General features: G+C 40.9%; 1 protein-coding gene and 1 non-coding gene across 3 annotated transcripts; both read right to left on the bottom strand.

Moving 5' to 3' along the window:
• Positions 1–51,255: 51,255 nt before the first annotated feature.
• On the bottom strand, positions 51,256–186,871 carry KIZ (kizuna centrosomal protein). Of its 2 annotated transcripts, XM_041732552.1 has the most exons (14): positions 186,626–186,871; positions 174,790–174,852; positions 170,821–170,983; positions 161,568–161,660; positions 140,220–140,865; positions 139,513–139,840; positions 103,369–103,482; positions 96,483–96,627; positions 88,711–88,876; positions 87,389–87,454; positions 72,446–72,550; positions 64,339–64,435; positions 53,750–53,793; positions 51,256–51,398 (listed from the first exon to the last, which is right to left on the bottom strand). In XM_041732552.1, exons 1-14 carry the CDS (start codon positions 186,712–186,714, stop codon positions 51,295–51,297), a joined length of 2,223 nt encoding a protein of 740 aa, XP_041588486.1. In that variant the 5' UTR covers positions 186,715–186,871; the 3' UTR covers positions 51,256–51,294. The 2 variants fall into 2 exon arrangements, with proteins under 2 accessions (XP_041588486.1, XP_041588485.1); XM_041732551.1 differs by lacking the exons at positions 51,256–51,398; positions 53,750–53,793; positions 64,339–64,435; positions 161,568–161,660 and having other exon boundaries at positions 72,119–72,550.
• LOC121478465 lies at positions 78,395–78,556 on the bottom strand. The gene has a single exon (XR_005984475.1). It is a non-coding gene; the product is annotated as a U1 spliceosomal RNA (small nuclear RNA).
• Positions 186,872–240,407: the final 53,536 nt, after the last annotated feature.

Here is a 240,407-nt window from a genome sequence, read left to right as displayed (position 1 = left end):
AGAAACCACTGTTTTTAAACATTCATAAATTTAGGTTAAAGCCTTATTAACATTGTAATTATGTACAATTTTGCATCTCTCTATTGCCAGGTCAAGCCATGGACTGTCAGTGCTCTACTACTGGAAACAGTCATTAGTGTCTTTAATCAGATTAGACAGCCAATTCCAGAAACCCCAAAACCAATTCAGAAAATTTATCTTTAAGATTCTAGTCCTCTAGAACTACTCCTGGTACCAAAATCTGTATTAGATTAATGCAAAATCTCCAAATCTTGGAGAAATTTTTGCCTACCATTGCTCTCTGGATTGCCAAGTGCTTCCTTTCCCTCATTGTCTTTATAGACTTCGTTGTGAAGAACATGATATGTTTGAAATAATACTCGGGATGGTTAATTTTATGTCAGTTTGGGCCACAGAGTGCTCAGGTATTTAAGGGTGTTTGCATATAAAATTAACGTCTTAATTGGTAGAGTGAAGCAGATTGTCCTCTCTAATGAGAGTAGGCATCATCCAATCAATTGAAGGCCTGAATAGAACAAAAAAACCAGTCTCCCTGAGCCAGAGGGATTTTACCAGTAGATCCCTTCACACTCCATCTGCACCATCCGTTTCCTGGATCTCTAGGCTGCCAGCCTTTGGACTGGAACTGCACCCGCGGTCCTGTATCATCCAGATCACACTACACACACTGCAGACTTGCACTCAACAGTCTACCTGACTGCATGAGCCAATTTCTTAATATATATATGTTCTATTTCTTTTTAAAAGATTATGTATTTATTCATGAGAGACACACACACACACACACAGGCAGAGATACAGGCAGAGGGAGAAGCAGGCTCCATGCAGGGAGCCTGACGTGGGACTCAATCCCAGATCTCCAGGATGACGCCCTGGGCCGAAGGCAGCACTAAACCACTGGGCCACCCGAGCTGCCCTATATGTTCTATTTCTCTGGAGAACCTTGACTAATACAGATTTTGGTACCAGGAGTGGTTCTAGAGGACTAGAATCTTAAAGATAAATTTTCTGAATTGGTTTTGGGACTTCTGGAATTGGCTGTCTAATCTGATTAGATTTAAAGACACTAATGACTATTTCCAGTAGCAGAGAGAGCACTGATAGTCCATGGCTTGACCTGGCAATAGAGAGATGCAAAATACCACCATTGAGTATCCTAACCAACCTAATCTACTTGTAAGAAGCAGGGACCTGGTTGGCCATGATGGGGTACTTAAAACACTTTTGTCAAACTAATAAATGTATGATGAGATTGGCTGGTTGCTCCTAACATCACTGAGCAAAGTAGAGGAAGAAAAGGATGAGTTTGGGGATTCAATTTACCAACTCAAGCAACACATAAATGACCTGATAGTATCTATGGTGCCCTGAAAGAGATCTTTATCACCTACAGCAGGGCTGAGATTGCTGAGAGCCAAACTCAGAACCTCATAATGGGAGTGGCAGACCTACAACACTTGCTGAATTCCCAGCCTCACAGGGTGTCTCTTGTTGGAAGACTGATGGGAAGGAATGAGATCCTGAAAATTGGAATGGTGTCATGTGAGAAGACTGATGGAGCTGGGGACCTTAAGATCATTAATTTTGATTTGTCTTTGCCAGTAGAAGCATCCTCTCTCTTCCCATCTGCAAGGATTGACTCTGTATTACCTGGGGGAAACTTCAGTGGCCTCCACTCAGGACAACACTGACTCTCCTCAGGACCAACTTGCATCAACCCTCTGTGCTTCTAGGCAGTGTCATAATATGTTTGGGCTGCCATAACAAAATACCATAGACTGGGTGGTTCAGAAACACCAGAAATTGATTTCTCACAGCTCTGGAGTCTGGGAAGTTCAAGATCAAGGAGCTAGAAGGTTATCTGGTGAGGACCTGACTCCTCATTGACAGTCCTCTTCTCACTGTCATGTCACATAACAGAGGAGGCAAGGGATCTCTTTAGGGTCTCTTTTATAAGGGCACTAACCCCATTTGTGAGTAACCAACTCCCAAAGGCCCCATCTCCTAATCCCATAACTTGGGGGTTATGATTCCAAATATGAATTTGGGTAAAGCACAAACATTCATTCTATCTATAGCAACCTGTAATTAGACACAAGTCCCAGCAGGCCATGGAAAGTGACCCATGAGGGGCACTACATCCAAAAGAACTACTTGAGTTTTCTAATTTATACAGACAGAAATCCAGAGAGTATGGTCAAGCCAAATGTATTGAGATGGATACACTGAGCAGGGATTCTGTATTATTGAATGTTGCAGCTTCAGAGGTTAAAAAGGGCTCTGTTTGTTGGCTAAAACATAGATAAAAAGATGGCCCACTGAGAGTGATTACAAATGCTAGACCTGCTTTGGTTTGATGTAAAAGAAGAGAAAACTCAGGCCTGGCTTATGGATGGTTCTACCTAATATGCAACCACCACCCAACAGTGGACAGCTACAGCACCACAGCCCCTCTCTGGCACATCCTGAAGGACAGTGGTGAAGGGAAATCCTTTCAGTGCGCAGAACTCTGAGCAGCATACCTAGTTGTTCATTTTTCTTGGAAGGAGAAATGGCAGATGTGCAATTATATATTGATTCCTGGACTGTGGCCAATGGTTTTGCTGGGATCAAGGACTTAGAAGGACAAGAAGTAGAAAATTGGTGACCAGATGTGAATTGATCTGGAGTTGAAAAACTGAAATTCAAAAAGTTGTTGAAAAACATGAAGATATTTGTGTGCCATGTCAATGCCCACCAAAGGGTGACCTCAGCAGAAAAGGATTTCAATAATCAGTTGGGTAGGATGACCCATTCTATGGATAACAGCCTCTTCCAAAGCCACCATTTTCATTGCCTGATTGGTTCAGGAATAGAGTGGCAATGGGGGCAGGGATAGAAGCTATGCGTGGGCTTCAGCAACATGGACTTCCAAAACTGACCTGGCTTCAGCTGTGCTGAGTGTCCAATTTAAACAGCAGAGACCAGTCCTGAGTCCCAGTATCCCACCACTCCCAGGAAAACATCAGCCAGCTACCTAGTGGTGTGTTGATTACATTAGATCAGTTTCATCATAGAAGGGGAAGCATTTTGCTCCTAATGGAACAGACACAGCTGGGTATGAATTGGCCTTTCCTTCACACAATGCACCTACCAAAACTACCATCCATGGACTTACAGAATGCCTTATCCACCATTATGCTACTTCAAACAGCATTGCTTCTGATCAAGGAACTTGCTTCATATCAGTGAAGTGCAGCAGTGGCCTATGCTCATGAAATTCACTGGTCTTTCCATGTTCTCTACCATCCTGAGGCAGCTGGCTTGATAGAACAGTGAAATGACTTTTTGAAGACTCTGTCACAGTATCAAGTAATCAGTACCTTACGGACTGAGACAAATTTCTCCAGGAGCCTGTATATGCTGTAAATTAGCATTCAGTATATGATGCTATTTCTCCCATAGCCAAGACTTGCTAGTCCAGGAATTGAGGTGTGGAAATAGGAGTGGCACCACTCACTCTTACTCATAGTGACCCATGAGCAAAATTTTTGCTTCCTATTTTTGTGACCTTACACCCTGCTGACCTATCGGTCTTAGTTCCAAAGTGAGGAATGCATCCACCAGGATACATAGCAATGATTCCATTGAACTTGAAGTTAAGACTGCCACCAGGTCATTTTAAACTCGGGCAAAAAAGGGAGTTACTGTGATGGACCATGGCTACCAAGGTAAATGGGACTGCTACTCTGTGGTGGACGTAAGAAAGGGTGTGTGCGAAACACAGGAGATCTCTTGGAAGATTTCTTAGTTATCACCAAGCCCTGTGAATTAAAGTCAATGGAAAACCACAACCCAATTCAGGCAGGACTGCTAAAGGCCAAGACCTTTCAGTAGTGGAAGAGGGTAGTTATGAATACCAACTACAGGCATATGACCAATTACAGAGATGAGGACTGTAATTGTCCTATTTCCTACTTATTTTGTTATGGGTGTGTGTGTGTATATCTTTGTCTTCTCGTTTCTTTTCATGTAACATAAATGAATTGACTGTATAACACAGTATTTAAGTATTGTTAATTTTACATAGTAGTATTTAAGTAATGGGGTATTTAGGAGAAGCGTAAACATGACCCAACGATTTTGCATCCTTTTCTGGTTAAAGGGTTAGTAAGGTTTTGGTTGTACACAGGATAGTTGGATCATGTTAGGGAAAGTATGAGTTTATTGTATTTTTTGAAGATGCATGTGCTTACACCTGCACATGTATAAACACTTGAAAAATGATAGAGGTTGCATTGGAGAGAAGTGAGGAAAGGATGGATACTTCAAAAAATAATGATGCTAGAGGGGTGCCTGGGTGGTTCAGTCAGTTAAGCCTCTGGCTCTTGATTTTGGCTCAGGTCATGATCTTGGGGTGATGAGATTGAGCCCTGCATCACTTCAGAGTCAGAGGAGAGTCTGCTGGAGATTCTCTCTCCCTCTGCCCCTTGCTCTCTAAAATGAATAAATAAATAAATCTTTAAAAATAATAATGCTAGAATAGTTCCTTATCTATATGGAAAAAATGAAATTAGATATCCTACCCAAAACTAAAAAACAACAACCAAAACCTCCCATTGGATTACAATCCTAAATATGAAAGGAAAAATTAGAAAAATTTTAGAAGATAGGAAAATATCTTTATGACATCTGGATGGGGCAGATATAAAAAACACTAACCATCAAGGGAAAGACAGAAAACTGACTACACCATAGTTAAGAACTCTATTTTCCCAAAACATGATAAAGGCAATAAAAAGACGAACTCACTAGAAAATTAGGAAAGATCATTGCAACACTTATAACTGACAAAACAGTACATGTAGAACATTTAAGGAACTCTTATGAATTCATTAGAACAAGGCATAAAACCCAACACAAAAATCAGGTAAAGGTTTGAACCAATCTTCCCCAAAGAGGAAATCTAAATGGCCAAGATATGTGAAGCAGTGCTCAGTCTCAAAAGCAATCAGAGAATTGCAAATTAAAGCCCAATGAGATATCATTATGCACTCAATGGACTGACAAAAATTAGAAAGCCTGACTATACCAAGTGTAGTATGGAGGTAAATTGGTAGAATCTCTTGGAAAAAGAATCCCATGTGATCGAATAAAGTTAAAGAGTCACATTCTATACTGCCCAGAAGTTTATTCCTGGAGGAATGCAGGACAGTGCCTGGCACCGCTGTTCAGGCTAGTTAGAGCTGGAACTCCTTCAATAGTCGAACAGATAAATAAGTTCTAATTCCACAAGTGGAATCCTCTGCAGGAAATAAAATGAACTGGAGCTTCACGAGAACATCCAGATCCTGATTCACTTCGCAGTTTCAGGCATGCATGGTAGGATCTATGTTACTTGTCTCTTGCATTTTTCTTAGCACTTAACTACCATTACTCAAACATTTCTTTGGCAAAACTTTATTGAGTATCTACTGTGTGCCATTGTGAGGGCAAATTTTCTAAAAGGAAGAAGGAGGAAAAGAGGGACGGGATTATATCACCTGGCTGTTTCTCCAGGTCTACTTTCACCACCACTATTGCCCTTCCCGTGCCAGGCATCCTTCCCAGCTTCCCCATCTCCCCACCTCCAGCTCCAGAGAGTTCATTGACTGCTCTTACCAGATAACTTGGCCTTGCTCCAGCTTCTCTGACCAAATGTCCAGAAAATCAGGAGACTTAATTTTGTTGCAAAGATTATGACAACTTTCCATTCTTTTTTGTATAAAGACCATCAACTGTTGAAAAAGAGTCGCCCTTATTATGTTTTAAATTTTTATTTATTTATTTATTCTTAAGAGACACACAGAAAGAGAGGCAGAGACACAGGCAAAGGGAGAAGTGGACTTCCCACTGAGCAGGGAGCATGATGCAGGACTCACGGGATCATGACCTGAGCTGAAGGCAGACACTCAACCACTGAGCCACCCAGGTGCCCCAAGAGTTGCCCTTCTTAAGTCATGGTATGAAAAATCCAATGTTCTCTTACAATATATCAGTAAAGAATTTAGGTCCTAGAAAAATCTAGATTGAAATGGTTTGGGATCCCTGGGTGGCGCAGCGGTTTGGCGCCTGCCTTTGGCCCAGGGCGCGATCCTGGAGACTCGGGATCGAATCCCACGTCAGGCTCCCGGTGCATGGAGCCTGCTTCTCCCTCTGCCTATGTCTCTGCCTCTCTCTCTCTCTCACTGTGTGCCTATCATAAATAAATAAAATAAAATTAAAAAAAAAAAAAAAAAAAAAGAAATGGTTTAACAAAAGAGAAATGTTCCAGTATCTGCAAGATACTGTTAAAGTGACCATAGTCACATCATTTTTCTCACCTCTTTACCTTTTAGTAACAATATCCTGTCTTTATGTGGTGCACATTTCAGGAAATGGCTTTGCACCCTGGGCCCAGAATGATCAAGATGTTGCCCATTGGAGTTGAAATCTTTGCTGATAGGGACTCAGTTCAAACCTAAAATGAACCTTGTTCTGTTAAGGGGCTTTGGAATTGGAATCAGATTTGGAATCAGAGGAACATAGGGTCTAGTCCTGGGGTCTTGAGTGTGATGGTTGATTTTATGTGTTAACTTGGTTGGGCCATGGTGCCCAGATATTTGATCAAACGTTATTCGAGAGATTTCTGTCAAGATTTTTTTTGGATAGGATTAACATTTAAATGGGTGGACTTTGAGTAAAGCAGGTTCCTCTCCACAGTATGAGTGGATTTCATCCAGTCAGTTTAAGGTCTTAAGTTTAAGGCCTTAAGTTAAGGTCAGTTTAAGGTCTTAAGAAAACAAAGACAGAACTCCTTTGAGGAAGAAAGAATTCTTCCAGCAGACTACCTTCACACTTACACTGCAACTCTTTCCTGAGTCTCCAGCCTGCCAGCCTCCCCCATCAGATTTTGGACTTGCCAAGCCTCCACAATTGTGTGAGCCAATTCCTGAAAGCACATCAGTCTCTTTCTCTCTTTCTGTCTCATACACACACACACACACACACACACACACACACACCTGTTGATTCTGTTTCTCTGGAGAACCATGACTCCTATATCTGCCAAGATGCTTCAGCTTTCTACAACCTAATTTTCCCAACTGTAAAATGAGGATTATATTCTTCACAGGGTTTCTATGAGGATTCAATGATATGACACTCAGAGCACAACCCCAAACATGCTAAGCACCCAGCAAATGTTAGTCATTGAATGGTTATCTGTTAGGTTTTTGCCTTGAAGAAGCCTATCCATTTTACTCGCATGTTCCATGTAAAAGATTTTGGACAATTTAATAATCCAGTAGAGCTTCATTTTTCCATTCCCCATTTATTGTTAACTTCCTAATGTCAAGACTGTCTTCATTCTCTCTCCTTGGTATTTTCTACTCATCCCCACCTTATTGAGTATATGCTGCTAGTCTTCTTACCATCTTTATGCCAGTTCAAATTCTACTTATTCTCTCTCCTCTTCTCCACGAATATCTCTCAGAATGTGAGCCCAAACTGGTTCCTGCCCACTCTCCTCTTCCATAGCACTCCCCTGACTTCCAACATGGTAGTCCATCTTCCATTTCATTATTCCTCTTTCCTGTTTCATTAGTGAACATTCTCATTAATCTATCAGGATGAGCTAGGCTTTGCTGTGGTAACATATAATGCCTACGATCTCATATGTGGGGTTGGGCTACCCTACCCCCCAGAGATGTCCTCCATATGGTGACTCAGGACTCCAGCTGCTTTCTTCCTATAATTCTTTCAGCTTAGCACATGACTAGCACTGTTGCTACCAGAAGGAAGGACCTAGCAAGAGGGCAGTCTTGGGTGTTTTTAAAGACCAGGCTTGGTTGTGGCTTACTTATTTCCACATTGGTCCATTTGATCAAAACCCAGTCACATAGTACCAACCCTACAGCAGAGGAAATAAGGAAATATAGTCTTCCTGAATGCCCAAGGGTTGGAAAAGGAAATAAGATTGGTGAACACATAGCATGGACTCTGTCACGCTCCTTAATAAAATTGCAAGTCAAATTGTTAAATAGATATTTAAGGTCCACAGTCTTTGCTCTGTATGTTGGGCACCATAAGCAGATTCTTTCTTTCAAAGAGCCTATCATCAGTAGCAAGGACAAGATACAGCCGCAAAATATGAAATAATAAGGGGCACCTCAGTGGCTCAGTCTGTTAAGCATCCAACTCTAGATTTCGGCTCAGGTCATGATCTCAGGGTCGTGGGATTGAGCTCCATGTGGGTTGAGTCTGCTTGTCCCTTTTCCTCTGCTCCTCCCCCAACTCATGCTTTCTTTCTCTTTCTCAAATAAATAAATAAAATCTTTTTTAAAATATGGAAGGGATCCCTGGGTGGCGCAGCGGTTTGGCGCCTGCCTTTGGCCCAGGGCGTGATCCTGGAGACCCAGGATCGAATCCCACATCAGGCTCCTGGTGCATGGAGCCTGCTTCTTCCTCCGCCTGTGTCTCTGCCTCTCTCTCTCTCTCTGTGACTAACATAAATAAATAAAAATTAAATATGGAAGAATAAAATAAGTCACAGCTTGAACAATAATAAACATGTTTCATACCACAGTGTATGATTAAAATTCCACATGAACTACACAGACAGTAATTGTTACAGACATTTAGGAAATGTGGAGATTGAGTTATGTAACCGGGTCATGGGATGATGGGGAGGATGTGGAATACATTGAGTCTTGAAATAACAATAAGAGGTGATGGAGACTAAGGAGGTGTGGAACGAGACACTAAGTTCCCTGGAAGCCGAGCTGTGTCTTTTCACTTACCTTGTAATGGACATTCAAAAGATTCTCAATAAATAGTATATTGAATTGGATTCTTAGAGCAGTAGTTCTCAAAATGTGGTTCAGAGATACCTAGGGTCCCGGAGACCCTTTTGGGGTGGCCATAAGGTCAAGACTATTTTCATAATCATACTCAGATGTGATTTTCCCTCTTCATTCTCATTCTCCCAAGTGTACAGTGGAATTTTTTAGAGACTCTGGGATGTGATAATCTTAACAGATTGAATGTCAGAAGCAGATGTGGTGGCAAGTCAGTTGTCCTCAATGAAGCCAGACACTGAAGGATTTCAAAAAATGTAAAATAATGCCATTCTTCTCACTAAATTTCTTTTGTTGGGGAAATAGTTATTTTCATGAAATATGTTAACATGCATGAGTTTCTTGCTATTTTAAGTGAATTAATAAGTTAGTATTTTAGAATTTTCTCAAGGACGATTTGTAACATGGTAAACATTGATAGATACAATGCACCTAAACAAAAGCTTCTTGGGGTGCTCACTGATGTTTAAGACTATGATGGAATCCTGAGACCAAAATCTTTGAGAATCTGTGTCTTAAAGCATAAAATGGAAATGGAATCCACAAATTTCTGCTCTTAGAACCAATGCAAAGCTTGTTTTTCAAATTTCCAAGATTTTTATTTTTATTTTTTTTAAAGATTTATTTATTTATTTACTTATGATAGACCTAGAGAGAGAGAGAGAGAGGCAGAGACACAGGAGGAGGGAGATGCAGGCTCCATGCCAGGAGCCCGACATGGGATTTGATCCCAGGACTCCAGGATTGTGCCCTGGGCCAAAGTCGGGGGCCAAACCGCTGAGCCACCCAGGGATCCCCTAATTTCCAAGATTTTTATATACTCAGATGTTGTCTCAAATGCTCCTTGCTACCTAAAACACTCTGCAATCATTATCACGTACAATTCACAGCACAAATTAACATTATATTGGTGAACAAACACACAAACATGTTTGTTTATATGCAGTCCTATCTTTCAATTAGTAATAATTGAGCCTCGGATAAACCTCATTAGCTACATATGATATGGCCTCTATGCAAAGCTTGCAGTCCTATCTTAACTTCAGAGTTTAGCTCAGAAATATAGGTACAGAAAAAAAAAAAAAAACCAAAACCAAAACAAAACAAAAATATAGGTACAGAAAGGCAACACAGCAATGTAGATAACCAAAAGATATATTTTTAAGGAATTAATATGTACACATTACTAAAATTATTCAGAAAGATGATCTAACTGTAAACTTTATCAGTATATGCTCATACTTTAAGTTAACCAAAGAGATACAACAATGGATAGTGTACCTCACAGTGTGTGAGAAAGAAGAACTGTCATCAAATAACTTTGGGAGCATTAGGTTAAATTGAGCTAAGCAGACCACGTTTTTGTGGCCCGTTTAGAGCCTTTTTGTATGACCCATCTTACATTTTTCTGACCATGGAAACTACCTCTCTTTTTGCAAGGCATTTTGCAGGCTTTGTATCCCTCAGAAATGCAGCAAAATTATGCTATAAGTGTGTAAGTATGTATAGGCTGCTATTGATGTTTTAGCAAGCTTTGGCTGCATGTACTTAGGTTGCCAAGAATAGGATTTGACCAAAACCATGAATCTAAATCCATACTTGTTATTACATGGATTTAGATGACAAATCCCATGCTCTAAAATGTAACCCCAAACAGTCAAAGCCTGCTAGAACATGATTTGCGTGCAAAGCAGGTATAAGATGTCCTAGATCCAGTGCTATGAAAAGTTCCTACTACATTTCATTTCCTAATATGACATCTGAGAAAATTCTGTGGATTTCTGTTTAAGGCCACAGGTTGTATTGTCTCCTAAAGCAAAAGACAGGGAGTTGACAGAAGGCACATATTTCAAGGAGTTGAACGGTAATAATTCCCTCTGGGGGTATAAACAGAGGAAGCTGGATGGAAAAGACCTTGTTTAAAGGATAATAAAGTGTAAAGCACTCAGAAGTGTTGAAGGTAAGACCTCAACCCTACAAGCTGATAAGCAGGCCCAGACTTTTATTTATAGTGACATGAATGACATTTATCTGCCTTTCACTAGAACATCTAATTCACTTGTCAAGGTGTGTCTTGAACAGAGACCTGGTTTCTGGCCACAGTTGGCAGGCTTCGCATACAAATGTGACTACCCTGGCTGAAATTCCCCATTGAAAAACACATCAATGGGATATGAAATTATTGGGTAAATATATCAACTCAATTTCAATTTGCCTCAGAGAGGACATTGTCTGAAAAGGATCTTGGCTTTGTGATAAATTATAGCCTGTCCATGAAAGTAGAAGTAGAAGTAGAATTGCCAAGGGGTTCACAGACCCCAGTATCTCCTTCTTTAGTCCCAATGTACAAGCATAATAAGGCATAGATGTCTCTTCCTTAACCCCAGTTGTTCACACAGTCCAGTTTTAGGAACAGAAAAGCAGGATGAATTAAGAACACCTACAAAAATTGCCCAGCTGCTAAGGTTAAGCAGCTGTTAGAGATCCAGGATACAGTGCGCTCTTAAGGAGCTTACTATAGATGATGAGATGAAGCATGACCACATTTTAAATTAAGTAGTGATAAGCAATTTGAATAGCAGTTTGAGAAAAAGAAGGCCATGGTTATCTCCAAACAAATCAAACAAATATAACTTACTAGAAGAGTTCAGAGGAGGGAAAGAAGAAATGGTTGCTGTAGGTAGCTGGTCCAGCAAGTATTAATGGAGGAAGTGGGAATGGATGCAGGTCTTGGTAGATGAGTGAGATAAATAAGACCTTCAGCAAATTTGACAAGTCATGAATTAATTTCAGACCATAGTGATCCCTTCCCCTGCCCCTCTATCTCTCTGCTCCTCTATTCTTCATATCCACACTGCTATCCATTGTTCTTCAGCATAGAGTCTGTGTTTTAGGACTTCATCGGCATACTAGATGACAAACACCTTAGGAAAGTCCTTTCTGACTCCTCTTTGCCTTGTGTAGAGATAAACCCAAACATAGTTTTTTCCCAACCACTCAACTTTATTGGGGTATAATTTACATACATTATAATTCATCCATTTCACATGTACAGTTCGATGAATTTTGGCAAATGTGTACACTTGGATAACTACCACTATGAGCAAGATATAGAACAATTCCATTGCCCCCAGAAATTCCCTTGTGCTTTAGTGCTATGGCAACTCCCTCCTCACCCCTGGCTCAGGCAAACTTTGATCTGATTTTTGTCCCTATACAGTAGATTTGTTGTTTGTTTTTTTCCTAGATTTTCCTATAAATGAATTCACACCATTTATAGACTTTTGTCTGAATTCTTTACTCAGTATAATGTTTTTGAAATTCACCCATGCTGTGTGAATCCATTGTGTTTTGTTTTGTTTTTAAAGATTTTATTTATTCATGAAAGACACAGAGAGAGAGAGAGAGAGAGAGAGCAAGAGAGAGAGAGCAGCAGAGACACAGGCAGAGGGAGAAGCAGGCTCCATGCAGGGAGACTGATGTGGGACTTGATCCCGGGTCCCCAGGATCATACCCTGGGCTGAAGGCTGACGCTCAACCATTGAGCCACCCAGGCTGCCCCCATTGCGTTTTTATTGCTGTGTGGTATCTCGTTGTGAAGATGTACCATAATTTGGGTACCTATTCACCAACTGATGGATATATGAGTTGTTTCCAGTTTGTTGGAATAAAACTCCTATGGACATTTTTGTACAATAATTTTGTTTTTGTCTTTTTTAAGAAGTACATTTTTATCTTTGGGACAAATACCTAGGAATAATGGTTGTGTGATAGGTATATGTATGTTTAACTTTGTAAGAAACTACCAAGCTCTTTTCAAAGTACTTGTACCATTTTACCTAAATATATGCTTGATGGCTATAGGAATGATCTCCATGAGCATTGTTGTCACTGTTGAAAACCTTGGAATGCTCTCTGGTTTCTATGGAAAGGAATTCATACTCCTTAGGCTAGCATCCTTGACCCTCCACAATCTCCCCTTATTTCACTGTTTGAACTTTGTTGTCCACTGCTCTGGAGTGTGTTCACTTCAGTCACTCATGCACCATTGAACTACTTGGTTCTCCACAGGTGAGCCACAGTGCAAAAAGATCCATACACGTCCAACTCTTCTGTTTGTTTCATTGTCCATGTGGTCAATGTCTTCTGCTTATCAGCCACATGGCCAGGGTTAGGGCTCTATAGGGTCAGGATTAGGCACCAACTTAGATGTGTGAATCAGTACATTCCTTAGAAAGATTTTTTTTTTAAGATTTTATTTATTCATGAGAGACACAGAGAGAGAGAGAGAGAGGCAGAGACACAGGCAGAGGGAGAAGCAGGCTCCATGCAGGGATCCCGATGTGGGACTCAAACCCGGGACTCCAGGATCATGCCCTGAGCCAAAGGCAGATGCTCAACCACTGAGCCACCCAGGTGTCCCCCTTAGACAGATTTCACAAATATTAACTTTGAAATTATGTTTATCTCTAAACATGCCAAACATGCATCTAGGATTTGAAAGATCCTTTTTTGAAAAGGAATGGAGTACAAAGGACATTCTCTCTTCATAGACTCAGTCCACAAACATTTAGTGAGCATCTACTACAAGCAAAGCTTCATGGGAGATACAAACCTGCAGTGTCTGGAGGGTGGGTGTCAGTCATTGCGGCAGTATGAAAGGGGGAAATAGCAGATGGCTCTTAGAGAGCCTGAAGTATCTAAGTGGGCTGATACGATTTTAACTGAAGCACAAACTGGAAAATTGGAATGTACGATTCATGATAATTACAAAGAGGAAGAAAAAAGAGAAAGAGCAATGCAGCCCACCCTGCTTCATTATTCATTCATTGCTTAAGCAAATAAACTTAAAAGGGTCCATTTGGTGATGCTGAATTTGAATACGGTCTATTGCTATTAGAAACATCATCATCGGCAAGATTTGGCCCTATAACGTCTCCTGGGTTCAGCTTGTAGTTTCTCCAAGGTAATGCTAATCATGAAGATGAGGACAAGGATGGAAAGGAGAAGAATCATACATTTTAAAAATCACCAATGGCCAATTCTGCTTGTAACACAATGATATCAATTTGAAGGAGAAAATATATCAGTAATTTAGTGTACAAAGTGTGCAAGCACCATTTCTCATTTCTTGTCTCTTTTTTTTTTTTAAGATTTTATTTATTTATTCATGAGAGACCAGAGAGAGACAGAGGCAGAGACACAGGCAGAGGGAGAAGCAGGCTCCATGCACGGAGCCCTCGCGGGACTCGATCCCCGGTCTCCAGGATCACGCCCTGGGCTGAAAGCGGCGCTAAACCGCTGAGCCACCCGGGCTGCCCTCTTGTCTCTTTTTTAGCCTGATTCACGTTGTTCTGTGAATCTCCAAATTCTTTTCTGAAATGAATCTTCCACCTGAACTACTCTCTTTGTTCTAACAGATGTTACTTAAATAGAATCATTCAAGAAACTTGAATAAGAGCTAAAACATAGAATTGGACTCTTGTGTCATGCAAAAATGAGTCATTATTTGGCTTATGGTGGCACAATATGTGCTGCTCATACTCCAGATGTGGTACAGCATAATAGGAGAACGTCTTAAATTAATTAGCACTCTCAGAAACACAACAAACGTAGGAATCCAAAAGCTTTCCAGTGAGTAAATGGCAGTAAACATGTTTCTTCCTTCCTTCCTTCCTTCCTTTCTTTCTTTCTTTCTTTCTTTCTTTCTTTCTTTCTTTCTTTCTTCTTTCTTTCTTTCTTTCTTTCTTTCTTTCTTTCTTTCTTTCTTTCTTTCTTCTGTTGTTGGTGGTGGGTTTTTTTGTTTGTTTGTTTCTTTCTATCATGGAATCACTTTCTTGAGAATTGGCTCAGAAATCTCTAGTTTTTACAGAGAGTTCCTTAGCTGATGGTGGGGGAAAGGAGGATTTTATGACACCAAAGACCAGGAATTTTTTTCATGCAGCTGATCCCACCACCCAAGGCATATAAAACGACTAGAAACTCCAAGAAGAATGCATTGCCCTTCTGTGTAGTACACAGAAATTCTGCCAACGTGAGTCTGAATTTTATCACCCAACTCATAGTCTCATTTCTAAAATCTCGTTCATTTTTGTCCAGCCACATCATCAGGCTAGGAGTGCTTCTTTCCAAAAATGTGCTGCAATAGAGAGGCTGTTCTCCAGAATAAAACACCTGGAGCTTTAGCTTTACCTAGTGACCTGAGTCATGGGGCCTGGCTCCTATGCCTACTGCTGTGTGACCTGGAATAAGCCTCTCCCCTCCTTTGGATCCTACCTTCCTCACCTATAAAATGAGGAGCTACCCCACATCACCCCTAAGGATCCTTCTAACTCTAATAGTTCAGAATTTGGTTCTCCTTCCGTTGTCTGACTGGCTGTGACAATTGTGATCTGCATTTAATGTGTTGATATACGGCCTCATGGCCTCTTATTTTCTGCTATGTGGGTCTTTCTTTCCTGGAGTCATTCAGCACAGTCAATGACATCTGACAAATCTTGACTGAGCACTGATGTGTGCCAGATTCTACTGTAGGTGTTGAATGTTGGGCACCAAATGCCTGTGCTCTTAAATTTCACAGTCTTGTTTGGCATAGGGTGTGGGTTGGGACAGAGGAAATAAGTGGGGGAAAAAACCATGCAATACTGTGTTGGGCTGTCATAAGTGGTTTTATTTTACTTTAAAACAGGACAAAGGGGTGCCTGGGTGGCTCCGTCAGTTTAGTGTCTGCCTTCAGCTCAAGTCATGATCTTGGGGTCCTAGGATTGAGCCTCAGGTGGGGCTACCTGCTCAGCAGGGAGTCTGCTTTTTCCTTTCCCTCTACCATCCCCCCCCACACACATACACTTGTGCTCACTCATTCTCTCTCTCTCTCAAACAAATAAATAAAACCTTCAAAAAAAACAAAAAACAAAAAATAAAAAGCAAAACAGGACAGGGACACCTGGGGGCTCAGCAGTTGGGTGTCTGCCTTTGGATCAGGGCGTGATCCTGGAGACCCGGGATCGAGTCCCAAGTCAGGCTCCCTGCATGGAGCCTGCTTCTCCCTCTGCCTGTGTCTCTGCCTCTCTTTCTCTCAGTGTCTCTCATGAATAAATAAATAAAATCCTAAAAACAAAACAGGGCAAAGGGATGGGTGGTAATGATGGGGTGGGGTCTCTATTTTAAGGCCAAAGAAGGTCATTTTTTCCATTTTTTAAATTGGGGTATAATTGACAACCATCAATGAACAGTTCTTAAATGTTCAGTCAATGGGTTTTGCCAATCATTCAGACCCGTGGCTGTGTTAAAACATGTCTGAAAATTCTGTGACCTTAGTGACCTGATTCCAGTGCACAGAATGTGGTAGAATGAACACAGTATGACTTCTGAGGGTTAGAAAAGACAATACAGCTTCCGCCTGACACTCTCTCTCCCTCCCTTCTCTTTCAACGCATCCACTACGTTGTAAGAAAGCCAAGCAGCCACAAGGACAGGCTAGTGTAGGTGTTCTGGTCAACAGTCCCATCTGAGGTCCCAGTCAACATCAGCATCAGCTGCCAAATATATAAGTGAATGAACCTGTAGATAATTCCAGCTTCCAGCCTTCAACTTCTCAGAGATCCCAGACATCACAGAATACATTGTTCCTACTGTGCCCTGTCCAAATTCCTGTTCTACAGAAACTCTCAGAGGTAATAAATAGTTGTTTTGCATAACTGAGTGTGGGGTCAATTTGTTACACAGCAAGAGATCACAGAAACAACATCTATGTGGAAATCACCACCAAAATAAAATATAGAACATTTTCATCCCCCAGAAATTCCCCTGTGCCCCTCCAGGCAATTCTCCCTCCACCCAGAGGTACCTCCCTCTAACTTTTACTGTCATGGATTAGTTTTGCTTATTCTAGAGAGGGAAGGCCCTCAGGATGAAATGAGTTTTGATTAGATACCTGCAGGAAGTAAGGGGGTGAGTAAGCCAGGCAGAGATCCATGGGATGTAGGCAGAGGGAACAGCCAATGTAAAGGCCCCCAGACAGGAACATAACTGGGGAGTTTGAGAAACGTCAAGGACTAATGTGGCCTGAATGAAGTGAGGAGGAGCTGGGAGCTGGGAGAGGGAGCAAGGATCAGATGAGGTAGAGTTGACAACCATCGTGAATAATGTCTGTTTTAATCTGGGTAAGAGAAGAAACTACTAGAGAGTTTTGAGAATAAAAGTGACATGGTCTGACTTATGTTTTAAAAAAAAGTCTGGACATTATGTGGAGAATTATGGAGTGGAAAAAGTGGAAGCAGGGAGAACCATGGGGTGTTAAAAATGATCACAAATTCTTTGCTGCTCTTCCCATCCAGAAGCGGAGTTTATTTCTTATTACTTGAATCTGGCGGGTCTTATGATTGCATTGACTAAAAGAATGCATAGCGGTTACTCTGTAACTTCCAAAGTTGTGATTTAAGAAATCTTCATTTCCCTGAGTGCAGCTCCCTTATAGAATTCATGCTGTGTAGCAGCCTAAGAAGTTAGGAGACATCTGGAGAGTTGAGGTCCATGTGGAGGAGTTGAGGCCAGTGTGGAGCCCACTGGCTAATAGCTCTAGCTGAGCTCCCAACTGGGCAGTCATCACAAGCTGCCTGCCATGAAAATGAGGTCATATTAATCCTTCTAACCATCCTATGCCCCAGCTGACACCACATGAAACTGTAAAACTATGTGGTCAACCCACAGAATCATGAGAAATAAGTAAACTGGTATTGCCTTAAGACACTAATTTTGGGATTGTTCATTACACAGCAACAAATAACTGAAACAACCTGTTAGGAGACTCTGAATCTGGGTGGGAAATAATGGTGGCATGGCTGAGGGTAGTAGAAGCAGAGGCCATAAGAAAAGAGATGACAGGATTTGTTATTGTGGAATAAGAAAGAGAGAAAAGACATGGGTAATGCCAAGAATTCAAACCTGAACACTTGGAAAAATGGGGTAGTCATTTACTGAGATGGGAAAAGTGCTAGAAGAGCAGATTTGGGGAGAAATCAAGAACTCAAATTTGGACAGGTTGAATGTGATATGCTGATTAGATTTCCCAGCAGGAATGTTGGATAGGCAGATGGATCTTTGTCTGAAACCCAAGGGAAGAATTTGGGCTGGAGACCTAAATTTGGAAATCAGTAGTATATAAGTGTTATTTAAAGTCATAAATATGGATGTGATTACTTTGGGCTAGTGTTAAAAAAGAAAAGGAAGAGTTCTGAGCACTGATCCTCCAGGGAACTTCAATATTTAGAGATTAAAAAGATGGGGAAAAACTTCAAAGGAGACTGAGAAGAAGCTGTCAGTGAAATTAGAAAGAAATCAAGGGACTGTGTCCTAGAGGCCAAGAGAAGAGTATGTTTCAAGAAGGGAGAACAACTATGCCCAATGCAGCTGATGCATTCCTTGAGTGCAGCTACAAAGTCTGCTATTGTACTAATTATTTCATATTTGTTGAAACTTGCTCTGTGGCTGAGTATGCAATCAATGTTTATTAATGTGTCTTTCGCAGCAAGGGGTGCAGTATTCTGTACAAGTCAGATAAAGCCCACTAATTGTGTTCAAATCCCTTATATCTTTCATTATTCTTTTGGTCTCTTTGATCTATCCATTACTGAAAATAGCTTGTTAAAATTACCCACTAATGGGTGATTTTACATATTTCTCTTTGTAGTTTTGTCAATTTTTTTCCTTTATATATTTTGAGGCTATGTTATTAGGGGCATTCAGATTTAGACTGTTTAGATTGTTATGGTGTTACATCCTTATGAGGTGATTCTTTATTTTGAGAAAAGCTTTGTGTCATAAAAATCTACTTTGTATAACATTCATATAGCTATAGTAGCTTTCTTTTGATACTTGTCAGATATATAATTTCCTTTCTTTTTCTTCTAGTCATTCTGTATTCTTATTTTTTATGTGTTTCTTTTGAATGAAAAATGGCCTTTTAAAAAAAAAATCCAACCATCTCAGTCCAGGTGCCAGACAGAGTGAAGAAGCCATCCTGGACATCCAGCCCTGGTAAGCATTCAGATGACTCCAATTTCAGCCATGGCATTACCATATGCAAGATCCCAGGCAAGCACCACCAAGCTAATCCCAGTCAACCCACAGAACTGTGAGGAAATAATAAGTCATTGTTTCAAGCCATTAAGTTTTGGAGTGGTTTGCTATAATATCAATAAGTAACTGGAGAAAGAACTTTCTAATATTAGAATAAATAGAATAGTGGAAATTTAAAAAAAAAGAAGCACTAATGATCTGACTATGTATAAAATATTAAACTTCTGTATGTTAAATTTAAAAAATATAGAGAGATAGAGGCATATTTGGCTTTCATTGTCATGAGAAACCAAGGGCTCTGGGGCCCATGTGCCCCACAATAGCTAGACACTACACACTCTTTGAGGCATTGCTAGGTTCACAAGAAGTTGGCAAGATCTCCAGGAACCTTTCTCCTTCCTTATCCTTCAGACAAACTACACACTAGAGTTGAGCCTGGTGGGTCTGGGACATAGGGACTAGGCAACCAAAGGCCAGAGTAGAAATGCTTGAGGGCGTGGCCACAGAAACACAATATTTTTTATTATGAAAGTACAGTTGACATGCAAGATTACATTAGTTCCAGATGTACAACAGTGATCTGACAATTCTATACATTACTCAGAGCTCACCATAAGTGTGATCACAATGTTATTACAATGTTTTTTTTTTAAGATTTATTTATTTATTTATTCATGATAGACATAGAGAGAGAGAGAGACAGACAGACAGAGGGAGAAGCAGGCTCCATGCCAGGAGCCCGACGTGGGACTCAATCCTGGGACTCAATCCCGGGCCTCCAGGATCATGCCCTGGGCCAAAGGCAGGCGCCAAACTGCTGAGCCACCTAGGGATCCCCTGTTATTACATTGTTAATGACTATATTCCCAATGCTGTAGTTTTCATACCTTGACTTATTTATTTTACAACTGGAAGTTTGTACCTCCTAATCCCCTTATCTATTTCACTTGTTCACCCACCCATCTCCTCTCTGGCAACACTAGTTTGTTCTCTTTATTTAAGAAACTGCTTTTTGGTTCTTTGTTCTTTTGTTTTTTAGATTGCACATATAAGTGAAATTGCATGGTATTTGTCTTTTTTTTTTTTTTTTGTCTGATTTATTTTACTTAGCATAATGTCTTCTAGGTCCATCCATGTTGTTGCAAATGGATAGATTTCATTCTTTTATGACTGAGTATTCCATTATATATATATATCACATCTTCTTATCCATTCATCCATTGATGGACACTTGGTTTGGATTAAATATTATTATTAATTAATTGTTCCTTGTTCAAATTTTGCCTTCTGTCCTAATAATGCCCTCCATGGCAGATTTTTTCCAGACTGGGACATAATTCTGGATCACACATTTGCACTTGGTTGTTGCAACTCTTTATCCTCCTTCAGTCTGGGAGTGTTCCTAATTCCCTCCTTGTCTTTCTTGACCTTAACATTTTTTGGAAATATAGGTTATCCCTTCTACAGGATGTGCCTTAGCGTGGGTTTGTCTGATTTTTTTCTCATGATTAGTTTTGGATTACAGATATTGGGAGGAATAGCCCACAATTGACACTGCTTTCTTCTTGGTACATCAGAGGTGGATGTGTCCCATTGTTGGTGATGTTTTTTTTTTTTTTTTTTTTTTTTTTTTTTATTGGTGTTTAATTTACCAACATACAGAAAAACACCCAGTGCTCATCCCGTCAAGTGTCCACCTCAGTGCCCGTCACCCATTCCCCTCCAACACCCGCCCTCCTCCCCTTCCACCACCCCTAGTTCGTTTCCCAGAGTTAGGAGTCTTTATGTTCTGTCTCCCTTCCTGATATTTCCCAACATTTCTTTTCCCTTCCTTTATATTCCCTTTCACTATTATTCATATTCCCCAAATGAATGAGAACATACACTGTTTGTCCTTCTCCGATTGACTTATTTCACTCAGCATAATACCCTCCAGTTCCATCCACGTTGAAGCAAATGGTGGGTATTTGTCGTTTCTAATTGCTGAGTAATATTCCATTGTATACATAAACCACATCTTCTTTATCCATTCATCTTTCGATGGACACCGAGGCTCCTTCCACAGTTTGGCTATTGTGGCCATTGCTGATAGAAACATCGGGGTGCAGGTGTCCCGACGTTTCATTGCATCTGAATCTTTGGGGTAAATCCCCAACAGTGCAATTGCTGGGTCGTAGGGCAGGTCTATTTTTAACTCTTTGAGGAACCTCCACACAGTTTTCCAGAGTGGCTGCACCAGTTCACATTCCCACCAACAGTGTAAGAGGGTTCCCTTTTCTCCGCATCCTCTCCAACATTTGTTGTTTCCTGCCTTGTTAATTTTCCCCATTCTCACTGGTGTGAGGTGGTATCTCATTGTGGTTTTGATTTGTATTTCCCTGATGGCAAGTGATGCAGAGCATTTTCTCATGTGCATGTTGGCCATGTCCATGTCTTCCTCTGTGAGATTTCTCTTCATGTCTTTTGCCCATTTCATGATTGGATTGTTTGTTTCTTTGGTGTTGAGTTTAATAAGTTCTTTATAGATTTTGGAAACTAGCCCTTTATCTGATATGTCATTTGCAAATATCTTCTCCCATTCTGTAGGTTGTCTTTTAGTTTTGTTGACTGTATCCTTTGCTGTGCAAAAGCTTCTTATCTTGATGAAGTCCCAATAGTTCATTTTTGCTTTTGTTTCTTTTGCCTTCGTGGATGTATCTTGCAAGAAGTTACTGTGGCCAAGTTCAAAAAGGGTGTTGCCTGTGTTCTCCTCTAGGATTTTGATGGAATCTTGTCTCACATTTAGATCTCTCATCCATTTTGAGTTTATCTTTGTGTATGGTGAAAGAGAGTGGTCCAGTTTCATTCTTCTGCATGTGGATGTCCAATTTTCCCAGCACCATTTATTGAAGAGACTGTCTTTCTTCCAATGGATAGTCTTTCCTCCTTTATCGAATATTAGATGACCATACATTCCAGGGTCCACTTCTGGGTTCTCTATTCTGTTCCATTGATCTATGTGTCTGTTTTTGTGCCAGTACCACACTGTCTTGATGACCACAGCTTTGTAATACAACCTGAAATCTGGCATTGTGATGCCCCCAGCTAAGGTTTTCTTTTTTAAAATTCCCCTGGCTATTCGGGGTCTTTTCTGATTCCACACAAATCTTAAAATAATTTGTTCTAACTCTCTGAAGAAAGTCCATGGTATTTTGATAGGGATTGCATTAAACGTATAAATTGCCCTGGGTAACATTGACATTTTTACAATATTAATTCTGCCAATCCATGAGCATGGAATATTTTTCCATCTCTTTGTGTCTTCCTCAATTTCTTTCAGAAGTGTTCTATAGTTTTTAGGGTATAGATCTTTTACCTCTTTGGTTAGGTTTATTCCTAGGTATCTTATGCTTTTGGGTGCAATTGTAAATGGGATTGACTCCTTAATTTCTCTTTCTTCAGTCTCATTGTTAGTGTATAGAAATGCCATTGATTTCTGGGCATTGATTTTGTATCCTGCCACGCTACCAAATTGCTGTATGAGTTCTAGCAATCTGGGGGTGGAGGCTTTTGGGTTTTCTATGTAGAGTATCATGTCATCGGCGAAGAGGGAGAGTTTGACTTCTTCTTTGCCAATTTGAATGCCTTTAATGTCTTTTTGTTGTCTGATTGCTGAGGCGAGGACTTCCAGAACTATGTTGAACAGCAGTGGTGAGAGTGGACATCCCTGTCTTGTTCCTGATCTTAGGGGAAAGGCTCCCAGTGCTTCCCCATTGAGAATGATATTTGCTGTGGGCTTTTCGTAGATGGCTTTTAAGATGTCGAGGAAAGTTCCCTCTATCCCAACACTCTGAAGGGTTTTGATCAGGAATGGATGCTGTATTTTGTCAAATGCTTTCTCTGCATCTAATGAGAGTATCATATGGTTCTTGGTTTTTCTCTTGCTGATATGATGAATCACATTGATGGTTTTACGAGTGTTGAACCAGCCTTGTGTCCCAGGGATAAATCCTACTTGGTCATGGTGAATAATTTTCTTAATGTGTTGTTGGATCCTATTGGCTAGTATCTTGTTGAGAATTTTTGCATCCATGTTCATCAGGGATATTGGTCTGTAATTCTCCTTTTTGGTGGGGTCTTTGTCTGGTTTCGGAATTAAGGTGATGCTGGCCTCATAGAACGAATTTGGAAGTACTCCATCTCTTTCTATCTTTCCAAACAGCTTTAGTAGAATAGGTATGATTTCTTCTTTAAACGTTTGATAGAATTCCCCTGGGAAGCCATCTGGCCCTGGACTCTTGTGTCTTGGGAGGTTTTTGATGACTGCTTCAATTTCCTCCCTGGTTATTGGCCTGTTCAGGTTTTCTATTTCTTCCTGCTCCAGTTTTGGTAGTTTGTGGCTTTCCAGGAATGCGTCCATTTCTTCTAGATTTCCTAATTTATTGGCATACAGCTGTTCATAATATGTTTTTAAAATCGTTTGTATTTCCTTGGTGTTGGTAGTGATGTCCCCTTTCTCATTCATGATTTTATTAATTTGAGTCTTCTCTCTCTTCTTTTTAATAAGGTTGGCTAATGGTTTATCTATCTTATTAATTCTTTCAAAGAACCAACTCCTGGTTCTGTTGATCTGTTCCACAGTTCTTTTGGTCTCGATATCATTGAGTTCTGCTCGAATTTTAATTAACTCTCTTCTTCTGCTGGGGGTGGGGTCTATTTGTTGCTTTTTCTCTAGTTCCTTTATGTGTAAGGTGAGCTTTTGAATTTGAGATCTTTCCAGTTTTTGAATGTATGCTTGTATTGCGATGTATTTCCCCCTCAGGACTGCTTTTGCTGCATCCCAAAGATTTTGAACGGTTGTATCTTCATTTTCATTAGTTTCCATGAATCTTTTTAATTCTTCCTTAATTTCCTGGTTGACCTTTTCATCTTTTAGCAGGATGGTCCTTAACCTCCACGTGTTTGTGGTCCTTCCATATTTCTTGTTGTGATTAAGTTCTAATTTCAAGGCATTATGGTCTGAGAATATACAGGGGACTATCCCGATCTTTTGGTATCGGTTCAGACCCGATTTGTGACCCAGTATGTGGTCTATTCTGGAGAAAGTTCCATGTGCACTTGAGAAGAATGTGTATTCAGTTGAGTTTGGATGTAAAGTTCTGTAGATATCTGTGAAATCCATCTGGTCCAGTGTATCATTTAAAGCTCTCGTTTCTTTGGAGATATTGTGCTTAGAAGACCTATCCAGGGTAGAAAGAGCTAGATTGAAGTCACCAAGTATAAGTGTATTATTATCAAGGTATTTCTTGAGTTTGGTTATTAATTGGTTTAAATATTTGGCAGCTCCCACATTCGGGGCATATATATTGAGGAGTGTTAAGTCCTCTTGTTGGATAGATCCTTTGAGTATGAGATAGTGTCCCTCTTCATCTCTCACTATAGTCTTCGGGGTAAATTTTAATTTATCTGATATAAGGATGGCAACCCCTGCTTTCTTTTGAGGACCATTTGAATGGTAAATGGTTCTCCAACCTTTTATTTTCAGGTTGTAGGTGTCCTTCTGTCTAAAATGAGTCTCTTGTAGACAGCAAATAGATGGGTCCTGCTTTTTTATCCAGTCTGAAACCCTGCGCCTTTTGATGGGGTCATTAAGCCCGTTCACATTCAGAGTTACTATTGATAGATATGAGTTTAGTGTCATCATATCTATTCAGTCCTTGTTTTTGTGGATTGTTCCACTGAACTTCTTCTTAAAGAGGAATTTTAAGAGTCCCCCTTAAAATTTCTTGCAGAGCTGGTTTGGAGGTTACATATTCTTTCAGTTCCTGCCTGTCTTGGAAGCTCTTTATCTCTCCTTCCATTTTGAATGAAAGCCTTGCGGGGTAAAGTATTCTTGGTTGCATGTTCTTTTCATTTAGGACCCTGAATATATCCTGCCAGCCCTTTCTGGCCTGCCAGGTCTCTGTGGAGAGGTCTGCTGTTACCCTAATATTCCTCCCCATAAAAGTCAGGGACTTTTTTTCTCTTGCTGCTTTAAGGATCTTCTCCTTATCTTTGGAATTTGCAAGCTTCACTATTAAATGTCGAGGTGTTGAACGGTTTTTGTTGATTTTAGGGGGGGATCTCTCTATTTCCTGGATCTGAATGCCTGTTTCCCTTCCCAGATTCGGAAAGTTTTCAGCTAGGATTTGTTCAAATACATATTCTGGCCCTCTGTCCCTTTCCGCGCCCTCGGGAACCCCAATTAAACGTAGGTTTTTCTTCCTCAGGCTATCATTTATTTCCCTTAATCTATCCTCATGGTCTTTTAATTGCCTGTCTCTTTTTTCCTCAGTTTCCCTCTTTGCCATCAACTTGTCTTCTATGTCACTCACTCGTTCTTCCACCTCGTCAAGCCTCGTCGTTAGGACTTCTAGCTTGGATTGCATCTCATTTAATTGATTTTTAATTTCTGCCTGATTAGATCTAAATTCTGCAGTCATGAAGTCTCTTGAGTCCTTTATGGTTTTTTCTAGAGCCACCAGTAGCTGTAAAATAGTGCTTCTGAATTGGCTTTCTGACATTGAATTGTAATCCATATTTTGTAACTCTGTGGGAGAGTGGGCTGTTTCTGATTCTTTTTTTTGAGGGGTTTTCCTTCTAGTCATTTTGCTCAGTGCAGAGTGGCCAAAAACAAGTTGTATTGGGAAAAGGAGAAAAAGAGAGAGAAGGAAAGAAAAGAGAAAAAGAAAAAAGAGAAAGAAGAAAAAAATAGGGGAAAAAGAGAAGAAAAAGAAAGAAAAAGAAAGAAAGGAGAAAAAAGAAAAAAGGGGGGGTGGGGGAAGCAATCAGAAATCAAGAAGAAAGAGAGAAAAAAAAAGCACAAAACAAAATAAAACAAAACAAAACAAAAAAAAAAACAAAAACAAAAACAAAAAAACAAAAAACAAAAAAAACCACGGGGGAGTATCTTCCGATTCTGTGTAGTTTAAGTCCCTTGACTTCCCTTGGAACTGGTCCGTCTCCTTGGTCTTCTGGGGGAGGGGCCTGCTGTGCTGATTCTCAGGTGTTGGCACTTGGGGGAGCTGCTCTGCCCCTGCCTGGTGCAGGGCTCGGTGGGGGTTGTTCACCCCGTGAGGCCCCGGGAGGAAGCCACAGTGGCGGGGGCAGCTCTGGGACCCTGGATCCAGCCCCTGCAGTAGCTCCGGCGCTCTCCTTCTGCAGGGCCTGGGGGCTCCGGGGCGGGGCCGCTGATCTGCTCAGTTCCAGGCAGGAGCGTCCTTGCTGTCCTGGGCCCTCCCGGCCTCTGCCTGTCCCGGGGGAGGCCGGATCCTGGGCTGTGTCCCGGCGCCCTGTGCTCCGGGGCCTGCGCTGTTGGATTCGCGCTCCCGGCGGTGCAGCCCCCTCCGCGGAGCCGCCGCCCGAGCCTCTCCGAGCTGTTCCCGGAGCCGCGCAGCCCCCTCCGCGGAGCTTCTTCCTCTGCGCGAGCCGCCGCCGCTGAGCTGTTCCCGGAGCCGTGCAGCCCCCTCCGCGGAGCCGCCGCCCGAGCCCCTCCGAGCTGTTCCCGGAGCCGCACAGCCCCCTCCGCGCGGAGCTTCTTCCTCCGCCCGAGCCGCCGCCGCTGAGCTGTTCCCGGAGCCGCGCAGCCCCCTCCGCGGAGCCGCCGCCCGAGCCCCTCCGAGCTGTTCCCGGAGCCGCGCAGCCCCCTCCGCGGAGCTTCTTCCTCCGCCCGAGCCGCCGCCTCTGAGCTGTTCCCGGAGCCCCGCAGCCCCCTCCACGGAGCCGCCGCCCGAGCCCCTCCGAGCTGCTCCGGGTCCCGCCGAGCGCTGCAGCCCTTAGGGAGCTCGGCGCACTCTCCGGGGCGCAGTTCCTCTGTTACTGTCCCAGGGAGCCCGAGGGCGTCCCCGCCTTTCTGGGGATCCTGCTCCAATTCCCGGGGAGCCCCTTTCCGCGGGGAAGGTCGGTGCAGCTCCTGCTCCTCCGGGACGGGGCTCTCCTGTCCTGGGGACACTCGCCCCGGCCTCAGCCCGGCTCCTCGCGGGGCCCCTCCCCCTTGGAGGCCTTTTGTGTCTTTATTTCTTTTTCCCCGTCTTCCTACCTCGATAGAAGCGCGAACTCTTCTCACTGTAGCGTTCCAGCTGGTCTCTCTTTAAATCTCAGGCCGAATTCGTAGGTTTTCAGGATGATTGGATGGTTTTCTAGGTAATTTGCTGAGGACCGGTGACCTGGAGACCCTACTCCTCCGCCATCTTGCCCCTCCCTTCCATTGTTGGTGATGTTAATGCTGATCTCAAGTTTCTCCACTGTAAAGTGCCTATTTTCTCTTTGTGATTAATGAGTAATTTGAGAGTGAACATTTTGAGAATAGATATCCCCATTCCTAATCAAATGTTCATACATGAACTTTAGCATCATCCATTGATGAGTTTTGCATCACTATTAATATTATGATGATTGCAAAATGGTGATATTTCTTTTTATTTTTATTTAAATGGTGATATTTCTAACTGCCTGATTTCTTCTACATTTATTAGTTGTCATCCTAAGGAGATATACATGGGAGAAAGCTCTTTTTTATAGTATAATGCCAGCTAATAATGTGTACTATATTTAGGCACACACACACACACACACACACACACACACAAACATATATACAGTATACTAATGATGTATGTTTATATATACTTTCTATATGAAGTTTACACTATTGACATTCTATATCTAAATTTTACATGTGCATATGTATGCTTTCACATACACATACATATATACACAGTGTGTGTGTAATTCTTATTTTATTTGTAAGTTACAATCTATTACTGTCTAATTATTTTGATGGTTAAATTGTCTCAAGTTTGGTCAGTGGGAACCTCTTCAAGATAGTTCCTGTATTCTTTTGATATATTTCCATGATTTTTAGAGTCAGTCCTTTCTTTCTGGCACAAGAAGTAGTGCCCAGCTCTTCTTGAACTTTCCATGCCCCCGCACCAGAATCAGCTATTTCTCCAAAGTGCCCTGGAAGCTTATATGTTCAGAAATGCAACTAGATCTAATATAGAGCCAGAATTTTTTATGTCTAAAGCCTTTAAAATTGCTCTCTATTGGGATAGCCACAAAGCATCCCATCTTTTTACAGTAAAAATGGAAGTGTCCTTTCCTTCAGCACTGAAAACTTATCTCATTTAATTTAATTTTATTTTGTCTTAATTATTTGTAGTATAATACATTGTGAAGTACTCATTAAAAAGAGACTTTTGATGTACTCTATATGTTTAAATGTCTTATGAAATTTAGAACAAAATATAATATCATTTCCTACCTTTAGTTTTTGGATAAAATGAATACTTTCAGCCACACAATGGAGTGAGTAAGGCTCACTGAACACCTTCTTAGCCATCATATAGAGTACTGTTTGTACGGGAAAATGCTTTCTAAAGGTGAAAACTACCCATTAGCAAATGACTTTGAAAGATAAATTATTCATAAGATGGATTCAAAAGACAGTTGAACTAGCCATTGAAGTTTAAATTCTCCATTACTCCTGAAATTCTTTTGCTTCTATTCATCTGTAATTACCTTTAAAAAAAGATTTATTTATTCATGAGACACACACAGAGAGAAAGAGAGGCAGAGACACAGGCAGAGGGAGAAGCAGGCTCCATGCAGGGAGCCTGACGTGGGATCCGATCTGGGTCTCCTGGGTCTCCTGGGTCTCTGGGATCACGCCCTGGGCCGTAGGAAGACGCTCAACCGCTGAGCCACCCGGGGATCCCTGTAATTACTTTGATTTTATTATTTTTTTAATAATAAATTTATTTTTTATTGGTGTTCAATTTGCCAACATACAGAATAACACCCAGTGCTCATCCCGTCAAGTGCCCCCCTCAGTGCCCGTCACCCATTCACCCCCACCCGCACCCCCGCTCTCCTCCCCTTCCACCACCCCTAGTTTGTTTCCCAGAGTTAGGAGTCTTTATGTTCTGTCTCCCTTTCTGATATTTCCTACCCATTTCTTCTCCCTTCCCTTATATTCCCTTTCACCATTATTTATATTCCCCAAATGAATGAGAACATATAATGTTAGTCCTTCTCCGATTGACTCATTTCACTCAGCATAATACCCTCCAGTTCCATCCACGTTGAAGCAATTGGTGGGCATTTGTTGTTTCTAATTGCTGAGTAATATTCCATTGTATACATAGACCACATCTTCTTTATCCATTCATCTTTCGATGGACACCGAGGCTCCTTCCACAGTTTGGCTATTGTGGACATTGCTGCTAGAAACATCGGGGTGCAGGTGTCCCTGCGTTTCATTGCATCTGTATCTTTGGGATAAATCCCCAACAGTGCAATTGCTGGGTCGTAGGGCAGGTCTATTTTTAACTCTTTGGGGAACCTCCACACAGTTTTCCAGAGTGACTGCACCAGTTCACATTCCCACCAACAGTGTAAGAGGGTTCCCTTTTCTCCACATCCTCTCCAACATTTGTGGTTAATTTTCCCCATTCTCACTGGTGTGAGGTGGTATCTCATTGTGGTTTTGATTTGTATTTCCCTGATGGCAAGTGATGCAGAGCATTTTCTCATGTGCATGTTGGCCATGTCTATGTCTTCCTCTGTGAGATTTCTGTTCATGTCTTTTGCCCATTTCATGATTGGATTGTTTGTTTCTTTGGTGTTGAGTTTAATAAGACAGTCTCTTCAATAAATGGTGCTGGGAAAATCGGACATCCACATGCAGAAGAATGAAACTAGACCACTCTCTTTCACCATACACAAAGAGAAACTCAAAATGGACGAAAGATCTAAATGTGAGACAAGATTCCATCAAAATCCTAGAGGTGAACACAGGCAACACCCTTTTTGAACTCGGCCACAGTAACTTCTTGCAAGATACATCCACGAAGGCAAAAGAAACAAAAGCAAAAATGAACTATTGGGACTTCATCAAGATAAGAAGCTTTTGCACAGCAAAGGACACAGTCAACAAAACTCAAAGACAACCAACAGAATGGGAGAAGATATTTGCAAATGACGTATCAGATAAAGGGCTAGTTTCCAAGATTTATAAAGAACTTATTAAACTCAACATCTGTAATTACTCTAAATTGCAAATCATCTCAAAGCTTGACTCTTGCTGTAGGTGGAAGGTATCCTTTTATCATGTGACTCAGCTCTTCCATTTTTTCCCCATGTTCTACCAGCGGTCAGTTCAGAAAATACTTGTCTAATGAAGTCGGGAAAAAGGGGGTTTTCTACCATGTCCCATAGTTTGGAGACTTGGTTTGTCCAAAATGCAAGGATGTGCAAAGAAAACAAGGTGAGAGAGGGTAATTGGTGCCACAGAGATTTTAGGGAGTGGTTCTCAATATGTGGTCCCCAGACCAGTAGTAATAGCATCTCCTAGAAACTAGTAAAAACTGCATGTTCTCAGTCCCCACCCAGAACTCTGGATCTGAATTTTTGTGGGGGAGTGGGGGAGGGAGGCTCAGAAATCTTGGTTTTAACACTCGCTCCAGGGGATTCGGATGATTCTAATGCTGCTCAAGTTTGGAAATCAACGTTCTAAGGAGTAGGGTGGGAGGTCAGAGTTGCACCTCCTAATAAGCCAGCGGGTTTTCCAGTGTTCACAGGCAGGCAGCAGGAAAGGGAAGCATCTTATTCTTAAGGGGGCAGGCTCAAACAGCTCCAGGTTTGTCCAGATCCAGGTGTTCAGGTGAACCAGAACCTTCAGGAAAAGCTCTGAGTGGAGAGTTTTCTGTGTTCACAGAAAATCCACAGAGAACTGTGTTTGGAGATAAAGCAAGGAATATTAAAGATTATAAGTTAATTTGTGGGGCGCCTGGCTGGCTCAGTCGGTGGAGCATGCAACTCTTGATCTTGGCATTGTAAGTTCAAGCCCCACAATTGGATGTAGAGATTACTTAAAATCTTTTTAAAAATTAGAAGTTAATTTGAGCAAAAATTCATTTGAATCAGGGAGCACCAAACAGGAAGTAGTTAGGAGCACTCCATATACAGAAAGACTTGCACAGAGAAAAGGCAGAAACAAAGCAAGGAAAGTTTTTGATTGGCTGAAGCTTGAGTGGTTGCCTTATTTGAAAATGCCTTAGGTTTTGACTTTTAAACTTTGAGAGATTTAGGTTTTGGTTTGCTTACATAGGCTACTAAAGCATTAAAGTCATCTCATTGAGTGGCCTCCATGTGTAATTTAACACCAGTGAGACCAAAAGTCATTTCTGTTCGCTGTCTCCACTGGCTCCCCAACATATACTTGATTTTGTTTCAGAGCAGCCCTTTTGGGATGTTGATTTTCTCCTTGTTGAGTCTCACGTGACAAGTGAGGGTGTAGGTATTCCAAAGGAATAGCTTTGGGAAGCCCTAGCAGAATAGTCTGATGTGGAAAAGGTCGGGAGCTAGAGCTAGTGAGTAGGGATGAAGGTGGAGGGAGCTTCTCCCTGGCCTTGTGGTCTGCCATTCACAGGCCAAGGAGCATCCCCCCAACTCCATCCCCTCATGAGAAGGCAGCCACTTCAGAATCTCTGTTATAACCATGAGGTTGAGGGAAGACGACCATGATCCCAAACTGCAACTATCATAATATTTGGCATCTATTTACAATTTTAGGATTAGGCTTTCTGCTGTCCTAGAAAAAGGGACTGGTGTGTTCAGCAAATGGATGCAGAGTTACAGTAGACGGGCCAGGAATGGTCTTGAAAAGCCTTGTAAATAAGGTGTGCAAACAGGACCCAGTGTGCTATTCTGGATTGGTGTGGGCCAATGTCATCTCCCACTTTCTGCAAAGAGAGGCTCAGGGTGACTTAAACCTTTCTTCAGGAAATTACAAAACTAAGAGCTGTGACAAATGCTTTCCTGACCAGGGCAGCACAGGCAGCATAAAGATCCAAATGTTCTGTATTTAAAGATGAGTTCAGGCCAAGACTGGCCTCGAAGGGAGAATCGCCGAGTCTCTTTCCACCCACTCAAAGCCGGGCTTGAGAGTCCTACTGGGCTGAGAGGCTCTTCAAGAATCTCAAATTTGCCCAGCAGGGATGATGTTGACCTTCCATTTTAATCAATGGTTCTTCCCCTGAGGCCACACAGAAGATGGAGCCTGCAATCTGTCCTTTTGCCTTCTTTTCTCTATCTAAAGCCCTTCCTCAGGTTGTGCAGAGCTGTTTCCTTAGGAAGAAATAGGTAAACATTTACATCCGACTTCCACGGTCCTAGGGATAGTCAGTGTGGCTCCTGTATCATTCTGTTTCCTGACAGTTTCCCGGGGAAGGGTGGAGAGGAGAACTGTCCACACCAAAGGTCATGGTCCCTTTTCCTGCAGGTAAAGGACTCACAAGAAAGGGACCCCACCTTAGAGAACTGAGATGATGAATAAAGCTTCCAAAGTCCTTGTACATATTTTGGCATCTCTTGGAATAAAATAATGACTGTCCCATATGATGTAAAGGCAGTAGAAGCTCACCAGGAACCTGCAGGATCCTTCCAGCAGTATCAATATGAAGCTTATGAATGTGTTTGGCTTTGGGCTAGATAATGTGTAAACCAAGAAGAATTATAACAGTGTATGTCTGGTTCTTCATGCAAGAAAAATACTTTTGTTTGGTGCCAAGACTAGGGTTAATAGATTCTTGTATTCTGGACTCCTCCCTGTGTTTGGGGATGTGTTACCATATCTTCCACCAACAGAGGCAGGAAGGCCCTGGACTTATTTATTTTCACTCTCTTGATACTACCTTGCAAAAACTGTTTTCCCTTCCTCTTTTCTTTGCAACCACGAAGTCTCACTTTACTCAAAAAAGGTACACCGAAGTAAACATGAAGGGGGTAGGGGTTCCCATAAGGGAAATGCAGAGCTTGGAATTACTATGGAGAGAAAGAAATGATCTACAAGAAATAAAATAAGAACATAGATAAGACCCATGAAGAAGCCAATATATACCAAATATCAAGGATGCTAGGTATTTATGTATGCCATAAATGAAAATAATTTATGTGAAAGCACAAAGCACATTATAATCTAGAAAGAACTAGTTTAGAATAGCATTTATCACAAACGATAACTCCTATAAAAACTTAGGACCTGTGACAAAAGTAGAATAGGTATTGCTCACCATTCTGAGAGGAGCAAAGAGATGCCCAGGTAATAATGACACTGGGATTTCGAGTTATTATCTTCTCCTTCAGTAATTTCAAGAATTCATCATGTCTATAAAAGCCAAATGCGGTAAGTAAGCATCAGGTAGCTTCTGCAGCTTGAAAAAGTTGCTAGAAGAATTTATGTGGGCACAAATAGCAAAATTCAAATGTGCACTGTACGCTGAATCGCATTGTTGAGCTAAATGTTAACTGTCTTAAATATGACAATAGTACTGTGATTTGGTAGCAGACGTCCTTATTCTTTAGACATGCAGGCTGGAGAATGTAGAACCTCAGGAAAAAAGGGTACCACAGAGGGAGAAGGAAGATGCCAGAAGCCCCCAGTGGTCTGCTCAGGACCCTACTCAGTCAGATGGAAAACATACTGTTTTGCAAGTCTCTTGCTGTGTAAATAAACTAGCCTGAAGGGATCCCTGGGTGGCGCAGCGGTTTGGCGCCTGCCTTTGGCCCAGGGCGCGATCCTGGAGACCCGGGATCGAGTCCCGTGTCGGGCTCCCGGTGCATGGAGCCTGCTTCTCCCTCTGCCTGTGTCTCTGCCTCTCTCTCTCTCTCTGTGACTATCATGGATAAATAAAAATTAAAAAAAAATAAAAAATAAAAAAAATAAAAAAAAAAAAATAAAAAAAAAAAAAAATAAACTAGCCTGAAACATGGAGGCTTAAAACAACAATTGCTTGTTTGTTTCCAATCTGCACTTGGGCAGCAGGCTGCTAACCTCTGCTTCCTGTGGGCATCACCGCCTGTACTCAAAGGGTTGAGAGCTGAACGGAATGACTTGTGGTTGCCAGGTTCCCTGGTTCTCCTTCTCAGACCCTCTTATGTGGTTAGCCTAGGCTTCCTCACAGCATGGTGATCTCAGAGAAGTTAGCTTTCTTACACAGCAGCTGGTTCCCGGAAAAACACAAACGTGGAAGCTTCCAGACCTTCATAAGTCTTAGGCCTAGGATTGGCACCATGTCCGTCCTGTTGCAGGTTATAGGGCCAGGCCAGATTCAAAGACTTAAATCCCAGAGAGAGAGGCTCATTGTAGGGGCCACTAAATGAACAGTTTGCCACAGGCAGGGATCAGGAACTCTGGTCAATGAAATGTCCTGTAGGCCAGCAACTGCAGGAACAGGGTACAGGAGAGGTGGCTATGTTTCAAGAATCTTTGGTTCTTTGATCCCTGTTGAACAGTAATGATCAAATTCTTCCATGAAAATAGGGGAAAACAAAGGCATCCTTATTGTAGCTCCTCTCTGAGAACTGAAGAAGCTCATATGCATTGAGGTATAATATAAAGTGTTTCCTGGACTTCTCTGACCATGGTGCACACTTTTTTTTTTTTTTTTTAATCAGAGTATCAATTGGGTCATTAGTACCATAAAAACTCCCACTTGGATGAAAGTAAATTTCTTAAAATTTAATAGCACTTAAAAAAACTGTGGTAAAATGTACATAACATAAAATTTACTTTCTTAACCATTTTAAAATGAATAGTTCTGTGGTATTAAGTGCATTCACATTATTGTGTAACCATCACCACTATCCATCTCCAGAACTCTTTTTGTCGTGCAAAACTAAAAGGCCATATTCATTAAACAATAACTCCCCACTTACCTCTCCTCCCAACACCACTTGCCCCCAGCAAACACCACTCTTCTCTCTGTGTGTATGATCAAAGCACTTTATATAAGTGGAATCATACAGTATTTGTCTTTTTGTGATTCACTTATTGATAGCCATACCTACTTTCTTTTGGTTACTATTTACATGGAATATATTTTTTCATACTTTCATTTGCAACCTGTTTACGTCTCTAGATTTATTTTCTATTTTTTAAAAGATTTTATTTATTTATTTATGAGAGACACAGAGAGAGGCAGAGACACAGGCAGAGGGAGAAGCAGGCTCCCTGCGGGGAACCTGATGTGGGACTCGATCCCAGACCCCGGGATCATGGATCATGGCCTGAGCTGAAGGCAGATGCTCAACTGCTGAGCCACCCAGGCATCCCTGTGTCTAGATTTAAAGTGAGTCTTTTATACATGGTATAGACTTGCATCATGCTTTTTTTTTTTTAATCCAGTCTGCCAATCTCTGTCTTTTGATTGGATATTTTAGTCCACTTACATTTAAACTAATTACTGATAATGAGGGATTTATGTCAATTTGATGTGCCTTGTAGCTCTTTTTATGTCTTATTTCATGCATTAGTAACTTCTTTTTTGTTTAGTTGATCTTTTGCAGTGAAATGTAATCCTTTTCATTTTCTTTTGTGTATATTCTATAGCTTTTTTTTTTTTTTTTTTGGTTACCATAGGGATTACATTTAACATCCTAACATGATAACACTCCAATTGGAATTTTACCAGAATAACCCCAGTAGCATAAAAAACCCCTTACCCCTTTCAGTTATTAGGGTTAAAACATTATATCTTTATACATTGTATGCCCAAACGCATAAACTAGTAATTATTTTTAATGCATCAATCTCTTAAATTATGTAGAAAACAAAATGTGGAATTATTACCAGTTATAATGGTAGTTTCTAAACTAATAGTTTTAGAAAATGTATTAGTCTCTTAAATTATGTAGAATACAAAAACTGGAGCTATAAACCAAAGTTAAAATAATATTAGCTTTTACAATTGTTCATGTATTTATCTTTACTGAGATCTTTATTTCTTTATACAGCTTCAAATTACCATCTAGTGGCCTTCCACTTCAACCTGCAGGATTTCTTTTAGCATTCTTGCAAGGCAGGACTAGAGGTAAAAAGCTTTCTCAGCTTTTGTTTATCTGGGAATGTCTTAATTTCTCCCTCACTTTTGAGGGACAGTTTTGCCAAATACATGATTCTTGGTTGAAGTTTTGTTTTCTTTCAGCACTTTTAATATAACAGCCCACTACCTTCTGGCCTCCAAAGTATTTAATGGGAAATCTGCTAATAATATTATTGAGGATCCCTTCTGTGGGATACATTATTTCTCTATTGCTGCTCTTAAGATTTTCTTTTTGTCTTTGTCTTTGAACAGCTTGATTACAATATGTCTTGGCATAGGTCTCTTTGAATTCATCTCACTTGGAGTTTGTTGAGCTTCTTAGGTGTTCATATTCATGTCGTTCATAAGACTTGGAAATTTTGGGGTCATTATTTCTTTGAGTGATCTCTCTGCCTCTTTCTCTCTCTCTCTTTTCTCTTTCCAGGATTTCCACATACATATATTGGTCCATTTTACAGAGTCCCACATGTCCTTTAGGCTCCATTCACTTTTCTTAAGTATTTTTAATCTTTGATCTTCAGACTGGATAATTTCAATTGTCCTATCTTCAAGTTCACAGATTTTTTTTTTTCTTCTGGCTGCTCCAGCATACTTTTGAATCACTCTAGTGAATTTTTCATTTCAGTTATTATACTTTTCAGTTCCAGAATTTCATTTAGTTTCTTTTTAGGTCTTCTACCTCTTTATTGGTATTTCCATTTTACTCATTATTTTGACTTTCTCCCTGACTTTCTTTAGTTCTTTGAGCACCTTTAATACGACTGTTTTAAAGTCTTTGTCTAGCAAGTCTGCCATCTGTTCTTTCTTGGTGATGGTTTCTGTTGCTTTCTTTTTTTCCTTTGAATGGGCCATATTTTCCTGGATGCCTTGTGATTTTTTTGTTAAAAACTGGACATTTAAATCTAATAATGTAGTTACTCTGGAAATCAGATTCTCCCTTTCTTGGGATTGCTGATTTTTGTTTTTGTGTTTTGATTGCTGTAGGCTGTATCTGTGCTGGGGACCAGCCTGAGGCATAAACTTAAGTTCTTCTTAGGTCTTTTTTTAAAGCCTGTGCCTCTCCCTGGCCATGCATGGTGATTTTTTAAGTTCCTTCATATATGTAGCTCCTTTTGAAATCCCTTGACTTTAAACGCCTGTCTCTCAAAATGGGAAAATGGAATGGAGAAAATTGAAGGGGATAAGAAGGGATGGAAGGGGTGTTGGCCCTTGAGTTCCCTTGGAAGTTGCTTCAGATGGAGGGGGAGGGCTTGTAACATTGTGAGGAGAGGTGTGACAATGGCCACCTGCCTATGTTTCTGCATCTTCAAGATCGGAAGCAACAATTAGGCAATCAGCATATAGATCCTCAATTTTTGGAGGACGGGGTCCTTATTACTCACTCTGGCTCCCAAAAGTTGACAGAAGCTGTATACCATATAGCTGAGAGTGTGTGTGTGTGTGTGTGTGTGGGGGGAGTGATACAATGTTGGAAGCTAAAATTGACCAAAATAACTGCAACAGGCATTTAAATCTCCTCTGGAAATTGCAGGGCTTGAAACAGACTCCAGAATTCCAAAATAGTTTTATCAGTCAGATTTTGCCAGTGAAATCACTGTCTATATCAGGGACAGATTCCTGGTGCTTCCTACTCTGCCATCCTTCCAGAATCCTTTCTTCTCTTGTTTGGATTCTTGTCCTCCAAACATGGAGGATGAGTTTCTCATTGAATTATAACTCTGGCTTTTCTGTTGCCTGTCTTCAGTGCCAGCACGGCCCCTGTCTCCTGAGTCTCACGTAAGTTTATAGCCTCTTTTCTGCCAAATCCTTCCAAAGGGATCTGAGGTTCAGTGTCACTATGGAGTCAGAATGTGAGACTCAGGAACCTAATACGAGCTCCCCTGGTATGAGAAAATTCTAATTGCTCACAGGTATAAAAATTTACCTGTCATGTACTTACTTTGGCATGTGTATGCTCAGAATGACTGAACTTCCATTTGCTCAATTTCTTATTTTTTTTTTAAGATTTTCTTTACTTATTTGGGAGAGGCAGAGAAAGCATGAGTGGGGAGAGGGGCAAAGGGAGACGGAAAAGCAGAGTCTCCACTGAACAGGGAGCCTGAAGCAGGGCTTGATCCCAGGACCCTGAGACCATGATCTGAGCTGAAGGCAGATGCTTAACCAACTGAGCCATCCAGGTGCCCCACACTTGCTCAATTTCTGTTGGTCCTTCAAGACTCAGCCAAAGTTTACCTCCTAATCTATACCCGATAGGACCCACTCATAGGCAGTCTATCTAATCTTTTGACTGTACTTCCATGGAATTGCAAATGATATTCTTATCTAATATTTACTGGGTACCTACTAAATGAATGATACTGTGTTGTGTACTGGGACTCAAATATAGGCTTGTCTGACTCCTGAACCTGAGTGTGTAGCCATTTCATGATTTAGCCTCTCCAGAGATGTTCCTCTAACAATATTTAACACACAGTATTTATAGAAAAGACTGCCAGTTTTCCACCCAAATCCATTTTCCTCTTCTTCCTGGGAACATGATTGTCCAGCTGGAGATTGTTTCCCAATCTACTTTATAGCTAGGTATTGCCAAATAAGTAAGCATTCACTGGTGGATTGTGAGAAATAACCATGTGATTCCTCAAAAGAAAGTTCCTGTCCTAGGACTTCCATTTTCCACCTCCTCGTGTGTCTGCAACACAGTTTTGTCATGCAGACAAGGATGATGCCCTAGGTAGGGTGGAGGAAAAAAATGGAAGGGACCTGGATTTCTGAACATGTAAGAGAAGAACCGCCTGCCAATCTTGGGTCTGTTAATGAGAGAGAAATAAACTTACATATTCTCAAAGCCACTGTATTTGGGGCCTATTTGTCATAGCAGCTAAAACATCACCCTAAACAATTTGCATGTAGATGAGCTGTTTCTTTCCCATGAGACAGGGAAGTCCTTGATTCATTTCTCCATACATTTGGCCTGGCATAATGGCTAGGGCACAGCAAGTACTCTAGAATGAATGTTCTTAAACAAGTGATTGAATAGTTATTTCTTATATTATTGCAAAAATGTCTATGGGAAATGTATGAGCATTGAGGCCAGATACATGCACATCTGAAAAGGGAGAAAGAATTGGTGCTTGGCAAGAATGGGACCAGGATGCAAAACTGACAACATTCTTGTTGCACCAGAGGGAGGGATGTAGTTTGATTTCAGTTTGATTTTATATAGTTGCCATAAGTATGCTTGTGAGTGCCAGAAAAGCCTGGCCAGCAGGGCCCAATGAATACCATTTAGTAAACTACCATGGTGATCAAACCACAGGATGCGGCAGAGTGACTTCCTAGCTCTTTTCTCTGGCACGTTCCTTCGGTTGAGAAGCATCCAGCTTTAAATTTGGGAAGCAGGAGATGGCAGCCGTACTGTCCATCAGTATCATCTGTCGCCATCTTTGAGCTGCCAGCGTGACAGCTGGGGAAGAGCAGGATCAGGTTGACTGGCAGAATGTTTTACATCTAATGAGTTTGTGCACAATAATAGTATAATAAATAAGGCTCTAGAGGAACTCGGTTATCGCTTGCATTCCAAAAGTGAGATATGGCCTTCCCAGAAGCTCACAGAGCCATCTGTCATCAAATATTAGTCTTTGTATCAATGGCTGGACTGGCTTGAGGAAATGGAAAACATCGACGCAGTGAGGCAAATGACGACACCATGTCGTTCAAAAAGATTTAAAGGGAGGTACCTTAAGGAGCCAGAGATTTCCAGATGATTCCGAAATAAATATACAGAGCCACTACCAGAAGCAGTTAGACTTGAAATCTTGGCTGCTGAATGCTAATGAGTGTTTCCACTGGATGAGTTCAGTTTCTGTCACTTGGGTAAGTTCTTGAGTAATATAATCCTTATCTGCTTGGATTTGGGGCTGGAATTATTGCAATCTTCTTTAATGTGTTTTTGCCAGTTTGATACATTGAAATCTGATCATCACCAAAGCACTCTGCCGATGACACAGCCGTAGTGACAGGAATATTGAAAGCGGACGAAAGCTTGAGAACGGGATAAAAGCTGTTAGGATTCACAGTTGTTTGGTTTCCTCATTTTTTCTTGAGGGAAAGGAGGAGGGAACTCATGAGCTGTCACCAGTAGAAAATCGGGCCCTAAACAGATCTTGTCAGTCAGTAACACAATTAAATGCTGAGAGTAGCAAACCACATGGTAAGGAGGGAGGTCTGGGAGGACACGATGCAAACAGACCATTTAAAAAGGAAGTGCAATTAGAAAAGCAATTCACTGAGATGAAAGGTTCAAGGATAGTCAAATCCCGGCAGCAGCCAGTGTCAGGTCTTCTCGCCAGGACTGGCTCCAGTAGGGTTTATGCCAGGGGAAGTGTGATTTCCCACTGTTGTTGGAAAACCCTGCACAGGCTTCTGCTGGGAGTTACAGGGCTGGGTCTCAGGGACAGACTTCACTGAGGTTGATTTCAGTCATCAAACTCAACAGAATTCACCGCGGAATTTGGTTTGCCTATGTAGAACAACCCTTCCCACGTGTATTGTGAGACCAGTACTGGTAGATACTTAGAGTAGATATGGTAGGATGGTGCTCAACACCATCCCAGCTCCTGCGGTGTGCTTGCTCCCCTGCAGAGCCTGGAAAGATAACAATGACATTGTCCAGAGTCCCTTTAAGGTAGAGTTCTCTGTGACTTAGGCAGGTCCTACCAAGCAGACGTATGAGGTTTGCACAGTGGTCTCATTATAGTGGCCAGGAAGGGGGAATTGGTGTCTAATGGGCACAGAGTTTCAGCTGTACAGGATGAGAAGAGTTCTAGAGATGGATGGCTGCCTAACAATGTGAATGTCCTCAACTGTACCCTGAAAAATGGTTAAGATGGTAAATTTTATGTTATGCGTGTTTTACCAGAATTTTAAAAAATCTTAAAGAAATCATTCCACTCTTGTGCACGTATAAAAACGCAAACATTGACCAATTAAATAATGGTTTCCTAAAACTCCTTCATGTATAGAACGTGCATCTTCTAAATTACATTTTGATTCAAAGTTGCTGATGTGAAGGATTTTCCATGTTTTCTTTCTCTGTGCCATGAAGTGTGTTGGCACTGTAGCATTTTAAAAAAGATTTTATTTATTTATTTGAGAAGGAGAGTGAGAGAGAGAGAGAGAGCACAGGCAGGGGGAGGGGCGGAGGGGGAGAGAAGAGCAGACTCCTTGCTGAGCAGGGAACCCAATGTTGGACTTGACTAGGACCCTGGGATCATGACCTGAGCCAAAGGCAGAGGCTTTACTGACTGAGTCACCCAGGCGCCCCAGCAGTGTAGCATTTAAGAGTGATCCCCTAGAGTCCCCATAATGTTATCCAAGAGGATGATAACTGGCATTCTGCATGTTGGTGCATCAGCACAGGCAACAACGCCTATGCCCTGAGTGTTGACTGGGCAACACAACACATGCCAGTTGCAGAGTTGTTCAAATGTGGGGGGAGGGGGAAGCATGCACCAGAAACAATGAAATATTTTTCCTGTTATTTGCTGATGGGGTGGATGAGCCTGAGATCGCAAAATGTTCTCTCTAGATGGAAATCTCTGCTTAAAACCCTTCTATGGCTTCCAAACACTATCAACAGAAGAAAGTCCAAACTCCTTAGGATGGGATAAAAAGCTCTTCATGATTCATTTCTTTAAAAAATTATAAACTATTTGAAACACAAAAATGCAGAGAATAGCATAATATGAATGACATGAAACCACCATCCAAATTGGACAGATATTTGACAGATGTTAACATTTAGCCATATTTGCCTAGAGCATTTGTTTTTTAACCTAAAGAAACAAGCTGTTACTGATGCATTACAGTTCTCTGTATACCAACCATTGTAGTGTTTTCTCTTCTTCCCAGAGCTAATTGCTTTCTTGGAGATGTCAAAACCTCTTCCATGCATGTTTTTATACTTTTATTATATACAAACCTTTCCCTCTTTTTCTGTAAACAACACACTGAATTGTTTTGTGTTTTTCCACTTTTACATGTATTTTACCAACTGTATAAATCCTTCAGCAATGTGTCTCTTATTGTTTTTCTGTTGGTGGGCACTAATGTTTCCAAATTTTCAGTATTTCAAATAACAGCACAATTAAGTTTTTGTCTCTCTTTGTACAACAGTGAGAGTTTCTCTATAGCAGCTTTGTCCCAGAGATATTAGAAAGCCACAAATGTGAGTCATGTAATAATTTTTTATTTTCTAGTAGCCACATTAGAAAATGTAAAAAAAAAAAACTGGTTGAAATTAACCTTATTTTTAAAAAATATTTTATTTATTTATTCATGAGAGACACAGAGAGACAGAGACATAGGCAGAGGGAGAAGCAGGCTCCCAGTGAGGAGCCTGATGTGGGACTTGATCCTGGGACTCTGGGATCAGGACCTGAGATGAAGGCAGATGCTCAATCACTGAGCCACCCAGGTGTCCTTGAAATTAACTTTAATAATAAATTTTTAAAAGATTTTATTTTTATTTATTCATGAGAGAGAGAGAGAGAGAGAGAGAGAGAGAGAGGCAGAGACATAGGCAGAGGGACAAGCAGGCTCCTGGCAGGAAGCCTGATGTGGGACTCGATCCCAGGACTCTGGGATTGCAACCTGAGCCAAAGGCAGACGCTCAACTGCTGAGTCATCCAGGTGTCCCTAATAATATATTTTAACTCAACATAGCCAATGTATCCATTTCAACCTATAACTGATATAAAAGTTAATGAAATAATAATATAATGGAAAATATAATGATTTGCTTATATGTGGAATCATAAATACAGAGGACAAACTGGTGGTTGCCATAGGTGGCAATAGAGGAATGGGCATAATGGATGAAGGGGAGTGGGAGGTATAGTGTTCCACTTATGGAAGCATAAGTCACAGGGATGAAAGGCACAGCATAGGGAATATAGTCAATGGTATTATAACAGTGTTATATGGTGATGTGTTACATTATTTCTTTCATACAAAGTCTTAATCCGAAATGAATTTGGGCTAGCACTTGAGAGTGCTCAGGAGTCACACATGGCTTGTGATTACTGTATTGGACGGTGTGACTCCAAATATTTAGAGAGGGAACCATAGGGTCATAGGATATGATATGCCACCTGCAACCTTACCTGATACTGTAAGCTGTGTTCTTCATAGTTTATGTCCCTCTTTCCTGGAATACTTCTTGATGCTCAGAGTGATCCGCTTCCAGTCTACTGGGCATGAAATGTCACCTTTTGAAATACTTTACTTTTGCTGTTTGCTACACTAGTAAGTCTATTTTATGTCTACATTTGAATTTTTTCTATGAACTGCTCATTCTGATCCTTTTTTCATTTTCCACTGAGTTTCAGTATTCTTTTATTGATATATGGTTCTCTATATATTCTATATACAGATATTTGATGGGCATATATCCTACATATGTCATCTTCTAGTCCAAGATTTGTCTTTTCAGATTGTTAGTGTTTTGGTTATTCAGAATATTTTCATTTCAATGTGGTAATATTTATCAATGTTTTCTTTTACAAGTTCATGCATTTTCTGCATGGGTTAAGAAATTCTTCCTTGGTCTAAAGTCATAAAGATAGTTGCTTATTGTTTTTCTTTAAGAGTTTTCAAGTTTTTCTTTTTCACATTTGGTTCTTTATTTTAGCTGGAATTTCCTTTGTATGAAGAGTGAGGTGGAAACTTAATTTTACTACCTCATACCCCTCAGGATGGTTACTATCAAAAACACAGAAAATATGCATTGGTGAGGAGGTGGAGAAGGGGAACCCCCTGTGCACTGTCCTTAGGAATGTAAAATGGTGCAGCCACTGTGGAAAACATGCATGGTGCTACAATAATCGTTACACAAACAAAAACTTGTATGGCATTTCTTCAAAAAATTAAAAATAGAATTTATGATTCATATGATCCAGCAATTCCACTTCTAGGTGTATATCCAGAAGAACTGAAATCAGGATATTTTTTTAAAGGTCTTATTTATTTATTCATGATAGACATAGAGAGAGAGAGAGGCAGAGACACAGGCAGAGGGAGAAGCAGGCTCCATGCAGGGAGCCTGACACGGGACTTGATCCTGGGACTCCAGGATTGTGCCCTGGACCAAAGGCAGGCGCCAAACCGCTGAGCCACCCAGGGATCCCCTGAAATCAGGATCTTGAAGAGATGTTTGTACATTCAGGTTCATAGCAGCATTACTCACGGTAGCTAAAACATGAAAGCAACTCAAGTGTCCATTGACAGATGAATGGATAAACAAATGTAGCATACACATTTGATGGAATATTATTCAGCCTTAAGAAGGAAAGAAATTCTGACATATGCGATAGTGTGGATGAACCTTAGAACATTATATTGAGTGAAATAAGCCAGTCACAAAAAGACAAATACCGCATGCTTCCACTTATATGAGGTACTTTGAATGGTCAAAATCATAGAGACAGAAAGTAAAATGGTGGTTGCCAGGGGTTTTAGGGAGGGGGCATTCAGACTTTTAGTTTTACAAGATGACAGTTCTGGAGATGGATAGTGGTGGCAACTGCACATTGTGAATGTATTTCATACTACCAAACTGTACACTTGCAAATGATTAAGATGATATGTTTTATGTTGTATATATTTTGCCACAATAAAAAAGAATGAGGAAAAATGTACCAGGGGAAGTAGAAGGGCATCAGATGTGCCCTAAATGATTTAATTAATGGTGGGGAACAGTGAGGCAGGAAGAAAGAAGGATCTTTCCTTTCTTTCCTTTGGAAAGAGAAGAGATGCCAGCCATGAAGAGATGGCAATGAAAGGAAGACAAAGGAGCTTCAATCTTAGCAAACTAGCAATCTTAGCAAACACAGCCTGGGGAAGAAAGAGGTATAGAAGCGCTAGTGTGCTCTCCTAGTGAACTGAAAAGGATCACTTAGATATACTGAGAGTGAAATTGATACAAAAATAAATATTTTATGATTACCATGTAAAAAAATTAATTTGGTGTTTTGCCAAGTGGATTGCCAATTGATCCAACATCATTTATGAAAAGTCTGTTACCACCTCACTGATTTCTGAAACTACATCTATCTACACTGATTCTCCTGCCTGAGACTATGGCTAGGGCCTTCCTTCTGCTCCCCGGTTCTATCCTTAAGCCAATACCACAAGGCCTAATTACTATTCTTTTCAATAAATCCTGATGTTTACCACCGCAAGACCTCCTTTTTATTCTTCAAACTTGTCTTGGCTCGTCCTTCGTTCGTTTGTTCCTGCTTTCCTTCCTCCCTCCTCCCTCCTCCTTCCATTCCTTTTTTTTTTTTTTCCATTTTTTTTCCATTCCTTTTTTCATTCTTTTTTTCTTCTTTTCTTTCTTTTTTAATTTCATTTGGCCCTTTATATTCCTTCTGAATTTTATGATGATCTTGTTAAGTTCTGTGAAAGACCTGTTGGGATTTTGATTGAATTGGAATGGACTTCCAGCATTAATTTGGATAGAATTGTGAATTTTAAGATATAGGATCCCCCACCCCCACCCCGCCCCCAGAACACTGAGTTCTCTCTTGTCAGTAAATGTTTTAAATTTTGTCTTCCAAACTGAGAACTTTTCCCCTAAGGTCAGGAACATGACAGGGATGTCCACTCTCATCACTATCGTTCAACTAGTACTGGAAGACCTAGGCTCTGCAATCAGACAACAAAAAGAAATAAAAGGCATCAAAATTGGCAAAGAAGAAGTCAAACTTTCACTGTTCATGGATGACAGCATACTCTACGTAGAAAACCCCCAAACTGCTAGAACTCATTGAGGAATTCAACAAAGAGTCAGGATATAAAAATAATGCACAGAAGTCAGTTGCATTTCTATACAAATGAGGTGGAAGAAAAAGAAATCAAGGAAGTGATTCGATTTACAATTGCATCAAAAAACCATAAGATATCTAGGAATAAACCTAACCGAAGAGGTAAAGGATCGGCATTCTGAAAACTATAGAACACTTACAAAAGAAATGGAGGAAGACACAAAGAGATGGAAAAAACATTCCATGCTCATGGATTAGAAGAATAAATATTGTTAAAATGTCTATGCTACTTAAAGCAATTTACATATTCAGTGCAATCCCTATCAAAATACCATCAGCATTTTTTTCAGAGAGCTGGAACAATCCTAAAATTTGTATGGAACCACAAAAGACCCCATATATCCAAAGTAATGTTGAAAAAGAAAACCAGAGCTGGGGGCATCACAATGCCAGATTTTAGGCTGTACTACAAAGCTGTGATCATCAAGACAGTGTGGTACAGGTACAAAAACAGACACATAGATCAATGGAACAGAATAGAGGCCTCAGAAATGAACCCTCAACTCTATGGTCAACTCATCTTCGACAAAGCAGGAAAGAATATCCACTGGAAAAAGGACAGTCTCTTCAAAAAATGATGTTGGGAAAATTGGACAGCCACGTGCAGAAGAATGAAACTGGACCACTTCCTTACACCAGACACAAAAATAAACTCAAAATGGATGAAAGACCTAAATGTGAGACAGGAATCCATCCAAATCCTAGAGGAGAATATAGGCAGCAACCCCTTTACTTTGGCTGGAGCAACTTCTTGCTAGACATGTCTATGAAGGCAAGGGAAACAAAAGCCAAATTGAACTACTGGGACTTCATCAAGATAAAAAGCTTCTGCACAGCAAAGGAGACAGTTGACAAAACCAAAAGACAACCTACAGAAAGAGAGAAGATACTTGTGAATGTCTTACCAGATAAAGGGCTAGTATCTAAGATCTATAAAGAACTTATCAGGGCAGCCCCGGTGGCGCAGCGGTTTAGCACTGCCTGCAGCCCAGGGTGTGATCTTGGAGACCCGGGATCGAGACCCATGTTGGGCTCCCTGCATGGAGCCTGCTTCTTCCTCTGCCTGTGTCTCTGCCTCTCTCTGTGTCTCTCATGAATAAATAAATAAAATCTTAAAAAAAAAAGAACTTATCAAACTCAACACCCAAAAAACAAATAATCCAGTCAAGAAATCGGCAGAAGACATGAAGAGACATTTCTCCAAAGAAGACATACACAGGGCCAACAAGCACATGAGAAAATGCTCTGTATCACTTGGCATCAGGAAAATACAAATCAAAACCACAATGAGATACCACCTCACACCAGTCAGAATGGCTAAAATTAAAAGTCAGGAAATGATAGATGTTGGCAAGGATGCAGAGAAAGGGGAACCCTCTTGCACTGTTGGTGGGAATGCAAACTGGTGCAGCCACTCTGGAAAACGGTATGGAGGGTCCTTAAAAAGTTAAAAATAGAGCTGCCCTATGATCCAGCAATTGTACTACTAGGTATTTACCCAAAGGATACAAACATAGTGATTCAAAGTGGCACATGCACCCCAATGTTTATAACAGCTATGTCCATGATAGCCAAAATACGGAAAGAGCCCAGGTGTCCATCAACAGATGAATGGATAAGGAAATGATGTATATAATGGAATATTACCCAGCCCTCAAAAAGAATGCAATCTTGCCATTTGCAACGACATAAATGGAACTAGAGAGTATTATGCTAAGTGAAATAAGTCAGTCAGAGAAAGACAAATACCATATGATTTCACTCATCTGTGGAATTTAAGACACAAAACATAGGGGAAGGGAATAAAATATTAAAACAGAAAGGGAAGTAAACCATAAGACCCTTAAATAGAAAACAAACTGAGGGTTGCTGGAGGGGTAACTGGGTGATGGGCATTAAGAAAGGCACATGATGTAATGAGCACTGGGTGTTATATGCAACGGATGAATTACTAAATTCTACCTCTGAAACTAATAATACAGCATATGTTAATTAAATTGAATTTAAATAAAAAAATTTAAAATTTGTCTTTAAATAAGCTTTAGATTTTTGACATATCATTTCTGTTGTTACTGTGAATGACATCTCTCAAAGGTTTTCAAACTGGTTTTCCTAGTGTATTGCTATAATGTTGATTTTTGATGAAAAGCCACCAACTTTGCTGAGCTCACTGGTTCAACACTTTGCCTTTTGAGTCTCTTGATTTTCTTTGTGGACAATCATATTGTCTGTGTTAAAACACACACAGAGACCAGTCTTGAAAATTCTGAGCAGACAAAATCACTTTAGTCATACAAGCAAATCTTAATTTAGCTTATTTTGTTAAGACAGGCGAGGCTCACTTGACTTTCACCTCTTGCTTATGAAAATCATAAGTGAAACTTAAATTGTTCTCCCAAGTTGATATATGGTAGCCACTAACCAATTTCCTTTCATTTAAGAAAATTCTAATGTAACCAATCACTAAATAGTTCCTGGTTCTATACCATCTAAGCCCCTTGACAACAGACCTCTGACCTTATCCCATGTTATGGTTTTAGTGCTCCTGGTTTGCAAACCATTTGATATGCTGCCAACAAATGTCAGTGAGTCAATGGTTTTACTTCTGTTTTTTTTGGGGGGGAACATTTGAAACCTGCGGATAATGCCCACAAATTCTCTCCTTCCCCACTGGACCTGCTCCGATATGATGTGCCCACCTGCCTTCACAGACTCAATGCTCACCCTTCCTGCACACGTCCTGTGCATCATTTATATTGCTATTTATTTAGTATATTTTAAAAAGTTGATTATCTTCTTTTTCCTAAAATGTATATATAAAGGAAACTTTATTTCTATTCATTTTAAATCTGGGTCACTTAAGCTAAATAGAAAGCAACTGAAAAAGGAATCTTATTAAATTTAGCTGGACAATTTGCCTGGTAAAGGCATTGAGCCCCAGGCCTACTCTCCCACTACTCAAAAGTGAGATTAAGTGCTAGCAAAGTGGTAGGTTGTTACCAACCCAGCTTTCTTCTGGATCATCATCAGTACACACGACTTGTGATCTCCAGTAAAAGGTGTTCTAGATGTAGGACTCTGTGCTTTCTGTTAGCACTGCTGACAAATACCTGTTAGTGTCCAGCTGAAGGGCTGTTATATTTTCTGATAATATTTAGAATTAAAATAGAAACGTTTAAGACTATTTTTAAAAAACAAACATCTATACACAGAGATGAGGTCAGAAGGTTATCACTCCATTGTCAACGTTTACTGCTGGATTTTTGTGTGGAATAATTTCAGATTTATAGAAACGTTGCAAAGATATCACAGAGAGTTCTTGTATTGTCTGGTTCCTAATGTTACATCCCCCTGATCTTACATTAGCACGGTACATTTGTAAAAGCTAAGAACCCAACACTAGTACATTACTGTCAGCTAAACTCTGAACTTCATTTGGGTTTCTCTAAATTTTCCACTAATGCCTTTTTTTTTTCCCTTTAGTTTGAGGGTCCAACTTAGGATCCCATGTTGCATTTAGTCGTCATGTCTCCTTTGGTTTGTGACACTTTCATCTCCTCTTGATTTTCATGACTTTGACAGTCTTGAAGATGACCAGGTATTTTGCTAAATGTCCCTCAATTGGAGTTTGTCTGATTTTTTTTCCCCCACGATCAGATTCTGGTTAGGAGTTTTTGGAGAGAACATCACACCAGTGAAGTGTCCCTCTCATCACAGCACAGTGGGGGCATGATGCATACATAATCTCTCACTGGCAACATTCAATTGTGGTCATCTATTATTTTCCAGATGGGATCTCTGTAAGCACCCTAAGAAATGTTCCAGATGCTGTGCCTGCTGTCCTGAGATCTCACCCCACTGGGCTTCACAAGGGATGGGATTTCCCTGATAACCGCTTCCCACCTTTTTGTCCTTTTGAGGAATTGCCAATGTTTTCCAAAGTTGTTGCACTGTCTCACATCCCCACCAGCAGTGTATGAGAGGTTTTCTCCATATTCTCACCAACACCGGTATTACCTTTTTTGATTCTAGCCACTGCAGTGGGAATGAGGATACCTAGTGATATTTCACTGTGATTCTCACTTGCATTTCCCTGATGACTAATGATGTCCAGCATTTTTTCCATGTACTTGTTGGTCAAATGTATATTTTCTTTGGAGCCATGTTGATTCAGATCCTTTGCTCATTTTTAAGTTGGATTAGTTGTCTTTTTGTTATTGAGTTATAAAAATTCTTTATATATTCTGGATACAAATCTCTTTTTAGATAAATGATTTGCAAATATTTCTCCCATTCTTTTTGCTTTCCTTTTTTTTTAAAAAAAAAGATTTATTTATTCCTGAGAGAGAGAGAGAGAGAGAGAGGCAGAGACACAGGCAGAGGGAAAAGCAGGCTCCACGCACTGAGCCCAATGCGGGACTTGATCCTGGGTCTCCAGGATCAGGCCCTGGGCCAAAGGTGGCGCTAAACTGCTGAGCCACCAGGGCTGCCCTCTTTTCACTTTCCTGATGTGTCCTTTGCAGCAAAAAAAGTTTTAATTTTGATGAAGTCTAATATATCTGTTTTTCTCTCTTCAGGGCTTTTGGTGTCATAACAAAGAAAGCATCGCCTAATGCAAGGTCACAAAGATTTACATCTATGTTTTCTTTTAAGAGTTTTATAATCTAGCTCAGCTCTTATATTTAGGTACTTGATCTATTTTGAGTTAATTTTGTATACAGTGCAAGCTGTATACAGCTTGTATACAGCTGTATACAGCTCATTCTTTTGCAGGTGGCTATCTAGTTGACCTAGCGCCCTATGTGGAAAGACTATTCTTTCCCCCACTAAATGGTTTGGTGCCTTTGTGAAAAATTAAGTGACCATATATGTAAGGAGTTGTTTCTGGATTATCAATTCTAAATTGTATATATTGATATTTTATTAATCTGTATGTCAATTGCAGTCCCACACTGTATCAATTACTACATTTTCTAAAAATTTCATTTATTTATTAATGAGAGACAGAGACAGAGAGAGAGAGAGAGAGAGAGAGGAGAGAGAGAAAGGCAGAGACACAGGCAGAGGGAGAAGCGGGCTCCATGCAGGGAGGGAGCCTGATGTAGGACTCGATCCCCAGTCTCCAGGATCAGGCCCTGGGCCGAGGGTGGTGCTAAACCCCTGAGCCACCTGGCCTCCCAATTACTACAGTTTTTAAAGTAAATTTCAAAATTGGGAAATATGAGTGCTCTGACTCTGGTTTTCTTTTTTAAGACTGTTTTAGCTATTCTAGTTCCCTTGGATTTCCATATGAATTATAGGATCAGCCTGTCAATTTCTACAAAGAAACCAACCTGAATTTTGATGGGCATTGCATTTATCACTTTGTTTTTTGATGACACTTCAAATGAATATGCTATTTATGTTTATGCTATGAAATTTCGCTCCAATGGCAATGTGGTCCCAAGTTTTCCCATTAAACAATTAGAAAGCTTAAAATGACATGCTTATTTAGGACACTACGTACGAACACAGGTCTTTAGTTTCCTTAACGACTTTATTTCCAACAGTCGTTACTCAGTCATAAAAATCATCTAAATCATTGGCGGATGTGTTACGGTTTCTAGGACGTAAAGCAGCTTCAATTTCTGAGTTACTGTCATCAGACTCACCCCAGAAGGCTGGAAAAGAAAACCAGACAGCTATTTAACATCTCTCCACTCTGATCAGCTTGTCTTCAATAGCCAGACAAGGCCTGCAAAAGGCCTACCAGGGACATGGAGGGATGAACCCAACCACATGTGTCTGGAATGTGTGTCAATACTGCACAAATGCGAACATTTCAGTGTGTTCTATGGAAAACACTGCAGAATATTTCCTTCCCTTCTTGTTGTGACCACATCCTTACTGTAGGACGGGGGTTTAAGACCAGGGTACCATAGAAGCACAGCTAGCTAAGCATTTCATCAGACTGGGGATGACCTCAGCTCTGCTGCTCTGGCACTTTGATCTCCTCTGGTCTTCACAAGAGCAGATGAGAGAAGGGAAGACGTGGTGAAAGGAAAGAAGTGAGGTGCATACTGAGACCAGGCCTTGGGTGCACATAGCTTACTTGGGAGGTGATCCCTGGGAATGATGGGAGCAGCTAGAAGAGTGACACAGGAAGCGAGAGCCCACAGCGGGGTGCGCAGTAGACAGGGGGCTCAGTCCTGAGGGTACCCTCTGAGACACTCAGAACTCTCCTCAAACTGTCCCAACAGAGCAAGGAAGTGGGGTTATTTCCCAACCCACTTCCACTTCTTATTGGTTGAGGGTTATTCTCAACCAGGGCACCCAGTCCCTGGCACTCTGGGCAGCCCCGTGGGGATGGTGCATGCTTCCAGGGCCAGAGAGAGCCCTCAGGCTGAGGCTAGCTGCCTGCAGTGGAAGGCCACGGCTGCCTGCAAACGGTGCTGCGATCTCCAAGGTAGTAGGACAGAATGTGGGGGGGCATGGTCTGCTCAGTGACCATCTCCACGACCACTGTTATCTCCATGGGACTCACTGCCTGCCACTCTTGATGACTGCTTATATTGAACCCCATTTCATCCTTGTACCAACCTGGGAAGGCAAGTATGACTGCCTCCATCAACTGAGCAAACAGGCGGAGAGAGGCTGTGACCACCCTGATCACAGCATTGGTGGGTGCTCCAGCCAGGAGTCCCACCCAGTATGTCTGACTTATACCCACACTCTCGATCAGGGCCCACTGGGAAGGGGGTCTAAGCAGACAGAGTAGGGGAGCCCAAGCTCCAAGGGATATGCCACAGCATTAGCATGCAAGGTGGAGGAGATGCTCTCTGTGAGCTGAGGGTTCAGAGACGAATAGGGGCTCAGAGTGCGAAGGAAAAGGGTAGGAGCAGTATGAGGAAAGGCACAGAGGTACAAGTGTGGTATCCAGGCACACCTCATTTTCTCTGTGCTTTCAGAGATTGTGTTTTTTACAAATTGAAGGTTTGTGGCAACCCCACATCAGGCAAGCCTACTGGTGCCATTTTTCCAATAGCATTTGTTCATCTTGTGTCCCTGTCACATTTTGGTAATTCTCTCATTATTTCAAACTTTTCCATTATTATTTCATTTCATACAGTGACCTGTGATTAGTGATCATGACTCGCAGAAAGCTCAGATGACAGTTAGCATCTTTTAGTAATAAAGTGTTTTAAAAATTATTTTAAATTATGTTAATTAACATTTTTTTAGACATAATGCTGTTGCATACTTAAGAAACTACAATATAGTGTAAACACAACTTTTATAGGCATTGGGAGACCAAAAAATTTATTTGGTGTTATTACGAATAATGGCTTTATTGCAGTGGTCTGGAACCAAGCTGCAATGCCTCCGAGGTATGTCTTTATTTGGAAAAAAAATGACTCAAGTCATGACCAGAAGAAGACAAGACCTTGCAAGGCACTGAGCTGGAAATGAGGGAAGGGACAGACCACAAGGGAGAAAGTTACAGACTCTATCCTGCACATAGTGGGGGACACCAGCAATTTTTAACCAGGAAGGAAAGAAGGTTCATTGAGGTTTTGGATGCTGGTGGCCAGGTGGAGGACAATCAGGACTTGGGGAGGGACTGGATATAAGGAAGCCAGTTAGTCTAATGCAAGAGCCCTGTCATGTCATGAGCAGTGGGTACTTGTGGGCACTCACTGTGGGAGGTCGGGGACAGAGGCAAAAAACATTTCACAGGTAGAATATACCCGTGTTGACAACAAGTGGATGTGGAGGCCAGGATACCCTGTGTTCATACTTGCAAATTAGAATGCTAAGCCATTGTGGCCCGTGGCTCCTCATGTGTTGTCAGGTCCCTGCCCTGCCACCGAAGAATGGTGCCTCGAGCAGCCCTCCACTCCCCTCAGAAATGGGGAGGTGGAAGGGCCCCCTGTGATCACAGGCACACTTCACGCTCCTTGCACGACAATGCAGAAAACAAATAGAAGGTAACAAACAACTCTTGATTAAAGCACAAAAGGAATCCTCTTACCTTTAGACTCTAAATTGGTAGTTAATTTCTTTTCGTTTTCATACCTGAAAGATAAAGAAATAGCCTAAGTCCTGAAAAAAAAAAATGACAATCAGACTGATATTTTTACAATGAGTGCATCAGCAAAGAAGCACGTACGATGCACGGAAAGGCCAGATGTTTTATGTGTGCTCTCCAAGTCTTAAGAACAAGAAGAAAATGTCAGGACCACAGTGGCCAGAGGTGCTCGCTGATGCTTTGGGGGGGTGGGTCCCTACTGTGACAGCATCACTCGTGTCCCTGAGTGCACTCCCTACTGGCTCTGCAGAGACCAGGTCAGTCTGTGCCGCTTGCAGCTAGACAACGAGGACATGGTCAGTGAGGCAGAGCACCGACTTCCCTCTGACAGCCCTCTAAAAACCACAAAATGCCAGAGCTTTGGCACTTTCAAACAAGCTAAAAGTCAAGTACCTGAAGTAGAGAATCCAGGATGGAATGCAAGAAGCTAGTGAGGAAGTGAAGACTCCTCTCCATCAAGCCAGTGATGGCAATCCTTAACAGCTTAGTAAGGGAGTGCAGAATAAACTCCCAGCGTGCTTACAGAAATGCACTAAGGCACGGGAAAGAAAAACAAAGATCCCGGGCACCACTGTGTAGGTTTCTAGGTGTCACATGCACAAGATGCTAGTGTTTATGGCATCAAATACTAGCAACGTGGTCCTTACAGATTATTTCATTAAAACAGATTCCAGGGGATCCCTGGGTGGCGCAGTGGTTTGGCGCCTGCCTTTGGCCCAGGGCGGGATCCTGGAGACCCGGGATCGAATCCCACATCGGGCTCCCGGTGCATGGAGCCTGCTTCTCCCTCTGCCTGTGTCTCTACCTCTCTCTCTCTCTCTCTCTCTCTCTGTGTGTGTGACTATCATAAATAAATAAAAATTAAAAAAAAAAAATAAAACAGATTCCACCCAGCCTTTTAGTTGAGTAGAATGAAGAAAACACAGTTGCCAATGTGCACGGTCTGCTCCTGACCAGGACCCCGGTCCTCTTGACATAGGAAACACTGTTAACTCACCTTCTCCCTCTCTATGGCTAACCTGTGGCTTAAAAATCTGCTCTTTGCCATAGGTAATGTTATTTATGTTTATTCTTCTGTAAAATAAGTTCCACTCAGGTTATTACTTTCTAGGCTCAATATCTTTCCACGCTTCCTTTAAACTTGGTACCTGTTTCATGATCTGCCATGATCACCTAGGGGCCGGAGCTATTTCCCCACGAAGAAAGGGCACCCCCATGGCCTTCTGAGAGGGTCTGGCACTCACCAGCAGACATGGAGGTGGCAGAAAGGTGCTGCCCACATGGATCCATCTGACATGAAGTACTAGCCTATACGCCCCCCCCACACACACACATACACACTCTAAATGCAACTATTGTGTTGTGTGTCTACTGTTTACCTACTTCCCATTTCATGAGGACACTGGTCCAGAGGCGGAGGGCAGAGGTTGGTTCTAACAATCCTGGTGGGGTACAGAGAGGATAATTTTCCAGCTGTAGCAAGGAGAGCTGCAGGGGGAGAGGGGGAGAGAGCCAAGGGCTGGGAGAACTGTGAGAACAGAGTGGGTGGTAAGTGGCTGCAGGACCCCTGAGAAGGCAGGGTACCTCCTGGGCTCTGCTTTTAAAAGCTGGAGCAAACCTGGGACAGAGGAAAGGGGGATGCGGTGAGATGTGGTAGTGGAGCCCTTGGCAAGAGCAAGTGCAGAATAGCCTGTGAGCACAGGCCAGATCCCAGGGTGGGGGGGTGGGGCAGCCACTTCTCTGAGCTCCAGAAACATGGCCAGGGCTCACATGCTCACTCTACTTGGTTGCCTTCAAAGCGTCCTGTGGTCAACATGCCCATTCATGACCAAATTCACAATCTCCCCAGCGTGGTTCCCTTCCCCTGCCAGGCCAGGCCCCTCCCGTCTCTGCCAAAGGCACCTGGACCCTCTGCTCCCTCCCCAACTCCTTCTACTCCTGGGCCCTCCTGCACCCAATCAAGGCCTTCGTTCCACCAATTTATTTTCCAGTACTTCCTGTAGTCGTTGCTCTTCCCTCTAGGCTGCCACCAACTATCCAACTACACCATCATCTCTTGCCTGGACCTTTGGAACAGCCCCTGATTGATGATGCCAAAAACATCATGTCCCCTGTAGTCCATTTTCCACTCAGCAACAAGAGTGAACTTGTTGAAACACAAGCCTGATATCTCCACTTCATCACTAAAGCCCCATGATGCCTTCCTATTGTTTTTTGGCAAAAGCCCTGAATCCTGAACAGCACTTCCAAGGTTGATCTCCAGACTTGGGTGGGCCCTTCAGCTCCTCATTCCTGCCCTCCCTCACCACCACATTGAGTCCTCATCCAGGTTGCTGTCTCACACTCATCTGTGTAATTGAAGCATATATGATCACTCCCCCTATAGAGTGTGAACTCCACGAAGGTAGTGACCGTACCTGTCTCAGCTTACCTGGGTAACCTAGTGCTTTGCACTTAGTGGGTGCTTGGGGCTTACATATGAATGAAAAGAGGAACCTCACCAAGAGCAGGGCCCTGCTTAAAGACCCCTAACCAATATTTGCTGACACATTATTTGATTGGCATGCTTTTACTTATGGGACTTCAGAATCAGGTTGTTCAAGTTTCTTACTGGAAATGGGCAAGAAATATGTTGCAGAACTAATAAATGCATGTAGTTCACCCACTGAGAAAGGTGGACAATGCTTCCAGGTGTTTCCTATTCCATCCCCACACCTTAGGGGCAATATTTTTTTCCGTGTGGGAAACCATCTCTGCACGCCAATGTGACACCACAAAGTTGATCTGGAGTGTCACAAATCTCAAATTGATCACACACACAATTCTTTGGGTCAACAGTTCTTTCTGAGCTGCACCTAATGTGTAAAGCTAAGATGAGACCATGGTGGGAGAGCTTTCCCTGTAATACTGGATATAGCCAACTTGTTTAGCAACTATAGTCAGTAAGAGAAAGAACACTTCTACTTCGGAGGGCATAAGAAATGGAAGAGTTAGTCTTACAGGCCATGAGATAGAGTCACCATATTCCATTACATGTGCTTGGAAGCTTGGAATCTGACTGCTCCACTTTCTTTGAGGGCAGGGAAGAAATATTTCCATCTTAAAAAGCCCAGGTCGGCAAAGGTTTGCTATAAAGAGCCAGAGAGCAAATAGTTTGGGTGTTGTGGGCCATATAGTCTCAGCCACAACTACTCACTTGTGTGCTTGTAGCATGACAACAGTCCCAGTGGACAATGTGTAAACTGACAGACATGGCTGTATTACAATTCAACCTCATCTATAGGCACTAGAATTTGAATTTCATAGAACTTTCAGGTGTCATACAACATTATTCTTTGGATTTCCCTCAACCATTTAAAACTGCAAAAATCACTCTTAGCTTGCAGGCTGCACAGGACCAGGCAGTGGCCAGGCCAGGACTTGGCCCTTGGGCCACAGCACACCACGCCTACTGCATGGGTGATACGCACCATACTTGCAGCCCACCAAAGGGCCTACCTTTCCCCTGCATGGGTCTTTCGTGGGTAACTTTTGGAATCGAAGATAGCAGACTTGATTTTTCCCCTAAAAGTTTACTTTTAGACTTTACATCTAAATTCTGCAGAATTTCCCAGGTTTGGTAATTTCTCCCTTAGTGAACACCACATACTCATGAAGGGGACTCTCAATGGTTAACCTCCTGCCATATTGGCTTTATCACATACCTTCCCTCTGTCTATCCATTAAGCCATCTTATTTTTTGATGCATTTCAGTAATTGTTTATAAATTTCTCTGCCATTGACAAACCAGATTAGGACAACTCTAATCAAAGTCACTTTTGTTCTCATTCTTGCTAACCTTAAGAAGTTAAGGTTGGCTAGGGTCTTAACAGGTTTTATTGTAAGAGCAGTACCTGGCACCTACATATGCAATCATGGTGGCAGAGTATTAAAGAATTATGTGTGTCAACTGTTCATTTTATAGAATCGAAAGGCTAGAGTCACTTAGTCAACACAGTCATCATAAACACAAAGTTAGAAGGCAAGGCCTATTGTAAACATGAAGTTTTGCTTTGTGGAACCAGCAAGCAGAGGCAAAAATGAGGTGTGGAAAATCTATGAGTTTCTAAGAAATCTATTAATAAATGATAGCTGAGCATTTATGGATTATCAATCCACACTTTCAATGTATGGGTGGTGGGACCCAGAGAGGTTGAGTGAAGGGTATGTCCCAAGGCATATTGAGCCAGCAGATGGTGGGGCAGAGGTGGGACAGGGCTCCTCCTGTAACACTGACGCTTCCCAAAGGCACACGCGGCAAACACTTGTCTCCATGGGCACTTGTGAGAAGTGCTCAAACAGCAGGGTGGGGAGAATCTGGGTTGGGACAGCTAGTCCCAACCTGGGACAGCAGGATTGCTGATGGGAGTGTCAGCTCTGGGGCCAGACAGCGTCTACGCTCAATGCTCGACTCTGGGCCCTGTGTGGCCCTGGGCAAGTTCCCAACCTCTCTGAGAATCCCTTTTCTGTCTGCAAAATGGGGTAGTAAGGCCTTCCTTGCAGTGTTCTGCTAAGCTTTGAGACAATCCTGCTCAACAGCCTGGGTACAGCAGGCCTTGGGGAGCGGCACTGCTGCACAGTCAAGACTTTTGGGAGAACAAGGCACATGCTTGGTTTAGTGATGTACAGTCATGGGGTCTAAGTGGAGGGGACAGGTCCTCTGGCACAGTGGCCAAGGAAAGGGAAAGTCTGGGTCCAGACTGAAAAGAAACAGGCTCAGGATGCATGAAGTCTCCTCCTTGAGGAGCCTGATGGGTAGGAGCCCTGAGGATAAGGAAAAGACAGGGAAATTGCCTCTGCCAGGCCCGACACATGCAGTGGGCAGAGGCATCTCATCTGCAATAAGCTGTTTGTTTGTCTACCCACTCATTCACTCACTCATTCACTCTCTCATAAATCTCATACAGGTGACACTACACATCAGCTCTGTGCTGGCCCTACAGCAACAAACAAGACACATTTGATCTCTGTCTGGGCCTCTACTGCTCCAGTGAAACCAAATTAAGAATGTGACACAAGCCAAAATAAAAGGCAACTGTGGAATGAACTGAGAATTGATGGCAGCTAAATTGGGTGGCAACATCCAGGCCCCATTTGTACCAAGAGCCCATAAGGCCATGTCAGGTTCAGGACCAGGAGCCAGACATCATTTCTCCAACAGACAGGATGGCAGTCTGGTCAGGACCCCAGGAAGGCACTCCTGGGTGTATGGGTGTGTATGGGTGTGTAAGTGTCCACACCCATACACTGCAGAGCGCACGAGCACACCACATGCAGTCAAAATGGACTGTATGGGTCTCCCTTTGGAAATATGAGTGTGCACCTGGCCCTCCTTCTTCCACACACTTGTGTGGACAGAGACATTTGGACATTTGTGGAATGTGTAATTCCCTGTGGCTGGGGTACGTGATGCCGTCCAGAGGTAAGGGCATCAAGACATCAAGCATCAAGACAGATGCTTGAGTAAATGGTGGAGCTATATACAGATGCTCACTCATTCAGCAAGTGCAATAGTTATTGAGCACTGGCAATTGAGGAAAACCTCCCAAGCCCCAGTGAGGAGCTTACAGTGGGGGCAAGGTATTTGCAAATGGCTGCCACCCCTATGCTACAGATGACACTGGAAGTAGCCACAGGGCCACAATAGGGGCATCTATATGACCAGATCCTCCACTTTGGAAACTTTTAGAATGTTAATAGTTAAGCCTTGACAATCTAGTAGGCATCAGCCACATGGTAGAGTGGGGCAGAAGAATTCTGGCAAAAGAGGAGGAATAGAAGCCGGGGCACATGACACAGCAGGTTGTATGAGGGCATGACATGAGGCTGTCCAGTGGGCACAGAGACATGGGGGAGCAGGCAGGGGGCACTGCAGACTGTAGGACCTGTGGTGGTTGAGTGGGGTATGAGCAACAGGAACCATGAGGGTTTAGCAACAGAGAAGCAACCTTCAGGCTAGTGTGTCAGACACTCATTCTTGGCTCTGTGGGAAGAGGAATCTGGAAAACAGCCAGATCTGAGAGATGTCCTAACATTAGTAACACAATGACTCTCAACCTCATTGTCAAGATCATTATTTTAAAGGAAAAAAAGTGTCCACAGCCTGTAAACAAACTACCCAAGTTATTGTGACTTTGAGGTCATGTGTGGAGTCTAGCAACGAGACTTAAGATCCTGCTGAGGACAGGGTCTATGGTGTCAGGGACAATGAGGAGGGATTCCTAGTGGGAAGTGCCCTTCCAGTTCTAGGGTCTCACTCTGAGACTGAAAATAACTAAGTAATGGGAAGATGTGATCTCAAAACTCTGAATTCTAATTTTGAATGATTTGACTGCTAGCTAAAATAAATTATTAAAATGTCTCCAACAGCATCTTCAGCTAGAATTTTCCTCAAAAAAAGACATATTTCTGAAAAACCAGAAGGCATAAAACAATTCAGAAAGTGAAGAAAAAAAAGAAGAAGAAAAGAAGAAGAGGAGGAGGAGGAGGAAGAGGAAGAGGAAGAAGAAGAAACAACCCACAAGTATGCAAGTATGCCAACCAATCTCTGTAAATGCTAACTTTAAGTTTTAAGGGCTGATGGAAGGTGGACAGTTTTAATTTGACAAAGTCCGAGCGCCCCCTGATGGTTAGCTAGGGACCCTGCAGCAAATGCCTTTTTTTTTTTTTTTTAGCTGCCTAGAGTCCACTTGTTAACTACTTCCTTTCAGTTAGTCAAGCAAGTGACTGATCTTTCATGCTCTGTATAGAAAAAATAAAGTGTGTGGGTTTGTGACGAGAAACAGGTAGGATATTTAGGCAGCTGCTTACTTAGTAGAATTTAAGGGGAATGCAGATTGGGTAAGCCAGAGACGAAGAACGGGAGCTTTAATAGGAAACCTTAAAGGACTCCCAGGAAAACCACATTTTTATTTCCCTGGAATGGCTTCCTTGTGATCTCTGTGTTCTCCCAAGGGAAAAGGGCACAGTGACCAAGCAGGAAGAGAGAGAGCAGACCACAGCATCAGCTGCAGCCTGGCGCCCTCCGCTGGCCGCTCCCGGCTGCAGGGTGGGCAGGAATGCCACCCACCGTGGCCCTGCCAGGGTGCTGCAGCTGGGTGACTTCTGCTACCTTTCCCCCAGGCAATTATGTTGCAAGCACACATCCTTTTCTTTGGGTAAAATGTTATCTCGATCCAGCCGGTAAACTGAAGTTACACGGCAGGCTGTTAAAATATACTCTCAATTGAATAAATGGATCGGGAGCGTGAAAAACGCTTCCTGGGGAAGGTAAAGCGAGACAATGTTTGCAGAGGAGAGGAAGCTCTGGCATGCACCCCTGAACAAAAGGGAACAAGTGGTCTTTACTCAGAGAACGGCTTCCTATTAGGACTCACTCCTTCGTACATTATGCCTTTCATCCCCACTCAACCACAAAATGATTTTGCTGAAGCAAATACAATGGTAGAAAAAGATTTACACTGAAAGAATCTTTAATAATAAACTGTTGCCGATCTGCCTACTTGCCCGTGATTTATAATACAATAAACATCGGATTCTATTACGGCTCATGCACTGAAGCTGCTGCTCTGAAAATCGGAATATGAAAGCACCCAGATCCCACCACCATCACAATGAAATGAGCATGTATAAATGTGCTAAGAGTATCTCTTTGCATCTTTTATAGCTTGTGTGTATTAATCTGCAACGCTTATTAAGAAAGTCATTGCTATGCAAAGCAGCACCCAATCTCTTTCTCTGGCTTTTCAACAGAGTGCACTGTTTAGCCAATAGGACGGACCCTCTGGCCCTCATTCTGCATTCATCACAGGCAACATTTGCACAATGTATCTCTCAAAGGCGGCTGAAAAGAAGGCCTTAATACTCATGTAAACAACTGCAAACCAATTACTTAATGAATCAGGCCCACACATAATGAGGTGCAGACAAAGAGCTATAAATGCATTTTTGCACCCAAGCCGCTGCTTTAAAGTAAAATCCCTCAGCTGTAGTTTGGGCTTAACTAGCACATCATAATTATTGTCTCTAGGACATCAGAGGAAGCCATTTTTTTTTTTTTTAAGGTCCAGCAGGGCTTTTTTTTTTTTTTTTTTTTTTTTTGAGGTTGCTCATCAGCTCACTGACAAAATAGAGCAAAGAAGAATTTTTAAAAGTGCTACAGCAGCACTGCACTGTTATGTTTATTCTCAAGTACTGGGTTTCGAGACCACTTGTAAAAGCAATAAAGCACAAGGAGTGACTGCAGTAAGTGGGATCCTTAAATGTAAGCCTCTAAGAAATTTCAGTGAATCCAAGCACAAACAGCAAACCCAGAGCTCTCCAAAGCCCAGGGTGCCGTACTCACAACACCAAACCCAGCATAGGAACCACACCATGACCAACAGCACGCCAAACCCACACACTCAACGCCTGCACCTTTTCATCACTGGATTATCAAGGGTCTAGACCAAAGGTTCCTTGAAGGCCTTTTTTTTTTTTCTCTTAAAGGACTTGATGAAATGACTTGTAATTCTTTTAGAAAGTTAATTTCATCCAGGAACAATAGGTCTCTGCCTTGGAATGAAGGGGGAAGAAAGTGATAATTTAGTGAAATACAGACACAAGGCTGAGTAAATGTTCTTGGGGCCCAGCTGCTTTCTCAATGTATTTTAAAACTGCGTCAAGAGCATATATATATATATAAAGACAAGTTAAGGAAGGATTGAGCTTTTTAGTGCCTCTATGATATAATCGAAAAAGCACTTCTAACAATCTTTAACAACTACAGATGTATCATGGAGTCAAATGGTAACAGGGAGCCCTGAAACCACCTGTAGAACTCACTACCTTTTAAAATTTCCTTTAGAAGACCCAGAACTTGAATTTATCCAAAAAAACAAAACAAAACAAAACAAAAAACAAAACTTTAACACTCTTCCTGTCCTGTACTTCATTTCCTCCCACTTCCTTCAAAAATAAGGATGAAAACCCAGGTACTAAAGATGCTGGTTTCTGATAACCACATGAGTAATTTTCTAAAATTGAACTTGTCAGGTTTCTAAATGCAACAATCTAATTTTATTTTATTTTATTTTTTTAAAGACTTTTTTTTTTTTTAAAGATGTTATTTATTTATTCATGATAGACACACAGAGAGAGAGAGAGAGAGGCAGAGACACAGGCAGAGGGAGAAGCAGGCTCCATGCAGGGAGCTCGATGTGGGACTCGATCCCGAGTCTCCAGGATCAGGCCCTGGACCGAAGGCGGCGCTAAACCGCTGAGCCACCAGGGCTGCCCAACAATCTAATTTTAGAAGATCAATCTCATTTTAAGATATTCCAGGTCCTGGGATCCCTGGGTGGCGCAGCGGTTTGGCGCCTGCCTTTGGCCCGGGGCGCGATCCTGGAGACCCGGGATCGAATCCCACGTCGGGCTCCCGGTGCATGGAGCCTGCTTCTCCCTCTGCCTATGTCTCTGCCTCTCTCTCTCTCTCACTGTGTGCCTATCATAAATAAATAAAATTTAAAAAAAAAAAAAAAGATATTCCAGGTCCTAAAAATATTACAATGTTTTTCACAATATAAGTGAAAGCAGGACTTTTTTTTTTTTTTTTTTTTGCTTCAAATTGTTTCTGGATCAAATCACTATCTTACGGGACATTATATGTGACATTAGAAATGTGATGTTTCTGTTTGAAAATTTCATCAGGATAAGAAGTTAATTCAAATATAACTCAATCATCTAAAGGACAAGGTTTTAATTGGGAAATGTTATCACAAAAGGAAATTTGTGTGGTTTTAAACAACATGTAGCCCGAAGCCAAAACAGTTAAGTATCTCCTCAGGCAACTGCTTCTATTCCCATCAATAAATTCTTTCTGACCCAACACCACTGCCCCGTCAATATTTCATGTCAGTGACAAATCCAGCACACAACTGGCCAGCTCACTTATTGTTGTCTGGAAAAGTTATGAGAAGGGCTACAGTTCCCCAAATGTGAAAGGATGAATTTTGTTCTTTATGGACAATAAGCAGGGAAGAAGCAGGAAAGGAAAGGGTAACCTGGCCCAAAGGCTTGGTGAAAAAGAGGAATACAAAAACAAGTCCCCAGCAATTGCCAGTATACATGTCAGCCGCCTCAGGAAGAAGAAACAGGCCACTTTATTTCTTTTAAGGCCCGAGGTTTTCTCTCTGCCCTTTTCCGACACACTCCATTATGTGGTCTCTAAGCAGCCCTACTGCGAGCAGCTGTAGCCGCTAATTTGTGGTTCACTGAGGTGTCAATTGAGTCTTAAACCAACGAAACAACAGCTGCAAAACAATGCTTGGCTCTGGTGCAAATATTTTCAAAGGTAGACTGAAGTTTCGACTGTTATTTCAGATCAACAAAAACCCAAACCCTAACCTTCCCTCGAGTCACAACAACAAAATAATATGCAGCCAGAGTTTCATTCATTAACAGAGTGACATTTCTCTTCTTGTTGCCACTGTTCAGAAAGGCTTTCACGACTTTACCTTGACAAAGGACTTCCTTCGCTCGATGAAAAACTAGCCTCTGAAGCAATTTTGTTAGTTGTCTTTGTCTTGAATGTCCCGCTGCTAATGTTCAAACCTGTGATAAGCACAAACGTAGAGAGTGAGTGCTGGCCACCACGCAGTGAAGGACTGCGCTGAACGGAGCAGCAGCCGCACAATAACTTTGGTAAAACAAATGTCGACGGGGAAGATGCTGTTCAAGCCACAGCAGGCAAGGGAGCTTCTGAGGCCAGGAACTACATGTTGGCAGAATACTGAAAGGAAGTGTGTGTGTGTGTGTATGTGTGTGTGTGTGTGTGTGTGTGTGTGTGTGTGTGTGTTCGGGGGGGTCCTATGACACACAGCAGTCACAAAAAGTAAAAATCACTCAAGGAGCTCTAGTTTAAATGACCAAGACACACGTGTACACACATGGGTGTCTCCCCTGGCACTAGGCACTCACTGATAATTCACCTTGTAACATGACACAGCACTGAGAGATCACCAAAATGATGGGTGCTAGGAACCAGGGCTCAGAAATCACTGATTCCCCAGGATGACAGTGATCCCTCTGTCGAATCCTCTTTTTTTCCATTTTGTGGAGGAGAATGAACCTCCATTGAAAGTTATCAAGGCCATTCATTAACCAGTCTGGAAAGGTTGATGGGGAAGACACACAATCCACCTCTTCCTTGCAGGTGGGGGAAGGGGGTCGGACCACCCCTGCATCCTGGGCACCTTGGATGTGTCAGCTACCAGTCTGATTCCAAAGTGGTGGTCACAGGTGTCACGGGTGGAGGTGCATGGGCATCGCTGGGGAAGGCACTGGCTGAATTTCTGACCTGTAACCTGCTCCCCCTCACAGGACCTTTGCAGCCAAGTGATACTTAACAAGGTGTCCACGTTCATCTGAAGAGAGTTCCCACATGCTTAACAAGACAAGTTCTTGAAAACAAAGGCAGGAGGTTTAAGCAGCTTACCTTGGTGACAGGTCCAGAGACAGAGCCTAAGACATCTGATGCAAAAAGTAACTGAAGTCTGTACTTCTTCCACAGTTAGACATAGGGGTGGCTCCCGAGCTCAGGGCCCACATCCCTCCTGCTACCCTGTAACCAGGCTGTGAGGTCTAACATGGGTATGTGGCTTCCATTTCCCTCTGCCCTCCCCGCCCACTTCCCACTTTTCTTTGGAGCTCAGAGAAGTCCCTAGGATCAGAGTAGGCATGAGGGTGAAAAGGTAATGGTGACCAAAGGTAAAATATCAGAAGCAGCATCTAACTGTGATGACATCCAGGACCATGAGAAGTCCTGTGATCTCAGTGCTAGAAAATCTGGAATCTTGCAAAACATACAGTGTCATTTTGAGGGTAGAGAGAGGAAATTGAATGTAGGGGTGCCTGACGATACAACCTATCCCGTTGCTTATGAAAAGGTTAATAAATGAATATATTGATTATTACTATATTAACAGTACCAAATTGTCTGATATACATCCAAGGGACTATAATTTCCTGTCTAATTTACTGATCTTTTGACCCTGTCCAATTAACTATCACAAATACACTTACCACAAACAGACTGGTGGAGTCACCTTCCAAATGGGTGTGTTTGCTGACTGGCTGTACTGCTCTGAGAGAAGCATCACTCTCTTGGGGTCTCATTTGTAAAATGAGGAGTCAGATAAATACTTTCTTTCTTTCTTTCTTTCTTTTTTTTTTTTTAATACTTTCTAAGATCCCTCTGGACTTGAATTCTGTGACTTAAATGTGCAGAAGGTGATGAAAAGCCCAGGTGAGGGCTCACGCATGCTGTATCCTTCCCAAGTGCTAAAGACCTCCACCCAGGCAGAGGCCCTGCTTTCTACGGCAGCAGACTGCAAAGTCTCACATCTGCAGAGTTCAGACTATCACCACCACCACCACTCTCTGAGGACTTTAACAGGCTCTATGCTAGGCCTCCATGAATCCTCAAAACACCCAAAATACTGAACTTTGCAGCAACTGATTTGAACACTAATACTATCTATGAAATAGCTCTCCAAAGACAGACAGCTAAGTTTAATGCACCATAAGTATGTCCCTCAAGAAAAAAAAAAAAAAAAAAGAACTATTTCATGAGATGATTGAGCAATCTAGATATGGACTGGGAATTACATGATATTAAAAAAAATTATTTATTCCAGTAGGTGAAATTGCAACATGGTGGTTTATGTAAAAATAAGAAAGTCATTAAAGCATTCTTTAATGCATTTACTTTAACAAAGGAGCTGAGGTGACTCATACTAAAAAAAAAGGTGTAATAAGAGAAAAACCACTGAAAACAATAAAAATACAGGAACAGAATATCTGAGAACAAAGAAAATTACAGTTACAATAAAAATCCTAGGTTGAAGGAACTACATTTAAGCTTAAAATTTAGCTTTACTGGGTTTTTAGAGTATTTTCTTTTAAAGAACCCCAAGTCCCCCAACATTCTGGAGAGGAAGGTAGCCCAGCATGATGCTCCCACTGATGATTAAGAAACTGGAAGATGTGGGAAAAAGAAGGAATTTGGCAGTGTCTCCAGTGGTACTTAGTGACAAGTTACTATTATGACATACCAGTAGAATCTGAGGGTCTGTTTGGGCCGTTGCCATGCTGGGGGCCAGCACAGATCCAGGAGGGAAGACTGCCAATCTGTCGTTCATTAAGAACAGAAAAAGTACTGGTTTATTATGACCTGGTGACAGCTTTTTACAAAGCAATCTCCAGAAACCTTCAAAGGATGAACCCTTGCCTGAACATACCATTCACTGCCACCCTAGGTCCCCTGGACACTGGCTTTGAGTGAATATGCCCCGCTTACCTGACAGCTGTAAGAGAGAAACATCTGCTTTTTGGAATCTGTCTTCAGTGTGATTTGTATTATCCTGAAGGGTAGACTGCTTCAGCAACTGATAGGCTTTTGTCTCTACAGATTTAAAAAAAGATACAGATAGCTGGATATACACATGTAAAAGAATGAATTTGGACCCTTGCTTTATACCACAGACAAAAATCAATTCGAAGTGGATTATAGACTTAAAACACAAGACCTAAGACTATTAAATCCCTGGAAGAAAACATGGCACAAAAGTTTCAGGACATTTGACTTGGCAATGATTTATTGGACGGCACCAGAAGCCTAGTTGACAAAGTTAAAAATGGACAAATGGGACTCTAACAAACTTAAAAACTGCATGTCAAAGGAAAAAATGGACAGAGTGAAAAGGCAACCTACAGAATGGCACAGAATGATTGAAAAAACATTTGATTAGTGGTTAATATCGAGAATATATAAAGAACTTCTACAACTGCACAACAACAACAACAACAACAAAAATGATCCAATGAAAACATGGGGAAAGAACTTGAGCAGACATTTCTCCAAAGAAGACATACAAATGACCAATAAACACAAGAAAAGATGCTCAGAATCATTAATCATTTGGGAAATGGAATTGAAAACCACAATGAAATAGTCACATCTGACCCATCAGGATGATTAGTATCAAAACAACAGAAAATAACAAGTGTTGGCAAGGTTGCAGAAAAGTTGGAACCCTGTGCCTGGTAGTGGGAATGTAGAATGGTGCTGTCATTCTGGAAAATACTATAGAAGTTCCCCAACAAGTTATGAAGAAAACTGCCACATGATTCAGCAATCCTACTTCTGACTATATATCCAAAATATATATTAAAAAGCAGGATTTTTTTTAAAGCAGGATCTTGAAGAGATACTGGCACACCCATGTTCACTGCAGCATTATTCATAATAGGCCAAGAGGCAGAAGGAACCCAAACATCCATCAACAGATACTGGACAAAACGCAGCATAGACATATAATTGAATATTAAGCAGCCTTTCAAAAGAGGGAAATCCTGACACATGCTATGATATAGATGAACTTTGACGGCATTATGCTAAGTGAAATGAGCCGTCACAAAAGAATCAATATTGTATGATACTGCTCAAATAAAGTATTGAAAGTAGTCAAAATGATAGAAACAGAAAGTGGAAAGGTGGTCACTGAGGGCAAGGGGGAAGGGGAAATAGGTGTTAAATGGGTACAGTAGTTCAGTTCTGCAAGATGAAAAAGTTTCAGAGAGCTGTTGCACAACAATGTGAATATATTGACTACTACTGAACTGTACACTTAACTTGGTTAAGATGGTAAATTTAATGTTATATGTATTTTTTTAATAATAATTTAAAAAAAAGTAGAGTGACCAGACATCCTAATTTGTCCATGATGATTCAGGTTCATGCCTGTTGTCCTGGTGTAACTATGAATAGAATTCCCTTTTATTGTCAAATGTTTCCTTGTTTAGATAGTGACTTGTCTGGTCATCTAAACCAAATGCAATATGTTGGCACAGTCTGGCTGTGTCAGAAAAAAAAAAAACCTGTAAAAAACACTAGAACACCGATTGGATAGTTGATGATGCTGATAAATTAATATTGGTTTAGTTGTGGGGAAAAAAATCACATAAATACAGAATATTCTACTGTTCTCTACTACCAGAGAGAACTTTCTTAAATTTTTCATATGCCATTTACACTTTTCAAATGCATGCAAATTATTTTTCAAGCTGTCACTTTTTAGAAATTCTGAAAAACAAAAAACAATTTAGTTGAACCCAGGTTTCAAGACTCAAAGACAAGTTGTAGGAGTTCATCTAAAGTGGCCAAATTCTAGTCATTATTTTGAGTGGGTCTGGGGTAGGCTCCACATCATAGTAAAATGGTTTCTTCTCTGGGCCTTGCAGGAGCCACTAGAGGAACAAATCCAAGAGACAGCACTGATTTCCCTGGTCTTCTGGTCCCTCCGGAGCACTCCTGGCTCTGGAGTGCAGTGAGGGCTGAGGACAGGCTGGATGAGGGCAGGAAGATGGGGAAGACTAGGCACAGCAGGATGTGCTCAGAGGCCCACAGCTGAGAAAATCCAACCTAGGCTTATTGTAGGGACGGAGCAAAAAAGCCAAGTGCCCCAGAGGGATCAGCAGCAGCACAGACCTGGCTCAGGTCCACAGGTCCAGGACTGTGGGTGGGGGACTGCACGGCTTCTAATCACATCAGTTGTGAGTTAACGTTGCGGGCAACATAAAGGACCAGAGTGACACAACCTTCCTTATCACCTCAAGTCTCAAGGATACCTGAATGAAACCGAAAGCACAGACAAAATAAAAGGATTCCCGCTGTCAGCACCAGGGGCTGCATTCCTGTGTTTGCTGGCTCCATCTAAGAACTTAAGCATGAGGCCCTTATTACTGGATTAAAACTACTATCACACTGAAGAATGAAAATATAACGTCTCTTGCCCTGAGAGTCAATCAAGATAAAGATAAGTCTTGAAAATGAGCATATTTTAGAATGTTAAACATAATTAAAATAATTATATAATTAAAATATGTACAGATCAAGGACCCTTAACTCTGAAAATAAATTCTAAGGCAACATCTTTAAACACTGCTGGGTTGTAAAATCAGTTTGAAGCACTGGAACCAGATTTGTGAAAAATTTAATACAAGGAAGTGTGTGTGTGTGTGTATGTGTGTGTGTGTGTGTGTGTGTGTGTGTGTGTGTGTTCGGGGGGGTCCTATGACACACAGCAGTCACAAAAAGTAAAAATCACTCAAGGAGCTCTAGTTTAAATGACCAAGACACACGTGTACACACATGGGTGTCTCCCCTGGCACTAGGCACTCACTGATAATTCACCTTGTAACATGACACAGCACTGAGAGATCACCAAAATGATGGGTGCTAGGAACCAGGGCTCAGAAATCACTGATTCCCCAGGATGACAGTGATCCCTCTGTCGAATCCTCTTTTTTTCCATTTTGTGGAGGAGAATGAACCTCCATTGAAAGTTATCAAGGCCATTCATTAACCAGTCTGGAAAGGTTGATGGGGAAGACACACAATCCACCTCTTCCTTGCAGGTGGGGGAAGGGGGTCGGACCACCCCTGCATCCTGGGCACCTTGGATGTGTCAGCTACCAGTCTGATTCCAAAGTGGTGGTCACAGGTGTCACGGGTGGAGGTGCATGGGCATCGCTGGGGAAGGCACTGGCTGAATTTCTGACCTGTAACCTGCTCCCCCTCACAGGACCTTTGCAGCCAAGTGATACTTAACAAGGTGTCCACGTTCATCTGAAGAGAGTTCCCACATGCTTAACAAGACAAGTTCTTGAAAACAAAGGCAGGAGGTTTAAGCAGCTTACCTTGGTGACAGGTCCAGAGACAGAGCCTAAGACATCTGATGCAAAAAGTAACTGAAGTCTGTACTTCTTCCACAGTTAGACATAGGGGTGGCTCCCGAGCTCAGGGCCCACATCCCTCCTGCTACCCTGTAACCAGGCTGTGAGGTCTAACATGGGTATGTGGCTTCCATTTCCCTCTGCCCTCCCCGCCCACTTCCCACTTTTCTTTGGAGCTCAGAGAAGTCCCTAGGATCAGAGTAGGCATGAGGGTGAAAAGGTAATGGTGACCAAAGGTAAAATATCAGAAGCAGCATCTAACTGTGATGACATCCAGGACCATGAGAAGTCCTGTGATCTCAGTGCTAGAAAATCTGGAATCTTGCAAAACATACAGTGTCATTTTGAGGGTAGAGAGAGGAAATTGAATGTAGGGGTGCCTGACGATACAACCTATCCCGTTGCTTATGAAAAGGTTAATAAATGAATATATTGATTATTACTATATTAACAGTACCAAATTGTCTGATATACATCCAAGGGACTATAATTTCCTGTCTAATTTACTGATCTTTTGACCCTGTCCAATTAACTATCACAAATACACTTACCACAAACAGACTGGTGGAGTCACCTTCCAAATGGGTGTGTTTGCTGACTGGCTGTACTGCTCTGAGAGAAGCATCACTCTCTTGGGGTCTCATTTGTAAAATGAGGAGTCAGATAAATACTTTCTTTCTTTCTTTCTTTCTTTTTTTTTTTTTAATACTTTCTAAGATCCCTCTGGACTTGAATTCTGTGACTTAAATGTGCAGAAGGTGATGAAAAGCCCAGGTGAGGGCTCACGCATGCTGTATCCTTCCCAAGTGCTAAAGACCTCCACCCAGGCAGAGGCCCTGCTTTCTACGGCAGCAGACTGCAAAGTCTCACATCTGCAGAGTTCAGACTATCACCACCACCACCACTCTCTGAGGACTTTAACAGGCTCTATGCTAGGCCTCCATGAATCCTCAAAACACCCAAAATACTGAACTTTGCAGCAACTGATTTGAACACTAATACTATCTATGAAATAGCTCTCCAAAGACAGACAGCTAAGTTTAATGCACCATAAGTATGTCCCTCAAGAAAAAAAAAAAAAAAAAAGAACTATTTCATGAGATGATTGAGCAATCTAGATATGGACTGGGAATTACATGATATTAAAAAAAATTATTTATTCCAGTAGGTGAAATTGCAACATGGTGGTTTATGTAAAAATAAGAAAGTCATTAAAGCATTCTTTAATGCATTTACTTTAACAAAGGAGCTGAGGTGACTCATACTAAAAAAAAAGGTGTAATAAGAGAAAAACCACTGAAAACAATAAAAATACAGGAACAGAATATCTGAGAACAAAGAAAATTACAGTTACAATAAAAATCCTAGGTTGAAGGAACTACATTTAAGCTTAAAATTTAGCTTTACTGGGTTTTTAGAGTATTTTCTTTTAAAGAACCCCAAGTCCCCCAACATTCTGGAGAGGAAGGTAGCCCAGCATGATGCTCCCACTGATGATTAAGAAACTGGAAGATGTGGGAAAAAGAAGGAATTTGGCAGTGTCTCCAGTGGTACTTAGTGACAAGTTACTATTATGACATACCAGTAGAATCTGAGGGTCTGTTTGGGCCGTTGCCATGCTGGGGGCCAGCACAGATCCAGGAGGGAAGACTGCCAATCTGTCGTTCATTAAGAACAGAAAAAGTACTGGTTTATTATGACCTGGTGACAGCTTTTTACAAAGCAATCTCCAGAAACCTTCAAAGGATGAACCCTTGCCTGAACATACCATTCACTGCCACCCTAGGTCCCCTGGACACTGGCTTTGAGTGAATATGCCCCGCTTACCTGACAGCTGTAAGAGAGAAACATCTGCTTTTTGGAATCTGTCTTCAGTGTGATTTGTATTATCCTGAAGGGTAGACTGCTTCAGCAACTGATAGGCTTTTGTCTCTACAGATTTAAAAAAAGATACAGATAGCTGGATATACACATGTAAAAGAATGAATTTGGACCCTTGCTTTATACCACAGACAAAAATCAATTCGAAGTGGATTATAGACTTAAAACACAAGACCTAAGACTATTAAATCCCTGGAAGAAAACATGGCACAAAAGTTTCAGGACATTTGACTTGGCAATGATTTATTGGACGGCACCAGAAGCCTAGTTGACAAAGTTAAAAATGGACAAATGGGACTCTAACAAACTTAAAAACTGCATGTCAAAGGAAAAAATGGACAGAGTGAAAAGGCAACCTACAGAATGGCACAGAATGATTGAAAAAACATTTGATTAGTGGTTAATATCGAGAATATATAAAGAACTTCTACAACTGCACAACAACAACAACAACAACAAAAATGATCCAATGAAAACATGGGGAAAGAACTTGAGCAGACATTTCTCCAAAGAAGACATACAAATGACCAATAAACACAAGAAAAGATGCTCAGAATCATTAATCATTTGGGAAATGGAATTGAAAACCACAATGAAATAGTCACATCTGACCCATCAGGATGATTAGTATCAAAACAACAGAAAATAACAAGTGTTGGCAAGGTTGCAGAAAAGTTGGAACCCTGTGCCTGGTAGTGGGAATGTAGAATGGTGCTGTCATTCTGGAAAATACTATAGAAGTTCCCCAACAAGTTATGAAGAAAACTGCCACATGATTCAGCAATCCTACTTCTGACTATATATCCAAAATATATATTAAAAAGCAGGATTTTTTTTAAAGCAGGATCTTGAAGAGATACTGGCACACCCATGTTCACTGCAGCATTATTCATAATAGGCCAAGAGGCAGAAGGAACCCAAACATCCATCAACAGATACTGGACAAAACGCAGCATAGACATATAATTGAATATTAAGCAGCCTTTCAAAAGAGGGAAATCCTGACACATGCTATGATATAGATGAACTTTGACGGCATTATGCTAAGTGAAATGAGCCGTCACAAAAGAATCAATATTGTATGATACTGCTCAAATAAAGTATTGAAAGTAGTCAAAATGATAGAAACAGAAAGTGGAAAGGTGGTCACTGAGGGCAAGGGGGAAGGGGAAATAGGTGTTAAATGGGTACAGTAGTTCAGTTCTGCAAGATGAAAAAGTTTCAGAGAGCTGTTGCACAACAATGTGAATATATTGACTACTACTGAACTGTACACTTAACTTGGTTAAGATGGTAAATTTAATGTTATATGTATTTTTTTAATAATAATTTAAAAAAAAGTAGAGTGACCAGACATCCTAATTTGTCCATGATGATTCAGGTTCATGCCTGTTGTCCTGGTGTAACTATGAATAGAATTCCCTTTTATTGTCAAATGTTTCCTTGTTTAGATAGTGACTTGTCTGGTCATCTAAACCAAATGCAATATGTTGGCACAGTCTGGCTGTGTCAGAAAAAAAAAAAACCTGTAAAAAACACTAGAACACCGATTGGATAGTTGATGATGCTGATAAATTAATATTGGTTTAGTTGTGGGGAAAAAAATCACATAAATACAGAATATTCTACTGTTCTCTACTACCAGAGAGAACTTTCTTAAATTTTTCATATGCCATTTACACTTTTCAAATGCATGCAAATTATTTTTCAAGCTGTCACTTTTTAGAAATTCTGAAAAACAAAAAACAATTTAGTTGAACCCAGGTTTCAAGACTCAAAGACAAGTTGTAGGAGTTCATCTAAAGTGGCCAAATTCTAGTCATTATTTTGAGTGGGTCTGGGGTAGGCTCCACATCATAGTAAAATGGTTTCTTCTCTGGGCCTTGCAGGAGCCACTAGAGGAACAAATCCAAGAGACAGCACTGATTTCCCTGGTCTTCTGGTCCCTCCGGAGCACTCCTGGCTCTGGAGTGCAGTGAGGGCTGAGGACAGGCTGGATGAGGGCAGGAAGATGGGGAAGACTAGGCACAGCAGGATGTGCTCAGAGGCCCACAGCTGAGAAAATCCAACCTAGGCTTATTGTAGGGACGGAGCAAAAAAGCCAAGTGCCCCAGAGGGATCAGCAGCAGCACAGACCTGGCTCAGGTCCACAGGTCCAGGACTGTGGGTGGGGGACTGCACGGCTTCTAATCACATCAGTTGTGAGTTAACGTTGCGGGCAACATAAAGGACCAGAGTGACACAACCTTCCTTATCACCTCAAGTCTCAAGGATACCTGAATGAAACCGAAAGCACAGACAAAATAAAAGGATTCCCGCTGTCAGCACCAGGGGCTGCATTCCTGTGTTTGCTGGCTCCATCTAAGAACTTAAGCATGAGGCCCTTATTACTGGATTAAAACTACTATCACACTGAAGAATGAAAATATAACGTCTCTTGCCCTGAGAGTCAATCAAGATAAAGATAAGTCTTGAAAATGAGCATATTTTAGAATGTTAAACATAATTAAAATAATTATATAATTAAAATATGTACAGATCAAGGACCCTTAACTCTGAAAATAAATTCTAAGGCAACATCTTTAAACACTGCTGGGTTGTAAAATCAGTTTGAAGCACTGGAACCAGATTTGTGAAAAATTTAATACAAAAAACACCAGATGCATGCAGGATGGGAATGTACTGTTGTGTGTGTGTGTGTGTGTGTGTGTGTGTGTGTGTGTGTGTACACATGGACACACACATGCTGGCCTGGGACAGAAAGTATTTCTTGTTGTAGGTTAGTCTCATTGTCCTAGGGTGGCTCCAATAGGATGGCATCATAATACTCTCCAATTAATCCTAGTGTCCATATTACTTCAGACTTGTAACATTATTTGCAAAGAGGGGAGATATTAATAAAATCAAAGACAGGGCATCTGGATTCTAAGTAGGTAAAGAATCATTATAAAGGAGAGGAGAATGTGCTGTTTTGGTTTTATTTTATTAAAAGTTTCAGCTTTTAGGATCTAAGTCTAGAGCATAATGACCATATGCTATTTCTGAATTCAATTACACTTACTTGGTCTAGGAAAAGATAGCAAAGACAGACATTCCTGGTAGCTGGAGACTGGGATTGGGGTTCCTCTGGTCTATTATCTTAAGGTAAATCATTTCACTCCAGTGAGCTGGGTCTCCTGTTTCTCAGAGACTGGGAAGACATGTGCCTTTTATTTTCAGGAGAGGGTTTTTTTGTGAAAAATGGCAGGCTGGTAGCTGAAAGGTAATTTCAAATTTGGGGGTATTAAATGTTCCATCCAAATATTAGACAGTACTGATATTGTTACTGGTCTAAGTCTAGCAATGGAGAAACGTGAAGTGAGTTCACTCTTAGTGACAAAGGACCATTCCACTACTCTGGAAAGATCAGCCATTTCCATGTTCTACCCACTTTTATTCTGGTTTCCTTTCCTTTTCTCTCTTTGTTTAAATAGAGATATAATTGACATACAATGTGATATTAGTTTTAGGTATACCACATGGTGATTTGGCATCTGTATGCACTGTGAAATGATCACCACAGTAAGTCTAGTTACCATCCATCACCTTACAGTTACTTTTTTTTTTTTTTCTTGTGATGAGGACTTTAAAGATCTATCTTCTCTTTCTTCTTAAGGGACTTGGTCTCTGTAACTGGCCTGTAGACTTTCCCTTCAAGACTGCTCCAAGTTTACTTTGAGAGATAGCTCATCTCTCCTGTTCCATTCAACCAAAGCCCAGACCCCTTCCCAACCACGGATCTTCACTGGTATGTGATCCTGAAAACTTCTGTGGGCCCTTCTCTAATTAGAGTCACTGAAGCCCACATGGACACATTTTATCTCTAGCTGCCCTGACCTGAGTGATAGAAGCTTTTGGCAAAATCAAGCTGAGGACTGCTGGACACATCACCTACCCCATCCCTACGCATGATTCCTTCAGTAGTTTAATGGCAAATGAAGCTTAAAAGGTAATAGAATTAAATGCATTCACTTGGAGGAATAAACACCAATGGAGACAGGACACCAGAGACAGCTGGTGGAGTTGGAGTAGACAGCGCAAGCTGTTGCCTGACCATAGAGGTCTGTATTAGGGATCAGATGCTCGGAGCTGGGAGTTATTCTCCCACAGCATGTCCACATCCTTATTTTAGTGAGTAGAGCTACAACAACATATGAAAGATTGGGAGCTGACCCAAAAATGGTTTGTTAAAAAAAAAAAAAAAATCAGGTGAGATTAAAGGCTACATAGCCTGTGTAGAAACAGGAGGAGAAGAGTTCAGGTACACAGATACTGCAACAGTTGGGACAGGGTGGGACTGTAAATGCAGTTGCTTTCTGGGGCCAAGTAGGTACTGCACTAAGTGACTTCAGAGGGGTAGGGTAGGGGGAATGGGAGTGCTGTAGCATGCTGGAGAGCAACCTCCTCCTCCAGAGGGCACACTTTTTTTTTTTTTTTTTAAAGATTTTATGTATTTATTCATGACAGACACAGAGAGAGAAAGAGGCAGAGACACAGGCAGAGAGAGAAGCAGGCTCCATGCAGGGAGCCCAACGCGGGACTTGATTCCGGGTCTCCGAGATCACATCCCAGGCGGAAGGTGGCGCTAAACCACTGAGCCACCCGGGCTGCTCGACTTTTTTTTTTAAAGGCCAAACAGAACATACCTGCAACCTCCAAACTTGAAGGTGGTAAACAGTTTTTTCTGTGTTGATTGTATAAGTACTGGAACCCTTAGAGAAAACCTTCAGCCAAGGGATACAAGTTCGATATTAGGAAAAGCTTTCTTTCTTTTTTTTTTTTTTTTTAGGATTTTATTTATTTATTCATGATAGTCACAGAGAGAGAGAGAGAGAGAGAGAGAGAGAGAGAGGCAGAGACACAGGCAGAGGGAGAAGCAGGCTCCAGGCAGGGAGCCCAAGGTGGGATTCGATCCCGGGTCTCCAGGATCGCGCCCTGGGCCAAAGGCAGGCGCTAAACCGCTGTGCCACCCAGGGATCCCTAGGAAAAGCTTTCTTAGTTGAAAGTTGATCGAAATGTATTATCAAGGGGGGCTTACACAGCTGTGTAGAGATTTTTAAATAGACATCTATATCAAATGGACCAGGCTGCACACTCTTTGTGGAGGCAAGGGTGCAGTTTTTGGTAGAGGGCTCCAACAGTTCAGATACCCTCCTGGAATGGCTTAGAAGACTAGGATGTCAGCTTTATAGAGCGAAAAAGGCAAAGCTCAGGCACAAATTTTGTGGCAACTCAGGCCCAGGCTTTTCTGGAGGGAAGATCAGTAAAGAATCAGGCTGTTAAAAGTTGCACTGCCTTGCCCTGAAAATTCATAGTTATTTAACGAATGAATGAACAAAGGAGCAAAAGTAACAAATCTAGAGGTTCAAGTTAGTCTGCTTAAACAAGGTAGGGACAAGGGCTCACGTGGTTCCCAAGAAGAAGACTTTAGGGGCACCTGGGTGGCTCAGTTGGTTGAGTGTCTTCAGCTCAGGTCATGGTCTTGGGGTCCTCCAATCGAGCCCCAGGTTGGCTCCCTGCTCAGCAGGGAGTCTGCTTCTCCCTCTCCCCACTCCTTGCCCCTGCTCATACATTTTCTCTCTTTCTCTCTCAGACAGATGGGTAAAAATCTTTAAAAAGAAAAAAGAAAAAGAAAAAGAAAAAAAGATTTGCCTTTTCCCCACTTCAAGTTAACCTGAAGTCTGCCAGTTTACTTGGAAGGCCTGGGTGGCCCCTTACAGCTTCATTTTCCAGCCTGTGCCTTAAAACTCCAGAGAAATGCTTCCTCCTATTAACAATGTCAGACTCTCAGAAAATTATTGAGTAGTGCAAATAATTCTTTTTTTTTTTTTTTTCTTTTTTTTCTTTGTTTTAGCCAGGGGCGAGCGCGAGCGCAGGCCCCACTACCACAAATTGCGCGGTCGAGTTTCCCGCGTCGGGGGAAATCGCGGGGGTCAGCACGGCCCGCGTGCAATGGCCGAGCCTCGCCCCGGGAGAACCACCTGCAGGACCGCGGTGTCTCCCCCGCCAGGTAAGTATAGTGCAAATAATTCAATAAAACAAATAGTTAAAAGAATACGACTCTTTTTCATTCATTCATTCATTCATTCATTCATTCATTCATTCATTCATTCTTTTTCATGTTCTGGTGTACATGCATGCTCAACTGTTCCATTCCGGATCTCTCCAGAAGCATCCACTATATACTCAAATCTACAACAAGATTTAGTTTAAAAAGTAGAAAAGAGTGGACGGATTTTAAAACATAAAACAAGGCAAGGGGTCGGGGGTGATGGTGGTTAAAATCCACCCCTGGCTATTAATTCCAGACCAGTGACACAACAAGATAAATATATTTTTCCCTAGTTTGTTCCATAAGCTGGCCAAACCCAATCATTTGTCTTCCTGCAAAGTGGTGAGCGATCACTGAGACTGTGTTTTCCTTTTTGATATGCATTTTGTGTCTAGAAAATGGAACAGCCAGGGAAAGAAAGAGAAAACATGCTGAATAAAGGGAGGTAGGAGAGAGATAATGTTGGTGAGAAGGGGAGAGAGAAAAAGCCTCAACTTCTTATCTTCTGTTCTCTTTTATATGCAAATGTACACCTGCTAAAATACTTCTAAATTGACAAATAAAGAGAAAAAGAAAATATCTGATGAACAAGTGCTTTTAACAGCCCTTTCCAAGAGCCAGATAAATGTGGGGTTCACCAGCCCTGAAGGGGTGTCTCCAAGGCAGTCTGCCCAGGGCTTTCGCAGAAATCCCTCAAGAAAAAAGGGAAGAGCTGGGCCAGGAAAAGGAATAACAAAAGGGGATGCAAACAATACTATCATTCTGGCTAGGAAAAAATGACCTTGAACTGACAAAGAACTGGGTAGCCTCGAGTACAGGAAGATAATTACTATTTCTGTATGAAGTGTGCAGTAATTTTAAAACGAAATTTGAAAAGTATTTTCCAACCTCTGAGTTTCCCAGTGCTGTTACCCTTCACACATGTCTACACCCATTCAATTACCCCCTCATGCTGTTCTAGATGTGTGGCTGATTCTGGCAAACCAAGTCATATTTACCAAAGAAAATAAAAATTGTGATAAGTATTTCTAAAATTAATTCTAAGGATTATCACTTAAAATCCAGAAATCATTTGTCTAATAATCTGTTCAAATGAAAATGAGAGAATATTAGGATAGGAGTGCTTCCATGACCAGAAAATACAGAAAACTCATCTGTATTTAGGATTTTTAAAATTGAAGGCCACAAGTGTTTGTGAAGGTGAGACACACAGGTTAGATCCATAACGAGAATTGCCTTTCATGTCCAGATTTTCTGCAATACATCCCACTCCACCAGTCATCCTGGGCCCATAAATCTATCACCAAGAAGAGGGCCAATGCATACAGAAGAGACGAAAGAAAGCCTAATCCAGATGAGTTGCCTGGAGCTGCTTCAGAAAATAAGTATTTACATTACATTCTTAATTTCTTTTTTTTTTCTCCACCTAGGGCTTTTTTTTTTTTTTATTGGAATTCGATTTGCCAACATATAGTAGCACCATTCTTAATTTCTAATGGGGCAATTCAACAATTACACCTGAAAATAAATGGCAGGTTTGTAACTGCCCTTTAACATTTCAAAACCAAACCAAAACACTTCTTCACATGTAAATTTATATAGCTCTAGTGCCTGCCACTTAACACAGTTCAGTCCTGGGAGGTGGGTGTTCAACTCTGAAAGTATGGAATCTTCAACTTTTCAAAGATGGAGCAATCTGATCAGGAAGCTGTATTTTATTGGCACACAACACAGGATTTTTAGCAGCTTTGTATGCAATGATTTATATGAGAAGAATCAGAAATAAAGACAGTAATATTATCATCATCATTTAGATTAGGGCCCGGAATAATCACTGTATAAGATGACCTGGGTGCTAGAAATGTAAAATATGCAGAAATCCCTCATCCACTGTAGTGGGTTGCAAAGTATCTCCCTGCACCCGCCTCCTGCCAGGCTTATGTTAACCTAGAATCTCAGAATATGCTCTTTGGAAACAGGTTCCTTGTAGATGTAATTAGTTATGGACCTTAAGATGAAGTCATCCCTGATTTATGGTGACCCTTGTATCCAGTGACTGGGGTCCTGGTAGGAAGGAGAGCAAACAGAGAAACAGAAAAGGTAGCAGCATGAACACGGGACAGAGACTGGAGTTACCAGAAGCTGGAGCAGGCATGGAGGGGTTCAGAAGGAGCACAGCCCTGCTGACACTCTGATTTTAGACTTCTAGCCACCAGAACTGTGAGAGAATACATTTTTGTTGTTTTAAGTTTGTGGTACTTAGTTGTAGCAGCCCTGGGAAAATAATACACTCCCTGAGCCACAATTTTATTGAAATATCTAAAGCCCAATCCCTTTTCCTCCTTTCTTTTCACTTGGGTCTCTTGTGTAAAATGAGGGTGTTTCACTACATGACCCACAAGGGCTCTCTCAGCTTTGAGACCCCCCGGCTCAGTGGTTCTCAAACCTCGGGAGTCACCTGGGTATCTAGAAGACTGATACCCAGTCCTCCCACCCCACCCCCAGAGGTTCTGATGTAACTGGTCAAGGGTGTGGCTGGAGTATGGACATGTTTAAAAGCCTGCATGGGATGCTACTGCACAACCACAGAGGAGAATTTCTCTGGGCACTTAAGGAGTTGGTTTTCTTGAACATGGGAGCATCCAATCAAGAGCACTCTCTGGATAGATGCCTTTCATTCTTTACTAACCACTTTAAATCACCACCACCACCCTCAATGTCATGAGAGAGGAATGCTTTCCTGTAGCAAGCAGTAGGCAGTTGGCCCCACCAGTGAAGCACCAGCAGTCTGACCCCTGCCACAGGGAGAGGACCATATGGACTGCAGTGGACAATCCAGCAGCACATGGTGGCTTCCTTGGTTTTGGTGCTCCTGGTCCCAAGTATAACAGGTAACATGTCTTTGCATGATTCTTGTGCATTTCTGGGTCAGGACAAGCAAGACACAGTCTTGGAAAAGGCTCAGTAGAGGTGTTATGCTGTGGTTCTCCCGCCACCAAAAGTTGTGACTGCAGTCTTTTCTCCCAGGATAAATCTAGTCACCAATGACAATCTGGCTGTTGTAGATTTCCAGCCCTTTTGCAGTGTGATAAAAAACTCAAGTAATCATGTTTTGGGAAGCACTGCCCAGAACCCTAAGTGGCAACCTTCAAATCTATGCTGACCTCCCACAAAGCTTTTAAATGGACGTACCTTAGTATGACCTTGAATATTTCAGCTTCCAAAGAATATCAGTGAGAAATGGCACAGTCAGGCAACCACTTTCAACACAGCTTGACCAAGAGAATTGGTGTTAAAAGAATGAGAGGCTGAATGGACATTCTTAGAGGCTTAATCCTCTTGAGATAAAAGCTAAGAGGCCTTTTCACATGGAGCTTAAGGAGATGAGTTTTGCCAGGATGGGCACGTGGGTGGGAAAAGTACTGGTGGAGTGAATGACTGCAAGAGATATTATTCTGGCCTGAATCAACAAGCATTAAGGAAACTCCTTAATACTCTCATTTTTATTCATTCGTTTGACAAGATGAGTGCCCACTGTGTGCCGGACACTATTAGGTGATGGGGTTTTTTTGACATTTAGCATTAGCTGCATCACTTGATACAACGGAAACTCACCTCTTAAAGGTAAATTTGGTGTGAATACAAATAAAATTGCCAATGTGGGAGATTTTACCTGAGGGTATAAGTAGTTCAGAGGGACACTTTCTCTCATCAGTTAGGTAAGCATCACTTTAATCCTAAGCCTAAATTTTTCAGGGAAACGCTGACCTGAATAGCCTATCACCCACGTGTGGTCTCAGGCCTAACTGCACTCTTTACTAAGGGCAGACCTCTGGTACAACCTGTACTTGGAAATCCTTGCAAGCTGCCCACCTCTCTAGGCCTAACACAAGAAAAAGGAAAGGTATGGCTTTGCTCATTAAGCTCTCAAAGTGTCCTTGCTGAGCTCATCTTTTATTGGGCCATACACTGACATTTCACTGATGTAGCCATCCTGATACAGTTGCCTCTCATGTCAAACAAAAAGAGTGGTAGAATGGAAAGAGGTCAAGGCTTAAATTTTGAAGTTTGAGTTCAAGATCCAATACCTTAGCTAGCAATATGGCTTTGAGCAGGAATCTTAACCTTTCTAGGTTTCTGTTGGACTGTGTGTAGAACAAGTTACTGATATTTATGCCCCACAGGCTGTTATGAAAATTGGAGGGGACAGAGGCTTTAATGAGGGCAGGGCCGCAGGCTTTTGCTATCCTGGTATTTCCACATGCAGCCCAAGTAAAGGTGCAGCATACATGCAGATGATATACTATTTATTATATACAGAAAACCACACATTCAGAGGCATTCAAATTAATCCTTGCTTCCTATCTGGATTCTTTAGTTTGAACAGCGAGACTAATGAAAGGAGTAGCCTGTTAACAATGGCAGATCATACAGGCTGTGTGTGGGGGCTGGGGTGTAGGGAAGGATTTCTGTGTAAATTTTTGCACAGACTGTGGGAGCCAGAATCATGAGACTCACACTCTCCCAGATGATGATCAACAAAGCAGATCCTTTTCAGAGTGACAGCAAATTTGTTAAGGATGAGCCCCTCTGTCAGGAAAACCTATGTTTGGGAGTGATAAGCAAATAAAGGGAAAAAAAAAATGAGAATGTTGGCACAGTTGATTCCTTTACTATGGACTGAGAATCACAGACTCCCAGCATTTAAAGGAATGTTAGTGTTCCCAGGAACAGAAATTCCTTCCATAGTGCCCCTCTAGGGAGCAGGTTCCTGCTGGGGTGCAACCAGCCAGCAGCCGGAAGACACTCACCTTGTTTTTGCTGGAATGAAGAGCCAGAAAGTTCTTCCATGACCAATGCTGAATTCCTTCCTTGCAACACTCACATACAGGCCTCCTCCCCACAAGCTACACGCTATAGTTATTGATAAATATTTGGTATGTGGCAGCCCCACAAATACTTACAGATAGCTTCTGTGCCTTTTTTGGGTTAAACTTCCCCAGGACCCTTGTCATTCTGAAAACAGTGTCACTTCAGGGCCTCCCACCCATTCTACCCAGCTTCCTGCATTTTGCCTCAGCCTCTGTCTTTACTGTACCTCTCCTGAGATGGCTGTAAAGCACATAATGTCACACAGAGGACCCACACCAAAGAGGAGTGCTTTGAACTGTTACATGTTACTACTGTAACCTGCTGGTCATCAATTTGGGGAGCAGCTTTAACATATAACTTTCAATCATAACATCATCTGGGTTTAGTTATGCTGAAGCAGCCCAACGTCTATAACATAAAGCAATTTCATCCACGAGAGATGTTCCCACAAAAAGAAACTGCAGGAAAATGCTGAAGATAAATTTAGACTATTGAGAAAATTGATGTCCTCATTAGACTTAGGGTTTTTTGGTTTTGTTTGTTTGTTTGTTTTTAGGGGACAGGGACAAAAGGAAAGTGAGAGACAGAATCCCAAGCAGGCTCTATGCCCAGCATGAAGCCCAATGAGGGGGGCTCAATCTCACACCCCTGAGCTCATGACCTGAGCTGAAATCAAGAGTCAAACGCTTAACTGACTGAGCCATCCAGGCACCCCTAGACTTAAGGATTTATTTTTTTAAGATTTTATTTATTTATTCATAGACACACACACACACACACAGAGAGAGAGAGAGAGAGAGAGAGACAGAGGCAGAGACACAGGCAGAGGGAGAAGCAGGCTCCACACAGGGATCCCGATGCAGAACTCGATCCCGGGTGTCCAGGATCACACCCCGGGCTGTAGGCGGCGCCAAAGTGGTGCGCCACAGGGGCTGCCCGACTTAAGGATTTACTAAACATTCAACATATATGTGTGCATATTTACATTTCCCAAAATGTGTCCCACAGAATATTAACTGTTGGCCATTTATAGGAAAGATTCCATTTTCAGATGGAAAATAAGTTATTTGAAACTCTAGGTTCACACTTTTAAATGGTGCATTTACTTTAAGTTGTAAAAGTCTAACAGGCTGCAGCACACCGTGCTGGCTATAGAGAGAAAGAGGGGTCACGTTGGGTTGGGTCCAAAATACATATTTCTCAAAGTATCTTCCAGGTGGAGCACTGCACAGAACAGACCGGGGAAATGCTGCATCTGTCCAGCCACCCTTGTGACAGCACACCATAGGAAGACTCGCCTGGTGATCAGGCACCGTGCAGTGTCCTCAACCCGTGCATGAGCACTCATAGGCAGAGACGGGTAGCCTCCACCAAGGAGACATCCAGGAATCACTTCATCAACTCCTGCTAGTTATTCCTCTCTAACCTTTTTTTCATGGGACTAATTAGAAGTTCCTAAAATACCATGAAACTCTCCTTAAGATACCTTCTTGATAAAGTAAACATCTTTCTGGATTCGAACCACTGAGTTTTCAACCATCGGAAATCTCTTGCAGAATCTAATTTAGTGGTACTACCGGAAGTGCTGTCGATGAGGAATTATGCAGCACAGGGCTCGGGTTGGTCTCATTCTCAAGTGCCTACTGCAACTCAGCAGGTAGCATTCATGTATTGAGTATGTAGTACACAGTTGGCACTTTCATACAATCTCATTTCAACTTTAAGACAAACTTGCCAGGTAGTAACTTGTCTGCTTTGCCAGTTCAGAGGCTCAGAAGGGTGGAGAAATAGAGCAATGAGTAAGGAGCTCACATAGACAACTGATGCCAAAGCCAAGGGACAGCCACCATATATCCTCAACTTCCAGAGGGCAGCCTCTGGAATATTCCTTTTCTTTGGAATACTGTAGAAAGAATGTAGCTCATACAACAAGAAAGCCTCAACAAAATTATTATGAAGGGAGAGGTGGACTCTAACTTAAATCAAATGACACACTTGCCCTAACTCTACCAAAGGCCAAATCTCCAAATAATTATGCCAAAAGACATAAATATTTAATAAAAAGGTGATGGTCAAGAACTGGGGCGTTAAACTAATACAATGTTATATGACAATTATATCTCATAAAATAGTGGGGGGAAAAAAGAACTTCAGATCAAAGTAACTTCAGTGACCTGTGTCACAGTAGTGGCCCTTAAGCCTGAAACCCTCGAACATTAACTTCATGGAGGTCCGGTAAATGGGGAGTACAGAAGAGAATGAGGTAGCCAGGACAGAACTGGCAATGCTCTAACAAAGTCATTGGCTTTGAAAAGGTTTTTTGTTTTGTGTGTGTGTGTTTTTCCCCGAAGTTAATTTAATCTAGTACTTAACTATCTCTCCTATTTCAAAGAAAGTCTATGGAAAATACTATCTACATTAATTTGGGGGAGAGTCAACTACTTGCAAGGGATGATTAGAAAGAATACTGGAGGGATCCCTGGATGGCGCAGTGGTTTGGCGCTTGCCTTTGGCCCAGGGCGCGATCCTGGAGACCCGGGATCGAATCCCACATCAGGCTCCCGGTGCATGGAACCTGCTTCTCCCTCTGCCTGTGTCTCTGCCTCTCTCTCTCTCTCTCTCTCTCTGTGACTATAATAAATAAAAATTTTAAAAAAAAAAAAAAAAGAAAGAAAGAATACTGGAGAAGTAAGAATGGGCAACTGGGTCATTTCCTGATTTCTACCCAATAAGTTTTTGTCATTTTAACTGAAATAAATTCAGAGGTCATTAGATACTTCTGCATTCAAAGATAAATTGCAAAGGAAAAGCATCCAAATAACTTCTTGGTTATTTGCAGCTTGGGATATCTACACTTCTATTAATAAAAAAAAAAAATAAAGAAGAGACTCTAACAGAGTTTTTCTCAAAGTGAAGAATAAAAATGCAATAAACTATATCACTGGGAAAACACTGAAAAGAAAAGAAAACCTCTGTATTTTGGGGTGAAATATTATCTGATGCAGAATATATAGAATAACTGCTCTACTATATACTCCTTTTTCAAAACCAGAGTTCATCACAGAAACATGGGTTTAAAAAATTAATCATCAGGCCATGAATTGTACTGCCATAAAAGAAAGCCATTCTTTTCTGCTTATAAACAACAAAACGACCACATATGCAGATGCATGCCTCAGTACCTCGGTGCAACGGTGTATTTACTTGTATAAATATTTAAAGTCAGACCTTTGAATTTCTAATAAAGTAGTACACCACTTTACAAAATAAGGTACTAGTAAATTTAGATGTACGACAAATAGAACTCTGTTCAGAATACTAATTGCTGCTGTTGATATTCTAAAACCAGAAAAAATAAAGATACTGAGATTCCATCGAAATAAGCCTAACACTTATACAGAAATCTTAATAGATCTTGATGAAACCTTACTGCTAAATTGTTAAATTATCAGATGAGTTAACCATCTCCTATTTTTGGTTAGTTTTAAGTTATTGGAGGTACAAGGAAAGCTTCCTGTCTGGCACTTCCCCCACCCCTTATTTTAATGATACACATTCAATTATTACAGGCAAGAAAAGAGTAACATCACAAATATCTGTAGTTTGCCATATAATGACTGGGTGTTCCCCATGGAGACTGACCTTGTCACCCAGATGCAGGTGCTGAAAGGCTATGTGATGGAGTGTTCACACGTGTAAATGTATGAGTGATTATGAAGAATTCAATAGACACCGTTATTTTCCACTCTTAGTTTATGTTAAACGTAAGCTTGCACATTTGGCTCTTAGGATTAATCGCCTGCTTCAGCGTGTAGCTGTTGAATATCCTTGCTCTTAGTGGAGTCCACAAACCACTAACCTACAAGGTTCTGGTTACATGATAAGGTTGAATCCCATTTGAAACTCACTGATGACAGTAACTTTACCTGTGATCGGGATCTTTGCTGCCATGCTTTCTTCCCTGCTTTCACCTCCACAGTCACTGGAAATTTCTAAAAAAAAGAACACATGATGTATCTCAAGGCTATATTTATGGAGTAGACCTTTGTTTGCCTTTTTTTAAAACTGCCGTTCCTTATATTTTCACTGCCTCCCCATATTCCTTTCTGTGGCTTAGTTTATTTTTTTTGTCTAAAACAGTATTGTTTCCTAAGGAAACTTATTCAAAATCTAAGGTATCTCTATGTCACCTTCAAGCAAAATACTGTAGTCTGACATCTATCAAATTCAAATAGGGCTTAAAACAAGTGAGCTCCAAATTCTGCAAGAGTATACTGACTTCTCAGTATGTCCTGAGCAACTCATGGCTGTCTTAGAAATGTCATTACAGCAGTTTACTAACAGGCCTTAACAGAACTAAAATAATCATAATCTCCAGAAAATAAAAATTGGCTATGAAGTTTGGGGGGCATAAACTTGTTGATTCTTAGTCATCAGTTGAAACTTTTATAAGGTTACATTACAGTTGGGATGCCTGGGTGGCTCAGCGGTTGAGCATCTGCCTTTGGCTCAGGGCATGATCCTGGGATTGAGTCCTGCATCAGGTTCCCCATGGGAAGCCTGCTTCTCCCTCTGCCTGTGTCTCTGCCTCTCTCTTTCTCTCTGTGTCTCTCATGAATAAATAAATCTTAAAAAAAAAAATTTCCATTACAATTAAAAAGAGTTTTTACAAATTATGAGTAAATTTTATGAAGTGATATCAAAAACTCCATGGTATTTTATGGAATCACTTTAATGGAATCACTTTCATCTTTGTCACATGATCAAAATGATCTACTGCCAAGAGATTCATTTTGCTAAGATTTCATTACTTATAAAAACTTATTAGAGAGGCACTAGGTGGCTCAATCAGTTAAGCGCCTGACTTTGAGTCAGGTCATGATTTCAGGGGTCCTGGAACCTGTGTCTGGCTCCCCACTCAGCAGGGAATCTGCTTCTCCCTTTCTCTCTGCCTCTTCCTACCCCCTGGCTTGTGCTCTCTCTTTCCAATAAATAAATAAAATCTTAAAAAAACCTTATCGGAAATTCAGCAGAACTGCAGATCTATGATTAGGTTTTCCATTCCTGATAGACTAAATGAAAACAAATATATTTCCTAAAAGGTGGTATAAAACAAAGAACATATCATGCATATTAAAATCAGATATTCTCTAGTCAGCTCAATTTTATAGGTATACCTCGAGAAAGAGGGTGTTGCACTGACTCTGAATGCATGTTTTCTGTGGACAGAATTTATAGCAAGAGTTACCTTGTTCCTTTGTATGAACACTGTTGAGCCATGGAGCAGGTTTTTCTTCCTTTATTCCACTATTGTCATTCAGAATAGATGGCAAGCTGCAGGATGATTCATTACTATGAATAGCTGACCTACCGTCACACTCTTCTGTAAGGGCTTTTTTCAATAAGGCTGCTGCCTACAGTGTTTAGAAGAAAGCACAAAGAAATAAAAACAAACTCTAGCTGCATTACCCTTGGTCTTGAAAACCCAGCCTTCAAATGTAATTTTAGGTTAAGCTTTACTTGGGATTTAATTTGCTTCCTGACATTTAACTGAAATTAAAATGTCTTTGAGATGAGACAACATCTGATTATTTTCCAGCATAATTTCTTTACAACAACTCACACTTGCAGTGATACCTTCTTTGAGGACTTACAGAATGCAGAAGTGTTCTTTGACTCGTGAAGTATGTTTATGAGATGTGACCACCACCATTAATCTGGGCTAGTTTATCTAAGATTTATCTTTCATTACATGAATCTGTTTTTCAGGCACTGAAGACAGTTTGAAATGAATGTGACCTTGAGATACCTCCGTCTTTCTCGAAATGACCCCTGAATTTCCCCAAAATGAGATTATAGAAAAACTTGTGGCTGAGGAGGTTACACTAAAGCAAAAAGAGAGCTAACCTTATTCTAAATCAATCCTCAATCAATGATAAATAAAGATACTCTGCACTTTGCCCCTCAGTCTGCTGGGAACTCAGGAAGCTGGCCTGCCACACTACCTATCTATTTTCCAAGGGCCCTGAACTGTCTTACTCCTATCACCTCATGTCTCATGGGCAGACAGGTGGGTACAGCTTTCATCATGGCCAACTTGAGAGGTGGAGAGCAAGTGGCAATTAACAGGACAAGTTAATACTCATGTCTTTCATTTCCAGGTCAGTACTCTCCTCCTGAGAAACACAAATATACTGGTAACAAGAGGTAATCAAGAGAGTAACCTTCCAGGGTGTATATCTTCTTTCACTTCTTACTTGGAATTGGTGACTTGCCCACGCTTTTGGCAGTGAAAACCTAGGCGGTGGTACCAATTTAGCTATCACTAGTATCTGATGACAGGAGCAAATACAGGGCGGTATCCAACCCAACCTCGAGAAAGAGGGTGTTTCTGTGGAAAATGAACATGAGACTCTACAAGTTGATATGAAGAGTGGACTCGATAAAGCCTCCCCAGTCATCTTCAGTCTAAGTGCAAAGGAGCAACACCATTACTATCTAGGGAATAACAGGAAACAGAATAAACTTTCCTTGTGATTAACATGAAAGAAAGTGAAGATACCCCAAAAGGGAGAATCACTGAGGCAGAATATGGGAGATATAGCCTTGTGAGTTTGGCCTGGAACATACTTTGAAGTCACTGCCATGGACCTTGACATCCTTGCAAGGCTCTTGCCCTCTGCCCTCCCTAGGACCAGCTGGCCTTTTGGACTCTTGCCTATCCTAGGGGCTAGAGCAGCTGATTAGAAGGTATTTAAAGAGTTCTACTCTCCTTGGCCAAGGGACTTGGCATCAAGTTAGACTTACAGCCAAGACCTGTCTGTGGTCCATTTCTAGTAACCAGGAGCTTTTCCTCCATTTGTTTAAATCAGTCCTAGATTTTATTCCAATTGTGGTAACACTCTGTTGGGATGATGTGACATCTATCCCTGCTTCCACAGACTTAGGGTTCAGGTATAAAAGTCCTGCCTCCAAAGCTCAGGCCAGGGCTGGTTCCCATCACCGGCTGCCATAGTGCCCCACACAGAGCTGCCTTCATGGACCATTGCGCTGCACCTGTTTCCAGGATCTGTCTAGGTAGAGAGGTATGAAGAGTAGGACCACGTCCTTGAACTGCCATCTCTCAGCTGTCAGTATGATCTCTGGACCATCCTGGCATGTCTCATTTCTAGATCACCACTCATCCTGATCTAGTCTCTTTCCACAGAGAGCTAAGCTCCAGTTCTGTGTGCCCAATAACCCTGGCTATGTGAAAACCATTTTAGAATATGAACAAAAAGAACTGGCCCAGATTCTGGCCAATTCTGTAATCTTCTTTTTCTAATAGAAAAAACTCCAAATATCTGAGAGCCTCAAAGATGTACTTTTTCCACATCTTGCCTTATGTAATGGTTATAAGTAATAATTTCTTGGCATGAATTCATAACAGCCTCTGTCTTAACACACATCTTAAGAATAAAATTGTTCAAGGACTGTTGAAGCTTCCTGCACTTTGTGCTGTAGAATTTGCTGACAATGGAAACTGGGGTTGCCAGTGACTCAGATTACTTCTCAATAGGCCCTCAGTGATGACACACAATTTATCTCACAGCTTTGCACATCCCTTTTCATACAAGCCCCTTCTTTGCTTTAGCTGGGTTCCAACTGGGCCTCAAAAGAACACAGAATAAAATGCTATAATAGTACTGTAAATGCCTTTCTAATAAATCCTTATTTGCTTGATTACCATATCACCACTGCCACCAGTTCTACACTGAGCCCTCTTTTTTTTTTTTTTTAACTAGAGGTAGGTAGAGTGGTGAGCATACTGCAGGTTTTTATTTATTTTGTATATTTCATAAATGGAGATAAATTATCTTTACTACTCAATATTCCTAGCTCTAGGATTTCTCTTACTTTTTTTTTTTTTAAAGATTTTATTTATTAGAGAGAAAGAGGGAGAATGAATTGGGAGGGGCAGGAGGAGAGACGGAAGCAGACACCCTACTGAGCAGGGAGCCCAATGTGGGGCTCGATCCCAGGATCCTGAGATCCTGACCCGAGCTGAAGGCAGACACTTAACTGGCTGAGACACCTAGGTGTCCCAATTTCTCTTACTGTTTTGATAGAGGCATTTATAAAATGGCTCATCATTTTTTTTTAAGATTTTATGTATTTATTCATGAGAGACACACAGAGAGAGGCACAGACATAGGCAGAGGGAGAAGCAGGCTCCCTACAGGGAGCCTGATGTAGGACTCGATCCCAGGACTCTGGCATTCTGACCTGAGCCAAAGGCAGACACTCAACCGCTGAGCCACCCAGGAATCCCTAAAGCAACTCATCTTCTAAGATAATTCTATAGATAATTTCTCAAAGGTCAGTTTTTTATATCTGCAAGGATTTTGGTAGAAGGTCAAATTACTACATTAGAATGGCTGGCTTGGTTTTACTGGACCATGGAGCCAACAGAGAGTAGCAGATGTGTCCAGTGGGTCATCCGTAAAGGAATCCACAATATAAGACTTAACAAGCAGGGAATAATAATAAGCAGAACAGAAAGAAACATCAGCCTCAGACAAGGAACAGTCAGAAAGTTTTGAGTCGAAAACAACTTCAGTACAGTTGGGAGAAACATTTGTAATACATTCTCAAGCGGTCATGTCTGCAGACCTTTTAGAAAGGCGTATTTTTAGGGAAACCCCCATCTTGAAGGAGCTTGCAGTCCAAGGCTACGACACTAACCCATACCTGCATGGACAAAAGCCCAGAGAAAAGTGAGCAAGCTGCTTTACACAGCTCACGCTGGGACTGAATGGGCTCTGCAAATTGCAACTCTCTATGTGAAAAATGCCACCACACAACAACTTTCTTACTGGCCTCCAGATGGTGCTTATGAATGGACTATGCTTGGGTTTCAACTTATCCGTTAGCTAATAAAGGCTCTCTCTTGGATTTCCTACATTTTGAGCCCAGGAGGGAGATGGAGACTGTCTCACTGCTATCAGTAGTCTGATGATTAAGTCCATACCAACAAACTAGTCTCTCACTTTTCTGCCTTCCCCAGAGCCAGGAGAAAGGGAAATTCAATGCCAATGCACACACTGTTTGCAGAATGACTGACAGTGATATCTCCACATTTCAGATCTTACGAAAGATAAATTGTCCCATTAATTATACTCAGCAGGACACCTAGAGTTATTGGTTCAACTCTACTAGAATTTTTCTCAAAGTTCAGTTTAAATATGGATCCTGCTGGGTCGAGAACCTCAAGAGTCATTTCTTAATTTATATCCAGAAACAATCAATTGTGATATTCACATGCATAGATAGATAGATGAGGGTATTACTGGAAAAGACATTATGTCCAAAACACCATTAAAAGAAATGAAAGAAAAACTGCTCAAAATACTGCAATAAATTGTGCAGTAGAAAAAAAATTCTTACAAGTCAATAAGAAAAAGATTACTAACCTAATAGAAAAATGAGCAAAGAACATGAACCTGCCAATTATTAAAGAAGAAATACAAATGGCTAACAAATAGGTAGGGGAAAATTTGACCTCAATTGTACTATAAAGGTCAAATGAACGAAAAAATCAGACGTCATTTGTATTTCTCAATCTTGGTGTCCAAAAAAAAAAAAAAAGTCAATAGTATCCAGTTTCATAAAAATCTCAAAGAAACAATATTTCATTCACTCCTCATAACTGATTACCCTTCCAGGGTGAGATGTACCAGTGATTAGCTACAGCCTGAGAGATACACACACCTTCTGACCTGACAATCCCACATCTAGAAATTCATCATAACGAAATAGCATGGACAGTTGTAAAAATTGAATGGCTCAGATGTTCTTTGCAATTTTTTTTACTAGAGGAACAATTAAAAACAAACCTCAACAACAGGAATGGTTAGAGACTAGAGTATCTTTATGGGGGTCTCTGTGCAGTCATTTGAAATGATGTAGAACATCTGATGATATGAAGTCCATTTGTGACAAGTGGGGGAAGAAAAGCTTTGTACACAAATAGTACAGTCCATGTTTGTCAATATATTAAATATTAAAAACCACACACTGCAATGTCAATAGACAACTTTCTTTTCTTTTTTTTTACTTTAATATTCCAAATTTGGAGGGGTTTTTTTCTGCTAGGTTTTTTAAAAAAAATATGCTACCCCTAAGAATCCAATTTCTGTGATGGGTGGTATAAATACACACAGAAAACGAATGTGAAAATATTTAGTAAAATTAAATTCTCTTCTATATGTATATCAGTGCTATTAATGCAGATACAAAAAAGCAAGAGAATATGGCAATAGATAGGTAACATTTTCTCCTAATATATAGATTTAACTGACCTTCCTCTTACACATCAGAAGTAATTATTCACAGCTTAAAACAGAATGCTCTCAAGTTATATCTAAGTTATAGGAGGAAAAGGGGAAAAGAGAAAGAAAAAGGGATTATCTATGTAGCAATTAAAAGAAATGAGCAAGTATTCAGATGGGCCAGCAAAGGAGCATTCAAGAGATAAGATAAAAAAACAGTCCATCATTTAGGAAGAGGTGAAGGGATTTCTGTGACCAATCACATGTCTCTGTGGCGGTACATATGTGGTGGGGGACAGGACTGACTTTCTCTGTGGGTACACGAGGAAGCTACTCTGCTTTGCCTGGAGAAGTTCTCCCGGGCAGAAAGAGACATCACTTAGGAGAAAAGGAGTATTAAGGCACTTTGTGTTTTAATGAAGCACCCAACTCATTTTTTTTCCCACATAGAGTAATTACAAATTTTTCTGATTTAAAAGCATGCAGCTCAATTATGTAATTACCTAATAGGTTATGCAGGTGCTGTGGATCTTATCTGGTCTCGAGGGGACATAATCCGAGTTTCGGCGGCTTTAATGATGTATTTACTCAAGAGACGGGATTGACTCCAGCTGACAGCAAAGGGACCCACAGGTAAACATCATTTACATGTGGCTGTTTAATTAGCCATTTACCCAAGAGATCAAAGTAAATATTTCTGAGCTTCATTAGATTCTTCACCAAGTAATTTCTAGTAGAGCTTTCTTAAATTTTGAAAATCTCTTAGTTTTATGATTTTTACCTATGGAGAAATATTTAACCCATACTATACTATTTACTGTGTATATTGTTTCAATGAATGATGAGAAATGACTCAGAGAAACTTGATTTTTGCTAACTGTGACTAGATGACTGTGTAAACCAAAGCAGTCCTAGAACCCACACAAGCATTTTATTATAGAGTTCACAACGCTCAAGTCATTTTGGCAACACAGTTCTTTAGGGTTGCACATTTCTTCAGTCCCAAACTAACAGAAACTGCCTGCTTACTTCTATTTTTAAGGACAGGCTTCATCATTACTTTTTTGGTAACTTTCACTATTGTCATGAAGATGAGGTCATGACGATTTAAAAAGGAACCAAAGATCTACTAAGGGAGGCAGAATATCATTTGATTTCTAAGTTCTTCATCAGGCATCCCCCTTTTCATTAATACTGGAGTTATTATTTGAAAAATTATGAGTGAATTGGTTGTCTGAACTTGGAATATGTTTTCTACTATAAACAACTTAAATAATGAGACAATTGGATAGCAAAGGGCAGTAGACCAATATTTCTTTCACCCTTGATGTGGCAAAGATGTGAGGTATTTGTAGTGAATGGAATGAATGGGAAACAATGTTGCTATGAAAGAGTACTAAATAAAACCTGAGAACAAAAATCCTTCTTAAGAACTACAATTATCAACAGATATGGAATGGACCTAAGAAACACAGGTTCTGTTTTTCCTAAACAATATTGTTCTTTCTTTACTGAATCACACAAATATGCAGTAAAATGCAAATGTGTGGGAAGGATACATCCCAGGTTATCTGTGAGAAGGGAAAGGGGATCTGTGAAAGGCACATGCGGCTGTATCTATATTTGTAATAGTTGGTTTCAGAAGAAGGAAAGGGGGGAGGAAGCAGGTAAGAGGAGGAAGAGGAGGTATAGGGTGATGTGGGGGGGACTGATGGGGTAGGGGGAAGGAAGCAGAAGATGAAGTTTTAAACAAATCCAGTGTAATGGTAACAACACACATGAACTTGGGTAGGCATGTTAAATTCATTACATCATTCTATGTGTGTATGTTTGAAATGCTTAAAAAAAAACCCTCTTCCTCCTCTCTTTTAATTAAAGAGGCAAAGAAAGGGGGCATGGGAAGGACTGAAGGTGCTTTGAAAGGCTCAGGAAAGGGAGCAATAGCAGAGACTCTGGACTGCACAGTGAGAGAGGTGTCTGACTTCAGTCCTGGGTGGTAAGGCTTGCCTCCAGGAGGGGCACATGTCAAATCCTTGGACTTTGAACATGATAAAAATAAAAACTTAAAAAGGATCCAAGCCAGAAAACCCTACATTACAGATAGAGGTGAGAAAACATACTTTGAGACAAGACACACTGACATGTCATTAAACTTAGGAGTGCCATCTCTGAATATATGGCCTTCTAGAGAATGATGAAGACTATACAGGGCATGCTCTAGACCTGGCTTTTGGGACCTCCTTCATGTTCTCCTTGGGGATCAGCTCCATCTGCTTCATCTGTTTAGCATCTTCATGCCCTCGGGTGCCCCTTTGCTTGTGTGATTCCTACACAAAACTGCAAAAGGCCTGAGATCAGAAAGTGAAAACAAACAAATCATAAAACTTCACTTATTAGGTAAAATTTAAAAAAATATTTTAGGACACCTGGGTGGCTCAGTGGTTAAGTGTCTGCTTTCGGCTCAGGGAGTGATTCTGAAGTCCCAGGATCGAATCCCACATTGGGCTCCCTGCATGGAGCCTGCTTCTCCCTCTGCCTATGTCTCTGCCTCTCTCTCTCTCTCTCTGTCTCGAATGAATGAATGAATGAATGAATGAATGAATGAATAAATAAAAGATATTTTAACCATTGTCAAGAATGTGACTATGTCCTCAAATGAATCATTTGCATAAACTTGAAACTTTATTTAAAAAAAATAAATATTACTGACCCTTGTTGTCTGGTTCATGTTTTTAACTGAGAAAACTTCAGATGGTTTAGCTGCCGCTTCTCTGATAGAATTATCCTGTTCTTTCAAGGTGGCAACATGCTGACCCAATCGTGCCCTCAAGCCTGCTGCTAGTGCATGTTCAAATCTATAAAACAGAAACAGAAGACGCGTTAGAGATTTGCAGTATTGTGTTATTTACGAGATGCCTTCATTTTTAGAGGTACCACATTCAAGTTAGCAAAGGACAGTTCATCCAGAAAAGTATGGAACCTAATATATTCAGGACTGAGGTAATTTCCAGAGTCTAGATTATCTTCCTTTCTTTTTCATTTATTTTGGTTATAATTTCACCACTAAATTTTAGCATTCTCAACTTTCGCTGCCTACTGGAACCACGTAGGGAGCTCTGCAAAATCTGGGGTACCTGGTGCCACCCTTAAAAAATCTAGTAACACTGGACTGAGGTGTGCCCTGCCCATTAGGATTTTTTTTAAGGCTCATAGAGTGGTTCTAATATGTAGCCTTGGTTTCAAATCACAGCATAGATGGTCAGGTTCCTCTTACGTGTAGTTAAAAGAAACCAATCACATTTTATTTTTAACATCAGTTTATCCTTATTAGACTCTTACTACAGTCTATTTGCAATTAAAAAGCATTAAGAGAATATTAGGAAAGAATTGAAAAGTGTACCTAAATTATATGCCCAGACTATGGCATGTAGTATATCTCTTGCATATGAGAGATGGACAAGATGAACCTGGAACATCCTGGCATCACAAAGGAAGCTATCAGAGACTACTGAATCATGTCAAAAGGCCTCAGAGACTATCCTGAAGGGGATCCCACTGGCCCAAGACGAGACAATTTGAGCACCAAAAAGAATCATGACTCCAATCGACTGATATACAGCAAATATAGGAAAATCATGAATTCATGTGAAAAATTAAAAAAAGTAAGTTTTTAAAATAATAAAAACCTTTGGATTCAGCCTTAAAAAGGAAGCAAATCTTGTCACATGCTGCAACATGCATGAATCTTAAGGACATCATGCTAAGTTAAATAAGCTAGTCACAAAAAGGCAAATAATGCACGATTTGATTTACATAAAGTACCTAAAATGGTCAAGTTCATAGAAACAGAGCAGATCGGTGCTTGCCAGGGGCTTAGAGGGAAGAAGAAATGGAGAGTTAAATAATGAGTATAGAGTTTCAGTTTTGTAAAATGAGAAAGTTCTGGGGATCTGGTACAAAATAATATAAATGTACTTAATGCTACGGAACACTTAAAAATGGTTAAGATTGGTGGGGAGGATGTTCCTGTGTGGCTCAGTTAAGTGTCTGCATTCAGCTCCAGTCAGGATCCCAGGGTCCTGGGATGAAGCCCCACATAGGGTCTCCTCCCTCTGTCCCCCCGCCCCCCCCCCATTTGCGTGCTCTCTTTTTCTCGAACAAATAAAATCTTTTAAAAAAAATTGTTAAGATGGTAACTTTTGCTGTGTTTTACCACAATTAAAAATATAACTAACCAACCAACAAACTTTTGGAGGATGCTAGGGCCACAACTCATTCTGAAAATTGGTAAGTAAAGGGACAGAATCATTTATCCCACTTTTGTGGTCAAAAAAACACATTTCAGGACTACCAAGTAGTTGATGGGCAAAGTTCTTCCAACTAATGAATTAGTCAGTATTTTGTAAATCCAAATTAATGACTGCATCTAAGAAATGATCATAATTTTCTGAAAATTGCATAATGGTAAATACCATACTAAAGGCATCAGCATGCCAACGCTTGAACCCATGGATCAGTCCTAGCACCACTAACAGTGGAACAATCAGCCACCACGTGCTGCCTGCAGAAGTGTAACAGAAGTATAGTTACAAAAAAAAAAAAAAAAAAGTATAGTTACAATGTCATCTTGCCAAAATAGCTGGTCTGGAATATAATCTTGCATCTGGGTTGAACCACCAGTTTATGGGTAATATCATTTGGATCCTTTTCAAATAAATCAAATGTAAAAAGACTTTGAGACAATCAAGGACAACTGGTAAAGAATAGGTATTAGATAAGGAATCTTGTTAAACAGTTATGTATTAAATGCTTATTTATTAGAGAGGTAAGTACTTGTATTTGTAAATGAAACATATCGTCTGTTTTAAATGACTCAAGAAGAGTGTGGAGGAGAAAAAGAGATAATACAAGACTAAAAAAATGTTGACAATTGTGGATCCCAGTGATAAATACATGGGATTTCATTATATTTACTTTTGTGAATTTTTTAAAATTTCAAAATAAAAAGTTAAAAAGAAAACCTAGTATACTAATGTCTATAGCTTACTTAATTTACTTGTAAATTCACAAAAATAAGAGATTGAGATAAACAGAAGGATAGAAAGACAGATATGGGTGTGGTGTGCAGTAAAATGTCAATGGTAGATCTGGGTGGTGGATATAGGGACGCTCACTGTACAGTTCCTTTTATTTTTCTGTATGCTTGGAAAAAAGTAAGTCTATGTATAATTCAGAACCTTATTAGTGCATCTTAATTGTTATAATCTTTGCTTGACCTAACGAACAGTTGCATAAAGTAGGATGTGTCACGGCGATCCTTGAAACTCTTTAAAAACTTTCCAGAATGATTCCAAAGTTTCTGGCTGGTTGGGCAGAAAGCTCCTTCAGCAACTTGAATTTCTTAGTTTCTTCCAGACTTCACTGAAGTCATAATGCCACCCAATTCCTTTGTTCTGATTCTATATAAATGAACGAACATCCATCTGCATTTGGTTTCACAATAGATTTCCCTACTGGGAAAATGCATTCACAGGACAGGAGCAAATTCTAGTCTATTCAGCTGTTGTATTCCTTATAATGAGTAAATCAATTTTGTTTCTGGTCTGAAAGCATGTTTTGCTAGGTTGACTTAAACTTGAAAACAAGTTGAATTAGGATGAATTAAATTAATTAAATTAGTTGGGATGGACTGAATGTTCAGAGACCAGTCTCTCAGGTGATTGATACACGTGATTTTGCAGAGACAAAGCCAAGGCAAGACTCGGGGTACTAATATCCTCACCAACTATAACCATCCTTCAGGTCCTGGGATGAAGAATAAGCTAAAGTTTCCTACAATTATTACACAAACTTCACAAAGGGACAAAACCATTAATCAATTTGCACAGGGTGAAACAGCAAATGAACTACTGAAGGAGTTACAGCATCTAGAATCTGTGACTTTGGAACAGCTAAGTCAACACTTAAAGCACAAAACCAGGCTTTCCTGCAGATTTATTTCAGGATCGATTGGGCAAGGAGTGCAAGAGCCGTGGCTGTCTTTGCATGAGGTGTTCCCAAGGTTCTACATAAATACACCAAATCAGAAAATTCGCAAAGTGGTACAAAGAACTTAAAAAGGTTTTTTTCCACTTTTGCCCACTTTCTTGGAAAATTTGTAATATCGGTGGTACAGAGAGAAAACAAAGTTTGATTAAAAATATAACAAAAGAGGGGCGCCTGGTTGGCTCAGTCAGTTAAGAGTCACCTTCGGCTCAAGTCATGATCTGACTCCTGGCTCAGCAGGGATCCTGCTTCTCCCTCTCCCTCTGCCCCTCCCCACTGCTCATGCCCTCTCTTTCTCTCTAATAAATAAAATCTTTAAATATATATATATATATATATATATATATAACAAAAGATGAGACTCGAATCTATAATTAATTTCATATGTTTGGAATGGCTTCCAATCAGAAACCTGCAATTAACACAAATGAACCAGAACTTCTTAACCACAACTGATTTACAACAGATTGGTAATTTGACCAACCAAAGTTTTAAATGCAGACAAATTAATAAACACCTTGATTTTCATTCTGAATACAGGCAGAATAAAATAAAGAGGTTTTTACATACTGTAATTCAAACAATATAAAGCTGACTCAATTTTTAAGCATGAGTTTGAGAACACAATTGGGCAACTGTATTTGAGAATAGCCACTAAGAGAGACAATTAATTAGTTGCACCTGGAAAAAAAATAAAACAGTCTCATAATGGCTCATCATATAAAACTACTTATAAGTAATTGTTTTTATGTTAAAATGTTTTCCCAAAGGCAATGATGAACAAAAATTTTTATCAAGTACTCCAAATGTCATGAATCATATTTTAGTGGTTCATAATTGTCTACAATAGCGACTTGGTCCCCTACCTAATAGAAAATCTTTCTTTCAAATGAAGGTCTTTGAACACTAAATCAATAATGATGATAGTAATGGTTTTGGTCTTTTTTTCTTCTAAGATGCTTCATTTTATGAGCAGGAATTTGGAAGTCTTCACATTATCTTTTAGAGTATACTATGGGGCAGGTGTCCTATATTACAGATGAGATTAAAGAGACAGATGTCCATTGCCATGGTTTGGTCAGGGGCACAAGCAGGACTTTGGCCACATCAAACATGGTTCTATTCAATGGGTTTTAAGGAGTTCATAACTTGTTAGAGGCTTCCTACTCTGCCTGGCTTAGACTTCAATGACACCAGAATCATTAGCAATCAAGGAACAGAAGCAGATCATTCTCTCTGAATGTGTTTCTGGAATGGTTTATCAAATTGACTAGTTTGGTCCAGGGCAGATCACCAAGCAGACAGGAATATCTCACTTAGAGGAGTACCCAGCAATAACTACTGGGTGTTGAGGGGTGCAGGGAGCTGGTTAGAGCAAGGACGGCAGGGTGGAGTCAGATGCCATGGTTAAAATCATTAAAAAGAACATGTATTAAAGACCTGACTACTTGTCTCTCACAGGTCCTATAAAGAGTTGGCACTTTTTCCAAGGTTAGATAGCGAAGCAGTGACAGTGTGCATTAAATAGTATCGCCAGTCACAGTACATGGGACAATTCTAATTGTAACAGAACATAACACTGACATTAGTAACCATTCTTGACTTCTTTATCTAGCTTTAAAAAATGATGATGGTAACCAAACAGTCTTGAAGCCTCCAGATATTAATTTTAAAATTTGTGTTGGTTATAAGAAGAATCATTTCTTAGGGAAGGCTGATTTATACACAACTATAGATCAATAGTCATATAAAATGCAACTTTTCATAATGAAAATCAATCCTCTATCATGCATGTTGAGAAACTATAACAAACGTTAGTCTAGTAGATGCAGATATTATATCTTCTCACCCACAATCAGTTTGGCAACCTAGGTTAAGAGAGTCCAACAATGAATCATTTAGTCTAACAAGTCAGTTTGTATGAGAATTATAAATGCGTATATGCTTCCTATGCCACATGCCACAACTGTGGTTTATGCCAAATAGTATATCAACAGATATAAAAAGCAGTGAGAAAGAAAAAGAGGGACAAAGAGCCTTACACCACATAAGCACCAATCAACCTATAGAGCTCAGGAAGATTCCTCCCAGGCAGTTTCTTCCACTACCTTGTAAAGGAGTATTTTAAGACTGCTGTTTTTTATTTCACATGATAAATACATGGAAGTGGATTTTCTTGCCTTTACTGCTTTAGGCTGAAAAGCTACTGACTAGGAAGGTCATTTCCAACATTTCCTATAGTTTGGGGATCACTAGTGGAGATACAGAAGGTAAATTAAATACACTCAGGACTTGTGAAGCTCATCGTGGTCTGTGAAATGGAAACATTCAATTGGCCAAGTTTTCTTGTGATAAGGCCCTTTTAGAGACCATTATCCTCCTTTCTCATGCCTTGATGGTATCCAATACATGCTAGACAGTCTGAATTCTGTTCTAAAGAAAGATGCGAACATAAAACAGCCTACTTGGTGCACTAAAGTTAGAGAAGGTGATGTTGGAGGTAAGATAAGCAGACCCCAAGAGCCCCTCCCAAGCTCTCAGCCACAGAAGGTCCTTGCAGAAAGGCTTTCACAGACACCCATCTGCTGACCAGGTCTGAGTAATAATCTGTTCTCTGCTAGTAAATGGTAGGACATATTTTTATAAGAGGAAACATAGTCAATCCTCAAAATACAAATCAAAGAACACTGGCAACATTTATGCCACATAAATTAGGCACCTACCAGATGAGAGTACTGGACAAACCATTACGCACATTACACATTTGTGATTCTATGAACTCAGTAAGTGGCCTAATGCCACAGAACTTCTGAGTCATGAAAAGAAACCCAGCTTGCCTAAAAGGTGGGTAGAGACTATGGAATGGATTTCTGAGCGACTTAGGAAAATATATGAGTTATATATAGTTCATATGTGCCAACTACCCTACATTTAATTAACTCCCTCTCTCTTGTCTTATCCCAGATTTGTGGCCATTTAAGGCACATCTTTGGAATAGTGGCTCTCAAACTTGAAGAAACAGAGTTCCCTTAAGGGTTTATTAAAATCCAGATGGCCACACCCTACCCCCAGATTCCTGATTCAGTAGGTCTGAGGTGGGGCCCCAAAACACGTATTTCTAACAAGTTCCCAGGTCTTGTTGAGGCTGCTGGTCCAGTGACCACACCTACAGACTGGAGGTCTGTATCACTAGCATGACCTTGGATACTGAGGAATGCATCTCTCTAGGCGATGGCTACCTTGGATCATATACTGGGTTGTTCTCAAAGTATGCTAATATGCCAGACAAAGGCTACCTGTACTCACACTCCACAAATAAGCCCTTAAAACACTGCTATGAGCAGGGAATTGAGTGGATATATCCAATTAACAGAAACAAATACTCTTACAAAAAAGTAAATGATACAGTTTGTAAAAAAGTTAAATTGACAACTGCAAGCATCTACCCCAGTGGTAACCATGTGAGCTAGCAGTCTGCAACTCTGTGATCCTTTACATTTGTAAGGATCTTGGAGCAAGAACAGTCATTCCACCTCAGCAGTGATTAATACCTGACTTGTTTTTCATCGCTGCTACCCTCAGGTAAGAGTCTCGGAAGCTGGTGAAGGACAGCTGCTCTGCAGGCTTCAAGGTCTTCTTTCAGAATGTCACTGCGATTATAGAGCCTATAAAATAAAACAGGTGCTGCATGAGATGTTTATTTAAGCACAGACAGCCCGCTTTTAGAATCTATGGCGGTTCTTCGTGGTTTATTGAAATATATCTGTAATATAATCTAGACATAAAAATGCAGCAACTAGACTGTCTCTCGACAAAAATGTAAAATGGGGCAGTTTGAAAAACTTGTTTGTGGGTATGTGGCAGTTTTAAATCCATCAGAGGAAGTAACTGTTAACCCTTTGGAGACTTCAATGTTGCTTAATCTACAGCTGTGCAATCTCATTCCACATTGCAGCTGACTGATAGGAATGCTAGATAATCTTAACAGCAGAAAAGGCTAATTTTATATTGTCAATCATAACAAAGTTAGAGCTCCACAACTTGTGGGAAATTTACTTAAATTGTCACTGCTAAGAAATTGCAAACTGCTGATTGAAGTATAGGTTACGTCCTCTATTTCCGAATGCAGAAAAATGACTATGATTTCTCCATTCAGATCCACTACAATAAAATTTTCTTTACTCTTAGTAAGAACAGGAAGGCGTGGGAAGGGGGCTTGAGCCTTCATTATCTACTTCCAGTCTACCAGGGGGACTGGCAGAGTTTGACAATTTGGCCACTGTTTCTAGTTAGGTCTGTCATTGCACCATTAGCCTCCAAAGAGATTGGCTAGTAACTTCCTTTTAAAAAGTGTCTATTTGATGGAAAGCATGATCCTGAAAAGCTATTGGATAGGATATAAAAAACAAAACGTATTTCTATTTCAAAGGAGATAATCACAGTTGAGAATGTTCGATATATACTCCAAATGAAAATGAAGCAACTCCTAAAGCAACACATTAGCAAAATATTACTAATTTGTAATTACTTCTATAGTCGGTTAAGTTACTGGATCCATTTGATAGCCATGTGCCTGACAGCACAAGGATAAAGGAGATGTGCTCTGTCCTATGGGAGGGTGAGAGACAACAGCAGGCAGAGTCCTCCCTCCTTCCTCTGCTCTCTCTACTCTGATGCAGGCTTTTACTCTGGGCAGGAAATAATAATGGACCCTCTGGATTTGGGACCTATTCCAGGCTCTGGGACACAATGTCAGTGCCCCAGCTCCTTGCCAAGTCCTGATCTCTTGTCTAGACTCAGTTTGGATTCTTAGTCCCTGTGGGCCAGATCCTGGGTTGAGACCTTCAGTCTGAAGCTCTGCTGCCAAAAAGCTTCCAGCCTCCTGGCCTATATCACTGACAGGACCTATGAATACTTTTTTGGGGGCAAAATCTAGATCCTAATTCTTCCTAAAAGGCTTTATCTTGCCACCACTCAATTCACATTATAACACCTGCTCTTTTTTTTTTTAAGATTTTATTTTTTAATTTACTCATGAGACACACACACACACACACACACACACAGAGGCAAAGGGAGAAACAGAGGGAAAAATAGGCTCCATGCAGGGAGCCTGATGTGGGACTCAATCCCAGGTCTCCAGGATCACGCCCTGGACCAAAGGTGGCGTTAAACTGCTGAGCCACCTGGGCTGCCCAACACCTGCTCTTAAGAAGGGGAAGGTAAGTCTGCCAGTGATGAGCCAATTTTAGAGATGTAAAGGGGAGCTCAGAATCAGTGGGCAGACAATCAGGAATGGTGAGGAGGACCCTCTACCAGTCAGTATTTAGACAGCTTCGGAGTGGCACAGCAAAGGTGACAGGAAATGCTAAGTGAGAGGGGTGGGAAATCAGCAAGTAGACAATTTTGGCCAGACAAGGGTTGGTGCAGGTGGTGACAGGATTAGTACAGGTAACTCCTGAAGAACACGGGGGTTATAGGCACCAACCCCCCTCAGCCCATACAGTCAAATATCCATACAAAAATTTTATTTATTTATTTTTAAAGATGTATTTGTTGGGGAGAGAGAGAGAGAGAGAGACAGAAAACGCACCAGTGGGAGGGGTGGAGGCAGGGAGAGAGAATCTCAGGCAGACTCCACACTGAGCATAGAGCCCCAAGCAGGGCTCGACCCTGAGACTATGACCTGAGCAGAAACCAAGAGTCAGATGCTTAACTGACTGAGCCACCTAGGTATCCCCATACATAATTTTTGACTGTCCTCAAACTTACTTTCTAATAGCCTACTGCTGACCTAAAGCCTTACTGATAATATAGTTTGTTAACACACATTTTGCATATGTGTAATCTATTGTATTCTTACAATAAAGTAAGCTAGAGAAAAGAACGTGACAGTAAGGAAATCATAAGGAAGGATGCCTGGGTGGCTCACTGGTTGAGCATCTGCCTTTGGCTCAGGTCGTGATCCCGAGGTCCTGGGATCAAGTCCTGCATCAAGCTTCCCATGGAGAGCCTGCTTCTCCATCTGCCTGTGTGTGCCTCTCTCTCTGTGTCTCTCATGAATAAATAAACAAATCTTAAAAAAAAAAAAAAAAAAAAGAAATTCATCAGGAAGAGAAAATACATTTACTATAGTGTATTTATTGACAAAAAGCCACATATAAGTGGACCCATGCAGTTCAAACCTGCTGTTCAAGGGGCAACTATAATGGGAAATAAAATTCAATATAAAACTCTGGTGAGAAAATAGCAATAAACCTTTCTGATTTCTGAGCTTTGGTTGGTTTCTTGAAAGCAGTTTTAGAGAGGGTCAGCCTGGTGGCCCTGCTGATGCTATTGATGAAGGGAGAAACCTTAAGGCCCCAAACCAGCCAGGAGATGGAGCTTGTGCTCCAGCTGGCAGGGGAAGAGACAGAAGTGTGAGAGCAGCAGTGGGGGTGGAGGTGGAGGTCGTGAGCGCCCATGGTGGGGGCTACGAGCTGGGGATCGAGCTGGGGATCGGAAGGCTTGGGGCCATGCTACCAGCCAAGGGCGCTACCAGCCAAGGGCGCTACCAGCCAAGGGCTCATCAGTCACGGCTCCCACTGTGGTGCCTCAGTGACGCTGATCTTCCAAGAGTTCAGGACAAGCCAGAGATTCACAAATTCAAAGTTTATGTTTATATGACATCTCCCAGATTTACAAATGTGATAATTAATTCAAAAGAAGGTTAAATACAGTGCTGGGCAGACAGCCTGTCTGCAAGTGTGGAATCTCCAGCTTAGAACGCCTTTAGTCTGACTTCCAGAACAAGGACCATGGCCTGACGTTTGTGCACCTTCTCTAAAATGCCAGTATAGTAGTAGAAGTTAGCAGATACTCTGGGATGCTGGTATACCAAGGCAGGGTGTGTATGGGGTGTTGCAGTGGGAACAGCTTCCCTCCAGGGAGGAGTATTTTATATTTGCCATTCTTAGGAATGGTGGTAAGAGAAAGCAGTTTTTTGTTATTGTTTATAAATTTTCTACAGACAAGGCACCCCTTGCTGTCTCCAACTGCAGCTCCCCCATCCTCCTGCAAGGTGAGCCAGTGTTTCAGGGTATCGGATCGTCCAGTCACATGACCCTTGCTCATCTCCCAGCAGCTCAATCCAAATGTCAGGTTCCCTTAGACTAGCTCATCTCACACTTGTCTAGGCACTTCTCTGAGTAGCTCGGTTCAGGGCTCTTTCTTATCCCTGACTTCCTTTAGCACTCACTGTATAGACAGCATCCTTCATCGTATGGAACTGACCTCTAGTTATGTCATGTCTGCTTAGCCTGCTCTACAAAACCAAAAGCTTGTTGGAATCAGCAGCTGGACTTGAGAATTTTTATCTTACTTTAAGTTTCACGTAGCATTCAGCACAACACTGAAGACATCCTTAACAACACTATGTGCTGAATGACAGGCCAAGATTTAAATTCAGATTAGAGAAAGTCATGTCCCATCTATTTCTACAGTATGTTTTTACATGGTTGTTGTTAGACCAGCCCAGGTAGGGCCGAGCAACAAGTGATTAGTCAGAGGGCCATAAGGATTCTTCTGCACAGAGAGCTTAGGTCTACTTTCGATAAACTCAGGAGCTTCTCTGGCTAAATGAAGAGTTAGTCTGTGCTGAGCATTTCTAATAGCTTTACCTGGCCTTAACAAAATATCCATCAGCCCTTTGCTACAAATGACTCTATTTAAGAATTCAAAGCAATGGAGCTAAAGATTAAAGACTATATGTTATGGAAAGACTGACTATGTTGGAATTTAAGATCTTAACTTCTTTTATGTCTTTCATTTGCATTCCAACCAAAATAATCCTCACTGGAGGGATCTCAGTCTGATGAGGCCAGGTCCAGTCTTTCCACAGGAATGTGTGGACTGGCCTGGCATCAACACACGGCACTAGTCCATTCTCTTAAGTCCAGCAAGTGGACAAACCTGCTGGTTGATAAAGAATCATTAGAAACACAGATGGAACTTTAAAGAAGTGTATTTATTTTTTTTTAATTTTTTAAATTTATTTATGATAGTCACAGAGAGAGAGAGAGAGGCAGAGATACAGGCAGAGGGAGAAGCAGGCTCCATGCACCGGGAGCCTGACGTGGGATTCGATCCCGGGTCTCCAGGATCGCGCCCTGGGCCAAAGGCAGGCGCCAAACCGCTGCGCCACCCAGGGATCCCTAAAGAAGTGTATTTAATTTTACCCAACAGGGTTATAGCATACGATACATAGAATTTGAGCAGGCCAAATTTAAAGTAATTGCTTCTTAGCTTCACTTTCATTTTTTAGTCATGTAGAATTTTGGAAATGATTTGAAAGAAAACAACCCTTTCCAGGTGAATGGGAACACTCAAATTAATATACAGTTTTTCTGAAAAAAAATGAGGAAAAGAGAAAAGGTGCTGTGGTTTTTCTTTCAGGATTGCAAACTGAGAATTACTTTTTGGCAAAACAAAAACCTAAACAAAATTTTTTTTTAAAATCCTGTCTGAGGGATATAGAAAGTCCCATTCCTGTGGGTGTTAGCTTTTTTGGGGACAGAATTTAAGTGTTGCAGCTGCAGCACTACAGGCTCAACTTTCAGGTTTTATTTCAGGTAGGGAACAATAGTCTCAAGTATGGTAATCACACACACAAAAAAGTATGGTAATCACTGACTGTAAATGGCAATGAGTTGGCTTGCAACATTTATATAATCTAACGTTACTTTTAAAAAGTTTTAAAAAAGAGAAGGACAAACAGTGTATGTTCTCATTCATTTGGGGAATATGAATAATAGTGAAAGGGAATATAAAGGAAGGGAAAAGAAATGTTGGGAAATATCAGGAAGGGAGACAGAACACAAAGACTCCTAACTCGGGGAAACGAACTAGGGGTGGTGGAAGGGGAGGAGGGCGGGTGTTGGAGGGGAATGGGTGACGGGCACTGAGGTGGACACTTGACGGGATGAGCACTGGGTGTTTTTCTGTATGTTGGTAAATTAAACACCAATAAAAGTTAATTAAAAAAAAAGTTTTAAAAAATAAAATAAAAAATAAAAAAGTTTTATGATATATATGTACCGTGTTTTTAATGCAACTAAAGGATCATAAAGCACCCAAGCGGGTCACTTCCAGAACAAAATTTTAGGGGAAGGAGATCTGTATTTCAAAATGAGCAACAATGAAAAGGCATCATTCGAAGAGGTGGTCCAAAGGTTAGGGGCATGTCATTTAGGAATAACCCATACACAGAAAGGTGGGAAAAAGGCAACTCAACCGACTTTTGTTTCCAATTCCCAGAGCCTACAGCAACACTGGCCAGGGTATCTCAGCTTCTTCCTCCTCACTGGTCTGACCCACCTTCCTTCCTAAAGGCAACAAGGCTTTGATCTTTAAAGAAAGGCTAAGAACACGTGGTCTGGATAGAAAAGATTACTTTTTATAAACATCGTTTTATCCAGTTAGGGTTCTGATTTTTTACACTTTATTCCCATGGGCATTTGCTGATTACAACGAATGTTTCAAATCCTAAGGACCTTAAGGATTCTTAAGTTTGAACAGAACTAACAGAGTGTGCATTCATGTACCAAACACTCAGACCACAACTGCTACAAAATATAACTAACGAATCAAAGCCGACCATTGTCAGTCAAAACCCAACCTGGGACGCTAATTCAATTTGTGTAGCTTACTGGTCACCCTGAAGCAATTTAGCACCTTCACCAATAAGAGAAAACCTCCAGTGACCTCCCACCCATAGGTACACAAATACAACAGAGAACCAGAGAGGTCTCTAGAATCTCTACCTCCATAAAGATGCAAATTAAGATTTAAACAGTGTAACAATTGGCCAGAGCTAATCCTTTTACAGAGGTGTAAATGGCTATTGAGAACCGAATTCCCCGGCTGCTAGCTTTTGTTAAGTAGCATTACAGACAAATTTCAACCAAGAGCAATGCCAAGTCACCAACTCCAAAGACTACAGATAAGAGTTTCATAAAGCCAGTGCAATTTGTTTGCTTTGATATCAAATATCCTGACCATAAATCCAAATGTGTAAATATAAACTGCATCAAGAATTAGTACCCTGGGAAAATAAACTGGAAGCAACTATCTCAAGCCTGACACCTGATGGCTGGAACAGCTGTATGTGCGGCCACAGTGAAGTCTGTATACGGGGTTTTGTTGGCCACACAAAACAGTTGTAGAAAGGACAAACACATACATAGTTAAACAGTATTTTTCTTTTAACGGGCTGCCTTACAAAACCTATGTTTTGGTGGCTACCTCGGGGAGGGGGCGGTGGTGGGGGTGGGGAGCATTGTACAGCACCCTGGGTGGTCCCTTCCAGGGGGCCACTTGAAGGGAGCACAATGCCAAAAAGGAGGGAAGGGGGAAGGAGGGGACAGTGACACAAAGGCCAACAGAGTGGGGCAGTCCGCTGCAGGCTGAGGACCAGGGGTCAGCAAACAACGCTCCTTCTCTTTACCCAGGAAACAAGGGCTCCTTCTCTTTACCTGGAAACAGTGTGATTAAGCTGACAGCTTGAATTATGGGCTACATTTTGTAGGGTACTGTCCGTCTGTGTTAAGGTCCTCTGTATTGTAGCAGAGGCGCACAAGCAAAACCCTTGCCTTTTCCCCCACTTTGGCCTCAAAACAGACCTCATCATTCTATTCCACTTTAATTCGCAGAACTACTCCCTCTCTCATGCCACCACCCCCCCCCCCCCAAGTTCCTTAATGAGGCACTGGACAGCCTGAGAGAATTTGTAATGGGTGTTTTTTCTGCCCTTAAAGAGAGATAAGCAGCCTGAACTTAGGAGGAGTTTTAAGTAGCCCAGAATCAGTACTTATGGCTGCAGATATCCTCTGTGAAATGCATAAGTGTTCCAGTCCATTTTCTCCTTGCTAATCTATGGATCCCAAACTTAACACTCTGGTTGATAAAAATCCTTACCAGACTCGCAACATTTACTCTTGCTCCTAAGGTGTCTTTTAAATCACCAATGACAGGGCAGCCCGGGTGGCTCAGTGGTTTGGTGTTGCCTTGGGCCCAGGGCCTGATCCTGGAGACCCGGGATCGAGTCCCACGTCGGGCTCCTTGCATGGAGCCTGCTTCTTCCTCTGCCTGTGTCTCTGCCTCTCTCTCTCTCTCTCTCTCTCCTCTCTGTCTATTCTCATGAATAAATAAAAATCTTAAAAAAAAAAAATCACCAATGACATGTCACCAGAAGGGTGCTGTCATTTGGGTCCTGAGTCCACACAGTGGATTTATGGAACTGGTTCCCTAAAGCTACCTGGCTTTGAATATCTGCTGCAGAAAAGATCATGGAGGCTAAATCTTATTATCATGCAACTTTATGCCTTTTCAAAAATGGAATACACGGGGTACCTGGGTGGCTCGGTCGGTTAATGTCTGTCTTTGGCTCATGTCATGATCCCAGGGTCCTGGGATCAAGCCCCACATCAGGTTCCCTGGTTAGTGGGGAGCCTGCTTCTCCCTCCCTCTGCTGCTCTCTTCCCACTTGTGCTTTCTTGTGTGCTCTCTCTCAAATAAATAAATAAATAAAATAAATAAATAAATAAAATCTTTAGAAAAAAGTGGAATACAATCAGGCCCTGCATTTTGGAAAAGTTTGAAAAATACTATGAACACAATAAACATTTGCTTATTATGCATCATCATAATCGGTTCTATAATTTTTTTTTTGAAATTTTTTTTTTAATTTTTTATTTATTTATGATAGTCACAGAGAGAGAGAGAGGCAGAGACACAGGCGGAGGGAGAAGCAGGCTCCATGCACCGGGAGCCTGATGTGGGATTCGATCCCGGGTCTCCAGGATCGTGCCCTGGGCCAAAGGCAGGCGCCAAACCGCTGCGCCACCCAGGGATCCCGTAATTTTTTTTAAATTTTTTTATTTATTTATGATAGTCACAGAGAGAGAGAGAGAGAGAGAGGCAGAGACATAGGCAGAGGGAGAAGCAGGCTCCATGCACCGGGAGCGCGACGTGGGTGGGATTCGATCCCGGGTCTCCAGGATCACGCCCTGGGCCAAAGGCAGGCGCTAAACCGCTGCGCCACCCAGGGATCCCTAATCGGTTCTATAATTAAACTCAAAGGGGTGCTTTTTGGTAAAAGGGCATCTGATATTGTCAGGGCAGAACCCTCTTCATTGGGGCTTAATGACTGATAGAGGACCATAAAACCAAGCATCAGACTTTTGCTGAGCTGTTACATGTCTGCCTGTCTTGGTATATGTGTGTGCATCTGTGTATAAGAAGGGAGGTAAGGGGGATCCCTGGGTGGCGCAGCGGTTTAGCGCCTGCCTTTGGCCCAGGGCGCGATCCTGGAGACCCGGGATCGAATCCCACGTCGGGCTCCCGGTGCATGGAGCCTGCTTCTCCCTCTGCCTGTGTCTCTGCCTCTCTCTCTCTCTCTCTCTCTCTCTCTCTCTCTGTGTGACTAACATAAATAAATAAATAAATTAATTAATTAATTAATTAAAAGAAGGGAGGAAAGGAGCCTTAGATTGGGCTGGCAAGGGTTATAGCATGTAAGGGGATCCAGGGTGAAGGGAAATCAGAGGGCACCATGGGGTGGTTAAATGGGCTTATGGAGGACTCTTGCCACGTTCAAACCCTGTAATAAATTAATATTCCACCTCCGTGGCATAGTTAAGTCTCCTTGGAGGCCAATAAGTGACGAATGGGAATGGGGTCCTGTGCAGTCACCCCTACTGAGGGGGAGCTCAGAGAAGCAGGCCAGTTCCCTCTCTGGATTCTGATTCCAAGTTCTGGGCCCACCTCCACAATGACTGACATGGGAGTGGCAGCTCCCCAGGGAGGGCACCTGCCACCAAAGATCCACTAAGGACTTGGCTATTAACACTTCTACTGTGATTAACACTTCTACTGTGCAAGGATGGTGAAAGTTAAATGGAGGAGTCCTGAAAAGACTGTGCTGGCGTGCTGCTGGCCCTTCACAGGGTCACTACTGTAGCACAATGAAGAAGCTGAATCAATTTACTAGTCAAATGTGCATTCACAAGAAGCTGCTCAGAGGAAGCCAAAGACCAAAAGACGAAGTGAGAAACAAGAATGTGGAAGATGCTGACTCATCCTTATGAATGAATAAATGGGTTAACAGTGGAGGAGAGGCAGGATGCATGCAAGAAAACAGGGAAAGTGAGCTGGCCTTCCTGGGTAGAGCCTGGCAACCAGGTGAAAAGGCCTGTCTCCTCTGTGTCAGAGTTCAGGGGGGTCAGGCAAGCACATCCCTGATTCCTGCTAAGTGCACTTTTCAAAAACAGTAGGAATCAATTCCAAACGTGCTTATGATTACAGATGTAATAATGTTCCAAACCTACTGTGTCCAGAGCATGTCCTTTTAATACATAACACAGCTGATCAGTAAGGATCATCAGTCACATGATTCCATCCCGGAAATTCTTTCAGGGATTCAATTGCCCTGGAAAGTAGTGCTTTCCAGTGTTTAAGGTGATAGAACACCAGAATTCACAGAACTTTTTTTTTTTTGCAAAACAGCACGAAATACAGATGTATTTCATCACATATGTTATGTATTCATATACACGTATGAATAATGTGTATGCGATATCAAAATCAAACCATGAGCACATAGACCCATGATTAAAAATACAATCTGTCAAAGCTAACAAGATCAGCTGTTCCCACATGGTTCATTATTATTCATCTGCTACTCACATGCCTGCATTTTATCTTCAAGCAGGCAGGCAGTAGCTGGTACCAAAGTTTTAGTGAAATGATTTTGAGGAAGTTCCCAAAATTACAAAGATTCATTCTCCTACCAACTTGGAAAAGATCATTTTATTCAACTGCAGAATAATTCTACTGAAATATATCTGAGAGTCACTGCAATAAAAAAACCAAACAGAATTGTTTTAAGCAGATTAAAACACACACCCTGTCCATCAAAAGGACAAATTAAAATAAATTTACACTGAAAAAGGAAAATAAAAAAAAAAAGTTTGACAACTAGTTGAAAGCCACAAAAGACAAGAGGATTCAGAACTGCTCCTTGCATCTCTCCTGTAGGGTTAAGGCAATAGTGTCAGTTTCCCAACTAGGGCTCAAAATGGTGAGATCAAGTATAAGAGTACAAGCAAACATATCAAAGTCTCACTTTTTGCTTAACTTTTTGTTTTTTTCCTTGTCTCATCTACTTGTCCGCATACACTCCTTAACAAAAGCCATCACTGAAGGGAAGCTGTCCCACTCAGCTATCAGGCTCAATATTCTTTTTTAAATCCTACCTTAAACTGCATTTGGTTTTTCCAGAAGCCCATAAAAAATATAAGTTAAAGAGAATAAAAGGAAAGATGAGCCATAAGACACTGAAGGAGGAGGAATAAAATAGGCAACCAAATGCAGAAATGAAGTCAGGGATGGAGAGAAGGAAAGTGTGAAGATTTGCCACCCAACAGCCTGCCTGTAACACTGCCATTTTGCTCTAATGAACAACCACTCCCCCATCCTAGCCCACCCACTTGGATGGGGCTCAGGGTGAAGCATGGGGTCCAGGTGCAAGCCAGTGGTGCTCTCCCCTTGCTACAGTGACTGTGGAGGGGGGAAGGGCCAATGACGAGATCAGAGCCAATGAAAGACTCTGCTCAGCATGCCAGGACAAAGGCCACCAGGATGCTGGGCCTGAAAACTGAGCCAATCCAGGAGAAATTGAACCAAGAAAAGGAGAGGAGTGGCATCATCTGTGCCCTGGTGAAACCAGCCTGCAGACCATCTACCACTGGACTTCTTGCTGTACAACAGTAGAGTTCTCTTTGACTTAAGAGTTTAACATAGGGTAAATACAACAGAAAGAGTCCTAATGGACACAAAGAGTAATAAATAAAGTTTAAAAGAGGCAAGGAAAAAATATTCAGTAATTTCTTGCTTCTGCGTCAGTTTTATTTTTTTAAAGATTATATTTGGGGTGAAGGGCAGAGGGGAAGAAAGAGGAAGAGGGAAAGAATCCCAAGTAGTCTGTGCTGAGTGCAGGGCTCCATCTCAGGACCCTGAGATCAAGATCTAGGCCGAAACCAAGGGTCGGTTGCTTAACCAACTGCACCACCCATGCGCCCCTGCATCAGTTTTATATTTATTACAAGCATGCTAAGCATTTGATTATAAAATATAAAATATCTTCTATGGCATGAAGGATATTTAATATATATGTCCAAAAAGTGGTCATCAAAAGCATCCCCACTATAGGAAGATTTCTAAGGCCACCAGTGAAAGCTCTAAAACCAGCCATACAACCAAACGTGCCCTCGCCTCCACAGGGCAAACACCACAGAGCTGCAAGACATGTCTTTGTTCTGGAATTTGGAAGATTTTGAAAAAACCAGCTTCACTGTGATATAATTCACATACCATAAAACTCAAATATTTAAAGTATTTACTAATGGCTTTTACTAATATACTCATAGAATTGTGTAACTTCACACAATCTAATTTTAGAATTTTTCCAAAAGATAATTTTGGGGCTTGTCTTCAGTTTAATTATTTTACTAATTATAAAATACTCATTATAAAAAATTTGAGTTCTGTCTCTTGGACACAGCTCCTTTGCCTATTTCCTGCATCCACAAACTTATTTTTACCAAGTGTAGCAACACTGTGGTTGCCTATTCAATGTCCAGATCCTTTCTTTCCTTTTACAGAAAGACAATTTTGTTCAGGAATCAACCTCCCCCTCAAGTAACCCTCATTCAGAAGTAAATCACAATTATTCTAAGCCAAGGGTGACGGAATCCAGCCACAGCCTGCTTTTGTACAACTCTTGAGCTAAGATTTAAAAAGAGGGAGGGTGAGGGAAAGAAGAAGGGGATGGGAAGAGGAGAAGCAAAGCCTGAAATATTATCTGGCCCCTTACAGTAAAGGTTTCCCCCCATCTCAGCTCATTATAATAATCCTTACTAATGACTGGTTTAGGAATGGGCATATAATGAATTTTAGTCAATGAGATGTTAGAGGAAGTCTATTTACTGAAGGGTTTCCTTGCTCCTAATAAAGAGACTCGAGAAGAGTGAATGTCTTTCTATCTTTGCTATCTATCTTTGTGGTGTTGAGATGAGGTTCTTCGTTATTTGTATTCATCAGCTTGGGCTTCTACAACAAAATACCACAGACTAGGTGGCTTAAATAACTTATTCTTCACAACTCTGGAGGGTAGGAAGTCCAAGATCAAGATATTGTTTGACTTGGTTCCTGGTGAGGATCCTCTTGGTGGCTTGTAGAGAAGCCTTCCTACTGTGTCCTCACATGGTAGAGACAGAAAGGAAGTTCTCTCATGTCACTTCTTATAAGGGCACTACTCCCATCATGAGGACCCTACCCTCATGACTCCATCTAACTCTAACACCTCCTAAAGATCCTGTCTCTAAATATCATCAAATTGGGGGTGAGGGCTTTGGCATGACTTTTGAGGGGACACAATTCAGTCCATAATAGCACTGCTGCAGCCAACTTGCTCCTGACCTTAGGATGAGGCCAGCACTGGGGGTGACAGGGCAAGGAAATGGAAAGGACCTCAGTCTCTGAGGTCTAGTTTTGCTACATTCCTAGCAGGATTTGGCCTGACTGTTATTCCCTCCCTGGAACAGGTATAGGTCTGCTACATTCTCTCACTAGCCTCCCTCATCTGTCTTTCTCTCCTCCCCTTCTCTCCTTCCCTTCTCTCCTCTTCCCCCCCACCCTCCATCTTTTGTTTGGCTCCCAGAGAGCTGCGGCATGGTATCTTACCACTCCATTTGTTGTAATTTACTGATATATCAAATGGTAAAAAGAAAATAGTACCAGCATGGTCTTTTAAAAAAACTTCTCAGAATTCCCTTTATAAAATGAAAGAGAATGATTAGGAGAGCAAAAACCAAACACTCACAGGAAATATCTATTATAAAATTAGATGACAAAATATGAGGGAGTGTGACTAACTCCTGATAGCAATCCAAACCATGACATCTGCGACTGCAGAAGCAAGTGGGGGGACAGTGAAGGGACACAAGATGTTCCCTAGAACATAAGAACCTCCACATCGGCAGGTGGTTCTCTCACTGGAAGGACAGCAGCCCATCTGAAAGGGGGTCTGCAGGTCCATTTCAAGGATGAGAACACAAAGGCTGCCGTGGGGGCAGGATCAGCAGCAGCAGTGCAGGCCCTGTGACTCTAGGACCTTACTAGTCTAAGTGCCCTCTCAGCGGAGTTCAGCCCTGAGAAGAAAATGCTGGAAGCAAGTCCTAAATTGAGCTGAACTGAGACAATAAGAAAGAATGAATCTTTCCACTTAAAGTGGAATAGGGGAAAGAGGCAAGAGATCCAAGAAAGTAAGAAGCCACACTTAGAAACATTATGGGAGAACCACAGAAGAGGGAGCTCTGGAGCCATAAAAGTAGGAAAGCCGGCCTGGCTCACCTGCCCTTCCAGAGTGTAGGAGATGGCGTCTCGTGGAACGCAGTCCCTGCAGAGATTCTGGGTCCCCTTATCAGTAAAATGCAGGTAATGGCACCTCTACTGTATAGGACTGCTGTCATGAATGACATAATGTCTATATAGAGGCTGGCATGGCACTCAAACATAATAGAAATTATCACTATTATTATAAATATTAGCATATCAAATTCGTAGAACAACCTTAAGCCACACTCTAACAAAATATAAAGGATTTCAGGGAGGCCAGGTGAAGTGTAATAAAACACCACTGTCCCACTCCAAGGGACACCTCCCAAGTTGTTGTCCCCTGGACTCACTGCCTCTCCCCACATCTGTACTGGAAATCAAACTACCCGGTTCTGCCTTGAGCCTTTCCCTTCCTGGGCTGGAGGCTGACCCTGTTCTAGCTGCTCACATGTGCTTGCTTCAGAGAGATTCCCACAGCTGATTAGTCTGTGATTTTCCTTTATGATAACTTTTCAGCCGTGATTACAGGAAAACCTCAGAGATATTGTGGGTTCGGTACTGGGCCATCATAACAAAGGGACTATTGCAATAAAGCAAATAACAGGATAAAGTGAGTCAAATGAATATTCTCATTTTCCAGTACGTATAAAAGTTATTTTTATACTATACTGTAGTCTATTAAGTGTGCAATAGCATTATGTCTAAAAAGGCAATGTAAATAACTTAATTAAAAAATATGGCTAAAAACTGCTAACCAACATTGGAGCTTTCAGTGAATCATAATCTTTATGCTGGCGGACGGTCTCACCTTTATGTTGATGGCTGCTGACTGACTGGGGTGGTGGCTGCTGAAGGCTGGGGTGGCTGTGGCAATTTCTTAAAATAAAACAATGAAGTTTGATGTGTTAATTGACTCTCCTTTCATGAAAAATTTCTCTGTAGTAGGCAATGCTATTTGATAGCATTTCACCCACAGGAGAACCTATCTCATATCTGGAGTCAATCTTCTCAAGCCTGTCACTGCTTTATCAACTAAGTTTATGTACTATTCCAAATCCTCTGTTGTCATTTCAGCAACCTTCACAGCATCTTCACCAGGGGCAGATTCCATCTCAAGAAACTACTCTTGCTCATCTATAAGAAGCAACTTCTCATCCGTTCAAGTTTTCTCATGAGATGGCAGCAAGTCAGCCCCATCTCCAGGCCCCACTTCTAATTCTAGTTCTCTTGCTGTTTCCACCACATCTGTAGGTACTTCCCACTGCAGTCTTAATCTTTCAATTTGTAAAAAATGCAGAAGTGCAATAAAGTGAAGCACAATAAAATGAGGTATACCCATATCTTTTTTCTGGAAAGTATCCCATTTTTTAGAAAAACTTCTGGTCGTACCCATTTGGATGATGATTTCCTTGTTGAACTCCCAGAATTCTGGGGCTCTGCAGTAACCTTATATACTGATGTTAAGTACAAACTATACTTACAGTGAGTGCATCATATCCCACACTTTTTTTTTTTTAATCCAACACTTTTCAATGAAAAATGTTAAGTAAAACAAAATGTCCCCTTTGTCATGATTCTGACTCTTTGATGCTAGGAAATGAATTTATCAAATTGCCAAGAATCAGAAGTAAGAAAGACAGAAGACAAGTTCGTTTCTAACTTAAAACAAAAACAAAACAAAACAAAAAATTAATTAATTTTAAAAAAAGAAAAACAAGTTGGCCATTTGTTTCATCTCATGATGTCCCTGCATCTTGACTTCTAGAACCACCATGTCACATTGCCTTTAACTAATTAAGTATCAAATGCCAACATGTGGCAGCCACTGTATGAGATGCTGGAGCTGAAGAACACTAATCTGATAAAGGTGGTGAGAACTAGAAGTCAAGTTCAGTTAGTCAATTGTAATACCAGCCAAAAGGAGATCCAAGATCATAACCACAAGAGGTCATGGCTCTGTCATGCCTTCTGTGATTTCAAACATGTCTACAGCAGGCAGAGAGCAAGAGAAAACTCTAAACCAAATAAGTGCATTCCTGATTTATTTCTTGTGATCATCTGTAGTTAAAGAAAGGGGACTAGAGAGAGCATTTGCCTGACAGGAGAAATAAAAGTAAAGAAACAGGTTCATATTCTGGATGATTTTTTTTGTAAATGGGTATAAAACAGAACAACATTCTGAAATAGCATATTCTACACGTGAAAAGACAGTCATGAATTTAGAAGCCTCTCTAGTAACCGCATACAGGAAAACAAGAAAGTACTGTGTGCATTCTAAAAAGACAAATTGTTAGAAGACTTGAGAGGACTCATACAGGGAAGAAAGATAAAATGGAAGGGAAGAAAACCTTCCAAGTAACAGATTTAAAGGGGAAAAGGCAAACCAAATTAGGAAGGCCTTGACCAAAACTATGCATTTTATAATTAAAAGGGACCCAATGATGGGGTGCCTGGGTGGCTCAGTTGGGTTAAGTGTCTGCCTTCAGTTCAGATCGAGCTCTGCATCGAGCTCCCTACTCAGCAAGGGGCCTGCTTCTCCCCTTGTCTTTCCCACTCCCCCTGCTTGTGTTTTCTCTCTCTCACTGTCAAATAAATAAATATCTTAAAAAGAAAAAAACCAAAAGGGGCCCAGTGATATCTGGTTTCCTTGGTCTTCAGAAAGGAAGCAGCAGTCAGTCAAAGTGATGATGAAGGAGAAGGGAGAGGGCACACAGGGCAAGCTTCCAGTGCTGATACCACTTCTTGATAGAACAGGGCTATTAGGGATGTCCACTCTGTGATAATTAATCAAACAGTGTATCATGATGATTTGTTCCTGCGTTATGCTATACTTCAATCATAAAATTTATTATTTTTAAAAAATTTTTATTTATGATAGTCACAGAGAGAGAGAGAGAGAGAGAGAGAGGCAGAGACATAGGCAGAGGGAGAAGCAGGCTCCATGCACCGGGAGCCCGATGTGGGATTCGATCCCGGGTCTCCAGGATCGCGCCCTGGGCCAAAGGTAGGCGCTAAACCACTGCGCCACCCAGGGATCCCTAAAATTTATTTTTAAAAGTGCATATGACAAGGATTTCAGCTTCTCCTAATGGCATCCTAGGTAATGAACGTGAAGCCTTGCACTAAGAACAAAAACATATTTGAAAAATCTCTTTGATAGCATTAGAGAGGTAATGAAGAATTACAAGATCAAAATATAGAAAAAGGAAATTCAAAGAAATGAACCTAATATGTGGGGCCACTTTTCTTTGAAGAGCATGTGCCAATTCCAGAAGAGGGGGCTGAGAGCCTGAGAAGCTAAGCAGAGCTCAGACAACTTCACAGAGTTAGGAGAATAAAAACTGATGTTCAGGTCTACTAAAGAAGGGAACCCTAATAAGTCATCCACACTTTGAACTGGAACCTTAAAGGGCTACTTTTTGCAGATAAGGGTGAAACAGAATAGTTTGGTAATCAAAGGGACCAAAGTCTGGTTCCAAGCCATCAAAATCCTCATACCTGGATGAAAGAATCCAAGATTGCTTCTGCTCCAGACACCTGCCAGAAGCATAGGTAAATCTTCTTCAGAGAACTTCCTAGGTCTGAAATCACTCTGAAAATGCTCCCATAAAAATTAATGCTAGCCATTAAAAATTACTAGAGATTTGAGAAAAATAAGACAGTGATTAAAAACCAAAAGAAACAAAAGAAAATAGACACACAGGGAGTAAATGGGGGTACAGTGTTTAAGGTACTTATATTATCCAGGAAGAATGTAAAAATAGGTTAACAATAGATTTTTAAAGGTCAGAAACTCATAGATCAAAAATTAGTGAACACACAGATTAGAACTATGTAATTAATAAGTTTGAGCTAATGGAAACATACAGAACTCTACACCTCACAAAGAATTGGATAGACATTCTTTACAAGCACACAGAAGTGTTTATAAAAACTGACCATTACTATGGCCAATCAACAAAGGCCAAAGAGCAGATGCTGTTCAGAGCACATTCTCTGCCAAGAATGTGATAAAACTGGATCTCTAAAATAAAAAGATAATGCTTCTTTCCCCCAATGTTTAAGAACTTAAAAAAAAAAAATCACTTCTCAATAATGCCTATGTTAAAGAAGAAAGTTTAATACTTATTTAGAAACATTTAGATAATTACATTAAAATATTTAAAACTGAATGACATTGATAGTGTTACTTGTCAAAACCAGTGGGATACAAGTCAAGCAGTACTTAGACGGAAGCTTAAAGCCTTAGAAAAAGAACCACATAATAAATTCCAAGGAAAGAAATAAAGGAATAATGAAGATAATAATAGAAATTAATAAGATTTTTAAAAAGCAATAGGTGAGATCAAATCTGATTTGAAGAAATTAATAAAATAGACAAATCTCATGCAGGGTTGACTGATTTAAAAAAAATAGGGCAGACATAAACTTATGAATGAGAAAAGGAGCATAATTATTGACATGGTAGAAATTCTAAAATATAAAATAGACCCACACATTTGAGAACTTAGAAAATGGATCTATTTCTAGTATAGTATACATTTGCAAATTGACTTGAGATGAATGAAAACATAAATATATACATGAGCATTTAAGAAATGGAATAAGTAATCAAACAAAAATTGATGGAATATTCACTGGTAGACGTGTCTTGCAAAAAATGTTTAAAGAAGTCCTTCAGGCTGTAACCTTCACAAGGGCTTCTCAGTATTATTCTGCAAGCCTGTCTTTGCTACAGGTCACTCACCTCTTCTGACCCAGGCCAGCAGCTAGGGTGGGATGGCTTGCAAAAGCTGAGGAATCAGGTGCAAAATGGTCAACAGAGCTGTGGGGTTTTTTTTTGTTTGTTTGCTTGTTTTTTAAATCTCTTGCACAGACACCAGGTAACAATGATTGTGATTACTGTCCATTTTGCTAATGATCATGTCTCAGAACTACTGCCATCTTGGAAACCTGATTCTGGACTTTTTAAGTTTTAACCAAAGTAGAGATAAGGAAAGTCTCAGATTTTTCAGATCAAATAAGTTAGCTGAAACAAGAGAAATTTGCCTTTTGCAAAACTGAAGAAGAAAAGGCAAAACTAGGGAATGATGTGTCAAGTATAACATGAAGAAGATACACCCATGGCCCCACCTGCTGGCACGGGGTTATTTTTCCAGAAGTATAAAGCACAACCTTACTTTGGGAACAAAGGCCAGAATCTGTGGGGGTGGCAAGAAATAGCTCAGGGGGCCACCTGCACTGAGGGTGAGAGGTCATGTCCAAGAAAAACAAATGACAGTAGTGAGGAAAAAAAAAAAAGTGAGAACAGGTATCTGAAGGCATCATTACGTCTGAAGCAATATGTTTCCAGCTCCTCTTAAAGTGAATTGAGGGTAAATTCTAAAGGAACAGTTATAACATCTGATTCCTGACAATGTGATTTCCAGTAGCAAATCTTTCTCCGATACAAGAACTTCCTTCCTGTGTCTAACTTTGAAGAGGGGCTAAATTAATATCATTGGATGATATTCAATCCATGTGATCACATCTTTGCGACCTTGAGAAACTAAAGCTTTCATGTTATTTAACCTAAAATGGAGCATTACATTTTGCTTTCAGTCCTACTCTGGGGCAGGGGTGGGGGAGGTGGGGTGGGGAAGAACACAGCAACTCTGCAAGTACTTTGTTCAAGTATGAAGAAGGGCACAGCATTTCATTAGCTTATTTGAGACTGGAAGGCACAAAAATCAGTAAGGACAGAGTAAAAGGTCAAATTGCCATGGCTTAGTTTTCTTTTTCTAATTAAAGAATTTAATTTGCTCCCTGAGGGGATCTCTGTGTGGCTCAGCAGTTTGGCGCCTGCCTTTGTTCCAGGGCACGATCCTGGAGTCTCGGGATCGGGTCCCACGTCGGGCTCCCCACATGGAGCCTGCGTCTCTCTCTGCCTGTGTCTCTACCTCTCTCTCTCATGAATAAATAAATAAAATCTTTAAAAAAAAATTTGCTCCCTGAACTTTTTTATTCAACCTTATGAAATATTATCCTTGATGACACTCCAGTTATTTAAGCAGGAGAGGATTACTGGGAAACAGTCCAGGGTACCAGTTAGGACTGCAGACTATGGACGTAGGCAGCTGAGTTCAAAGTTCACTGAGCTGCAGTGTGACTGAACATAACCTCTGTTTGTTTCCTTCTCTGTAAAATGGTGATGATAACAGGAATAAATGGGTTATTACAAAGCTGTTATAACGCTGCCTGGCACAGAGTTGATGATACCATAGGCATTATGATTGCAATGTGGGTGACAGTACAGAAATTAAGAGCATGAATTCTGGCATCTATCAATATGGATGCTAGCTGTATCTCTAACCAGCTTTGTGACGGGGAAGGTTACTCAATCTTTCTAAATCCGACTTGAAACACTCCACCTGGCATCTACAGCGCAACTTCTTGATTCTCCTTCTTCATGCAGCCTATCTCAGACTCCTTTGGGGTTCCTTCTGATCTTCCTGACCTCAAATATGGAGTCAAGCTTGGGCTGTTTTCCTATTTATAATCACTCCCTAATGGTTTTGGGGTATATGATTTAAAAATGCATTTATACTCTGATGACTCAGTAAAGTTGCAGAATACAAAAACAACATATAAAAATCAATCTCACTTTTTATATAACACATAACTCAAAAAGGAAATTAAATAGATCCCACTGACAACAGAAATCAAAAAGATAAAATACTTAGAAATAAACATAACCAAAGAGGCAAAAGACCCATGCACTGAAAACTACAAAACACTATTGAAAGAAATTAAGGAAAACACAAATAAATGGAAAGACATCTCATGCTCATGGGTTGGAAGACTTAATATTGTTAATATTACCCAAAATGATCTACAGATTCAATACAACCCTTATCAAAATCCTAAGGGCATTTTTTTTACAGAGATAGAAAAAACAATCCTAATTCATACGGAACTACAAAGGACACTGACTAGCCAAAATATACAGAGGAAAAAGAAAAAAGCCAGAGGACTCTCACTTCCTGATTTCAAAGCATATTACAAAGCTACAGTAATCAAAATTGTATGGTACCGGCAGAAACACAGACATAAGCCAAATGGAATAGAACAAAGAGCCCAGAAACAAATCAACACAGATGGAGTCAACTCATCTTTGGTCAAGAATATACAATGGGGAAAAGATAGTTTCTTCAACAAATGGTGATGGGATAACTGGACATCCACAAGCAAGGATGAAATTGGACCCTTATCTTATACCACACACAAAAGTCAATTCAAAATATATTGAAATGTAAACATAACACCTGAAACTGTAAAGCTCCCAGAAGTAAAAAAACAATAGCTTCCTGACATTCGTCTTAGCAATTATTTCTTGGGTATGACACCAAAAACAAAAACAGACAAGCAGGAATATGTAAAACTAAAAAGTTTTTACATGGCAAAGGAAACAGCCAACTGAGTGGAAAAGTATCCTATGGAATGGGAGAAAATATCTGCAAAACATGTATGATAAGGGATTAATATCCAAAACTATATAAGGAACTCCTACAACTCAACTGCAAAAAAAAAAACAACCCCCTTAAAAAATGGGCAAAAAATCTGAATAGATATTTCTCAAAAGAAGACATGCAAATAACCAAGAGATATATGAAAGGATGTTCAACATCACTTATTATTAGGGAATTGCAAATCAAGACAACAATGAGATATCACTTCAGTGCTTGTTAGAACGTCCATTATTTGTTGGGGACGGGGAACAAACAGAAAATAATAAGTGTTGGTGAGGACATAGAGAAACTAGGTCTTTGTACACTTTTGATAGGAGTATAAAATGTTGCTGCAACTATGGAAAACAGTATGGAAGTTCCTCAAAAAAACTAAAAATAGAACATTATGATCCAGCAATCTCACTTCTGGGTATTTATCCAAAAGAACTGAAATCAGGATCTCAGAGAGAGATCATCATTCCCATGTTAATTGTAGCATTATTTGCAATAGCCAAGAGGTAGAAAAAAACTAAGCGTCCTAGACAGGTGAGTGCATGAAGAAAATCTAGTATGCATACAGAATGGAATATTATTCAGTCACTAAAAGAAAGAAATCCTATCAGATTTCTTATATAAGATATATATATAAGAATCCACTTATATAAGATATCTAAGGGAGTCAAATTCAGAAGCAGAAAGTAGAATGGTGGCTTCAGGGGCTGGGGGAGAGGTCAGTGGGGCTTGCTGTTCAATGAGCATAACGTTTCAGTTATTCAAGATGGAAAAGTTCTAGAGATATGCTATACAACATTGTGTGTACAGTCAACAATACTGTATGGTACACTTAAAAATATGCTAACTTTTCAACAAATGGTGCTAAAACAACATCCATAAGCAAAAAATAAATAAAATGAATCTAGAAACATACCTTATATCCTTCATAAAAATTAGCTCAAAATTGATCCCAGTCCTAAATGTAAAACACAAAATAATAAAACTTCTGAAAGAGAACATAGGAGAAAACCTAGATGATCTTGGGTTATGGCTATGACTTTTTGGATACAACACCAAAGTCATGATCCATGAAAGAAATAATTGATAAGCTAGATCTCATCATAAGCAAAAACTTATGCTCTGTAGAAAGGTAATATCAAGAGAATGAGAAGACAAGCACAGATTTGGAGAAAATATTCACAAAAGACACATCTGATAAAGGACTTAAATCCAAAATATACAAAGAGCTCTTAAAAATGGACAATGAGAAAATGAACAACTCAATTAAAAATGGGCAAAAGATCTGAACAAACACCTCACCAAAGAAGATGCACATATAATAAGTAAATGTATGAAAAGATGCTCCATAACACTAGGGAACTGCAAATTAAAACAACATGATAAAAAAAAAAATAAAAAATAAAACAACATGATACATCATTATGGATCTATTGAAATAGCTAAAACAAAAAATAAAAACTAATAAATGCTAACAAGGCTCTTAAGCAACAAGAATTCTTATTCACTGCCAGCGGAAATACAAAAGCCACTATGCAAGACAGTTTGGCAGCTTCTTACAAAGCAAAACATAGTCTTAGTATATAGTCTAGCAACTATACTCCTTAGTATATACCCAGAGTTGAAAACTATATTCACATAAAAATCTGCATGTGGATGTCTATATCAGTTTTATTCATAATTTCCAAAACATTGAAGCCACAAAGATGTCCTTCAATAGGAGAATGGATATAAAACTATAGTATATATCCAGGTAGTGAATATTATTTATCACTTAAAAAAAATGAGCTATGAAGCCACAGAAAGGACATGGAGGAACCTTAAAGGCCTATTTCTCACCCAGTAAAAGAAGCCAATCTGAAAAGGCTACAAGCTGTATGATTCCAAGAATATGACATTCTAGAAAAGGTAAGACTATCGAGACTGTGAAAGGATCAGCAGTTACTAACCAGGGAGCAGGGGTAGGAGTATGAATTGGAGGAGCATGGAGAATTTTTAGTGCAGTGGAAATCCTCTTTATGATGCTATAATGATAGACACAGGTCATCATGCATTATCCAAATTCACAGAATGTGCAATACCAAGAGTGAACTAATAATGGAAACTATGGATTTTGGGTGATCATAATCAATCAGTGAAGGTCTATCAATTGTAACAAACATACCACTCTGGTACAAGATGTTGATAATGAGACAGCTACATGTGGTGGCAGAAAGTATATGAGAAATCTTTGCATCTACCTCTCACTTTTGTTGTGAACCTAAAATTATTCTATAAAAATAAAGTCTTAAGAAATGTTAGGGTAAATCTCATCTTACATGTGCATATATGTGTTTTTTCTTTTTTAACACACACACCAGACACACACACACACACACACACACACACACACACACACACCCCTCCAAAATTTGACTACTTCTCACAGCTATTACCCCAGTCAAAGCACTACCATCTGTCCCTGGATCACTATAATATTCTCCAAACATCTCCCTATTCCCATCCTTCCACTAATAGTTCACTTTCCATTAAATAGTCAGCATGATTCTTCATCTCCCTTAAAACACAATCCAAAGTTCTTCCTATAGCTCATAAGACCCTTCATAATTTGGCCTGTTGATACTTTTTCACTCTTTTTCTTGCCTTCCTCCCACCTCTTCTGGTCCAGCTGCATGGGATTTTGTGCCTTTCCTAGAAACATCAAGTATGCTCCCACTTGAAGTATGCTCCCACTTGAGGTCCTTTTTACTTTTCATTCCTGTTACCTGGTATGCTCTTCCTCAAGATATTTCTCATACATCTCCCAGATACTGAAGGGGAAAAAGGAAATATAAATTGATAAACAAATATACCAGGATGAAAATTAAGGTGACAAAGAATAAAGCAGGTTAAGTGATAGAGAAGGTATGAGTACAACTTAATGTGGCTTACTCATTCACTTACTTTCGATCACTATTCAAATAGCATCTTACCAGAAAGACTCTCCCTGATTATCCTATATAAATTGCATTTATGCCTTTTTTTAATAAACATAACCTGCTTATTCTTTCTCATAATACTTTTTACATAGATTGTAAGTTTATTGTATCTTCCTCCCCTTTACCTGCATGATCACAAGTACCATATGAGCAAACTAGTATCTGGCACAGAGCAGGCACAAGGTAAATATTTAAGGTAAAATGAACAAAGTCCTTTATTAGTTATCTATAGACTAAACAAACTACTCCAAAACTTAGTAGCTTAAAACAGCCACCATTTTATTATATGTGATGATTTTGTGGATCAAGAAATCATGCAGGCCTTGGCTGGGTGATTCTTCTATTTCATGTGTTAATTGAGAGAGGTTGGCTAGTGATGTTTTGCTGGTGGATACATTTGTAAGGAGGGTCCAAGAAGGCTTCACTACCTGTTTGGCACCTTGGTGGAGATATCTGGAAGGAGTGGCCCAGCAGGGACCACAGTTTATAGAGTACCTACACATAATTTCTTCAGCACAGCAGCCTCAGAATAGTCAGACTTCTAACATATTGGTTCAGGGTTCCCAGAACAAGGTCTAGCAAACAGGACAGAAACTGCATGGCCTTTTATAACTTAACTTTCAAAGTCAGAAAGCATCAATTCCACCATCCTCTATTTAGTTAAGTAGTTCATAAGCTCACTCAGATTCAAGGGAAGTGGACAGAGACCCCATCTTTTGACAAGAGGAGTGTTGAGGAATTTGTGGTCATATTTTAAATTGCTACAACTCCGTACTGCACAATACAGAATTTTGGGCCTAACAAGCATTCAAAATATTTTGGCTGAATTAAAATGGAATTATAGAACATGATTTTCAGTTAGGGAACTATAATTAAAAGGACGAATAATCATGTTCTATAATTCCACTGTGAGATAATTACAAAGGGTGTAACATACAAATAATGGGAATATCAGAAGAATAAGAAGATAAAGGAGTAGAAGGAATATTTGAAATAATAATGGCTAAAAATTTTCCAAAGTTAATGACAGATACCAAACTACAGACCCAGGAAGCTCAGAGAACATGAAATAGGGTAAATATAAAAAAAAAACCATACCTAGGAATATCACATAAAAATCCTTAATGTGTATGCACCTAACAACAGGGCACCAAAATACCTATATAAAAATGATAGAACTACAAGGAGAAACAGGTAAATCCACCATGTGGACACTTCAACACATCTCTGTCAGTAACTGGCATATCCAGCATGTAAAACAAGCAGCAAGGATATAGCTGAAGTGAAAAGCACCATAGTCAACTTGATCTAATTGATGTATAAAGGATACGCCATCCAACAACAGCAAAATATACATTCTTCTCAAGCTCACATGGAATATTTGCCAAAGCAAACCATATTCTGTTCCATAAAACAAACCCCAAAGAAGTTAAAAGAACAGAATTCATAGAAAATATGCTTTCAGACCAGAATGGAATGGAACTAAAGATCAATAATAGAAACATAGGATGTCTCAAAATATTTGGACATTAAATATACACATTTCTGAAGAATATATGGGCCAAAGAAGATGTTTCAAGAGAAAGTAAATTATATTTTGACCAAGTGAAAATGAAAGCACAACTTATCAAAATTTGTGGGATGTACCAAGAGGAGGGCTTACAGGGAAATTTACAGCACTGAACATATATATTAGAAAAGAAGAAAAGTCTAAAATCAATAATCTAAACTTTCACCTTAAAAAAACAAGAAAAAAAGAAGAGCAAACTTTCCAAAGTAAGCAGAAGAAAAGAAATAATAAAATTTACAAAAGAAACTAATGAAATTGAAAACAGGAAAACAATAGAGGAAATCAACAAAACAAAAACAGTTTATTTGAAAAGAGAAAAGCCAACAAAATGGATAAACCTCTATCTAGCCAGGTATCTTTTCCTCTTGTAAAGGCTCCATCCTTACTGGATTAAAGTCTCTCTTCTGTGACCTCCTTTAACCTAAATCACCTTTTCACAGGCCAATCTCCAAGTACAGTCACTTGTAGCATTGGAGCTTCCAAATATGAATTTGGGGGGAACACACACATTCAACCGATAATACAAGGCTAAACAAGAAAAAAAGAACACATATGAATGAATGACAGACCATCATTATCGATCCCATGTATATTAAAGACATAATAAAGGAATAAACAATAGTATATTATTTATTTATAGTATAAATAATTCTATACAAATTTGATAACTCAGATGAACGAATTCCTAGAAGGACACAATCTACCAAGTTTTACATAAAGAGAAAGAGATAATCTGAATAGAACTATACATGTTAAAGAAATTTAATTAATCACTGATTATCTCTCAAAACAGAAAGTACCAGGGCCAGATTGGTTCACTGGCAAATTCTACCGAACATTTAAAGAAGAAATTATACCAATTCTTTACAATCTCTTTCAGAGGATAGAAGCCAAAAGAACACTTCATAACTAGCATTACCCTTACACCAAAATTAGATAAAGATATTATAAGAAAGGAAACTACAAATCAGTATCTCTCATGAACACAAATGCAAAAATTCTCAAAAAAAATTGGCAAACTGAATCCAAGAATATATTAAAAAATTACACAGCATGACCAGCTGGATTTTATTCCAAGCACAGAAGGCTGATTTAACATTTGAAAATCAATGAATGTGGGCAGCCTGGGTGGCTCAGCGGTTTAGCGCCACCTTCAGTCCAGGGCGTGATCCTGGACACCCAGGATCGAGTCCCATGTCAGGCTCCCTGCATGGAGCCTGCTTCTCCCTCTGCCTGTGTCTCTGCCTCTCTCTCTCTACCATTAGGTGCAGAAAAAGCATATAACAAGAGTCAACACTTGTTCATTGATAAAACTCTCAGCAAACCAAAAATAAAGGGGAATTTCTTCAACTTGATAAAGAACAGATATTCTTCAGCAGATAAAGAACAAAAACCCTATGGCGAACATTATATTTAATGTCAAAGAACTAAATGCTTTCCCCCCATAAGATCAGCAACAAGGCCAGAATGTCCCGTCTCACCACTCCTATTCAACATTGTACTAGAAATCCTAGCAAATGCAAAAAGAAAAAGAAAATAAAAGGCATTTAGATTGGGAAGAAAGAAACAAAACTGTCTTTATTCACAGAGGACATTCTTATCTATGTTGAAAATCCCATAGAATCACAACAAAAACTCCTGGAGCTAATAATAATTATAGCAATGTTGCAGGATATAAGGTTAATATGCAAAAGTCAACTGCTTTCTCAGCAAAGGAAACAAAACTAAAAAGGCAACATATGGAAAGGAAGAAGATATTTACAAATATCTTATCAGATAAAGGGTTATATACAAAATCTATAAAGAACTTATCAAATTCAATACCCAAAAAATAAACAATCCAGTCAAGAAATGGGCAGAAGATATGAACAGACATTTTTCCAAAGAACACAAATGGCAAATGGCCAACAGACACATGAAAAAAATGCTCAACTTCACTCGGTATCAGGGAAATACACATCAAAACCACAATGAGATACCACCTTACACCAGTCAGATTGGCTAAAATTAATAAGTCAGGAAATGACAGATATTGGCAAGGATGCAGAGAAAGGGGAACCCTCTTACACTGTTGGTGGGAATGCAACCTGGGGCAGCCACTCTGGAAAATAGTATGGAGGGTCCTCAAAAAGTTTAAAAAAAGAGCTACCTTATGACCCAGCAATTGCACTATTAGGTATTTATTCAAAGGATACAAACATAGTGATTCAAAGTGCACCCCAAAGTCTATAGTAGCCATGTCCATAATAGCCAAACTATGCAAGGAACCCAGATGTCCACTGACAGATGAATGAATAAAGATGTGGGAGATAATATACACACACACGCACACACACACACACACACACACATATATGTGTGTGTGTATGAATACATATATATATTCATTCATTATATTCATATACATATATTCATTATATATATATGACTATTACATATATATATATATATATGACTATTACTCAGCCATCAAAAAGAATGAAATCTTGCCATTTGCACATACGAATGTGGATGGAACTATGTGGACAATGTGGATGGAACTAGAAGGTATTATGCTAACCAAAATAAGTCAGTCAGAGAAAGACAAATACCATGATTTCACTCCTCCTAGGGGAAGGGAAGGAAAAATAAAATAATATTAAAACAGAGGGAAGCAAACCATAAGAGACTCCTAACTATAAGAACAAGCTAAGGGTTGCTGGAGGGGAAGTGGGTGGGGGTTAACTGGGTGATGGACACTAAAAAGGGCACTTGAAGTAATGAGCACTGGGTGTTGTATGCAACTGATGAATCAATGACTTCTACTTCTGAAACTAATAATACAGAATAAGTTAATTAAATTGAATGTAAAAAAATTATTTGAAGTCCATTGCTTTCTTATGAGCAATTTAAATTTGAAATTAAAAACACACTCTATTTACGTTAGCACCAAAAAAAAGAGAGAAGTACTTAAGAATAAATCTAACAGTATATATGTAGAAGAAGAACTCCAAGAAGAAAACTACAAAACTGATTAAAGAAATCAAAGAACTAAAATAAATGAAGAGATACTCCATGTTCAGGCATAGAAAGTCTCAACGTTGTTAAGATGTCAGTTTTTCCCAACTTGAATTCCCAACTCTTGCTCGTTCTTTCTCTTTCTCTTTCTCTCTTTCTCCTTCTCTCCTTCCTTCCTTCCTTCCTTCCTTCCTTCCTTCCTTCCTTCCTTCCTTCCTTCCTTCCTTTCTCTCTCTCTCTCTCTCTCTCTCTCTCTCTCTCTCTCTCTCTCTCAGGCTCCACACCCAATATGGGGCTTAAACTCTCGACCCTGAGATCAGGAGTTACATGCTCTACCAACTGAGACAGGCAGGTGCCCCTTTGAATCCCAACTCCGGATTCGATACAATATCAATCAAGAGCCCGGCAAGTTATCTTTCTGGATATTGACAAATTGATTCTACAGTTTATATGGAGCCAACACAGTACTGAAGAAAAGCAAAGTAAAAGGACTGATACTACATGACTTCAAGATTTACTATAAAGCTACTATAAAGAAGACAGCGTGGTACTGGTAAACAATAAATGGCTTAGAATAGAAAGCCCAGAAGCCCAGAAATAGACCCACCAAACTATTCAATTCTTTAATGGAAAAAGGATCATCTTTTCAACAGATGGTATTGGAACAAATAAGACATCCACATGCAAAAAGACAATGAATCTGGAAATTGACATTTTGCCTTTTACAAAAATTAACTCAGAATGGAGCACATATCTAAATGTAAACTGGAAAACCATAATATTTCTAGAAAATAACGAAGGAGAAAATCTAGGTGACCTCAGATTTTGTGGTGAGTTTCTAGATACAGTAGCATAAGCACAATGAAAGAACAAAATTGGTAAGTTTAACTTTGTTAAAATAAAAAACTTTTGGGAGCTTCAAGATGGTGGCAGGGGCTCCAACTAGCTAGGCCCTGCAGTCCTGGAAGGGACAGCACTCATTGCTGGGATCCACCACTCTGGAAGAGGCTAAATAAAAAAGAAAGAAAACAAAAAACAAAGACAAAAAAACTTCTGTACTGAAAAAGGCAGTGAAAGAGAATGGAAAGACAAGCCACAGACTGGGAGAAAGTATGAACAAAATACATTATCCCCCTCATAAAGCACTTGTATCCAAAATATGTAAAGAATTCCTTAAGCTCAATAAAAAAAATCAATCCAATTAAAAACTGGGGAAAAGAACTGAACAGGTACTTCCCCAAAGAAGATATACAAATAGTAAATAAAGTATATGAAAACATGCTTAACACCATATGCCATTAGGAAATTATAAACTAAAACATATACCATTGTGTATCTATTAGAACAGTTAAAGTGAAATTGACAATACCAAAGGCTTATAAGGATATGGAACAGGAATTCTCATTCATTGCTGGTGGGAATGCAAAATGGGATAACCACCATGGAAGACAATTTAGCAGTTTCTTACAAAGTTAAACACAGTCTTACCACACAATTTAGCAATTATACTCCTTGATATTTACACAAATGAGTTTAAAAATTATGTCTGCACAAAAACCTGCACACAAATGTCTATAGCAGATTTATTCATCATTGACAAAATGTATAAGTCACAAAGAAGTCCTTCAGTAGATAAATGGATAAATAAACTGTGGTATATTCAGATAACAAAATATTATTCAGCACTATAAAGGAAATGAGCTATCAAGCCATAAAAAAAAGACAAGAAGGAATTTAAAAGGCATGTTGCTTAGGGAAAGAAGTCAATTTGAGAAGGCTACATACTGAATGATTTCAAAAGTAAGACATTCCAGTAAAGGTAAAACTATAGAGACAATAGACCAATGGTAACCAGAGGTTTGGGTGAGGGAAGGGAGAAAGAGAGATAAGTAGAGCATAAGGCATTTTCAGGCAGTGAAAGTATTCTGTGATATTGTAAAGGTGCATATACAACATTATGCATTGTAAACAAAGAGAAGTAAAAAAATCCTCAATACTTTGCTTCATTCATTAGAGAAGGAAGCAGAGATATACTGCTTGCATAAAAAACTGCCTGTTAAGTAATGCAGATGTGCCCCCCCCCCGCCACTTTTCTAGGTCCCTACCAGTCTACCATGTTCCATCCCTGCTAACCTGTATGTGGCCATGTGTTGAAAATGTACTTGCTCAGATGGTGAGGGTATACGGCAAGAAAAAGCACACATCAGCTGCTGGGCCCAGTCCAGATGGCTGCTGGGCCACCCACTTTGCCACCCCAGCACCACACTGGACCCTGAACATATCTGATTCAGCCTGCCTTGAGTCACTACAGGTAGCAATTTCTACTCATACAATCCTTGCAAAGATACAATCTTTGATGCTAATTCTTCAATTGGATAGTATTAATTGTCTATGACTGCATAACAAATTACCACGTATTCTGCACAGACCACAAATTTACCTCACAGTTTTCATGGGTCAGAGGTCTGGGTCTAGGTTAGTGGAGTCTTTTTTTTTTTTTTAAGATTTATTTATTTGAGAGAGAGAGAATGCGGGTGTGCAAGCAGCGGGGAAGGGCAGCGGAGGAGTGAGGGCAGATTCCCTGCTGAGCCACCCAGGTAAGTGGAGTCTTATGCCCAGTCTCACCATGCAGAAATCAAGGTGCAGGCCAGGTCTGCAATCTTGCCTAAATCTGGGTCTTCTCCAAGCTCACTGGTTGTTGGCAACTGAATTTTCTGCCAACCATTTCCTGCCATGTGGCCTTCTCCCCAACATGGCAGTTTGCTTTTTCAAGGCAAATAGGGGCATATATCAGCTGCTTTGTATTTCTAACTTCATAAGGACCCTTTTTAAAGGCTGATCTGTTTAGGTTAGGCCCACTCTGGATAATTCTTTTTTGATTAGTTCAAAAGCAACTGATTTGAGTCTTTACCATATTTGCAAAATCTTTCATGTCTGTTATATAACATAGACTAATGGTGGGAGGAAAATCCATCAGATGTACAGTCCAGTCCACACTCGAGGTAAAGGGATTATACAGAGTGTATGCCAGGAGGCAGGATTTGGGAGCCACCTCAGAATTTTGCCTACCTCATGGATAATTAATCCTGATGAAACTAATCATGTCATATTAATTCTCCTAAAGAAATTACTCACCATACTACCCTTCAGCAGGTGTGCAAAAGATAGAAAATGAACTCTCGACTCATTAACCGGAGAGTCTAGGCCTGCCCTCGGCCATGTCTCAGGCACCATTTTAAACCTTCCTTCACTTCAAGGAGTCCTGTTCAGTGAGCCTTAGTCACACCCTTTGTTCTACCCTCTCTTGCCCTCCATGTTCTCTACATCTGTAAGCCTTCCAGCACTCTCCCTCCAAACCGAACTCACCTCTGCCTACCTCCTTCTTACTCAAAGCCTTGACAGCTTTCAAGATGCTGCATTAGCACCGGTACAAAGCCTTTCCTGCCCTTTGGACTCACACTGAGCTTATCTTCATTTGAATTTGTCCTAAAGTACTGTGGTGGTTTGCAAAAGATGACCATGAACTTCCTTTCCCTGTTCACCCCCCCCCCCCCCCCCCCCGCGCCTTTTGTAATATGACTCTACCACATATCCTATCAAGAGATGGACAACTTGACTTTTCCACCTCTTGACTCTAGGCTGGGGTCTGTGATTTTCTTTAGCCACAGGACACTAGCAAATGTAACTCAGGCAGATACTATAAAGCATCTGGGCCCTGGGGCTTGCCCTTTTGCTGTCCTGGGAACTCGGCTACCAGCATCAGGTGACAGGTTGAACTATTCTCCTGGATGAAGAGGGACATATGGCCAAATTACTCTGTGGCACCAACTGACACTGGGCCATACCCAACACATGAAAAGTAATAAATGTCTGATGTCTTAAATCATGGAGCTTTGTACCAACGTTTGCAGCAAATGATTTACTCCTAAAAAATAAGATTCTGGGTCCTCCTTTTTGATAGTTTTCTCCTACAGCTTCATTTTAGTATGCTTTCTTGTGAGAAGGGTTAATTATAACTTGTGATAAAGGAGCTGTGCATGAAGCACAGGCTGATTTTCAGTATCTGGAAGTATCCATAGGATTGAGTCATGAAGCTTTTCAAAAGCACTTGGCTTTTAGGTAGAAACAATCCAAGTGTTCATTAACAGATGAATGTTAATGAACATTAAATGTGGCATATCCACAATATACCACATTTTGTATATCCATACACTGGAATATTATTTAACCATAAAATAGAACGAAGTTCTGATATTTACAACCTGTTTAAACCTTAAAGATCTTTTTTTTAAAACCTTAAAGATCTTATACTAAGATCAGAAATAAGCCAGACACAAGAGATCAAATATTGTCTAGTTACCAACAGAATAGACAAATTCATAGATAGAAAGTAGATTAGAGGTTACCAGAGACTGGGAGGAGGAAAGAATGGAGAGTTACTGCTTAATGGAGTTTATATTTGGGGTGAGGAACGACTTTTGTAAATAGTGGCAATGGCTGTACACTACGGTGAAATGTCACTAAATTATATGCTTAAAATGGTAATTTTTAAATGTTTTTTATATCATAAGTACAATTTTTATAAATCAGTAATGTAATGTATCCCAAACCCTTATACTGTACACTTAAAATGGGTGGATTGTATGGTATGTGAATTATATTTCAAAGAAACCATTCACTTTTTTCCTAAACAAAACAAACAAAAACCAAACAACACAAAAATAGTCCTTGGCTTCAGTTTTCTCCTCAGATGGGAGCTATTTAGCATACTGCACTCTTCTTTTCACCTTTATTGCCGGGAAGCTTAAGACCATGTTTTCTGTTCAAATACAGCAATTCAGCTGGCAGAGATGTGCTAAAACATAACTATCATCATCATTATCAGAGGTTCCAGTTTTCTGTTCATATCTTTCTATGTGTCTGTCTGTGTCCCACTTCCTCACCCTTCTTAGCCAAAATTCATTCAAGTGACTTTTCTCCAAGCCCCCAAAAGACCCTGAAGTAAACTGAGATAATGAACCTTGGAGGTCACAATGTTGGCTGTGTAAATACAATGATATAGCCCCAGATTAATAACCCACAGTGCAAAGAAGAATAACTCATGCTAAAGAACAAATAAGAGAAAGTAGGGCCTCTAAAGCAGCGAGAATGTCAGCAGGTTAACCAGCATCATTTAAAACCACTTTCAACCTATTCGTGGTGAGTACTTTCACCACAAAAAATCAATAGGCTCAAATTTGATAGTATAGACATCAAACAGTACTGACTGACCTTTCATTCTGGGGGCATTCTCTTTAAGGCAAATATTTAAAAATTCCCCAAATTCCCATATTTTCTAATAAATTTTGGAAAACCATATACCCAAATTCTAAGGAGCTTGGCTTTAAGGTCATAGGAAAAAGTCATTCATCTAGAAGAAAAGGAGATAGTATGTTCTTAATTCCACACACCTAATCAATGTTTTTCATCTCAGAAAAAGACTAAATCCTGAGTAAATACACTAGCCCCTTGGTTAGCCTACCAAAGTACTAACTTGGCCAATGAACCGCTATAGAAAGAAGCCTGTGAATACAAAATCCAAAATAGATTGTTATCTTCAGTAATAAAGTTTCTGATGATGTAGTATGTAATACCTATACCTCTTTGATGGCAAAAAAGTGTTATGACAAGAAAAATCTATTTGGCTTGCTTCCACAATAAATCAGGACAGGAAATTTGTCAGTTCTTCCATCTATAGTGCAAGTACTGTGTCCTTGGGAGTGCTCTTAATTAATACTTCTTGAATGTCAGCTTGGAGTTATTCAGACTATAAACTTTTCACATAAGTAGATTACAAATGTTAAAAAGCAATATATTGAAAGGGACAAGTGTTCTAAAAGAGAATATATACCCTAATACACAAGAATGCCCACTTAGCTTTTCCTGTTGCTGAGATGGTTGAAAAGAGTGACACCATCACGGTATGAAAGAAAGTTCTGGGGGTAGTGTGGAGGCTTGGGAGGCAAGCTGTATAGAAGGTCTGCCCCAATGGCTCAAATGTCACCTCTATGTCCCTGGCCTTGATTTCCTCATTTTTAAGAGATGAGATCTACATTGGGTTGTTAACTTAGGTTCCTTCTACCCCTACAAGAGATGTGATGCTATTTTCACTACACAATTGGTTTTCTAACAGTCTCCATGTTCTCTACACAAGTCAGTTAATAGAAAACCATCTATGAACTTTTATGGGTTGGATATTTTTTTTAATTTTTTTAAAATTTTTATTTATTTATGATAGTCACAGAGAGAGAGAGAGAGAGAGAGAGAGGCAGAGACACAGGCAGAGGGAGAAGCAGGCTCCATGCACTGGGGAGCCCGATGTGGGATTCGATTCCGGGTCTCCAGGATCGCGCCCTGGGCCAAAAGCAGGCACCAAACCGCTGTGCCACCCAGGGATCCCAGATATTATTTTTTAAGATTTATTTATTTACTTTAGAGAGAGTGTGTGTGCATGAGTGGGGTGAGGGGCAAAGGGAGAGAATTTTCAAGCAGACTCCCTGCTCAGCACAGACTCTGACAGGGGACTCAATCTCATGACCCATGAGATCATAGCCTGAGCCAAAATCACGGGTCAGATGCTCAACCAAATGAGCCACCCAGGTGCCCCTATGAGTTAGATATTTTAAGTGCTCAGAATATATAATACTGATGTTGTTCCTATTTAACATTAAAGATTCCAGGGTCTTCATATTTATATTCAGAAAACGAAAGCTGACTTAGAAATACACTTGGCAGAACTCAAACTCTTATTAAACCATAAGATACCATGACAAGGAATAGAAGGATTAAGCAAATTAATTAGATACAAAGTTCTTAGCCTCTAAAGCTGAACTCCTAGTTAAGTTTAACTATTTGTCACCTTCTTTGTTACCACAACTTCAAAATGATTTATTTTCTACAAGGCTGGAGGGCAGGGTGTGGGGGGAAATAACTCACGAATTAACCAAGGATCGATTGGATATAATTGTAAACTGCCAATCACCATGATTCAGACTTTAAAAGCTATTTCATTAAACAAAACAAAAGAAAGAAAATTAGAGCTTGTCTACAAGACTGTTCATGACACTTAAGGAACTTACTCATCTATGGCTAAGGGTTCAATAATACATTCCCAGTGGAATGGTCTCTAAAAATGTCTATAATTAAAAACAGAACAATAAAAAAAATTGAATGGCTTACTCTCTTGTTGGTGAGTTAGTGGAGGATTCTTTTTTTGAATCAGGAGAGCTTAGGGTTTGCAAAATACAATTATGTTTTTCGGTGGACAGGGCATCTCTTTCTTGCTCAGAGTGGATTAATTTTAAGGCCTCTATTCCATCTTCTCCCTTGATCTTGTCACTTGGATTTGGCTGTGGTTCTGGACTCTTGAAAATGAGATCATCTTCACTTACAGAGACTGTGAGGTCGCTGCTGCTGCTGCTGCTGCTGCTCAAACTTTCCTCTTCCTGCTCTTCCTGCATTTTTCTGAAGGGTTTCTGTGACTCTGGGTCCCTGGGAGGAAGATGATCTGTAAAAGCAGATATGAATAGATTACCGATCACTAATTTCAGGGAGAGGTGAACATGTTCTGCTTCGAGGGCAGAATTGGTCAGCTAAAGAAAGATGTGTAGAAACAACCCACAACTAATTATAGTATGTGAAAAATCTCTACAAGTATATTTTAAAATATCACAGTGGGTTTTAAAATCAGCATATTAGCTTGTAAAATATTTCCATGCCTATATTCAAGAATTCATTAGAATGGAATTTACTGGCCAACGTCACTGGCTTGTTTTTCTAACAGAGATAAAATTAAAGAGTGTATGTCGTTCTGACAGGAGACTGCTACGACCCCCAAAACTAAACCCCAATAAAAATCAGCAAACAATCTCAGCCTCTCACCCCACCTGAGCAACCTTCCCAAGCCGAACCCTTCTCTTGAGAACACTCATTTTCAGATGCGCAGCATTCCGAGGCTGATATGGGAGCACCTGGCAGTCCGGCTCTTTCTTCCTTGACTTCAATATGTTCCTGTGTCAGTATTTCTCCCTCTGATCCCTCTGATCTGTTGGAACTGTCACACTTTACATCAGTAGTTCTGTTCTCTGGACTTAATCTTGCCAGCAACAGGGAATGGAGTTGGGCAGACTTTTTGCCTTCAGATAAACTACTCTCGCCGTGATGTGTGTTGCTTCCTATCTGCGAGCAGTGAGTTTGTTCCTCCTCAGACAATGCGCTGCCTGTGACTGGCATTTTCTCACCAATCTGAAGAGATGTCTTGCCATCTATTTTGTCAGACTTCTTTAAGCGCTGTGTGTCACTGTGAGTTTGTCCTACACAGCTGTCTGTCACGTCACCACTCCGGGCTGGCTGTCGGCGTGAATGTGGGTCAGGGATTGAAACACTCTTTGTGGGCTGGGGAGATTTCTGCTCTGCATGGAAACCTCTGATGCTCAACATGGCTGACATTTGGCGGCCCATAAAGATTGTTGCTGGGTGATATAGTCCTCTTGACGCGGCTATCCCCGAGTTAATTCCTACCTGCCTTGCAACCTGCGACACCAAAGGAGACATGAGTTAAATGTATTATGGATAAATGGGTAGGTTGTTTAGGTTGTGCTCAGATGAAGTGAAGAAAAGGAAGTGTGACCACCAAAATGAATACCGACCTCGCTCGTGGCTTCTACAAAATAAGTCAGAAAAACAATGCAGTCCATACTATTTATTTATTTAAGATTTTATTTATTCATGAGAGACACAGAGAGAGAGAGAGAGGCAGAGACATAGGCAGACGGAGAAGCAGGCTCCTAGCAGGGAGCCTCATGTGGGACTCGTTCCTGGGACCCTGGGATCACAGCCTGAGCCGAAGACAGATGCTCAACCGTTGAGCCACCCAGGTGCTGGGTCCATACTATATATAATTTGAATAACAATACTGGTTCACAAAATATTGCCCAGCAACTATGGAATTGGTATTTTTCAAAAACAGGTGCACATCGCCCAACTATGTGAAAGTACTTAATGCCACCGAATGGTACACTTACACATGGCTAAAATGGTAAATTTTATGTTAAGTATATTTTACAATTTAAAAAAAAAGCTAGAATTTCTAACCGCTTTTCACAGAGAAGCTTGGATTTCATAGAGCTAGGGAGATATTAGACAAAAAGAAAGAAAGAGTGGGAGGAAGGAAGGGAAAGATGCATTAAAAGGACTAGAGGAGGTTTCAAAACTCTATTTCTAGTATTATGCACAATATTAAAAAAACTTCAAATAATCACATTCAGGATTACATTAAAATATACCTCATTTGTGCAAAATAATCCTAACTGCCAGTCAAACTGCAAATAACAACAGCAGTTTTTCCTGAACATCTTCAAGTAATCTTAAACACATATAAAGCAACTGAAATTTGCTGTCATGTTCTATGCAATTGATGAATTACTGAACTCTACATCTGAAACTAATGATATATGATATGTTCACTGATTTTTTCTTTAAGATTTCATTTATTTATTTGACACACGGGGGGGGGGGGGGGGAGAGCGAGAGCATGCGTATGCACACAAGCAGGAGGAACAGCAGAGGGAAAGGAAGAAGAAGACTCCCCGTTGAGCAGGGAGCCTGACATAGGGCTGGATCCTAGGACCCTGGGATCATGGCCTGAGCTGAAGGCAGATGCTTCACCAACTGAGCCACCCAGGCACTCCTATGTTAACTAACTGAATTTAAATAATAAGAAAAAAATAAGAATAAACTTACTGTCATATCTATGGGGAAAATGAGTATTGTCTCTTCATTAAAAAGAGAGGGGGATGGACAAAAAGAGAGGTGAGGTGCTGAGTGGAGCAACAGAAGCAACTGGTTCAGTGGCTTGATCACAGACACATAATGGTAAGTAGAACTGGAAGTAACAATAATTAAACCTTGAAGTTAAGTGCTTTTCTCCTAAAGGGACCAAAGCATTTCTATATACTTAATACTATTTAGTTCACAGAGCCCTATAGAATAGATGGGGAGATATATTCACATCTCTCTTCCATGGATGGGAAAATATGAGGCCCAAATTTTAAGAAAGAAAACATTACACACTCAGCTGAAATCAGAATCCAGGTCTTGCTTCTCTTCAAATATACTGTCCCTCCCTGAACCATAAAACTTCTAGAAAACATGGGCAGTAATCTCTCTGCCATGAGTCTTAGCGACAGTTTTCTAAGTATGTCTGCCTCCCTGGGCAAGTAAACAAAAGCAAAAGGAAAGTATTTGGATACACCAAAATAAGCTTTTGTACAGTGAAGGAAATCATCAGTAGAACAAAAAGGCAACCTACTGAATGAGTGAAGATATTTGCAAATGATACATCTGATAAGGGGTTAATATTCAAAATATATAAATAACTTCTACAACTCAACACCAAAAACCCTAATAATCTGATTAAAAATGGGCAGAGGACCTGAATAGACATTTTTCCAAAGAAAACATACACATGGACAACAGACACATGAAAACATGCTCAACATCACTAATAATTGGGGAAAATGCAAATCAAAACCACAATGAGCTATCATCTCACAGTCAGAATGGCTAGAATAAAAAAGACAAGAAATAAAAAGTGTTGGTGAACATGGAAAGAAAAAGGAACACTTGTGCACTCTTGGTGGGAATGTAAATTGGTGCAGCTGCTGTGGAAAATAGTATGTTATTTCCTCAAAAATTTAAAAATAGAAATACCATATGATCCAGTAACTCCACTAAGGGTACTGACCCAAAGAAAACAAAAACACTAATTCAAAAAGATATATGCACCCCTATGTTTATTACACCATTATTTATAACAGCCAAGATATGGAAGCAACCTAAGTGTCTTCTGATAGATAAATGGATAAAGAAGATGTAGTGTGTATGGATAAATGGATAAAGAAGATGTAGTGTGTGTGTATGCATGTATATATGTGTACACACATGAGCACACACCCTATGGAATATTACTCAGCCATAAAAGAATTAGATCTTGCCATTTGCAACATCATTGATAGAGCCTAGAGGACATTATGGTAAGTGAAATAAGGCAGAGAAAGACAAATACCACATGATTTCACTTATATGTGGAATATAAAAAACAAATGCAACAATAAGCAAATTTTTGTTAAAAAAAAAAGCAGAAACAGACATATAAATACAGAGAAAAAGCTGATGGTTGTCAGCGGGAAAAGAGGGGAGAGAGAGGTAAAATGGGTGAAGGGGAGTCAGAGGTATAGGCTTCCAGTTATACAATGGGTAAGTCATGGGGATGAAAGGTTCAGCATAGGGAATATAGTCAATGATACTGTAATAGCACTGTATGGTGACAGACAGTAGCTATACTTGTGGCTATGAGCACAGCATAATGTATAGAGGTGTTGAATCACTATATTGTACACCTGAAACTAATGTAACATTTTGTGTCAACTATACTTCAATTAAAAAAATGAAAAAAAAAAAAGAAATAAATAGCATTAATAAGGGTAACTACATTGGTAAACATAAAAGATAGCATAAATCCATTTTTATAACTTTTTTCTCCCATATGATTGAAAAGCCAAGTACATCAAGCAATAATTATAAATATATGTGGATGAGCAGCACGTAAGATATAAAGACATACTTTATACTACAACTACACCACAAAGGAGTGGGAAAGGAATGGAGTATACAGGAGACAAATTTTGGCATGCTATTAAAGTTAGTATTAGTCTAAAATAGATTATTTTAAGCTAAAATATTAATTATAATACCAGGAAACCCACAGTAACAGACATGACAAGGAATTAAAATAGCACACTAGAAAATATATGTTTAATGCAAAAGAAGGCAGTGTGAAGGATTAAAAGAACAAAAAAGATATATAGAAAACAAAGTACAAAATGGCAGAATCAAATTCTACCTTTTTAGTATTTTTTAAAGATATATTTATTTATTTGAGATAGAAAGGGAGAGGGAGAAAAGTGGGGGGAGGGACAGAGGGAGGGAGGGAGGGAGAGAGAGAGAGAGAGAGAGAGAGAGAGAGAATCTCATGTAGACTCTCCACTGAGCACAGAGCCCAATGTGGAGCTCAATTTCAGGATCCTGAGATCATGACCTGAGCTGAAATCAGGAGTTGGATGCTTAACCCAGGCACCCTGAAATCTTAACTTTTTAGTAATCACATTAAATTTAAATGGATTAAACACTACAATTAAAGTCAGAGATTGGCAGAGTGAATTTTTAAAAAGCCATTATCCAACAAAATGCTCTCTAAAGTGACTCATTTTAGATTCAAAGACACAAATAGGTTGAAAGAACAAGAAAGGAAAATGAAAAAATATACTATGTAGATAGTAACCAAAAGAAAGCTGAAGTGGCTATACTAATATCAGACAAAATAGAAGATCTAGATAAGTAGGCAGAAGATCAATAAGGAAATAGAAGACTTGAACAACTATACACCACCTAGACCTAACAGACATATACAGAAGTATCTACCCACCACCAGCAGAATCCATATTCTAAATTGCACATGGAAAGATCCATATTTTAGGCAATAAATCAAGTCTTAATACATTTAAAGGAGTTGAAAGTATGTTCTCTGATGACAATGAAATAAAATTAGAAGTCAAAAAAAAGAAGGAAATTTGGTAAATCCACAAATATGTGAAAATTACTCCTAAATAATGGGTCAAAAAAAAATTACAGGAAAAGAGTTTGAGATAAATGAAAAGGAAAATACAATATACTAAAACCTATAAGAAGCAGCACTTAGAGGGAAATTCATAACTGTAAAAGCCTATACTGAAAAAGAAGAAAGAACTCAAATCAACAGCCTAACCTTCCATGTTAAGAAATTTTAAAAAGAAGGGGCACGTGGGTGGCTCAGTCAGTTGAGCATCCAACTCCTAATTTTGGCTTGGGTAATGATCTCAGGGTCAGGGAATCAAGCTCTGCACTGGGCTCCACACTCAATACGGGCTGCTTGAGATTCTCTCTCTGCCTCTCCCTCTGCACCCCTCCTCATGTGTGCACACCTGTGGGCATGTGCTCTCTTTCTCAAATAATAGATAAGATCTTAGAAGAAAAGAAATTTTAAAAAGAAGAGCCAGTTAAATCCAAAGTGAGCATAAAGAGGGAAATAATAAAGATCAGAGCAGAATTAGAGAAAAGCAATAGTGACAATCAACAAAACCAAAAGCTGATTCTTTGAAAAGATCAACAGATTGGCATACCTCTAGCTAGACTAAGGAAAAAAAGAAGAATTTAAGTTATCAAAATCAGAAATCAAAAGGGAGCGCTTTGTGACCAACCTTACAGATATAAAAAAGGTTATAACAGAATACTACAAATAATTATATGCCAACAAATTAGACAACCTAGACAAATTGGACAAATTCTCGGAAAGACACACACTACTAAAACTGACTCAAGAAGAAAGAAAAAATCTGAATAGACTTGTAGCAAGAAATTCAATTAGTAATCAAAAAATTTCCCACAGAGAAAAGTCCAGGACCAGGCTTCACTGGTTAATTCTACCAGAAATCTATAGGGTTAACACCAACCCTTCATAAACTCTTCCAAAAATAGGCAAGGAAGCAATACATCTCAACTCATTCTACAAGGCCAGTCCCTAAGATCAAAACCAAAGATGTCTTTAAAAAAGAAAACTACAAGCTAATATTTCTTATGAATATAGATGTGAAAATTCTCAGCAAAATACTAGTAAACTGAATTCAGGAACACATAAAAAGAATTATATATACCATGACTATGTAGGATTTATGCCATGAATACAAATTTGATTCAACATGAAAATCAAGTAATGTAATACATTATGCCAATAAAGGGGGGAAGAAAAAACAAAAGATTATCTCCATAGACATAGAAAAAGCATTTGTTAAGATCCAACACATGTTCATGATAAAAAGCAACAAAGAAACTAGGAAAAAAAAAGGGAACTCCCACAACTTGATAAAGTGCTTCTATGGAAAACACATAGGTAACATCATAGTCAATGGTGAAAGACTAAAAAGCTTACTCCCTAAGATCAGGATTAACACAAGAATATCTGCTTTTACCACTTCTACTTAATAAGGCACGCAGATTCTAGCCAGGATAGTATGGCAAGAAAAAGAAATGGAAGGCATCAAGACTTCGAAGGAAGAAGTAAATTATCTCTATTGACAAATGACATCATCTCATATAAAAAAAACCCTCAGGAATCACAAGAAACAATTAGAGGTAATAAGTTCAGCAAGGATGTAGGATACAAGAGCAATATACAAATAGTAATAATTATTTCTATACACTAGCAATAAACAACTGAAACTGAAATCAGAAAACAATTCTATATACAATAGCATAAAAACATAGAAGAATAAGTTTAAAAAGAAGTACAAGACTTGTATACTAAAAACTGGCATTGGCATGGCATTCTTACAGAAATTGGCCAGCTGATGCTAAATTCATATGGAAATATGAGGAACCCAGAATAACCAAAACAATTTTCAAAAAAAAAAGAGCAAACTTGGAGACCTAATATTTCTGACTTACAAAACTTATTACAAAACTAGGGTAATTGTAGACTGTACTGGCATGAGAATATACATAAAGATCAATGGAACAGAATTCAGAGTCCAGAACTATCCATGCAACTTGAAAAGTAGTTTTGAAAGTTCAGTGGCTCAGTGGTTGAGCATCTGCCTTTGGCTCAGGTTGTGATCAGGTCCTTGGATCAAGTCCTGCATCAGGCTCCTTGCAGGAAGCCTGCTTCTCCCTCTGCCTGTGTCTCTGCCTCTCTGTGTCTCTCATGAATAAATAAATTTTAAAAACTGTAAAAAAAAAGAATATTCAAGTCTGAAAGCAGCTTTTGATGTTGAGAGAGTTGCTATGAGGATTGTGTATGTTCCAAGCCAGTCCTCTCCTAAATCAATCAATCAATCAATTGAACAAACACGAAGTGGGGGGAGGAAAGACTATGACTAGGTCTCCCGGGAGGTTTTCTTTTTCAGGTCTGTCTATGCTGAGCCTCTGACAATTTGTCAATTACAGTTCAGGTTTCTCTATCTCGGAACTGTTTATTTTAGTGGTTTCAGCTTTGCTCTAATAATCTGTGATTCTCTGTATTCACTGTTGGGTCTCTCCAATTTTAGAGATAGCTAATTGCTCTGTAACCTCACTTCTCTGAGAGATCTAAGAAGAATTGCTGATTTTTTGGCTTATTCAGCTTTTTACTGGTTAGGAAGATGTTGTGACTTCCAAGCTTCTTAAATGTTGGTCTGGAAACCAGATTATATCATAATTTCAGCAGCTGGATATTATCTTATTCTATAAATGTACCATAATTTATTTAACCAGTCTTGTTTTGATGGACCTTGATGGACTTTTGTTTCCCACCATCTACCATTCTAAACCATGCTACAATGATTATTATTGGAGTGTATGCCTCTCTGTACATGCAAGTACATTAACAAGACAGCTTTCTAGAACTGAAACTGCTGTATCAAAATTAACTTATAATATATTGCCATTTCATCATCCAGAGGCAATTATGTCATTATTAAGAATTTTCTATTGTACCATATGGTTTAAATAGCAAAACTGTAATCAACATCTTGATTCACTGATATAAATATTTGTGACTTCTATTTCTTTTATATTTTCTGTTCCTTTTGTAATTGAGGAACTGATATAAGAACAAAGACACATTTTCAAACAGGTGTAAATCACCTGTTAAACCACTAATTTAACAACTACTTTCATTTTTCCTGTGCTCAAAAACCCCCCAGTTTTAAAAATATATGCCTTCAAGTGATGAGCTACTATAGAGAACTTCAGCTGGCCATATGCAGAGGTCATTTAGTGAAAATTTGAGGCAAATCAATGATCAGACTTGTGAGTTTGAGAGGACTTTGATTTTTCACTCTTAAGGCCCATTTAGGGAGTGTTAATGAACCAATACTAGAGTGATTACTAACTCAGTACAAGGAGTACACACCTCCCTCTTCATTGGTCTGCTAAAGGCCAGAACATAAACAAAGGAGTGGGCATGTTTTAGAGATGAGAAAGCCACCTAAGGAGAGCCACAAGAAGTGTCCCTGATTGCTTCTTAGTAAGAGGCAAAAGACTCCAAGTCCATTCCCACTGAACACAGAACCCCAAGAGCTAAGAAATGGAGAGAAACAACAGTATCTAAACAGTAACCCACACAATCAACAAAAGTAGGATGTAATCATGATTTAACTTACAGTTAATGCTTATTAGAACCACAGTAAGTGGAAAAACAGCAACAATTCAAGATGGCACTGTTAACAAAGGGTACTTCCAAAAAGCAGGAGAAATTACAAATCTCTATGACAGCAATGGTTATAAAGTGCCAATTTTGCCAAGCATTCTAGACCTTTTAGAATATGGAATTATGGGTCCCCAACAAACTCTACTAATATCCTAATTACTGATATACTAATTAATGAGAACATTAAATTCTAGTGACTTATAATAAAAAGGTGGCTCTTAATTATGCATAGAATCAAAATCTATGAATTTGTGCATTTGTTCACCTACAGGACTGAAAGAGACAATTTGCATTTGAGGATCTGTTGAGACCCAATAGGAAATTTTTGCTGCTGTATTTCTAGTTGTTTTGGAGGAGGAGTTTTTGATATAATTGAAAATGTTGAAATCAACACTGCTGGAATCATAACAAAAACTCCCCTAATATCTTTTTTTTTTAAGATTTTATATTTATATATTCATGAGAGACACACAGAGAGAGAGAGAGAGAGAGGCAGAGACACAGGCAGAGGGAGAAGCAGGCTCCATGTAAACCACTGAGCCACCCGGGCTGCCCACCCCTAGTGTCTTGTCTTTTAACTAGATTTATCAATTGTTCACATTTTGCTCATTTGTTTTATCATTCTCTCTCCTTATACATATATGTGAATATTTATATACACACATACCTACACACACACAATTTTTTCCTGAACTATTTGAGGGTAAATTGGAGATATCTGGCCCTTCTCCCCCAAACATTTCAGTATGTATTTCCCAAGCACAAGGACATTGTCCTTCATGAGTAGACAGAGTTCAATGATTAAAATCAGGAAATTTAACTCATAAAATGCTATTTTCTATCCCACAATCCACATTCAAATTTTGACACTTGGCCTAACAATGTCCTTTATATAGCTAACTTTTCTCCAGGGGTTCAGGATCCAAGTCATACCTCTTGAGTGTCCTTTAATCTGGGACAGCTCCTCAGTCTTTGTCATTCTTGACCTTGACATTGTTTAAGAATATAGGCTGGCTACTTTGCAGACTCTCTCAATGTGTATTTGGCTGATGTCTCACCGTGTTTACATTTAGGTTATGCACTTTTGTCAGGAAGACCACAGAAATGTGTTTCTACTTTTTCAGCAACAGGACTATTACTCTGATAAAGCAAGTTCACTGGGATGGAAATTAACCCCCAATCTTCCCACTGTCAAACAGAACAATTAAAAATATTCCCTTAAAAATTTGACATCTAGGAGTACCTGGATGGCTCAGTTGGTTAAGTTTCAGCTCAGGTCAGTGCAAAGTCTGCTTGAGATTCTCTTTCTCTCCCCTTCTATCCCTCCCCCTGCTCATGCTCTTTCTCTCTCTCTCTCAAATAAATAAATCTAAAAGAAAATTGACCTCTTAAAAGAAAAACCTAAAAGTAAAAAAAAAACAACACGACTGACAAAAATGCAATGCCATTTTAAACCCATTATGTTAAATTTTAGAAATTAAAATTATTATACCCAATTCTGGATTGGGTCCTGGAACAGAAAAAGGACATTGATGGAAAAACTAAAAAATATGAATAAAGACCAGAGTCTAGTTAATAGTAATATACCTAAGTTGGTTTTTTAGATTTGACAAATGTGGCATTGTAATGTAGGTTGTTGACAACTGTGTAAACTGGGTGAGGGATCCAAGGAAACTGTACCGTCTCTGCAGGTTTTCTGCAAATCTAAAATTACTCTAGAATAAAATGTTTACTTGAAAAATAACCCCTGGGAAGAGGGGTCCTGGGGACACGGCAGATATCGTTTAAGGGTAAAAACTTGCAATGAGTAGTAAATAAGTCCTAGAGACCTAATGCACAGCATGGTGAATATAGACAACAATATCATAATCATCAAACTTGCTAAGAGACTAGAAGTTGATTATCCTAACCACTGAAAGGAAATGGTAATTACATAATGTGATAGAGGTGTTAATTACCACTACAATGGCAATCATATTACAATATATAAATGTATTGAATTAACCTGTTAGATACTATAAATTTATACAATATTATATGTCAAATATATCTCAATAAAAAATAAATAAAACAACAGTAACAATAAAAAAAAATCCCTAGTAGTGATGAAGGTTCGGTGAAATAGAAGCTCCTGTTGTTGGTAGCAAAATAAACAGGCAAAATCCTCTGATAACATACAGGAAAGAATCCAGCATGAATAGTCCTAAATATCCTTATTGCCTTTGATTCTATACTTTTACAGGGAAACATCCTAAGGAAGTAAGCCTAACAGGGGAATAAAAACTATGTGGCAAACAAGTCATTTGCAGCATTATTTACAATCATGAAAAGTTAGAAGCCAGCTGCATAAAATGGGGCAAGATTATGAAGTCACAAAAATGAAGCAAATGCAGACTATGGTGGAACAAGAGAAATGCTTAGATATGACAAGTGAAAAAAATCCAAAATTATATATTTAGTATACTTATACCTACCTACATAAAGATAAACCTAAAATAGGAAAAAGAAATTAACCAAAATGTGTTTGTATAGAATTTTGCCAAGAAAATGAACATTGCTTTGCTCAACTGTTCCATTTTCCAACTTAACAAATTTAACTTGACGTAAACCGTTAAAAATAATTTTCTTGAGCTATAATTCACATGCCATAAAATTCATCCTTTTAAAGTATAACAATTCAGGGGTTTCCGTATAGTCAGGGGTTTCCATATAGTCACAAGTGTGCAGCCATTACCACAATTAACTTTAGAACATTTCATCGCCCACAAAAGAAACCCTGTACCCTTCAGCAATCACTTCTCATCCTCCCTGACCAGCCCCTAGCCCTGGGCAACCACTTATCTACTAAACCATTTTACATTCCTACCAGCAATTATGTAAACTTTTATAACAACAACAACAAAAAAAGTAAAGAAATGTATAAGAATTAACTGCTGCTCGCTATTAGGCAATGTTACATACATTTGAACTGGCTCAACATTTGCAAAGTAAAATAGTGGCTCCAGTAAAATACAAGCTGGGCTTCATCAGGTTGGCAGCTTTCCCATTTGCTAAGATCAGGCAGTGAGACAGGTGACTCTTTTCTTTTTTAAAATAGTCTGTCATTTTGTTTGCTTAGCAACAGGAAATAGGGTGGTCTTTAATCTTAAAATTCTGACATTGTTATATGTCTCACAAGCAGTTTCTAAGCCAGGGAAGCTGAAGAGAATGCCGTGTTTCACATTATTGTTGACACTGGAATAATATTAGGAATTGAAAAGTTTTTGAGAGATAGACGTTATTGCCAAAAGAAGGGGTGTGTATCAGTATTTAAGGATCTGACATAATGATCAATGTTTCTCCGCCTTCCTATTACTTTCTGTAGTTCAGTGCTTGAGGTAAATCTCTAATCCAGGATTTCAGTTCAGTTCTTCCTTTTCCCCTGATACAGTTATCCATCTGTAGTTTCTTTAAAAATTTTAGGAGATGCAGAAAGTGATAGCAAAGCAAATGAACATGACTGGAAATACTCATGAGTAAATAGAAGGTAAGTTTTAAAACCAGAACTTCATTGTGAAATGGGAAAGGGCATACATAGGGAGAGATCAACAACTTTAGAATTATTGTAATGATGAAAAAATAAAATAAGATAAAAACAGAGAGGGAGGCAAACCATAAGAGACTCTTCACTACAGGAATCAGAGGGCTGCTGGAGAGGAGGTATGGAGGGGGATGAGGTAACTGGATGATAGGCATTAAGGAGGGCATGTGATGGAATGAGCACTGGGTGTTATATGCAGCTGGTGAATCACTACATTCTACCCCTGAAACTACTAATACACTACATGTTAACTAAATTGAATTTTAATAAAAATATTTTAAATGAATTATGGTAATGATGACTTAGTTAATAACTACTAACTACAGTAGTCAAAGCAGGTATCTTAACCATTATTGTACTTTGAAAATTATTTATGCTATACTTCACATTTTGCAAAATCCTGAGAAAATCTTAGTTTTTCTTACTACGTTATTTTTTTCACAAACAGGGGAAGTGAGAAGTATCAAGATGAATGCAGAACGGAAACAGAGCTATCAGACCAAATTTCGAGCTTTCACACAGTACAATGATAACTTTTAGTTTCTATATAAGCAAGTCCTTAACTTAAATTGAGATTAAAAAAAATATTTTAGTAAAAATTTATATATAGGGGTGCCAGGTGACTCAGCTGGCTAAGTATCTGCCTTCGGCTCAGGTCATGATCCTGGAGTCCTGGGATCAAGTCCCACATCAGGCTTCCTGCTCAGCTCTGCTTCTCCCTCAACCATTGTTCCTGCTTATGTGCTCTCTCTTGCTCACTCTCTCAAATAAATAAACAAAATCTTTTTTGTAAAAAAATTTACATATAGCAATCCTGAAGAAATTCTTTTACTTTACCATGTGTTATCAGCTGAATTGTATCCCCCTCCCCGAATTCTTATGTTGAAGTCCTAATTCCCAGTGTGATTATCAGAAGATAGGGTCTGTAAGGTAAGGATGATTAAGGTTAAATGAGTTCCTAAGAGGAGGAGACACCAGAGATCTCTCTCCATGCAAATGTACAAAGAAAAGGCCCTATGAGACACAGAGAAAGGGCAGCTATCGGCAACCCAAAGCGAGAGAGGTCCTACCAGAAATCAATTCGGCTGGCACTCTTATCTTGGACTTTCAGCTTCCAGAATTGTGAGAAAATAAATTTCTGTTATTTAAGCCCCAGTCTGTGGTATTTTGTTATGGCCACTTGAACTAACACATCATGCCAATGCTTAACACTTCTTTCACTTTGCCAGTGATAGATTACAGACACAATCAAATTTTCACAACTGAGGACATAAAGAGCTATCTCTGGTCATTAAATCCAATAGGCACTGGAACTGTCTTAATTTTAGAATGGATCCATTAAATTTAGGCTTCAAAGATATGTTCTGAAAATAATTTTGTTGGGTAAATCATTATAACATTAACCAATTATGAGCAGTTACCACCTGGTGGCTTTATGTCCCATTTCTTTAATTCTTGGGTAATCTCTCCATCCCCGGAGCTGGTGTCTCTACCATCCTAGACGAAAGGCAAGAAGCCAGCACAAAAGAATGGCTACCCTAGTGGAGACCAAAGATAGAGATGATGGGGACAGGAGTGACTGAAAGTGGTGGCAGGATCAGTACACCTGTTAAGTACTTACCAGGAGTCAAGGAGATTTATATTCATTACCTTTCTTAATCCTCAAAACAACCATTACTATTTCCCTGCTCTTGTGGGACTTAGCAAGAATTGAACAATTTGCTTTTGACCACAGAATTCAAACCTGCACATGAGAATCCAGTGCCCATCTCTTATGCTACAATACTCAAAACGAAATCAGTGAGACTCGAACTGTGTTACTGAATAACAGCTTTTTTGAAAAACAAATACAAAATCTCTAAAAATAAATTGAAATCTACAACTAATTTCTTGCTAATTCAACCAGTACAAAATCAGACCTACTAAAACAGACTCTAAATGGAACTTCTATCTAATAAATAAAATTGAGTCTATGTAGGGTAAATGGGAAAAGTAGGAGGAAAGCATATAGAAACTTCAATAGAAATTTAGTATTCCTCAATTTTACGAATCAGTGATTTTCAAAAAATAAACACACATGCCCCAGCACCATCCTTCCCCCAGATACCCCCAGGCCTACGCAATTGCCTTGATTAAAACAGTAGAAAGTCATGTTTTTCAAGAAGAGAAGCTTAACAAGTGTCTGAGAATATCGAGGCAACAGCCCTTTCTTAATTTGCCCTGTATATGCTCCGTGGTTCCCTCACAGGGTGGCTCAGGATAGAACTATCTCCTGAGCAAGGTCCTTCTTCCTAAAATGCTCATCCCTTCCTCAAACCTTACTTTTTTTTCTGTATCTTTTTTTCTGTATTAACATTATTAAGCTAACTAGAGCTTCTATTTTTTTGGTAACTAATTAATTAGAGAGAGAGAGAGAAAGAGCAAGTATGAGCACAGGGAGGGGGAGACGGAGAGGGAGAGAGAGAATCTCAAGCCAACTCCCTGCTGAGCACGGAGCCTGCCCTGGGACCCATGAGATCATGACCTGAGCCGAAATTACTAGTCAGGCACATAACCAACTGAGCCACTCAGGTGTCCCTGGAACTTCTATTCCTTGAGGACAGATCACCAAGAGTTGGATGGCTGACACAAAGCATATGTATATAGCCAATCCCCTGCATAGTCAAAAATCTGTGTAAAACTTCTGACTCCCTCAAAACCTAACTACTAATAGTCTCCTATTGACCGGAAGCATAAATAGTTGATTAACGCATATTTCTGTATATGTGTTATATACTGTATTCTTACAACAATGCAAGCCAGAGAAAAGAAAAACATAAAAGTACTGTACATAAATTTATAGTACTGTACATAAATTTATTTTTAAAAATCTGTGTATAAGTGGACCCATACAATTCAAACCCATGTTGTTCAAGGGTTAACTCTATATTTACTTGTGGTGATTATTGCCAGATTCCTTTCCAAAATAGTTCTAGCACTAATACTTTTTTTTCAGACTACATGAAAATGAGTTTTTTCCCTAATAATATAGTATTTTATAGAATATGAGCATATCAAGTTTGGAAAATCTTCTAAAGAATAAGAAATCAATATTTGTTCTCCTGTGGAGACTTCTGTAATCCCTTGTACTATCAAAGGGAGAAAAGAAACAGTGTTTTCCATAAAATTTATCTTTCTCTTGCTAAATCAACTTGTTTCCTTTTCTTCTTTTCCTTCCCTTTTTCTCTCTTCCCTATCACTCCACTAGAAGATGTGTGCATATATATATGCACATATATATATATATGTACGAATATATATATATATATATATATATATATATATATATGTGCGAATGTGACTTTCTCACTTGCAAAGGCTTTTGACACATTAACACTCTTGTCACATAACTCCTCCAGAGACAGCAAAGGAATGATAGTTGTGTAGCCAAATGTCTCCACAAAGAAAAGTTTAGAAATATGGTTATTTTCATTCTTGACTGTAAGGAGGAGGCTAAGTCCCTTCCAGAGAGGCTTCCTTCCACCATTCTCCTAAGTGAAACCTTTCTTCCAGTAACCGAGAAGCAAGTTGATGTATTTCTTGATTAAGTCTCTGCCATTGACCAGGTATACATCTGGAGACATGGCTTTGGGCCTCCATCTCCTAATATGAAAAATGGGTATCAAAATAAATCTTACTTTGTAAAGCTGTTGTAAGGAGTGTGTGTGTGTGTACTTTTATATATATTTATAAATGTATTATATAAAGTCCTTAGAACAGTACCCAAAAAAAAGTAAAACCAATATTAAGTGTTAGCTGTTAATCTGACCCATATCACCCACTTGGGAGGCACCCTCAAAAGGAAGCAGGACATGGAGAGTTCAAACTTCATCTGCCCTTGAGATCCAGTGGAATGGAGCACACACCCCGCTCAAAGAAAACAGCTATCCCCTCTTCCTCACTGCGGGCTGGCAGGCTGCTACGGCTCACCAGGTGGAGCAGTGGATAAGCTCTAGACCTACGGGTAGAGGCTCACGGTCCAGTGAACCTGGAGAAAAGAGCATTTTCTAGCCTCTCCTGAAAGAAGATCTGCAGATCTGGTTTTAGTGCCAGGACTTGAAAAACTAGTTGTGTAATTCAGTTGAATTTTTACTTGTTTTGTGACTAGAAACACATAAAAATAAAAAAAGCAATTAAGATAAAAGAGGTCCAGCTGAACACCTCTGGATTTTTCATTGACCTAAGTCAAAAAAAAATTCACAAGTTTGAGGATGGCAGAGGTGAGGGTGAGTCAACATCCCGAACAAGGTACAACATCCCAGTATTAGAAACCTGGGCAACTGCCCAGGCCCCCGCTTTAGAGAGATTCTTGTACTCTTTATAACTGGGCAGTGGTTCAATGAGACTGCTGGTGAATGAAGCACTGTGGGCCAGTAATAATAGGAAACCGGGGCTTATACAGATAACTTTAATAACTCAACCACTTTACCCCCTCCCCCACAATGCTCTTTCCAGTAGCAGGTATGACAGGACTAGACCCATATCCACGGGAGCCTCACCATCCCAGGACTGCCCATAGTGTCCTCCTGGCCTGGGAGCTTCCCTCACTGCTGTGCAGCAGCCTGGAGTGGAGCCAGGTACAACAACCAGACAATGACAGGAGCTAAGGAATAAGCCCCTCCCTCTCCTGCCCCTCCTCTGGGTTCGAGGACACTGAGGTGTGTGCTACACAGTCTTCCGAGGATTCCCGATGGAACTGAGATCCAGGTGTTCACAGTGGTAACCTACTTGGGTCATACACTACTGGTCGTATCGCTCTCCTCTCTCCTCTATCTGAGCTTCCTAGGACCACCTCTCAGATAAACCACTTACACTCCAATCTTGTCTCAGGTTCTACTTCCATGAGATTCCAATCTATTTCCTCTTTAAATATGGATACTTCAGGAGAGTCTTATAGACCCCTTTTCCCTTGCCATGATGTTTTTATTTCAATCGTGTGTCCCCTCCATATCACTGGTCACTTTAGCCCTTGAAGATGAGCCCAGGCCCTACAATGGCCTGCCTTGGTCAGGCTGCTCCTGGGAGCTGCAGTCTGTCCTCTGGGAGTGAAACCCTTCCCATCATGAAACACTGGGGTGTCTTCCTTGTCTGGTGCCTCCCCTACATCAGGGCTGCTCCCAACCACAACTCTACCACCTCTCCTGTCAGGGCTCCACCACGGCACCAGGTGCGCATCTGTCTTTTCGCTTAGAAGTTCTTCAGTATGGCTTTCAGGTATTTCTTCTGCCCCACCAAGCCTACTCAAGCAGATGCTCCTTCTATTAGAAACATGAGCAGTTCAGAGACAGGCACTCTGCTTTCCTTGGCTCATCCGACATAGCTGGAATACTGAAACCATTTCACTCTCTCCCAAGGTTGGGGACAAATGCAACATCTAAATGGGTAATTGAAATATTTTGCATGATGTGGCCAGGCTGTTTTTATTGGATCAGGAATTTCTCCCGACTTATAAAGAACATTTCACCCATACCACCCTAAGTGGCAGGGAAGCAAGATGGCTAACAGCACAGACGCCAAAGTAAAAATGGTTTGGATTTGAGTTTTGGCTCTGCTTCCCTGTGTAGTTTTGGGCAAGTTAATCAACCCCTCTGAGCCCTGCCATGAAATGAGGATAACAACAGTATTTACTTCCAGGATTGTTGAATATATTAGATGAGTTGATGAATATAAAGTGCTTAATGTAGCACCTGGCACAGAGTAAGTGTGCAATTATCATTAGCCATTGTTACTATTCGTATCAGAAGTGGAAGTATCAACCTGCATAACCATTCTCCATGTAACCCTTGCAGGAAGGTTTATAACAGCAAAGTGAACTCCCCAGTTAGCCTTTAGTCCTATGACCTCCAGCCAAGCCTAGCGCCGTATAATCCAGCTGTAAAGTCTCTAGTTTAGTTCTACTTTTAGTAGAATATGTTTCACAGTACAACAGTTCAAAGAAACTTCACAATCTCTACCCCCAAATTTATACTCTCATTCACAAATATCATCTGCATCTCTTTTGGGTACATAGGATTTGATGTGTTTTTATGTATATTCTTTAGTCATTGCTCATATGAAAAATTGAGCACTAGAACATACCTAAAGACTAACAGAATTAGAGTTTACTCCCAAGACAAAAAATGCAATATATAATAGAGGGAAAGTATTATTAAATTATAGTAAAATTTGTGAGGATTCGAGGGCGGGGGGCTCCAACTTTGTCTTTTTGCTATTAACCAAAAAACAAAAGTCTACTAAGTAAACTAATAGTGGAAACAAACTTGGGGAATGAGGAGACCAATTATTTATTCTTGTAAAAGAACACATGACTCTGAAGAGCAGCCATTGGATGTATGAAAGCTCTGGATGTCCTATTATGAAACCAAACTAGAGTTTTACATTAAGAAGATGGACAACTACTACCTCATGACTTTTCTTAGTAGATATCCAAGTTCCTGCTATGGTTAAAAAGTACACAACCACTTAAAAGACCTATCTTTTGGGATGCCTGGGTGGCTCAGCAGTTGGGTGTCTGCCTTCCGCCCATGGCGTGATCCTGGAGACCTGGGACTGAGTCCCAAATTGGGCTCCCTGCATGGAGCCTGCCTTTCTCTCTCTCTCATGAATGGATGGATAAAATCTTAAAAAAAAAAAAAAAAGACATCCTACCTTTTATAATTCAGAAGTATCACTAATTGGATAAACCCTTTCCCCCTCCTTAGTGTTTTCCACTTCAATGGTAACCCCCAATTTAGGCTCTTAATTCTTCCTGTCTGAACCAACTTTGATTTCTTCAGTTCTATCAACTCCTTCCCTCAGTTCATCCTGCACAGCACTACCAGCCTCATCTTCCTGCACCTGCACATCTGTGATGTCACTGCTCTATCCACAAGCCCTGCCTTCACCTGCCCCAACATACATGGACACACACACATGTATTCATAGATACATGCACACACGGGTTCCAGGAGGAAATCTCAATTCTTCACCTGGTACTAAGTTGTTCTATGATGTAACTTTCCAAACTCATTGTCTACCACTTCCCTATAAGAATATCAGACTTTAACCAGGCTGAATAACTACCCACTAGGCTTTCTTGCTTCTGCTCCTTTACTCATAACATCTCTGAACCTTAGAATGTCTACCATATTCCCCCTGACTGACATCCTTCCCATTCCTGCATGCTAGTTCAAATGCCACCTCCTCCACCAAGCCTTGGGATACTCATGTCAGTGGAAGCACATCTTTTTTCTTCATGTAGCACATGCCTACCCCATGTAACCAGCATTTATCACATACTACCCTGGGCCTCAGAAAGGGCATCTCCTTGAAGGCAAACACTGGAATTCATAGTAGGACCTACTGTGGCTTCTCACGCAAATCAGTTGCTCAGAACATATTTATTGACTTCAATGGTGACACTATACTGTGCTTCAGGCCAGTCCCTGAAGACCGACATCTCTGGGAACAGAGACTAATACATTTGTCTAAAGAAGAGATGTGTGGATTTCCACTGGGGAAAAAAAAATTAACTCATATGCTAAGAAATTGTTCTAGAATTGGTATATAATAAGGATTAACCAATTCATCATTTTACTGAAATGTATTTACCTTTTAATTGATGGAAAATCAATAGGAAATTGAAAATGACAAGATGTAAATTTCTCAAAATGTTACCTAATTGATTCTTACACATAGTCTATCATCAAAGCTTTTAAGAAGATGACACTTCTCAGCATAAAGTGAAATACTTCTCTTCTAATTATTATATGTAACATCTTTAAGGGGTTGTAAGCTATATGTCTCTTGCCCTAATTTTCAACGTAACTTAAAAGGAGACTACATAACTGTATGTAAGGTAAGGAATCAGTAGTGCAAATAGAAAAAAAAGAAGTCTCCCATTTTACCTAAGTACCATTGACACTGCCATACTAAAATGCATTTATCAGGAATGGCATAGAAAGAACAAACTGGTTTATAGATTAAAAACGTCAATTATTTTGTGACCCAATGTCAAACAGAAACACTGCCTGAATGGTTTAGGAGTCTATCGCATCACACCACATTTGGCATACATCTAATGGTACAGAAATCATTTATCATTAAAGGCCTTTTTTATATAGGTCAAGGTTGCTGGGCCTTGGTGTTTTGTATCTTACAGTTTAAAGAATGCTCTAAATTCTGTTTTTTAACTTTTTAATCTTTGGGAAGGAAAACTAAAACTTCCTATAAACAGCTTAATGCCTGCTAATGCATGGAAAAAAGGAAAACTAAAACCTTCCTCCTACTATAAAAACAAAATAGTGTGGCCTCTGTTTCTTTTCTGATAAGAGTCTTAAATACCAAACAGTTAACTGCATAATAACATTTACTGGCAGCCAGGCAGCCTGCTTAGCAGATATATAAAGCAGGTAAAAGGAGAAAAAGTTAATTTCTTGGCTGAATGATTCCATCGGTAGCTATAGGGCAAACCTGAAAGTCTTTTAGTAAAGTAGCAGTTGGTTCTTCTATCAATCTGTAGCACACATACTCTTCCAAGGAAAGCATTAAATATGAAAATCATATCCCGTTATCATCTGTTTCCAGCTTTCAGTCCAGTAAGCTTTTCTTAATGAATGCTGCAGCCTAAGGAACGAGCACGCTGTTGGCTTCTCTGAATAATGGAGTGATGCTACCATTTTTGCTTATTACAATATCGACTGGCTGAGGGGGTTTCACACATAGTCACAAGTGACTACTCTTGCCAGCATGCTCCAAGTTATTACAAGATGTTTTTAGACATTTCATCTAAAAGAGCTTTACTGCTTTTAGTGGAGAAAACATCTATGGTCTTGAACAGAATCATTTATATGGAGATAGGCTGCAGGATTAGTAGCCTGCATTACGGCAGATACATAGCAGAATTTATTTAAGTATTCCTTGCCAGTCTTTTTGTCTGTTGCTTAGATATGCAATCTTTTCTTTCCACTTCCTCTGTGAAAGGTTAAAATGTACAAAATTATATATACAAAGAAAAGAAGCAAAAGGCCACATTTTGTTTACCTTTTACTTAAAACATTTCTGGAACTAAGGGGGGAAAAAAGCAGCTATAAAGCATCATTTAGCCAAACATAATTTCACCTGCTAACGACACTAAGGTTTTCTTGGGAATTTGTCTCTTTTAATGATGGCCTTTCAGCACATTTAATTGAATTAAACATTAAAGCAATACTCTGTAAGGAAAAGTCTTTAAATAATACTTATAGGCTAATCAAAAAGATCTTTGTAATAAGATGATTTTATTTAAAACACTAAGGTAAAAGAGGAATGTTCCAGAAGTCCTCTGTCAACAGAAGGTATATTATTTTAATGTATTACCTTTCCTCTGTCTTTATCCTTCTGTTCACCTCTTGCTTCTGGACTCTCTTTTGACAGTAGCTGCATCTTCTTCATTTGAGCCACATATTCGTTCTAAATATAAACAAAGTTTTGATTTTGTGGTGGCTCTTATGATAACCAGCTATATTTTTCAGTTATTAGAGCATGAAAAGAACACTGAAGTAGAAAGTAAAAGCTGATGTCAAGAAATAAAACTTATCTTAGAAAACAGATGATTTCACAAATAAAATGTCAAAAACTGAGTTCTATAAGATGCCACAGGTTTTTAAATAAGATTTGATGGATTCTCACCATCTTTCATCAACATAGGGAATAAAACCTTGTTATATCAAACTCTGAGGAAAATCCAGTTACTTTAGTATGAAAACAACACATTAGACAGTGTTTACCCTGAAAACTTTTGTCCTAAAGAAAAAGAAATCAATCCTACTGACTTTGTATCTGTATGGTATCTACATTAGTATCATGGTCCTACCAGTCACAGCAACAGAGTATATTATTTGCCAGATCCTCGACTTGAAATGAATTCCATTTTCTATGAATAAAAACATATAGTAGACATCAGTGATCAACACCATAGGAATGAAGTTTGCTCTGGCACTAATAACTACATAAAGATGTCTGCTTCATTATTGTACTATAATTGATGAAAGTGATTCCATCATAAAATGACTTTTTTTTTAAAAGCAAGGCATAAAAAGTGCTTTGATTCAGTGTTATTAATTAAAGCCTTAAGAAATTCACCGATGGTGGTCCATCACAGATAAGTATTAGAACATTTTCTAAGTTAGGTTATGATGCACTGCAATTAGAAAGACACCTATGAGATAACCAAATTGGAAAACCATTTCCTTAGTTCTCAGTCTGAACATGTAATTGGCCTGAGATTTGAGATACAAAAACAAACAAACAAACAAAAAACCAGACAGTCCTAATGAGAATTGACTTATTTCCCTCAAAATATTTTAAAGGATATTATAGTTGCCCCATTTTTATTAACAGTTAAGCAGGGAATTTTTTCTCTATAAAAATGCTATTAACATGATAGATGACAGTAATGATCTAAAGAGATTCCTGATTAAGCAATAATTTTATAAGGCTAGTATACACGATAAACTAAGAAAAGATAAGGAAATAGGGCAATTAAGTTAATACAATTTATATCTTTCTGTTCTATATCTACTTCTTTGGACTCAGAGACATTTACTTTTTAACCTCAAGAGCTTTCAAAAGGCATACTTTATAGATTTTAAGGGAAAGCATCCTTAAAAATGGGAGTGAATTATAAAATAAAATAAAAACACTGAGCTTTATTAAATAATTATAGGTTATACAAAAATCCTCCATTCCTGTGGCTACAAATATTTTCACATATTCTTTGAGATCAGTTATGAACATGCAACAGGCATGTTGTACCTGATTTCCTCATTATGGAATCATTGCAGAGCCATATCTTCCAAAGACAGAGTACTTTCTCATGTAATATGTGAGTTTTGTTTAATTCATTTTGCTGTAGCAAAAACTGACAATTGCATTACGGCTTTATAAAGAACAGTAAGGAACGTCTCTTCATGAGTCCAATTTAGATTGTCCTCAATGCATCCAAATAATTTACTGAATTGTAGGTACTTCTCTAAATTAGTGATGCAAATAAAAACTGAACAATGTATTTGAAATCCAAAGTTGCTATGATAAATTAATAATTGATACAAACTATAACTTTGTATCCCCTAGGACCACAAATTTCCACCTACAAATGCCTTGTTCTTTAACTTTTATTTATACATAGGACACTTGGTTACTATCTATCAAATCCACCTTCTGAACACTGGAGAGCAGGGATTTCCAGCCCCCATCTCCTGTTCTATCTGCATATAAACAAAGGGTTGTACTAGGTTTAAAAGTTTTTGGAAAACTGTATAGATGAGTCTTACCAAAATTTCCACAGCTAACAATGTCTGATGAAATAGCAGAGCACACATCTGCTTTTCCCATCAGCCTTTCATGATTTATTCTCCATTTCTTTTCTGATCAGGTCCCATTATACCTCCACAATACATGAGGGCTTATACTGCATCCTTCTGTCTGGTGATGACAGGTTCCTGCTCTCTTCTTGCCATGTGGCCTAGATATCTGTCAGATTTGCTACTTTAGGGGGACAAAGTTCTCATGTCCTGTCAGCGCCTGCCAGTCCATAGCCTCTCTAAGGACAGTTCCCTCTTCTCCCAACTCCCCTAGGGAAATCTGTTTTAATAAACCTAAGAACATGGAATCAACCCATCAGGTAACTTGTTCCGTCAGTTACCATTTTGCTTCACAGCACTGGACTAGATGCTGCCTACCTACATGTAGAGGGACCTTTCTATTCATTTCCTTACTGTGTGCAAACCATTTTATCTTATCTCAACTGATGAAATCTGTTAATGATGATTTGGGGTCATGGGAAAAGGAGATGGAGGTCCTGCCAGGTCTTTCAGGTCCCTGGGATTTCTCTCTATGCACATGACACATTTCATTTTCCATTCTTTCCTTCTTTTCTTCCATACCCCCACTTACATTCCTTCAATTTCCCCGTATCACATTATCACTTTGCCTGAAGATGCCACCACTACCTTCTATTTAAACAGGCTTCCTTTTTTTCAGTGGTCCTTAGGATTATATAAACATTCTCGGTTACAGAACTGAACAGACATTTAAAATCAACTGGCCCAGCCTCCTCATGTACCCAACTCTTTGGGTATAAAGAGTTACATAAACTGTCTGATTTGACCCTGAGAACTACAGTTCACAATCTTTTGTTTTCTCTTCTTTTTTCCAGTATATGGGTTTCCTCTTAAATTCTGAGTTTCTACAAAAAGGTACAGAGGAATACTTACTTATATTCAACTAATGCATATTAACAAGTAATACATTCTGGTTCATAAAAAATAGGATAAGCTACAGACTGTCTTCCAGAAGCCTAAAGGTCATGCCCTGTCACAATGCTCAGTAGGAATCAAATGAGAGCTCAAAGATTTGTTCTCTTCAAATTTTATCCCCAGTAGGCACATATCATCTAAGAACTGAATTTTTAACAAGAATTGCATCTTTAAATAGTAACATTATATCTTTATAAAGTGCCTCTGTTATTAAACAGAAATGCTCCTGGGAAGGTATAACACAGGATAGAACCAATGTGACAACATTAGCTCTCACATAGTTGTTCATGGTCCATGAGATGATGGTCAAAGATGAAAAAGATGGAAGAATTAATTTTCAGTCAAGGGGGGGGAGTCTCAAAGCTTACTGAGTGCTTATTATGTGCTACATTCTGGGTCAGACATTGACAGCATTGAAATAATAAGATGAGGAACCCACAGTGAGGTGGGCAAACACATAAACAATGACAAGGGGATCCCTGGGTGGCGCAGCGGTTTGGCGCCTGCCTTTGGCCCAGGGCGCGATCCTGGAGACCCGGGATCGAATCCCACGTCGGGCTCCTGGTGCATGGAGCCTGCTTCTCCCTCTGCCTGTGTCTCTGCCTCTCTCTCTCTCTGTGTGACTATCATAAATAAATAAAAATTAAAAAAAATTAAAAAAAATAAAATAAACAATGACAATACCATGGAGGAAGTGCTTACTGAGATAACTATGGCACAGACCTAAGGCAGGACTTAGGAGAGAGGGAGAGAGGCCTTCTACTTGAAGAAGATGGGAAATAATGTGGTGCTTTCAAGTACAGTGTTCAGCATGTTTAAAATTCAGTGGGTGCATGTGAGTACATGAGTGTGTAAAGGAGAGAAAATGTGCACGTGTGGGAAATAAAAATGGAGAGGGATGGTGGGAAGACATGGGGGTGGAGGGAAGATTGCATGAGTTCTGGGGGTATGAGGGGGCAGGGGTGGGGAGAGCTAGGGGTAGGAAGAGAGAGTGAGCAGAGATGGGGACAGAGGAAGGAGGTGGGGGGGCACATGGGGAAGAGAAAATGTGCACATGTCTGTGTATTTGTGTGAGACAGCGAGAGAGAATGTGTGCTAGGGGTCCTAAAGCTGAGCTGCAAAGTGGTGTGCAGGATGAGAGCAGCATCTGGGCTCTATCCTAAAAGGCTGAGCAAGCACTCAAGGATTTCAGGCAGATGAGAGACATAACCAGATGATGACTCTCCTTAACTGGGGACCCCCTGAATGCCCTGGCATGCCAATGTCATGCCTGGCACTTGAATGTGGGAGGCTGAAACAGATGCTGGCCATGCTCCACACATGTGCCTGGGACCCCTTTGGATGCTCCTAAGTCCCAGCATCCCTGTCTCTGTGCCTAAGGAGCTCACAGTTAATTTCCCTTCACCTACTTCTCTTCTCCATCAGTCCTCAATCAGTGACGCTCAGGAGCCATGTATGCATATTCCAAATGTTCGGAACCACTTGCCAGGGTTTCTGTGTAGGGTTAAGTTCCAGATGCTGACTATGATAGTTAGCTTAGTGATACACCTTGTTCCAGCCACCTGTACTTCCCTGTCTCATCTACCCTCTAGCCTACTGACCCTCCCTGCATTTCCCAAATAAACTACTTCCATTTGAACCCTTGTGTCAGGGTCCACTTCAGGAGAACCCAAACTGAAATAAGGGCAAAGGGCACCCAAAGAAAACTGCTCTAAGGACCAACTGGGGATCTTCTACAAAAGCACTAATGCAGGGAGCAAGGGTTGAATGGGGGCAGAGAGAGAAAGAGAGAAAGAGAGAAGAACATGATCTTCACAATACTAGTAATATTTACCTTATTAAACTGAGTGTAGTCAGCCTCTTTATCTGACAAGTAGCAACACAGCCTCAACACCATATTTGCAAACCTACATGACAGATCAATAGCCTCTAAAAGCCCTGAAAATGATCACAGGCCCCCAAATTAAGTAGTATAATTAATAAAATCAGTTGAAAGGTTTTTTTTTAAAAGCCTTTATCCCATTTAAAAAGATTTTAATATTATATAATAAAAAGGGCATTGTCCTACAAAGAGGGAGAAATGCACTTAATTTAATTTGGGCCAAATTCCCACTTCTTGCACCCTGATTCACTATTTCACCTTCTGGAACTCTATTCAAGGGGAAATATCCCTGGCATTTTGGAGTATGTGGACAATATGCTCCATCAGAACATCTTTCTCCTAAGGCTTATGTGTGGTCGGCCAGTAAAGGAAGTGAAGATCTGAGACCTGAGTGGGGCAGGATTAAGAGGAGACAGATTGTTTGAGCCTTCCTAAGACCACCACTGGACACCAGGATGAAAGGAATGGGAAAAGAATAGGGACAAACATTTCCTTCTCTGAAACTCTTACTTCACAATTTGCTGAGATAAGTGGTATCACTGGCTAGAGTTTCAAATATCACTGTCTGATTTCACAAGCACATTTCAAGCATTCAACTTGGACTTAGGGTGATTCCCAATATACAGTTCTCCATGGAACTCACAGCTTTCCCAACTGTAGCTACATAGTCTGCTCTTCTAAACCATCACAGGTTGTTTTCAAAAGGCATTCCTTACCGAAAATTCAACTGCTCTCAATATAAAAATATTTACAAAAGAGGATTCTCCCTTTCAAATTCCTCCGTCTCACATTTGGCTATATTGTGAAATCAATAATTGAGTAAAGCATCAATATGAAAATAAAAGGAAAATTTCTATTATTTTCTTTTTTCTATCGAGAAGGCAACATTCCCTGCTTTGTCCACCACTTTTATTTTCTCTGTGAAATCTCTGAACAGCAAAGAGATTTACATTGCTGATACCAACAATTGCTTTTTGAATGGTAAGTATTTTGCTTGACTACTAAGAGAAGAAAACCCAGAGTGTTACAGCCAAAACTTGCTATTGCTTGAGCACACCTAACCTCCAGATCTTGGTTTCTAAATACCCTTCTCCACTAAAAGGAACCACAGCTCCTTGGGAAAGAGGCTAATTCCATGTCTGAGGCAGAGACGCATCCAGCAAACCTGGAATACCTTGTGCCCCAAAGCAAAGAAAGCTCAGAATTAATGGGGTTGGGTCAAAAGGACACAGAAGCCAATTTCAAGAGAAACTGGGAAATTTGGGAAATTTCCCAGGCAAAATTTGGGAAAATATGAACAAAAAGAATAATTACAGTGACTAAGAACACACTAAAAATTCACAAGTCCCTGGTGATACCTAAAAAAAGAGAGAAAAGAAGGAAAGAAAGCTCTTCTTTATAGAAGAATGTCAGCTAATAAAGTAGAAGACCAAATTAGAAAATCACCATTTCATAACCTCCAATATAACTAATTCAGGCATCACTGATGGATCCTAAAGCCACTAGGTAAAAAGCTGTTGAGGAACAAGATATTGCTAAGATGTCAAACTATCATTCCATAGATTATTTGCTCAGTTGCAAAGGGAATAAAAGTACCATATAATAGAGAGATCTAGAGATTGTCATATTAACCAATGCATCAAACTCAACCTCACTCCGGTCAGACCACCTGACATCATGCATGACTCAAGAGGCCTCCTGATGGGATGCAACAGTAACCTCAGCTATGACTTTTTAAATTTAACTAATTAAAATTAACAAAATTAAAAACTCAGTCATTGGTGTCACAAGCCACATTTTAAGGGCTCAGTAGCCATGTGTAGCTAGTGGCTACCTTATTAGACAGCAATAGTATAGATAGAGAACATTTCTATCACTACAGAAAGTTCCATTGGGCAGTGCTGGTCTAATCCAAATTTTCAGTTAAATAATACCAGTCAAATTCGGATCATTCTATAGGTAACTAGACTACCTTCTTCAAAAGTCAGTGTCATGAAAAAAAAAAAGGAAGGGTGGTAGGAGACTAACTTAGATTTAAAGACAAAAAAATACACAATAACCAAAAGTAATGTGCAAATCCTAGCTGGCTCCTGGTCTGGAAAAATAAAAAGAATTTTGGAGGGAATTGGGGAAATTAAATATCGGTGGATATTAAATGATATTATTAATTTTGGTAGCTGTAATAACGGTAGTATGATTATGTAGGAGACTTTCCTTGTTCTTAGGAGATCCACACTCAAGTATTTAGGGAAGAAATGTCATGGTGTCTACAGCATACTTTCAGTGGCTCACGAGAAAAATGTACGTACACACACACACGTACTCAAAGCAAATATGGTAAAATATTTATACCTACTGCATCTTGGTAGAAAGTATGTGAGTTGTCTTAGTCCATTCAGGCTGCTATAACAAAACACCACTGGCTGGGTGGCTTATAAACATCAGAAATGTATCATTCACAGTTTTGGAGGCTGGAAAGTCCAAAATCAAGGCACCAGTGTGGTCACCTTCTGGTGAGGGCTCTCTTCCTCATTCAGAGCCACCACCACTGCATCCCCACACTGTAGAAGGGGCTAGGAAGGTCTCTGGAGCTTTTTTTAGATGGCATCCTATTTCATCCATGAGCTCTCCAACCTCATGACATAAGCATGTCTCGAAGGCCCCAGCTATGAATACCATCACATTTGGGGGTTAAGATTTCAAGATACAAATTTCAGGAGGACACAAACATTCAGACCATTGCATGAACGTTGATTATAATAATTACTTTCCTTTTTCTGTGTTTTTGAAATAAAGGTTCAGTGTGGGAAACTCCCAGAGGAAAAAAAGAGAAAGGGAAGTACTGAAGCCAACTTCTTCTGTAACCAGTATTCAGTTGGGTTAACTTGAGCAACAACTCTTGGCCAGCACAAATGGTGACAAAAAGGCCTAGCCCTCCACACCTGGCATCATTTGTGGAGCTGTAGGTTGCCCAGCACCTTACAGAATGGGATCCCAGAATCAGAGAGGGCCACAGAGTGCAGCTGCTCTGGTTCACACAGTTGAGGAGCATAAAGGTGAACTCTATGGAGCCAGTTCTACCCTTGGTCTCTCCCCAACACACTGTCTAACCAGGACAGAGGAGCCCAGACCCCAGAAAAATAATCCATTAAAGAAGGAAGAAATCCCCAGAAAGAATGAAATCTTGCCATTTGCAATGACATGGATGGAGCTGGAATGTATTATGCTAAGTGAAATAAGTAAGAGAAAGACAAATACCATATAATTTCACTCATATGGGGATCCCTGGGTGGCGCAGCGGTTTGGCGCCTGCCTTTGGCCCAGGGCGCGATCCTGGAGACCTGGGATCGAATCCCACGTCAGGCTCCCGGTGCATGGAGCCTGCTTCTCCCTCTGCCTGTGTCTCTGCCTCTCTCTCTCTCTGTGTGTATGACTATCATAAATAAATAAAAATTAAAAAAAAATTTCACTCATATGTGGAATTTAACAAAATAGGTGGACATATGGGGGGGGGTGGAGGGAGAGATGGAAACAAACCATAAGAGGTTCTTAAGGCTAGAGAACTGAGGGTTGATGCAGGAAAGTGGGTAGAGGATAAATTGGATGGGTGATGGGTATTAAGGAGGGCACATGTTATCATGAGCACTAGGTGTTGTATGTAAGTGGTGAATAACTGAATTCCACTCCTGAAACCAATATTATATTGTATGGTTTTTTTTTTTTTTAGATTTTATTTATTTATTCATGAGAGACACAGACAGAGAGAGAGAGAGAGAGAAAGAGAAAGAGAGAGAGAGAGAGAGAGAGAGAGAAAGAGAGGCAGAGACAGGCAGAGGGAGAAGCAGGCTCCATACAGGGAACCTGACATGGGACTCAATCCCAGGTCTCCAGGAGCACACCCTGGGCTGAAGTTGGCACCAAACCACTGAGCCATCCGGGGTGCCCTATTATACCATATGTTAACTAACTAGAACTTAAATAAAATTTTTTTTACAAAGTTAACTTGATAAATGAAAAAAATATAAATTAAAAAATAATAATAAAGAAGGAGGTAGACTCTAGAGGGATCCCTAATGTTGCTCAAATTCAATCTTGAGGCCAACAAATACCATATGCTAGGTGCTGAGCCTGGTAGTGGGTAGTGCTCTTGCCTGTACAAGTTGTGTAGTATAACAAAGTAAAGATATTTCATTAATTCTTCAACTAAAATAGAAATTGAAAAAATGCAATTTCAAGTTCCACAATCAAAACCTAGCCTCACGGTAATCCACAGAGAAAATGGGCAGTTAATCTTATGGATGAACAACTGAACATTACTGACCACCACTGATCTGATACATACTGCTATTACCTCCTTCTAATTTTAGCAAAAGAGACCAGAGTGAGAGTGAGAGAGACAGAGAGAGAAATATAGTACAAAACAAGAAGTTACCTTCAGTTCTTGAAGCTTCTCTGTATTTGTGGTAAAGTGTCCAACATGAGCTTGGACATGTTCAAACCACTTTAAATAGTCTTGGTTTCGAGTATGAGCCTTCTTTTCTGATTCACGTATTTCCTTCAGGTATTTCTTTAATTTAACATACTTCAGCTTAACTCTAGAAAAATAAAAAGCAGATTTTTAAATAATGCAGTTAGACTCTGACAAATCAAAGGAGGAGACTTTTCTTTAACAAAATTATTAACAAGACAATGTATTTGGAGGTATTTTACCCAAATACTGAAAGCTAAGAGCAGAATGCACATGCATTTTTAGAGAGAAGAAATTAATGCATCATCACTGAGTAGCACATCCAGACGTAACTCTCCTGAGAAATATATATAAGATTACATTATAACATTCACACACTAAAGATTGATATGGATTTCTTTCTCAAAATTAAATGTGATTTCAAGAGCTATATCTATGTGGCCATGGTCGGATGAATAGCCCATTAGCATTCTTTTTATGACAGACAATTTCAAAACTACCTGCTTTATGGAAATAGAATCAAACTATAAACCACAATCCATAAATTCCGAAGAAATTCCAAAATTTAAAATACCCCAAAGGCTCTCATTTAGATAATATTAAAATTTTTAATGAGGAACTATAATATGCTATATTTTTAAAATATTTTATGATAAAATTATCATATGCTCTGTAATTCTACTCAAATTGTGAAAAAAACCTTTAGAGACTCATCCAAGGTACAGAACAGAAGGCACACTGAATGGCTCAAGTTGTGCAGCCCACTCTTCCCACAGAACCAACACTGCTCATTCTAGCTCTTTCTTCACAAGTTTTACATGATAAGAGTACCTGGTATGAAGCATTTATATTGTTAGTTCAATAAAATAATTCAACAGTCTTTTTTAATTAAGTTTCTAATTTTAATTCCAGTTCTAGTTAACTTAGAGTATTATATTAGTTTCAAGTGCTTAACATAGTGACTCAACAATTCTGTGTATTACTCAGTGCTCACAATTTTTCAACATTGTTCTGTCAAGCAAAACTAAGTTGAAAATCACAAAAATGTTCACCCTCAAGACCAGATTGGCAAAGATGCTGGAGAGCTTAAAAACTAATCAGCAGGGGATCCCTGGGTGGCGCAGCGGTTTGGCGCCTGCCTTTGGCCCAGGGCGCGATCCTGGAGACCCGGGATCGAATCCCACGTCGGGCTCCCGGTGCATGGAGCCTGCTTCTCCCTCTGCCTGTGTCTCTGCCTCTCTCTCTCTCTCTGTATGACTATCATAAATAAATAATAAAAAAAAAAAATTAAAAAAAAAACTAATCAGCAACAGACCTTAAACCTCTGTCTAGGTCAAATATTTTCAAGAAATTCTTTATCATGCTAATAAGTCTATGCTGACTTTAGTTGGCTGTCCCCATTTTTCCTTCTAAACAAAACAGATTAAGATTAGTTTTACTACTGTCCATGTCTGCCACTTTTGACGCAAATGACAGTAATGGAGGTGGAACCTAAAGCATTGTCCTACACAGGCAGGCACTTCGTGAAGCTGTGGTGGTGGCCAGTGTCCAACTGGAATGTGTACAACAGTAACCATGTATTTTCCACCCAAAGTCTAGTTTCATTCCTGCTCCCACATTAGCATTTAGAGCTGACCACAGAAGTCCACCCACCCATCCATACAGCCATTTGTATATTCAGCACTGTAAATAGGAAAGCCACTCAGCTAGTCAACAGGGAAAACAAAAAATTAGATAAGTCTAATACAGTGTCATGAATGCTAAGAAGAAAACTGCCAGGGACTCTTACTTACAGACTGGGTAACCTGACCTAATTGAGGGGATTAAGACAGCCTTCCCAGTGGAAATGGATTTTTAACTTAGACATGATTGATGCACAGAGGTAACCCAAAACTGGGGAAAGCCAGGGAGAGAAGATGAGGGGAAATGCTCAAGCAGGGGAAATAGCATGGTGGTAAGTTCAAAGGCAATAATTAAGAAAATAACTATACTAATATTGGCGAAAACAGTAATAATAAATTATTGCCTCTTACACTGGGTCAGATACTACTTCAAGGCTCTGTTAAGTTCTCATAACTACCATTACCCCCATGTGGCAGATGAAGAAACAGTACAGAGTGTTGAAGTAATTGTCCCCAGTCTGAGCTGGTGGGGCTCAGACTGAACAGAGGCACCTGGCAACACAGCCCCCCTGCTTACATGATACCAAAAAGTCCTGTCATGCTTCAGTGTCATCCTGACACTGAAGATTCTGTGTAACATGTTAGGGGAGGCTGGTGAGAGAGTGATGAAGATAAACCTAGGGGCAGATAATGGAGGGTCTGGTACACTGTTGTGCCAGATATCTGCAGGCCCTCCTCACACGTTCTTGGCCTAGCTCTTCCTCTGCTAGCTATGGCTGCAGCCACCTGGTAGCACCTGTCTCAGATGCACCTAGTATCTTGCTTTTGCAGGGTTGCTCCTCTGAGTTCACAGCATGGATGTGAGAAGGAGTTAACAGCTCTTAGGGTGTTCCTGCCCAATGTGGGGTTGCCAGTAGATAAACGGTTCCCTTCCTCCCTTAAGTGAACACTTGTGAGGAGCAGAGAAGCAGTCTATGTGGCTCCGCTGAAGGTCTGAAAAGATAGAGCACCAGATGCCCACCAGAGCAGTGACCAGCTCCTACTTCGTTCTTCCCAGCCTTGCTCACCAGTTTTATGTGACCACTTCCTAAAATAAACTACCATCTACATACAAACCCTTGTCTCAGGCAATGCCTTCTGAGGGCGGGGGGGGGGGGGGGCCATATTGAAATAGCCACATTAGCCAGTTTGGATTTTATCCTGTCAGGCAGTCAAAGAAAGTATACTTTTAGCAAATCATTCCTTTCATATTCCAGGAAACAAGAGGCTAAGTAAGAAAGGGGAACAAACTCAGCAAACTGACAGCTTGGTAAAGGTCGCCAGGAAGCCAGGAACAGGCTGCAGAAAAAATCTCAACCCCACTGGCTTCCCTCTTGGCAGCAAGCTAGAAAAATGGCAGCTGCTATGGACGCTCTCAGACCTGGGCCCACTTCTGAGGTGATGGTGTCCACAATACTACTATTCCTTGCACCATCTCACTGCTTTTTTGTTTCTTCTAGAACTACTGGGGACATATCACTGTCCACCATGACTGGTATCCTTGAAAATACACTGAGACCTAAAACCAAAAATTAATTTTGCAAATGAGAAAACCAAATGGACCTGATAGGTGATTTGCTTTTAAAGTTTTCTCTTTCTTCTGGATGAGATGTTTTCATTTCTCACTCATAATGTGGCTAAATAAAAAAATTAATGCTATCATAGCCAGAAATTTTTCATATGAATAACATTGGAGGTAACACCACATATTTGGCTTAAGGGTAAAGTTCAATTTCCATAAAACAGAATTAAAAATATTAAAAGTTGGCTCTTCATATTAGAAGAACCCAGAAAGGATACATGGATTTTGTCCATTGCTCATAATAACTTTCTCAGGCATTGACAAACATCCATGAACAAATGAGACATCACGTAATCCTGCCTTCAACAATTGGTTAAAAGGTCAGCCACAGTTATTATGCCTTAATCATTACATAAGCTTGATGTGTTTAAATTGTGATCAAAAAGATAAGAAAGACTATATAATACATCTTACTCTCAGCCATGTAAGCCAAATAGATTCTTGAAATACCACAAGATACCAAATAGTGAAAATAATTTTTATCTTTACAGAAATTTTGACAAAATTTATTCCTACATTTGACAGTGATTATATTAAATTTCAGTGTTTACTGGAAATAAGTACACATTAGACCTGAGAGAACAGTAAAAGTACTGCAATTATGGTATCTGTAACATACATTAGGATTGTATTTTTATTGATTAACATACACCAACTGGTTCAAAAACTGTTACTACTGTCACATCTTACCTGCATATATCAGATTGGTTATATTCATAAAGTTTCCTTTCCAGGTCCAGTCTCTTTTTTTCACTATAATATAGAAAGAAAATATTTTATGAATAAATTACACTGATAAATAATAGGCAGTTGGATTTAGAACATGATCTCTTTTGAAATTACACCTTTGTGAGAATGCTCCTCTGGTCTTCCTAAGAAGCAGAAAATGCCAGCTGTTTGAAACTCAAAACACAAAAATATTTGGCAATCACCATAGAAATCTAAAAAGCAAAATGATACCAATATGAAGCAAAAAGAACAAGATTTTCAAAGCAAATGGGAGAGAGGCACTAAGAAAAGACTGGAAAGTAGGTTCATTCATTCAGCAAGTATTTCTTGAGTGAAGTATTTGATGAACCAGTAACTATTCCAAGCCTGAAAACTAACATGGTGAACAAGCCAGCCAAGGCCTCTACTGTCAGGCAGCTAACATTCTAGGGGGGAAGGACAGACAATAAATAAGATAAATATGTAAAATAAAATATGGCCAGATTTTTCTGAGATAGCGGCATTTGAGTAATGAGGGTCAAGACAACATACTTCCACAAATCCACTTTCTTTTTTCTTTTTTTTTTTTTTTTTGAGCAGAAGACTCATGTTTATTGGAGAAACTGGGCGGGGGGGGGGGGGGTCCGCATGGAGCAGGGGTGTCAGGTAGAGACTCAGGTGGCCAGGAAGCCCCCATCCACCGGCACAGTGGAACCCGTGGTCATGCTGCTCTGGTCACTCAGCAGGAAGAGGATGGTGTCCACCACGTTCTCCACCTCCGCAAACTTGCCAAGTGGGATTCGATCCAGCATGGTCTTGGCCTTCTGAGGGTTGCTCCAATTGGCCTGGCCCATGGGGGTCATCACCACTGTGGGGTTCACCGTGTTCACGCGCACAAACCCACTTTCAATTGAAGACTGGTAGCTTGCTCTGCTCCCTAGCAGACAAGCCTGAGAAGAGCCATGTCTTTTAAAAGTAGACCTAGTTCCATTCATATTTAATGAAGAACAAGTCCCCTACTACTTTGAATTTGGAGGAATTTCTTTTTTATAACTTTCTTTTTTTATAACTTTGTGACATCACAAATCATCATGGTGATGATTTGTCACTGACTGCTATTCCCTGGAACTACTCTCCAGTAAAGACTTAGCTTGTGCTGTTCAGGTGAGTGCTGACAGTAAGCTAGAAGACAAAGCTTATCCTACACAGCTCTACCCAAGCCTGGTAAGAGGTAAAGGAAATAGGCAGCAGAGGAGGTGGCAATAGTCAAAACCAAGAGGCTGGGGGGTAAAACTGTTGAACAGGACTAGCCAGTCCCAGAAAGAGCCCTTGAGGGGTTTTAACTACAAGGGGTTTGACCTTAGGGGTTTCTGCTCTACCACCTAAGTACTAGTTTCAACTGAAGCCAAATTAACATGAACTAAAAGAGAAATCGCATAATGTCTGCAAGAAAAATGGCATGGAGAAAAAAAAAAAAGAGAGACTGTGAATCAAAGAGAAGGAGTCCAGCAGAAGGGGACCTCAGGTCACCTTCCTCTGCTGAGGAAAAGGGGCTGAGCCCATGTTCCCCTTTGGGAGCTCTTAATTATCAGTTTCTGTTTTCCTTCAGATATGTTTTCCCTTTTTAAAAAATGTCAAAAGTTACTATTAGCTATATTAGAAGTTAAGTAAATTTCTTTGCTTAGCATAATCTAGAATGGAAACTACCATTTAACCAAATTCTTTTAAAGGGAAATGCGGTCCAAAATCCAAATACCAAATCATTGCTTAGGAACACAATCTATTCTTAATTAAGGTGTACCTATGTTTATTTTTTTAATTTTTTAATTTTTTAAAGATTTTATTTATTTATTCATGAGGGACACAGAGAGAGAGGCAGAGACATAGGCAGAAGGAGAAGCAGGCTCCATGCAGGGAACCCGATGTGGGACTCGATCCTGGGTCTCCAGGATCACGCCCTGGGCTGAAGGCAGACACTCAACTGCCGAGCCACCCAGGTGTCCCTGTTTATTTTTTTAAAAGATTTTATTTATGTTTAATGAGAGAGAGAGAGAGAGAGAGAGAGAGGGACGCAGAGACACAGGCAGAGGGGGAAGCAGGCTCCTTGTAGGGAGACCGACATGGGACTGGATCCTGGGTCTCCAAGATCAGGCCCTGGGCTGAAGATGGCGCTAAACCGCTGAGCCACCTGGGCTGCCCTGTACCTATATTTAAAACAGAAACAAGATTCCGAGAGAGAAAAATCAAAGAGATGCCATTTTAGGTAGTAGCACCACACACATCTTTACTTTGTGAAATAAGAGTGAACTTATTTTTCTGTATGGCTGTAAGAAAGTAGTCTGGTTCCATTCTTCTGCATGTGGCTGTCCAATTTTCCCAACACCATTTGTTGAAGATTGTCTTTTGTCTATTGAATATTCTTTCCTGCTTTGTCAAAGATTAGTTGACCATAGAATTGAGGGTCTATTTCTGGGTTCTTTATTCGGTTCCACTGATCTATGTGTCTGTTTTTGTGCCAGTACCATACTGTCTTGATGATTATACAGCTTTGCAATATAGCTTGAAGTCCAGAATTCTGATGCCAATAGCTTTGGTTTTCTTTTTTAACGTTACTCTAGCTATTTGGGGTCTTTTCTGGTTTCATACAAATTTTAGGATTATTTGTCCAGTTCTGAGAAAAAAAAAATCGACAATATTTTGATAGGGATCACACTGAATGTGTAGATTGCTCTGGGTAACATTGACATTTTAACAATATTTATTCTTCCAATCCATGAGCATGGAATGTTTTTCCTTTCTTTTTTTGTATATTTTTTATTGGAGTTCAATTTGCCAAAATACAGCATATCACACAGTGCTCATCCTGTCAAGTGCCCCCCTCAGTGCCCGTCACCCAGTCACCCCAACCCCCCGCCCATCTCCCTTTCCACTACCCCTTGTTTGTTTCCCAGAGTTAGGAGTCTCTCATGGTCTGTTACCCTCTCTGATATTTCCCACTCATTTTCTCTCCTTTCCCCTTCAATCCCTTTCACTATTTTTTATATTCCCCAAATGAATGAAACCATATAATGTTTGTCCTTCTCCAATTGACTTACTTCACTCAGAATAATACCCTCCAGTTCCATCCACGTTGAAGCAAACGGTGGGTATTTGTCATTTCTAATGGCTGAGTAATATTCCATTGTATACATAGACCACATCTTCTTTATCCATTCATCTTTCGATGGACACCAAGGCTCCTTCCACAGTTTGGCTATTGTAGACATTGCTGCTTTAAACATTGGGGTGCAGGTGTCCTGCTGTTTCACTACATCTGTATCTTTGGGGTAAATCCCCAACAGTGCAATCGCTGGGTCATAGGGCAGGTCTATTTTTAACTCTTTGAGGAACCTCCACGCAGTTTTCCAGAGTGGCTGCACCAGTTCACATTCCCACCAACAGTACAAGAGGGTTCCCCTTTATCCACATCCTCTCCAACACTTGTGGTTTCCTGTCCTGTTAATTTTCCCCATTCTCACTGGTGTGAGGTGGTATCTCATTGTGGTTTTGATTTGTATTTCCCTGAGGACAAGGGATGTGGAGCATTTTCTCATGTGCTTGTTGGCCACGTCTATGTCTTCCTCTGTGAGATTTCTCTTCATGTCTTTTACCCATTTCATGATTGGATTGTTTGCTTCTTTGCTGTTGAGTTTAATAGGTTCCTTATAGATCTTAGATACTAGCCCTTGATCTGATAGGTCATTTGCAAATGTCTTCTCCCATTCTGTAGGTTGTCTTTTAGTTTTGTGGACTGTTTCTTTTGCTGTGCAGAAGCTTTTTATCTTGATGAAGTCCCAATAATTCATTTTTGCTTTTGTTTCCCTTGCCTTCATAGATGTATCTTGCAAGAAATTGCTGTGGCCAAGTTCAAAAAGGGTGTTGCTTGTGTTCTCCTCTAGGATTTTGATGAATTATTGTCTCACATTTAGATCTTTCATCCATTTTGAGTGTATCTTTGTGTCTGGTGAAAGAGAGTGGTCTAGTTTCATTCTTCTACACGTGGCTGTCCAATTTTCCCAGCACCATTTATTGAAGAGACTGTCCTTTTTCCAGTGGATAGTCTTTCCTGCTTTGTCGAATATTAGTTGACCATAGAGTTGAGGGCCCATTTCTGGGTTCTCTATTCTGTTCCATTGATCTATGTGTCTGTTTTTGTGCCAGTACCACATTGTCTTGATGATCACAGCTTTGTAGTTCAACTTAAAATCCGGCATTGTGATGCCCCCAGGTCTGGTTTTCTTGTTCAATATTCCCCTGGCTATTCAGGGTCTTTTCTGATTCCACACAAATATTATGATTATTTGTTCCAACTCTCTGAAGAAAGTCTATGGTATTTTGATAGGGATTGCATTAAATGTGTAAATTGCCCTGGGTAGCATTGACATTTTCACAATATTATTTCTTCCAACCCATGAGCATGGAATATCTTTCCATCTCTTTGTGTCTTCCTCAATTTCTTTCAGAAGTGTTCTGTAGTTTTTAGGGTACAGATCCTTTACCTCTTTGGTTAGGTTTATTCCTAGGTATCTTATGCTTTTGGGTGCAACTGTAAATGAGATTGACTCCTTAATTTCTCTTTCTTTAGCCTCACTGTTAGTGTAGACAAATGCCACTGATTTCTGAGCATTGATTTTGTATCCTGCCACACTGCCGAATTGCTGTATGAGTTCTAGCAATCTTGGGGCGGAGTCTTTTGGATTTTCTATGTAGAGTATCATGTCATCTGTGAAGAAGTAGAGTTTGACCTCTTCTTTGCCAATTTGAATGCCTTTATTTCTTTTTGTTGCCTGATTGCTGAGGCTAGGACTTCTAGTACTATGTTGAATAGCAGTAGTGAGAGTGGACATCCCTGCCGTGATCCTGATCTTAGGGGAAAGGCTCCCAGTATTTTCCCATTGAGAATGATATTTGCTGTGGGCTTTACATAGATGGCTTTTAAGATGCTGAGGAATGTTCCCTCTATCCTTAATAACCCTGTCATTAGGACCTCCAGTTTGGATTGCATCTCATTTAATTGGTTTTTAATTTCAGCCTGATTTACATCTAAATTCTGCAGTCATGAAGTCTCTTGAATCCTTTATGCTTTTATCCAGAGCCACAAGTAGCTTTATAATGGTGCTTCTGAATTGGCATTCTGACATTGAAATGTAATCCAAATTCTGTAACTGTATGGGAGAGAGTACTGTTTCTGATTCTTTCTTTTGTGGGGAGTTCTTCTTTCTAGTCATTTTGCCTAGCGCAGAGTGGCTAAAAACGAGTTGTACTTGATAGAAGCACAAACTCTTCTCTCTGTAGAGTTCCAGCTGTTCTCTCTTTAAATATCAGGTCGAATTCCCAGATTTTCAGGATGATTTGAAAGTTATCTAGGTAAGTTGGTGGGGACCGGTGACTTGGGGACCCTACTCCTCCACCATCTTGCCTGCCCCTTGTTTTTCCATTTCTTTGTATCTTCCTCAATTTCTTTCATAAGTGTTCTACAGTTTTCAGAGGACAGATCCTTTACCTCTTTGGATTTATTCCTAGGTATCTTATGGTTCTCGGTGCAATTGCATAAATGGGATCAATTCCTTATTTTCTCTTTCTTCTGTCTTATTGTTAATGTATAGAAATGCAACAGGTTTCTGTGCATTGATTTTATATTCTGCCACTTTGCTGAATTCCTGTATGAGGTACTTATACCATACACAAAAATAAACTCAAAATGGATGAAAGACCTAAATGTGGGATAGGAATCCATTAAAATCCTAGAGGCGAACATAGGTAGCAACGTCTGTGACCTCAGCTGCAGCAACTTCTTGCAAACAGGTCTCTAAAGGCAAGGGAAACAAAATAAAAAATGAACTACTGGGACTTCATCACGATAAAAAGCTTTTACACAGCAAAGGAAACAATCAACAAAACCAAAAGACAATCTACAGAATGGGAAATGATACTTGAGAATGTCTTATCAGATAAAGGGCTGGTATCCAAGATCTATAAATAACTTATCAAACTCAACACCCAAAAAATAAACAATCCAGTCAAGAAATGGGCAGAAGACAGGAACAGACATTTCTTCACAGGAGACATACAAATGGCCAATAGACACATGAAAAAAAAAAAAAAAAAACTCAACATCACTAGGTATCAGGGAAATACATATCAAAACCACAATGAGATACCACCTCATACCAGTCAGAATGGCTAAAATGAATAAGTCAGGAAATGATAGATGTTGGCAGGGCTGTAGAAAGGGGAACCCTCTTGCACTGCTGGTGGGAATGCAAACTGGTCCAGCCACTCTATAAAACAATATAGAGGTTCCTTAAAAAGTTAAAAATAGACCTGCCCTATGACTCATTAATAGCACTACTAGGTATTTACCCCAAAGGATACAAACATAGAGATTCAAAGAGGTACCTGCACCCCAATGTTTATAGCAGCCATGTCCATGATAGTTAAAATATGCAAAGAGCCCAAGTGTCCATCAACAGATGAATGGATAAAGAAGATATGATATATATATATATATAGAGAGAGAGAGAGAGAGAGAGATCGCAATGATGTAGATGGAACTGGAAGATATTATGCTAAGCAAAATAAGTCAGTCAGAGAAGCTCAAATACCATATGATTTCAGTCATCTGTGGAATTTAAGAAACAAAACAGAACAATAAAGGGGCACCTGGGTGGCTCAGTGGTTAAGTTTCTGCCTTTTGGCTCAGGTCGTGATCCCAGGGTCCTGGGATCGAGTCCCACATGAAGCTCCCCAAGGGGAGCCTACTTCTTCCTCTGCCTGTGTCTCTGCCTCTCTCTGTGTCTCTCATGAATAAGTAAATAAAATCTTAAAAACAAAAATAGAAACAGAACCATAGGGGAAGGGAGGGAAAAATAAAATAAGATGAAATCAGAGAGGGAGATAAACCATAAGAGATTCTTAACTCTAGGAAACAAACTGAGAGTTGCTAAAGAGGAGGTGGGTGGGGGGCTGGGTAATTGGATGATGGACATTAAGGAGGGCATGTGATATGATGAGCAGCACTGGGTGTTATAAGCTACTGATGAACCACCTTGAGCAGCACTGGGTGTTATAAGCTACTGATGAACCACCTTTGATGAACTCTACCTTTGAAACTAATAATATATTATATGTTAACTGAATTTAAACTAAAATTTAAAAAAATAAGAGTGAACTTAGAAGAGAAACAAATATGGCATAATTGCTTCCATGTTAGAATTGTTTATTAGTCACTTTCGCGGCTTCTAAAATTTCATGATTAGTAGGATACTTAGTTCATGAAGAATGAACAGTGAGCCATCTATCATTAAATTACAAAGACAGACCCTTAAGTGTATCTGTGACCTTGTGCCCTGACATCCTGCTTCACTTCTGTGTTATTCCTGCCAAGAAAGTGTGATCATTGTCTTATCATGAGGAACCATTAGATGGATCCAGCTTGAGGATTACCCTCTAGAAGTTGGACTCCATGAAATTGTCAGAATACAAGATAGGAAACAACTATGGAATAGCTCCATACTGGGGGAGACTGAAAGGATGTAACAAATGAGTGAGTACACAGATGGGATCCTGGTCCAGAAAAGAAAAAAGAGTCTTGAGGATCCCTGGGTGGCTCAGCGGTTTAGTACCTGCCTTTGGCTGAGGGCGCAATCCTGGAGTCCCAGGATCGAGTCCTGCGTCGGGCTCCCGGCATGGAGCCTGCTTCTCCCTCCTCCTGTGTCTCTGCCTTTCTCTTTCTCTCTCTCTGTCTATCATGAATAAATAAATAAATAAATCTTAAAAAAAAAGAAAAGAAAAGAAAAACAGTCTTAGGACAGTTGGCAAAATAGGCAGGTAGTGAAATGTGATTGGTAGTGAAATGTGATACCAGTCTGTGGACTGGTATCAGTGTTGATTTCCACACTAGGAGAGTCATAGGGTGCATCCATGTCAGGGAACATCCTTATTTTTGGAAATAGACACTTGAGTTTTTAGGAGTAATGGGGCATCATTATCTGCAGTTTCTCACATAGTTCAGAAAAGACTAATAATTTTAGACAGGCAGATAGACAAAAACAGAAAAAATATAATGAAATGTTAAGAGTGGGAATCTGGGTGAGGGAAATACTAAAAGTCTTTCTGCTATACTTGCAACTTTTTTGTAAGCTTGAATTTAATTCAAAATAATTTTAAAAATTCACCTACAACCTCTAGTGAAAAAAGACCACAGTCTTTTTAGGAATCCATCACCTTCTGTGCAGCAAGTTCTTTTTCATCATGAACATAGAACTTCTTCATTGCTCCTCTGTCTTCAGTAGATAAACACATCTGCCAGTCACACTTACCTATTATGGCACTTCAGATGGTGAAAAACTACAAACACTTCCTGGCCTTCCACTGCGTACAACATGATGCTAATCTCATTAATCTCATCACAGGCCCTTTTCCCAACCTCCTCATCCATGCTGCAGAGCTTCTGAATGCTGTCTTTCATTTCTATTTTAAATGTAAGACTTAAAACAAGATATTTACTCCAATAAAAAGCCAGAGAAAGGTTTATGGGGAAGATGACCTTGCAACCCCTACATACTAAATCTTTATCTCAGAATCTCTGAAACACCCAACCCTGGGACGTATACCCATAATATAGCCCATGGTTTTAGTCACCTGCATCCCTCACCTCGACCATTCAAAGGTTTACACAGCTGCTAGTCCTTAAGAGTGTAGCCACATGATTCCCTTTTCTCCTTTTAAGCACTTGTTATTCTGTTTTTGTCTCAATACCAACTTCAGCTTCACTTAGCTAGTATCTCAGAATCAATTTCTGGACTATTATGATATCTCACTCTGAATCAATACTGGCATTGAAAAAACTGGTTAATGGGCCTTTTAAAGGGATGTTTTTATATAATTATAAGAGTCAATTCCACTCACATGTTTCTACCATGCATGTGGCACTATACACACTGTAACAAAGTCACTCCAGCAGGCTCTTTAAGATTCTATGATTGATTTCACCAGAGTGCAGAGAAAACACCATACTCAAAGAGGAAAAAATTAAGAATGTAAAAGTACATTTATGTGTGACTTCAGCTAAGACAAACTGGGCTAGAAATATACTACTTACCAGGGAAAGGCCCAGTTATTAGACCAGCTATATTAGACCATCAGTGAGCCAGCTCTAAGAAGGCCAGAAAAGGGCAGGCTGTTTTTATCTCCTACCCCCAGGAAATTTCTGGACTGATAAAGCAGCTGGGGCGACCCAGGGATGCAGCCTTTAAAATGACTCTGAAGTTTTAGAGACCTTGTGGTCAGTGAGAGTGATTAAAAAACAAAACTAAACAAAAAGCAGGTACATTCAAACACTCAAATAGGATACAAACAATGATATTCATTACTTGTTTCTTTGTAAAACTACAACATTCAACTCTTTTAGTTTGAAGCTCATTACTAGAGAAAAAACGAATCTGTGGCTTTACCATACATGTAATTCAGTGCTCCTCATTTCTGGTGAACAGCCAAGGTTCAGAGAAGCTAAACAACCTGCTCAAAGTCACACAATTCTTTGTAGAGCAGAACCCACGTTTCTCTGCATCCAAAGTTATATGCCTCTGTACTTACTATGCATGAGAAGTTAGTTATGGACTTTTAAGATGAAAAATAAGGAGCACCAGGGTGGCTCAGGTGGATAGGCATCTGACTCTTGATTTCCACTCAGGTCATGATCTCACGGTAGTGAGATCAAGCCCCATGTCAGGCTCCGCGCTCAGTGAGGAGCCTACTTGGGCTTCTCTCTCTCTCCCTCTGCCCCTCCACACTTCCTCTCTAAAAAAATATTATTTTAAATGAAAGATGAAAACACACAGCAACAGTTTTGTACCAACTTAACAATTTTTAAAAACCTCCAAGTGTAGAACCATGAATTAGGCTACAAAATTTTACTTGAATTTCTTATATAATTTCAACAGCCTCACCTTAACAGTTAAAACATTTTAAGTGTTAAACATAAAGTAAGTACTAATCATTACACAGTTATTATACCATAAGGACTATAAACCACCAGGTGTTCCTAGCACAGAAAGTAAAAATGATAACTCACAATGAACTTAGTTCAAAAAGAATGCCATTTAAACCAGTAACATTTAATTTTTTATTTATTTATTTATTTATTTTAACCAGTAACATTTTAAAATTAGAACTTGGGCTAAGAGATACAAGTAACTAAAGGCCTAGGAACACTAAGCTACTCTTCTAACAGAGCAAAAGCACTTTAGGTGTGCTGATGTGCAGAGCAGTGTCTTCTCCTTTAATTATAAGGTCTGTGCAGACATAATACCATTTTTGAAATATCATACTCTTCACTTTCCCTGGTTGGCAAATCGTCAAGATTTGGTGACAATGTGTGGCTACAGTGTTGTATACATGACATTCAAAACTGCTGGGTCCTGACTGGTTGACTTTGGGATTTCTGCCATTCACTCAACAATTTGTCAAGCTCCTCCTCCACCTCAGGTACTCTATTACCAGCTAAAGATAGAGCTAAATATGGTTCCTGTCCTCCTGGAATTCTCCCTCTAAGCAGGGAGCAAGTCACTCAAGCCATTTATCTACAGTGCTATTAAAATAGAGATAACATAAATTAGGGAATGGGATGATCAATACTTGCCATAGGGAAAGCACTGCAGGAAGTGTTTTTTTGTTTGTTTTGTTTTTTGTTTTTTTGTTTTTTTTTTTTTAAGTTGGAGGTGAGGAGGTCCCTGGAGTGGGTGAGTGGCAGTATGTCAGAAAGAAAATAGGATATAGAAAAGGATCAAGGGGTAAAATATGGTGAGGGCAATTAAGGAGGCCTGTTGTGGATGTTCTATAAATATTTGACAAGAATTAAATCGAGGCTAAGATGAATATAATTCCTTTTTATAACCACCTATTACTGCCTTTACCTTATATGTAATTATCATTGTCATTTTAGAATTGCCACACACAAAGCTCTCCTCTTCACTGAAATGATTTTGTAACTTTTAACATTCATTAAACGCTGTGTTTATCAAGAGATCCAAATATCTATTTCCTTTCTTGTCAACTAATGAGATTTCCAACTCCAATTAATTTAGCAGCTGAATAATAGTTCCAACAATTTATCTTTTATGTGGTTATTTATAGTAAATTGCTTTATAATTTTCTCTCTGTGCTCTTAGATCTAGATGTTTTCAGCGGCTCTCATCTTTCATGTCTTAATCAAAGTATCATGAACCCTCTGGAAGCTGGACTTCTCCTTCTGTAAATGTCACCTCTTTGCTGGAAATCCGGCCAGCCCTCGTTCCCCCCCCAAAAAATGTCTCCTGCATTTCAACAGCGCATATGCTTGTCTTTCTGTCTCTCTCTCTCACACACACACTCTCCCGCCTGCGCTCCCAGACCTGTCATCACTGATGCAGTGGAGCTGTCAGGGTGGGATGACAATCTTAAGAGAGACAAGGGAGGAGGCATGTAGAAGGGGAGTAGAGAAATCCACAGGCGCGATGAGAGTGACAGGCCAGAGAACTCCCACTCTCACTTCTGGGCAAACTCCGTGACGCGGCCGCATCTTCCGGTGGGAGACCTCCAATAAGGACGACGGGGCACCGTATTTGGTAAACTTTGTCCTCTAGGCCACACCGGGAGCTTGGGGAGCGTCCCGGGCGGACCCGGGCTCTGAGAAACACGGCGGAGGTGGGCGGAGGTGGTGGGTGGCGAGGCCCCGGAGTTAGGGCGCCGGCTGACCCTCGGCCGGGCCCGCCCCCCGCCCCGGCCCCCGGAGACGTACCTGTCCCGCAGCCCGCGCTGGAGGCGGCCCAGCCTCTCGTAGTAGTCGGAGCTCGCCAGAGGCGCTGAAGGCTGGGAGGCCGGCCGCATGCTGCCCTCGCCGCGCCCCCTGCCCCGGCACCGCCGAGGAGCAGCCGCGTTCTGGGCGGGGTGGGGGGCCGGGTGGTCCGGGGCGACGGCCCCACCATGCACCGCGGTAAACAGGGCGCCGGCCGCCGCGGAGGGGCGGGGCGGGCAGGGGGCGGGGCCGGCGCCGCGGAGGGGCGGGGCCGGGGCCGGGGCCGCGGAGGGGCGGGGCGGGCCGGGGGCGGGGCCGGGGGCGGGGCGTGCTGTGAGGCTGCGCGGGCGGCTTCGGAGGCCCGGGGAAGGTTCTCCGTGTGGGTGACGCGGCAGCAGGCAGTGTGGGCGCGGTTCCCCGGCTTCTCTCTCCCGAGTCTGGCGTCTCCCTTTCCCCTCACCCTTCGGAATTCTCGCGGCAGAGACCCTGGCCCTCCCCGAGACGAGGAGCCTCCCTGAGGACCCGGCCCGAAGCCCCCGACCTTGGTAGCGGCTGAGGGGTTGTGGGGAGCGCCGCCGGGTAGGAGCGGTTCACTAGGTTGCTTTTGCCTGCGGCATCCAGGATTCACCCTCTCCCTCCTACCACCTCTCCCTCCCTTCTTCAGGATTTCTGAGCCGGGCACTGCACTAAACTTTTTTTCCTACCACACTTAAAAAGCAGAAGAAAACACCATAAAAGAAGACAACCCAAAACACTGCGCTCAGCCCTGACAATAGAACAGCTGCTTGCGAAACAATAACGTGTGAGTGTGCAAAGTTTTACTTGCACAAAATGTAGATCGAGAAGTCTCCCCAAAAATATGGACACATTTGGTCGTCGCTTGGAAATGGTACAAAAGGAATTAAATCTCTATTTTTCAGGAGATAACTGCATCCAGCCTACTTGAACCACGTTGATTATATTATGTTCCCCACCTTCCCCACCTCCTATGTTAAGACTGGAGACAAGGAAACTGACAAGGACCCTTATTCCAAAGGGAGTTGCCCCGCCTCCCAGTGAATATAAGGTTTCAGGAAGATTTTGCTACCACCCCCTTTGTGACACCTCCTGACACATAAGAGGTGGACTCCTGGATTTCATGTCACTTCAATTTTGGACCTCGGTTTATACCTCAGGAAAGCAGTGCCAAGTTCATGAATCTAGCAAAATGGTTTTTCATGTCAGGTTGTAGGTGCTCTTTGTTATCATTGTATTTCTTACAGAAGAGACTGACAAATTCATTGTGGAATGGAAATTATTGCATGACCAATCAAATGCCTCTGAGTGTGACCGTATATGTGCAGTTGTAACATCTCATCATTTGCACTGGCATTTAAGGGCTCAATAATGTATTTACACTCTATATTGAAATTTGGAAATGTCATGCTTACTGGAAAGTAAAGGAAAATAGGAATTTTGGTGAACAAATCACACTTTTTTGTAGGTTTTCATATATGGAAGGCAGATTAGAGATACAAAGTATCAGAGTTTCTTCTATGTCTGGGAATTGTGTTTCTTCTGACCGATAGTTTATTGTGTCATTCAGAGTGAGGGAACTTGTGTGCATGTCCCCTCGAGAGTTCTCTAAGAAGACCTGCAGGTATCCCCATCCTCTGAAGACTCTCATAGGGAATGAGACAGCTCATGGACTCGGAGACTTGTCCTCCACAGCAGAGGACCCTGAGGAGGTGTCTGTTGAAATGAAGATATGTCCTCCTCCTGGGCTGATGTGGTGAACCAGCAATTCTGCTGAATTGGATGGAAATGGTCAAGTCCACAACATGCTGGGTGTCATGCTTCTGGGGCACCTACACATATACTCCCCGCCCCCCCCCCCCCCCCCCCCCCCCGCCACACACACACACAGATATTGCAGTTTTTCTTTAGGTTAATCTCTGGGAATTTCAAAGGGTACTTACCAATCCAGAATGTCAAGTTTGTCTTATTGAAATACATTTTCTAATAAATGGAGGGAAATCATCATGGTAATTTCTAAACTGGATGTAAACAGAAATTAACAACTTAATCTGAAATTGTTTTACAAATGTCTGAATTTGGTGATTCAGAAAAGATTTCACCCAGAACTCTGCAAAATGACACCATGTTTTCTCCTAAAGATATTTTCTGGACTCATTGATGTTATTTCTTCGATATTGTTATGGGAAATATTGCATCTTCTTTATTCATTTTTGCTCTAAAATGTTATCAGGAAGTTGTGTGGTTTTTTTAATTCTTAATAAAACATTCCCCCATTAAAAAAAAAAAAAAAAAAAAAGAACAGCTGCTTGCTGGAAAGTCCATGCTGAAAAAAAAAAAAAAAAAAGAAAGTCCATGCTGCCCCAAGGATGTGGTTGTGAAGAGGGAAGAGTGGCTAACTAGTTGCTTGTGAAGCAGACATTTGTTTGCACAGACGTGACTCGGTGGACAAACGCCCTGTCGAATCCTTCAGCGGAGCCTCTGGAGCCAGACTGCCTGGGCTCAAATCTCCTCTTCCTCCACCTAGCTGTGTGACTGCAGGCAAGTCACTCTCTCCATGCCCAGACTTCCTCTTGTAGAATGGGGAGGCTGTTACTGCAGGACCCACCTATGCCATTGTTATAATGACTAATTAATGTGTGTAACGCTTATAAAAGCGCCCCACACATAGTAAACATCACTTTTTATGACTGTCATCATCTTGGGGCATAAGCTTCCTGAAGAAAAACATATTCCAAACCCACAGAGTAGAGGAAGAAGAACTACATTATAGAGTTTCTTTAGTCTCTTATTCTTCACTTGGTTTCTTTTCTCAGCCATTAATTTCACTTATTCTTATGTGCAAGGTGTGACTAAAGGTAGCAAATTGATCATTAGTGAGATAGATGGACCACTTAAAGGGTGGCAATATACAATTATGATGTTACTCAGCTTGCTCTTCTTATTTGCCAGGTCCAGGGCTAAAGTACTTGGAGGCCTTCATGCTATCTGTTCAAGTATGAAACGATTATAACTCACAATGACAAGTTGTAGATAAACTGTTCTTTCCCCCTACCTTGACCAATGTGCCTTCCTAAGAACCTGGAAAGCCACAGGGGGATTTAGTTCTGTGACTTCTTCCCCTACTTACCCTCTACCACTTGAGGCTCAATCAAGCACTGTGAGGAGCTTCCTAACAGACAGGAATGTATGTGTCCCCCAACCCAGTCCACACTATCCTGATCCCCACCTTAGCGTCTCATAGCCACACACCAAGCCTAAGGGTGAGCCCACCAGTGATAGTCACTGCATTATTTTTGCCAGTGTGGTGGGTAATAGCCACACACCAAGCCTAATGGTGAGCCCACCAGTGATAGTCACCCTTTCAGGAATGATCCAGGAAAGAGGTCTCTAAAGGCCTTGGAGCTTGGCAAGCTCCAAGGCCTTGAGCAAAGCATGTTAGAGTGGTACATACCTGGAATGTGTTCTAAGAGAGGTGTGCGTAGGGACACCTGGGTGGCTCAGCAGTTGAGTGTCTACCTTTAGCCCATGGCGTGATCCTGGAGTCCCAGGATCAAGTCCCACATTGGGCTCCCTGCATGGATCCTGCTTCTCCCTCTGCCTATGTCTCTGCCTCTGTGTCTCTCATGAATAAGTAAATAAAAGCTTAAAAAAAAGAAGAAGAAGAAGAAGAAGGGTGTGTGTGTGTGTATATGTGAGTTCCAGGCAAGTATATACTGGGGCCTCTTCCCTTGTATGGAGTAGCATGGCCAGAAAAGGGCCAGAACAGACTCTATTAATATACAGAAGCCAAGGCAGGGGTCCTCTTGCCTGGTTCTCAGGGTAGTACTAATATTCTGTGTTTAGTTGTTATATCAAATTATTATACCAAATTGATTCTATGGTCATGTACAAAGGTTTATTTTGCTCATTTTAGTGCAAACTACATTTTACCCACCACACTGGCAAAAATAATGCATATTTTTAGCATATTTTATTTAGATTCAGCCTCACCCACATATGCTTTTTAAAGGAAAAAAAAGTTCAATTAATATAACTAATCATTTTCAGCAAATACACAGAGTAAACAGATGAAGCAGTCACTTAGCATCTCAAATTTTTATTAGGCCATTTTAGGGGAACCTAAACTTAAATATAATTAAACAGTAAATAGATAATTCAAAATAATTATAATCTGCATTTTATAACTGATTTATTAATGACATATGACAAATCTAGATATAGGACCTTCTTTATTAACAATAAAATATAGCAAACTAAGTGAATATTTCTAGAGTATGCTAAAATTATGTATTCTGAATGTTGACACTTCTAATAAATTCAGTGTTCTTTACTTAGAAATTTAATTTGCTGGAGTATGGTCTTTCAATATTATTTTTAAATCCCTTTATATTAGTAGAGCTGATTTCTATAAGCAGCTCTGTTTTCACTTACCTGGACTGCAGGCCTACAAGTCTGCCTGGATCCGCAAGGCTTCCTATAAACTACCGAATGTCATAGGTGAAAGAGAGAATCTGTCACCTCTTTATTTTTTAGAAGAAGAAAAGGATTCAGGGTAGGTAAGGGACTTGGCCAGGGCCACAGCTGTGTGGTATCAGTGAATTTAGTTCTAAATATGGGTTCCCAGGAGCCCCACTAAACATACAGCAAGGAAAGCCAGTGTTTTATCCCTGTAATCATGGATCCTAGGGTGACCCATATGAAACTCTGCTTTTGTGGGACACCTGGGTGGCTCAGTGGTTGAGCATCTGCCTTTGGCTCAGGGTGTGATCCCGGGGTCTTGGGATGGAGTCCTGCATTGGGCTCCCCGCAGGGATGCTGTTTCTTCCTCTGCCTATGTCTCTGCCTCTTTTTGTGTCTCTCATGAATAAATAAGTAAAATCTTAAAAGAAAAACTGCTGATTTTGTAAGCTCAAAAACAGATTTATGAGTGGAAAATTGGTTTTGGAAATATGTTGAATTGGAATTTTACTTTTAAACTTTACACTTTTAAATGCCATTTTACAAATGGATCCTGTGTATTTGAGTCAATAACTGCTTGGATATTATGTTTGTTGGCCAGGGCTGCCATAATAAAGTACCCCACGCTGGGTGGCTTAAACCACAAAAATTTATTGTGTCACAGATCAGGAAGCTGTAAGTCTGAGATCAAGGTGTTGGCAGGATTGGCTCCTTCTGAGGGCTGTGAAGAACTTATTTCATGCCTCTCTCCTAGCTTCTGGTGGTTTGTTGGCAATCTTTGCCATTCCTTGACTCATAGATGCATCACCCTGATCTCTACTTCCTTTTCACGTTGTGTCCTCCCCATGTGCATGCGTGTCTCCAAATGTCTCCTTTTATAAGGATACTAGTCAGTTGGATTAGAGCCCTCCTTCCTCCAGTATGACCTCATTTTAACTCATTATATCTGCAATGACCCCAGTTCTAAATGAGGTCACATTCTGAGGTTTTGGGAGTTAGGACTTCAACATATGAATTTGTGAGGGGGTACAACTAAACCTACAACAAACCAAACATGGAAAATTATTTCATTTTGCCATCACTCTACCAAAATATTAGACATTGCATCCTATGCTATTAGAAAATACAGTTTGTAAGAAGAGAGGACTCAAAAGTAGAACGTAGGAGTGAAAAAAAAGATAGAAGAGGCTGTCACATGTATGTGTTTATGTAACCCCTCCCGTCACAGCATTTACTGGTGTAAGCATTTGTTGCATCATTTAAACCCCAGGACTGTCCTTTTGAAGGCACCGCAAGTTTAAGCAACTGGCCTAAGATTATGTTGTCAGTATGTTCTTGGCCAGCTAGCAGTAGTGCTAGAATTCAAACACAGACCTTTTCTAATTCTAAAGTCCATCCTTTCTTAACCGCCATTCTACATGGCCTTGAAACTCACTATTTGCTATTATTTATCAATACCTACTGATACTTTTTATTTTTCTGTAGGAGATGTATAAAATTATAATCTATGCAGGAGGGTTTTTATGTAGACATGTTTCATTGTTTGGGGGAATAGTGTTCACTGATAAATGCATTTTTCTACATGCTGTGATGTAGCACTATGTGTTCACCATTCGGTTCATTTTCCTCTTTGGCACTACATGTCTGATGCTTTCTAGCAGTTAGATGGGTCTATATGGCCCAGTCTGGCCAATGAATGTGAGTGGAAGTGATGCAGCCACTCCTAAGGATGACCCCCAAATATTCTATACTCTCTTCCCCATTTTCTGTTTGTTGGCCCACTACATTCAGAGATTCTAGTGGAGAACACTGCGGCTCTGGAAGAACACAGAATGACTGCAAAGAGCAGAGGATGTGACTTGGACAAGAAATAAGCCTTTATTGTGTTAAGCCATTGCTATTTTGGGGTTGTTTGTTTTAGCAGCTGGCATTACTTAGCCTGATTCATACACAGCATTCTGTTGAACAATTATACAAGTGCATCCAAATGCCCTTCCACAACATTCTCAAAGAGGATTTACAGGCATCCAGATGGTCAAGAAGACTACAAACCTGGAATTCTGAGATTGTCAATATCTGAGGAAGAAGCATCTAGAGTAGCTCTGTTAAATGAGACTTTCACCAATAATGGAAAGGTTCTATTCTGTGCTGTCCAATATGGTAGCCAATAGCTACATGTGACTATTGATATGCAGCTAGTGCAAGTGAGGAATTGGATTTTAGATTTCATTTCATTTTAATTAAAATTTAACTTTTACAGTACATGTGTATCTACTGGCTACTATGTCGGACAATGAAGATCTAGAGAGAAAGTGACAAGATGCATAAGCACAAGGGGAGGTCATAAGTTATCAGGAGGTAGAAAGGTGGGAACTAGAATGTGAGGTGCCATCCTTGGTGGGAGGTGATGGTGGTCAAGAGAGGCAGTGTGATCATTAATTTTATGTGTCAAGTTTGCTAGGCCATGGTGTCTAGTTGTTTGGTCAAATACCAGTCTAGGTGTTGCTGTGAAGGTATTTTTAAGATGTGATTAACATTTAAATCAATAAATTTTGAGCAAAGCAAATTGTCCTCCACAATTGGATGGGCCTCTGTCAATCAATTGAAGTCCTTAAGAAAAAAGACTGGAGGTCCTGGAAAAAAGAATCCTGCCTCCAAGTTGCTTTTGGATTCAAGACTGCAGCATCAGTTCCTACTGAAATGTCCAAACTGCAGGCCTGCCTATAGATGCTGGATTTGCTAGCCCCTATGATTAAATATGTCAATTCCTTAAAATACATCAATCACTCTCTCTCCAGATTATCTATCTATCTATCTATCTATCTATCTATCTATCTATCATCTATCTTTTTTTTATAGGTTCTGTTTCTCCAGAGAACCTGGACTAATACAGGAGAGCATGCTTACTGAGAGCATTTTGTTCAAAGGCATTTATAACAGCTAATTTGAAACAATAAGAATTGAGGGCAAATTCCAATAAATAAAGTGAAAACATGGATTTCCTCATTTTATTTCATATCATGTAAGTCAACATCTACTATGTGGGTTTCTAAAAACCACACAAGCTCTGTGAAAGCTAAATTAAACAGCCAGGAATAGAATAACGGGGCATTTAAATGACTCCAGCTAGAGACGACTCCTCCTTCTTCATCGTCGTCACCGTCGTCGGCGTCATCGTCATCATCGCCGTCGTCCTCCTCCTCCTCCTCCACCTCCTTTTTAGGTAGGTTCCATGCTGGGCATGCAGCCCAAATATGGGGCTTGAACTCAGGACCCTGAAATCAAGACCTGAGTTGATATCAGAAGTTGGTTGCTTAACCAACTGAGACACCCAGGTGCCCCCTAGCTATAGACTTCTTAAATGAGATGGGTGCATTTTGTTCTCACAGCTCTTGCGTACATATGATTTCCATGAAGTCCTTGAATTTGTGCTTCCGTGGGACCTTCAGGATTATCCCTTTGTTGACAAAGAGGAATCCTTAGAGGCAATAGATCTGCAGCACTAAATCCTCGTATGTACTCTTTTCTTTCATTAGGACTGGATGGTGACTTGGTTCTGTCTGGCAGGGACTGCTCTGCAACTGTGGGACGTGAGCAGCAGCCCTGAATCTGTGTGGGTGCTGGTGTCATGCATGAACAATATTTGAATGCTAAGATTCTTCTCAAAAGTCATTTGGTGGATTTCATAATTGTTTGCCACTTGGATGCACTTCTCATCAGGGTTCAACAAGTACTCCTAACTAGAAGGATTGGAAACAAAGGGATGCTCTGGGCCTGCTCTTACAACTCACAGACAGGTTGAAACCAAAGGGTTTTACATAATAAATAGTATTTAATTTGATGGCTGTGTGTTTATGTCTATAGGGTGACAGGGCACTGGATGAAGAATGTTCCACTTCTCATTGTTTACAATTATCTATAGCATGTGTCTTTGTAGACATGTTGACTTCATTCATTCCTGGGGCACTTGAATGGTGGCTGCCACACAGAGCACACTCCCTGTTCCAGCAAACACTTGCCGTGGTGTCCTAGAGAAGTGGTTGAATACAGAAGTAAAAAATTTTGGCTCAGGTCCCCCTCTGCATGGTATACTACCACCTCCTCTTACAACCTATGCAAACTTGGGCAGATTACTTAAACTTCCTATGCCCCAAATTCTTCCGGCATGTTGAGAGGATTAAATGTGGGATGCCTGGGTGGCTCAGTGGTTGAGAATCTGCCTTTGGCCCGGGAATCCAGGGACCAAATCCCACATCAGGTTCCCTGCAAGAAGCCTACTTCTCCCTCAGCCTATATCTCTGCCTCTCTCTGTGTGTGGCTCTCGTGAATAAATAAATAAAATCTTTAAAAAAGAGAGAGAGATGTTAAAAAGAAATAAAAATAAAAAATAAAAGAGAGAGAGAGAGGAACAAATGTGGTGACCTGTGTGATGCACTTAGAATCATGTCTGGTAGAATTAGCCCTCAATAAACAGAAGTTAGCATCACTTCAGAAGGCAAGAATATCCCTTTGGTAGACGGAGAGAGCCATCAGAGGTAAGTGCCCACATTTTGCTTCTTCTATTTGTCTGTCTTTCAAAGGCATTTCCCAGCTTTCTCTCCATCCTCCTTCATCAAACCTCACATGCCCCCTCGGAGAAGTCAACTCACCTGAATTTATCACCAAGGACTTAGTAGGTGGCATTCAGTTGGGAACCTCAATCCATGATTCAGTTTCACTACTTTTGTGTCAGCCCTGGCAGTTGGAGGGATCTTTGCCCACCAACTTTCAAGAGGAGAAATGAAGGGCATTCGAAGGGGCATGTAGCACCATATTGTCAAAAATAACATACTTTAACATCTGAAGACCTGAGTTCAAATTCTGACCCTGCCTCATACTAGCTGTGTGAGCCCATTTCTTAATATCTTGAATGCCTCATTTGCCTCATTTCAAAAATGAGGGTAGTGATATATTGTTTTAACAGAGTTATCGTAAGGTGTGAATAAGGTATCATTTGAGAAGCTCTTAGCACAGGCCTGGTCTCTAGAAAACATTCAATAAGCAAATGGTTCCAATGTCTCTCTGAGGACAAGGTTATTTTTACATGTAACCAAAGAATATGGCAACTGGTTCATTTTGTTAATGGTTGTGTATGTGCACACACCCATGCACCAACAAATATCATCAAATGTTAGGGTACATCAAGGGTACACAATCCAACTTGAGGCCACACAGCTCATAAGAAGAGGATATTACAACCATCACGATATAGCACAGGACTCAAACTCTTAACTACTATATTCTGCTCCTCACAATGGCAAATGTTTTCTGGATCAGGGAAATTGAGGCCTGGGTCAATTGATGCATGACAGGGTGGGTCACTGCAGCTTGAGCAAAAGCTGGAATGGGCCGATGGGGGAGTGACCAAGGTGTTGCTTCTCCCCAGTGGTAGACTTCCTTAAGCTAGACTCTAACTGGACTCTTGGCAGCCTTTTAAATAATGCATTGGAAGTATTTTTAAACCAATTTTTCATTACCACAACTCAATTGTAAGTCTGCTGCAGAGAGGAAGACTGGCATATATTTCTTTGGTGTTCTTCAACCCAACTCGGGGACTAGAACTCAGCCCAAAATATTACCCCAAAATACCAACTGATGGGCAGATTAGCAACAAGAAGCCATTTTTAAAAATTGAAGTGTAGTTCCCATATTATAAAATTCATCCTTTTAAAGTGTACAATTGGTGGTTTTTAGTTTATTCACAAAATTATGCAACCATTACCACTCTATAATTCCAGAACATATTATCACCCCCAAAGGAAATCCTTCATGCATTAGCAGTTACTCTTCATTCCCCTGGACCTCCAGTCCCTTACAACTGCCAATCTACTGTCTGTCTCTACAGATCTGCCTACTCTGAAAATTTCATATAAACAGAATTATACAGGGCGTCTGAATGGCTCAGTGGTTGAGAATCTGCTTTTGGCCTCAGTCATGATTCCAGGGTCCTGGGATTGAGTTCCCTGTCAGGCTCCCTACGGGGAGCCTGCTTCTCTTCCCTCTCCCTATGTCTCGGCCTCTCTCTGTGCATCTTTCATGAATAAATAAAATCTTTTAAAAAATAAATAGAATTATGCAATATGTATCCTCGTGTCTGAGGAAGCTGTTATTTCTTAAATGCAACAGGATGGTCAATATGGAAGTTAGCTTCCACAATGACCCTTGCATTAGTTTGCTGGGGCTGCTGTAACAAAGTTCCACAAATAGATGGCTTCAACAACAGGAATTTATCATCTCACAGTCTGGAGGTGGAAAGCCCAAGACCAAGGTTCCGTCAGGGTTGGTTTCTTCTGAGGCCTCTCTCCTTGGCTTGCAGATGGCCACCTTCTCCCCATGTCTTCATGTGGTCTTCTCTCTGTACCTGCATATGTCTTAATCTCTTTTATAAGAACACCAGCTATATTGGATTAGTCCCACCCCACAGACCTCTTTTTGATTTAATTACCTTTTTAAAGGGATGCCTGGGTAGCTCAGGGATAGAGTGTCTGCCTTTGGCCCAGGGCATGGTCCTGAAGTCCTGGGATTGAGTCCCATATCAGGCTCCCTGCATGGAGCCTGCTTCTCCCTCTGCCTATGTCTCTGCCTCTGTGTGTGTGTATCTCATGAATAAATAAATTTTTTTAAAAATTACCTCTTTAAAGAGTTTATCTCCAAATAAAGTTACATTCTGAGATACTGGAGCTTATGACTTCAACATATGAATGGCGGGGGGTCACAACTCAACTCATAGCAGCCCCTCAGTGTTCCTTTCCACCAAGAATTCATGCCCTAAAAAAAAAAAAAAAAAAAAAAAAGAATTCATGCCCTTGTATAGTACACTCCTACATTGAATTGAGGCTAACTTCTATGATGGTGATGATATTCAAGGATGGCTCTCTTTTTCAGGTAAACGGTATTGTGAGGACACCTGAGTGATCCTTGGAAAGGAGCCACTGGGCGAGTAACTGAAGCTTCCTGTTAACAGGCAGTACTTAGTGGCCATGCAAATGGGTGAGAGTGGGTTCTCTAGCCCAGTCTAACCTCCTGATGACTGCAGCTCTAGACAACATCTGCTAGAGAGAACTGGCCAGCCAAGCTGCTCTTGAATCCTGGTCCACAGAAACCATGAGATAATAAATGATCCTTGTTATTTTAAGCCATTACGTTTTGGGATTATTTGTAATGCAGCATCAAGTAACTTGATACAGCTGAGGTGGACAGCAATGGTTGAAGAAGCCAATGACTATTACACACCCACTGTCTTCTAGCCAAGGATCATCTTTGGGAATCTTCTTCAAGCCTCACAAGAGCTCTGCAAAGTGTATGTTATCATCACTATTTCATCGAGGGTCTGGGGTTAAGGAGATTGCTGAAGTCTTAAATCTATGTGATTTCTACTGTATCACTGGATCCCTACTGTAGAATGCCCTCATTCACACTGGTATTGTGTACACAGTTAATTACTTGCTATTGCTTAGCAGCAATGAAAGTGAGCTAAAAGGTGTCTCGTACTTACCTTAGAATTCTACTTTGGAAAGTCACTCTTTTGCACTCAACAATTTCTTTTTTTTTCTTCTCCTATATTTCTTTCTTTTTCCGTGTGTGTGCATTTTAGTGTTTTCAAAGAAAAATGACTTATTATTCACCATGCATCTGTGACTTGGCTGGGCTCAGCTGGGTGATCTGGGTTGCATATTAGGCTGCATTCAACCAGGAGCTCAGCTGAGGCTCAACTGTCCAAGACGGCTTCACTCTTATATCTGGGCTTTGGTATAGCTATGGGCGGAACCTCTCTTTCCACATGGTCCTGCATCATTCAATGATTTAACTACATTCTGCTGCAGTTGGCTTCCAAAAGAGTTCTCATATTTCATTATTTTTTAAAGCAATATGTCATGCAAAATTCAACTGAAAAGATATACAGTGAAAATATCCCTGCCACCAGACCTTTCTGTTTCTTTTCCCAGAGGCAACCAATTGCCATGTTTTAAATTAGACATCCTGGGAATCCCTGGGTGGCTCAGCGGTTTAGTGCCTGCCTTTGGCCCAGGACATGATCCTGGAGTCTTGGGATCAAGTCCCACATCAGGCTCCCTGCATGGAACCTGCTTCTCCCTCTGTCTGTCTCTCTGCCTCTCTCTCTCTCTCATGAATAAATAAATAAAATCTAAAAAAAAAAAAAACACTTTTCTAAAAAAATTAAAAATGAAAAATAAATTAGACATCCTGAGTTATTCTACACACATGTCTATATGTATATCTATATATTTTTTTATCTATATAGCTATTATATCTTTTAAAATATAAATGGTGTTATTCTTTACACTCTTCAGCATCTTGCATTTTTGCTTAATGTATCTTGGAGATCTTTCCATATTAGGATATGGAGAGCTGTAGATCCATCCTATTCTTTTTAAATAGTTATACAATGTTTCATTTTACAGATATTACATCAAATAATTTAATCAGTCCTCATCCAGTGGACTTGTTTTATTTCATATACTATGATAATGACATTGGTGACACAATGCAGTTACTATTTACTTTTTTTTAAATTGGCTTTATAGTATCATAGAGATAGGCATCTTTCTGGTACACCACAGTGCCATTCCACTGTAGCACTATGAGTGAGTGGGTCATTCATCAGATGTGTATATGTGCCATGCTTTTGAAACTTACATCATTTAGTCATATTTACAGATGTGCTCTACCACTTTAAGGCCCCTTTCTCCAATTTCCATAGACATTTTTTAATACCCCATACCACTTCTACTCCATTTTCTTAGAAAACTTAACCTTTCTTGGCCTTAGTGATCTATACCTGAGCCCCACCTTCAATCGCTGTTTCTGTTGCTGCTTGAAACTATCTAAGAGTCAGATCTATTACTTTGTAATAATAGCCTTAAGAGACAAGCATGGCAGAGTCAGTCCAGCATTGTTAGTTAGTACCCAAGTACATGCTGTTCAATGTTGTATCATCACTGTTTCAAGTGTATACTGCCCTATTGAGTAAGTCTAAAGGACATAATCTGGAGCCAGAAGACTGAAGTTCTAACTCTAGCTCTGCTACTAACTAGCTTGATCATTTGTTAAATGAAGCAGATCTCAAGGCAAGGGATTAATTAATTAATTAATTAATACACAATTGGTTTGTTTAGGGGGTGATCCCAGGAAGCAGTTGAGAAAGAGAGGGTGTGAGACAGGGAAGGAAAGGAAACGACATGAAGTGCCTTAATGAGCGGTTACTGCTATGGGCAACTATGACCCAATGCAACTGGGACACCTCAGCGACTACATAGAACAGAATCATCTGATTGAGGGATGAGGAAGTAGGATTTTTATTGCCTACCTACTCCTATTACACACTGATGGAAGGCTGCTCCTAGTGTTTCCCATCTTCTACACATTTTCCAAGTCAGCCCAGGACCAAAACACACCTGCAGGCAAAGTGATACAGGGTGCCTTTGGCTGTACAGAGACTATGAAGGTCACTTCCAGGACACCAAGGGGAAGAATGGGCCTGGACAGAATCTGCTTTGTTTAGAAACAGCATATACATTAGCTAAGAACCTAGCTTTTGGTTCCTTAATGGAGTATCTTATGGTAGCGCAGCAAGTAAGGACTTTTTGAGTGCTTACTCTGGGCCTAAGTGGTGATGGCACTTGGGGGTGCAAAAGAAATTTCCATACAGGGCTATGCTCCTGGGTGCCTCAGTTGGTTAAGTGACCAACTCTTGGTTTACATTCAGGTCATGATCTCACAGTCTTGAGATCGAGCCCTAAGCCCGAGTGGGGTTCCATGCAGTCTGCTCCAGATTCTCTCTCTCCCTCTTCCCCACCCCCCCTGCTTGCACACTCCCTTAGATAGATAGATAAATAAATAAATAAATAAATAAATAAATAAATAATCTTAAATAAAAACAAAGAAGAAAGAAATTTTCATACAGGGCTTAGAATATTAGGCATGTACTGAGTGTTTGCTCTGGGTGGGCCTTTAACATACCATCAAGATCCTGGCAAGATAAGCATTATTATCCTGAGGCTTGGAGATGATGACTTTCTTGTTCAATCCCACAGCAGGGACACCTGGGTGGCTCAATGGTTGAACTGCCTTTGGCTCAGGGCATGCCTTTGGCTCAGCTGCCTTTGGCTCAGGGCATGACCCTGGAATCCCCAGATGGAATCCCACATCAGGCTCCCTGTGTGAAGCCTGCTTCTCCCTCTGCCTCTGTGTGTGTGTGTGTGTGTGTGTGTCTCATGAATAAATAAATAAAATCTTCAAAAAAAAAATCCCATAGCACATAGAGAAATAGAGGTCAACCCATGGTCATCTATGTAATAAATGTCCTCTAAACTGGCTAAAGGGAGCAGGGACACCACACTATGGCTGACCTCTGGTTTCTATTGGCTTGCTAAGAACTAATGAGTGAGATTATTAAGGTTCAAGGATAAAAGATCAATATATTTTAAAAGTCCATGCTGTATATAACCAGCAGCAAGCAACGAGAAAATTGAAATTTTTTAAAAATACATTTATAATAGCATAAAAAATGCTATACTTAGAGATAAATCTGACAAAAGATATGGATATTTTATACAGTGAAAACTGTGAATATCACTGAGAGAAATTAAAGAAGACCTAAGTAATTGGGATGCCTGGGTGGCTCAGCAGTTGAGTGTCTGCCTTTGGATCCCGGGACCAGGATGAAGTCCCACATCTGGCTCCCTGCGAGGAGCCTGCTTCTCCCTCTGCCTATGTCTTTGCCTCTCTCTCTAAATAAATAAAATCTTAAAAAAAAAAAAAAAAGAAAAGAAAAGAAAGAAAGAAAGAAGAAGAAGACAAGTAAATGGAGAAAACCTTAGGTCAGGAGACTCAACACTATTACACTATTAAGATGTCAGTTCTCCCCAAACTGATCTATAGATTCAATGGAATTCCAATCAAAATCCCAGCAGGCCTTTTTTTTTTTTTTTTTTTTGGTAGAAATTGACAAGCCATTTCTAGAATTCATATGGACATGCAAAGAACCTAAAAGATGCAAAACAACTTTACAAAAGAAGAAAGTTAAAAAAAAATTAAAAAAAACAAAAACAAAAGAAGAAAGTTGGAGAAGACTGATTTTAAGACTTACTATAGGGCTGCAGTAATCTTGCTTAAAAAGAAACTGTTCAGCTGCCCCCACATGATTTGGGTAGAGGGACTTGTTGGATGTATTCAGAAGCTGGAAGGTGGAGTGGATTGAGCATGAGCCAGTCTCATCCTGAGCCTGAGTCCTGGGCCAGTTGGTTGCTTGTGACAATGGCAACTCCAATGCATTTAAGAAAATGACTTTCTAATTTGCTGATTATATATTTGCTGATATTCTGGGGTTTTGTTGTAAGATTGGGAACAACACTCTTTCCAGCTCTCTACATCATCAAGCAGAAACTGTAAATCAATGGAATCAATTTTATATAGAAAGTGGTCTAGAAGTGACAATGTGAAATGAAAAGAGGGCCTCAGGCCAACCAGATGTTGAAATATTGTCAGAAAGCCCTAGAACACAAAGTCAAGGTTCTCTATCACTTCCCATTTTCAATCCAACCTGAGATTCCTTCTCCAACACTCCCTAAATTATTTACCTTTTTAAGCTTCCTTGAATATTTCAAAGCTGATTCTCTCTATAGCAATAAATTTCTAATGAACATGTTGGAAAATTGTGACATCATTATTTTTGAGAAATAAAAGGATAGATATGGAAAGAACTATCTGCTATCACAGTAGAAGAGAAATACAGAGTTCCCATGACTTCCCAAATCTCAGAAAATGCACCTGGCATTCCAAGAGTAGGAGAATAATCAGACCTCATGTTACTTCTATGAAGATATTCAATTACATTTCTAGATTATTTTGGCCACATCATTGACAAATTGATGACCTCTTGTTCTGTAGAAAGCTCATAGGTGAGGTCAATATTCTGTATTACAGAAGCCATCAGATAAAATCTCCCTCATCATAAAACCACAGAAATAAAGTTTACTTAAGCAACTTTATAGAGAAAGCAGAATAAAGCCTCTTTCACCTTAATTGACCAACTATTTAACCAATTCTATAACCTCCTTAGGTCCCACAGTTTTTATAATTCAATAATTAGTCCATATTACTTATTTCATTTTTTATTAAATGTTTCAAATTTTCCTTGCCTCAGAATTAGTAAATTATGCATTATCGATATAATGACAGCAAAATATTCCATCTCACTAATGAGTCTCAGGAATTTAAGAAGAACAAATTTTGAAAAGACCTGAAAGATAAATGTAAGAGTAGATATTCACTGCAGAAATGATAAAACTCAGACCCAGAGAACCAGAATATAGTAGACAGTGTCAGTTCCTGTTCTGATTATCTATTGTTGCATGATAAATGATTTTTTATTAACTTCCTGGTTCTTTTTTTTTAATTTTTTTTTTAATCTTTAAAAAAAATTTTTTTTTTTATTTATGATAGTCACACAGAGAGAGGGAGAGAGAGAGAGGCAGAGACATAGGCAGAGGGAGAAGCAGGCTCCATGCACTGGGAGCCCAACGTGGGATTCGATCCCGGGTCTCCAGGATCGCGCCCTGGGCCAAAGGCAGGCGCCAAACTGCTGCGCCACCCAGGGATCCCAACTTCCTGGTTCTGAAGAGTGATTGGGCTCAGCTGGATGGTTCTTGCCTGGAGTCTCTATCCGTCAGGGCTCTCCAAAGAAACAGAACCATTTATATAATATATATATGTACTTATATATTATATATTTATGTATGTAGTTGATTTTATAATTTATATAATTTATAAACATTATATATTAATATATCATATCAATATAAATAATTCTAGTTATAAGAATAATCATTATTTAAATTGTATTATATATTATAAATTATATCATATATGACAAATATAAATACTATTATATCACAATATATAATTATAATAATCAATATAATATATTAATTATATTGATAAATATAAACATAAATATGAATTAATATTATGTATTTGTAATATATTATCATTTATTTATTGTATATTATTATTACATACGTATATTTTTAAGAATCTGTTTTTTTAAGGAATTGGCTGGAAATTTAGGCAGGAATTGGTGCAGCAGTCTTGAGGCAGGATTTCGTAACTTCAGCTTTCTCTTAAAAAAGGCCTTCATGTTTAGATGAGGCCCACTCACATATTTGAGGATAATCTCATTATGTAAAGTTGACTAATTTTAAATGTTAACTACATCTATGAAATATCTTCACAGCAACATCTAGATTAGTGTTAGATAAAATAACAGATACCATAGCCTAGCTGAGTTGACACATAAAATCCAACCATCATATGGTTATAGAATTATATGTCTTCTGAAGTCTCTGTTGAGCTAATATCCAAGATCATTCTCCCCCATGGCTGGTGGTTAGTGCTGGCCATCAGCTGGAAGCTCAGCTCAGGCTCCGGACCATCCAACCTAATCCCTCCTGTTGGTTTGGAATTCTCTCAGCATAGTGGCTGGGTTCTGAGAAGGAGTGCCCTAGAAGCTAACCTTCCAAGAAATAGGAAATACAGGCTGCTAGCCCAGTTAACGCCTCTACCTGGAGCGAGGACAGCATTACCTGCACTATGTTCTATTGGTCAAAGCAGGCTCACTCAGACTCAAGAGGGTAGAGAAATAGATTACATCTTTTTATTGAGAGAATGGCAAGGCTGCACTACAAAACATATGGGCTAGGGGATTTAGTTGTGGACATTTTTGGAAAATATAATGGCTCCTACCATTTCCATGTACACTGGCCAGCCATCCAGCTACTCGCACCTGCAACTCTTTGCCTTGGGGTTTTCTCAGGTGACCAGGGTCTGCTGTGCTTCTTGTGAGATGGGGCTGCAGCTATGGGAAATTAACATCCACCCCTTGCAGTTCTCAAACAACAATGGACAAGAGTTGGATACTACAATTCCCTTGCTTCCCAGAGCTCCTGTAGCAAGATTTGGTTCAGTTGGAGACAATGGTAACTCTCTTGATAATTCACTCTTTATTGCTGCCTTTCTTTCTTTCTTTCTTTCTTTCTTTCTTTCTTTCTTTCTTTCTTTCTTTCTTTCCTTCTTTCTTTCTTTCTTTCTTTCTTTCTTTCTCTTTCTTTCTTTCTTTTTCTTTTTTTTTTTAAAGATTTTATTTATTTATTCACGAGAGACACACAGATAGAGAGAGACAGAGACAGGCAGAGGGAGAAGCAGACTCCATGCAGGGAGCCTGATGTGGGACTCAATCCTGATCCCAGGTCTCCAGGATCAGGCCCTGGGCTGAAGGTGGTGCTAAACCGCTGAGCCACCCGGGTTGCCCTGCCTTCCTCTCACTATTTCTTTTCTTGGCTTCCTCTACTGTGTTGCTTCCTGAGATCACTTCCCCAAAAATTTACTTAGCCTCAAGTCTTTGTCTCAAGGTCAGCTTCTGGGAGAACCCAGCTGAAGGTATATAGAGTAACGTGTCCAAGGTCAGACCTAAAACTAGGGGCTAAGCTGACCCCCAGTCAAGAGTAGGCCTGATATTTGTTACATTCTGAAAGAGTTTCAGAATAATCAAGTGCTTGATTTTATTGAGTGATGGGGGAAGGCTCACAAAAGAGAAATTTGAAGTGTATGTTAACTATATTAAACAAATGTTACTTGGAAAGAGCACTGGACTAGGAGTCAAGGAATGTGGGTTCTCACTTATTGTCCTGTACCATGAATATATTGTGTAATTTTCTCAAGCATGAGCAGGAAAGATTACATTACTATTCTACAGTCATACCTCCAGCATTCCTGTAAGAGTCAAACGAATGATGACTGCAAAAGCAAGTAAATGAATGGAATAACTCAATTTTTCTCAAATTTGATGGCTCATTCAACAAAATATTACATTTTAAATTTTCTTCAAGCTTCTCATGTAGCCTTGATCCACACCCTACATTTGAGAAGTAGACGATTACCTAATCCATCATTCCACACTGGATACTCAGGTTAAGTTGAAAGCCTCTGGTTTTAAAACAGGGTCTTCAGCTATGACTTTTAGCAGACAGTTGCCAGTGGCCCACTTTAACAAGAAAGGGCCCCCGGGATAGAAAGTGACCTCTCCATCTGAACAACAAATGTTCCTATCATTGCAGAACATACATAGGCATGAACTGCCTGGATAAAGATAGTCATGTTTTTTTTCTCCACTGGTTTATTTAAAAAAGAAAACTTCACATATTATATAGTCACCCCCCCCCCAACTAGCTTCTTTAGGATTTATGAAATTCACCTAGCTGTGTGTGTGTTTTGAGTTTTTGATACCTATGTCCCTGTGTTAGTAGAGTAGAAAAATACGGACAACAAATGAGTAGAAGAGAGAATATCTCAAGAATGGTCTTGGACACCACTAATAATATCGATAATGTTCTGTGATAAAACGTAACCACAAGGTCAGGATTATGTACTTATTGATCACATTTTGTAAATTGATCACACTTTTCTGATTGAAAAGGTAAAATGCAATTTAGGTGCTAAGAATTGAAAATTTACTTTGATTTGACATATACTTTTATGTTATATATTTTAAGGGAAATAGTTTGATTTTGTCTACTATTTGTTTAGAAAACTTTACTTTCAAAAAAAAAAAAAGAAAACTTTCAACTTAACTAAAGCCATAGTTACTTCCTACAGGAACTGGCCTTTTCTTGCTACACACTAGCTTTTGCTTCTGCTAAGGTGGGAAAAGACTTAATTTGGGAATTACATTTCTCTCAAAGACTAATTTCAAACTGGATATTTAAAAAAAAATATATATATATATATATGTTGGTTGACAGATTCATATCTACATTAGCCCCTCCAAAGCAGTAGGTATTTCTTTTGTTTATTGTTCTGCTGGTGTGTTACATTCTGAATACTGAGAACTAATTAGCCTTTTTTGTGTCACTAAGACAACTTTTTATGAGCACTTGCTTCTTCATCGTACAGAATCAATTACTACAAACTTTCATTTAATCGGTGTATTCATTTTTAAAAGATCCACCTAATATACATAGGGAAAGGGGAAATAAAACCTACGAAATAAAAGCCGTTTCTAAGACTTTAGAGTGAAATGCATAATTATTCTTAAAGAGAAAGCCTCAAATTAAGGATTGAATAAAAAAAAACATTTTCCTTTCTTGACTCTACAGTATGCAAAAAGCAAGAAAAAGCCTCTTTGAGTTGGGGGAAAAGTTATCCTTTGAAATGACTTCAGTGATCTGATTTCATCTGTATTTCAAACACATTAATTTCACACCGTCCACAGTAGGTAATGAAGATGCACAGATTCAGGTCAAATTCACCGTCCAGAAAAACTGCAAATTAAGATGCTGTTGATTGATCGGCTGCCGGGTGTCTTAATCATCGTGATCAAAATCCAAATATTAAGAAAAGGAGCCCGGAGGGTTGCCTTAGAGCTTTTAACAAACCCTCAGCCAAACTCGGAAGCCCAGCCTGCTCTTGTCCTAATCTTCTTCCAGGCGAGAGGCCCCATCAGCCCGCGTGGGCGCCCTCGGGGTCTGGAGAGCGCTTCGACAGCCCCCCCGCCCCAGACCCAGACACACCCCGACCCCGCGAATGGGTTTGGGCTGTCAAAACCGCGGCGGCGTGCTGAGTCCCAGGAACTCGTGTGACGATTAATGAGCGGCTTGATAATTTAATATCGCGTGTGATTAAATTATAAGGCGTGGGGGAGGGGAGCTCGGAGTCCTCGCCCGCCGCGGCCGTCGCGGCGGAGCCTGCGGGTCTCCCGGACTGTGAACCGCGCTGCTCCTGCGCTCAGCGCCCGCATCGGCCCGCGGCGGGCGCGGCTTCCCAGGTCGGTAGGCCTCGGACGGGAGGGCGGCGGGGTGAGGGTCGGGGGGAAGGCGGCTTGGAGAGCCGGAGTCGGAGCCCCGGCCGGGGCAGCTCGGGGCTGAGCGGAGGAGCTGGGCGGGCGGCGGTTCTCCCGGCGGAGGCGCGGAGGGGACGGGCGACTGGCCCCAGGCGGGGAAGGATCCGTCTTAAACCACGTCCTTGGGAAGAGGAGTCCGGTCCCCGACCCCGCGCGTGGCCTTGGAGAGGCTTTCCCTGCAGGCGAGGACTGGCGGTGGGCTTGCGGCCCCAAAGCCCCTTCTCCTTGGCAGCCGCGGCCCCAGCCCTGTCCCGCGCCGGCCGGGGTCCGCGCCAGCCTAGGGTCTAGGCACGTCTGGAGGAGAGACGGAGTAGGAAGCACCAAGGAGCCGAAGCCTGCGGACAGCGGACGCCGCCAGTCCCCGGGTTCCCAGCCCGACCGCCTGGGAGGAGGCACGCGATCCGATCTGAGCCCCTTTGGGGTTCTGCAGGGACTCCTTGCTGACACTCCCTTCTCCTAAAGGAATGGCGGGCAGGCTCGGCGTGGCCACCGCCTCCTCGGGAAGCGCGAGCGCAGGTTTGGAGGCGAACGGGGCGCCCCGCGCGGGCCCGCGGCGTAGCCGGGCGGCCGCCCGCAGTTCCTCCGCGAGGGAGGCGCCCAGTGTGCGCGGAGGGCGGCAGGATTGGTGGGAGAAGCCCCTGGGGGGTCAGGGCGCGCGGTCCTCGACAGGGAGGGCAGGCCCTGGAGGGGCGAGGATGTCCCCAGAAGACCCTAGGAAACAGCCCGGGCTGTTCAGACAAGGAGCAGGAGGGTGAGAAATGAAAACGCTGGATCGGGGCTCCGGAGGGTGGTGGGGCGTCCAAGCCATGCCCCCGGCCGGCAGGAGAACCCGTGCCGGCTGGGTGTTCAGCCCGGCAATGAATCCTGGAGGGGGTGCTGCAGGCTGAACCCAGGCTACCTGCCGCCCTTCTACTGGAGGGCCCGGGAGAGCTCCAGGGATGGCGCGCCTGGTGTCGGTGCTGTAGGCTCCAGGTGCGGTGGGAGAACCTCCCTCCAAGAAAGGGGTAGAAGCTTCCTAGGCCGGGTTTCTCGGAGATGCAGGAATCACCACCCTTCCTTGGCTTCTTTAAAATTTTGCAAGTAGCACCATGCAAGGGGGGAAATCATTAAGAACCAAATAGACTCGTAAACAAAGGTCGCAGTATGGGATATATATATATATATATATATATATATATATATATATATATATATAATATATTAAGTATATATATTATACTATATATACTTAAATATATATCCATTCTATATGTAATATCTATACTACACACACACACACACACACATACACACATACATCCAAAGAGACTATGAAACGAAACAGCCTGAGCAGAAACAAACCACAAATCTGTTCTAGGAGGTTTAGCATTAAATACCCTAAATTAGCAAAGGGTGTAGATAGGCTGTACCTACAAACTCAGGATATCCAGAACACACAAAATGCTCTTTAGGAAAAAAAGTTTGAAGGGTGCGGTGGAGTGGGGTGGAGGTAACACACCCAGAAACCCTCTCGGGGCCTTAGCCTGGCTGTGCCCTTGGAAGTGCCTTGAGCCCAGGGGCTTTGTTCTGCCCCAACTCCTCCCTGTCTAGGCCCGCAGGCTCTAAGGAGGAGACTACCCCCTCAAGGTGTCTGAATAATAAGTAAAAAGGTTTCCTATACAAGGATGCTGCCCGCCACCGCCTCTGTATCTAGGAATAATTCTGCAGAGAGATGGCCTGGGACCTCACCAGCGTGCATGCTGGCATTGAACCTTGGGTACTGACAGGCCTCAAAGCCATGTGGGAGAGTGTGTTGCACTGTCCTTGTTCTTAAAACATTCCTTAACTTTGCTCGTCTCTGTGCCTTTCTTAGACACAAACCGCTTCCCTTTATCTGGTTTCCACCAGAAACAGTGGCTGGGCCCACAGAAGACATTTTGAAAGCTCAAGGGCCAACTTTTTCCTCCAAAAAGTGCTACCATCTGTGTCAATAACAGACACCTCTTGGACACAATACCTTTCCCAGGACTTAAATTTGGCTTCCAGAAATCAGACTGGGAAAGTCCTAGACAGAAGTGTGTCTTTGGAAGGAGAGACTCCGCTTCACAATAGGATTATGTTGTGATGAGGAGGGCGCCAACCTAGGTTTTGTTTCCCAGACTCTTGTCAATCTGTAGTCTGCCTAAAGAACTCTAGGATACTGTGAAGGCAAGGGCTGGCTCCAATTTCTAACGATTCCCAAAGTTGCAAAAGGAGGAAGAGTTAGTTTTCCTTCATCCACAAGATCACTCCTAATGATGTCGGACACCTGCAAAATGACGTCTAAATCGGCGGCGCACTGGGTGGCATTGTTCATTCAACCTGCCAGGACGCCAGCGGTGCTCCCTTTTTCCTGCCTCCCGAGGGCGAGTTCTCGCATTGATTTCACCCCTCGCTCTCAGCCCCGCTGCCGAACACCATTTAGGCCAGATCGGGTATAATGGAAAACACTATCAGCAGACAATTACCCTTTCAGAGGATTCACTTCTCCTCACAGACACTGTTATTTGAGAAATAGGATCATTTGATTTCATATTGCACTAAATAACACCCAGCCGGTTCAAATTGCCAGCTTCTTAAAAACCGCCCATTGGAATAAATTGCAGCGGCCTCTTTTGCTTTTCAGGGCGACTTGATGGGCACCGGGCAGAACTTGTAAAAATAACTACAAAGCCAGCCCCGAGCTGTCGCTATTGGTGGGAGCAGCTCTGCCACCCCGCAGGCAAAGGCATTTAGCCACCCGGTTTCCTGCCACCGCCCCCTCCGCCCACCAATTTAGAGATGGTTCAACCTCTTGGCTTTGGGATTAAAATGTACAGCCCTGGCTGCCCGGAGAAAGCGCTTCGGGACACACCGCTAAATTATTGACGAGCAGAGGGAGGTGGCGGGTGCGCCGGGCACAGATTTCCGTGGGTGCAGCCGCGCTGCCTGCAGGGCTTTGGTGTTTGGAGATAGCCGAGGGTCTGAGGTTTGCAGTCGGGTCCTGGGATCCCACCTTTCGCGGGCCGCCGTCGCCGTGCCCTGCTCACCTGTGCGCGCTGCAGACCTGCGGGCCGCACATCGCGCTCCCCCCTCCCACCCCGCCCCCGCCTGACCTCAGCACCCGTGCCCAGCCGGGAACTGTGGCTCAAGGGGTCTGGCTGGGGACAGGAAGACGAGGGAGCTTCACCGTGGCTTCAGCGAGTAGTCCAGAGGGAGAGAGGGGCGGCGAAGGAGAAAGGGAAAGTGACGAACTCGAATTCCCGGCAGGTCCGCCGCCAGAGACATCGCAGAAAGCAGCTTTTTTGAAATCGGCCACGAACTGTGGTTTTATAGACACTGTTCAACTGGGTGACAATTGTTCATCTCGATGGGGACGTTCCACACACACACACACCCTTTATGTAAAACAAAATGTGACTCCTTGGTGCTTGTTTTATTTATGCCAAGGGGCTGGGTGAATTTAAGACCGCCGGGGCCTTGACGGCAAATCTTTTTAAGTCTTCGTTACATTTGTGAAAATGGGCTTCGCGAAGGCCAAATTAGATTCTCCCTCAGGTGCATCCCCGGGGACTCACCTGTGCATCCCGATTCCGAGCGTGATCCGGATCCCGTTAGTGGATCCGGAGCCCCGGGGGGAGTTTGGGCCTCTGGGGACTGGGTGGGAGCCTTTCCCTTCCCTGGCACTGGGAGGAGCCAGGGAGCAGGGGTTGTGAGTCTGTGTCTAGAGGGAAGGTTACAGGCGCGTCGAGCGAGAACTACTAAATTCCTCTTGTGGGGGTTGACGCAAGCTTTAGCGCCCGGGCAGTGTCCGCGGTTGAGGAGAAGGTGCCGGCGCCGCCGCAGACGGGGTGCATGGGGGTCTGAGGGTGCCCGCACCTTCCACCTGGCCTTGCCCTGCGGACCAGCCGCTCTACCCTGTAGTGTATCCTCCCTTCGCTCTTCTCCCCAGCAAATAAAAGCGCAGTCCCCGAGCCCCGTGTGCTTGCTCAAACCAAACCCTGGGCCGGGCTGTGCCTCGGGGCCTCTGAAGCTGCCCTCCGGGCCTGGGACGAGGCCGCCAAGCGCTGCCTCCTAGCCTCCAGCTCGGCCCGGAGAGTCTGGATCCGGGACAGGCCTGGGGCTCCCAGCCGAGACCAGGGAGAGCCCCGGCGCCTGCTCCATCCAGGTCCCTACCCCAGGCGCTGGCGCCCCAACCCCTCGCCTTCAGGGAGTTCTCTCCCAGCTTCCCACTGCCTCCCCGTGGCGGCGCAGCCAAGAAACCCTTTTCTTGTTAAACGCCAAGCCCGAAGCCCGAACGCCGCCGATTTCGAGGAGACGGAACAGGGCGATGGAATTCGGAGGAGCCGGAAAACACGTCGTGACCAGCTCCAACCTTCTCTGCGGGCGAGAATGGGACCGCAGAGCTGCGAGAGGAGCCGCCGCGCCTCGCACCGAGACTCTGACCCGGTGCTGGAGCCCTAGGGCAGGCGAGGCTGCGGCGGCGCTGGCTGCGCCTTGGGGTCCCCGAAGGGGACTCTCGGGGCCGCGCGGGTGGGCCTTTCCCTCCTCACGCCCCTCTCTGTCTTTCCGACTAGAGCAGCGCGTTCACGGTCGGCCTCTAGCGCGGGGTGGGGAGCCTCGTGTCCGCCCTGTGCCAGCCCGGGAGCCCTAGGCGAGGGCCGCGAGAGCCAGTTGTCGCCGCTCCTGCAGGCTTCGGCCTCGGGCTCTGGCCGGGCTAGAACGTCAGTCCCTCTGCTCGCGATGCGCGCCCCCTCTCCGATCTCGACTCTGCGGTGCAGGCCCCCGCGCCACCCTCCTTCGCCCGCTCCCCCTCCACGCCGCCGAGTTTACCAGCGCGTTTTGTTCCCCTGTCGGATTCCCGGCCGAGGGGCAGTTACCGTGCTCTCCTCCGGTGGACGCTAATCAAGTAATTTCCCCGTCCCAGCCCCATCAAATTGCTCTTTAGCTGTTGAACCGCGGAGTTTTGCTCGCCTTTTCACATGCTAATCACACCCATTCAGCGGCTCTCGGTGGGGCTGTTTGTCGCGGGATAAATCTCCTTGTTTGCAGGCTGCATGATTAATTGATATTGTTGTCTGGCTTTTGTGGGGGCCGCGAGGAGCTGAAAGGCGGCGCGTCGTTACTGCGCCGGGGGCCGCTGGCGACATCGTCGGGCTGCCGAGGTCCCGGCGAGGTCGAGCCGGGGCTGATGACATTATGCGCCCATTCTGGTTTTCCTTATTAAAAGGATGATGAAAGACTCAGAGACCCCAGTTTTACAACCCACCACCGGGGCGTAGAAACCGCACAGAGTTTAAGCCACCAGCGCAGACAAAGCCCGGGCGTTCGCTCAATTCTGAGAAAAGAGTGGGTGTCACCTCTCCACGCACGAGACAATCGCATTTTGGCCCACCCGGGATTTCCGTAGGAGTTGAACATGAGCGCTCAGCTCTGTGGTTTGTTTTTTCAATCAAAGAATTTTTTGTTTTTTGGAGGATGGGGAGGGGTTGTAAAAGAGGTTAAAACCCTTAAAAGATAAGTAAAAGGGATGCCAGAGATTAGGAGACCTTACAGGTTGCGGGCGAGGAAAGCAGCGCAAAGGCGCTGACCCGGGGTGGCCTAGACCGAGTCGCCGACGGCGAAGGACCCGGGCGCTACCGCTCGGCTCTCGGAATGACCGAGGCCCACGCCCGCCCGCAGGCCAACGCGCTATTTGCCATCACTGGTCCCTGCTGATTGCTGTAGTTTTCCGCCGCCCGCAGGTGCACTATCCACCAACAAATTCCTCCGCCTTCCGCACCCCTTCACTCCCCTGCGTCCTGGGGTTTTATCCTCTATGGACATCCCTGAAAACTTGGAGATTCAATTAAATAATTCCAGTTACGCGGTGCTCCTATTTGCTTATTGCAAATATTTCCTTTTTCGAGTTCTTAAAAAAAAAAAAAAAAAAGCAAAGAGAAGAAAAGAAACCTGTCGCCTTAGCTTTCACTGCGCGCAGGGTAATTGATAGGCGCCATCGGAGGTCAAAATTTGCATAAGAATTAAGAACAGTAAATTAATTTAATATTCCATGCACATCTCCAATTATTCCTGGAGACCTTTGTCTCCGCGGCTGCCAGAGAGGGGATTCAGCTGCTCTTCAGCCAAACAACATCTGTGCGGTTAATAATTTGATAAACAGCTCATACAAATAGTTTCTGAATTATCTGGCAGCCCAATGACTATTCAGTTTGGAAACGTTTTGGCAGGGTTTCCCAGCGTCCTCCGAGGGCCTCAGACGTCCGCCGAGACAAATGTCTTCTTATCTCTTAAACATCAGCAGACGACAATATGTACAATGAGTCATTATCATTAAGTAATAACCCTACCCCTTAAAAAAAAAAAAAAAAGAAAGAAAGAAAGAAAGAAAGAAAAGAAAAATGCCCGGGTCATCACGGTGTCTCCAGGTCGTGTATCAAAGACCCTGAGATTAATAGACCTGCTGGGACAGGGGTTCTGAGTAAAGAACTGCTTGAAGGGAAGAAGACATGGGTGTTGGGGAGGGCTTGAGGTAGGGGTCTGCTTTATTAAACATCGTGGATTGAAATTAATTGACTGCATTTAGGTTTGCAAATACCTACCGGAAGGGGAACATGGTAGGTGGGAGAGAGGGAGACTAACTTTTCACTCCATTACTTCTTGTACTTTCAATTTTTCCCTTTATGCAGGTATTATTTATTCCAAAAATAAATACATAAAAGGCAAATTGAATTACCAGAAAGCAGAGGTGAATTATTTAGGTTGCTAATAGTCCTTAACTGACTTGTCCCATTTCTCCTCCTGACCACACTTCCTCCATCCTACCTTGGCCCCCATCCTGATACCAACTTCCCACAAAGCACAAGTAGGCCAACCAAATGTTGAGTTGGCCTCAGTTAGGAAGGAAGCACTTGTACAATGATGCCATACAGTTGTCATAACAGACATGAATTTAGACACTTTTCCTTTGCCATTTCTGTCTCTATGCTGAAGATTTCATGGCTGGGATTATGTTCCTCTATCTTTCTGCCACCCACGGCAGAACCCTATTCCTGACATTAAGTCTAGAAGAGAACCATTTGATCTTGAATGAGACTCAGACTGCTCTAATTTTTGCAACCTGTGCATTGCAGGTCTTTTGACTACAAGTCTGTGTTTACCCTGGAATTGTTCTGCACTGACTTCACTATAACAGGATGTTTGACTGGGATCCTTATCTCTGTCTATACATTCCTATGTGTTTGATGTACACACCTCACCCATTCAATATGTTTTCTATTTCCTACAATGCTGACAATCTAAGTACTTAAAGCCGCTGAAAAGTACCCTGAAGTTCTGAGTAGTGTCCAAGCAGCAATATGATCGAGCTTGGTCTTAAACTGTAATGAGCCTGGGGTAGCACTGAGCTTTAAATACACGCAAGCCCTTTAGACTATAGGTCTAAATATACAACTTTACAATGAATACAATTCTTGCCTGGTTCTATTGAAGAATTACTTGTCCAGAAAACAAGTCATGGTGTCACAAGAATACAACAATAGCATTTCAAACAAGCACATTCATTTCTTTCTCTTTTTTTCTTTTTTTTAAAACATTTTCTTCTTGCATTTCATTAGGTTTTTTCCCCTGGGCCTTGCAGTCTTTTAAAGCATACAAATCGTCTCTATTATTTGTGATTAGGGGTCTCTGTCTGCATCTTCTTATTAATTTCTGACTTTGATTCAGACTTCCAGTCAGCGGAGTGATTTGGAAACATTTCTTTTCTTAAATGGAACATTATCAATTCAATTGGGAGCCATTCCAATTTTAAACACCAACATATTCAGTTTCTTAATCTGCAGTACTGATGTTACTCATTTTTATGCACACAACCTATCCCCTTCGGCGGTAGTTCCTTTATGCTTGATATTTATCTTCTTTACATTTGTTTGACTATTTTTCAAGGCAGTGTATGGGCAGAAAATGGCTATTAAAGAAGAAGGCAGGAAACTCTGATTATGTTTTTGACGATGTAAGTAAAGCCACACAATACTGAAATTTTGAATTTTCTTTCTTTCTCTTTCTCTTTTTTTCTTTTAACTAATGAGCCCTCTCCAGAAAAGCCGTCTGGATACCATTAAAGTTGATGAGTTTCGAAGGATTATCCTGATAAATGCTCAGCTTTTTGGTGATTAGACACATATTTTCAGCACAGTTTCCTAAATTAGACTGAATTCTGCATTTGGAGGGAGGTTTGCTGAACATAACCGGAAATTGTTGGAAAAAAAATTTGGAGGATCACTTTACTTTGTAGAGTTCAAATCAAAGGTAACTGCTACTCATGTACACTTGTAGTAAAAATATTGCAACTATAGTAGTAGGTGATATTCAGTAACTTAAATGACACATACCGTTGCTATTTTCATCCTAATTGTAAAAGAAATAAGCCTTCTCTCGTGAAAAATTGCAGAATGGACAAGAAGCACAATAATGATCTTTTTAAAAGATTTTATTTATTGGGGCACCTGGGTGGCTCAGTGGTTGAGCATCTGCCTTCAGCTCAGGGCGTGATCCCGAAGTCCCGGGAGCGAATCCTATATCAGGCTCCCTGCATGGAGTCTGCTTCTCTCTCTGCCTCTGTCTCTCCTCTCTCTCTCTGTGTCTCTCATGAATAAGTGAATACAATCTTTAAAAAAAAAAAAAAAAAGGGATCCCTGGGTGGTACAGCGGTTTAGCGCCTGCCTTTGGCCCAGGGCGCCATCCTGGAGACCCGGGATCGAATCCCACGTTGGGCTCCCGGTGCATGGAGCCTGCTTCTCCCTCTGCCTATGTCTCTGCCTCTCTCTCTCTCTCTCTCTCTCTCTCTCTCTCTCTCTGACTATCATAAATAAATAAAAATTTTTAAAAAAAGATTGTATTTATTTATTTGACACATAGAGAGAGCCAGAGAGCACAAGCAGGGGGAGCGGCAGAGGTCGAGGGAGAAGCAGGCTCCCTGTTGAGCAGGGAGCCCCAAGCAGGATCCCAGGATCCTGGGATCATGACTTGAGCTGAAGACAGGCCTTAACTGACTGAGCCACCCAGATGTTCCCACAATAATGATTTTAAAAAGTGCTATCTTCATCAAGGAAAAAAAAAACTTTTTTTTTTTTTAATGTGAGAGGGAAAAACAGTGCAGAGCCATTATAGAAATTCTCCCAATAAACAAATTCTTTCAATTCACTTGAGAGAATAAATGATTCTGATTGCTCACAAAACAAAACAAAAAAAGGCCATTTCTACACATATGGCCAGCTTAAACACAAATCCACTAAAAAACTGAGTTTTAAAAATATAGGTTAGCATGTAAAAGTTATGAACAGGATTCACTTAGATAAACCTGTCTCCTCCCATTTTCTTCTCTTTCAGTGTTTAAATAAGCTGTGCTGGGTGTTGTTACTGGGTTCAAAAGAAAAGACCTTCAGGGGCAGTCCGGGTGGCTCAGCGGTTTAGTGTTGCCTTCAGCCCAGGGCCTGATCCTGGAGACCCGGGATCGAGTCCCGTCCCACATCAGGCTCCTTGCATGGAGCCTGCTTCTCCTTCTGCCTGTGTCTCTGCCTCTCACTCTCACTCTCTCTCTCTCTCTCTCTCTCTCTCTCTCTCTGTGTGTGTGTGTGTGTGTGTGTCTCTCATGAATAAATAAATAAAATCTTAAAAAAAAAAAAGGAAAAGACCTTCAGCACTTATATGCCTGTGGATAATTGCAGCACTTATATGCCTGTGGATAATTGCAAGCCAAACAAGTCCTGATTCCTCAAAGACGACTGTAAAATGTCTCTGATCATGGATGTCAACCAGCCTCATTGTTCTTTCTTTCCATTCCTTCCAGGAATTATGATTACAATAGACAGGTTGAGCTTTACCTTACTCCAGGGGCACCATTCATACATCATCAGATGTGGATGGTTTTTAAGACACTGTTCTGGGGTATGGCAGTAAAGTGAAGTTGCGGAAGATGGCCATTATTATTATTATTTGCAAATACATACTAAGGGGCAATGTGGGTTAAGTGTAAGTAAGTCTGGCTGGCTCTGCTTGAAAGAGAGGGTCGTAGGCAGTGGAGACTGTGGACTTCCTGTGCCATTTTGCTCTGGCCAGAAAGTTCAATCCAGCAGCCTAGTATAGACTGAACTTCAGAGGGGTTCCAAGGACTTATTCTGCTTTGTTGACTCTGTGAGAGGAGATGGATCCTGCAGAATATCAGACTCATAAGCATGATATTTGAGACCTGCCATAGCGTGATTGGAATCAACGTAGGGGTAGAAGGAAATAGTGGTGGGGAGAAGGCTTATTTGTCCACTAACCAGCTGTGTGCAGTTAGGAAACCACCTGATCTCCCTGTGTCAGGGACTCCTGTCTGCCACTTCTCACCACCCATTTATAATTTTCTTCTTGCTAGGCACCCACCTGCCCAGCTGGACTACATTTCCCAGCCTCCCTTGCGGTTGACTAAGTTCTTAACAGTGGAATGCAAGCAGAAGTGATGGAGGTAATTGTCTCATACCTGCACCTTCCTGTTCCTTCTAGCTGGCTGGGAATGATGCTAATGGCAGCCACATGTGGACTATGACAAAGCTCCCCCAATGACCTGGGTTCACAAGATGACTCCCTGGAGCAGAGTCTACTTTCACCCTGGACTGTTAACATGGAGAGAAATAAAGGTCTATTCTGTTTGAAAAACCACATATTTTCGTTCATTTTGTTACAGCATCTACCCAAAGTAATCCACATCCTGGCTTCATTTTTCTTAACTGTAAAACTGTATCTTAGTTTGGGCTTCCCCCCAAGCAAGCAGTTTATTGGGAAGTGATCTGAGGAAATGCCAGTTGAGGAGTGGGGTTGACAGACAGGAAAGGGAAGACAGCCATTAAAGTGCACTTAAAAGCAAATTACCGTGGTGGGCAACTGGGATTTAATTCTATTGAGGTAACTCTGGGAAACAACGTAGAATGTGTCTTAGAGTAAGTCCCCCTGAGCTGGAGTATTTATACACCAACTCCCATCAATCGCTAGCTGAGGGTTACTTTTCACAGGCATTATTTCCTCAGCACTTTTGGCCTGTTGCAAAGGCAGAATGGGCTTCCAAGACCCAAAAAAAGCATCCAGGCAATGCAACACAGGGGCTGGTGGTTGTATATTGAGCTGGTAGACACTGGAGTTGAAAGGCAAGGATTTACTGGTAGGACACTGACCGCATCTGCTACAGAAGGCATCGGCGAATGGTCTTGAAGCTCCTCTTTCTACATTAAAATTATCCAGACTCAGTTTATCAATCTGTTTTTCTAGTTGCTAATCTGAAATGCCTGCTCTAGCCAGATTGGTTTACTTGATTTAGGGCACCCCAAATACCATGAGCAACATTTTCCTTTTACTTGTGCCATCCCTTCATGGGAAAGCATCTCATTACTGGTGTACTCCCCTTTATCTTTACTGCTTAACCGATTACCCTGGAACTTGGCGGCTTAAAACTACAACTTATTATTTTTCACAATTCCATGAGTCAGGAATTCAGGCAGGACTTGCTAGGCACTTCTCCACGGAGTGTCAGCTGGGCCTATTCCCGTGGAGCTACCACGATGGCCTCTTACCTTCAAGGGCCTCTCTTTGTGTGGCTGCTAATCATTCAGTGGCCCAGCCAGAACCTCCTTATAGGATGGCAGCTGGGCTTCATGAGGGAAGAAGTGGAAGTTGCTGGTCTTTTGAAGGCCCGTGCAGCCAGAAGTCTCAAAATGTCATTCTATTGGTTGGAGCAGATCACAAGGTCTGTCCAAGTCAATAGGGCATTGGATTCCTCCTCCTGGTGGGAGGAGCTGCACCTGTGCAAAAAGAATAGGAGGGACTGTCAGTGGCTTAATGAGGGTGCTGTCCATTGTGCCTGCCCACCCCTTGTGCACCTACTCAAATCCTTTATCCAGAAAGCCTTTGCTGTCACACTAGTCCACTGCTCTCTTCTGGCCCCATCTGAACTCCATGGACATATCTTATTACACACTTCTTATTTTGTCCTTAGTCATTTGTTATCTTGTAACGCTTTGTTGCTACCTACTGTTGGCTCTTTGAGGGCGGAAAATGCATGTTAGATTTCCAAGATGGTGTGTATCTGTACAAAAACCAAGTAAGGGGCATAGAAATAAGGGCTGGGTGGAAGGAATGACTAGCATGCATATGCCCCTGGGTTAAGATCTAGATCAGTAGAACTTATTTCTAGTAGATTTATCTAGAGTCCTCAACTATATGCTCTGAAAATCAAATAATTTTGAAATCCTCTGCACCTAAGTGAGGCTTAGGAGACACACACATCCACATGTGGCAATGGCCATGTTTGTGACTGGAATGGATCACCTGGAAGACTTTCCCTTCCCAAACACTACCTCCTCCACCATGATGATTCCCTTGTGTCAAACTTTGCCTTTTTAGAATGCAGGTGGAGGTGGAGTGGGAAGAGAAAGGTAGGAATTTGAATCCTTGATGTCTTAGTGATAAATTAACTGATAAGAGAAGTGTTTCTCTCTCAACAGAAGAAACTGGGGCAGCTGGAATGTGCTGGAAAATTAGAGCCCACTGATGCCGAATGAAAGAATTGAGGAAAGGAGGGGTCATGATGGACAAGTGGTCTCCTTTATTTTCAGCCAGGCCAGTTGTCCAGGAGACATTCAAAATAATGCATTGCAGTACAACCTGAAATCTGGCATTGTGATGCCCCCAGCTATGGTTTTCTTTTTTAAAATTCCCCTGGCTATTCAGGGTCTTTTCTGATTCCACACAAATCTTAAAATAATTTGTTCTAACTCTCTGAAGAAAGTCCATGGTATTTTGATAGGGATTGCATTAAACGTATAAATTGCCCTGGGTAACATTGACATTTTTACAATATTAATTCTGCCAATCCATGAGCATGGAATATTTTTCCATCTCTTTGTGTCTTCCTCAATTTCTTTCAGAAGTGTTCTATAGTTTTTAGGGTATAGATCTTTTACCTCTTTGGTTAGGTTTATTCCTAGGTATCTTATGCTTTTGGGTGCAATTGTAAATGGGATTGACTCCTTAATTTCTCTTTCTTCAGTCTCATTGTTAGTGTATAGAAATGCCATTGATTTCTGGGCATTGATTTTGTATCCTGCCACGCTACCAAATTGCTGTATGAGTTCTAGCAATCTTGGGGTGGAGGCTTTTGGGTTTTCTATGTAGAGTATCATGTCATCGGCGAAGAGGGAGAGTTTGACTTCTTCTTTGCCAATTTGAATGCCTTTAATGTCTTTTTGTTGTCTGATTGCTGAGGCGAGGACTTCAAGAACTATGATGAATAGCAGTGGTGAGAGTGGACATCCCTGTCTTGTTCCTGATCTTAGGGGAAAGGCTCCCAGTGCTTCCCCATTGAGAATGATATTTGCTGTGGGCTTTTCGTAGATGGCTTTTAAGATGTCGAGGAAAGTTCCCTCTATCCCAACACTCTGAAGGGTTTTGATCAGGAATGGATGCTGTATTTTGTCAAATGCTTTCTCTGCATCTAATGAGAGTATCATATGGTTCTTGGTTTTTCTCTTGCTGATATGATGAATCACATTGATGGTTTTACGAGTGTTGAACCAGCCTTGTGTCCCAGGGATAAATCCTACTTGGTCATGGTGAATAATTTTCTTAATGTGTTGTTGGATCCTATTGGCTAGTATCTTGTTGAGAATTTTTGCATCCATGTTCATCAGGGATATTGGTCTGTAATTCTCCTTTTTGGTGGGGTCTTTGTCTGGTTTTGGAATTAAGGTGATGCTGGCCTCATAGAACGAATTTGGAAGTACTCCATCTCTTTCTATCTTTCCAAACAGCTTTAGTAGAATACGTATGATTTCTTCTTTAAACGTTTGATAGAATTCCCCTGGGAAGCCATCTGGCCCTGGACTCTTGTGTCTTGGGAGGTTTTTGATGACTGCTTCAATTTCCTCCCTGGTTATTGGCCTGTTCAGGTTTTCTATTTCTTCCTGCTCCAGTTTTGGTAGTTTGTGGCTTTCCAGGAATGCGTCCATTTCTTCTAGATTTCCTAATTTATTGGCGTACAGCTGTTCATAATATGTTTTTAAAATCGTTTGTATTTCCTTGGTGTTGGTAGTGATGTCCCCTTTCTCATTCATGATTTTATTAATTTGAGTCTTCTCTCAGGGAAATACAAATCAAAACCACAATGAGATACCACCTCACACCAGTGAGAATGGGGAAAATTAACAAGGCAGGAAACAACAAATGTTGGAGAGGATGCGGAGAAAAGGGAACCCTCTTACACTGTTGGTGGGAATGTGAACTGGTGCAGCCACCCTGGAAAACTGTGTGGAGGTTCCTCAAAGAGTTAAAAATAGACCTGCCCTACCACCCAGTAATTGCACTGTTGGGGATTTACCCCAAAGATTCGGATGCAATTAAACGTTGGGACACCTGCACCCCGATGTTTCTATCAGCAATGGCCACAATAGCCAAACTGTGGAAGGAGCCTCGGTGTCCATCGAAAGATGAATGGATAAAGAAGATGTGGTTTATGTATACAATGGAATATTACTCAGCAATTAGAAACGACAAATACCCACCATTTGCTTCAACGTGGATGGAACTGGAGGGTATTATGCTGAGTGAAATAAGTCAATGGGAGAAGGACAAACAGTGTATGTTCTCATTCATTTGGGGAATATGAATAATAGTGAAAGGGAATATAAAGAAAGGGAAAAGAAATGTTGGGAAATATCAGGAAGGGAGACAGAACATAAAGACTCCTAACTCGGGGAAACGAACTAGGGGTGGTGGAAGGGGAGGAGGGCGGGTGTTGGAGGGGAATGGGTGACAGGCACTGAGGTGGACACTTGACGGGATGAGCACTGGGTGTTTTTCTGTATGTTGGTAAATTGAACACCAATAAAAGTTAATTAAAAAATAAAAATAAAAAAGAAGTTTCCGGACAGCGTGCTGAGAAAAATGGTGCTCATGACAGCTGAGGCCCCCTAATAGAGGCTCCTCCGTGGAGCTCACATTGTGGTGTCCGAAGCAGCCAATGCAGTAACACAGCACCCAAAAAAAAAAAAAAAAAAATAGTGCATTGCCCGAGACATTAGAAGGTGGCTAGCATTCTCATGGACAACAGGAATAAAACAGAAACATGAGAGAAGGAAGATTCCAGAACTCTTGCACATGTTTTTGTGGATTTGCAGTCAGTGAATGGACACTCTCTGGTCTCTGAGATTCAATCTCCTACACTATAACTGGGCCCTTTGTCACTAGTTCTTCAAAGGCAGAATAAGCCTGCGGAAAACCTGGCCTACAATGTTCACGGGAAGTGAATTAAGAGTTGTTGTTTTCTTTTAACAGAATTACTAAGGGAAGATCAACAGACAACTGGGATGACTATGAGTGCAGAAGACTGACAAGACTTCCTCTGTTGCTCCTAGTGACCAGTGGGGGGATTTCTATAGCTCCCAGAACATGTTCTCCCTGCAACCCCCACCTGCTTTTTTATTAAATGCCCTGAATTGCCCTTTTGGATCAAAACTTTATCATGTCAGTCAAAGTAGGCTTGCTGCAGCCCACCTCATGGCTAAAGATATCAGATGTGTAAAAGATGATAGGTGAGACACATTTTCATGAGTAGTAGCTCTTTGTGCATTGATGTTCTGCTAGCGTGCAGAAAATGCATTTTACTGGGTTCCTGGAAATGCGTAATGGATGTCGGCTCTAAGAGAGGCACATAGAGCATGGATTCTGCCATGGGTCACACTTGGGTTTAAATTCTCCCTCTGGAAAAATCAGAGAGGGTGACGAAACATGAGAGACTCCTAACTCTGGGAAATGAACAAGGGGTAGTGGAAAGGGAGGTGGGCGGGGGGGTTGGGGTGACTGGGTGACAGGCTCTGAGGGGGGCACTTGACGGGATGAGCACTGGGTGTTATACTATATGTTGGCAAATCGAACTCCAATAAAAAATATACAAAAACATACAAATAAATTCTCCCTCTGTCATTAGCCTTGTGACCTTGAGCACATTTGAAAACTCTGTTAGACGTGTGAAAAGTTGTCCTCATCTTGAAGGTGAGAATAGCAATACCCATGGGGCTGTTATATTCAATAAGTAAATATGTGTGAAATTTTTAGAAAGTTCCCTGAAATAAAGGTATATTTAATAAATGACATTTAAAGCAAGGTTCTTTTTTTTCTCTGGAAGCTTGTACCTTCCATTCCCCTTCTCCCATTCTACCCATTCTGTCCCCCACCCCTGCTCCCTTTTACTAGTTTGTTCTTTGTATTTATGGATATATTTCTGCTTTTTTGTTTGTTTGTTTATTAGATTTCACAAATAACTAAAATCACAGGGTATTTGTCTGTTTCTGACTTATTTCACTTAGCATAATACCCTCTAGGCCCATCCATTTTGTCACAAATGACAAGATTTCTCTCTTATGACTGAGTCATATTCAATTACATGTATATAAAATTATATATGTCACATGTTCTTTATCCATTCATGTATGGATGGACACTTGAATTGCTTCTATATCTTAGCTATTGTAAATAATGCTGCAATAAACACAGAAAGGCATATAATTTTTTGAATTGGTATTTTCATTTTCTCTGGGTAAAAGCCCAGTGGTGGAATCAATGGATCACATGGTATTTCTATTTTTAATTTTTTGAGGAACCTCCATTCCCCACAGTGGCTGCACCAATTTACACTCTCACCAAGAGTCCATGAGGGTTCCCTTTTCTTTCGTTTTTTTTTTTAATTTTTTTAAAAAAATTTCTTTATTTATTCATGAGAGACAGAGAGAGAGAGAGAGAGAGAGAGAGACAGAGGCAGAGACACAGGCAGAGGGAGAAGCAGGCTCCACGCAGGGAGCCTGATGTGGGACTCGATACCGGGACTCCAGGACCACGCCCTGGGCCGAAGCCAGGCTCCAAACCGCTGAGCCACCCAAGGATCCCCAGGGTTCCCTTTTCTCCACATCATCTCCAACACTTGCTATTTCAAGGTTCTCTTTTTGTTAGTTACAAAAAGATCACTGTACCACATCGCTGTACTTGCACAGTCTGTGTGTGGATTTTCCATTAACTATCAGAAATTTACAAAGACATGATTCCTTAAGACGGAGAAGAAATCCAGAGGATCCAGGATTACAGGCCATCCTGTTACTCGAAGAGAATCTTTGGTTCCAATTTGGAAGAGTCATAAAGAAAATGAGGTGTTAAAGCGGTAACAGTGAGGAATTCTTTTTGATGATTGAAATAATAGATGAGCTGGTTATAAAAATTGACAGAAACCCTGGATGGAGCTCTTCCTTCTGCTCAGAACCTTCCACCCGAGATTGTCCATTGACAGGGAACTCCCGCTGCTTCATTGTTACAACCTTTTCTAAGTGTGTAAAGAAACCTTTCCCTTTTGCGGGCAGTCGGGGGGGGGGGGGGGGGGGGGCAGCGGTTTAGCGCCGCCTGCAGCCCAGGGCCTGATCCTGGAGACCCTGGATCGAGTCCCAGCTCTCTGCATGGAGCCTGCTTCTCCCTCCGCCTGTGTCTCTGCCTCTCTGTGTGTGTGTGTCTCTATGAATGAATAAATAAAATCTTAAAAAAAAAAAAAAAAAAAAGAGAAACCCTTCCCTTTTGGATGGCCTCTAGTTATTGAGAGTCATCCATTTTGGCATTTGCTGAATTCCAACCATATTGAGAATTGCTACTCAGATGGGAAATTTGGTGAATAATCCTGCTTGTTCCATCTTTATCCCTTGACCAAACTTCTCCATATGCAATCATGTCTAAAAAAAAAAAAAAAAAAAAAAAAAGCAAGCAAGAGTAATCCTTCCCATCATCTTCTCCTCTCCCAAAGGCTATTTGTTGGTTGATGACACTACAGAATTTGCAGTGTCCTTCAACACTTGGTGGGGCAAACATCTCTCATTGACTCTTTAATTGGGCTGAAGCACCCTGATGAGGGGCCTTTATGAGTCATAAAAGCCTTTTCAGTAAGTTATTTGTCAGGAAGCTAGGGCCCAGGGATTTCAGAAAGAACAAAAAGAACTCCAACTTTCTAAGACTCTGCTCCAAAAATCAAAAAGAGAAAAAATATGCCTGGAGAAAATTAATTTAAAGAGAAATAACAGACAAATCTGGGAAACTGCTGGAAATGAATGTACTTACAGATGTCACCTTTCTGAAGGCAGTTAGATTTTTGAGTTTCATTTCACTCATTATAATTTGTGCCCGTTGCCAAGGATGTATTATTCCAGGGAAAGTAAAGGCAAATTTCTTGGCATTTGCTTTACATCCTTCCCCCTCGAAGGCCACCCCCTCGCCCCCTCCCCCTCATGCTCCTGGAAAACTCATTAAAGAACCATTTCTGATGGCAATTGGAGATGTAAATGAAATGGCCTCCTTTTAGTACTTAGTTGAGATAGCCCAAATGTTTGGCAGTCATTAAAACTTCCCTAAGCAGCGTTCATAATAACAAACCAAAGTTGTCAATCCTTAACATCATTAAAACTCTGTCAGTAGTCACCATTGGAGGGGAGATGGAAATCAAGTTGCACTGGAATGCATTCAGTTCTAAACCATGGCTTCAGCTCCACTTTTTGGGGGAGGAGGATAGGTTCCACAGTCTCTTTACTGAGTTTTTAATCGAGTTGCTCTTCCACTCTTTCTTTTATGGAGCCATAGAAGTGTCTGTAATGAAAGATTAAAATGGTCCTGTGCAGTGGTTTGCAGTGGCTATGCCCAAATAAAATATGACAGCTCTCTCGTAGGGCCTAAATGTAAGCAGAGGGAGCTCAGTAACAAGCCGCATTATGCTCTCTGCCATGCATACTGATTGCAAATCGTGTGGGTTCTTGATGCCATAAAAAAAAAAAAAGAAAAGAAAAGGTGTGTGTGTGTGTGTGTGCGTGTGTGTGAAAGAGAGATTTTTTTTTTCTCCCAACTGATTATGAATCTTATGCACAGCAAGCAAGGGAGAATCCACGTTCAAATTTCCTATAGCAGAGGACACACACACACACACACAAACGCGCGAGCGCACACACACACACACACACTTATATACTGACAGGCTAATGGCTACTTTCCCAAAGAGTGGTTAGAAAGAAGTAGTAAATGGGACTGTGTTGATGCCGAGAGAAGACCCGGGCAAAGATCAAGATACCCAGCAACATATCGGATAACATATAATTGGCGGGTCACAGCCAAATGAGTGTAGTCATGCATCGCCGGGCAGGCCTTTGCCGGTGATAAAGACACTTGTAAACAATTCAGTCCCAGAACATGGCAATAATATGTTGATCCGGCGTGTAATGAGGTGTCCCTGGAATCAATAAGCAGTCCTGGAGAGCAGGGAGCAAGGGCAGTGGCTGTCTTTTTGATGACCTTTCCTCACCACCGAGGACCCCATCTCCCCTGAAGAGGACTTTTCTCATTTTGCAGCCCGCTCAGAGTGTCAGAACTTCCATTCGCAGCCGGCAAATGAACAGCCAGGCCCTGCATGCTAATGAAGTCCGGGCTATTTTGCACCTTTTCATCCGCACATTATGCTCTTGACTCTGGAGAAGGTGGGAATTAGGCCGGACCCCGGTGTCAGACTGCCTGATGGCTTGGCTCCGGAAAACTGGTAATTGAAGCTGATGACTGATGCAAGGGAGGCCTGAATTTGGAAATAAACAGTTTCAAGCACTGCATGTCATTTCTAGAGAGACTGCTGCGAGAATGGAAATGAGCTCTGTTTCTTGAATCTAATGCAGTTTCTCAGCAGGAAAAACACCGTCTTTTAGACAACAATGCCAGTCATTAAGATTTAAATGTTCTGGCGATAATAGAAGAACTGGCCTCCAGTTCACAAACAGCACTTATGTAAATGTCTTTCAACACCCAGATCTACATTTAATCCACGCCCAAGAAGAGAACTGTGTCGGAAAACGGAAGCAAATGCAATTCTTCGTCTATAAATATCATTCATAAGGAGAGAGAGGAAAACAGTAAAATTGTTTGCCAACATGTCACATAGCCCGGGCTGTCAAGGCCGGTGGGAACGGCAACTCCCCATCTGAACAATGAGAAGACATCGGGAAGTGTACAATAAAATACCCGGAAGCCACACTTTTACTGGGTCTTTGTGCACTGCTGCATTGCCTTGCAGACACCCTGTCCTCGCCTCTTATGGAGAAGTGGCTTGAATATTCCCCAGCTTAGATGCAGAATCAGTATTTGGAGAGTGGATCTCTCCTTTCAGTTGCACTAGAAGCCCAAATCTGGACCCATTGGCTTGTAATCTTTTAAAAGAAGTCCCTTCATCGGGTATTTATTTCATTTCCTCATCACATTCCTGGGCTGCCACAAAACCCTAGACTAAACGTGACCGACTCTTTCATCCCCTCTCCCCAATCTGCCGAGATTAATTGGACGTTGTGTTGCTTATGCAATAAGAAGAGCTCGTAACCTACACACAGCCTTTTGCGTTTTAAGAGGCTTTAAAAATCATTTTTTACTAGCATCCCTCCACCCTAGTTCTTCCTGTGCAGGTGAGACACCTTCAGGGAGAAAATGATGAGCCCAGAGAAGAGAAGGAGGCCGCGGGTATTTATCCTGGCCCTGGCAGGCCAGAGTGATTCATGAATAACCATTGGTGTGCTCTTTCCTCAATTCTCTTTCCTACCAGAAGTGAGATTTTGATACTTCAGGCCTTTTTCAATTTAATGGTGACATACAGGATTCTCACAGGCAGGCTCTGGTTTGTTAGCAGCATCAGGGATATCACTACAACTGGAGAGAAATCGAAGACGGCTGGGGTATTATTGTCACTTCAGTTTAAAGGTAGCAAACCTATCTCACAAAGGATCAACACTGAATTATTTCAACATTTCAAAAATACAGATAAGCAATGCATTTCTAATAGCGTACTTGGGGATACTAGATAGATGGATGAATATTCAGCAATTCTTTTGCATGAAATATATGAAACTCAATGAGAAAAAGGATAAATCTTAAAAACACACACATCCGGGCACACCTACCCCTCACTGTGACAACATCCCCGGGTCTCATGGGGTCTCCGTACAATATAATGGCTAAAAAAGAGGGAGAAAATTGGGGTCACTAAAATGGGATAATGATAACCGCAAGGCTTTCTGTGTATGGTGTATACGTACACTGGGAATTCAATATTTATACAGTGACTCTTTCTGTGGCCAGGGCGGCGGTGATTTTTTTTGAAAAGCTTTTATGTGTATTTCCTAGCTGGACTTTCATCACCAGCCTATGGCACGCAGGCTTATTTTATTAACAAGAAAAGGGAGCTAAGAGGAATGAGATGGTTTTTCTAAGATCACACAGCACATATGATAGGAAAGCCAGTATTGGAACTTTTGCTTTAAACATTTGCCATGCAGTTAATTTCTATAAGTTCGAGTTCCCCTGTGTAGACACCATCCGTAAAGGAAGTTACATAGTATTGGACCTTTACTACTTTTATTTTTTCATAAGCACTACCTCTTCTGTTGCTGTTATGAGGTTGAAATTGTTCTGATGCAGAGGCAGGATGTGCAACTCCTACTGTCCCGAGGAAGAAGAGCCAAGAGCAAAGATTTTTTCTAGTCTTTAATGGCGACTGGAGGTGACTGCTATAGTAAAAGCATCCTTTTATGTGGAGAGTGTTGCTTGGATAGAAAAGCAGAGATTCAGCATAGATTAAGGGTCCTGATCATGGGGTTGGCTTTGGCTCAAACCTGTCTCCATGGCTGTCTCAGTAATAACAGAAAGCAGAGGGGATCATTTCCCATTCATGCAATAGAAATTCCAGAAGTAGGTAGTCTAGGGTGTCTAGGGTGGAAGAGAACAGGCCCCATAACACTATCAAGGTCCCACATTCCTACTGTCTCCCTGTTCCACCATTTTTGGAACTTTATTTCCATCTCAAGTTTGCCCCAGGGGTATGTCATGGCTGGATAGCTTGATTAATCTCATCTCAAGGAGGAATAAGGGAGGAGAGCAGGATAAGGCATCAGATGGTCACTGTCCTTTCAAACAGCTTCAGAGGGAGCACCTCTCACCCTCAACTGCATCTATAGCTCATCCTTAAGAGCTAGCATATAGCTATTTCTACCTACAAAGAAGGCTGGAAAGGGGTGATTCAATTCTGACAAGTTGCTGCTCCCTCTACTCCCTGGGTTCTCTTACTGAGGAAGAAGACAACAGATACCGTGTAATTAATTAGAAGAGTTTGCTGCCACTGACAATTACTAGATGAGTGAATACAAGCTAGTCTCAGCTGACTCACCTGCCACATGGGGAAAAATAGTGGCTCCTTCCTCACTACCACACCAGGGAGGGGTTGTGAGAATAAAGTGAAATATTTTGCATGACGTACCATTGCAGTCCCGGGCACATAAATATTAAGATGTGGTGATCTAAGAAATGAGGTATGCAAATATGCTCAGCTTTCCTAGAGGTTTTGGAAATGCAAATTAAAACCTCAACAGGACGTCACTTTTCTCTCCTTTACAATTGACAAAAGTGAAAATGAACAATAATGTACACTGTTAGCAAGTTCATGAGGAAATGGGCACTTACAAACTACTAGCAAGATAACAGGAACAATGATTTTTGAGGGCAATTTGGCAGCAGCCCTCCCCCCCCCCCCCCCCACTGGAATCCACACTAAGGAAATATTTACACAAATGTGTAAGGAGACCTGTGCAACAAGGATGGTCACTCAAGTACAGTTTGTAATAGTAAAAAAACAAAAAAACAAAAACAAAAACAAAAAAATGCAAAACCCAGGGACGCCTGGGTGGCTCAGGGGTTGGGTGGCTGCCTTCTGCTCAGGTGTGATCCTGGGATCCGGGATCGAGTCCAGCATCCGGCTCCTGCAAAGAGCTTGCTTCTCCCTCTGCCTGTGTCTCTGCCTCTCTCTCTGTGTGTCTCTCATGAATAAATAAACAAATCTTTAAGAAAAATGCAAAAACCAAAGAAACAGCAAAAACTGAACATATCCAAACAAGGAACGTTTAATTAAACTGTAGTACATTCATACCATAGCTCACTATGCAGAAAATTAGAAGAGAAAGATCTGTGTGTATGTAGTGACAAGGAAGGGGAAAAGATAGGGAATACATCGTTAAGTAAAATCAGAGCTATAGAATGACATGTAGAATATGATGTCATATATTTAACTCATTTCATACAGTGCTCCAAATCTCTTTTCTCTGTTTCTCTGTCTCTGTCTCTCTCTATATCTACACACCTGGTATACATATGTATATCGGCATACATAAGCATACATATAGATGCTTGTATTTGTATAGCTAATGCTCTAGAAACGAATGCACCCAACATTGGTCACTTCTTGACTTGGAACAGGGAAGTGGCCAAAGAAACTTTTATCTTTAGCCTCTCCTGTAATGATTTACCTACATGATTTTGATGGGGGGTACAGTATACTTTCTTGATGGTACATGACAAGGTACGGGTTCCCAAGCTCTTCATTTTCTTCAGGGGTTCTGGGATGGAAACTGTGGAGGGGGGAGATTCTTAGTGTGTTGGGGGATGAATTGAGGCAAGGACTGCCCAGCAGCTGAGGGCTTCTCTCTTCTTGCTCTCGCTAGGGCTGGGGTCCAGGGAGCTCTTACACTTTGGAGGCCATGTGGACCATAAGGTCCACCACTTGGTTGCTATAACCAAATTCATTGTCATACCAGGAAATGAGGTTGACAAAGCAAGCAATGCCAGCCCCAATATCAAAAGAGGAAGAGCAGGTGTCATTGTTAAAGTCGTGGGAGACAACCTGGTCCAGAGTACCTCTGGATGCCATTGAGGGGGCCCTCCAGGGCCTGCTTTACCACCATCTTCCTGATGTCCTCATACTTGGCTGCTTTCTCCAGGGAGCAGGTCAGATCCATGACTGACAACGTTGAGGGTGGGGACACAGAAGGTCATGTCAGTGAGCTTCCCATTCAGCGCAGCCTACTGCCTTGGCAGTGCCAGTAGAAGTAGGGATGATGTCCTGGGCAGCCCCTCAGCCATCACATGACAGCTTCCCTGTTTTTTTTTTCTCTTTGTGTTTTATTAATTACTTTTGTTGATCTCCATCACAGATGGAATTTTTCACTGGTAATTTCTCAGAACTAAATCCACTCATGCGGAATTCAGAGCAGTGAAAATAAATTTCACACCATAGAGTAGGAAATGACAACAAACAATAAAAAGGAGTGGAAGGGATATTGGGACCAGCCAATAGGACCAATCAGTTCTTTTTTTTTAATTATTTTTTTATTGGAGTTCAATTTGCCAAAATACAGCATATCACACAGTGCTCATCCCGTCAAGTGCCCCCCTCAGTGCCGGTCACCCAGTCACCCCCACCCCCCGCCCACCTCCCTTTCCACTACCCCTTGTTCGTTTCCCAGAGTTAGGAGTCTCTCACAGTCTGTTACCGTCTCTGATATTTCCCACTCATTTTCTCTCCTTTCCCCTTTAGTCCCTTTCACTATTTTTTATATTCCCCAAATGAATGAGACCATATAATGTTTGTCTTTCTCCGATTGACTTACTTCACTCAGAATAATACCTTCCAGTTCCATCCACGTTGAAGGAAATGGTGGGTATTTGTCGTTTCTAATGGCTGAGGAATATTCCATTGTATACACAGACCACATCTTCTTTATCCATTCATCTTTCGATGGACACCAAGGCTCCTTCCACAGTTTGGCTATTGTAGACATTGCTGCTTTAAACATTGGGGTGCAGGTGTCCTGCTGTTTCACTACATCTGTATCTTTGGGGTAAATCCCCAGCAGTACAATTGCTGGGTCATAGAGCAGTTCTATTTTTAACTCTTTGAGGAACCTCCACGCAGTTTTCCAGAGTGGCTGCACAAGTTCACATTCCCACCAACAGTACAAGAGGGTTCCCTTTTCTCCGCATCCTCTCCAACATTTGTGGTTTCCTGTCCTGTTAATTTTCACCATTCTCACTGGTGTGAGGTGGGATCTCATTGTGATTTTGATTTGTATTTCCCTGAGGGGAAGGGATGCGGAGCTTTTTCTCATGTGCTTGTTGGCCATGTCCATGTCTTCCTCTGTGAGATTTCTGTTCATGTCTTTTACCCATTTCATGATTGGATTGTTTGCTTCTTTGCTGTTGAGTTTAATAGGTTCCTTATAGATCTTAGATACTAGCCCTTGATCTGATAGGTCATTTGCAAATGTCTTCTCCCATTCTGTAGGTTGTCTTTTAGTTTTATGGACTGTTTCTTTTGCTGTGCAGAAGCTTTTTATCTTGATGAAGTCCCAATAATTCATTTTTGCTTTTGTTTCCCTTGGCTTCATAGATGTATCTTGCAAGAAATTGCTGTGGCCAAGTTCAAAAAGGGTGTTGCCTGTGTTCTCTAGGATTTTGATGAATTATTGTCTCACATTTAGATCTTTCATCCATTTTGAGTGTATCTTTGTGTCTGGTGAAAGAGAGTGGTCTAGTTTCATTCTTCTACACGTGGCTGTCCAATTTTCCCAGCACCATTTATTGAAGAGACTGTCCTTTTTCCAGTGGATAGTCTTTCCTGCTTTGTCGAATATTAGCTGACCATAGAGTTGAGGGCCCATTTCTGGGTTCTCTATTCTGTTCCATTGATCTATGTGTCTGTTTTTGTGCCAGTACCACATTGTCTTGATGATCACAGCTTTGTAGTACAACTTGAAATCTGGCATTGTGATGCCCCCAGGTCTGGTTTTCTTGTTCAATATTCCCCTGGCTATTCAGGGTCTTTTCTGATTCCACACAAATACTATGATTATTTGTTCCAACTCTCTGAAGAAAGTCTATGGTATTTTGATAGGGATTGCATTAAACGTATAAATTGCCCTGGGTAACATTGACATTTTCACAATATTAATTCTTCCAACCCATGAACATGGAATATTTTTCCATTTCTTTGTGTCTTCCTCAATTTCTTTTAGAAGTGTTCTGTAGTTTTTAGGGTACAGATCCTTTACCTCTTTGGTTAGGTTTATTCCTAGTATCTTATGTTTTTGGGTGCAACTGTAAATGGGATTGACTCCTTAATTTCTCTTTCTTCAGCCTCACTGTTAGTGTAGACAAATGCCACTGATTTCTGAGCATTGATTTTGTATCCTGCCACACTGCCGAATTGCTGTATGAGTTCTAGCAATCTTGGGGTGGAGGCTTTTGGGTTTTCTATGTAGAGTATCATGTCATCTGTGAAGAAGGAGAGTTTGACTTCTTCTTTGCCAATTTGAATGCCTTAATTTCTTTTTGTTGCCTGATTGCTGAGGCTAGGACTTCTAGTACTATGTTGTATAGCAGTGGTGAGAGTGGACATCCCTGCCATGTTCGTGATCTTAGGGGAAAGGCTCCCAGTGTTTCCCCATTGAGAATGATATTTGCTATGAGCTTTTCGTAGATGGCTTTTAAGATGCTAAGGAATGTTCTCTCTATCCCTACACTCTGAAGAGTTCTGATCAGGAATGGATGCTGTATTTTGTTAAATGCTTTCTCTGCATCTATTGAGAGGATCATATGGTTCTTGTTTTGTGTCTTGTTGATATGATCTATCACGTTTATTGCTTTGAGAGTGTTGAACCAGCTTTGCATTCCTGGGATAAATCCCACTTGGTCATGGTGAATAATCTTCTTAATGTACTGTTGGATCCTATTGGCTAGTATCTTGTTGAGAATTTTTGCATCTGTGTTCATCAGGGATATTGGTCTATAATTCTCCTTTTGGTGGAGTCTTTGTCTGGTTTCGGAATTAAGGTGATGCTGGCCTCCTAGAACGAGTTTGGAAATATTCCATCCTCTTCTATCTTTCAGAACAGCTTTAGTAGAATAGGTATTATTTCTTCTTTAAACGTTTGATAGAATTCCCCTGGGAAGCCATCTGGCCCTGGACTTTTGTGTCTTGGGAGGTTTTTGATGACTGCTTCAGTTTCCTCCCTGGTTATTGGCCTGTTCAGGTTTTCTATTTCTTACTGTTCCAGTTTTGGTAGTTTGTGGTTTTCCAGAAATGCGTCCATTTTTTCTAGATTGCCTAATTTAGTGGTGTATACCTGCTCATAATATGTTTTTTAAATCGTTTTTATTTCCTTGGTTTTGGTTGTGATCTCTCCTTTTTCATTCATGATTTTATTAATTTGAGTCTTTTTTCTTTTTAATAAAGCTGGCTAACGGTTTATTTATCTTATTATTTCTTTCAAAGAACCAACTCCTGGTTTTGTCAATCTGTTCTACAGTTCTTCTGGTCTCTATTTTTTTGAGTTCTTTTTGAATCTTTATTAGCTCTCTTCTTCTGGGTGTAGGTTTTATTTGCTGTTCTTTCTCCAGTTCCTTTAGGTGCAAGGTTAGCTTGTCCATTTGAGTTTTTTTCCAATTTTTTGAGGGATGCTTGTATTGCGATATGTTTTCCTCTCAGGACTGCTTTTGCTGTATCCCAAAGATTTTGAACTGTTGTATCTTCATTCTCATTAATTTCCATGAATCTTTTTAATTTTTCTCTAATTTCCTGGTTGACCCTTTCATCTTTAGCAGGATGTTCTTTAACCTCCACGTGTTTGAATTTCTTCCAAATTTCTTCTTGTGATTTAGTTCTAGTTTCAAAATATTATGGTCTGAAAATACGCAGGGGACAATCCCAATCTTTTGGTATCGGTTAAGACCTGAAATGTGACCCAGTATGTGGTCTATTCTGGAGACAGTTCCATGTGCACTTGAGAAGAATGTGCATTCAGTTGCGTTTGGATGTAAAGTTCTGTAAATATCTGTGAAATCCATCTGGTCCAGTATATCATTTAAAGCTCTTGTTTCTTTGGAGATGTTGTGCTTAGAAAATCTGTCATTTACAGAAAGTGCCATGTTGAAGTCTCCCAGTATTAGTGTATTATCTAAATATGTCTTAACTTTGGTTATTAATTTATTGATATACTTGGCAGCTCCCACATTCGGGCATAAATATTCATGGTTGTTAGCTCCTCTTCTTGGACAGATCCTTTAAGTATAATATAGTGTCCTTCTTCATCTCTTACTACAGCTTTGGGATAAACTTTAATTTATCTAATATGAGCATTGCTACCCCTGCTTTCTTTTGAGGGCCTTTTGAATGGTAAATGGTTCTCCAACCTTTTATTTTCAGGCTGTAGGTGTCCTTACATCTAAAATGAGTCTCTTGTAGACAGCAAATAGATGGGTCTTGCTTTTTTATCCAGTCTGAAACCCTGTGTCTTTTGATGGGATCATTAAGCCCATTCACATTCAGAGTTACTATTGAAATATGAATTTAGTGTCATCATAATACGTATTCAGTGCCTGTTTTTGTGGATTGTTTCTTTGGGCATCTTCTTTCTTTTACAGAGTCCCCCTTAATATTTCTTGCAGAGCTGGTTTGGTGGTCACATATTCTTTCAGTTTCTGCCTATCTTGGAAGCTCTTTATCTCTCCTATTCTGAATGAGAGCCTTGCTGGATAGAGTATTCTTGGCTGCATGTTTTTCTCATTTAGGACCCTGAATATATCCTGCCAGCCCTTTCTGGCCTGCCAGGTCTCTGTGGAGAGGTCTGCTGCTAATCTAATAGTTCTCCCCATATAAGTTAGGGATCTCTTGTCTCCTGCTGCTCTAAGGATCTTCTCTTTATTTTTGGAATTTGCAAGTTTCACTATTAAATGTTGAGGTGTTGAATGGTTTTTATTGATTTTAGGGGAGGATCTCTGTATCTCCTGGATCTGAATGCCTGTTTCTCTCACCAAGTTAGCGAAGTTCTCAGCTATGATTTGTTCAAATACACTTTCTGGTCCTCTGTCCCTTTCAGCGCCCCCTGGATCCACAATTAAATATAGATTTTTCCTTCTGAGGCTGTCATTTATTTCCCTTAACCCTTCTTCATGGTCTTTTCATTGTTTTTCTCTTTTTTCCTCAACTTCCTTCCTTGCCATCAACTTGTCTTCTACGTCACTCACTCTTTCTTCTACCTCATTAACCCTCATTGTTAGGCCCTCCAGTTTGGATTGCATCTCATTTAATTGATTTTTAATTTCAGCCTGATTAGATCTAAATTCTGCAGTCATGAAGTCTCTTGAATCCTTTATGCTTTTTTCCAGAGCCATCAGTAGCTTTATAATGGTGCTTCTGAATTGGCATTCTGCCATTGAAATGTAATTCAAATTCTGTAACTGTATGGGAGAGAGTACTGTTTTTGATTCTTTCTTTTGTGGTGAGTTCTTCTTTCTAGTCATTTTGCTTAGCGCAGAGTGGCTAAAAACAAGTTGTACTGGAATAAGGATGAAAAAGAAAGAGAAAATGGGGAAAAAACAAAGAACAAAAAAACAAAGACAAAAAACAAACAAACAAGAAAACAACAAGGAGGAGTACTCTCTGGTTCTATATATTGTATATCCCTCGACTTCCCCTGGAGTTTTCCAGCGTTGCTTGGTCGAGAACTTGCTTCCCGTGTCCTTCCAGCTGGTCTTCTGGGGGAGGGGGCTGCTGTGCTGATTCTCAGGTGTGTGCACCCGAGGGAGCTGCCCTGCCCGCTGCCAGATGCACGGCTCAATGGGAGCTGTTTATCTTGTGAGGCCTCTGTTCCCTGGTGGCCCCGACCCTCCCAGGCACAGGGTGACACAAGGAGGAACAACAGTGGCATCAACCAGGTCTCCAGCTCTGTGGAGTTAGCTCCCACAGTAACTACCGCAGTCTCCCAGTCTGCACTGGGAGATGGGGCGGGGGGCGCTGCACTGGGCGCTGCACTGGGAGATGCTCCAGGGGCGGGGGGCGCTGATTTGCATAGCTCAGGGGAGCCCAGTGGCAGGAGCGTCCTTGCTATCCTGTGCCCTCCCTGCCTCTGCCTGTTCCATGGGGAGTGCAGGATCCTAGGCTGTGTCCCCCGGCGCCCTGGGATCCAGGGCCTGTGCTGCTGGAATCGCGCTCCCGAGTCGTGGCTCCCGAAGGAGCAGGGGGCAGCCCCCTCTGCTCAGAGCCACACCTGAGCCTCTCCCGAGGCCCCGCCGGGCACACTCTAGCCCTTTACCGCACTCGGTCCGCGGTGTGTACCAATCAGTTCTCAATTGGTGTTGGGTTTTGCAAAGGCTGGCTCATGATAACTTGTACAACATAGTCCTTTGGGATCTTCAGCTCTTCCAACTTCATTTGTCAGTGAGAAGTCCGCCAGAAAAGAACCATCGCTGGTTACTCGGGTCTATGGTCTTCTGAGTGGCAATGATTGCATGGGCTGTGGTCATGACGCCCTCCACGATGCCGAGGTTGTCATGGATGACCTTGGCCAGAGGGGACAAGCAGTTGGTGATGCCAGAGGCATTGCTGATAATCTTAAAGGAGTTGTCATGCTTTTTGTGGTTCACGCCCAGCAGCAGAAGGGGCAGAGACAATGACCGTTTTGGCCCCATCCTTCAAGTGACCCCCTCCTTCTCCATGGTAGTAAAATCCCAGTGGACTCCACAACATACTCAGAACCAGTATCACCCGATTTGATGGGGAGAGCTTACTTCTGGAAGGTGGAGATGGGCTTTCCATTAATGACAAGTTTCCTGTTCTCAGCCTTGATTGTGCCATTGAATGTGCTTTGGATAGAATCATACTGGAACATGTAGACCATGTAGTTGAGGTCAATGAAGTGTCATTGATGGCGACAATACCCACTCTGCCAGAGTGAAAGGCAGACCCAGTGACCAGGTGCCGAATACGGCCAAATCCATTTCGACTTCCACCATGATGTCTCCGCAACTCGGCGGTCACTACACCAGAAGATACAACTGTCTGTCAAATGGGGAGGAACAGAAAGCCATGATTTTTTTAAATGTACATTTTATTGTTGGGTCTTGTATTTGTACTTCATGTCTTGTGAGCAAAGGCACCAACAGCTTTTGTTCCAGACTATCTGTTCAAGGATATTTGTATAGCTAAAAGGCTTGGAAAATAGGGATGGTCTCTCTGTCTCTGAGGCAAGGATAGGTTTGTCTGCTGTCCAATCTGGTAAAGATAATGTCCCCACCGGGACAAAGTTTGAGCAGTTTGCTTGCAGCCCCTTTAAAAAACTGAGATTTCCTAAGCCTAGGGTCTCTCAGGTCCACTGCAAACTCAGTGTGTGTGCTGCATCCACTTGGGCTCATCTCCATGTCACCCCCATGGTACTTAGGGGTCAAAGGGAACTGATGCAAACAGGAAGCCCACGATTCCTGGGAAGAATAAAGTCCCTTTGTCTCTGACCTAGGAATCTTATGTCTTCACTGGCATCCATGAGATTGAGGCAGGTTCAGCATGTTGACAATGCAATGTAAATACTGAATGAGCGGACTTATATGTGCAGCTGCACCAGATCCAGAAACAGATCAGCACCAGATCCAGAAAAAGATCATGAGCAGCATCACAGGAATCTCCTTGATGTACCCTTCAGTCAATACCCTGCAAGAGTAATAATATATTCTTATCTAACAGCATGGATTAGTTTTACCTGTTTTGAGCTTTATATCATGGGATGACATGGTATGTACTCTTCTGTGTACATTTTTTGCAACATCATGTTTATAGGATTTATTCACTCGTATTGTCATAGGGAGTTCATCATAATCATGGCTGTGTCAGTAAACCACAATTCACATACCTATTTATTGTTGATGGAAATTTATATTATTTCTAGTTTTTTACTATGCAATTATTTTTTTACCAGGTTTATTGAGATATAATTGACATACATCACTATCTAAGTTTAAGGTGTTCAGCATAATGTTTGACTCACATATATTATGAAATAATTACCTTAATAAATTTAGTTAACATCTATCATCTTACACAGATACAATAAAAAGAAATGGCAAAATGGCAATTTTTTTTCCCTTGTGGTGAGAACTATTAGGATTTACTCTGTTGACAACTTTCCCATATACCGTATAGCAGCATTAGCTATGCCGTCATGTTGTATGTTATATCCCTAGTACTTATTTATCTTATAACTGAAAGTTTGTACTTTTTCACCACCTTCCTGAATTCCCCCAATTCTTTCTTTTTTTTTTTTTTTTAAAGGAGAGCATATTCATATATTGCTTGTGTGATTTTTATTGTGGAAATTTTCAAACATGCATACAAGTAAAAAGAATAATATAATGATCCTGTATATACCCACAGCCTAGTTTTTTTTTTTTTTTAGATTTTATTTATTTATGAGAGAAACAGAGAGAGGCAGAGACACAGGCAGGGGGAGAAGCAGACTCCCTGAAGGGAGTCTGATTTGGAACTCAATCCCAGGACCCCGGAATCATGACCTGAGCCAAAGGCAGATGCTCAACCACTGAGCCAACCAGGCATCCCACCCACAGCCTAGG

The sequence above is a fragment of the Vulpes lagopus genome, chromosome 18, assembly GCF_018345385.1.
Source record: "Vulpes lagopus strain Blue_001 chromosome 18, ASM1834538v1, whole genome shotgun sequence".
Classification (NCBI taxonomy): Eukaryota; Metazoa; Chordata; class Mammalia; order Carnivora; family Canidae; genus Vulpes; species Vulpes lagopus.
This window is presented reverse-complemented; position numbering and strand designations above follow the sequence as displayed.

Excerpts from the sequence above, each read along its gene's own strand:
- KIZ (XM_041732552.1), bottom strand. The coding sequence starts at position 186,714 with ATGCGGCCGGCCTCCCAGCCTTCAGCGCCTCTGGCGAGCTCCGACTAC. Across the intron at positions 88,877-96,482 it reads ACATGAACCAGACAACAAGG|GCAGCAGCCTTATTGAAAAA; the intron begins GTCAGTAATATT and ends TAAACACTGTAG. Across the intron at positions 51,399-53,749 it reads TACCAATTTAGAGTCTAAAG|CCTTCTGGGGTGAGTCTGAT; the intron begins GTAAGAGGATTC and ends TTTCTTTTCCAG.